Source organism: Rhinatrema bivittatum, chromosome 18, assembly GCF_901001135.1.
Source record: "Rhinatrema bivittatum chromosome 18, aRhiBiv1.1, whole genome shotgun sequence".
Classification (NCBI taxonomy): Eukaryota; Metazoa; Chordata; class Amphibia; order Gymnophiona; family Rhinatrematidae; genus Rhinatrema; species Rhinatrema bivittatum.
Window position 1 is genome coordinate 34,595,101 of NC_042632.1, and position 288,358 is coordinate 34,883,458.

At 43.3% G+C, this 288,358-nt stretch overlaps 2 protein-coding genes across 4 annotated transcripts; both read right to left on the reverse strand.

Moving 5' to 3' along the window:
- Nucleotides 1-314: 314 nt before the first annotated feature.
- On the reverse strand, nt 315-181,299 carry FLT4 (fms related tyrosine kinase 4). Its single transcript, XM_029583679.1, is given in 32 exon segments — nt 315-5,929; nt 6,324-6,409; nt 8,341-8,363; nt 8,366-8,441; nt 8,443-8,461; nt 10,267-10,406; nt 11,753-11,858; nt 18,843-18,942; nt 19,567-19,678; nt 20,886-21,008; nt 23,868-23,962; nt 26,089-26,227; nt 29,340-29,428; nt 31,809-31,922; nt 37,363-37,467; nt 41,200-41,335; nt 42,222-42,328; nt 43,873-44,004; nt 44,549-44,695; nt 46,366-46,725; nt 50,698-50,806; nt 60,075-60,216; nt 64,706-64,868; nt 66,562-66,728; nt 67,840-67,957; nt 69,748-69,919; nt 73,535-73,674; nt 76,262-76,424; nt 80,314-80,426; nt 82,913-83,187; nt 117,813-117,909; nt 180,630-181,299. Coding segments are annotated over 32 exon segments (4,146 nt in total). The 5' UTR covers nt 180,688-181,299; the 3' UTR covers nt 315-5,709.
- Nucleotides 181,300-218,796: 37,497 nt separating this feature from the next.
- Nucleotides 218,797-236,195, reverse strand: LOC115079762 (zinc-binding protein A33-like). 3 transcript variants are annotated; one of them, XM_029583599.1, is made up of 7 exons: nt 236,052-236,195; nt 229,488-229,767; nt 227,407-227,502; nt 226,810-227,043; nt 225,687-225,706; nt 223,061-223,176; nt 218,797-221,544 (listed from the first exon to the last, which is right to left on the reverse strand). In XM_029583599.1, exons 1-7 carry the CDS (start codon nt 236,162-236,164, stop codon nt 221,000-221,002), a joined length of 1,404 nt encoding a protein of 467 aa, XP_029439459.1. In that variant the 5' UTR covers nt 236,165-236,195; the 3' UTR covers nt 218,797-220,999. The 3 variants fall into 3 exon arrangements, with proteins under 3 accessions (XP_029439459.1, XP_029439461.1, XP_029439460.1); XM_029583601.1 differs by lacking the exon at nt 236,052-236,195 and adding an exon at nt 234,086-235,849; XM_029583600.1 differs by lacking the exon at nt 236,052-236,195 and adding an exon at nt 232,386-234,074.
- Nucleotides 236,196-288,358: the final 52,163 nt, after the last annotated feature.

The following is a 288,358-nucleotide window of genomic DNA, read 5'->3' on the forward strand; positions in this document are numbered from 1 at the left end:
TGCCCAATTTCTGTCTTCGTTTGTAACACAGATAAGAAGAGGCAGTCAAAAAGGACCGTCTTGTTTTGCCATGCACAGAAATAACCACAATTAGGAAGCTAATATTGTAATTTATTATTTATTTTCACATTTTAGATAATGCAACAAATCCCTTAATGACAAAGTATAAAAGTACTACATACACAGTGAGAGGAAAGAAAGCCGTTTCATCGTTATAAATCTTTCCCTATATAACTGAACTCCAGCAGCGTGAGAGACGGGACAACCTCGCGGAGCAGGTGCCAGAGACCAGGCCACTGGCACTGGCTTGCACACTTTCAGTGAAAGCCAACATGGTTCCCTTTTACAGGTAGGCGAGCACAGGTTTTTTTTTTTTTGTTATAAACAGCAGGGACGCCTTGTAGCAAAAATCATTTTACCAGGATCCATTTTGGTATTTTCTTTTTTTAATCAACTACTTTGCTCTTAGCTCTTTTCTCATTGCGGCCTGCTGGCGTGGGACCTCCCCTTCGAATCGTCGGAAGGAAAGCATCATTTTCGCCATAAGCTTACCAAGTTGGACAGGTTTGGGAATAGGTTTCCGTCATGGCAAGAGTGGGATACACAATAGAAATTTGAGCTGATTAGAAGTTAAATCTGGGCTGCGCTTTTGACTCTCCTGAGAGGGAGGGTAATGTTTAGAGGGATTTCTGCGGGTGAAGTGGCGCCTTTCTCCCCAGAAAAGGCCACTTTAGAAAACTGCAGGACCGATTTGCGCATGAAGTTGCACACCGTGGGTGCGTATTTTTGCACAACAGGAGAAGAGACTCTGGGCAAGATTGGGAATTCTGCGCACACTTTTTGACTTTACAAAGGATGCGCGTAAATTCTCTCGGCAAAACTGTGTGCATTGTGTGCTCATCATAATTTTTTAAAGTGGACTTGCGTGGCTACCGAAATACAAAGTGAGGTGAGTTTATTTTTTTGGGGGGGGGGGGGAGGGAGGGTAAAGGGTGTCCCTTTTCTGCATTTGCAGGGAGGTAGATACTCCCTTACACCTCCATACTTATCTTCATGTATTTTAGTAACTGGGATTTCTGTATTTTCAGAACCAAAGATTATTAGCCGCTCTTTGTCCCTTTTCTTCCAGAGCCCAGTGCATTCTCATAGATCCTTCCAGGAACTCTCTAACCACAGCAGATTAGCATCATGAACATATCTGTCTTGACAAAAGATTTATGACGAAAGGCGCTGGGCGGCTATAGGGCACTGGCTGTTGTGCTCATCCTTCAGAATGGGTGGCTCTGCATACTCATTTCAAAATGATTTAATGGCTCTGATGATTAAATACGTCTTTCAATATTTTCAAGACCTACTGAAGGCCATCACCCTGGTTTCACGGAGCCTTGTAGCACACACACCACCCAGGCGAACTGAGAACGTCTTTGGCAGAACAGCACGCTGCCAGCTCATGCCTGGGAAAATAATTCTGCGCAGACAAGGCTCTTCGTTAAACTAAATTTTGAAGGTGGATGGATGACTCCATTCACCTTCCAAGTTCAGTTTCCTGTACTGCACATTCGCTGCACTGAGTGGATGCCAGGTTATTTTATATCAGACTTGCAAAGGAAGTGGTTATGGACTGAGAAACTAGTTACATAACATTCACCTTTCTTTGCGGACCAGGTACTGTTTGTCCCCTGGTGTAATTTCAGGGATGCATGGGTGAGCTCTGGACTCTTCAGAAAGCCATGTGTGTTCAAAGATTTCGGGGACGGTTTATATCGTCTGGGTTAGTGGCTTGAGTTGAATCGCATTCTGGCACGTATGCACGAGGAAGAAATGCTAAAGGTCACAAGATGGTATGTCGGCCACATGAGATCAGGGTGGCAGTCGTGTTTCTAATCAGAAGCCAAACTAATGGAGTTTCCATGGAGAAACATTTGCTAAGAAGAGATTTGGGTTCTCGAGTGCTATGCTGGTTTCATCGAGCTCAGCATCCTGTCTCCGACAGGATGGAACTACCCAGCAGATCGAAACCAGGGAGACTCAGTCCCTGTTGCTCACTTTCAGGTGATGACCCCCTGGCTAATAATTGCTAATGAACCTGACAAAACCTTTTTGGAATTCTGCACTATGAGTGACCTTGGCCACATCATTCTGCAAAATATTCCACAACTTAATTGTGCATTGATTGAAAACTGACTTTCTTAAATTTGTTTTAAATCTGGGCCTTGTGCTATTCATTTGTGGTAAGGAAACATCAACCAAACCTATAACTAAGTCAAAATAGCTGGGGATTCTTTTTAATTCCTTTGTCATGGAAAATGTACATATTTTTTCCAATGATACCTAAAAAGCAATTTAGTGAATGAAGGATGGGTAAGTTTGGTGGGGCACAACCTGAATAGTATGGGCCGATGAATATCTGGCAATTTCAGACCATGCTCTGTCTATTTCTGATAAGATATTTGTGTGAGTTACATTTCTCTAGGATGCTGTACATCAAGAGTAAACAAAGAGTGTCTGAGGTTGGTGGAGCCAGTGCTGAAAATGACTCCCATAACATTTCCAGCTGGCATCAACTGACTACAAAGCAAGGCAAGCTCAGATTTCTCATTTAAAAAAAAAATATGTTTCTTTTAAACAGGATGGCATATGCCACTCAAAATTTGTAATCATTTGGGCATGCCTCTGACCAGAAAAAGATTATGCAACACTGCAGCACCTTGCAATACATCACCTAATGTCACAAAAGCGAACCTGGCTCCAGTGGGGAGTAATGGATCTTTAGGAGTAGCTAGCTAAGCAAGGTTGGACCTAGCTATTACTTGGACAAACCAAGTTCATGAAGATGAATGCCTTTCCCTCATCCAGCTGAGTATTTATTGCATACTTATCACCCTCCTTTTATCTTACTTTATATGCATCCAACATTTCCCTCAACGAGCTTCTTTCCAAAAAACACTTACAATTTTGATTATTGTGATTAAAAGAGTCTTATTTTAAAGACTATTTTGAAAATTGAAAGGTGTATACCAGGGTTAGTGGTTTCACTAGTTTTAATATTATTGAGTGATGAAGTGTCCGGAGCAGATTAAAAGTACGAAAATTAATCTCTTTGCTACAGAACTAGAAACTAATATTACCAGTTGCATTTCAGCGATGAGACTGGCAACTCAGTTCTGCTTAATTACCTTGACCGAGCTTTTGGAATACTACAGAAAATGCACGGTTTCTCTGGATAGACTTACAAATCTAATTTAGCATGCACATTTTGTCAGGCATGTAGAAGAGCAATGCAGATACCTAAATGAACCAAGATGATATCTACTAATTTACAAAATCACCAAACAGCTAAGCAGAGTTAGACACCTCCAGGAAGTGGATGGTTTAGAACATGCCCTTACAATTGGACGCCTCATGCTCACTTTCACTAGGTTTAGGGGTCTACACCTGCATCAGGGATTTGAACGTGTAACTTGGAGTCCCTTTTAGGCATCCAATCTGATAGCGAAACAGAATTTTTGACCGTAAGTATGGATTGAAAATGTGCCTCGTTTTCTTTTTTTTCATAAACTTATTTGTCTAAAGTTTCCATTTTCGGGACACAGCTGCTTCTCCCAGAGAGGGGGGTGGAGGGGTGCACAATACAGAATCCGCTATCTCTTCAGACTTCCTGGGGGCACTCCAAACCTGTAGGAGCTCTTACAGATTCTGAAGCCATGGCAAGCTGGTACCAACAAACAGGACAGGAAGAACAATTGATTATAGATAACTCCATAGAAAAATATACACATATGTATACATATATATTTGTATTAAAAATAAAAATTAGAATGCTCATCCATCAGAACCAGTTCTTCTCCTCAGGATAACTAATCCCTAAGTCAAACCATGAAAAGGTAACAGAGTAGCAGGCAGGACACTGCTCAGTGTCTGCAGTATGGTTGGTGTAAGTAAAGATACCAGGATGCTTGCATACTGATGAAAGATGGAAAAATGAGTTTGAAACATATCTATGATACAAAAATACAAAACTCAAACCACTTAACTCTATACATAGTAGCCTGGCCTGCAAGCAGAACCTTTCGTGGGTCAGAGCACGAAACAACAGGGAGAAGGTGATGGAGGGAGAAAGGTAACTGGGGAACAAGAGATGCAAATGGAAACCTTTAGTCTGCTCAACTGGAAGACATCATCATCAGCTGCTGAAAAGGTCTCGTACAGGTCACTGCAGATCAGCACATTCCACATCAGTGACCCCCTCGACGTTATGTTGTGTGTTTAACTAGTGGGGGGCACGTGGGCAAACCTTTCAAACATCCAAACCCAAGCTGAGCCATTGCCGAGTTGCACTCCTCTTCACTGAGCCCAAGGCACCCTTAGAACCTGAATTTGCATTCAAAACAGGGGGGGGTGGGAAATGCTTACAATTCTCCTGCACTTCAATGCCAAAAAGTGTTAAACGTTGCTCCTTACTCCCCTTGTCAGGTTTATACAGTTTTAATGACTCCAGTAATGTTCTCGTGATTAGAAGTGGCATTTCACATCCTTGGGATGGAGTAACTTAGCTTCATTTTTCTGGTTTCTCTACTCCCCACCCCCCATCACCAAAAAAAAAAAATCCTCTTTTTACTGAAACAGCGTGTTAGGTGAGAAAAGTACCCACACTCAGAGCAGGAGGACTGGAAGCAGAAACTGAGCATCCTAAGAATGGAAGTGGCACCATCTCTTGACTTGCAGGACGGATTTGCCCCAGCACATTAACAACCAGAACAAATCAATCAACAGAAATTCTTTTGGGGGGAGGGGATTTAAAGAGAGTCAAAATTGCAAATAATCTATTTGTGCCCAAATGAAATTGCAGAATGGAAGATTCTATCAGAAGACCGCGTTCATAGAGACTGCGGAGGCATCCGATTGACTCGCGTCACCATTCTGATTTATTGTTAGGCACAGCAGATGCCAGGGGTGGCCAACGCTGATCCTCAAGAGCCACAAGCAGGCCAGGTTTTCAGGATAGCCACAATGAATATGCATGAGCAAGATTTGCATATACCGAGCTTCCAGTGTAGGCAAATTAATCTCATGCATATTTATTATGGCTATGATGAAAATCTAACTGGCTGTGGGGTCCTCAGGACAGATTTGGGAAGCCGTACACTAATAATATTAAGACATGGATAGCATTTTCTTCACCCTCTGAGAAACCTCAAAACAGCTTGGCAGCTTTCTCTCACAACATGCCCAATCCCTTTAGGAAAGGCGAAAAAACCCCCCACACTTCAAGTCTTCCCTGTATTAAAAGGACAATGATTTGAAACAAAATAGTTTTGAGGGCTGAATGTTTGAAAATCGTTGTAACAAACACCTAGCAGTGTCTCTCTAACCATGCAGTCATTTCTAACCCTTAAACATAAAGAGCAGTGCCCAGTGATTGCTTCCCGTCTCGCCTGCCCTAGCTTTCCCTTCACTTTCTCCATAGACACGGCATTTTCGCGGCGGAATCCAAGTAGCAAACGTTGCGTAGCCTCACGTGGCGCACGTCTCAGGGCAGTTCTCCCGCTCTTACTTTCCTCAAGTTCCCGTTCTCTCTTTGGTTTCCTGTGGTTTCGCGAAAGTTTGAAGAAGCTGCTCTTTTCCTGCAGTAACTGTACAGAGCTGATGCAAGGCAGGGCAAATGGAAGCCGAACTCCTCCCATGGTGTCTATATGGAGTTAGACTGCTTTAATACTGGTCCGAGAAGAAGGAGGCATGGATGGTGGTAGGACTGGCGGCCTCTCCTGGTGGGGTATAGCTGTCCCCCTCCGAGTGTTCCGATAGCTCCCCATATTCACTGTTGTAAAACGTCTGGCCCCCAACGTGACACTGATATGACGGTCGACACCTGTCCCTGTGGCTTGAGTGTTCTGGTACCAACTCTGCGTTTCTGCTGGTCCCTTTACTGCTGTGAAGGAAATGGATCAAGAAGCGGTCAAAACCAGGCTGAACAGCAACCATTACTGCGAAAAGAGCTTTTATAACCTCAGGAAATAACAAGCTTTGAAATGTCTTTCTCCTTTACGTCACTGATTAAGATCAAATTCTGTCAGGTAGTAAGCAAAAGTCGTTAATATCTAGCTGATGTTCAGTGGCCTATGACCATAAAATAATTTAATAAAAGACTTCTGAGATTTCTCCCTCCCCCGTTCCCGCCCGGCCACATGTCACCGCCTTGGAATCTGGAACAGGTGGGCAGAGGATGATGAGGAAATACCCTCTGACTGAAGCCAGGGCATGAGGCCACGATGGCAGTGGGCGTTAGGTTGTCCCTACGTTTTAGGAGCTGTAGCAGGAGGTACCTGATTCCACTTTCTGTTCTGTGTCTCTTTTCTAGCCTCTCAAACTCTTCAGACGCCAGCACCATTCCACTGTCTGTCTGATTGTCCTGTAGAGAAGAAAGAAGTGACACATTGTCATCTGCTTCATCACTGTCAAGCAATCCAGGCCATAAATAATAGCACCAGGAAGTCAAATTCAATCCTTTAAAACTCGACCATCATTTTCTTCCTCTGGTGACTATGCAAGGGACTCAGTTCCTCTGTTGGACGTGAGGAAGGTGCCCTTCAGGACTGAGCTTTTGGGCTATACTATGTCAGCTCGGTTGCACACTGGTTACAGGTGCCCAAGCTCTCACAGGGATCAGTGCAATTATTTTGTGATTCTGCCAGAGTTACAGACCTTCAAACCCTTGTCCAGCCTCAATATTTGATGACGTTAACACGTCAGGATATTTTCCTGTAAATAATTATTACAGTGGAATTAGTTACAAACTATTCAATCCTTTCTCTAACATGACCCAGACAGGACCATAGTGCGCCAGCTTGACTTTATCAGAACCAGCTGGATTAGCAGACTATATCCTGCGGCGCTGGTTCCGAGTCTCCAACAAGTGCGTAGATAAGTCTTTAGCGGTGGTAATTTTCTAAAAAAAAAAAAGAAAGAAGGACACCAGGTCGGGGGCCAGCGGTGACCTTCACCTTCCACATTTTCCTAGAGGGGGAAAGAAGGCTCCGGAAGAAAATCACCACGGGTCCTGAGGATCTCCCTTCTCTCCCATGAATTTCACACAACGGCAAAAGAGGGGGTGTTTCTCTTTCAAGGGTTTTTATTGCTGCCAATTATATATTTTACCGACCTGAAGAAGAGAGGTTTAGCTCTAGAAAGCTGGTTGAGAAATGTATTAAGTTATTGCAATAAAAGCTATCAGCTTAAATATATATATATATATATATATATATTTGGTTTTATTTGTTCCACTTCATTTCTGTTGCCAAATTTAAGACTGTGTCAAGTTTGTTGAGTCTTTATTTATTTATTTATTTATTTATTTACTACTTATTTTAATATTCTACTTCACAACTTCCAGTGCTCAGTGTGGAACACAATAAAAAAAATACATAAATGTCAATTCAATCAATTACACGAAAACATCTAAATAACATAAAACAGAACACACACTTATCGCTATTGCCTCAGTATAAAAAGTCTTTAACTGTTTCTGGAAGATTTTAATATCCATTCCCCCCCCCTCCACCCTCCCATATGTCTCCTGGCAAGGAAGCGCATGAGAAAGCCCCAGCACGTGTAATTTTGTAATTTATAATCTCTGGCGGCCCTTGTGCCCCGTTTCTAATGACACAATTCCTTCCTTCAAGCCCAGCCACCTTCCACTAGACATAGACACTTGGGTTCGGTTGCTTTCCCACCTGCAATAAATCCTGAAGCAGGTGCTAGGAAGCTCAGGCAATATTGCAATCTTGAGTCAAGGTTTTTAGAGGGCAATTTTCAATGGCATTTCGGCAAATAAAATGGGGCTCTGCCTGTGGAAATCGCTGCCCAACAGGCGGATAACATAGTCTCTGTATCCGAGGTTTACCCGCAGTGCTGCGAACGCGTTTCTGGGGTGGGGTTCCCTACACAGGCCCACACAGATTCCGTGTTCAAATCTCCCTCCTCCACCCCCCACCCTCAATGTTTGCGCAGATGGAATTGTGCGTGCCATGCGCGGGTACATTCTGGCGAGAGTACACGTGCACTCTCCCTTTGAAGACTGGTATAGCTCAATACGAGTAAACGCCCTCAGATATATGCGGGCTGCTTCAAAATTACCCCCCCTAGCATCACAGGGACATTTTGGGGCTTCCGTTAAGACGAGCGCCAATGGGGCTTCAGACGGTGCTCGGCCCCCAGACTGGTTCTCTCCCAGTTTGTTCTGCAGGGGGAAATGTTAGGCTTCCAGAGTCTGGCGCCACATCGCTGAGGGAGGAACGCCCCTTCTATCCCTCCCGTTCTGCTTCCGGCGATGGTAAGACTCACCGGATGAGATTTATAGGAGGGCAGGTCATGGGAAACTCTTCAAATGTTTTCACTCTGGATGGACATCGAATCTGATTTCCTCCGGTGAAGCAGCCCGGAAACGGACACACAGTTATAGTATCTGTTAAGGGGGAGAGGAAACAGGTGTAGTCCAGATATCCTTTCACGGTGCAGAATAGGAAAGCACGAACAAAAGGTCACCAAAGTGGACCGAGAGACCTCCCGTAGAAAAGCAACACTGGAACCAGACAAACAGAACGGGTTCAGCTCCATGCACAAGGATTGCTGATGAGCCGTGGGCTGTCATCGCGCCTACACGGACTGATTTTCCATTTGTCTGTCACTCGATGCTGAGAATACAAACTACATTCCTTTGGGGGAAATTTACAGCTCCTTAGTAGAAGCAATTACATAGAATATAAGCCATCTCATTTTTTTTTTTTTTTTACTTTTATTTCCCATCCACCTCCAAATCTCATGTAAATAAGCAGTCTGGAAAATTCCAAGTTTGAAGGTCATAAATGTAAAATCTATAAATATAAAATTACATGTTGAAGCAGGCACTGTATCAGCCTTGGGCCTATGTGTTGTGCTGAGGGAACTGTAGCACAGACCTCGTTTGAAAATCTCAATTTAAGACTTTTTGGAGGTTTTCTCTAATATTGAAGGCACGGTACCCTGCGTTAAGTTAACGTGGGTGAATGCAGGCATTAATTGCTGTGACCCTGGTATAGTTAGTAGAGCCGAATGCATTAACCTGTGTGGAAGCTAATATGATCCGCATTTAGCCCTCTTAGAGCCTTATTAGAAACAGAGAAACATGACGGCAGAAAGAGATTGTATAGCCAATCCAGTCTACCCATCCGTCCAATTAATTTAGCATTATAACTCTCAGCAATTCCTTGGAGATCCCTGTATTTATCCCAAGCGTTCCTGAATTCAGATGCTGTTTTTGTCTCCACCACTTTCACTGGGAGGCTGTTCCCCACATCCACCACCCACTCTGTAAAGATTTATTTTTCCATAGACAAGGTGAGAACCCCTAGAACAATAACCATTTTGAAAATCTTTTTGGAAGATGGCCTTGCGCTGAAGATTTGGCCTCTGAAAGAGATGTGGTCATGCAAGGCTCAGTGCCTCAGCTGTTAATGGGTAATATTAAAAATTTTAGATAGAGCAGACCAGGGCAACAAGGTCTCACGGGGCCTGACTTTAAAAAGCATTTAAATGCTTAAAATTGGGTTTTGAGCAATTGAATTGTCCATAGGAAAGTCACGTGTAAGTCACGTGTAAGCACATAAATGGCTTTTGAAAATTGCTACAATAGTATGTTACATATACACGCGTCACTCCTTTTAAAATTACCTCCTAACAGGTGAATTTTCAAAAGGATTTATGCATGTAAATGTAACATACTTTCGTAGCAATTTTCAAAAGCCATTTACGTGAGTAAAGTGCACTAATGCGAGTGAATCCTATGGAAAATTCAATGGCATATATTGTAGCAATTTTCAAAAGCCCACTTACTCCAGTAAAGTGCATTTAAAAAACCCCCCAGTTTTATGCATATAAATGCTTTTTAAAATCAGGTTCATTGTGGTTAATTTTGATCTTGTTGCTTTGATATATTTTCCTACAGAGTAGATATTGGTCTCCTCTTTGCAGCTACTCTGTCTTTTGTGAAATTCTGTGTAGATCATTTTCTCCTGTATCCACCTTCATATGTAACGTCGTTTCAATAAAAAGATTTGAAATTAAAAAACAAAACAAAACACCTTTTTGGGCAACGGTATCATAAACCACAAAAGCAATACTTTGGGAGACCAGAAGGCCACACACAAAGCATCGTTGAAGAGCCAGGCTTTTTCAGTCAGTGGCCGCTAGGTCACTCGGTTCTACCCAAGCCACGAGACGGGTTAGCTTTACCTCACGGCTAAGCTGTGGCAGCGAAGCCTGATGTCAAATTCCTCTTCGTCCGAGTTCTGCTGGGCAGAGGAAGGCACCTGGGAAAAGCCATCGTCTTCAGAGCTCTGCGAGTCGTTCAGGGGGATGTAGTCTTTTCCTTCCTGTGGAAGGAAGGATGCAGGAAGAAGAGAAGCCTCAGTGGTGCGGGCTCCCTGCTGAATATTTGCCCGACATCCCCGGAATTCTGCAGTTGCTTTATTTGACTGAAGTGAAATGCTTACCTACATCTCTTTATGGGATGGCTCGACTTCTTGCATTTCACTGTTTGTCAAGCATTTTTCACAGGTACTTTAACTGTGGGTTCATAGCTAATGAGTTGCTTTGCGTAATATTAGACTGCAGTCGCTCATTAGCAATGAATTTGCACGAAAATTTACAAAAGCAAAAAAATGTTCATGCTTAAATCGCTGTGTGTGCACTAAAAGAATAAGAACACATGCTAAATAGGTGAATGGCACACGTTACCCCACTGAACATGCACAACAGTGAATTCAGCACGTGAACTCACCTTCGCAATTTTAGGTGCACATTGGCCTCATAGTCTTGGTTTTGCTATAGACATTACAAATCTCAGAGTACTGTCAGTAGAACAACCACGAACAGCCAAAAATGTGCCGGTGAACACAGCAGCATCTATTTGGTGTGTTAACACTAAGACAAGTATCCACATGGGTTAAACACTTGCATTAGTTAATGCGACATGCAGGAACAGTCCAGGGTGAAGTCAGCTGACACCATTTGATGCCAGCATGGGACAGGAAGGTGCAGAGCCTCTCCTGCCTCATTTGTCCTTGAACTGCTGTCAGAAGGGGCGAGCCTGAGGTGGGGGGAGAAGGTGCTTCTGGGGTAGGGGTTCTTTTCAGGGAGGGGGAGAAAGAAACCCTTGATATCAGGAGGTGAAGGATGAAGGAATAATATCAGGCCTCGGACAGCCCTTTATCTGGGGGATTGGGAGGTGCGGGAAGGGAGAGATCAGAACTCCTGAACCCCCTTGATGTCAGGGTGGAGTCATTGGCTCCTTCTCTTTGGTGTTGGGAGGGGTTGAGGGCTTGTGTTAACCACCAAGTTAATGTTAGCTGCTAGCAAAATTGCTTTTAATGCCTAAAGAACTATAGGCTTTATGTGCTTTGGAAATCAGGCATGCAACTGTCTAGCACTCATGTTAAAGTCAGCACAATAACTCACATTCATGACCAGTTTTAGCACAGGTTAGTAAATAGGCTTCATTCCCAAGTCTGCTGTGCATACAGCAATGCAAAATCAGGTCAACGGCGTATATTTTATGATTTTATGATTTGTTCCAATGAAAAAATTTGTTCCATGTAAACTGCCACAAGGCAGTAGTTATTACCGTTTAACTGTGAACCGGAGTGATATGTATTGTATACAGGAACTCCCGGTATATAAATCCATAAATAAATAAATAAATAAATATGGCAGGGCCTACCTGCTGTACATTCTCCTGCAGAAGGTTCCCCAGTATCTCTACCAGATCCGAGAACGTTGGCCTTTCCTTGGGGTCTCCATGCCAGCAGCTGAGCATAATGCGATAGCTGTAGAAAGAGCCATGTCTCATGTTTACTCTCCCAGCTTTCTTACGAAACTGCTGAGAATTTTGATTGGTGAATGGGGGCAGATCTCACAAGAAAAGGAATCTCCTGGGGAAGAAGGATGATCACGCACATCCGGGAGGAACCTACTCGCATGAACCTAGGCTTGGCTAAATCAAGATTAAAGAAGGAATCATTCATAAACATCTCAGCTGCAAACAATGTGAACTCTAAAAATGACCTATTGGCCAACAATAGCTCATAGGCTAGCACTGGTGTAGTAAAGCATCTGGCTTAATCAATAATCAGTCATTCATCCCAATGGAGGTAGGCTGGGGTTGTTTTTTATTTTATGTTTATGGGTAGGGCTAGGTTATAGAACAGGTTGTGGGGTGGTTAGGGAGTGTTGGGTTTCATAGTAATGGAGTAAAGAAGTGATGACGGCAGAGAAACACCAAATAGTCCATCCAGTCTGCCCAGCAAGCTTCTTGTGGTAGTAGCTGCCGCTTTGTGCAGTATACCACCCAAACCTTATGTTACAGGTAGTAACATTAAAAATCAAAATCAAGCAACTGTTAAACCCATAACAAAATTACTGCTAGCAACATTTTTACATGGTGAGCAGCCTTCCTGATAAATCATTCATTGCTGCTACTTGATGTGCTTTGAATTTTGGACTTGGCCATAGAAGCAGTCCTGTGCCTTGTCCCTGATGTCTGCTTATCAGTATCCCAGACTGTAAAAGTCAGGGTCCAGTTGGCTGTCCTCTGAATCCAATTCCCTTTTTCTCCCCTCTCTCGCCATCGAAGCGGACAGCGATGCTGCAGTTGTGTCAAAACCATGTAAGCTAATTGGTTAAGGGTAAAATCCCCATGACTTCTGTTAGGGGTGGCAGCTGCCGCTCCATGCTGGTTACCCCTCATGTACCCTTTTCTTTATTTCCAACTCTAGCCTTTAGGGATCCACAGTGTTTATCCCATGACTTTTTGAATTTGCTTACTGTTTTTGTTTTTACCACCTCCTCCGAAAGGTCATTCCAGGCCTCCACCACTCTCTCCGTGAAGAAATATTTCCTGATGTTGATTTTAAGTCGTTCCCCCTGAAATTTCGTATTGTGACTCCTAGTTCTACTATTTTCTTTCCTCTGGAAAAGGTTTGAAGTTTCTGCATCACTAAAACCTTTCAGGATCTGAAGTTCTGAATCATATCTCCCCTGCACCTCCTCTCTTCCAGGGTAAACATATTCAGATCCTTCATCCTCTCCTCATAAGTCTTCTGATGCTGACCCCACACCATTTTGGTCACCCTTCTCTGGACCCCTCTGTCCTGTCTCTATCCTTCTTCAGATATGGTCTCCAGAAATGGACACAGTACTCACCATTGCTTTGCTGCTTTCAGATCATCAGACACTTTCCCTCTTCCAGTCCCTGCGCATCAGTCTTTCACCCCCCATTACATACAGCATTTTTGGATTACTGCACCCCAGATACGTTACTCTGCACTTCTTGGCATTGATTCCCAGTTGCCAAGTCTTCGACCAAGCTTTCTTAAATCACTTTTTATTCTCTCTACTCCTTCAGGCGTGCCCACTCTGTTGCAGATCATAGGATCATCTGCAAATAGACAAACTTTGCCTTCTATCCCTTCTGTAATGTCACTCACAAAGACATTGAACAGAACCAGTCCCATAACCAATTCCTGTGGAAACAATTTCTCTCTTCAGAGTGTGCTCCATTTACCATTGTACACTGTATCCTGTCAGTCAACCAGTTTGTAGTCCACTCCACCAACTTGGTGCCCCAGTTCCAAGTTTCTCATTTTATCCATAAGCCTCCTATGTTGGACTGTAACAAATACTTTCTGAAATCCAAGTAAATCACATCTAGCAATCTTCTTCAATCCAATTCTATAGTCATTCAATCAAAAAAATCAATCAGATTCCTTTGGTGAATCCATGATCGAGCAACCCACTGGATTGTAGATAGTTCAGTATCCTTTTCTTCAGCAGCGTCTTCATTAATTTTCCCATCACTGAGGTGAGGCTAATCTGCCTGTAGCTTCCAGCCTCCTCTCTGCTACCACTGTTGTGAAGCAAGGCCACCACAGCTCTTCTCCAGTCATATGACACCAATCAGGGCTCAATCAAATAGATCTTTCAGTGGATCCACTAGAACATCTCTGAGCTCCCTCAGTATCCTGGGATGAACCTCATCAGGCCTCAGGGCCTTGTCCACTTTCCGTTTTCTTAGCTCTTCCCATTCATTTTCTTCTGTAAACTGAGTTTCAACTACCACACTCCCATCTTCAGTTTTCTCAACCAGCAACAGTCCTTCTCTAGGGTTTTCTTTTGTGAATGCTGAACTGAAGTATTTGTTTAATATTTCTGCCATTTGTCTCTTTCCACACATTGCTTCTTGAAACCTTTCAATTTCACTATCCCACTTCTGACCTCCCTTCTTTCACGGATGTATTTGAAAAATGTTTTGTCTCCTCTTTGGCCATCCTTTTTTCCGCTTGACCTTTTGCTTTCCTTATTTCTTTCTTCATCTCCCTCAGTTTCACCAGTTTTTCTTCCCTGTGTACCTTTTTTTTGGGATCATTTATACATCTTGAACGCTGTTCTTTTTGCCTTTATTTTTTCAGCCATCTCCTTTGAGAACCAGATCTATTTCTTTTTCTTCTTACTTTTGTTTGCTTTTCAATCCGTGTGATGATCACTGATGCTCTAGTGGTCACCTACGCAAACATTTGTTGCCTTTGTAATAGCTCCTTTTAATTTGGCCCACTGTTGTTCTACCTCACCCATTTTCTCTCAGTCTTCTAGTTCTTTCTCCAGGGATATCCCCATTTTGATGAAGTCTGTATTTTTGAAATTCAAAACTTGGTTTTCATGTGATTTCTCTGTGTCTTATTTGTAATATCAAACCATACCGTGTGATGATCACTGATGCTCTAATGGTCACTACGCAAACATTAGAGTAATTATCATTAGAGAGCACTAGATCAAATATCACACCCTTCTCTTGGGTTTCATTACCATTTGTTTGAGCAGAGCTCCTTGAAGGGCATCCGCTATCTCTCTACTTCTTGTAGATTTCGCAGAAGAGAAACTCCAATCTACATCTGGCAGATTAAAATCTCTGACACGCAACACTTCTCCCTTCTTTCCCACCTTTTGGATGTCTTTGACCAGATCTCAGATTGTCTGAGAGACCTGTAGACCACACCCATGTAAATGGAAGCACCATCTTGTTTTTTTAGGATAGTCCATAATGCTTCTACCTTACCCCACTTCCCTTGCATTTTAGGTGCTTGGATATTGTTTTTAACTTAAAAAGCAGCTGTTTCCCCTTCCCTCTTCTCTCTGTCCTTCCTTAAATTATAGCAAGAAATGGTTGTATCCAAATAAAACATTATTATGGGATTAGACAAGGGCTACTCCTTTCTTCTAATACTCCTAGACTTCTCGGCGGCATTCGATACCATCAAACACTCCATCCTCCTGAACCGTCTAGCAGACATAGGTATTTCCGGATCAGCCCTCAGTTGGTTCACGTCTTTCCTCAGTAATAGAAGCTTCAAAGTTAAAATCAACAACAAGGAATCACCTTCGACAAAGTCCTCAATTGGCGTTCCTCAAGGATCCTCTTTATCACCCACTCTCAACATCTACCTCCTCCCCTTCTGCCAACTTCTAACAGACCTTAACCTAACACACTACTTATATGCAGACGACGTGCAGATTCTGATCCCAATAACAGAATCCTTCGAAAAATCATTCTCGCACTGGAACAACTGCCTAAAATCGATCTCCAGCCTCCTCAACAGTCTTAATTTGGTTCTTAACGCATCTAAGACTGAACACCTCCTCATCTCCCCCAACCAAGACAACCCACTCCCACAGACCATCTTCAACACCCAGATCACACAGACCCAAGTAAGGGATCTAGGGGTTATACTCGACAATCGCCTGAATCTAAAGAAAATGATCAACACCACAACCAAAGACTGCTTCTATAGACTTCAGGTATTAAAAAGACTCAAACCTCTACTATTCTTTCACGACTTCAGGTCAGTTCTGCAAGCCTTGATATTTTAAAAAATAGACTACTGCAGTGCTCTCCTCTTAGGTCTCCACAGCTCTACGACTAAGCCCCTACAGTTGATTCAGAACACTGCAGCTAGAATCCTGACCAACACCAACCGTGGAGAACACATATCACCCATCCTCCGTAATTTACACTGGCTCCCAGTGAACTACAGAATCCTTCACAAATCACTCACCTTAATTCACAAATCCATCTACAACCACTTGCATCTGGACCTGGAATTCCCTCTCAATCTACATACTTCTAACAGACCGACTAGAAAAATTTACAAAGGAACTCTACAGGCCCCACCTACAAAAGCCACACGCCTTACCTCGACCAAAGATCGAGCCTTCTCGATAGCAGGCCCAGCTATCTGGAATAGCATCCCTTCCGACCTTAGACTGGAACCCAGCCTCCTAACATTTAGGAAAAAACTTAAAACCTGGCTTTTCCGCCAAGCCTTCTCAGATCACCTGGATACTCATTAGATGACCGAACATCCTTCTTCAACAATGGATCTCCGTAGTCCTTAATAAGATCCTCTACCATCTCATCAATAGTTTATTCTTTTTGTTTACGGCGTTCCTAGACCTTTATTTCTCCAGCAGTCTATGCTTCCAAGTTTTCTATCCTTGTTGTATGTAACTTTGTTCTTCCGGTTAAATCTACTGTTTTTATTATTGTTCCCCAATTCGATGTAAACCGATCTGATATGGTCTTTAACTATGAAGGTCGGTATAGAAAAGTGTTAAATAAATAAATAAATAAATAAATAGAATGAACCATGTCTCTGTAACAATCACGATGTCCCAAGTCCACCTCCATCATTAGGGCCTGCAGGTCTGCGATTGTATTGCCCAGACTACGAGCATTTGTGGTCATAATTTTCCAACTTTTCTCCCTTGGGGTCAGATTCATTAAGGTTTTTCTCCCATTTTGTGTCTATGAGAAAAGCCCTTAGTGAATCAGGTACTTGGTTTGCTATTTCTCCTCCCACTTCCTGTATTGCTTGGGGATGACATGCCAATTTTATTGACTTCTTCCTGCCACCCTAGCCCTAGTTTAATTGCCTGATGATGTATGATCTGAATTTGTCACTTAGCATTCTCTTTCCTGCCAAGGATAAATATAGACCATCCTTACCATATAATCTTCTATTGCTCCATACACTCCCCCAGCCTCCAATGTATCCAAAACCACTTCCTTTACACCATTTTATGAGCCAGGCATTGACGTTATCTATATGGCAGAGCCTTTCTTTTCTCTTTCCATGAACAGGTAATACTTCCGAAAATGCAATGGTCTTTGCCATGTCTCTAATCTTCTTCCCTAGATTTTGGAAATCTTTCCGTGCTTCAAGGATATCATTTCTAGCAAGGTCATTGGTTCCCAGATGGATGATAACTCCTTTCTTGCATTGACTATCTGTTTGGTATTTCTTCTAGCTAAGGATCCTGGAAGGCATTTAACTCTTGCGTCCCCATCAAAATGATTTCCCAAATTAGTTCCTCTGATGACAGAGTCTCCCAGGAGAAGAAGCTTAAGGGTTTCGGCTACACTGGATGACTAGATTCCTTTTAGACATCACTTCATTTTCTATTGGTGGAGCTTCTTCATTATCCAGTGCAGTAAAGGTATTATGTAAGGGTAACAGTGGGGAGATGGGTTGCCTCTTCATCACAGGCCTTATTCTACTAGAGGCCACTATAATCCATTTATTTCTGGGTTTCTGAATCCTGGATGTCTACTTTTGCAGGTACCAACCCCTTTTTTCAATTAGCAAAAACAGTAACTTAAATACTTGCTAGCAAGGAGTCAAAGGACACTATCAAGCTAGGACAAATATATCGAAATTTCAAACCATGCACAAACACAGAAATGCAGAAGAATAGAACAATGGCAGCAAGAAATCAATCTATATTCTGGCTAGCAAATTAATATTCAACTTGTCTGACCGCAATCTCAGTGGATATGGGGTGTCTCGGTAGAGAAACCTGTAAGTAGTTCTGTTTGCATTATGTGATGCTTATTAAGGTGAATTTTAAATGCCGTACGCGTGCCAAAGACAGGAGATACTCGCGTGTCTCGGGCCGGCATGCGTGCGGATCTTAAGAGGCGACCGAGTACGTGTGGTGGGGTGTGGGTGTGTCAGGGCAAGACCAAGAGATGTGCATGTAAATACTTTACGCGCACAAACGGGTGCCGAGGGTCTCCACTGTGTAACTTTACTTCTGCTATGGCTGGAGTGTAAGTAAAAAAAATAAATAAATAAAAACTTTGGGGCTAGTCAGTGGCATTTTAACAGAGGAGAAGGGAACCTTTAAAACTAGGGGGGGTTAAGAAGTCCTATCCTTACACTGGGCAAACTGGGAACGAACTGGGAATAGAGTAAGTAGCCTTGGTGCATGCTCCTCATAAAATTCTTCCCGCTTACGTGATATGCTTGTGTGCATATGCGTGTGTCTATATAAAACTGAGCGCACATGTGCTCGCGTATAGCCAATTTTAAAACATGTGTGCATATACGTGCGCATATTATAAAATGACGTCTACTGACGCAAGCCAGCATATGCACGTACATGTGCGCCCATGCAGCTGTTTCAAAGTTACCGTCCCATTGTATATATTATTGTATTATGCTTTTGTTGTATATATTATTGTATCATGCTGTATTGTATTTATTGCTATGTTATAATGTACTGTAAACCTGGAGGAAGGTGGTATAGCAATATGGGAATAGAATGGAATAGGTAGCATGATTTACAATGGCCTGAAGTACAAATGATCTTTATTCTCTGGTAAATGTAATATATTTATTGTTCTATTATGGACTTGGAATATCGGATTCTGGTATTGATATTTATTGATATTATGGAGCATGGGATAATAAACTCACATTTCTGATGTGGCATATTCTGGAGCTCTCATCCTGGTTCCATCTTTCAGTCTCTGGCAGAACTCCTCATTGATCTGCACTCCGGGATAGGGCGAGGCACCTGAATGTACCAAAGCAGATAGGATCAGAAACAGGCAGAATATGTTACATACTGTGAAGAGACTATTATTCCTCCTCTTTTCACTTTCCTTCCTGTATATATATGATGATATTACACTGATAGTTTTATGTTTATTGTATTTATTTGGTTGCTACTGTTGTATTTGATATATTTTCTATTCTGATTGGTTCATGATTGTGCTCCGCTTTGATGTTTTTGATTGAAGGTGAAACATCAAATTAACAAAAAAGAAAAATAAAGAAATATATATACAACAAGGCAGAAAGTATCAGCACCTACAGTGGAGCAGAACATTCATCTGGACAACTAGCAAACTATCTTTCATGTCTGGAGAGACATGCCTCCACGGTGACACATAATCCTTTGTATTGCTGATCCTTGGAACATTGATCTAGAAAATCCACAAGCATGCCCTTGTCCCCATATATTCTCCTCTCTCCTGTAATATTCTCTTCTCTGACCCTTTCACTGATACCTGGGAACAGACAAATCTACCCCATGGCATACCGCACTCCACTACATGATTCTAGCCCAGGGCATTGACCCAGATGATCAGGGAGTCATTCTGCAGAGATGGCTACATGCCTTCCTTTCATTACTTACCCAGTGAAAAAATCTCCCAGAGCAGGACTCCAAAAGACCAGACATCGCTTTGTGTGGTGTAGACTTTATCAAAAATGCTTTCAGGAGCCATCCACTTAAGAGGCAGGCGAGCCTGAAGGAGAGGAAGAGAAATATGGCTATTTACTGTGTCCTCCTTATGTTTCACAGACATTAACAGGACAGCACAATGTGGTATTTTTCCCTGCACGGTAAAATACCCGTGGTGCCTTCCAGTGGTAGTTTTTTCTTGTGAAAAAAATCTGTGAGAAAAAATACCACAGAGAAAGGGGAAAAAAAAATTGCGGCCCTCTTCACCCAGGCAGCCTTAATGACCCAACCCACCCCACTGTGTAAAATTCCCTGGGCCAGCCACCGACATTTTAGAAACTTCGGAGGGGAAATTTTACACACTGGGGGGGGGGGCAGGTCAGTAGGCCCATCCTGGCTCTTTAAAATTCATACCGGGAGGATCGGGACATGTGAACATCCCGATGCTCTTGCAGAAAGTTAGCTACAGGTCCTGAATTGTAGCTAACTCTCTGGAAAATAACGTGACTTACTATTTTTCAGGCAAGCTGTGTTATTTTACAATTGCAAAGCAGTTAATTTAAATACACGCAATTTTTAGGGGAAAATATTGTGCGATCTCGCTACGATGATCCTATATCCTGTGATAAACAGCGATTTTCATGCAATGAATGCTATCTTTCATACTTTCGATGCGTATTGCGGCTTAGTAAATATATGTCCTTGAGATTATGAGCCCTCTGAGGTAAGGAACTATTTATTGCACCTGTGACGGAACTTGTCTTGAGCTTAGGTTTGGAGAGGGAAGAAAGAAAATCTGAAGTCCCAGTCCAAGTAAGCAAGATATAATGAATGTGTGAAAGTCAGGTAGAGGGAGAACAGATGTCTTGGTACACAAGACAGGAAAAAGTAATTTAGGGCAGGCAGGAAAGGATAATACAGAAAAAATATTGGGGAAGGTATAAGGAGTGCACAGAGGACAGGTAGAGAAGGTAAGATGTCTGTGGTGCAGGCCGTCTGGTGCAGGTGATACAGAGGAATTAGACTGGGTTCTGTATTCCGCCTCCCTGAGGGGAGCAGAATCCCAGATTTAGACCTTTTGCATAGATGTGCGGCATTAGTAATCAATTCCAATAATAACTATCAGGAATGACTGAGTGACCCCCCCACCGGTGATGTATTTAAGCCCTGTTACATAATTACTGCTTGAATCCAGCAACAGATAAGGTTAACATTTGGGTAACATCGTGGGGCCCAGTAAGGTTGGCCCTCAGGCCGGAGCCAGTACTCACACTGCCCTTCCTGACATAGTCGGGGTCTTTGTAGATATCCCTGGCCAGTCCAAAGTCACAGATCTTCACCACATTATTCTCAGAGAGGAGGATGTTTCTTGCTGCCAGGTCTCTGTGGATGCACTGGGGAGAAAAGAAACAAAGAGACGCTGTTTCCGAACCCGTCAACAGGCAAGGGATCTTCCACGCTGCAGATCTGATTAGCTTAGGGTGAGACGCAGGGCCATCGCAAGCACCAAACATAGAAACGTGATGGCAGAAGAAGACCCTTACCCCCAACCCCACCAACCATCCAGCGTTACAATCCCTCTCCGATCCCCTGTGTTTATCCCATGCCTCACCTCCTCTACTGGGAGGACGTTCCGCACATCCCTACCTTCTCTGGCACAAACTAGGAATCTCATCTCTCCTGAGTGTCTGAACTTTGCAATTGCTTTTTTTGGGGGGGCTTCACTTAATTGGGATGGAAGGAATTAAAAGACAGTCAAAATTTACAGGAAGAATAACCTTGCTTTTAACATTATTTTTGTCTCAAAGGTGCAGTAGGCCAGTAGTGTACCGTACGCGTGCTGTGGTATTTCAGGACAGATAACATTTGGTTGCCTTCTGTGCTATGCTACAGTAGTTCACAGAGGAAGGGCATTCAGGCAACTCCACCCTCAGCATTAATGAGATCAAAATTCTGCCACTTTGCCCCGCAATAGACACTGGGGAAGAGGAGTATTCTAATGGTTAGAGCACTGGGCTGTGATTCAGGAGAAGATGGGACATGAGAATAAGACTCAACTTTGCCATTAACTCTATGTGCATGTGACACATTTCTTTACTTTCCTCTGTCATTTGGAGTCAGGTGAAAACAAGGCCCTCGTCTTAATCTAGTGAACATAAGACTCTTAAAATCCACATAAAACTAATGCCCATACACTCCCTTTTTTACAGCCTCCTCCTCGGATATTAAACCACACTTAATACCTCTGATCCAATAATCCCACACGTTGCCCCCAATCTTATCCAAGAACAAGATAGGCTCTCTTTTCCCTTTAAAGTAGGGCTTCCCAAACCTGTCCTGGGGACCCCACAGCCAGTCGGGTTTTCAGGATATCCACAATGAATATGCATGAGATACATTTGCATATACCCGAGTCTCCATGTATTCAGCTTGGAGAAGAGACGGCTGAGGGGGGATATGAACGAGTAGATGTAATCGGTTATTTACACTTTCGGATAATAGAAGGACCGGGGGCATTCCATGAAGCTAGCAAGTAGCACATTTAAGACTAATCGGAGAAAATTCTTTTTCACTGAACGCACAATTGAGCTCTGGAATTTGTTGCCAGAGGATGTGGTTAGTGCAGTTACGGGCCGATACAGTAAAAGTTGCGGGACAGCGGGTGAATGCCCGCTCTCCTGTGCGCGTGATTCTGTATTCAAATGAGGGCCCGAGGCAAAAAGAGGCGCTAGGGACAGTAGCGCGTCCCTAGCGCTTCTTTTCGGACAGGAGCGGCGGCTGTCAGTGGGTTTGACAACCAACACTCAATTTTGCCGGCTTTGGTTCTCAAACCCTCTGACAGCCACGGTTCGGAAACCATACGCCGGCAAAATTGAGTGTCCAGTTTTCAACCCGCGAGCCATGGACCAATTTCAATTTTTTTTTTAAACTTTTTTTTTTAACTTTCGGGACTTCCGACTTAATATCGCCATGATATTAAGTCGGAGGATGCACAGAAAAGCAGTTTTTACTTTTTACTGCTTTTCTGTGCACTTTCCCAGTGCCAGGAGAAATTAACGCCTACCTTTGGGTAGGCGTTAATTTCTGAAAGTAAAATGTGCGGCTTGGCTGCACATTTTGCTTTCTGAATCGAACGGGAATACCTAATAGGGCCATCAACATGTATTTGCATGTTGCGGGCACTATCAGGTTCGGGGGGGGGGGGGGATTGGAAGCACGTTTTCGACGCATCGAAAATACACGTCCAATCTCGGGTTACTATATCGGCCTGAGATAGTGTAGCTGGGTTCAAAAAAGGTTTGGATAAGTTCTTGGAGGAGAAGTCCATTAACTGCTATTAATCAAGTTTACTTAGGGAATAGCCACTGTTATTAATTGCATCAGTAGCATGGAATAGACTTAGTTTTTGGGTACTTGCCAGGTTCTTATGGCCTGGATTGGTCCCTGTTGGAAACAGGATGCTGGGCTTGATGGACCCTTGGTCTGACCCAGTATGGCAATTTCTTATGTTCTCATGCATATTCATTGTGGATATCCTGAAAACCCGACTGGCTGTGGGGTCCCCAGGACAGGTTTGGGAAGCCCTGCATTAAAGGGATGCAGCAGGAGAGCATCATATACACCCCACCTAACAAGAAAATGCCAATGAGGAGAGCAAAAGAGAACTTTCTAACCTGTATCAGGATGTTAGCTTTCATTAGTATTAGCTTTCACAGTTTGTGATCACACAGTATGTTGTGTTGGTCTTTTTGCAGCTTCACTTCTGGCTAACAAGAGTTTAGTTACTTGTTTCTGTTATGTTCAGTGATAATCTTATCCATTATACTAACATTTCTTTATAGTGTTCTAGAAACACATTTCGGATTTCCTTGAATTTACTGCCGTTCATGTGTCTCTATAAATCTAGGCTTTCTATATCAATCTGGGGGGGGGGCTTTCAAAAGTATCCAGATAGATGCAAAATCTGCAGAGGCCTTTGCCCGCGAGCATCGCACCAGTTCGCTAAGGGAAAGTAACCAGCAGGTTTTCCCCTTTTGAAAGTGGCCACAGAGATTTCATCTGCTTTTTGCAGAGTGACTTTTTTTTTTTTTTCCTTGTATGCTTCGAAAAATGTAATCTCTGCGTGTTATTTTCTTTCCCCCGACCTAAAGACGCCGCCCGCCCCCTTACGTTCCCATCTCTGAGTAAGAGAGCAAAAGTACAAAGCACACCTTGGATGGAAGAGAACGACGGAGTAAAACAAGGAAGCCCACCTTTCTGGATGCCAGAAACTCCATGCCCCGGGCCACCTGAAAGCTGTAACATATTAAGTCCTCCATGGTCAACGGGCTTTGCCACAAGTCATCCACTGCATTTAGAAAGGGAGAAAAAAAGGAGAGGCTTAAAGCAAAAAACGCTCCATGGGAGAAAGACAAGGAGGCTGCGCCGATATGTCTGAGTGACCGACAGCTGTTCCCCGCAGGAGAGTGAGAACAGGAAAGCTCCATTTCAAGGGAAAAATGGAAAAAAAAACCTTCACGCTTGGATTTCTCTCTAAGGAGGGTCATTTACCAAGCCATGATATTTTATCGCAGGAGAGGATAGATACCGAGGGGGGGGGGGGCAGGGGGAAGGGGGTGTTCCCACAGTAATTTTTTCCCCTCCCATGAAAAAATATTGCGGCAGCTTCCCTGCAATATATATATTTTTTTTTGTGGAAAATCTCAGCGAGAAAATATATCACGCGTGAAATGTGAAAGATGCGCGATGGTGGCCCCCTTTTCATCTGGGACCGCCATCCTCTTAAAAGGCTAGCAGTGGCCCAAAACATCCGTGTAAAATTTCCCCCGTGAGTCTGGGGAGAGCTCTGCCCAGCCTTCTGCCGCCTGTACAGGGGGTTTGTAGCTATAACATTTGTTTAAAAAAAAATAGTTTTATAACTCACGTGACAATGCCCTGCCTCCCCTCTTAAACCGCTTCCCTTGAATCTAAGTCATCCACTCCCCCGATCCAAACCCCACTATAATCAAAAGTCCCCTGGTTCTGCCCCCACCCTAGCCCACTCTCCCTGGTGGTCTAGAGGTGTCCGAAGCGCTCCCTAGCCTCTGTGCCAGTTACCATCATTTCCAAATTGGTGCCGACCAGCCTTTGCCCCATCATACGGGGGTGGGTTCGGAGGATGGGCTAGGGTTCGGAGGCATAACCTGGAGGGTGTTGATTGTGGGGAGAGGTTGGATTGGAGTAGTGGGCTACTTTGATTCAAGGGAAGGGGTTTGAGAAGGGGAGGTATCACCATATGGTATACTTAACAATTTGTTTACATTTTGATATCTTTAGGTCGCTTCTTCAGGCGACAGGGGGGCTGGATGGGGGTCTACACAGACCCTCATGAGGGAACTTTTCACGATGGCAGGGGACTGTTTTGGGCTGCTTCTGGTCCTTTAATCGTCAGTGCCAGAGCACTGGGACATGTGTTAACGTTCCTATGCTCCTGGGAAAACCTAGCTACATCTCCTGATTTGTAGCTAACTTTTCAGGAGCTAATGCGGCCTGCGTTACTTTTGGCAAGCTGCGTTAATTCATTTGAATACAATTATTTAGGCATGAGCTGCTTTGCATGTATTTGCAAAAAAATATGCATGCAAAGTGCATGCAAAGCAGCTCATTTGAATAGAGACGGGTTTTTAGGAAAAAATAGCATAGGATATTGCCGCAATATGGGTATATCGCGCAATAAACAGCCTTTTTCACGAGTTAAGCTCTTTATCGTAACTTAGTAAATGGAGCCCCATTCAGTACTTCTGTCAGCGTCAGACCATGCGGTTGATGTACTAACCGGTGAAAACGTTCATGCACTACATGCAAAATATTGCATGCTAAGCTTTACTGGGACTTTATATGCAAATGAGTCTGGTAAAAAAAAAATAGCACATGTAGTTTTTTCCACAGGAAATTTCACAAAAACTTTAACTATACCCCATCGAGGTATAGTTAAAGTTTTTTGTGGAAAATTGACTTTGCGAAGCCAATTTCACACAGTTTTTCAGCGCCCTAATAGTTAACGAACTGCTTTGCATACTTCTGTATCGCAACAACTCATTAACTACTAGCTTCAATAACATTTTGCAAGCATAAAATTACATGTGAAAATTTACTATTTGTGAAGCCAAAAAGTTTTGCAAAGGGCACTTCACACTCTAAAATGGAAAATAGTGTCCACTCTCGCAAAAAATGTGCACCATTTTACGTTTTTGTAAGTGAAACCAACTTTGCAAGTTTTTTCTTAGCTTACTGCACTGGCTTCCTTGTTTGGAACCAGGAATCCATCAGACTCGTGAGATATGTGTAGGGCAAGGAGTGAATAGGGAGAACATTAAAGAGTTTGACTTCTCCCAGTTCACAAGCACATACATTATATTCACTGCCATTATCTGAAGATTGCACAGATGTGATAGGAATTTAATGAGGAGCTGGCGTAGATGGGGGTTTTCTTACCTTCTTGTACTATCTGGTTTTTGTTCATCAGAAGTCTGTTGAAGATGACACTTTCACTGGTAGGAACACGACACAGCCTGTCTGCTCGCACTGCTTCTACCATGGACCGGACCTGGCTACGCAATCTGGGCGATTTCTCCTAGGAGGACCATGTGAGTATGTTAAAAATATGGCAAAGTATATTTCAGCCTGAGGCTGACTTAGATAGTTTTACTATGTACCTGAGCTCCAACGTGGCAAAAGCTAGGTTTGCTCACACATCTTTATTAATGGTTAACCCAATGCTGAGCGGGAGATGAGAGAGGAATTCTGTACTCATGTTTTCTAAGGCTAGCCTCCTCAAATAACACTAGCGAGCTTCAGATTTAATCTAGAGGACTGGTCTCTGCATTCATATGGTCCTGGATTTCCACACATCTCCACAACCCTTGGGCAGAAGATATTTCCACGTCACATAAAAAAAAAATTACCTTTCATCAATCTTGCTTGGTGAAAAGAAGGAACCCTGCACCCTAGTCTTATCCTTTATCTTAAACCATAAATCTGACCAGTTCTGTCTGATCTCCTCCCACTTTAACTATCGGATCTTTATGCAGAACTTCAGGCGATGAAAAAACAAAACAGAGGAAAGAAAAATGTCTCTTGGTTATCGGGCACATGTATTCCAGTATTATCTTGACAAGTAGCCTATTATATATTTTGGGACTTGTGGATTTTGTAAAAGGGCAGCTCTAATTGTAATGATTGTTAATCACTTACAGGTACTGTAGAAACATTAGAAAGCAGATAAGATAATGTCCTTTTTTGTTGTGGGAGGGTAGGGGGGAGGGAACAGAGAGGGTGCTGTGGTTTCATCTTGCTTCTTTGAGCTCCAGCACAGTTGGAATGGGCCTCTACTGGGCCTACAGTACCACGACTCTTCCATTTGCAGCTGCCCACGGTTTCCCCCCTTCTCGGAGGTTATTGAGCTGGGGGCAGTGGGATGAGCCGATTGCTTGGAATTTAATTGCAAGCCGCATTGGGGTTTTTCCCGCTAAGATTTAAATAAATAAATAATGTGCACGGCAGGTTGTTTGGAATGCTGCGGAGATTTGCGCTTATGAAAGGGAGGCGGGGGAGGGGCTGGGGGGGGGGGGAACTAAATGGGGATCTTGAATGCTGGAGTACAAAGGAGGATGCCAAAAAAAAAAAAAGAAAAAGATAGTCCTGGATAGAGAGGAATTTTTTTTGCAGGCAGTCGCACTCTTGTGTTTGGCAGCTGGGTTGTATCCGTCACATTGCGGACAGGAATAACTGGGCAGGCTGGATGGGCCAGAAGGCCTTTATCCACCGTCAGCAATTATGTTACAATCAGGCCGATTCAGTTCGGTGCGCTCAGGCCGAGCGCGCCGTTAGCCCCTGTTTGGACGCGCGTTTTCCAAGCGCTATTATTACCCCTTATACAGTAAGGAAACGCGCGTCCAACCCTCTGAAACTAATAGCGCCCTCAACATGCAAATGCATATTGATGAGCCTATTAGTTAGTCCCGTGCGATACAGAAAGTAAAATGTGCAGCCAAGCCGTACAATTTACTCTCAGAAATTAACGCTTGCCCAAAGGCAGAAGTTAATTTCGGCCGGCACAGGGATAGTGTACAGAAAAGCAAAAAAAACTGTTTTTCTGTACACCCTCCGACTTAATATCATAGCGATAAAAATTAAAAAAAATAAAAATCTTAAAAAAATAAAAATCTGCCCGTGGCCCACGGGTTGGAAGACGGACGCTCAATTTTGCTGGCGTCTGTTTTCCGAACCCGTGGCTGTCAGCGGATTTGACAACTGACGCCAGTAAAATTAAGCGTCGGCTGTCAAACCCACTGACAGCCGACGCTTCTGTCATAAAGGAGGCGCTAGGGACGCGCTAGTGTCCCTAGCGCCTCCTTTTTACCACGGGCCCTCATTTGCATACGGAATCGTGCGCCCAGGAGAGTGGCCCGGGCATGCGTCGGGAGAGCGGGCGCTCACCTCGGAGCGCCCGCTCTTCCGCGCATTTTATTGAATCGGCCCGTTTGTAGCAGATACCCCAGAATTTGCTTAGCAACAAGCAAACTGCAAGACTGAGCAACTGCCCATCCCGGAAGCCATCCAGTAGAAAACATAGGATTGCATTACCTGTGCGTGCGCTCGCGCACACACACACACACACAAAGAACTGGTATTAATCTAACGGACCAAGGAAGTGAGCTCAGCAGCATGATATGATTGCAAGTTTACCTAATCTAATACTAATAGTGCTCTACATTATATTTTGTGAAAATTGTTGTGTTAACTCATGTCTAATTATATTAATGTGAAGATTATTTCCTTACTCAATTGCCTTGGTAAAAACAAATCTGTTGCAATTCCTTTACCGTGCCGAATGTTTATTGTTACTGATTGCCATAATTATTGCATGCTCGGAAGCAGCAAGCGCACAGGAGATAGACTGGATTTGTTCCTCTGTGTAAAAGTGCAGAAATTTGCAGACGTTCCATTTCAAGAACCCCGGTAAAAAGTGAGAGGGCTGCCGTTTGATGTATGTTTTGCCCCTCCTCCTTGTAACTACCTCCAGCCCCCCCCCCCCCCACCCCCAGAGCCTGAACTGAGGGGAAAGAAAGGGTTACACTTCCACCCCAGCACTGACCAATAGGGGGCCTGATTCACTAAGTTTCTCTGCCACACAACAGAATGGGAGAAAAAGTCTTAGCTAGTCAGGCCCTAAATGTCACCACTGTGTGATGGCTTAATGACGATGTAATTTAAACAGGATAAAAAGGGAACTGCAAAAGGACTAGCTCAGCAGTCTTATGATACTCTAGCATTGTTCGGTAAGCCTAGGAGCCGAAGGAGAGAAGACAATACAAACCGTATCCTTGTAGGGAGCTGAAGGTCACGGGGAAGAGGAAGAGAAGGTGAAAACAGATGACCCAGAATAAACTTGGCACGTACATACTATTTGCTGGGAGCAGGTGAAATGAAGAGGCACTTTTTTAAGGAGGAGTATGAGGAAATTATTAAAATGAGTTAGAAGAAAGAGGGAGGGGGGCATTAAATACCCTCCAGGTAGGGGAGGGGCAAGATGGAAGACAAAGGATGAGATATGAAAAACCGTCTAGGGATGAGGAGGAAGATGCGGGCAGGCTGAGTTGGTGAAGGGAGAGGGATAGTATACGCATTCTATGGAATGGATGTGGAGCAGAGGTTCAGGTGACGTAAGGACAGTATATGCATACCCTATATGGACTGAATCCATCCCTTTTGGTCCGCAAGTAGTTTGAGAGGTTTCCATATTTACAGAACTCCACAATGACCATGAGGGGTCCTGGAAGGAAGAACAACCAGTTGGAGGCATCTGAAGCTCAAAAGTGTAGCATTTGTCTTCAATATATCTATCTCACCCCTCATATCTATGGTAAGTGTAGTTTCAGGAGTTTAGATACAAATGCAATCTGACAAGCTATTTAAAATTGTAGAACAGGGGTTGGGAACCTCTGCTCCCTGAGGGCCACACACCAATTGTTTTTTCGGGACCATTCCTATTAAAAATGCATGAGAGGTCTTTGCATAAAATTAGGGCAGAGTGTATGCAGATCTGTTGCGTCCATATTCACTAGGGGTATCTTGAAAACCCGACCGGTGTGCGGCCCTCATGGACTGGGGTTCCCCACCCCTGCTGCAGAACGTACACACACATATACTTACAGGTCTTTTGATATAAATACCATGGGGTGCATATTCAAAGGGATCTAGCTTTCTAAAAATGGAGCTAGATGGCTAGATCAAAGTCTTTGAAAATTTCCCAGGGCTGAGGGACTAAATTCAGCCCTCTAGTTTCACAAACAGCGAACTGGTTAAGCCTAGTCACAGGGTTAGCTGGCTCCAAACTAACTGTGCTGCATCTGTGTTTGGAGCTGGCGATCCACTCCTTCCCTCTCGATGTTCAAATAAAATGCCCCCACCCCCCCCCCCCCGGACAGCCCTCTCCCCCACCATCCTACCCCCAGCAGCACCCCTGCCTAGCAAAGTTCTTAAAAGTTGAGGCATCAGTAACTGGACCAGCACCCAGTGTTGCTCAGGTTCCAGGCACTGCTAGAGCAATACCAGATGTCAGGCTGTAAGGAGGTGAGACCGTCACCTGCCAGCTGGGGGAGCTCAAGAGGGAGAATGGGGCCTGTCCAGGGGATATTACATTTTCATTTTAAAAATGGAGAGGAGGGAGAAAAGGGGGGGGGGGGGAGCTGTTGGTGGGACATTTACGTTTTAACATCAGGTGGGAAGGCAGAGGGGCGGTCTAGGGAAGAGCGGGGTGTTTGGTTTGTGTAGACCTCGGAGAATTGAGTCATCGGGGGATGAGGTGGGGGGTGATCTTTTTTTACAATATTCAAAAAAATGCTGAAATCCTAAATTTAGGCCTCTAAAATTAGGTGCCTATTTTCAATGGTTCCTTTCAATTGAAAATTCACCTAAATATAGTACCGTAAATTGAGGCCTGCTATTTATTTGTCTAGATTTAGGTACCACTGATTTTAGGTGCAGAAAATCAGTGCTAAGCATCTAACTTTGTTTCCCCCATCCTAACTGCACCCCTGCAACCACCCACATTTTAGGCTTCTAAATTTAGGGACATAGCCCTAGTAAATTTTCAAGAGGACCAATTTAGCAGCCTGTCAGGGTTGTGCAGGCCGGTTCCAGATAATTCCCCGGCAGGAGCAGGACACGGGTCAAAGGCAGACAGGGCAGGGTCTTCTGCCTAACCAGACACCTCCCCTTTGGGATGAGCCTGCAAGTTCTGATGGTCAGCAGGAAATAGGAGCAAGTCAGGAACAGAGTGCAGGGCAAGGCAAAACTGGAACAGGGTGCAAGGCAAGACAGAACCGGACAAACAAGGACAGACAACAGACATTAGGACCACTGGAAGGCCCACAGGAGACAGGGAAACAAGGGAAGCAGAAAGACAGGAGTGCCTCACTGGAAGGCCTATGAGGTTAGGAACACCTAGGCAAGGAGGGCCACTGGGAAGCCTAAACAGGGAAAGAGCAAGGCAAGGAAGACCCAGGCAAGGAAAGCTACTGGGAAGCCCGGTCAGAGCAAGGGCAAGGCAAGGAAGGCCACCAGGAGACCTAAATAGAATAGAGCAAGGCAAATGCTCAGGTGGCCACAAGGAGCAGGGGCGATTCGATGATGAAGCCCCGAGTAAGTGGTGAAGGAGGATTTTATAGGGCTGGTCTTGCTATGTCATGCATCCTTCAAGGTGGAGGCTAGAGCGGGTCCGAGCATGGCCCAGTGAGGGCCTCTGCCCTGCAGCCAGTAACCTCACACTAATTCCATATGTTAGGAGCCTAAACCCTTTGAATATCGGCCCCTAAGTGTTTATTTTTAAACCCCTTCAATACCTGACTTTAGCCAGCTAAATTAGCTTAGGAAATGCTCATCCATAACCCAGCTGGCTAAGCTATGGCTGAAAATTATCTTAAAGAGAGCCAGTTGAAAAGTGTGGCCTATCTTGACTGCACAGTGGTTCTTTGAAAAGTTACTTTAATATTTTCATTATTTATTTATTTATACAAATTTATTAATCGCTTTCCAATATTTACAATAAAAATTTGCAAAGCAATGTACATATGAAGACAATTTGATTTTTTTTTTTTACACCCATACTCGTCCCTTAAAGTCAGCTGTGTTTGCTGATGTTAAATGTTTACCGTTGGATTTAGTGCAGGCACCCAGCAAATTCACCACGTTCAGGTGATTCCCGATATGAATAAGGATCTTCAATTCCGACATCAACGCCTTGTGCTCACTTGCTGTAGCTCCCTCTGAAACAGACAACCAATATGGTTATGCTTAGCCCCTTCCTGACGCAGCCGCTATCCTCCATCCGAGAGCTAGCGCATTCGAGCTTGCATAAAACACGGAGAAATAACGAGCAATAGAAACCCCATCAGCTCACATGCTTCCAGTTTCAGTGTGCGCTCTGTCACCACGGAATGTGGCAAAATACAAAAATTACTGCATAAGTAGTCCGCATTACCAGAATATTAAGAGTGTAATGTTCAGTAGTCAGCATGTACAGTTTTAAGGAGGTGCGCCCAAAGTTCCCTAAGAACATTAGAACATAAGTACTTTATACACTGTGCAGGGCAGTGAGAGCCGCATACTTTATAAAAAATAACATATCACTGATCCGGTGGAGTGCACTGTTAGCCCAGGTTTGGACACGCGTTTTTGACGCATTAGCTTAACCCCTTATACAGTAAGGGGTAATGGCACGTCGAAAACGTGCGTCCAACACCACCGAAACTAATAGCGCCCGCAACATGCAAATGCATGTTGATGGCCCTATTAGTTATTCCCGCGCGATACAGAAAGTAAAATGTGCAGCCAAGCCGCACATTTTACTTTCAGAAATTAACGCCTGCCCAAAGGCTGGCGTTAATTTTGGCCGGCACTGGGGAATTGAACAGAAAAGCAGAAAAAACTGCTTTTCTGTACACCCTTCGACTTAATATCATAGCGATATTAAGTCGGAGGCCCCAAAAGTAAAAAAAAGTAAAAATTAAAAAAAAAAAATATATAAATCGGCCTGCGACCTGCGGATCGGAAGACGGACGCTCAATTATGCCAGCGTCCGTTTTCCGAACCCGTGGCTGTCAGCAGGTTTGAGAATCAACGCCGGAAAAATTGAGCGTCGGCTGTCAAACCCGCTGACAGCCGCCGCTCCTGTCAAAAAGGAGGCATTAGGGACACGCTAGTGTCCCTAGCGCCTCCTTTTACCACGGGCCCTAATTTGCATAGGCCACCCTCCTGAATCACGCGCCCAGGAGAGTGGCCTGTGCGCGAGCTGGGAGAGTGGGCGCTTGCCAGCTCTCCTGCGCGTTTTTCTGTATCAGCCTGTTAGTAAACCGAGTTTTGCTTTCTCAAGTTTGTGATGTGTGTTCTATGATGTAATATACCACCACTCAGCCCGCCACTTACCCATGTGTATATGGGCCTTTTAACACAAGCAATTCTTTTAAAATTCACACCTTACCACACACAGAGGTTACTTATGCATGTATTTGCTGATTTACACATACAACCCCCCACTTAAGTCTGTATTGGGTTTGGATAATTGTGAGCAAGTCTGTAGTCTTGAGAAGAGATTGCAGCCCCTTTATCTGCAGAGGCAGTATGAAGAGACTTGGTACCACTGGGGATGTTTGGAGAGTGCTGGTCAAGTGTACCACACATTAGCACCACAAAGTGCACCCACAGCTAAGATAGTGGAGGAGCTGTGAAAAATTAGCTTGCATTTATTTAAATATAGAATATACAGAAGTCTCTTGATAGTCTCAAACAAAACCCTTATGCACAATACACTTGTACTTCTGGGGGAATAACACAGGTTGGGGTTTGCTTGTTTTTTGAGCCAATCAGGAGGATTTTCCTGTTTATTTTATACTGAAATAAAAGAAGGCAAATTTCCAGCTCCTGTAATTCTCCATTGCCTTAGATGTGAGTGCACTCTGTGGCACTAAGGATTTGTCTGGAACCAGCTTTGATTCTTTTGGACTTGTGAGCCTGAAGCACCAGTTGGACTTTATTTCAGAGTACTGGAGAAGTTTACTGGATCAAAAGGTTCAGGTGAATGAAATCCAAAGCCCACATTGACCAAATTGTGAACACTCTGTGATCCCTGACATAGAAACCTCCATGGTATCTGAAACCCTGCTACAATAACTTGTTGCTGTATCTTTTCCTAGCAGTACTAGTCTAGGAGACCCCCAGCTTGGTACATCCTGAAGTTAAACAGGGTTGGACCTGAAGAGGAGACCACCAGTAAAATGAGGTGCAGTAGGCTGTAGAAGACAAACCTTTGCATTATTCTGCCAAGAAAAAGGTCACAGGCTCCATGATAGGACTGTAATAACCTAATCCGCAACATCCAGAAATAAGTAGAAAGATAATGGAAAAAACAAACAAACTGGACTCTAGTAAGGATAGCCTGGTGTCTCTCGCCACTGATATTACCAGCTTGGTATTTGTGGTGCCCGATATGGCAGCCTGGACTATTTTAGTCATCGCTCCAGCAGTCGGATATTCAGGATCCATTTTTTTACAGAGATGGCACATAGACAAAAAGTGCCACTTGTCCTGATCATGCCTTCCCCTCAAAAAATTCTCTCCTCTTCCACTTTCCCTTCGACGGATATTTCTTCCCTCCTATGGCTGGACTGAACAGAATCTGTGCCTTAAATCCTGGGATTGTTCTAGTAGCTGAAATCTTCCTGACAAGGTGGGATGGGGATTTTTGTTAGTGAGGTTTCGTATCTATGTTAAAAGTAGGCACGCCTACCACTCCCTATTTAGGGCAAAAAGTATGGCTATATCCTGATGTCTCAAGGGAAACACAAACAAGGAGAAGGAGGTTTATATCTCTGGCCAATCAAGCCAGAACTTTTGGCATCAAGGTAATAATAAGGTTCCCGTGTAAAAGTATCATGTGGGTTAATGGGAATAAATATATATATTATGAGCCAGACCAATTAGAGAAGTATCTAGCAGAATTTAAGTCTCAGGGAGAAACAGGAAATAGTTTATAATAGGAATATTGGGTTTTTTTTTTGTTGAGATTAAACATAGAAACATAGAAACATAGAAACATAGAAATGACGGCAGAAGAAGACCAAACGGCCCATCCAGTCTGCCCAGCAAGCTTCACATTTTTTTCTCATACTTATCTGTTTCTCTTAGCTCTTTGGTTCTATTTCCCTTCCACCCCCACCATTAATGTAGAGAGCAGTGATGGAGCTGCAACCAAGTGAAATATCAAGCTTGATTAGTTAGGGGTAGTAGGGGTAGTAACCGCCGCAATAAGCAAGCTACACCCATGTTTATTTGTTTTACCCAGACTGTGTTATTCAGCCCTTATTGGTTGTTTTTCTTCTCCCCTGCCGTTGAAGCAGGGAGCTATGCTGGATATGCGTGTAGTATCAGTTTTTCTTCTCCCCTGCCGTTGAAGTAGAGAGCTATGCTGGATATGCGTGAAGTATCAGTTTTTCTTCTCCCCTGCGGTTGAAGCAGGATATGCATTGAAAGTGAAGTATCAGGCTTATTTGGTTTGGGGTAGTAACCGCCGTAACAAGCCAGCTACTCCCCGCTTTGTGAGTGTGAATCCTTTTTTTCTTCTCCCCTGCCGTTGAAGCAGAGAGCTATGCTGGATATGCGTGAAGTATCAGTTTTTCTTCTCCCCTGCCGTTGAAGCAGAGAGCTATGCGTGAAGTATCAGTTTTTCTTCTCCCCTGCCGTTGAAGCAGAGAGCTATGCTGGATATGTATTGAAAGTGAAGTATCAGGCTTATTTGGTTTGGGGTAGTAACCGCCGTAACAAGCCAGCTACTCCCCACTTTGTGAGTGCGAATCCTTTTTTCCACATTTCCTCTTGCTGTTGTAGCTTAGAGTGATGTTGGAGTCACAGTAACCATGTGTATGTTTATTGAATAAGGGTATTATCTCCAGGCAGTAGCCGTCATTCTGGTGAGCCACCCACTGTTTATTGACGGCCTCTTGATTTTATGGATCCACAGTGTTTATCCCACGCCCCTTTGAAGTCCTTCACAGTTCTGGTCTTCACCACTTCCTTCGGAAGGGCATTCCAGGCATCCACCACCCTCTCCGTGAAGAAATACTTCCTGACATTGGTTCTGAATCTTCCTCCCTGGAGCTTCAAATCGTGACCCCTGGTTCTGCTGATTTTTTTCCTATGGAAAAGGTTTGTCGTTGTCATTGGATCATTAAAACCTTTCAAGTATCTGAAAGTCTGTATCATATCACCTCTGCTCCTCCTTTCCTCCAGGGTGTACATATTTAGATTCTTCAATCTCTCCTCATAAGTCATTTGATGAAGACCTTCCACCTTTTTGGTCACCCTTCTCTGGACCGCCTCCATCTTGTCTCTGTCTCTTCGGAGATACGGTCTCCAGAACTGAACACAATACTCCAGGTGAGGTCTCACCAAGGACCTGTACAAGGGGATAATCACTTCCCTTTTCTTACTCGATATTCCTCTCTCTATGCAGCCCAGCATTCTTCTGGCTTTAGCTATCGCCTTGTCACATTGTTTCGCCGACTTCAGATCATTAGACACCATCACCCCAAGGTCTCTCTCCTGCTCCGTGCATATCAGCCTTTCTCCCCCCATCGAATACAGTTCATTCGGATTTCCACTCCCCATAATGTCTGTAGTTATGTTAATAATTATGTGAAGTAAGGCTTGCTTGTTTAGCTCCCCTATTTTGTTTGATGAGGTGATAACAGATGTTATATTTATGTGAAAGTTTAAGTTAAGGATGTATTTAAATGTGATCTGTTATCAGTTTAAAAATTCTTGAAGTCATTTAAGAATTATATACATGTATCTTTTACTATGAATTTAAAGATATAAATAAAGAATTTAAAAAAAAAAAAAAAAAAAAAGTAGGCACGCCTTTAGTCCTTGTTAGTTATTTATTTGTAGACATTTTATAATCTTCCCTCTACCAAGAATGGCCTCAAGGTGTATTACAATAATTAAAAAAAAAAAACCCCAGACAAAATGCAATTGAGATAAGTTAAAGTGGTGTTCAGATTTACTGCTGGAAAAGCATAGGGAATCCTGGATATAGAACAAGTCCTTGTTCAGAAGAACAAGGAGGTTATCCTGAAAGTAAGGTAGCAAGGTTCAAGTCATAAGGATAGAGGTAAAGGCCAGCAAAATATATTTGGTGGTACCTATCGAACTAGCTTTATGCATTTCTTGACTAGCTTTCAGGAGCTGCTCTCCCTTCATCAGATCTAAACAAAATCAGCAGGTCAGGGCAAATATACAGGTGATTCACAGCAGCACTGTAATGTAATCTGTGATTCATGTGTATACCCAGACATCTTCCTTTGCCGTAACCTGCTCTGACCTGATGAAGCTAATCAAGAAATGTACTGTCCAATAAAAAGGTATTGCAGTATAGTTTTGCACTGACCATTAGTTTTATGTATCTGTGCTCTATGTGTCTGAGTGAGTGCCAGCCTCCCACTGTGTGGGACTGAACTAGAGACCCCATCAGGAGACATCTCAAGCTCTCACTGCACTTCATGCCTGTGCAGGGGGTGCAAGAAAGCTATAAAAGCACAGGTAGGGGATCTCTTTAAATTAGATGCAAGTGCCCAGACTGAAATTTCCCTGCAATGGGCTTGCAGGTGCTGGGTGCCTGCACCTGGGGAGGAGGTCTCCCGGGTCACTTACCTTTCAGCATTTTAACTGCTACGGTTTCACAGCTGCTGCTCTTATTGATGCCAAACGCCGAAGCCTCCACAACTTTCCCGAAGGCTCCATGGCCCAGCACTTTACCTGCACGGGTGGAAAAGAAGGGCTCAGACACCGCTAGGAGCAGGAGCGTCAGAGACGGAGGACAGGCTGGAACCCACAGCACGCAGAAAAAAGCAGAAGCGCAAGAAATGGTGAGAAATCAGAGACAAGCTGAGAAACGTAGGAAGGGAAAAGGAAGCTGAGCGAAACTAATAGCACAAATTCTGAATTCTCTGACATTGCAGTGTGAGGGACCTTAGACCTCCTTCAGTACGAACTCGGGACCTTTTCATTCGAGGCAGTTCTTCCTGTTTTCTGATGGTAATGTTAAGGAAAAATAAGAGCCCTACTGACATTTTGGCCAGGTCTTAAGACCCGCTAAGATTTTCCTGGATACAACCATGTCAGTGCAGGGGGGTTCAATATCCAAAAGATTTACCCGTTTAAAACTGGCTTTTAACGGTGTGAATCTAACAAATTAAAAAACATCCCCTCCCGTCTGACTAAATTTGTGCACAGATTTAGGGAAACCAGAAAAGGGGCCAGGTTGCCATGTGCCTAGGCTGGGGGTTTGCAAATTCAGCTGGCTGGTGCAATATTCAGCTCTAACCCGCTACTTTTGTTCCTGTAACTCTGGGCTCAGATTTGACTGGTTAGATTTAGTCAGCTATTCAGCGAAAAAGCTTGCTGGTTAGCTTTGGCTGAAAATCTGCCTCAAGAACGCTAGGTAAATGTACCTTACCTGCTCAGCATGCTTGGGAATTGTTTTCGCTCTGTGCTCCTGTAACACCCTTGACACCGCCCTGGCTGGAACCAAGGCTTTTGTGATGGACAGAACAGGAAGAGCCAGAGGAAGGGAGAGGCTCTGGCGAGCTGCAGCGCCAGATGCCGTGCGGCTCCGGGTTGAGGTCTGTAAGAGGTGAGCAGCACACCTCCGGCTGACACCCGTCGGGAAGTTTAATCCTTTTAAGTGGTACCAGGACAGAATACTGTCATAGATAGAAATAAATGGGCACGTCCTTGCCTCTCCTCACGTCCCTTCTTGCAAGCTTCATTCAAGGGCAAGCTGCTCTTGTCTGTGCCCAGCTCTGGGCTACCACCTTGCTGCACTATATGCCTGGAATTGCCTTCCTGAGGGGTGCGTCATGCTTTGTCTTTGTCCTGTAAACTTTTTTGTCAGGTTTCCTTTTAAATCTTAAACTTTTGCTCTTCTTGATCATAACCTTGTCCATGTTAACCATGTTTACTACAATAAGTGCACTTTCTGAAACCTGTTTATCTTCTTTTTGTGTCTTCCCTAGACTGTAAGCTCCACAGAGACAGGACTGTCTTGTATGTGGATCTGTGCATGACAGAAATGATAATTAATAGTAGCAGTGCTGGTGGTGGTGGGAGTGATAATAGCACCCCATACCCCAGGATCCCAGATCAATACCTTACAATCCCCCTAAGGCTTCAGCTCTGGCAGCTCTTTTTTCCAAAATGGTGCCAGCCGAGGGAGGGGGAGGGGCTTGGTTACTGGGGGGGGGGAGGGGTTGAGGCCAGCACGGGGATCACGTTAAAATATATATTTTTTTAACTTTGCTGCCACGAGGTGCAGTGGGGGTTGGGTAAGTGGGAAAGTTGTCTCATTAGACCCCCCCCCCCCATGGATTTAGAGACTACAGATGAGGAGCAGCATGGCCCCTTTAAAAGATGGCAGCCCTGGGATGTGGGGGCCATCGTGCCGCGCCTCGGTATTTTTTTGTTGCAGGAAACAAATACCAGGAGCTTCCCCAACCTGTGGTCCTCGGCGCAGCTGGATAGTGAATCCCTCTGTGAAAATACTGCAGCTTAGGAAATCTCCCTCCCTTAGCTTGTAAGCCCTTTGGGGCAGGGAAATACTGTGCCTATTGTGCCTGAAATGTGACTTGCCTTGAGCTTGGGTTTAGCAAAATGAGGAATCAAATCCAATCGATATTTTAACCGAGCACTGTAAGTCCATCTTATACTGGGGCCTCACTCATGCCAGCGCTGCAAAGAAACCCAATTGATCGCTTTTACCCAGCGTGCAAATCATGTAGCCAATGGTAGGTCCCTCAGGCACATGGACGCTTTATGTCGCGGCAATCAGTTTGACGCAGACCCTTTTAGAACTGCATAATATTTATTTCAATCTAAAATTCTCATAACGACTCAAAATAACTATCAAAGGCTCTTAGCTAATAAGGGGCTGATTTAGGAGACTGCATTATCAACAGGCATTAAAGCTGTGTTTTATGTGCGTACTGATGTTAATGAGATGCAAATGAGGCATTTATTTATATTCAGTTTTAGTCTGCCTTCCTGGTCTAGTACTTGCCCTAGGCAGTTGACAAAAACCAGGATAAAACAGTCATTAAAACAAAATAAGTTATAAGAAGACGTTACAGCAGACTGCAAAGTACTACTAAACATTTATATAGTGCTTGAAGGTGTACACAGCACTGTACAGATACACATCAGAGACTGTTCCTGCTCCAAGGCATTTATTATCGAGATCAGACAAAGAGAGCAGACATACACATAGGAGTTTTTTTGGTGAAACATGGAAAAGATTTAAAGTCTCAAAGGTTAATAGGTACATAAGAACATGCCATACTGGGTCAGACCAAGGGTCCATCAAGCCCAGCATCCTGTTTCCAACAGTGGCCAATCCAGGTTACAAGTACCTGGCAAGTTCCCAAAAACTAAGTCTATCCCATGTTACTGTTGCTAGTAATAGCAGTGGCTATTCTCTAAGTCAATTAATAGCAGGTAATGGACTTCTCCTCCAAGAACTTATCCAATCCTTTTTAAACCCAGCAACAAATTCCAGAGTTTAATTGTGCGTTGAGTAAAAAAGAACTTTCTCCGATTAGTTTTAAATGTGCCCCATGCTAACTTCATGGAGTGCCCCCTAGTCCTTCTATTATCCAAAAGAGTAAATATTAATAACCGATTTACATCTACCCATTCTAGACCTCTCATTTAGGTACAGTTTGATTGATAACTGGGACTAATTCATCTAACTGGGTAAAGCTCTAAGATTTGGATCTTTACCCCAGGAAACAATTTTATAAGAAGAGCAATAGGAAATGGGCATATGGATGAGGGGCAGGTGAGGGGGGCTCCCAGGGGGGCATTTTTAGTGTTGACAGTGGCACTGCCATATGTTAGCACACTGTGGACAGAAACACAAAAGCTTAACTTACACCTCGCTGACATGTAGTTATGTTTTGGGCACTAATGATTCTACATTACATTTTGCATGTTTTAATCCATGATCCTTCTTGTTGCACTGCTAGGTAAGGAGCTATTTTGCATACTTTTCCCATCTCATTACCTCAACATAGACTTTGTGATAACACTAACAGAAGCTAGCTAATGTGCATTAATAGCACTGTTAACGCATGGTACTTGCTGGCAGTAGGTAACGCTTGCGTTACCATTAATGCATTAAAGTACATTGAGCCTTAAGTGATCTGGTGCCTTGCTGGAAGTTCGCTTTCAGTACAAAACTGATCCCCCTTGCCTCGCTGTAGGATTCCAGCATATACCTCTTGATATGGCAGCAGAAGATACACGTACAGGAATGCAGCCTACATGTGTCCTACAAGAGGCGTCCGGTTTCACATTCAAGCAGAATGGAACTTCAGGAACAGAACCGGGCCATGGTATCTCTCAGCATTACCATAGTCAGTAGAAGTAAGTGTGTGTGTGTGTGTTGGGGGGTGGTCACCCTTCTTAGCAGCGACCTGTGGTTTCCTCGCTTACCTAGCCGGAGGCGCTCACGTGGGAACTCCCACTTGCTGGAGTCGTAGGGGAGGTATTCACACTGGTCCTCCAAGGGAACTTCGCCAGGGTCCATGATGATTGACAGGTACCCTGTCTTGATGTCAGCATGAGTGGGCTGCAGGAAACAGGAAGAAGAGGAGCTTACATTAGCCATATCTTTCTTCCGTGCAGCTCTGCTTTTTCTTATCTGGCTGAATCTGTGATTTGGACTCCATTCCTAATTCAAGGGGGTGTGAAAAACCCCCATGACTTTTAGCCAACAGGTTACACAGCCTGCTTCCTCTTCTGATTGTGTCTGTGAGCTGGGGCTGGAGTGCTCCTGGATTATCTTTTGTTTATTCCCTTTCCATCTCCTCTCAACCCAACCCCAAGGGAGGAAGAAGAAACGGGGAGGGGAATGGACCTTTTAATCAGGTGGTGGTGGGTGGAGGTAATAGTGGGTGTAATGCATTTGAGGGGATAGCAGGTGGGGACACAGGAGGTCATGTACTCCTATTTCCCTTAAAATGTCATAAACAAACGTAATAAAAGAACCTCAGGCTCATGGATTGCATATCAGAGTGTTGCTCTTATGTGACGCCTCCATTCTGCCCTCTTTCTTTTTCCAGCTGTCTGTAAGAAGTTCTAGCAGGCTTGCTCGTTTTCTCTTTTTTTTACATTTTTTTCCAGCGATTTTAGTGTTCATTAATGTTAACAGGTTGACTGTGCTAGAAGGTGAGGCTATCCGTTCATGCATGGAGCGAGGGCACCAGCGGCTGAAGCAGTTCGCACCCCTGAAACACTGCTCCACAAACAAACCTCTACCCTGATCGACCGGTTGGAAGTTATTATCTACGAGGTCATTCTTACAGCTTTCCGCCGTGTGCTAGAGCCAACCTTTATGCTGTTTTTAACAATCTGCATGGAGACTTCCATATGTCCAAGTTTACATAGGGAGGAGCAACCGAAAGGGAAACACTTAGCACCCCTGCACCCTTCCAGTCTACCCTCCTGGGACTTACTCTCTTAATGTTGCAGAATATGAGAATGAGGAGGATCCAGAAGAATACCGCAATGACTCCTGTGCCGATCAGGATTACAATCTCGACGTTTGTCCTGTCATCAGACCCTGGAAGGGATAAGTCAGATAAACTCCATTTTAAAATGCTGGAGAACAAACCACCTTGTTTGGCAGCTGCGCATTTGCTCTTTAGTGCAGGGTTCTAGCGCAGCTCCGGTGGTCCGGGAGAAAATGAGATTATTTACAAGGGGGGTGACACTTTGTACTGGATGCAAGAACGGAAGAACCATCCAAAAATGAGGGTGATCGTGACGTTTCAAGACCACACAGGGAGGAGAGAAGGAGGTAAATTATCCCCAATTTAGCAAGCCCATACCTGTTCTCCTATTTTTCAGCACTGTTGGGTCCTCTGCACTCAGTCACAGATGTTTCTGCAGCACCACACATAAGGCAATTTACAAAGCAATCTAGCTGCATTGCAACAGATTAACAGACCTAGATCGCTCTGCCTGAAAATTGCTCTCCTCTGGCCAGCTAATAGCATGCACGGGCATCCCCAGGGCACATACTTTTAGCCAAATTATGAGGATGGGTTGCTGGGGGGTTTGTTTAGGTGAAGGGAGGAAAGTAGCATGTGTACATGACATTTACAAAAGCATGTGAGCTATTTTATTCCTGCTGGCCGCGATGCATTGCAAGTGGGTGTGTGTAGTGAAACTACCTGGGTAGTTTCTTTTTGAAAATTAGCATAAAGTTCGGGCATTAAAATAGCAGCGTCCTGTATACGTACGCCAGCTATCTGAAAATTGCCCCACAGTGTCCACCACGCCTCTCCATTTGCAAACTACACACCAAGCTATTTTTTATCAAGTATGCCTAGCAGAAAAAGAAGTAACGTGGTCCAAGCTGAAAGCTGTTTGTAGATCTCACATTTATCAACCTCGAGAAGATTCATTATAGGATATTCTGAGAGCAGGTCAACTCAATTAGAGGAAGAGGAAGGAAAGCAAGGCACAAATCCTTCCCAAGGGTGCCCTATTAAGCACCCTTTTAGGAAGGAGGAGCATAGGCATATAGATGTATAGGATGCCATAGGAATGTGCTGTCATTTTAAAATGACAGCATTTGTTTTGTGTCACTTCCTATTAGACACAACAAAAAAAAAACAATGAACTGTTGTTTCATTTTCTCAGTTTAGCATGAAAAAGGAAATGAACCCCCTCCAAAATACACAGAAAAACAAAACAAAAAATGAACCACAAGGTTTTCCCTCCCCCATGTGAGGCGGGCTTTGTAATGTCATGTGCGTCCAGTTCTCACTTCAGTCCTCCAGGGCTGCCAGGAACTCTGATTTTTCAGGGGAAACAATATAGGCAAAGGAGCCTGGTTCTTAGCCCATAAGTAGGTAACTCTATCTGGAGATTTTCACGGAGGATGTCAGCAGCCCTTACTGAGAGCCCCTGCGGGTGGCGAGGAGGTGGCTGCACCCAGACTGCATGTAATGCGGTGGTTAGCTGTGGCATACGCTGAACCAGTTTCCTTTCCCTGCTATAGCACATTTCCTCTTCCCCTTCAGCCTTGCAATCTGTTAGGGAGGCACATCCTGGGGACAGAACTGCTCTCCACTTTCAGCACAAGCTGGTCGGATTTACCTTCCACTGACACGCTGGCCGAAGAGTTCACACAACCTTTGCCGTTGCAGGCTCTGCAGAGGTATAGGCCGGCATCTTCCTCTCTCACCCGCTGAATACTCAGTGTCTGATTTGACTCCCTTAGAACTATCCCTGGAATTAAAAACATTAATCTGTGAGCAGCTTCTTCACTGGTCCCAAGATACTTTCACCAAAAAGAATTTCCCCTTCCCCTTCTGACCATAGGTCCTTCTTTTCTTCCATCACGAGATCCCATGAGATTTTCCATAAGCCCATTTTGTCACCGTTGGCTTGACTCGGATTCCCATGCTTCCCCTGCACCCTCTGGCCATGTGCTCCCCCTCTTCCAGTGAGGCCAGTATCTCATTATGATTCACTACCACTCTCATATGCAATCAGAATGCTTCTAGTTCCTTTCTTGTGTATACTTGTGTGTAATATGTATACATTTCTTGTGCATAATGCATACGACTGTGTTGTTGGGTGCATCCTCACACTCCATCCTAGTTCAGTTACTTACTCTAGATGACACTGGGAGCTCTACCAGTAATTTTCGTCCCAGTTTCTGTACCAGAGGAGGAGGCTTGTAAGAACTATTTGTCTGACAATAGCCCAGCTCTGAGCCGCTTCACACCAAGACCCCCCCCCTATGCTCTTTTTAGATAACCAGGTATACCTGAGACCTCTTCCACCAGCTTGTTATCTTTATACCAGAGTATGCTGGGGCTGGGAGTGCCATCCGCCTCACACCTCATCTCCATGGAGTCGCTGACATTTACCAATTTATTGGTCAGGTCCTGCAGCAAGTGTGGTGCTTCTTGGGCTGCAGAGAAAGAGCAATGGAAAAAGGAAATCAAACAAAAGGGAATAAAGGTTGGATCATGCCCTCTCAAATTAAAGAACATGAATTATCCAAAAAGAAAGTTCAAATATCTTTTATACTGTACTTTACAGCAAAGCATCTGCACTTGTGAGATGGGACTGGATGAACTCTACACAGTCTACACTTATCCCAATGTTTATTTATTTATTGCACATATGAGTCACCATATCCAACAAATGCCCACAGCAACATACAATAACAAAAGTAAACATAAAATATAGAACAATAACAACATAATTTAATTTGTAAATAAAATCGACAAAGTTCAAGTTACTATCATAATATGAAAACAAACACAATAGCAACATAAAACACTTCATGAGAATGCTTGAGTAAGCAGAGCATTCTTTACTACCTTCTGAAATTTAACTTTATCAATTATAATTGAAAAACTAATAAGAATTTCATAGTTTAGTGATAGCAAAAAAGGATTTGTTTCTTGACCCAGCCAGTCTGGCACCAGACAGTGAAGGAACACATAAAGAAACTTCACCAGCTGAATGAAGTCACCTAGGAGGAATGTAAGGATGGATTTGGGTCTTCCAATGAATTGGGGGCCAGATTGTGCATAACCTTGAAAACAAAAGTAAGGATCTTAAACTGATATTGGAAGCCAATATAAAGTATTACGTGTTGGGGATGTAAGATCCAGGCTGCGGAGATATCAACCAGCTGTAATCTTGCCAAATGCTTCTTTGGTAAACCCACTAAGAGGTAATTGCAATAATCAACCCAGTTCATCACAAGAGCAGGAACAAGAATTGATCAATCTGATTGATTTAAAACGGGATGCAGCTGGTGAAACGGTAAAGATGAAGGAAACACAATCGCTCCATTGCTGATATATAAGGAACCACTGACAAATTACTATCCGCAGGCATACCTAGAAAATGTATTTGTTCACTCCACTGAAACTCTGTTCCCTGCAGCATTAATACAGGCCCAACCCACAAAACTTCAGTTTTACTGGCTTTAACATTCCCTGTCATTTTTCAAAGTCTTCTCATAATAATATAGATCTGGGTGTGAGGGAGCACACTCATATTGTAAAAGAATCTAAACAATTAAAAAAGAAAGATCAGATCAATGGCAAATGAGGTTTAATGTACAATGCATAGTGCCAAATCCAGGTCACAAAACAGGAAAAGGGTCCTGGTGCTGGAGACAATGCACTATAACCTGTGCACATGATAAATAGTAGTGGTAGTAATAAGCTAAATGTAATAGCTTGGTGCCAGCAGTTATGCACAGCTCTCCCATTGCAACTTATTCTTCGCTGTTTTCTGTGGTGCCTTCTCCAGGGAGATCATGGAAAGGGATGAACTGTGGATCATGCACTTACACTCCTTCAAACACTCCCTCAGAGAAGCATTGCAATGTACCAGTGAGCTTTCCCACCATAAAAATGTGTGCATCGCCTACTGCCGAGATCATTAGGCGATTTACAATGGAACTCACATTCCCTATATTCCCTCCATATGGGAAAGGCTCGGACGGGTGGAACTTTGACCTCTTCCATAGTCAGTACCCCTACAGTAATTCTATGGGGTTATGGGTCAGTGATCTTTGCTGCCTTCCTGTGCATCCTTCCCACCTTCCGGCCTCCTCACCTTGCACAGAAATGTACTTCTTGTGGCAGTGCTTCTCTCTGGTCTTTCGGTTCTGGACCTCACACACATAGTCTCCCTCCTCCTCCAGCGATATGTTGGGGATCGTCAGCACTAGGGCAGCGTTGTTGGAGCCTGGCTCAAAGTGCAGTTGGCCCTCCATTCTGGCTGCATATAGGTGTACGTTTTTGCACTCCAAGACCAAGGGGTTGCCCTCCGCATCATGCAGTGTGAGCAGGTTCAGTCGATACCACTGAAGGTTCTCATAGGTGTAGTTGTCAGCATTACAGCTCAGACTTACATTCTGCCCCTCGATTGGCTCCTCTGATGGCTGTGGCTCAATCCGAAACCCATCAGGAATGGCTGCCAGGAGGGGAGGAAGCAGATAAATAATACTTTAGTATGGGCATGCTGCAGGCCAGCATTTTGTGCATTGACAGGGCTGTGCGCTGCAGGCTGAGGGTGTAGAGGACTGGTAGAGCTGTGTGTCTCAGGCTGTGGGTGTAGAGGACTGGTAGAGCTGTGTGTCTCAGGCTGAGGGTGTAGAGGACTTGTAGAGCTGTGTGCTGCAGGCTGAGGGTGTAGAGGACTTGTAGAGCTGTGTGCTGCAGGCTGAGGGTGTAGAGAACTGGTAGAGCTGTGTGTCTCAGGCTGTGGGTGTAGAGGACTGGTAGAGCTGTGTGTCTCAGGCTGTGGGTGTAGAGGACTGGTAGAGCTGTGTGCTGCAGGCTGAGGGTGTAGAAGACTGGTAGAGCTGTGTGTCTCAGGCTGTGGGTGTAGAGGACTGGTAGAGCTGTGTGTCTCAGGCTGTGGGTGTAGAGGACTGGTAGAGCTGTGTGTCTCAGGCTGTGGGTGTAGAGGACTGGTAGAGCTGTGTGTCTCAGGCTGTGGGTGTAGAGGACTGGTAGAGCTGTGTGTCTCAGGCTGTGGGTGTAGAGGACTGGTAGAGCTGTGTGCTGCAGGCTGAGGGTGTAGAAGACTGGTAGAGCTGTGTGTCTCAGGCTGTGGGTTTAGAGGACTGGTAGAGCTGTGTGCTGCAGGCTGAGGGTGTAGAGGACTGGTAGAGCTGTGCGCTGCAGGCTGTGGGTGTAGAGGACTGGTAGAGCTGTGCGCTGCAGGATGTGGGTGTAGAGGACTGGTAGAGCTGTGCGCTGCAGGCTGTGGGTGTAGAGGACTGGTAGAGCTGTGCGCTGCAGGCTGAGGGTGTAGAGGACTGGTAGAGCTGTGCGCTGCAGGCTGAGGGTGCAGAGGACTGGTAGAGCTGTGCGCTGCAGGCTGAGGGTGTAGAGGACTGGTAGAGCTGTGCGCTGCAGGCTGAGGGTGTAGAGGACTGGTAGAGCTGTGCGCTGCAGGCTGAGGGTGTAGAGGACTGGTAGAGCTGTGCGCTGCAGGCTGAGGGTGCAGAGGACTGGTAGAGCTGTGCGCTGCAGGCTGAGGGTGTAGAGGACTGGTAGAGCTGTGCGCTGCAGGCTGAGGGTGTAGAGGACTGGTAGAGCTGTGCGCTGCAGGCTGAGGGTGTAGAGGACTGGTAGAGCTGTGCGCTGCAGGCTGAGGGTGTAGAGGACTTCTAGAGCTGTGTGGGGAAAACTTTCACAGTAACTGTTTCTGCTTTACTTTTTAAAATCCAAACACTGAAATGCATTCAGATGAATAATGTCCCTGTGACAGCTGTGCTACAGAGTAAAGAAGAGGTTTATTTTGGGAAAATAATTCTAGCAGCCATGAAAAAAAAGGCAATGACACCTCAGGTGTTTGAGCTCAAAAGGGAGAGTCAAGCAAAATCTCTCTATCCGCACACACACGACACTTGAGCTGTTCCCTCTTTAACATGCTGCATGTTCAAAGTGAAAAATATTTAGCTTTTTTAAAGTCATACTTCACCCTCGCAGACACAATTGTCAGCTGTGAAAATGCTCCCTGGAGGGTTTTGAAGTACAGCAAGATTATGGCTTCTTGGAGAGAAGCAGCCCCTCTTTTAAAGAGGCATTGACTTCCCTTCCTGGGACAGGGCCCTGGGAGGATGGAAAAGCAGGCAGATCCCCGCATCATGGCGCAAACCAGTCAAAGCCCCTTCTGATATTCCAACATTAAAAAACCTCTCTCGTCGGCCTTTGGAGAGAACAGAACCAACAGAGCCCATCAGGAGAGCAGATTTCAGAGACGTTTCCAGGGTCTCTGCGCTCTCTGTCCGCAGCGGAGAAAAACTGGGGGCAGGGAAGCTCGGGAAAGTGACTTCTCCACCTGTGAATTCCCTTTTTATCCCCATCATTTTCAATGGGGCCCTTACATTGGAACTGGAAGAGAAATCATCACGGAAATTGCTGGCTAGAATTAAAAAAAATCTAAAGGAGACCAAAAAAAGAAAAAAGAAAAACGCAGCAGTGAGAAGAACATCTCAGACGGCTCCTATTACAGCCTACGGACAGGATTCCTGCCCTGAAGAGCGTCCGTGCGACTGGAATCATTTAAAGCCAGAGGCCCCCTCAACCAAAACAGTAAATACCATCAACAGGTAAAGCCTGTAGGGCAGGGACACAACTTTCATACAGGCCGACGGAGCGCACTGTCAGCCTGCTCTTGGACGCGCGTTTTCCCTTACCCCTTATTCAGTCAGGGGAGGAAAACGCGCGTCCAACCCGCGGCACCTAATAGCGCCCTCAACATGCAAATGCATGTTGATGGCCCTATTAGGTATGCGCGCGGGATACAGAAAGTAAAATGTGCAGCCAAGCCGCACATTTTACTTTCAGAAATTAGCGCCGACCCAAAGGTCGGCGTTAATTTCTTCCGACACCGGGAAAGTGCACAGAAAGGCAGTAAAAACTGCTTTTCTGTGCACTCTCCGACTTAATATCATAGCGATATTAAGTCGGAGGTCACCGAAAAGTAAAAAAAGTAAAAAAAATAAAAAATTGGAATTCAGCCCGCAGCTGTCGGGCCGAAAACCGGACGCTCAATTTTGCCAGCATCCGGTTTCTGAGCCGTGGCTGTCAGCGGGCTCGAGAACAGACGCTGGCAAAATTGAGCGTCGGCTGTCAAACCCACTGACAGCCACCGCTCCTGTCAAAAAGGAGGCGCTAGGGACGCGCTAGTGCCTCCTTTTCCCCGTTTTTACCGCGTCACCTAATTTAAATACAGAATCGCGCGCACCGGGAGAGCGGGCGTTTGTCCGCTCTCCCGCGGACTTTACTGTATCAGCCCGATAATCTTTTGGACTTTGCGTAACAGCTGGGATCTCTAGTCCCTTAACGACGTGCCACTCCCTGGCAGGGCTGGATGGGTTCAGAATGCTCTGCAGATCTTGACAAAAGGTTCCCCAGGGGAACGGAAACATTGAATTTTTAATGTAGGAATAAAATCAAGCCCTTTGCTTCCTTTGCTGTCTAGGACATGCCTGCTTTTTATGTGTTTTTGCTCTGCATACCATTAGTGCAGGGGGGTAGGCAACTCCAGTCCTGGAGAGCCACAAACAGGTCAGGTTTTTGAGATGTGCACAACGAATATTCATGAGATATATCTGCAGGCACCGCCTTCCTTATATGCAAATATACCCCATGCATATTCATTGTGGGTATCCTGAAAACCACCGGTTTGTGGCACTCCAGGACCGGAGCTGCCTGCCCCTGGTGTTAAGTGTTTGGGTTTATTGCTCGGGTTTTCCCCTGCCTCGCTGTCATAAGGAACCGTAAGGTTAATCCAGTCACGGTTCTGTCTTATAGCTCTGATTCCCAGGCCTGTACTGGGGATCCGACAGACAGTTGGGAGTTCAGGATATCTGCAGTGAATATGCATGAGATAATGTTACATACCAGCATATGCAAATATACTTTATACACTTTCACTGTGGATAACCTCAAAAACCTACAAGACCACGAGGTCAAAGTACAGCTCTCAGCACAAAATCTCAGTTTAGAAAGAAAAATATAGCAGACTTTGAAAATGAAGTGCTTTTTGGGGGGCAGAAAAAGTTGGCAAAACTGAAACACTACTGACTGGTGCTGAACAAGCTGTCACGCTGCATTTGCTTTGTCAGAACACCAGGGGGCAGCGCTGCCTTGGCTATATCAGACATTTGTGCAAAGTACAAGAAATCAAACAGTGGCAATGGGTTAAGGGGAGCTACAGTAATGCATCCATGCAGATACTCGGAGGACCTGGCCTCATGGCTCTTTCAGTGTAGTAAGCTGCGAAGACATACAAAGTTGTCAGCCCCACAGGCTTGGGTACATGCAGGCCCCCCCCCCCCCCCCTGCCCCCGTTTCTGTACACAGGTGGGGGAAGCTGGAACCTGCCGGTAGGAGCGCGGTGGATCCCCCGCCCTCTCGCCGTACTCACTAGTCACGTAGAAGTAGATGAGCCGCTCGTCCTGACCCGCTTTGTTGAAGGCCGAACACTTGTACATGACCGAGACGCTGGCCTCCAGGATCACCAGCTTACTGACTGTCTGTGAGAGGAAGGGAGCATCACAAATAGAACAATAATTAAAACCCAGCAGAACCCACAGTCATTCCATCGTCTGTGAGGAGAACAGGAAGCAAACGCTCATAGCGCCCCTGGGAAGAGAACCAAGGTGTTAGCAATGTGAGAGAAAGAGAGAAGACGAAGGGCCTGCCACCTCTTCCTAGTATTTCCAGTCGGTAAAAGGACAAAGACCTCACACCATCCTTATGACTCTGGGTTCAGAGATGGGGATGTCCAGTGTCAACAGACAAGTGGCAAAAAAAAAGGCTCTGGGTAGAGGAGGAGGATTTTGGGCAGAGTGGAAGCTGATTTTTGTTGTGTAACCTGATGAAATCAAGTTGAAAGGGGCACCCACAGGAGTGCGAAAATCTCTAGAAGATACATCTTCCGTCGCACCTATCTCATTTATGCCTTGTGTGTCTAGAGGCCTTTTAATGCTTTAATGTTTTTAAAATGGAAATGTGAATGTTTAAGAACAAACCTGTCCTGGGAATCTCACAGCCAGTCGGGTTTTCAGGATATCCACAATGAATATGCTTGAGATAAATTTGCATACACCGAGTCTCTATGATATGCAAGTTTATCTTATAAAAGTGGGGTTCCCAGGACAGTTTTGGGAAGCCCCTGTTTTAGAGTCATGCATTGCCATTCGACTGGGGTTGACATTTGATTACAACCCTGTTGCAGCACCAACAGAGCAAATTAAAGCGAAAAGCACTCAACAGCAGCTCAAAAAGGTACGTGCTCGGCAGCACAACCATCCACTCACAGTTTATTCTAAGCTCCGCTCAGCCTGAACACCAACGTCCCATCGGGCGTCCCTCCTTAAAATGTTGCACCAGGTGCAGGCGAGCAATATTCAGAGTGCGGTTGAATTGCCACTGGCCCGCCCCTGCTCCTTTAAGCTCGAGGGTCAGATGGGACGCTACTTGAGAGGCAGGGCCACCCCCATGTACGCCTTTCACTGAGGTGCTTCCTTGGGAAGCGCATTTGACTAGGTGGACCATGACATTTTAATCTCTTGCTGCCAGTCTTTGGGATGAGGGGGTTCAGTTTTGAAGTGGATTAGTAATTTTTTAGCAGATGGGAGTCAATTGATGTTTATTCAGGGTCATTATTCTTCGCCACATCCGGTCCAGTGGAATGTGCCCCATGGTTCTTCTTCATCCCTGCTCCTGTTGCACATCTATCTGTCTCTATTAGGCGCACTCATAAATTCTTTTGGCTTTATTCCATTTATTTACATGGACGATTTGTAAATTGTTATTCCATTGGGTAAGGATCCTCAACGGATTCTCTCTCTCTTCTTAGTGACTGCTTGAAAACTGCGAGTAATTGGTTGGATGATAATTCTTTAGCCGTGAATGCTGGTAAGACAGAGATATTACACATTGAAATCGTCTGCTCAGTGTGCTGCAGCAGTCACAAAAGCAAACAGAATGTTGGGAATTATTAGAAAGGGAATGGTGAATAAAATGGAAAATGTCATAATGCCTCTGTATCGCTCCATGGTGAGACCGCACCTTGAATACTGTGTACAATTCTGGTCTCCGCATCTCAAAAAAGATATAATTGCGATAGAGAAGGTACAGAGAAGGGCGACCAAAATGATAAGGGGAATGGAACAGCTACCCTATGAGGAAAGACTAAAGAGGTTAGGACTTTTCAGCTTGGAGAAGAGACGGCTGAGGGGGGATATGATAGAGGTGTTTAAAATCATGAGAGGTCTAGAACGGGTAGATGTGAATCGGTTATTTACTCTTTCAGATAATAGAAAGACTAGGGGGCACTCCATGAAGTTAGCATGTGGCACATTTAAAACTAATCGGAGAAAGTTCTTTTTTACTCAACGCACAATTAAACTCTGGAATTTGTTGCCCAAGGATGTGTTAGTGCAGTTAGTATAGCTGTGTTTAAAAAAGGATTGGATAAGTTCTTGAAGGAGAAGTCCATTACCTGTTATTAATTAAGTTGACTTAGAAAATAGCCACTGCTATTACTAGCAACGGTATCATGGAATAGACTTAGTTTTTGGGTACTTGCCAGGTTCTTATGGCCTGGATTGGCCACTGTTGGAAACAGGATGCTGGGCTTGATGGACCCTTGGTCTGACCCAGTATGGCATGTTCTTATGTTCTTATGTGCGCACTGGACATGATATATTTCAAGTTGAGTTTGCAAGACAGTTAATTACTGCTGGCACTGATGTAAAATCACTTGGGGTTAAGTTGTTTTCAGAATGGTCCATGGAAAGCCAAATTAATTCAGTTTTGCATTCTGCATGTAGCAGATTGGTGCGACAACTGAAACATTTTTTAAACTTAAAGGCATTGAAGAAGGTGGTGGTTTATGCACTAGCTATAGCGGTCATTGATTATTACAATCTTGTATACTGGGGGCTCCCTGATAATTTAATTCAGAAGCTCCAAGAAGTCCAAAACATGGCTGCTAGGCTAGTCCTGGGGTGGTCTAGGTGAGAATTAGCCTGGCCTGGAGAAGAAAAGGGAAAGAAGTTTTTGTTGGTGAGGTTGACTTTTTTGGAAGAGAGATTTCTGTTGCTGTTGTTTTTGGAGACTTGATCCCAATTCAGGAGGGAACTCCCCCGTCTGAGGGAAAGAGAGTCTGGGTGAGTTGCTTGCTCTACGCCCAACTGAAGTGACATGGCATAACAAAAAAATCCCTAATTTTCAATGATTACCTCACAGACGCCAAGCCAGATATTTGTGCAGTAACAGAAACATGGCTCAAGCCCTCAGATACAGCTCTGATAAACCAACTCCCTATGCTGACCTATGACTTCTTCTCACTCCCAAGACTGAAAAAAAGAGGAGGGGAATCCTTCTGGCTACCAAAAAAAGCCTTAACTTCACCCAACACCCATTCAGTTCCAACACAAAACTGGAAGTCGGTTTCTTCACATCACAACATCTTCAAATCCTTCTTGTCTACGCCCCCCCAGGGCTCCTAGAATCCGATGTCTCCCCCATCCTTGAAATCACCACTACGCTTATCAACCTGGATTCTCCAGCAATCATCTTAGGAGATTTCAATCTGCACATAGACAATCCTTCACCATCTAACAGCTGCGTAACCCTCCTCACAGCCCTGTCAGCAATGGGATTCCAACAATTAGTCAACGAACCTACACACAAAGCGGGTCACACTCTGGACTTGATTTTCACCAACAAAGGCATTACGACTACATCCAATTTGAAGAACATAAAGGTTCCATGGTCGGATCACACTCTCATCTCTTCCTCTTTCGCCCTGAAAGAAACCAACACTCCTAATAACCCCTCACCGTCATTCCAATACAGAAGGCGATGCTCCCCAAAAGACCTCCACAACCAGTTGGATTCTCAGCTCCCTCTATTAGATTTCACCGACCCGAACACTGCCATTCGTTCCTGGAACAACATAACAGAAAACATAGCTAACAAGCTCTGTCCTTCAACTATAAAAAAAATCTCACACCAACGCCTCCAACAGACAGCCTTGGTTCACCAATGAACTTAGAAAACTAAAACAAAGCTTAAGAAAGAAAGAAGCGACTTGGCGTAAAACCCCCTGTGACATCACCATTTCCTCATACAAATCCACACTATATCAGTACAAAGCCCTCACATCAAAATCAAAAAAAGATTATTTTGCATCTAAGATCCACAACCTGGTCTTTGATGCTAAAGCTCTTTTCGCTTATGTCTCCAGCCTCACTCAAACCATACCGCGAGAAATCCCTGGCGACATGGCACAGTCTAAAGCGGATGAACTCGCTCAGTTTTTCCAAAATAAAATCAACAATCTTTTAACTCAACTGCCTTCCAATACCGCTGACACCCTTCCATCATATCAACACCTGACCTTCAAAACTCCAGCCTAAACACTTTTGAGCCCGTCTCTTCCACGGAGATACAAGCCATCTTGAGAAGAATGAAACCCTCGTCTCATCCTGCAGACCACATCCCCACCAAACTACTTCTATCTATTCCAGACACAATAGCCACATCATTGACAAACATCATCAACTGCTCTCTAGCCCAAGGATCCTTCCCAGATGATCTCAAAATGGCCTCAATCTCACCACTCCTAAAGAAACCCAACCTTGACCCGAAGGACCCTAACAACTTCCGCCCCATAGCTAACCTTCCATTCATCGCCAAGATCATGGAAAAACTAGTCAACTCTCAACTCTCAAACTACATCGAAGACAACAATCTTCTCTTCGCCCCACAACACGGATTCCGAAAAAACCGAGGCACAGAATCCCTCCTTATCTCATTGACAGACCATATCCTACTGGGCCTTGACAAAGGAAATTCATACCTATTGATCTTGCTAGACCTTTCCGCAGCGTTCGACACGGTCAACCACGCCATCCTCCTAAACCAGTTGTCATCCATAGGAATCAGCGGCACCGTCCTTTCCTGGTTTAAAACCTCTCTCAACAATAGAGGTTACAAAGTTAAACTCCAAAACAAGGAATCTTCAAGATTTAACTCTGCCATAGGAGTCCCACAAGGTTCGTCTTTTTCTCCGACTCTATTCAATATTTACCTTCTTCCTCTCTGCCAACTTCTCACCGACCTCAATCTAAAGTTTTTCCTATACGCAGATGATATTCAAATCATCATCCCTATCAAAGACACATACTCTAATACTCTTGATTACTGGGAATCATGCCACAAAAAAATCAAACAACTACTAAACAGCCTACACCTCATCTTAAATTCCTCTAAAACTGAAATCCTACTCATCTCTCCTGAGAACAACACTTCCAACAGTTCTCTTCCTACCAATCTGCCTATCACACAAGCTAGAGACCTAGGAGTAATAATAGACAACCGGCTAAACTTCAAGGCACACATCAACAAAACAACCAAAGACTGCTTCTATAAACTCCAGGTCCTGAAAAGGATAAAACCTCTTTTCCATGCTCAAGACTTCAGAACGATCATCCAAGTAGTCATTTTTTCGAAACTAGACTATTGCAATTCCCTATTGCTAGGTCTACCTTCATCATACTCCAAACCCCTACAGATGGTTCAAAATTCAGCAGCCCGAATCTTGACAGGCGCAAGGAAAAGAGACCACATATCCCCCGTCTTGAAAGAGCTTCACTGGTTACCCGTCTACTTCCGCATCATGTATAAAGCCATAACCATCACCTACAAAACTATACATCAACTCACCACTCTCGATCTTCAATTCCCTCTCCAGGCACATAATTCTACCAGACCCACTAGAGATGCTTACAGAGGCTCCCTCCAAGTTCCCCCAGCAAAAACGACCAGACACATTACCATAAGAGATCGCGCCACCTCCACAGCTGGCCCTCTTCTGTGGAATTCCATACCTACAAACCTCAGACAGGAGCCCTGCCTCCTAACTTTTAGGAAAAAACTTAAGACTTGGTTATTCAAGCAAGCTTTTCCGGACACAACCCAATGACACATTCCAATGACTCCTAAAAACACCATTCCTCTTGTTTATAACATTTATTTTGTATACTATATTTAAATTATATATTGTTTAACCTCTTCTCTTCTGTCCTCTCTTCTTCCTTCTCCAAGTTCGGCTACCCTTGTTAAATGTAACTGTACCTTCAATCACCTCAGTTCTAGTTTTTTGTATATAATGCACTCCTGTTCGATGTAAACCAGCAAGATATGTTCTCATGATTGCTGGTATATAAAAACTCTAAATAAATAAAAAATAAATAAATGGCGTCTGCATCTGCCTAGATAAGAGAACAGAAGCAGTTTGGTTGTATTTCTGGATGTTTTTTTGGGACTTTGTCATCCAAGCTTCAGAGTTTTAGGACTATCAGAGAAACTGAGACTTGGCCTTCTTGGAAAGATCTCACTTTCAGTCACCCCGGGAGTGTGGGTTTTCGTACAATGCCTACCCCATAGGGATACTGGCTCAGAGAACAACAAAGTGAGAACAGGCACTGAGAACTTTTGTGTTACTTTTGTGAAGGTTCATGGACTGTTTTTTGAATTAAGTTTAACTTTTGTTGCAGTAATGTTTTAAGTTTGAACACTAGTCCAATTGTCCTGCCTATTTTACCAAGAGAAATCATCCACCATCTAAGTCAACAGTCAGTGAATACGAACTGTGAGATACTGAAGCAACTGAAAGTGAATCCCCTGTTTCCTTAACACACCTTGGGCCCAGGAGGTTAAGCCTCCTCCCCCCCCCCACCCCCCATCGAGAGAATCCATGCCCTGGAGTTGAAAATACTGGTACAAGAGAACTGGGACTTAGCCCCTGGACTGAGAGTGTCCCCTGCACTAATTCGGCCCTAACACTGAAGTAGAGGGTCTATACACAGACTTTAGTAATATTGTGGCTGGATTGTTGTAATTCAGTTTATTTTGAGCTTCCACACATTGCTATCAGAAAAGAACAGGGTGTGGAGAATATTGCAGCGAGTGTTATGGAGTTGGGTGGAGGGGGCCTTACATCAAACGATCATCATATATTTCTCCCCTTTAGAAAAAACTGCACTGGCTGCCTACAGTGGCTCATTGTAAACAGAGAAATACCTACAGTACCTGAATGTAATCTGCTTTGAAGTGCCTGAAAAGAAGAATATAAACCAAATAAATAAATTCAAAATCTTGATTTTAGCATTTAAGGGAATCCATGACCTAGGACCAAAGTTCCTTAACGATACAATTTTTACTTTGTGTACCTTCAAGAAAGGTGCACTCTTCTCGAAATGGAGGAGTCGTCTTGTGGCTAAAGCAATGGGCAGCGAACCAGTGAAGCCTCGGTTCATATCCTACTAGAGCTCTTTGTGACCATAGGCAAATCCTTCTTTCAGGTACAAAGTTAGATTCTAAGCCCTCTGGGGTCAGGGAAATACCTGAGTGTAATCTGCTTTAAAGGGCCACGAAAGGTGGAATAAAATAAACACATCATTGCTGCTCCCAATGAAGCAATTGGCCCATGTTGGGATTTTGCTGTCATGGCCCCTGCTTTGTAGAATATTTTGCTAAACATAATCCACTTTCAAAATGATTATTCTACTTGATTTTTCTGGCTGAGTAATGAGGAACGGCCTAGTGTTCGAAGGATGTAGGAGGGGGTAAATGTTTGGAAGGGAGGGGCTGTAATGTTAAGTGTGGTGTATTGGGGAGGGTGGTGATTTCTGTATCAGGATTTCTACAGGGTTTTATGATTGTACTGTTTAGATGTTTTGTTATATTTGTAAACTGCTCTGGGCTCAGGGTAGAAAAATGTTAATTATAAATAAAGAAATAAAGCTGGTATAACTGGTGGAGACTTCCACCTGCAACAAAAGGCTTAAACTCTTCTCAGAGATTCCCGTTTGAACCAAAATCTCCTCCTTATTCCCCCCCCCCCCCTCAGTTGATCACGAATGTGGGTTTTTAGATGCTGAAATGATCTGGGAAATGATCTGAGCACACAAGCACGGGCCATTCTTTTGTGAAAGCTGCACATCGCATCCCCGGAGCAAACAGTTTTCTAATCTCACCCATGGCTCTGAATCGATTCCCTGGTGGGCCTCTGGAACAAGGCGAGCCTTTGGTTTGGAGGCGTGTGCAAAAACAGGAAGTGACTTCGGAGGTGGATATGAAAACAGGAAGTGACTTCAGGAAACTGGGAATCTTCTGCTTGCCAGAACGGCTGGTCAGCGAAGCTCACCAGTAAAAATCAAAACATGAAAAGGAAAAATAATATAATAATATTTTTTACAAAAAAGGAAGAGCTTCCAATTGTTGTTAAGACCTGCGTGCTTACCCCCTTTTCAGCTCCTTGATTTCACCTTCAATTTCCAAGCTGCTAAATCTTATGGAAACTCTTACCATGTCAAGTCTATGTGCCATACTGGCATATTGATGGCTTACAAAGTTTTTCAACTATCCAGGTGGATAAAGCAGACCACCAACCAAGGTGGACAAGCCTGCCGAAGGCGTGGGCATGTGCTGACTGCAACTAGGAAAATCTCCTCAAAAGTCACCTCCTAGTTTCCAGCTAGGAAGATTTATACACTGGATGGAAAGGCAGTCTCTGAAATCCTGCTCATTTAACTTAGATCTCACCAGTCTTCAATCTCTCATTTTTTTAAAAATTAATTTAATACTCTCAGCACTCTCATCTAATAAGAGGAAGTCACTCATAACACGGCATTCATATTTATGACACTAAATGCTGTCAGGGAATGGGAAAAAAAAGTCATTAACCTCACAAGTGCTTGTATAGGTCAAACATTGTTCAGGAACATCGTAAAGAGACAAAGGGAGAGAGAAAGGTATATAGACATGTCCAGAGAGGAAACAGGGAACTTCTTGCATAAGCATTGTGAAACACAGGCATTGAAAAAAAACATAGTCCCAGTCTTGCAGACAGAGCCCTGAAATCGCAGCAGAGGACAGGTCTACTAGCTGCTTTTTTGGCTGGCAGTACCCAGAAACAGTGGAGCAATTTAATTCTAACAACTTTCAATTGAAGGCAATGATTGATCTCAGCCAAATGCCTGTTGCTAGCATTTGAAAACTGCAAATACACATATTATACAAGCAACTGCCAGAGCAAGCACTACACTTAAGGACTGACTCGTCAAAGGCTTTTGTTTTTTGTTTTTTTTTTATAGGTAGGAAAACCTTTGTTACAGGACATCTGACAAAAGGACCAAGCTGGTTTCAGAAACTCAAGTATGACAACTTCTTTGGATAATTCTTATCTTGGTTCACCAAAATATTTGATTATATACCAATAGCAGTGATTTGTAAAAAGTTCATGTCCACAAATTTCAAATACTTTAATCATTTGGAACAGACAACATCTCAATAAATAATGTTCATGGTCCTCTGACATAGACCGCGTTTTATTTTAACTGCATCGGGAGGGACCAAATCTCAGTATAGTGTTGTCAAAGCTTAATACATCAGCATCAGTCAAAAAGGAGATCTTAGCAACAAGAGCAATCACTTTAAAGCAATGATGGAGAAAGCTTGGGAGATGATAAAATCTTAGAACAAACTTAACAGAGTACCACTGGGAACAGCATTTTTGAATTCGAATTTGTGGACTTCAACATTTTCAAAATCACTACTATTGGTATATCACCAAAATGATTTCAAAGACTGCAAAAATCCCGTTTCCTTCAGGACCAATGCAACCAATGGAACTCTGACTGCACTACAACTCCTACTTCCCACTCTACTCCTCCTAATGTAACATTTCACTGGAGACTCTGGGCAGCAGCCAGAGCTCTTCACCTTGTTTCTGCCTTCCACAAACTCAGTCCAGGTTTCGATGCTTTCGATGCTGTTCAAAGTGTTGTCCTGTGTCACATTCTTCCAGTCCTTGCATTCAGGCATCCTATCTCGCTGATGCCGCCGAACTGCACGCAGTTGGCTTCTGTAAAGAGAGGGGGTAGGGGTTGTTGTTTAAATGACATTTGATTAACGCATAGCACTTAATCTTGCATACCACTTTTAGCACCTTTATTTGGGAAAGCCTGTATAGAACAGCGCCACTCAGCACAACAAGCTTCCAAGAACATCTTCAGAACTGATCAAATTACTCCCTAGCGGGCATTCTCTGTTTAGGAGAAACCTGTGCAATAAGATCAGAAATGCATGGGCCAGAAGAAGACCTATTTGAAATTATTCCAGATGTTTCCTTTAAGAAGGCCCATTCAGTCCCCTCTGTTAACCGTTCGCCTCCTGAGCCTGAACTGAATTTGAGCTGAGGATGCAAGGAGTCATATTTAAACATCTTGTAACATCAAACTTGAAGGTGCATAATTCAAAATTAGAATTCTACAAGTTAGCAAGAACGCAGTGTAGGACATGGCTGAGCGTCAAGTGTACAAAATTTCAGGTATTGCGACAAGAGTTGGCAGCAAAGGTTCCAGTCTCTTCTGTGCGGGAGAAGTGGCTATCGTAGCTGAGCCTTCTCTCTGCAGGGACGACTAGGGCGAGGATCACGGCATCCAGGTGAAGGTGAGGGCGGATGCCAGACAAAGTCGGGCGGGGTAGAGGGACCTGTTCGGCTCCGCGTGTACATCAGCACAAATCCAATGGCAGGAGGGAAAAATGGGAACCTGTCAAAAACAGGAAGATTAGCTTGAAGCCTCCTGCATCCTTTGGAGCTGCTGGAATAAGGAGCAGCCTGGGAGGACAGATCTCCTAATTCATTGCTGCCTCTGCTTCCTGACACATCCATGGCTGGCTCTGCTGTGTAAGGGAAATGCCCCCTCGGTTTTATTTCCTCATGCTGCGGAGAAGCACAGTGCTATTTTTATTTTTACCCCTTTTACTAGCATACAGAAAGGCACTGCCTCCCTCTGCTTCTTTTCCGTCTCTTGTTCTCTCCTCTTTCTGTATCTTTGTCCTTTTGTCTCTGCATAAGATCCCTCTCTCTCTCTCTCTCTTTGTATGCCCTCTCTATTCCACCATCTCCTGCCAGCTCAAACTCTTTCACTGGTGTGGTCTCCCTCTCTCAGTGTCTGTCCTTCCTTTTTCTCTTTGCATCTCCACTGGTATCGTGGCACGAGCTGAAGAATTGTTTGCGGTTATTATTATTAAGCATTTAAAAGTCCTTCAGGTAATTACAGAGCTGAGTTTGAAGTGCTCACGGATACTCTTCACCAACATGGAGAAATCCTTTTCTAATATAAAAATTAATTGTGTGACTCCACATATCCTGCCATGTACCAGAACTAACTGGAAGTTATTTAACACTCACTGTTTGTTTAATGTCAGATTGCCGCTCTTGCGATGGGATTTGGTGACTCTCTGGGAAACGGAAAGTGAAGGACAAACTAGCCCTATCAGTTCGATTTAAACAAGTGACTTGCCATGTGGCTTTAAAAAAATTGATTTACATAAGAACTGCCATACTGGATCAAACCATCAAGCCCAGTACCATGTTTCCAAGAGTGGCCTATCCAGGTTACAAGTACCTGGCAAGATTCCAAATACAAACACATCTCATGCTACTTATCCCAGGGATAAGCAGTGGCTTTCCTCAAGTCTACCTGGTTAATAATGATTTATGGACTTCTCCTCCAGGAACTTGTCCAAACCTTTTTGAAGCCCAGCAACACTAACCCAGTCAAGTCTGTGATTTAAATCTTTCTCTCACATACACCGGGGTGCTTGGTTGGTTCTGAAATACAACATGCTCCGGTATTTTAAAGCCAAGACCCAGCTTTAGAATGGATTTCCTCCTCCATCCAGATCAGGATGTGCAGAAAATTCCCCTGGGGGGGGTAATTTGTGTAACTGCTCCGCCCTGGTGCAAAGCCTGCGGGTACGTTTTAATCACAGATTTGCATCAATTTCCAAAGTGAAAGCAAGTGCTTCTGTTCACTGAGAATAATCTAAGAACAACTACCCGCACATATTTACACCTGAGACATTGTACAGATAATTTTTCCTTGCGCACATTAGAAAATTCAAAAGTATGAAAGTGCAAACGCTTCCCATCCCCACTCCCAGGAAGGTCTCTTCAACTGGACCTGATAATCAGCACCACTTAGCCGGATAAGTAGTGACTTATCTGACTAAGCTGTGGCCACTAAATATCCAGCTACATTTAGCAGCCGCCTCTCAGCCAGGTAAGGCACTTATCCAGCTAATTAGAGAGCTGGATATCTAGTGGGGAGCAGTGGGCAGTTTCGGGCTTTGCGACTTATTCAGCTAAATTAGCTGGATAAGTAACAAGTTTATACTTATCTGGTTAAGTTAACCAGATAAGTTAGATCCCAACACAGTTACCCCTTGCACTAGGTGCCTTCCACTCAGGACTAGATGTAAAGTAATTTCCCCCCTTGTTGGTTTTAGAACCAGCTGCTCTGCAAAACAGTCATTTATGGCATCTAGAAATCTAATCTCTCTAGCGGGTCCCAATAATGTGCCCTGGGGGACTGAACAAGTCAAATCCCTGCAGTGTGAGCACCAGAGTCCCATCCTCTAGACTGGAGTAAGTGGAGAAAAGAGTCACCCAAAATCCAGGGACTGAAGTATGAAAGGAGCAACCGCAAAAGTTAAGAGTTTAGCTCAGGCATGGACGCTGTTTAAAAATACCATCTTGGAAGCTCAGACCAGATGTATTCCATGCATTATAAAAAGTTGGAAGGAAGGCTAAACGACTACTGACATGGTTAAAAGGTAAAGTGAGAGAGGCTATAATATCTAAAAGAACATTTTTCAAGAAATGGAAAAGGGATCTGAATGAAGAAAACAGGAAACAGCATAAGCACTGGCAAGACAGATGCAAAGCATTGATGAGGAATAAAACCCTTTTCAGATACATTCGAAGTTAAAAGCCTGCGAGAGAGTCAGTTGGACCATTAGATAATCAAGGGGTAAAAGGGGCACTTAGGGATGACAAAGACATATCAGAGAGACTAAATGAATTATTTTCTTCGGTATTCATGGAGGAAGCTGTAAGAAATATACCCATACAACAGAGGTCCCTGTGTGTACCATTTTTCCATGAATGTATATCTAAATATTTAAAATAACATTTCATGACACACCTGTGATCATATGCATTAATTAAAAGTTTATTGTGAGCTCTATTAACTAGTTTGCCAAACATTATTCCTCTGTTGTATATTTATGTGTGTGCTGTTTACACTGCTTGTTTTGTGTGCTTTCACCCAGAAATATACCCATGCCAGAAATGATATTCAAAGGTGATGTTTCAGAAGAACTGAAACAAATTTCAGTGACCCTGGATAATGTACTAGGGCAAACTGACAAACCAAAGAGTAGCAAATCACCTGGACCAGATGGTATACATCCCAGAGTACTGAAAGAACTGAGAAATGAAATTGCGGACCTGCTATTGGAAATTTGTAAACTGTCAGTAACATCATCTATGGTACTTGAAGACTGAGGCTGCCAATGTATCACCAATTTTTAAAAAGGGATCAAAGGGTGATCCAGAAAACTACAGACCAGTGAGTCTGGCATCTGTGCCAGGCAAAATGGTAGAAACTATCATAAAGATAAAAATTGATGAACATATAGATAAGCATAGTTTAATGGGACAAAGCCAACATGGATTTAGCCAAGGGAAGCCTTGCCTCACAAATCTGCTACATATTTTTGAGGGCGTAAATAAACATGGATAAAGGTGAGCCAATTGATACAGTGTATCCAGATTTCCAGAAAGCATTTGACAAAGTCCCTCAGGAAAGGCTTCTTAGGAAGAGATAGGGGGCAGTGACCTATTGTGGATTGCCAACTGGTTAATAGACAGAAAACAAAGTAGTGGGGAATTGTCCCAATGGAGAAAGGTGAATAGTGGAGTATCCCAGGGATCTGTTCTGGGACCACTGCTTTTTAATGTATTTATAAATGATCTGGAAATGGAAACAAGTGAGGTGATCAAATTTGCCAATGATACAAAATTATTCGAAGTTGTTAAATCACAAGAGGATTGTGAGAAATTGCCAAAGGACCTTGCAAAACTGGGAGCCTGGGCATGCAAATGGCAAATGAAATTTAATGTGGACAAGTGCAAAGTGATGCACTTAGGGAAGAGTAACTACTTAATGAAGGTTCCACATTAGGAATCACCACTCAGGAAAAGGACCTAGGTGTCATCGTTAAAAATATGTTGAAATCTTCTGCTCAGTGTGCAGCAGCAGCAGCCAAGAAAGCAAATAGAATGCCAGGGATTATTAGGAAAGGAACGGAGGATAAAACAGAGAATATCATGTCTCTGTATCTCCATGGTGCGACCTCGTCTTGAGTATTGTGTGTATATCTGAATCAATTTGTCTGCATGTAAGAATGGCAGCTGCTCCTTGAAATTCAGTGTCTTTTCTTCTTTATAACAAAGGAACACATTTGATAAAGCAGTGAGTGAAAGAAGGATTTATACATACAGGCTGCGCTCAGAGAACATCTTGCAAGGTGTCCATGGGCGCCATTGCCACTGGATCCCTTTGGGTGCTGGGATGCCATAGACAGTACAGGTTAGAGCTTGTCGGCTTCCTCGTGGGTAGATGCTTGGGCTGGAGGCCTCCTTTTCATGGATTTGGGGAGGAACTGAAAAGAAAGAATGCATCATGAAATCAATGGCTGGCGAGGAGTAGTTCACGATTGCTTGTGGGGCCTATTACTGCACAAGTATAATGGGAATAATTCTTTCAATTTATTACATTTTAACAAAATTATCCAAGAACAAAACCTTGGTTTACAGAAACACAGCATCGATCCGCAATGGGAATAATTCTGGGGGGAGTTGGATGATGACCCAGTGGCTATTCTGCTTGCTGCTATGCAGAAGACTCAAGCTGTTTCAAGGAGTTAAGGAGTAGGCTAGTGGTTAGAGCAGCAAGCTAAAAAACCAGGAAAGCCAGAGGTCAAATCTCACTGTTGCTCCTTGTAATCTTGGACGCGTCACTTCACCTTTCATTATCTCAGGTACAAACATAGATTATGAGCCCTCTGGGGACATGGGAAAATATTTATTGTACCTGAATGTAACTCAGCTTGAGCTACCAATAGAAAGGTATGAGCTAAATACACAATAAATAGATAAGTTAGAATCCAGGGCCTGGGAGCATTACAGAGGCAAGAATCACAACCATTGGTAAAAAGGGAATTTTAGCAATAACTCAACAGCAACACCTACTGGCCAGAGTAAGGAACTGTAAACTCTGAAAACCACACCCCCTTTTCCTGAGCTGTAACGGCATATACAAACCACCTAAGGCCTAGTTGACTCAGTCTATGCTATTTAAACTCCTTGTAACTGTGCTCTTTCTTCACCAATCTGTTAAAGGAAGCTTAACTGTCTAGTGACAGTTTTATAGATTTAGACCAATAAAAACTTATCATCTACAATTTATTTGTTGACCCTTAGTACTGAAGTGCTATAGTACCTTTAGTACTGAAGTGGACTAACCCAGCAACCATAATACTGTGCTCATGATTAGGTTGTGCAGTTTTGTAGCTGGAACCCTGGTGCAGAAATGTTTCCAGTGTGTGTAAAACCTTGTTCTAGTCAAACAAGTTTCCTAGAATCAAAGGATCTTCTGCGCCCTTCAGCCAGAGAGGTACTGCCTGCTGCTACCCAAAGCAATATCTTGCTGCCCTGCCGTTACGGGCAATGGAGAACAGGTTTAAGTCACTGCCACTTCCACTGATGGTTCAAAGTGGACACCGCCAAAGTGGGCGGAGACTCCTTTCCGGCAATTAGAAATGGCAAAAAACGGAGCAAAACCTGCTGTATGGGTATAGTATGGATCTGTGAGGAGAACCTGGAGTTTTATGAAAAACCTGAAAACTGAATCCCATGATTTTTTTTTCCATTTTGCATATTTTCATTGGCCATAGTCATGACCCACTTGATATAAAATCCCAGGAGTACATTCAGTTATGGAGAAACTATGATAGATATAAAGGATCCTCAAATCAAATAAACTTGTGAAAAAAAATACAATTTCTGAATATAGCAAGAGACCGTCACCAATCTGCACCGATTGCACATATATCATGTGATTTATATCTTACGTGCCTACTGTTTTATAATTATAGGTCACCAATGTTAGCTGCTTCCATGGTCATGAAAATATATATTTTTTAAGATAAATTTTTATATGCAATTAAAAGAGTGCATCTCTTAGAAGTAGTAACTTCTATTAAATGGTTCTTCAGCAAAGTGTAGATTAAGATAAGATTAGAGCTAGGAGGATGAGAAAGCAGATATATTACTGCCAGCTGAATTCTTGCTTACCATTGACTATCAAGTAGAGACTCATGTGCTGCTCCAGTCCAGCCAGCCGGTTCTGGAGAACTAAAGTGTAATTCCCAGAGTCCTGCTCCAGTACGTCCCTGATTTGCAATGCATGCTGGGACAGCCGGTGTTTGCCGTTGTTTTGTATCAGCTTTCCATCTTTGTACCTGGGGTGGAAGGCAGAGAAATACAGGAATTAGCAGGCAGACGGCCTGAGGGCTCCAGCTTCTTTTTGCCGTGGACCGTCAAATAAGAAAACCCAAAAGGGAAGCACGGCCATCTGTGGCACATGCAGATTCCAGTGGCTGAAAGAATGGGAATGCCAATGTAACTTTCTAGGGTGAGATCTCTATTGCGTGGTAACACCATGTGCTTAATCTCTGCCAATGTGAACCCCATGCTGGGTTCACATTGGCAGAGATTAAGAAGATAATCTGAAGATAACAGTGCCACACTGTCCATGTAATACACCAGAATGGCCTTGTATTGTACCAGGGTGCCGGTGTCATGCAGCACATGGTCGGTGTGTATAATACACCAAAGCATCGCTGTATCACACCTGGATTCAGCATAATACACCAGACGGCCAGATTTGGAAGGGGAGACCTCGATCAGTTGCCAATTTTTGGTCTCTTGTGTGATGCTGCTGACACCTCATACCCCATAATAAGAACAGACAGCAAAAGCAAAAACAGCCGCTGCATCCTGGACTTTCTCTGTAAAGACTACAACAGTCTGCTCCTCACTGGTCTCCCTCTGCACCAAAATGTATCCAACATTCAGCTGCAAAACTTACCCTTCCTCTAATGCTCTTCTGCCCATGTGGCCCCTCTTCGCACGTTGCTCTGTCAGCCCCACATTCACTCACCCTCCTTGTCAATTCCATTCATCGGGCAAGCTGCTCATATCTGTGCCCTTCTCCTTCATCCCCATCTCCCTGCTCTGTCCTCTCATTTGACTTATGCATATGTCCTGACTACATTATAAGCTCTACTGAACAGGGACTGTCTTTTATGTGTATCTGTACAGTGCTGTGTACATCTAGTAGTGATAAGGGAATGATAGATAACAGTAGTAAGCTGCTGGCAGAGAATTTGAAACATCACACGTGACTGAATGAGACTTCAGGAGCACTTCATGGACTCTGATTTGGTTTGCCAACTCTAGAATCCGTGAATAGTGCCCACCCTGCCGTCCCTTCTCTTAGCCAAGTGCGTAAACGAAAGACCCCCCAGAAGCAGCAAGGAGACGAAAAGAAAGGGATGCGGGTTATGTTACCACTGGAAATCTGGCTGGGGATAAGCCGCGACTTTCACAGGCAGCTTCACGGTCTTGTCCCCAGCTGTGGCTTCAATGACCGGGTTCTCCTTGTATTGCACATTGATGAACGGCCTCTCTGGAAAACAGGAAGAAAGGAAAATTAAGAACAAAATGGAAGCAATGTGAGTTTTGAGGCTAAAAAAAAAAAAGGGGGAACTTTATGCTACATGTAATGAATAATGTAAGCCCTGCTTGGTTGATTGGTTCATAATCACACATACATACTTGCAAGTGGGAGATCTGGCTCTGGCTGATTGTATGACGGGAGATGCTCTCCACCTGTGATGGGAAAAGTGTGTGGGGGGGGGGGGGGGGAATGGAACAGAAAATCGAGCGGAGCAAGCTGTGGAAGAACGGCCTAGCTTTTTCTGTCCTCCCGGATAACTGGCTTATGCTATATGTTGCAGCCGCAAGACACACGGTGAGCGAAGAGGGAACACAGTCTCCTCTGAAGGGCCCACCTCCTCCCTTTCCCCAACACAGGCACAGCCGAGGCTCCAGATCGACTGCTCTTGTAACCCTTTTATGTGATTCCGTGCATGAGCTGCAAGATGGGTGACCTGGGATGAAGTAAGACCTCCACTAATGGGTGCCCTAGGGTTAGGACCTGCGAGTGATGCAAGAGTCGGAGCGCGCCATTTCATTACAGCACCCCCTACTGGAGGTCCTTCCAGCTTAAGAGCAGGTGATGTCTGGGATGAATGTGGCTTTTTGGTTTGGAAGTGGAAGTCAGAGGATCGGGTTTTGTTCGTTTCCCTTTCTCTTTTCAGCGTGGAATCCAATAGGTGAGGTACTGAGGCGACAAACTGCTACTCAGCACCCTGGGACTGGTGGAGTTGACTCAGTGTGGGTTTTCACCCTTGCGCTGAGCGAGGCCAGGAAAGACAGACAACCAACATTTGTTTCCGGAGAATGTTTTTCTATCCACCCTTCCTGCCCAAGTCAGGAGTGAGGGAAAAAGAGGGGTTTTTTTTCTTTCCCTGTTGTGTGAGTTTTGGGGATTTTTCAGTCCAAAAGATCCAGCTTAACATCTGAGAAGCAAATTGGGAGTTTGAAGGTGAACAGAGAGACCCGGAGTCTCTACCCAAGGAAAACAGGTTTGAGAAGTTTGGACACTACGGAGTTAAGCAGTGGACCACAGGTATATTTTGGAAGGGGAGAACCGCCAGAGATTGGGGATTAAACCCCGGGCAGCCTGTTTTTGCATCTGCTAGAGGAAAGAGAACTCCTGAAAAAAATACCAAGGGACTACATAGACAGATTGTGTTGGGAAATGAGTTAGGACTGACAATGGACGCGAAGACAAGAAAGTGTGTTTGGTGCCAACTGATTACAATGGGCCAACATCACCGTAAACTTTCATTTTAGAACACCCAACCTGAGTGCCCTGTCTGGTGTCATTGGTATTAGAAGTCACAAAGACTTATTCAGCTCACACCCACAGAGAGACTTTTGAACAAAGCCCTGGGCCTTGGAGGTATATCTCTCCCCCCATTCAGAAAACTCATCCAAGATATAGAGAGACTTTGCCTAGACTGAGCCCTAGTACTGAACATGATCCCTACCATCCTCGCGGGCACTAGAAGAAGGGTTACAAAGGTAAACTGAAGCAAAGCTGTGCTCATAGATTAATTTTAGTTAAATAAGATGCAGGTGAATTAAGATGTAAGAACATCTAGCATCACTTTATGCATGTTCATATTTCACTTCCATTCCTTGAATCTAATGGGCAGCCTGGGGTGGCCCAAGCGGCCTTTTTTGTTTCTATTACTGATATGATATTTATCAGGATGTATTTCTCATTCTCTCTCTCTCTCTTTCCCATACTCCTCATCTCTGCAGTGAGGAGAAGTGCTTGCTGTGTACCATGCACGATGACATCCGTGTTCTCCTGCAGCTTCTGTACGCCATTGCTGGCCGTGCACACGTACTTCCCAAGGTCGCTCTGACTCACATTCTGGAGGATCAAGATGCTGGACAACTCTGTCTGCTCCTGCTGCGAGCGTCTTTCAAACAGCTCAGTGACTGCCCGCTGTATCTAGTATGAAAGAAGAAGAGGAGATTGGAGACCAGGAGATAATCTTGTTATGTACTGAATCTTCTTTCTGGTATATAAACACTTTGAAACACATTTAGTACTGTATCAAAGAATGAAGGAGACACTTATAAAAATAAGACTAGAAGTTTGATGGCTTCTAAGCTAATATCCTTGGATCGCTCAGATTTCAGGTGAGCTCCAAACATTGCAGGTCTTGAGAGCACAATGATTAGTAAGAGGTGAAGTGAAGGCATGTCTGCATGCGACTACAGCTGTTCAAATATGACTGAGTTTGGAACATTTTGCCTAACACTCCTCCCCTCCAATTTCAGCTTGCAGCTCAGAGGAGTCGGATCGAATAATAACACAAGAAGTGTCCTGTTGGATCAGACCGGAGGTCCATTGAGCCCAGCATCTTGTCTCCAACAGTGGCCAATCTGGCTCACTAGGAAGCACCTGGAAGATCCCATCCAATTCCCTGTTGCTCATTTCCATGGATAAGCAGTGGCTTTCCTCCAGCAACTTGTCACTTTTAAACCCAGCTATGCAAGATGCCTTGCCCACATCCTCCGGCAACAAATTCCACAGCTTGATTGTATGTTGAGTGAAGAAATACTGTTTTAAATCTGTGTGTTCATGTCATGGAGTGTCCCCTAGTCTTAGTGCTGTTTGAAAGGGTAAATAATTGTTCCCTATTTGCCTGTTCCACCCCACTCTTGATGTTATAAACCTCTATCATATCCCCTCTCGTGCAGAAGAGCCCTAACCTGTTTAGCCTTTCTTTATAAAGGCGCTTTTCCTTCCCATTATATCATGTTGGTTGCCCTGTACCTTTTCTAGTTCGGCTAAATTGTTTTTAAGACGGGTGACCAGAACCTCACCCAGTACATAAGGTCCAGTCACACCATGGACTGATATTGAGGTATTTGGGTATTCTCAGGTTTAATCTCCATTCCTTTCCTAATATTCCCTAATATTTTATTCGCTTTTTTTTTTTTTTTTTACCACCACTGCACACTGACTCTGCCGTATTGTCCACAATGACCTAGATAAGTATTTCTCCCCCATCAGCAGCGCTGATGGGGGAGGGTGGGGGAGAAGAGGTGGCCCCAGAAAATTAGCGCAGAGAGAAGGGAAGGATACACTCCCTTCCTCACCCTCACGGGTGAGCCCTGCGGCTCTGAGTCATTCTAAGAAGGTGACTAGCCAGTTTAAAAAAAATTCTTTTCTAAAAAAAAAAAGTTGATCTTATTTTTAAAAAAGCCCCCATCTCTCTCTCCCTTCCCTCTTCCCAACAGCCATTAATACTGTCCTCAGAAAAGAAAAAAAAACCCTTCCCTCCCAGCCAGATACTTGTTGATTATTTAAACAAAAGCCCTTCCTTTTTTTCCCTTCCCTCCAGTCAGCTACCAGCTCATCATTAAAAAGAAAAGATACATTCTTCCCTCTCTCTAACTCGTTCCACTCCCGATCTGCCCAGTACACCCCTATGTTTTATGCGTATAACCTTTAGCCGTATAAGGGGTAGCTGCTGAACGTCGTCGATGCATATTCAGTGGCCGCTACTTGTTTATCTGGCTAAATAGCCCTGAATGCAGTTTGAATATCTACTCCTCTATTCTTAAGAACAACTTCTACTATATTGCCCAGCACCAATGACAGGCTTGTGGGTCTATAGTTTCCTGGATCAATTCTAGCACCCTTTTTATAAATTGGCTTTACATTGGTCTCCATCCAGTCTTCAGGCACAGTGGCTGATTTTTATGATAGATTAAAATAGCTAGTAACAGTTTGCAATTTCATATTTGAGTTCTTTTATAATTCTGAAATGAATACCATCCAGGCCTGGTGATTTATTATCTTTAATTTGTAGTTGTTTTATTATATTTTCTAGTTTCAAAGCTATTTGCTTCAGATTCTCTGAATCTTCACCTCCAATGATTGTTGCTAGTATGGGTATCTCCCCAACATCCTCCTCAGCAAAGACCGAAGCAAAGAACTCATTTAATTTTTCTGCTATGGCCCTCTGCTCTCTGAGTGCCTCTTTTACCCTCTGGTCATCTAGTAGTCTAAGTGACTCCCTCACACACTTCTAACTTTTGTCATACTTGAAAATGTTTTATTATTAATTCATGTCTGTATGGCAAGTTTCTTATCAAATTCTTTCTTGAACTGCCTTATTACTGTTTTACATATAAATTGCCAATGCTCATGATCTTTTCAATTCTCCTCATTTGGATCTGTTTTCCATTTTTTTAAAGATGCTTTTTTTTCTTTAATAGCAACTTTTACTTCAACATTTAACAACGTTAGCAGTCATCTGGTCATCCTCTGACCTCTTTTAATGCATGGAATATATTTTATCTAGATTTCCAAGATGGCATGTTTAAACAATCTCTACACCTCATGCAAATTTTAACACTCACCCCCATTTTAACACTCACCCCCATCATGCAAAATTTTAACACTCACTCCCATCAAATACTGCTGCAGTAGTTTTACTTGATATCCTCCTTCCATTGATTATGTCATATTTGATTGCATTATGATAGCTATTGCCAACTGGCTCCACCATCTTTACCTCTTTTACCAAGTCCTACCTTCCACTAAGGACCAGATCTAAAATAGTTCTCTTTCTTGTCAGATCTAGGAACAGCTGCATCATGAAGCAGACATTAATGGCATTTAGGAAGTTTACCTTCCTATAATGTCCTGATAATGGAGTAATTGAAATTTCCCGTTATTATTGTGTTTCCTATTTATTAGCATTTCACAGTCTGTCTCTTCATCTTGGCCAGGTGGTTGACAGTATATCCCCACTGTTATACTCTTCCATATCACACTTGTAATTCCAACATTTGGAGAGAATCTTCTGAATGTATCTGGAGTCCACAATGGGCTGGATGGTTCTCACTTCCCACCTTGTGTTGTACTTTTGGAATGGACTTCCTGAGTTAATGCATCATGTAAACAGATATGATGTTCCCACGAATATCGGTATAAAAAAGCTGTTAAATAAATAAAAATAAATGCTCCCTCCCTGGCCTTATAAAAATCCAGTTTATGCAGTTTTTTGAAGTTTAAGTTATAAAAATCCAGCCTAAAATCTCCCTTTTTTGAGGTTGCTTTTAAATCTTAACCCCTGATTCTCCTGATCACAGCCTTGTTGGTTTTAACCATTTTCTATAATAAATGAAGTTCCCAAAGTCTCTTATTTGTTCTGTATGCTTGTCCAGACTAGACTGTAAACTTTACAGAGCAGGGACTGTCTCTTATGTGTATTTGTACAGCACTTATGTGTATCTGTAGTGCTTTAGAAATGGTTAGTAGTAGTAGCAGTAGTAATATATGGGAAGTACTCCCAACATAAAAAAAAAACAAATTCCCCAGTGCTGAACTTTCTGTCCCAGCATGGGAGTTTACAGCTGTTCCAATTAATTGTAGCATCTGCCCCACCTATCAAACTTTCCTTTGCCTCTGCCTGCACCACACATGCTGCCCTCACCCTCAACAGTTTGTTTGTTTTCCCTTTCAAACAGAATTGCGACTGAGATAAAAGGATAAGAGGAGGCAAGGTGCTATTTTAGGGCAGATGGAAAAAACAAAACAAAATACCTGTTTTCCAGGATAGTCCCATTCGAAATCGACCCCAGAATTAAATTCTGCCCACACAGTGCAGTTAAGAACAAGCTTCTCCTCCACCATAAGCTCCACAGGGTTTGTGGGAGACAGCTGGATGCTGTAAACCATATTCCCTGTCATTAAAGAAAAATACAAACATGTTAATTCCTTGATGCACAGTTTTGAACTTTATAACATGCTTTCAAAACCTCCACAACCGTTTGATTTAAGCAATAAGGCACGGCAGGGGTGGACTAACACAAACTGCATGCCTGGTAAATGATGCTGTAGGAACTTCAGCTGACAACGGATCAAAGGAGTGCTCAGTGAAGTTTAGATTGATGAGATTTGCAGAAGGTTCTTGTATCTTCTTAGAGCTTTTTTTTTAGTTAATTTTATTTTATTGGAAAAACATAGCAGAATCTAGGTTTAGACAAGAGCTTCATAGTTTTAACACTGTAAATAGATAAAAATCAAAACCTAGAGGCATAATTAAAGTTTACCTTGTCAAAATTCTATTTTATAGACTAATTTCCGCAACAGCAATGAAAAATCCACTTATGTACCAGTTGGGTCACAGTTGACACATTCAGTTCTGTGACCATATTCATTGCGTCACAAGGATTTAAGCGATGCTTTTTTCACAGTACTTCAGTTGTAATCCAGCTTTCCATATTTCTAACAATGCATCACTATTCCATCAATCAACAGGAACAAAGATTAAGTAGAATTAAATGAAATTAAAACTCTAAAACTTCGTGAATATGCTACCATAATTCTATTTTACCATCAGTGTGCAGGTAGGAATCTTGACAACATATGGATTTAACCTTTTAGTGAATTTTTGACCTATTGCTAACTTTGCAAGGCTGTCCACATATTTCTCGGTCAGAATGTGATTCTCTTAGTTGAGACCACATCCAAAGGGAACACACGTTCCTTGCATAGAAATCCAAGATTTGCTGAAAAACATCAAGCAACAAGGAAAGAATAAGCTCCAGTTACTTTCAAATTGCCAACCAAAACTCCAGCTGTAAATCAAGGAGTTTCTCAAAAATCAAGATCTCTGGACAATTTGCAAAGTTGTGGTCAAGGTCTGCTGCTCCCTTATTGCATTTATAACAAGAGGCTGATATTTCTCTGCAGAATCTATTCATTGATCTTGAAGAGTAAGTTAAAGTACTGTATCTATTTCATTTTATTACATATTGAACATTTGGCACAGGTAGCCAGAGCATACTATCTCAGTTTCTTCATTAATGGATTGGTCAAGCACTGGTTCCATTGAATGCACTGCCAGTTATCGTTTGCATCTGAAAACTTGCTCAGTTGTAGCATAATTTAGAGGGATTTTTCTCTTTTCATTTTCCTTTCACTCACTATAGTTTTTATGCTGGGGTTTGTCCCTTTAGAGCCCAGCCTTTGCAGTAATAATCCTTTGGCCAGGAGCCACAGACGGTTGCATCCTCAGGCATCTTTTATGTTCATATCCTCATAGCATGGTCCCTAGGTGTCGCTGTTGTGCAGTGACTAAGACTCCCTCTTTCATGGAGCTGTCATTGCTGCCTCTGCATCATTCCCAGCCCTGGCCAGCAACAAGGCTCAAGAATCCAACTTGAGTTTAGTGTCATCATCTCATCTGTCAGGTCCTTCAATTCCTTTCATAATCTAATGTGCAGCCAATCCAAACTGAGATTGCTGTTAAAGTTTCCTCATGCCTAACCTTTGTTCCTTTAATGTTGCCAGTATGGCCAGCTAAGTATCATGTAAACACCGTTTCAATTTTTTGTCATTGTCAGACTATTTTTTCCAATGTTTCCTTTCCTAGACTTTCAAATTATTAAAGATAAAATTGGATGCAGCAAACTCATTTCTATATTTGTCAGCCTTCTTCTGCAAACCCTAACGGTCTAATGATGTTACAGGTCCCGATGCTTAGCATCACTTTTCTTTCAACTGCAAATTAATTTGGGATTGTAACCTCAATCAACATAGAAGAGGCAGGCAGAGTAAAGAAAAAGAGTTTCTATTGCAATGTACAATTCATAAAATACAGTGCGAGGAAGAAAAGAAAAAGTATGACATTTGAATATATAAGATTTAGATTAATGACAAATTTTTAAAAAAAAATTGTCGAGGTATGAAGGTGGTGCTTTAAATGGGCTGTTACAGGCAGGCTATGAAATGAATTTAAAAGATATTTTCTTTTAGGTGTAACAGTTAATTCCATGAACTGCTTAACCTTTGGAAATGATATACTACGTAAAGGGAAAGTCCAACACATGGATCCTGAAACTGCAGCTCCTAAAGGGCACTGGCATGACTCTGAGTTCTAGAAAGGTACAGAATAAACTGACTCTAGAAAATATTTCTATAGTGGAAAGCAAAGAATATACTAGAGGTTTCCACTTTTGCACCCTTATTTATTGTAGGCGGTAGGGTCCCCCAACCTTCTGAGATCATCTGCATTTTTGTACTTTGTTCAGTTATACATTTCATATATTTCACTGCCCATATGTACAGAACACCATGCATCTGGGTGATGCTTTGTTAATAATAACTACTAGTAACGGGTAATTAACTAGACTTCTAGAAAGCCAACACCACACTTTGGATATATTTCATCCTAAAGCACTACAGCTTTCTTTAACAACCACGAAATGCCTCCCCGATTCCTTTCCTCTCTCCTCAGCCTTCCCAGTGCCAGTGTTCCCTTCTTACCAGTAACGTGAACAATGAAGTAATTGGACTCAAAGACCTTCCTGTCAATGACCGTTCTGCAGTGAATTATGAAGGAATCTTGGATCATGTCGGTGGGAACCAGCATTCCCTTCTTGTCGTCCCAAGTTATGCTTTTCCCATCTGGAGATATCACCGAGGTTTGCTGAAGAAGTGGAACGGATACATTAAAAGTTGGACACTGACATATGTGATGAGAACATTTCCTACACATTAAGAAATGCACTGGAGGGAGCATCTCATGAAAGTATACATCGAGTTATTTCACTCAATATTCTGGTATGACAATGGGCCTTTACCTCCCAAATCTCAGCTTCCTCTGCTGTGCTGGGAATATTGTCATTTTGTCTTTTATGTATATCCCAGAATACTGAGAAAAAAAAAAAGACTTAAAAAGAGGCCATCACATGAGACCTGGGATAAGCAGAGAGGATCATCAGCTGTGAGAATGTGAGGCTAAATCCGAGACTGAGAAGGTTTTGTGGTACTGCATCAGGAATGGGCAGACTAGATGGGCCTTGCGATTCTTATCTGTCTTCAGATTCTGTTTCTATGGACCTTATTCATAAAGCACATCTTTCCATTCTGTGCCTACAAAACAATCTGTATTAATAAGTCCTATAGGGTAAATGTTTAGAGCCATCTAGTAACCAAGATAGGGAGTCAGTAACATATTCAGAAGATGCTCAAAGCCTAACTTTAGGCTCCTGAATTAGATAATTTAGACTCCTATATTCATACAACTTTAAGCTTCTTAATGTTGAGCTGAATATAGACATAAATGAAATTGTAGGAGGTCTATATTAAAAGATCCAGGCACTTAACTTTAAGAGTTAGGTGCCGAGATCTGGCCAATAGAAAATTACTAGGGATATGCATTTGTTTGAAATGAAATAGAAACATGACATTTTTAAAATGGAACTAAAGAAAAAACAATGAGATTTTGTTGTTTTTTGCTTTTGTTTTGAAAATATTAAAAAAGGAAAAACTCCTTGGGATGACTTCAGGCTTCTCCAGGTGCTCCCCAGGCCTAACACCTAGACCTGGGCCCATGGACTAGGGTTAGGCCTAGTGCCAGGGCCTGGCCCAAGATCTGGTCCCATTGGTGAGGCCTAGGCCCAGAGGCCAGGTCCAATGCTAGAGCCTTGGCCTAAACAAAACTCCAATGCTGAAGCCTCAACCTAAGCATAGATCCAGGTCCAGGCTCGATGCTAGGGCCCCAGCTTAGGCCTAGGCCTGTCAATGGGGCTTGGCTTGGAGGCCAGGACCCATAACAGAGATCTTGGCCCTGACCCCCAGCCCGATGCAGGGGGTCTAGCTTGGAGGCTTTGCCTGTCACCTTGGCCTGAGCCCAGGCCCGACGCTGAAGCCTAGCCTGGAGGACAGGTCCTGTAGTCAATTGCTGCAGTAACGTTTTGTATGGATACCCAGCCTGAGCATCCAGAGAACTTTGTTGCCACTCACATCCCTCCCACCTACACTGTAAAGAGACCTCCCCGGGAGAGATACAGAGAGTCATCCCCTACACCTTGGGTTTTTGAGGCGTATTCCTCCCCCACTGCTCCCCTGTCGGAAAGAACCCGACACCCTGGGGCTGTGGGACAGAGAGAAAGGAGTTAGGCATGGGACTCAATTAGAGCTATGTCTAATAGGCCCACCACTAGACGAAGGGTTTCCAATGAATGTAAATTTATCTCATGCACAAACATTGTGGATATCCGGAAAACCCAACTAACTTAGGGTCCCTGCCTTAAGGGGTTCTATGGGTTCTGATGCTAACCAACCTCAGACCTTGGAAAGGAGTTGTTGGAACTCCCTTTCTTTGCAGGCATTACCGCAGGAGAACAGTGAAACGCAGAATATCATGGAGATCACAAGGCCCATCTAATTTATTTCCTGGTGCAATGCCATGGAGCCCACTTGATTTTTCTTTTTTTTTTTCTTTTTTCAGTTCTTTGCAACTAGGGATCCTCCGTGGTTATCCCTTGCTTTCTTTAATTGTGTCGCTGTTTTTGTCTCCAGTGGATGACTGTTTCATGCATCTACCACTCTTTTCATGTTATTCCTAAGTCACAGAAACATAGAAATGACAGCAGAAAAGGAACAAATGCTCCACCCACTCTGCCCAGCAAGCTTATGTCAGTATCTGCTGCACTGTGCAGGTTATCCCCATGCTTATCAGTTTATCCGACCATAAAGGTCAGGGCCCTCCGATGTTGTTTGAATTCAACTTCCCTTAAGCATTGCCGTGAAAGCTGAGAGCAATGTCTATTCCCTTTGTGCTTCTGAAAAAAAAGGTTTGCTTCTTGTACATTATTTATACCTTTAAGGTATTTCAGTTTATCTATCGTATCCCTCCTATCTCTTTTCTCCTCCATTGATTAGGCCCTTAAGTCTTATCTCATAGAGAGATCAACAGTACATCTTGGACTATTATTATTATTATTAACATAACATAGAAACGACGGCAGAAGAAGACTATGTGCACTGAAAGAGGGTTGAATCCACCCACCTAAAATTAAAATGTGAATGCTATTAAATTTCCTATAAGCTCTGGAAGGTGAAAACTTTGGGCTCCATGATACTATTCCGGTCATTTGCAAAACCTCACCCCCATTCACATGGGCAGTGACAGTGCAATACGACACCCATAAGGTGAACCTGCAGAACCATACAACTGCTATCCCAGACTCTCAGCCCACAGATGGCTGGGATCCTTTGTGGCTAAGCCTATAATCTGAGACTTAATATTTATACCTTAGAAGAGATGAAGGCAAGTGGTGCTATGATAGGCACATTTAATGTATACCTCCAGGGTATACATTGCACAGAACTGGCAAGCATTTATTTTTAGTGGAAAGGAAGTTCTAGCAAGGGGATCACATTATGAAACTGGAGATCCGACTCAGGAACAATTTAAAGCAGCATTTATTCACAGAGAGCGTGGTAGATGTGTGGAACAGCCTCCCGGTGAAGGTGGTGGCGGCAAAAATGGTAGAATTCAAGAAAGCCTAGGGACCTGCACCAAGGATCCCTGGTTGAGAGGAAGAGAGGAGAATGCTGCAGATGAAGCAGGGCGGTGGGATTGCATTAAGGAGGGAGAACGGGTGGACTAGATGGTTCATTTAGTAATTATCTGTTGTCTTGTCCTGTGTCTCTTCGTTTAAGCCACTACTAAAACATTGACATCATCATCATTATCATCATTCTTATTACAGTTAATAACAGTTATAATAATATTTTGTATTTCTACAGCACCTTTCCAGTACTGTTATTTGTATGTTTAATATATGCTCTTGGGGTTTTATGGGGCATGCTTGTAAAGCACTGAGCTATGAGTGGGAAAGTGGTTAATAAATATGGCACAGACATTTTCTCCAAATAATAACACACACACACACACACACACACACACACAAAGACAAATTGCAATTGAGCTAATTGCATCACTCTTTATGTTTAAGCATTGTATTCAAGGTCAAAACACATTGCAGCTGATACACTTTGTTTCTGAGTAACAGAAAAATGAATGCAATGAGGCTTCTGTCCGAGCAGTTAGCAGCTGTAATAGACATCAATAGAGTAATAGCTGAATAGCTATAAATAATCATTTTTATTGGGAACTTTTACAGACCCCCCCTTCTCTTTGTTTCAGCCAGGCAGCCTCCTCCTAGTCCTGGACCATCCAGCCCCGCTCGCTGCCAATTAAGACGAGGGTTTCTCAGACTGAGGTGCCATGGGCAATCCTTCTTACTCTGGATTTGATTCGTAGCCTCTTCCCCTCTCACCCAAATCTTGCAAGGGTTATCCTCCAGTTGAGGAGAATAGACTGGAAGCCAGAACAGATGTGCTCTCTTAGGCAGTCAGATATATTGCATCGATTGACCCCCCCTGCCCCGCCCCTCCCCCCACACCCAAAACTGTGAGTGCAGCTTCCCCAGGCTCTGTCAACACAATGAGCAAGAGCTGGATCCAGGAGGTGAACACAAGGGGGACCAAATTGTACCAGAGCATGCGCACACAGGTGCCCTTACTGTTTGCAGTGTGACGTTCAGACCAGGGATGGACACCAGGCAGGGCACTCGGGTACTCTCCTTCTTATTGATCAGCAGAGTTTCCATATTGTTGATAAATGGCTGATCAAAATCTGAGCATGGAAAGAGGCGAGAAGAAAAGAAAGCATGCAGTTATCAATATTTTTATATGAAATTAGCTCACATTGGATAAGCAGGGAGTGGCAATGACACACAGCACTTAGGTGCTGACTTCACTTGACAGCATAGGAGATTATGGGGCCTGAACGCAAATCTATTCTACTTGAAAAAAAAATTCAAATCATGCTGAATTTTGGACCATTTACTGAGCAATTATGGAGCGGATTTTCAGAGCCCTGCTCGCCTAAATCCGCCCAAAACCGGGCGGATTTAGGCGAGCAGGGCCCTGCGCGCTGGGAAGCCTATTTTACATAGGCCTATCGGCGCGCGCAGAGCCCCGGGACTCGCGTAAGTCCCGGGGTTCTCCGAGGGGGGCGTGTCGGGGGGCGGGCCCGGTCGTCGCGGCGTTTCGGGGGCGTGTCGGCAGCGTTTTGGGGGCGGGTACGGGGCGTGGCTACGGCCCGGGGCAGTCCGGGGGCGTGGCTGCGCCCTCCGTACCCGCCCCCAGGTCGCTGCCCGGCGCGCAGGAGGCCCGCTCACGTGCGGGGATTTACGCCTCCCTCTGGGAGGCGTAAATCCCCAAAGAAAGGTAAGGGGGAGGTGTAGACAGGGCCGGGCAGGTGGGTTAGGTAGAGGAAGAGAGGGGAAGGTGAGGGGAGGGCGTTAGAGGATTCCCTCCAAGGCCGCTCCGATTTCGGAGCGGCCTTGGAGGGAACGGGGGTAGGCTGCGCGGCTCGGCGCGCGCCGGCTATACAAAATCCATAGCCTTGCGCGCGCCGATCCAGGTTTTTAGCAGATACGCGCGGCTCCGCGCGTATCTACTAAAATCCAGCGTACTTTTGTTTGCGCCTAGAGCGCAAACAAAAGTAGGCTATTCGCGCTCCTTTTAAAATCCGCCCCCATGTGTATTTGTACAGTGCTGCGTATGTCCAGTAGCACTTTAAAATGATAAATAGTAGTAAGTGGGAACAATTATCCAAATGATTGCAGGGGCTCCTGCCTGTAAGAATCTGCAACTATTAAGTCTATATTGTGCCTACTATTTCTGTTAATATCAATGGGTTTATTTTTTTTTTAATTTACTTTTTAAAACAGATAAGTCAATAAGCACAATATCAAAAATGTATTTATGCCAGTGAGCCAGAGAAGGAATTTGCTTTCAGAACATTGCAGTTATAAGTCTGGCTGCATGAACCAGCTGGTTTACTAATACGCAATCATCTGAGGGAAAATTCAAACCAGTAGACAGAATTAAAGCTATCCTGCTTCCAATAATATTTGAGATGACAGATTCAACATTTTGCCAGAACTGTTAAACCAAGGAACACCACTGTTGTATCACATCCTTACCAGCAATATTTAGAAAAATTAAGAGCGAACCTGAAGACCACCAATGATCTTGTTTGTAGAGGTTGAGTTTCTCAATCAAGTGTTGCAACTGAGTTGTGTGAAGGGTGGCATGCCAGGGTCAGGGCAGGCAGCAGACTAACGGAGCCAGAATCAGGCCAAGGTCAGGGCAGATGGCAGGCAATCATGGTCAGGTCCAAGCAAGAGATCAGGATCTAGAGAGTTAGGCCAGGGGAGATGAAGACACCCAGAAGAGACTGGACAAGAAGGCAGGACAAGGTTAGAAAAGGAAGGCTGGACAAGGCAATGATGGACTAAGAAAGACTGGAGAGACAAGGCTGGATGAGGATGAGGCAAGACTGGAACAAACAGGAATATGGAAGCAGCATGCACTGAAGATCAAGGCATATCAGGGGACCTGTTGCTGAGGTGAGATAAGGCTACGGGGCCCTTACTTATATAGGCCAGGAGGCTGATGTCATCTGGAGGTGCTGCACAGGGATTCCCACCATGGGGCCTATATTATGTGTGCACATATGCGCATGTGAGCCTACGGGAAGGTGGTGGTGGCCTGACTGGAACTGCAGCGTCAGCAGTGGTCGGTGGTGTTTGGCGACAGTCAGAGGCCTCTGGCAGTGCAGCAGCAGCAGGGGTGAGTGCGGCGGCTCGTGGGGCGATCCCACGAGCCACCAAAAGTAACAAGTTGGAAACATCCTGCCAGTAATCTAGCAATAAGGTGGACTCTGCTGGTAAATCCGTGGTAATATCTTTGGATCAAACCAGGTACATTACGATTACGTAATGGCCTTTATCACAATTATTAATCATCTTCTTCTGTGCGCTGTTCTTACGCAGAGTAAAATGGCACACACAACTGACAAGCTATAGCAACGGAGCAGAGAAATAAACTGACCGGCTAAAAGCAGGTTTCAGGGGGACAGTAACAGTACTTATTTATTGTAACATCTGTACATGCAGAACTGTACAGGATAAGCCACGTTGTCATAAGATCCCTGCCTCCCAAGTGATGTCAACAGAGATGTTTAGTAAATTCCTCACAGTCATGGAGCTTTCACAGGTCTCAGCCCTAAGAATGACTTTGTGGTGCAGGCAACGTGGACTGCTCCCTTACCTTTCACAAACACGTACGTACTGACAGAGGTGGTGCCGTCAACCTTGGCGCTGATGTACTTGTAGTGACAGCGGTAGTTGCCTGTGTCATTGGCTTGTGCTCCCGTGAGAACGAAAACCTTGCAGTATGGCTGCGCGAGGGCCCCCTCACAATCTTCCTCCTGTACCGTCCGCTCGCTACTGATGTTCAGAAAGGCCACCGTGTCCTTCCCTTTGTCGCTCAGGGTCGGGGTTTCCTGGCTTCTGGGCCACGACCACTCCAGGGGGCGCTGTCCTCTATATACAAATGAAAGAACTTAAGCTGTCAATGGCAGCAGCTTTCTGGTCTTCTATCTTGTGGCTAGAATTACGTAGAAATGTAGCAGAGTCTATAGGTAGAACAAGTCTTGTAATCATCTCAGTTCCCAAGAGCACATTACATTTATATATACATTTATTAATCACATCTCCGGTAAACGCGGTGATCAAATAAAACCCATACAATTTAGCCAATTGTCATACAGCCTATATCTTTAATAGCGCATCTTTATATAATCATTTAAAGCCAAAACCAACAGCATATTCAAAGACTTTTGATCACAACGTATTAATATCAGAAATAATGCCAACCTATAGATCCGTAAATACACCCTGCCAACTTTGTTTGCTCCTAAGGTATCATGGAAGAAAGCACACCCAGCAAATGTTTGATAAAATAGCCAAGATTTGACTTTCTTATGGTAATGTAAGTCATTCTTTTGCTGCCTAATCTCATCAAGCAAGCTGTTCCATAATGACAGTGCAACCACTGAAAATGCTCTGCACCTTTTAGCCTCCTCACGAGAGGAGCTGGCAGGCTGTACGAAGAAAACCACATTTCCTGACTCATTCTGAGATTTCATCATCAGATGATAACCTCAAATCAAGCCATATCCTCAGATTTCCTACAGAATGATGTAATGATAGACATTCATTATTCATCACAATTTTAAAGTCTGAACATTTACTGATATTTAATTTGAGTTTATGGGCTCTAAGCCAATCTGCTGCTACATTCAGTGCTTCACTGGCTTTCCTCAAATCCTTCAGTTTCTCCTTGGCAACTTGTCCATAAATGTATACACCAGCTGCAAAGAAACGATATTTTACCCTTCCACCCTGATGAACTGAGAGAGTTGGACCCTTGAGATATTAAAGAGATAAATTGATGGGATGGAAACTTGGGGTACCCCACATACAGTGTTACTTCCCAGGGGTGAAAAAAAAACAAAACTGGCCCAATACTATTTAGCATTACTGAATCAACCACAAATGTTGGGGCTGACTTCACAGGTTAGTGAAGCCATCAAGCTCTCCAAGGCAAGGATGACCTGGAAGCTTGTAGGAATTTTGCATCAGATAAGATTGCACCCCTGAAGGTGAATTTCCCAGAAGAGGGTAGAATTGTTCCTTTTTTTCCTATCACCCTCCCAGAAAGTATCAAATACAGCACGTAGAAGCAATTTTGGCGAAAGAAGCCCGATGCTATATTTGAATGTATACAGCGGCGCTCCACCCAGAGTATTAAACTAACAGCAATCTATGAATTATTAAACTGCTGATCTAGAAGTTATTAGTATCAGAAAGCGTTTATTTTATAGGATGGGTCCAGGAGGAACAGCATTTCAATTCTTCAGAGCTGTTCAAAAGGACAAGAAAAAAAAGAGTGGGAACAGGAGGAAATGCAAGAGAGGGGAAAGAGAGAAGGACAGCACCGTAATAAAAGTAAAAGGAGAAAAACAGGAACGGCAGAAACCCATCCCAGTGTTCCTGTTGCTTGGTTTATTTTCTCTCCCTTCAGGTCCAGATGAGGAGCCCTCTCGTGAACGGGTCTCCATTCTCCATGTGCTCGTATATTTTACCAGGCCTGCTGGGCACGGCTTCCTTTGCTTATTTACATACTCGAGTACCCAGGGAGTGATCCCTTGGCCTGCGTCACAATTCAGCCTGTTTGTCGAGCACAGACCACACGGTGCTTAAAAGTTCATTAAAGCCTAGGAGTAGAGCGCTCCACTCCTTCAGCAGCTAGCGGTTTGATGTGAAAATAAGAGTTCTGCTAAATATGAAATGCATGGCGGATAAAGATTCCTCCCCCCCCCCCCCATCAGGTTGAAAAGTACAACTGAATGTCAGGCCAGAACTACACTGAAGGTTCAGTGGTTGTGGGCTTGTTTTAGGGCCACTGTTTAGCCTAAATTGCTGTGCTCGTATACCATAGCTTCAACAGCTCAAAGTACCTGCACCTCTCTCTCTCCTTACATGAAAGCCTGGGACCACGGGACATGAATACGTTTTCATCATACCTGCAAATATCAATCATGATGGTTATTTTTGCAGCGTGCACTTTACGTTTCTTCCAATGTAACAACCGTTGGTTATCAGGAAGTCCCTGGGCAAGAGGCGTAGCTATGAGGAGGCCTTGGGAGGTTTGTGCCCCTTCACTTTTGGCTCAGGCCCCCTCCCCTAGCAGCAGGATCAAGCCATATCTGAGTCAAGCCTTACGGGTGCAGCAGTTAGAGGGCCTGGAGGCACTGGAATGACCATCACTCCATGATCCCCTGGGCGTTTACAAAGGCTAACTTGAACAGGGAAACATCCCTGCCCTTGGGCTAGTCCTGTAAAGATTTGAGGCAGAGTCTTTCTGTTTACTTTTGGCAGGCAATTATTTCCCCTCCTCTTAGCATCTTAAAAATCCAGGAATGCCTGGCTGGTTGAAAGCCTGTTTACATAAATGCTCTATAGCACCCTGAGAAATGAATATTTGCATAAAGTACTTCCTATAACCTCACAAGAAAAGTGAGAGACAGAAGATACAGAGTGTTGCCAGAAATTAAATGGTTTTGTGGGCTCTAGTGTGACACCCCACACAGGATGTGGTAAGGGATGGAGGGAGGAGTGAAAAGGATACTACAGTGTCCGCCCCCTCCCCATCTTATAAGAACATAAGAACATGCTATAGTGGGTCAGACCAAGGGTCCATCAAGCCCAGCATCCTGTATCCAACAGTGGCCAATCCAGGCCATAAGAACCTGGCAAGTACCCAAAAACTAAGTCTATTCCATGTTACCATTGCTAATGGCAGTGGCTATTCTCTAAGTGAACTTAATAGCAGGTAATGGACTTCTCCTCCAAGAACTTATCCAAACCTTTTTTAAACACAGCTTCACTAACTGCACTAACCACATCCCCTGGCAACAAATTCCAGTGTTTAATTGTGCGTTGAGTGAAAAAGAACTTTTTCCAATTAGTTTTAAATGTGCCACATGCTAACTTCATGTTAACCTTGGGTCTTCCTCAAAATTCAGTTCTGGCTATACCCTGCCCTGAGCAAAAATGGAGCCTTCTGTAACCTGGGTGCAGCTGATCTGTCATTTTTATAGCTCTCATATGCTCAGTTTACTCTTTATGTCACGTTCTGCCTTTCCTCTAATGTTCTACAAGTCCACAAAAGTGAGCGATCAAGAAAAAAGCAGACAACATTTTTAAGCAACAAGAATATTTACATCATCTCTGAGGATATCCCCACCCCCATCTTTGTTTAAAGGACCTTTGTTAGGTATTTTAAATAATTATGTTGGCTATGGTTTTATATGAACTGTGACAAACCAAGAACAACCTTGCCACTTACACAGTGATATATAATGAACTAGTATCCAAAGGAACCAATGGTTCACTCACTGTAGAACTAAATGTTCCTAAATATTCTCCAAAACTAATTTACTAACCTTTATACTGTCATATTTGTTCTGTATACTAACATACTTTTAAAACCTACACGCCGAGTGGGAATCACCTTTTGTTGTATTGATGGAGAAAAATTTGAAAGAGAAAAACTTTTTAAGTGGTGTTGGTAAGGTTTCATATAACCATGTAGGCAACCCTGCCTTATTCAAGCATATTATAATCATGAACCAACCAACCACCACCTGTTTTTTTATGTGTATGCTATTTAAAAACGTTTTGTGATATTACCATTATACTTTCAAAAATTTCTAAGACATCCAGAAAAAGTATGTGTATTCTATTCGTTCTTTGATTTTTTGTATCATAACATGACACCATCACATGTGCACTGTTCGATGTAAACTGCATCTAAATATGTAAACTGACACATTTTTTGCATAACAATGCTCTACGTTGATACTATAAACTCTTCACATAATAGTATAGTCCCATATCAAAATCCCAACATGTACATGTTTCAGACATTGCACGTCCTTCCTCAGGGGATATGCCCACAGATGGTATCTATCCCGCTGTATAGGCGGTAATGGTTTTAGTCTGAAAGTTTGAATTACTTGCCTCAAAGGATGCCGACGGTGTTCCCCTATTAAACTATCTTCCTGTTGTAATAGGACTTCAGATTTGTAGATGTGTCACGCCAAGTAATGATGTCTTCACTGTTACTTGATCCGGATGTCGACTGAACCTGAGTCCTGCAGATGCTCATTTATATTAGGTACGTTACGCTTCAGTAGAAACCAATCAACTCTGAAATTCGGCTTCATCCAATAGGAAGTCGCTATAATCACTGGTCGTCCTTCTAATACGTGCTATATGCGTGCTTCCGGACTTGATAGAAACCTTCTAAAAGAGATGGTAAGACGGACAAATCCAAGGGGTGCCCCTTGGATCTCTTTTAGAAGGTTTCTATCAAGTCCTGTTCTCCTGCTTCTTCTCGGTGCTAGAACACGCAATTCAAAACATGAGCAGATAGCATGTGCTCTATGCTGATTTCGCAATGCACAATATCAGCGTAAAGGAAGTGCTAGCTCCATGAGATTTGATTAGTGTAGGGGCCGGCATACCAGGAGGAGCAGCAGAATGGTTCCTGGTGGTATGTGTGTGTGCGAGTGAATGAATTAGAGCCTGTCTGGGGTGTAGGTATGTGTATATGTGAGTGTGTGAATGAGAGCCTGACTGGGGGTGTGGTGTGTGTATGTGAATGAGAGCTCGACTGGGGGTGTGGCATGTGTGAATGGGAGCTTGACGGGTTTGTGTATGAGTGAATCAATAAGAGTCTGACTGGGGTGTGTGTGTCTGTGTATGTGTGTGAATGGGAGCCTGACTGATGGGGTGTGTGTGTATGGGAGCCTGACTGATGGGGTGTGTGTGTATGGGAACCTAACTGGTGTGTGTGTATATGTGTGTGTGTGTCTGTATAGGAACCTGGCTGGGGTGTGTGTGTGTAAATGGGATCCTATCTGGGGTGTGTGTGAATGAGAGTCTGACTGGGGGTGTGGTGTTGGTGAATGAGAGCCTGACTGGGTATGTGTATGAGTGAATCAATGAGAGCCTGACGTGGGTGTGTGAATGAGAGCCTGACTGGGGTGTATGCAAGTGTGAATGGGAGCATGACTGATGGGGGTGTGTGTGTTTATGGGAACCTAACTGGTGTGTGTGTATAGGAACCTAATTGGGTATGTATATGGGAACCTGACTGGGATATGTGTGTGTGTCTGTGTGCATGGGAATCTGACTGGGTTGTGTGTGTGTAAATGGGAGCCTGACTGGGGATGTGTGTGTGTGTGTGTGTGTGTGTGTGTGAATGGAAACCTACCTGTGGTGGGAGTGTGTGTGTGTGTACATGAATGGGAACCTGCTTGGAGGAGCGGTATGTGTCTGTGAATGGAAACCTGCCTCTGTGTGTGTGTGTGAATAGGAGGCTGATTGGTGTGTGTGTGTGTATGTGTGAATGGAAACCTGCCTGTGGTGTGTGTGTGTATATGTATGAATGGGAACCTGCCTGGAGGAGTGGTGTGTGTGTGTGAATGGAAACTTGCCTCTGTGAATGTGTGTGAATAGGAGGTTGATTGGTGTGTGTGTGAATGAATAGAAACCTCCCTGGGTTGTGTGTTTATCGGAACCTGTCTGGGGTGTGTTTATGTGTGAATGGGAGCCTGCCTAGATGTGTGTGTGTGTGTGAAGAAAGTTTGTGCTGCCCCACTAATCCATGCCATACTCAAGATGACTGGAAATAAAACTTTTTGGGTATGGAGAGTGGTTTTAATTATTGGATGTCTGTGTCTGCCAATTTGAAATATTTAATTGTTTGGAAAATTTTACAAATTTTATATGAGCTCTTAATTATTGGATGTTATTCTGTTCCTTAGCTTGTTGTAAGTATTCTTTTTATAAGTATGGTTTTACTAATATGATTGATTTATATTCCTTGATTTTATTGTTGAGGACTAATTTATGAGGACTGGTGATTGTTTCTCCATTGCTGCATTGCATACAGAGTCTGGCTTGTTGCAGTTTCCAGTTCAGTTTCTGTTTATAGTTTATAGTCTCTTTATTCTGTAGTTGTGAGGGTGTGTCTGTGTTCTGCATGTTTAACTGATGTGGGTTATTGTGTATTGTTTCACAAGGCAGCAAAATTGCTAGCAGCGGCCCTGGACAGGCATTCACGGCTTTCATAGAATGCAAATCTATCTCAAGCATATTTGTTGTGGCTATCCTGAAAACTAGGCCTGTTTGAGGTTCTTGAGGACCGGAGCTGGCCAATTCTGCCCTGAGGAGGACTCTTGTCTAGATCTCAAGCCGGTCCAGGTTTTCAGGATAGCCACAATGAATATGCATGAGATAAATGTGCATATATTGGAACCTCAGTGTATGCAGATTTATCGTATGCATATTCATTGTAGATATCCTAAAAATCAGACTAGCAATGGAGTCAGTAAGACAAGTTTGGAAAGCCCTGATCTAGACTATCCCTGTTCTTACAACTACTTACCACAGGAGGGAGAGCATTGGTGGTTCCCCCTTATCACAATGGCCAGGCTAAGAAAGTTTAGGGTGGCCAATAAGTTTCTAGTCATCTCTCTATTAGGTGGGGTTATATAAATAAATCTATTTCTTGGATGTGCGATTTCAAATGCACATATAAAATATGCCAACATAGCTATAGGCTTGCCAGGTAGTAGGGAAGAGAGATTGGAGCACATAAAATACCACTACAACCCATGAAGTAAATACAGGCATCCTTGCATAACACATTTAAACTCTTATAGTCTATAGGAAATAACAACATATTTTCATATAACAGAAACATTTATTATCACTGGAACATTTCTGCATTCACTGAAAGGCAATAGAAATATATCTTGGCATTCACAAAATGCACACAGGCATTCTTGCAAAACACATTTATACTCTATAGGAGACTACAGCACATTTTTTAATAACAGAAACATTTATTATCACTGGAACACTTCTGCATTCATTGAAAGGCAATAAAAAATACAGCCTGCAATCGCAAAATGCACATAGTTATGATACCAAAAGAATGTTTACATAAAAATTATGTTCTCACAGGACAATGTAATAGTTTAGCTTTTTGCAAATTCTCATCATCATCATCCTAGTTTATTTATGAGATGCTTTTCCAGCCAGGGAGATAACATATCATTACAATACAGGACAGTAATTATGGAGCTGGTTGCACAATAAATAGAAATAACATTTGGTACAGTAGGTTACAGTGGTTAGATAACATTGTTAAGTAACATAGCCAGGGTAACTCTACAGGTAGTGTAGAACACTAAGTCTAAGTAGTGCAAAAAGGTTGTCTAAGAATAGTGCAATCTGAATACAGAGAGTGCTGAAATGTTGTCTAATGTGTTATATACTGAATTTTAGTAGTCATCAGTTGGGACAAAGTGCTGTTTCAAAGAGCAAAGTGTTCACTAGTTTCCTGAAGGATGAGTCTGAAGTAATGCCCTAAGGAGTTCCATTCAGGGCTGGATTTAAGATTTTGACTCTCATACGGGCCGATTCAGTAAAGTCTGCGGGAGAGCGGGCGAATGCCCGCTCTCCCGCAGAATCGCGCGCACAGGCCATTCGCCTGTGCGCGCGATTCTGTATTTAAATGAGGCTCGGCGGTAGAAACAGGCAAAAGGAGGCGCTAGGGACACTAGCACGTCCCTAGCGCCTCCTTTTGGCCCGGAGCGGTGACTGTCATTGGGTTTGACAGCCGACGCTCAATTTTGCCGGTGTTGGTTCTCGAGCCCACTGACAGCCACGGGCTCGGAAACCGGACGCCGGCAAAATTGAGCGTCCGGTTTTCAACCCGACAGCCACGAGCTGACTTCAATTTTTTTTTCTTTTTTTATCTTTCGGGACCGCCGACTTAATATCGCCATGATATCGCCATGATATTAAGTCGGAGGGTGCACAGAAAAGCAGTTTTTACTGCTTTTCTGTGCACTTTCCTGGTGCCTGAAGAAATTAGCGCCTACCTTTGGGTAGGCGCTAATTTCTGAAAGCAAAATGTGCGGCTTGGCTGCACATTTTGCTTTGTGAATTGAGTGGGAATACCTAATAGGGCCATCAACATGCATTTGCATGTTGAGGGCGCTATTAGGTTCAGCGGGTTGGACGTGCGTTTTCGGCCCTTTACTGAATAAGGGGTAAGGGAAAACACGCGTCCAAACACGCGTCCAATGGCGTCCAATGGCGTCCGATGGAGCGCACTGTACTGTATCGGCCCGATAGGCAGGAACGAGAGGAGCCAGAGTGACAGGACAGAACCTTCTTGAAGCAGCACTGGGAACAGGCTGCTCTTTGGCACTTCGGCCGTTGGCACCCTAGGCAATTGTGTGTGTTGTCTATGCTTAAATCTGGGGCCAGTTCCATAGGGTCGGGATTGATCCTGCAAAGGTTTTCTTCCTGGTACTGGTGAGGCTCATTGTTTTGGGGGATAGGAGCTCTTACCCCCCTTATAGTTATCAGTTCAAAGCAATTAAATTTGTGTCCCCAGTGAAATTCTGGCCAGAAATGAAGTATGTGATTTTTCAATTCAATCTCACGTTTTCGATGAATCTCATGTGATCTTGGATTGTTAACGGGTGGCTGGATGCTTGGAGGTCCAGAGTGACCTCTTTGCTTTATGCTGCCCAGGAAATCAACTCATGGACTCTCACTAAAAAGGAAACAAAAATCCCTCTCTCTCTGTTCTGCCTAAAATCACGACAGTTCTTCCTCTTTCTATCTTAAAAGGCAGAGAAACAGATGGTACCATCTATGCCACAGCACCCCAATGTGAAGCTGCTGCAGTGCGGGTTTCCTTTGGTTATATAAGACAGAAACCCCTAGAAAGTTGTAGATTTTTGTGCTGGAGGGAGAGTAGTGGGGGTTTTTTTTTTATTTCTTTTTTTTTTCCTGCAGAAATCCTAGGCCCAATTCATTGGGGCAAGGAATTTTGGATGTTTAAGAGCAGTTTCTGATTTTGCCTTTTGAGGTTGGAGAAGACTTCTTTTGGAGTTTCAGTTGAAAGGAAGTTTTGCCACCCTGGGGGGGGGGGGGGAACTTGTTTTATTTTCCCATTTGCTTCTCTCAGCTCAAAAGAGTCAATGCCTCCATGGCAAACTTCTTGGAGAAGGTGAAGAAGATACTTTTTCAGCAACCATTGGAGGGTGGAGGAGGCAGGAGAGAGGAGAGTCAGTGGCATTCATCTGGTGTTTAAGCACCATCCATACCATCTCCCATTCAGAGGAGGTTCCAGGAAGTAAATCTTCTGGTACAAACAGAAGGACTGGAGAAGTTGACATCAAGCAGTCAGATCCAAGGTATGTGGATCTGGAACTAAACTGGGAAAATAACTCTACCATTTATAGTAAAAACATAAGAACATGCCATATTGGGTCAGACCAAGAGTCCATCAAGCCCAGCATCCTGTTTCCAACAGAGGCCAAAACCAGGCCACAAGAACCTGGCAAGTACCCAAAAACTAAGTCTATTCCAAGTTACCATTGCTAATAATAGCGGTGGTTATTATATAAGTCAACTTAATTAATAGCAGGTAATGGACTTCTCGTCCAAGAACTTATCCAATCCAGGATAGCCTTCACATTTATAAAGCAGAATAAGGAAGGGGCCCTGAGGGTTGGTTGGGGAATCAAGGAACCACAGAGTCACATATTTACTGTACTGACCTGCTTTATGGACGGTATATGACAAAGACGTGTATAGAGAATGTAGGTCATGTTTAAACTAATGCACCAGTAAAGTTGTGTTGGAACCCCAGATCTGCATCCAGTTTGGTTACTGATGCCTCTTGAAGAGGCAGCAAATTAATATGCAGGGTCCCGTTTAGCCTCCCCCCAGTGGACAGTCCTGTACCTGCAGGATTAAAAGCCCCTGAGTGATTGAGCCCTGAAGGTTAGGTGTGAGCATGTGCATGAGTGTAGGAAGGTTTTGCATGCAGGGAAGGAGAAAGGAAGAGGCCAGAGCTTGCCCAGATGAGGCTGCTGCAATGGATGTTTCCTAGGGCCGTATGGAGGAGTTGTGGACTGGTTGAAAGTCGGAGGGGGAGGAGGGATTTTGTTTAGTTTTTTTCCCCTTGGGGTTATCAGCCACAGTCAGTGGGGCAAGGAATTTTTTTTAAAAGTAAGACTTTCCCAATTGTTTTACCTCTTTAAGGCTACAGAAGGTTTGCCCCCTGATTTGAATCTCAGTTGAAAGGCAGTTTCCCACCCTTCCTTTCTCCTTTGACTTATTTTCCGATCTGCTCCTCTCAGCCCAGGAAAGTCTGTGCCAGCACAGCAGAAGGCAGGATACGTTTCCAGTATCCAGAAAGGGTTGCAGAGAGGAGGAGAAGATAGGCAAGGGCACTCATCCGATGTTACCCACTCCCTGTGCCCAGCTGGTGCCACAGAGTAAGGACAGCAGAAAAGGATTTTCGGCAAACTGATTCAAGGTATCTGACTTGGGAGTCAACTGGGAAGACAACCTTACGATTTTTTTGTACAAAGGGAGACTTTCTAATTCTCACCCAGAATATGCAAGAGACAAATATCATTGGAAGGTCATGATTACTCCAGATCATCAGCAAAATAAAACCCCCGCTTTTCCTCCAGTTAGGTTATTAGAGATTCTTCCCCCAACGCTGGTAGCTTCTCCTTCCAGCCTTGCTGTCAGAGCAACACTGGACGTGCCCGGAATGGGTAAGATAAAATCTCACTCCTGATTGGGGTTTTGGGGTTGGGGGGGGGGGGGTGGAGGGAAGGAGGTTGTTGAGGGTCAGTGAGGAGGGTGCAAGAGAGGCTGTGGATGGGTGAGGAGGAAGGCAGGAGGGATTGGAATAAAAACAAATGGGGAGGAGCAGGCCTGTTTCATTGCACTTGCTGCTGCTATAGATTTATTTTTTTTTCTTTGCTGGGTTTTGGGGGAGGGGGAGGATCAGATGCTGATATTTGTTTTCAGGGGATGTGGAGGCTGGAGAAGCGAACCTAAAGCTCCCAAAGGTTTTTATTTTCTGGATCTAGTTCACAGCCACTTAACTGGATATCTTTTGAATAAATCCGGTTATGAGGCAAGCTAACTGGCTCCATGCAGCCAGATAACTTCCAAACCTAACCAGTTAGATTCAGATATAGCTGGTTGTTGGTTTTGTTTTTTTTAAGTTATCCTGATAACTTGGGACAAGTATATTCAATGGAAATGTCCAGGACACGTTATCTGGCTAACTTCAGCTGGATAATTGTCTACTCGCTGGCTTCCAGAATCCTGGCCTCTTAATGTATTCATTGCAAAAGTTGTTTTACAAATACAAATTCTGACAATATTACCCCACATTACATCTGTATGCCATAAATCTGAAATCTCAAGCACCTACGTATATATATGTGGCCTGGGCGCTGTTCTATGCATGCTAGGAGCTATTGGGCACTTTCCTATGTTGGATGCATACTTCCAGACCCTACTGGTGAGAACTGGTAAATGGCATTTCTGATTCTCATCCTATGTTACTATGAAGTTTTGTTTTGAAAATTATCTTTACTTTATACAATGATCAGAAGAGTTTTAAATAAGTAAAATCCTGTCCAGTCTATTTATAGTGCATCCAATGAGCTATTAGATGGGGAAATTCCCTATCTTCCAGAATTACCAGGGATAACGTCTGCCTCAGCCCTGACTCCTTGTCAGACTCCAAATAGTTCTGGGGAAATGTTTCTCTAGTACTGAACAATTTCCACTGGGCTCTAATCCACTCAGATAAATCAAGAAGGTGACTAGTGCTTGGCCATCCGTAGATCACGCTGGATTTCTTCTCGCCCAACACAGCTTTACTACTGGAAACTCCCAGATATCTCTTCCTAGGTGTAATATCCTAGAGATCCCATCAGCTCCCATACCCCTTGTTACTCAAGGCAAGATAAAGCTGTGCCAGCTTCATTTTTATCTCCTAAAACAGAGAGTTCTGAAGGCTTTAATTACCCTTATTCTCTGGATATATGTAGGTCTCACTCCTCTCTCAACCACATGCTGTAGCCAACTATTTCCTTGTGTCTCTGTCCAGCACTTTCTCCCTCCATTGGAAAATCTCAAGTATACTCTCACTCTCAGGGGTGCAATGGAATGTACCATCCTTCCCTTGGCTAAGGAAAGGATTTAATTAATTATTATTCTAATGAGGCTATGGGTCCATATTATCTATCTCCCTATATATATCCACGTAGCAACAAAAAGAATCTGGGCAAAGCAGACCGATATATGAAGTGCGTGCACGATACAGCAAAAAATTCCACCCGGGGGTAAAGAAGCAGCAAACAAATATGTAGTATTGTAAGAATTAAAAAGTATTCTTTATTGACAGCTATTACATAAAATGAATGAGCTTTGTTGTGAAACAAAAACAAACCCACCTACAATGGACTTCACTTACATGAACAATCCCTGTCTAAAATAACTAAAGAATATGCTGAACTGAGTAAAAGATAGAAAAGTGTCACTTGCACAAAAACAACTGCACATAACATGTATCTGTTAAAGATAAGACACAAAAGTATCACAGGCTTGGTACAAGTGAAACAAATCCATATAGCACAAAGAAATATCACAAGCTTGATACAAATGAAACGTATAGACAACAATTCTCCCTGATAAACGTGATGCGCTCACAATTATGAAGTTAAAGCATGTAACAGTCTCAATAATAATCATCAGACTTTCAAGGTATAGGAGTTGAATCCCCAACAAGGCGCTGTTTCGCCGATAATCACACTGAATGAATCAGGATAATTTAAGGTCAAGGCACGACCAGGGGAACACAGAGTGCTGAGTAAGATACTGTCTGTGAAATGTGGATAAACCCACAGACAGTGCTCACTAACTGTGCTGTAAAATAGCGGGGTCAAATTAAACCCTCATCAGGCTGAAAGAGCTGGTTAAGCAGCCGTGAAATGAAGGGCTAGCTGCCATTGCAGCTCCTTATAGCGGATTCCTGCACCTGTGGCTAAAATTTGAAAAGGATGTCTCCAAGTAACAAGAAGAGAGAACACATTATGTTGGCCGGTGTATCAAGCATAACCTTCCTCCCGCAGCCTGCATACTCAGTTCAGCATATTCTTTAGTTATTTTACTCAGGGATTGTTCATGTAATTGAAGTCCATTTTGTTTTTGTTTCACAACAAAGCTCATTCATTTTATGTAATAGCTGTCAATAAAGAATAATTTTTAATTCTTGCAATACTACATATTTATTTGGTGCATCAGTGCTTCTTTTCTCCTGGGGGGAATTTTTTCCTATATATTTTCATATATTCATCTAACATGCAAATAAATTATAACAGAGGTGGCCAATTCCAGTCCTCAAGGGCCACAAACAGGCCTGGTTTTCAGGATATCTATAATGAATATGCATGAGATCGACTTTGCAAACAATGGAGGCAGTGCATGAAAATCTCTCTCATGCATATTCATTATGGGTATCTTGAAAATCAGACCTGTTTGTGACTCTTAAGGACTGGAGTTGGCTTACGGTTGCCAACTGGCTCCAGTCCTGGTTTTACCCCATTGCACGCTGGGATTTATTCTGATTTTCCTATTGCATTCCCTAAGAAAAGCAAGACTAAACGTACTTGCATGCAGGGGAGTAAAACCAGGACTGGATCAACCTGTCCTGAAAATCTGGAGCCAGTTGGCAACCCTAAGTTGGCTACCCCTGCTTATGGCTAAGCAAGTCACTGATTTGTCATATTCTGCTAAAAGTAAGCTAAATAACAAATCCTATAGCATGTTTCCCGTTCAGCTCCAATCTCAAAACTAACTTACAGAACATGACTCTACCAATTATTTCAGTTTGAATCAGTGAAGAATTTTTTTTTAAGACTTTACTTTTTATTTGATAACACATTTTTCTGTTTCTTTAACTTGGCCGAGAATGTCATTATGGTCTCACTCACTTTGTAGTGTCTGATTGGTCCATGCAGTGCATGTGTATGCATATGGTCATTTGTGACATCATTGCCCAGCTGAGTCAGTCTGGATGGTGTGTATGTGTGATGATGTTTTTATTTTTAACAAGACAAGCATTTACATGAACATTGCCCTAAAGAAGGAAGAGCCAGTATCACAGCTGCACATTAGGTCAACAGGATCACCTGACTGTATGGGAAACAGAGCACTCAACCTGGAAGTACCTTAAGGGAGTAGCATCCTGGAAGAGAACACAGGAAATAGACCAGGAGGTTTCATTGCTGTTACAATGACAAAAAGCTGATCTGGTCCTATTTAAAATTAGTACATAGTGACTGGTAATGCCAAGTGGCAAGAGGGAATGGGAAGAGCTGAGAATAGGTATTATCATAACATTTGGTTCTTCATATTCTTGTTGCAGGACTCTATTGTGCTCAAAGATAATAATTTAGTAAACGGAAGTTCCAAACTGGAGCTTGCAGACTTTGATTGCTAAATTGAGGATTTATACCACTAAGCTAAAAAAAAAAGCAGCTCTTTTATGGCCAGATTTTTTTTTTATGGTGGGGGGGGAATTGGGCAGAGAAAAAGTGCAAACAGCCTGCTGGGCAGTGTGTTGGCCCAATCCTGAAGCAACAGATCTTTTATCCAAGGCATCGCTTTCCTACAAAATCTCTGGAAGGGAAACAAACCCCTTACATAAGACACAGCCAAAAACACGGGCAGACTTTGTGACTCAAAGGGTACATTTCAGGAATGGTAAAGGGCCCACAACACACGTTTTGCACACATTCTTTGTATAATTACAAAGTATTTTCCATGGAGTTTTTCCCATCCGGAAGTCGTAGGAAAACAAGCTTGGGACAAAAGAAGGGTATTTCAAACTTTTTGCAAGCAAATTGACTTGCAGGATTTTTCAAATGTTCTGCCTGAAGTTTAAATCTGGCCATCAGTGGGCGAGTCAGCCTACTTATATTATACACGTCCCTCCCTGGATCAGTCTCCCCCTGCCACTTTATAGCTGGCTCCAGCCAGCTATAAAGGCATCAAACTTTCTTAAGTAGGTGGCCTCTTAGTATCTGCCTTTCTCACAAGTATGACAAATGATATCAAGAAGTTATGCGCATGTAGTATATGCTTTGATTTAATCTATGGATGAGTCAAGCACTATGTACGCTGCTTATGCTTGAGTTATGAGGATCAGTTGCTCGCGTATTATTATTGTTCAATAATTATTGTATGTGCTTTGAGACACTCTTATGGTTGAATAAATAAATATCAATTCCTCTGAGTGCACATATAATTATACATGATGTCATCCCAAACCAATGTTTAGAAGATACTAATCAAGGATAAATCCGCTATGATCAACATCTTGAATTCAGGAATGTTCTACCCTAAATACTGAGGTTAGAGGAAAGAACGATGCACTCACCCATATCTTACAGTAGAAATGTAGGCACTGGAAGGTATGATTTGTACTGGAATGACCAGAACATCAGATTTAACATCTAGGGTTGCCACCTTAAACCAGATCAATCTGAAAAAGCTGATCCGGTCATTGCATACATGGAAACGTAGTCCTACTTTTCATGAGGAAATAAGTACATGTCTGTATATGCAATGGGGAAAATCCAGGACTGGATGAGCCAGTTTGGGTTGACCTGGGTGAAACAGCAAGGTAGCTAGCACCCTTGTGCTTTTGAAAAGTGATTTGTGATCTTCGTGTCCACAGTGCAGTTAGAGCTCTTTAAAAACCTCTCATCAGAGAAAAATTTCCATTTGAGTGAGTTAATTGGCCTTTGAAAATTATCCTGGGGGTAGTCCGAGGAAAAGGACCTGATTTTGCACTTACATTTCCATGGACTAGTGAGAGCTGTTCCAGGTGGCAGAGTCCAGGCAAGGAAGCAATTTTCACAGGTCTGCATGTAAATGTACATGCGGTAAGTTAAACCTGACCAAGAGCAGGTGTAATGTGCCACAAATATGTCCCTGCACCTTCTAGCAGTACCTACACATTTTCAAAGTGGACGTACATGCATAAGTCCGCTTTGAACATTTTGGCTTCTGATAATGGTCCTCCCTAAATATAAAGCTAATTATTCCTATATATGGCTTCCCTAACCTACCCAAAGCAGTCTCCTCATAGTTCTGCTACTCCTTGAAGATGGCCTCACTGCTTTTAACTTAAAGACCTCTTCCCATATGTTTGTGTTTTGTGTCTGCCTGCCTTTATTAGACTGTAAACTTCAAGAAGCAGGGACTGTTTACTGTGTGTCTGTAAAAACGTTGCATACACCTGGCAGTGTTATTCAAATAACAACAATAATTATTTATAAATGTATTGCAAATCAATGGAATTCTAGGATCAATGAAATTCTTCCATTCTCTATCATCAGTGTGGTAACAAGCAACATCCTTGTCTTACTTCTGGTATGTTTTAATCAGCTTTATAAGCTTCTCTCCATAATCAATAGATATGTAAGATTTTTGTATTAAAAATAAGATTTCACAGTACTACTTGTGATTTTTCAATATTGTTTATGGAATTTGCTTAAAATTCATGTGCCCATGAAAAATCTGAAACACACATGCACTGGCTTTAATTTATTTAAAGGTATTTATAAACCGCACTCATGCAAAAACATTTTGAAGTCTTGGTTTATTAAATTGTGCCTTTCTCTGCTGTCTTAAGATGAATTAAATTTCATAGGAGATGGCACCTGGACACCTTGTTGGTAACAGAGGAATGCAAATGCTACACATTCCTTTGAAGCTGACAGAAAAGTCACAGTCTCATAAGTGTGATGTTATTTACATTTTCCTTTGATATTCAAGGGGATGCTTTGGCTGGAGGCCAGTGCTGTATTGCTTGCTAGATTACACTGACACCCAGTGGACATCACTGGAAAAAAGAATTTATTCTGAAAAACTTGCTATTTGAACTGACAGAAGCAGCGGCTGTCAGCGGGTTTGACAGCCGATGCTCAATTTTACCGGCATCGGTTCTCAAACCCGCTGACAGCCATGGGTTCGGAAAATGGACGCCGGCAAAATTGAGCGTCCGTCTTCCAACCCACGGGCTGTGGGCAGATTTTAAATTTTTACATTTTTTTATTTAAAATTTTTTATTTTGGAGCCTCTGACTTAATATCACTATGATATTAAGTCGGAGGGTGTACAGAAAAGCAGTTTTTTCTGCTATTCTGTACACTTTCCTGGTGCTGGCTGCACATTTTACTTTCTGTATCGTGCGGGAATAACTTATAGGGCCATCAACATGCATCTGCATGCTGCGGGTGCTATTAGTTTCGGGGGAGTTGGCCGCGTGTTTTCCATGCGCTATTACCCTTACTGTCTAAGGGGTAAAAATAGTGCGTCGAAAACGCGCATCCAACTGGGGGCTAACAGTGCACTCGGCCTGAGCGCAGTTTAGTGCATCGGCCCCTTTAATTAGGTATAAAGGGTAGCTGTTCTTTGTTTAGAAAGACAGTGTGGGGAAATGCAGTTGTAATCCTGAAGTTTATCTGCAGCTGACTGCAGACTGAGAAAGAAAAGTAAAGGATTCTCTTTTGCTGCCTTTTGTTGGTTTTTTTTTGCAAGAAGAATTAAAGTGATTTTCTTAAATAGATTTTGTTTTGTTTAGACTACTTTAGTTCAGGGAAGTTTTGGAAGGTTTGTGGCAATTTTATTTAGCGTAGAGAGGGAAACTTTTTGTTAATAGGTTTAGACATTCCTCTCTGGGAAGCAAGTTGATCTTGGATCCATGTCAAGTGCTGGAAATAATTCTTCCCAGGCAGCAGCAGCTTCATCAATCACCAGAAAGGCAGAGAAGTTCATCTAAAGGATTCAGAGATCATGCGAGATTTAACTGAGAACTGATACTACTGGCCAGAATTTAGAAGGGAATTCTGAAACCCAATATTGTAAATGTTCTTGAACTGAACTGAGATATAGGTTAGTAGTTTCCTGTTATAACTTACAAAAAAATTGATTTTCTTTATCTTCCAATGCTAAAAAAAAATGTTTCTTTGGCTATAATGCCACATGTCCCTGTTTCCTATAACTTATAACAATCCAAATGTGCATGCACTGATTTTGTTTGCTTTATTTTGCAATAGTAATAAGTGCGTGAAAATAGCATATATCATAGTGTGATGGAGTTCCACATCCGTCACTAGATATTTCCCTTGCTCGCAATTTCCACCATCTTTTACCCTTCCCCTTTTGGGATGGGCTTAGTATATGTACATATTCTGTTTTGGGCATGCTCCAAGAGGGCGAGAGCTTTGGAAATTTTCTGGGGTGGAGAGTTAGGGTTTCGAGGTGGTTTTTGGTAGGCTCATTGGTTTACCAAGTATAATTTTGAGAGTTCTGTGTGAATTTCTTCATCTTTTGACCAGTTCCTACAGGAAGGTTGTAACTCCACCCCCCATCTGAAGGGCTGGAGTTCCAGTGAATGTGACCTGCATTCAGTACATATTGTGGGTAGAAAAAGCTGGATTTTTTAAGATTTGGCAATATTTAGAGATAGAGAATTTTTTGTTTTCTTTGCCCCTCTACTACGTGATAGTGTAAGAAGACGGTTTTCCTACCCTATATGAGGAGTTTTGGATTCTGGTTCAGAAAGAGGAGAAAAGGTCAGAAGAGTTTGTACCATGCAGAAAGATAACTTGGCTTTTGGCATCATTATTTTCCTTCTGTTTGTTGTTCATGATTTTTGCAATTTTGAGTTGGATCTTAGTTTTTAAGTTAAAATAAATGCTGTTGTTGAACACTAGCATTAGCTCGCTGTCATTCTGTGTGGCCTGCTCTGCCAAGAGAAGTCATCTACAGGGAGTAGTCTCATCAGAGGTTGAGAGTTGGATGATATTGAATGACTGAGCACTAATCAACACTACACTGAGGACCCTGGAGTTGTATACCTGCCCCCTGCTGGTGGAACCCCAGAATCCCAGGAACTATTGAGCAGAGAGTCAGAGGCCCTGGGCAGTGATAGTCTCCTGGGAACCATGTGGCCTCCTCAAGCAAGTCCGCCAAATGGTGGGGGAATCACAGTAGCAATTTTCAAAAGCCCATTTACACACAAAACCTTTTGAAAATTCAGCCCTATGGAGTGAATTTCAATGTAGTTATGCACGTAAAGGTAGCAGTTTTCAAAAGCCCATTTATGTGTGAAAAGTTAATTTTAGGCATAAAACCCAGTTTTACATGCATGACCTTTTGAAAATTACCTCCAGTGTGCTTATTTTATGTATATTTTTTTCATTTTCTGTTAGCACCGCCGGCCGCGGCAAGCTGCGACCAGGACCGGGTGTCATGGCTGCCGGCCGCGGCGGACTGCGACTGAGGCCGGGCCGGTGGGTGCAAAAGCTATAGCTTACCCAGGACACTGGGTATGGTCGAGGGTCCTGCGGGGGCAGGCTGCCCCGTCCTCTTCCTTCCAGCGGCCGCTGCCATGGCTGATCGGCAGTGTGGCTCCGCAGCAATCCGGCTCCTCCTCCTCTGTTCCTAGGAGCCGTGCGCACGGCTGATGGGTATTCTTAAAGGAGCCATGACAGGAAGTGTCATGGCTCCTCCTGAGACTCCGCCCCTGGCTTCCTGTACTTAAGGCAAGGGCTGAGCATTCAGTCCTTGCCTTGGTATTGAGGTTCCTGCCGGAGTGTGTTCCTGTGTTCCTGGTTCTTCGTCCCACTCTACTCCCCTGCTCTGTGGATTGATTCTTGGGTTCTGACTTCTGGACTGGTGGATGTGTCTTCTCCTGGCTTGATCCTGGTACGGCTTTGGACCCTTCTCCTGCTTAGACCCCGGACTGGACTCGGACCCTGCCTGTGTATCGAACCTCGGACCAGCTGTGGACCCTTCTACCACTCCGTCCTCAGACTGCTACGACCTGCTAGAGGCACCAGCCATCTGGAACCCACGACCTGCAGGAGGCGCCTGCATCCAGACCTTTCTACAGTCTTCAGAGGAGTCGCCTAAGTCCCAGCAGCCGGACCCCTACAGGCTCCTCCTGGGGGGCTTGCGTGCTTCCAGGGTGAAGTCTTCTATCAAGCCTCTCCAGTCCGAGCGGCCTCGCCCTTCGACGGTAGCTAGCTACCTTGAAACAGGGGTCCACTTTCATAACAGAATACCAAGGCCATGGACCCGGTAGAGGCCTCAGCTTGGCAAGCCATTCCAGGACTAGCCCAGAAGGTCATGGAACAACGCATACTGGAATCCATGGCATCCTCCCTAGAGCGACTTAACACGCGGCTGGACTCTATGGCAGCTGCTCAGGCTGCTTCTTCAGCAGTGCCAGCGCTAATGTCAAACACCTCCCGAACTGCAATGCCACTACCTATACCTCCACGCTATGCAGGGGATCCTCAGTTGTGTCAAGGATTCATCGACCAGTGCAGCATGCATTTCCAGCTTCAAGCTTCTTCATTTCCAGACGACCTCACTAAGACTACTTATATTTTATTGCTCTTGGAAGGGAAAGCCCTGGCATGGGCTTCTCCCTATTGGCGACGATCAGACCCAGTCCTGGAAGATCTTTGAAAGTTCCTGGAACTATTCCTCACTGTTTTCAATGATCCTGGGAAGCAGGTAGTAGCCGGTTCTAAACTTCTGCAACTTCGGCAAGGGAACCGAGCTCTCGCAGATTACCCCATTGAGTTTAGAACACTGACTTCAGAGGTTCACTGGGAGGAGAATTGTTTGCGTTCCATATATTTGGAGGGTCTGTCATCTAAGATTAAGGACAAGATGGCGGCTCGAGAACAACCAAGGTCTTTCGACTCTATTATAGACTTAGTAACTCGGATAGACCTTCGACTACAAGAAAGAGCTTGTGAAGGAGCCAATTCCAGAAGAACCACCTCATGGAACTCTCCTCATCCAGTATTGACTGTCTCACGAACTACATCTGCTTCCGAAGGAGTTGTAGAAGAACCTATGCAATTGGGGCGTGGTCCTCTTTTCCCCTGAGGAAAACAAAGACGCCGTCGTGCAGGCCTCTGTATGTACTGTGGAGGAACAGGTCACCTCATCGCCCGTTGCCCGATCCGTCCGGGAAACTTCAAAGCCTAGGCTCCGGCGGGGGAGTAACCCTAGGCATTACCTCTCCAGCTCCCCCACTCACTCTACGGATCTCTTTGGAACTGAAGGACCTTCAATTTTCTACCGTGGCCTTAGTGGACTCTGGTGCAGGAGGGAGTTTCATCCTTCAAGATATCGTGGAAAAACTCCATATCCCTCTTCAACTTTGCCCCAGGCCATTGATCATATCCTCTATTCATGGAGATCCTCTACCAGGAAGGATAACCCATCAAACTGTTCCTCTGGCGTGTCGCATCGCTCCCAAGCATTCTGACCAAATTTCATTTTATGTCATCCAGAAAGCCATACATCCCGTGGTATTGGGTATCCCCTGGTTACTATGTCATAACCCTCAGTTTGATTGGACAACCTTGAAACTTCTGCAATGGGGATCTACTTGTCAAGAGACTTGTCTACAAGGAATCAGGCCAACCGACAGCTACGTCTGCACCACACTGCTTGAAGGTCTGCCCGCACAGTATAGTCAATTCACAGATGTTTTTTCTAAAAAAGCTGCTGATATCTTGCCCCCGCATCGAGAGTTCGACTGTGCCATTAACTTAGTTCCAGGGGCTTCACCTTCCCGAGGGAAGGTCTATGCATTATCCGTCTCAGAGACTCAAGCTATGACCAGCTACGTTCAAGAAAATCTACAGAAGGGGTTCAATAGACGTTTTACTTCGCCAGCCGGAGCTGGCTTCTTCTTCGTGGGAAAAAAGGATGGGACACTGCGGCCATGTATTGATTTCCGCGGACTCAATGCAATCACCATCAAAGATCGCTACCCATTGCCTCTTATCACTGAACTTTTTGATCGTTTACAGGGGACCCAGATATTTTCCAAATTGGATCTCCGAGGGGCCTACAATCTAATCAGAATTCATGAAGGTGATGAATGGAAAACGGCTTTTAATACTAAAGATGGACATTACGAATATCTTGTTATGCCATTTGGATTAACCAATGCCCCTGCAGTGTTTCAACACTTTATTAATGAAATATTTTGAGACCTACTTTATGTCTATGTTGTGGTCTATTTGGACGATATTCTTATTTTCTCGGCCAGTTTACAATCACACAGACAACATGTTCTTCAGGTGTTACAGCGCCTAAGGGAAAACAGACTGTATGCTAAGCTTGAAAAATGTATCTTTGAAAAGGAGTCATTACCATTCCTGGGTTACATTATATCTAAGCAAGGGTTTCAAATGGATCCCGCCAAGCTGAAATGCATTAAAGAATGGCCTCAGCCTAATGGATTACGTGTGCTTCAACGTTTTCTGGGTTTGCGAATTATTATCGCAGTTTTATCCAGAACTTTTCTAAATTAGCTGCCCCCCTGACTGCTCTGACTTGCAAAGGAGCCAACATCAAGGCGTGGCCTGCGGAGGCTGAGGAAGCATTCCAAGCACTCAAAAACTCCTTTCTTCGACAACCATGTCTTCGGCATCCCGACCCCAAGCGCCCATTTATTCTCGAAGTAGATGCCTCGGCTGAAGGGGTTGGAGCTGTTCTGAGTCAGACGACTACATCAGGAACTTCACATCCTTGTTCATACTTTTCCAAGAAATTCTCAGCGGCAGAGCGTAACTCCATTGGAGATAAGGAACTTCTCGCTATCAAGATGGCACTAGAAGAGTGGCTGTTATATCGAACTGATAAATATGATGTAGTAAAATTCTAAATCAACAAAATAACATCATGTGTGGAAACTAGATAGATTTTTGTTTTTTATTTTAATTATTTTTATTGTTTTTATTATTTAGTTTTTTTATGATTGTTATGAGCTGGAATCTCATAAAATGCTCAATTTTGGCAACAGTAGCTTATTCAAAGCTTTAAGCAGTCTGACTCTTTTAGACTGTAACTGTAAAATTTCCTGTCGGGATCCTGACAGGAAACGCTGTACCGCAACTGAGGACGCAGAATCCTGCTCTGTCAACAGGACCATAATAATCATCATAAGCCCCTGAAGAAGTAATTCCACGAAACACGAGCCGTGTTGGGCAAAGAAAAATAGTGACTCTCAAGTGAAGTGTTAGCTTGAGTAAAACGGAGCGGCGACAGCTCTAAAACAGAGCGATAGCCCCGATTTCTTTCACATCTGTTATCACAGCGACAAAGTTAATTCTAAACAAATTTGTTGAAGGTACATTCGACTTGATATCACAAGCAAAAAAAAGTCTATTGTGTCCCACATTTCATTTCATGAACGGGAATCAATGATTAAAAATTTTACAGTTACAGTCTGAAAGAGTCAGACTGCTTAAAGCTTTGAATAAGCTACTGTTGCCAAAATTGAGCATTTTATGAGATTCCCGCTCATAACAATCATAAAAAAACTAAATAATAAAAACAATAAAAATAATTAAAATAAAAAACAAAAATTTATCTAGTTTCCACACATATGATGTTATTTTGTTGAACTAGAAGAGTGGCGACAGTGGTTGGAGGGAGCACAACATCGCATAACCATCTTTACTGACCATAAAAATTTAACATATCTGCAATAAGCCCAATGGCTAAACCCTCGTCAGGCCTGCTGGGCCCTCTTTTTCACTCGCTTCGACTTCGAATTACGGTATCGCCCTGCTGACAAGAACATTAAGGCTGATGCCTTATCTCGATCATTCTCCACAGAAGATACTGAGGATCCTGAACAACACATTATCGATCCGGCTCGTATCATTTTGTCTGCTACCTTCATGGTACCACCAGGGAAGACGGTGGTGCCTAAACGGCTTCGCAATAAAGTTTTGGCGTGGGGCCACGATTCTAGATTGGCAGGACATTCCGGACGACTGTGAACGCAGGCTCTCTTACAACAGTATTATTGGTGGCCTGAGATGCATAAAGATATACGAGCCTATGTAGATTCATGTCCAGTCTGCGCACAACATAAAGTCCTCACCGGGAAAACTTGGGGTCTGCTACAACCATTACCCATTCCCACTAGACCATGGACACACATCTCCACAGACTTTATAGCGGAACTTCCTCCATCTGATGGCAACACTGTGATATGGGTAGTGGTAGACCGCTTTTCAAAAATGGTTCATTTCATTCCACTCCCCTCCCTCCCGTCTGCTCCATGACTGGCTCAACTGTTCATGCTTCACATTTTTCGCCTACATGGACTGCCTCAACACATCACCTCGGACCTGGGTCCACAGTTCACGGCTCGATACTGGCTCAACCTCTGCAAGAAATTCTGGATTTCGTTGGATTTTACGACGGCATTCCATTCTCAGGCTAATGGTCAGGCAGAGCGTACAAATCGTACGCTGAAACAGTTTCTACGTTTGTATGTCAACTCTCGACAAGATGACTGGGCGTCACTTCTTTCCTGGGCTGAGTTTTCACATAATTCGCATGCTGGGACCTCTACGGGGGCATCCCCCTTTCAGATTGTCTTCGGTCATCAGCCCCGGCCACCCTTGCCTGTACCCCTGCCTGTTCCATCACCAGCAGCTCAGTTAACAGCTACACAGCTGAAACAGCTTTGGGTCCATACTCAAAAGATGCTACAGAAAGCAGCTCTCTCCGCTAAGAAATTTGCTGATATTCATCGACGTCAGGCTCCTCAGTTTCATCCCGGGGAGAAGGTGTGGCTCAGCAGCTGGCATATCCATCTGAGGGTCCCTTCCATGAGACTGGCTCCTCGTTATATTGGACCTTTTCAGGTACTGTGACAATTAGGTCCAGTGACCTACCAACTTCGGTTACCTGCTACATTGCGAATTCACAACTCATTCCATGTGTCTTTTCTGAAGCATTGATCCTCAAGTGGCCTAGCCGGAAGCCACCCGAGGCTGGGCACCATCAAGCAGTGGATGAAACTATTTATCAAGTTCATGATGTGTTAGATGTCCAGAGACGGGAGTACCTCCTAGCTTGGGAGGGATTTGGCCCTGAGAAGAACTCTTGGGAGCCGGCGAAGAATATATTGGACAAATTTCTGCTCAAGGACTTTCATTCAAAACACCCTGGTAAACCCAAACCTTCTAGGGGGAGGCCTAAAGGAGGGGGTACTGTTAGCACCGCTGGCCACGGCAAGCCGCAACCGAGACCGGGTGTCATGGCTGCCGGCTACGGCGGACTGCGACTGAGGCTGGGCCGGCGGGTGCAAAAGCTATAGCTTACCCGGGACACAGGGTATGGTCGAGGGTCCTGCGGGGGCAGGCTGCCCCGTCCTCTTCCTTCCAGCGGCCGCCGCCATGGCTGATCGGCAGCATGGCTCCGCGGCAATCCGGCTCCTCCTCCTCCTCCTCCGTTCCTAGGAGCCGCACGCGCAGCTGATGGGTATTCTTAAAGGAGCCATGACAGGAAGTGTCATGGCTCCTCCTGAGACTCCGCCCCTGGCTTCCTGTACTTAAGGCAAGGGCTGAGCATTCAGTCCTTGCCTTGGTATTGAGGTTCCTGCCTGAGTGTGTTCCTGTGTTCCTGGTTCTTCGTCCCGCTCTACTCCCCTGCTCCGTGGATTGATTCTTGGCTTCTGACTTCTGGACTGGTGGATGTGTCTTCTCCTGGCTTGATCCTGGTACGGCGTTGGACCCTTCTCCTGGCTTGATCCTGGTATGGCTTTGGACCCTTCTCCTGCTTAGACCCCGGACTGGACTCGGACCCTGCCTGTGTATCGAACCTCGGACCGGCTGTGGACCCTTCTACGACTCCGTCCTCAGACTGCTACGACCTGCTGGAGGTGTCAGCCGTCTGGAACCCACAACCTGCAGGAGGCGCCTGCATCCAGACCTTTCTACAGTCTTCAGAGGAGTCGCCTAAATCCCAGTGGCCGGACTCCTACAGGCTCCTCCTGGGGGGGGTTGCGTGTTTCCGGGGTGAAGTCTTCTATCAAGCCTCTCCAGTCCAAGCAGCCTCGCTCTTCGACGGTAGCTAGCTACCTCGAAACAGGGGTCCACTTTCATAACATTTTCTACTCTAATCTCTCCTCCCCATCTCTGGGAGACCTTTTACTTGTGTGGGTGAGTTGCACACGCTCTTTCTAAATCACACAGCTGAGAGGTGGAGCTATTTATGTGAGGGTTTACACTTCTGGGGGCAAGCTGGGAGTAAGCCTAGTCCATTACATCATGAAACCCTATGTACAAGTCTAACTAGAGTTCATAACAGTGGAAAAAAAGTCTATAAAATGCTGTGATTTTAATATGCTTATGATGAAATAAAACATCTATATTATTGATTACTATTGTTAAACAAAATGGCTCTCTCCTTACTAACTGGAACTGCATAATAAAAAGTTGCATAAAATCTTGAAAAATGGATCATAATTTTAATCTGTCTGCATGATTATGTTGTTGCCTTTCACAATGCCATGTGATTACAGTTCTTCTTTAAGAGAAGAGGGGATGGAGAGATGGACACATAATTGCTTTTAAGAAAAACTAAAAATGATTTTATGTGCTCTTAACAGTCTCTTCCACTAGTGAAATATCCCCTCACCCTTCAGTTACCAACACTCACATGCCATATCCAGAACAAGACATATATATATATATATATATATTTTTTTTACATTTGAACTCTCTCAGCACCACTCAACATGAGTCTGCTCATTTTGCAGGGTGGTCCTACAGGCGTATGGAGATGGCTTGCAGCTCACAGAGCACAGCTGGACACAATTAAAAGCTCAGAAGACAATAGAAAGGGCTTTAAATCCTAATGAGGAGGAGAGATTTGCTCCTAGCAACATATCACAATGCTGTTACAGTTTGCCTGATTAGGATAGCCAGGAGCTTTTTAACCAGTGCCTCCTTCAGATCTTTCAGGCCTCCTGTATTTTTAGCGCCTGTATCCTCCTCGGGTCTGTGGAACATCCAGGACCATTGAGTCTATTTAACGCAACTGTGTCACCAGGGGATAAAAAAACCCAAGTAAATCGCAGCAAAATTCATGAATGTTTCTGATGTAGCTTGCTTATTGCGGCAGTTGCTACCCTAACTAATTGGGCTAGATATTTCACTTAGATGCAGTTCCAACACTGCTCTCTCATTAATGGTGGGGGTGGAAGGGAAATAGAACCAAAAGGTTACTACGAGAGAAGAGAAACAGATAAGTATGAGAAAAAAAAATAAAGTGCAAAACTTGCTGGGCAGACTGGATGGACCGTTTGGTCTTCTTCTGCTGTCATTTCTATGTTTCATTTTTATGTTTCTATGTATTTTAGAAAGATCTCTTAGAGCAGGCTTCTTGTAAGATGGGGCCTTTGGGAAGAGAATTTCTTGGTAGGATATCCCAAAGGAACTTGATCTGTGCACTGGCAGTGTTGATCAGAGAGCGCCGGCTGTACTGGCACCCTGCTCTTTAATGTCTGTCCTGGCAAGTCACCCAAACAGCTTCCCGGAGCGGCAGGAGGTGTCAGAAACAGATTACATTTATTAAAGCTCTGGGCACAGTATAAAATCTGAGGCCACCATATCACCCCTAAGTTTGCAATTCATCAAAAGAAATGTCAGTGATTAGCGCCTTTTGGTCAATATTATTAGCACCTGTTTGATAGTCCCAATAAAAGCCTTACATTATCCAGCATGTATACTACAAAGTATTCTTATTTACCGGTTTTTTTTGTGAGTTATTTCTTAGTCTACTGGTAGACACTTTAATTAAACACTGAAACTGACAGGTGACGCAGCACACGACAGCACGTGCTTTGTATCAGTTTTGACAGAGGCAGAGGCACTATTGTGCAGTTTCACTGCAGGAGTTCACCCCAGTACTGTTTGAACATGCCAGTTATGACTTTTTCACTGCAGCTTGTATATGCTTTAATGGAGCCTGTACTGTTAGACCATCACATTTTCAGAGAAATAAACATAGCTACATACTGAAACATGCAAAATGCATAAATCCTATAGGTCAGTCGCCTATACTTTTCTCCAAGGTTGCTATAATAATTTTCTTTACGGTTTTGACACTGCCTTAGCTTAGCCACGCAGAGAACATAGATATAGACCCTCACCGCAGACTGAAAATAGAAATATACAGACAAAAACTGAACTGGAAACCCCAAGAAGCCAGGCTCTATGCAATGCAACATTGGAAAAATGGAAACAGAGATGCATTTCCTCCCGTGCTATGTCAAATACAGAGATCACAGAGGCGCACTTCTCAAAGCTGACAGAGAAAACCAAAGACTGCCCATCAAAGACTGAGCAGGAAAAACTCTTAATGCGGAGGTTAACAGGGAGAAATAGCAGCTACAGCAGCAACAGATGTGGTTCCCTGCCACCGGGCCAGAAATTAAGTCTGACCAGGGACAATAGGAACCAGCGCCAAAACCCGGCAATTGTCCTTCTTATTGTCCTCTCCATGCCCTGCAATTGTATTGCTATTTTGTAAATGTTTTGGGGTTTTGATTGTAAATCACTTTGGAGATATTTTTCAGAGTCACATAAGGATTGCACACATAAAATTAGCATATACAAGTGTAAGAGACATGTCTGCATGCTTATGCTATTTTACGAACCTTGAGAAGACATCGGTACTTGCAGAGTCACCCATAAATGTGAACAGAGGAAAAAGGAACGATTTAGGGTGTGCCAGGGTGGGGTTCGGAAGTACACGCCTAAGTTGCTATTTTGAAATTGTATACACACCTGCTAGGTGACTTGCACAACTGAAATCCTATTTGTCTTGTCTGTAATTTTTGGGTGGGAGATCTGGGTGAATTGGTGAGGGTTCAGGGTGAAGTGCTGGAGGGTCTGGGTGAACTGGTGACACTCTGGGTGAATTGGTGATTCTAAGTATATGTATAATATTTTCAGAAGCAGAGTACACATACTTTATAAAATACCTGCCTCTGCATTATTGCACGTAAATGTGTAAAATAGAGGCATGCTTTTTAATAAAATGGGTAAAGAAAGTATGTGTGTTCCTGCTTTACAGATATACGCGCATACTGAAATATGCATGTGCATTCTTTTGGGGCAGAAATACGTGGCATAATCTGTGCAGCTCCCGCCACACTGATTATAAAATACTAGCATAAACCTCTGTAGGCTCACTTACACGCGCAAATGGCATAGCATGGACAGTTTTGAACTTTGGGCACCACATGTAAAATTCTCATGCAAATAAAGATCTCTGAATCTGAATTTGGTAGGCTAGACTAGGCTATCAGAAGCCTTGCTTACAGACCAGCAAAAGCTGGAAGTGATGTCTACAGAAGTCATTCATGAAGCCTCACCTGGAATACTTTGTCAAGTTCTGGAGGTCATACCTCCAAAAGGATCCGGGCCAGTTTTAAAGGGGGAGGGGGCAAGTAGGGAAATTGCCTTGGTCTCTGGTATCACAAGCTGAGTGATATTACTGAGACAAAGCTTAACACTGGCTGGGTCCACGTCTTAATTTCTGCTCTGGCTCCCAGTGTAACTAACATCATCCCTGAAAAAGGATATAGACTGAAGGAAGTCAAAGAAAGTCTACCAAAATAGAAGAAGGTCTGCACCAAGAGCCATAGGAGATAAGACAGGGATGCCAATTTTATAACTGTGTGGACAGGGCTAAAGTCTGAGTGCAATTTGTATACATAGACTTTAGCCAACAATTTCAAAGTGAATGCATGTGCATATATGTCTCAGCCTTGCCCCCAGGAATGCCTCTTCCCAATGTATGTAAAAGTATGTGCGAAACTGGCCTACACACATATGTTTATGTGCACTGAGTTCAGATCAATGTTAGAACAGCTATTTATATGCATAAAACCAAGTTTTATGCGGGTCCATGTCTTTAAAAATGATCCCCTTTAGGATCTAAATATGTATAGATTACAGAAGAGGAGAGGAGACATGGGGGTGATAGGATAGAAACATTGAGATACCTTAAAAGGTATAAATCAGGCATAAGAAGCAAAGCTTTTACAGAGGAAAGGATGTTCTAGAATAAGAGGTCTCAGGATGAAGCTCAAGGAGGGCAGACTCAGAAGCAACATCTGAAAATATTTTTTTCATGGAAAGAATGAAATAGACTCTCAGTTTTGGTGGGAGAGACACAAATAAATGATAACGGAAGTCAAGAAAACATGGGTTAAATACAGACAATCTCTAGTGTCAAAGATGTGAAGGGAAATCCAGAGATCAGCAGGGGTCTATGATACTGTACCAGGCTTGAAATTGGGCAGATTAGAAAAGCTTAATGGTCCTTATCTTTTGTCCTATTCCATGAATGTGGTAGGAACTAAGGATGTACATTCGTTCTTTTTTTTAGGCCATTCGTTTCATTTGTTTCAGCCTGTGTGTGCGTATCTTGCAACTGGAATGTACACCCGCAAAGCCGCTGGTATGCTCACATGTGGGTGTGCCTACCCGCACGTGCAGGCCCCCTCAGTTTTTGCGCATGTGTCTTCTGATTGTGAGATGTGCACACGGTCAAAATTAATGAAATGAATGGCCCAACTAATGCACACCCCTAGTAGGAACTAGTTTGGGAATGTTACTTCTATATGATTTGGATTGACCATTGTTGAAGACAAGATCCTGGACTCGGTGGACCATTGATTTGATCCAGCATGGTACCTTTTATAGTTTCATGATCTTATTACCCTGAACCAAAGCCAGTAGGAAGTGATAAGGAAAACGGGCATAGAAACCTTTCCTTCAGGGTGATTTTTCTAACCTGAATTCCCTGCATTTCCATGTAAATTCCCTGCATTCCCATGAAAATTCCCAAGAAGCCCACAACTTAAGGAGAAACAGGGCAATTTTCAAAGCCATTTATATGGGTAAATAGCAATTTATTTGTGCAAATCGGCTGCCCGAAGATTACCCTTCTCTCTGGGTTGTTCCACAGCATGCATGCTTTTATCCACCTTGAAAAAGGGCATTCCCAGGGCCGTGTTTGGGCCACAGCAGAAAAAGTACGTGCGGAGGCTGCATTTTCAGCAAAATGGTTTGCACTCTGCCATCAAAATTCTCTCCAGACAAAAAAGCAGGTGCAGATGTTCTACCCCTGAAAACTTTCAAAGCAAAAGTACATGCGCACTTTTACTTTGAAAACTGATACAAAGTTTAAAAGGACTTTTTCCCAATGCAAGCAACTTGAAAATTGTCTCCCCCCTCCCCCCCCCATTTCAAACAGTGAAGAGACAAAAAATATTGCAGGAACTGAAAGAAAAGATAAAGTATCACTATTTGAGAATGTGTGGGAAAGCTGGATTCACCCTCTCTGACCTTGGTACAGGAAATGGTGTAATGGTATACAATAGGTGAAAAGGATCTATAAATTCCAAATACAATTTTAATAAGTATTACAGAGCCTAGAATGCTGGCAATGAATACCTTGTGCTATAGGGACCGCCGTTGATATTCTTTTACTCCCCAGATTTGTGTGAGACTGAATTAATTTTGGAAATGAAGGCACAATTATTTCCTAACCAGTTAGCACTGAAGGCATGGCTGTTTTCAACAGTTTGACTGTTTTAGGGGATTCTTCGAGAGACGTGGGATTCTAGCTTTGGCCTGGTCTTCTCCTACTAAAAGGGTTTATTCTTCCTGGGATTTGGAACATTTTTTTTTTAAAGTGTGCAGATGATAGGGAAGACACTCATGAACATATCTGGCCAACGGCAAAGATGATCTGGAGTTGTAGCCAAGTGACGGAGCAAACAGCTCATCATATAACATGCAGATCACAAAAGCCCAAGCTGTGTTAGTTCACTTTGAATATAAGGGTCAGGAAGCACGGTGTCGTTGAAATCTTTTATTGGACTTTCACAATACATCTGTAACAAGCTTTCGAAAGCTAAGCTCCCTTCAGGTCACAGAAGACATAAGTGCACTTACACTGGGCTTCAAAAGATTTCACCTACAACTTGTTTGCTGACCCTTGTTTCTACAAGTCAAAGAAATTCTCTCTCTCTCGCTCCCTATTTATTTATTTTTAATAAAACTTGTTTTTTTTGGTATTTGCAATGATCAAATAAAAACTGTATGGAGACCCTTAGAAAAGGATCAGGATAAAGAATTTGTCTTAGTTCTCTACAATGGGCCCTAGACAAGATTTCATCGATGCAGGCAGAACACAGTTTTACTCACCCACTTTACATTATTTTTTGTATCCTCCTTTCTGAAGGGAAGAATATGAGATTACCATGTATGTGTGTGTGTGTGTGTGTGTGTGTGTGTGTGTATCCCTAATCATTTTTGTGTTTACTGTATCCTCCTTTCTGAAGGGAAGAAAGATTATGAGATTGCCATGTATGTATATATGTGTGTATATATACCTAATAATTTTTCTGTTTCCTGTCCGAGTCACACCAAACTTTCAGTACATGTCATGGGGTCCAAGTGTATCTTGATGGGTATTTTTTGTGATGCACATATGCCTGCACATACACATTCCAGAAAGCAGGTTCCATTGGTTCTGCGTGGAACTTCTTGTTCAGACTTAAGAACATGCCATACTGGGTCAGACCAAGGGTCCATCAAGCCCAGCATCCTGTTTCCAACAGTGGCCAATCCAGGCCATAAGAACCTGGCAAGTACCCAAAAACTAAATCTATTCCATGTAATAGCAGTGGCTATTTTCTAAGTCAACTTAATTAATAGCAGGTAATGGACTTCTCCCAAGAACTTATCCAATCCTTTTTTAAACACAGCTATACTGACTGCACTAACCACATCCTCTGGCAACAAATTCCAGAGTTTAATTGTGCGTTGAGTGAAAAAGAACTTTCTCCGATTAGCTTTAAATGTGCCCCATGCTAACTTCATGGAGTGCCCCCTAGTCTTTCTACTATCCGAAAGAGTAAATAACCGATTCACATCTACCCGTTCTAGACCTCTCATGATTTTAAACATCTGTATCATATCCCCCCTCAGCCGTCTCTTCTCCAAGCTGAAAAGTCCTAACCTCTTTAGTCTTTCCTCATAGGGGAGCTGTTCCATTCCCCTTTATCATTTTGGTCGCCCTTCTCTGTACCTTCTCCATCGCAATTACATCTTTTTTGAGATGCGGCTCGCATGCTTTCTTTTGGCTACCTGTGGCTAGAAAGACCATCTTAGTGACGTATAAGACGAATATATACATTAATGTATCTGTTCAGAATACCTTGCAGGCTGACCTAAATGTCCCTATTTTCTCTCACACATTTCCAGCGATGCTAAGTGCACAGAAAGTAAAATGTTTGCAAAAAAAGGCCACTTTACTGAATGTTGAAGACTGGCTTGATTTATGTTGCTGCACTGGGATTAAACTTTGCAACACTCAATGTATCCAATTTTATTAGTGCTATTTCCAAAGTAAACTAGGAATGCATTCAAATTCAAGTCAGGAAAATAAACAACTAAAAAAAAAGGAATCAGCCAGCGTCCTGGCTCTGGGACAGGCTTAAAATTTAAAATCAATTTGTAAAGCCATTGAACATAAACCAGTGATAAATGTACATTTAGTCTATCTGGGAAGGCAGTGGAACTGAGAGTAAGTGGTTCCTGTTAACGCGATCCTATTCTGCTCATTACTCATCAGAATGTGACAGAAATGTGATCGAGTCACATCCAAGCATGAATAAGTGCAATCCCTTATGCCAAGTCTCTGCCAGCGTGGGAAGCAAGAATCCAAGAAGAGTACAACTCAGCTTTGCTTTGGCTGTGCAGCTACATCAGTAGTCGCATTGGTCAATCCTGAGCTTTTAAAAACAAGCAGCGATTAGCGAATGACCCCCTCCCCCCCCCACCGATGGCACTCAGATCCCTACATCTAAAAGGCCATGAACCGATGAGCCTTTGATTTTCTAGCAGGAAAGCTGCTGGGCCTTTGCTAACAGCCTCTTGCTCTTTTGCCGGGGCATTTAGGGTAAGTCTGTAACATTTAAAACCCGAAGCATGGACACCGAGGGGGGGGGGGGGAATTTTCAAAACTGCACCTTGATACACAGTCAGCAGGTATTTTTACCTGCGGGCTTGGCATCAGCTGTGAAAGGGAAAAGTACTCGTGTACCTTACTGCCTGGGGGGGGAGGGGAGGGGAAGAAAGGACGCGCAGAGATTTGCCTCTCCTTTTCCTGCGGAGACTCTCCCACCTGGCAGGCAACGCACCTGGCTTTGAAAATCCAAACCCAGGCATGCTGTGGCCGTCCCCACCCTAAGGCCCACCTCTGCTCGCTGCGGATATAAGGACGCACACTGTAGCACTCCCTAGGCACCCTTTTACCTGGGTGAACATCCATTTACCTGGTTAAATGGCTTTTGAAAATTGCCCTCCAAGGTTCCGACATGCAAATGATTTATGCGGTTAAACTCGGCTTTTGGCAGCATAAAGCAAACGAGTCAAACGTTCTTCACCTCACCCCGGTCCAGTTAATGTCTGTCCACCCAGAATATCAGTGCGCACACATTTATCCAGGCAATAAAAGGGCCAGGCTGAGGTTTCCAGACTTAGCCGGACGGTGAGATAGTCAGTGCAAATCAGATAAGATGGTGTGGCTGTCCTAAATGTAACGGCACAAAACTTGTGCACAGGTGGATTTCACCGGATAGTCAGCCGAATTTCTGGTCAAAGTTAAAATTAGCCGGCTAACTTCACCGCTCAGCAAAGCTGCGAATCTCTGCCTCCAGAGGTGAGGCATCTGACCTTAAGTGCGTCTCTCACCTGCAGGTGATGGTTAATGTGTCCCTGGCGTTGATCACAAATTCTTCTTCTGTGATGCTGATAGTGGGTGGAGTCATAGAATATCCACAAACCAGATCTGTAAAGAAACAGGAAGAAAGAGGAAGAGAGAAAATGCTTAATACACTGAAGCACTGGGCTCTTCTTTCACATAAAGAGCAGGTCACTTAAGTAAAGGTGAAGTCCCAGCCGGTGAGCTGAAGGATTTCTCCTCATCATTTGTTGCACATCGTTATTGTATTTGACATCTTTGCCGTAATCCACCTTGAGCCGGTGTTAAAACGGCAGAATACAAAATGTAAAACCAAAAGGGATTTTTCAGAAAGTACAAACGCTTCTTCCAAGCTGAGGCACGCTGCTGGACAGTGCTCGGTCCCAGCTTCACGCATTTCTTGAATCTGCATTTTATGATTTGGAGGAATCTATGGTAAAGTCTGAATCTTTCTAGCATTTGTGCTCGCCAGACCATTCCTGGACTGTTGCCCAAAATGCCATCAGAATCTTTTTTTTTTTTTGCAGCCTGCACCCCTTCCTAATTTTTTTCAAAACCATGATGAACTCCTGCACCAGAAAGGAAAAAAAACCCCAAAAACCCACCACGCAATAGGAAAAACTGAAACCATCTATCATCGATCAATGGAGGCACTGCTAGAATATGAGAGCTCTTACAGACAGAGCTGTCAGTGTAAAGACAAATATTAAACTATTTACATTAAATCCAGCTCATGTGGATATAATTAAATCAAGCCTTACAGTGAAGCTGAGCCCAGGCTCTCAAAACATCTACAGGCTTAGAGAATGAAAGCAAGCCCCCACAAACATGAGATTAAGCACTGTCATAAAGCACTGTCACTTTAAATTAATGATACAGCATACGCACCTCTCCACATTTCCTAGTAACAATTGTATAATTCATTTTTTGTCCTAAGGTGGAGTAACCACTTTACAGTATGGAGAGCTGGATTGCATTGAATTTTGTTGTGGCTATAAAGAGTAGTCCTAAGGGAAAAGTGATTTGATATTCGGCCCTCAACATTTTGACCCTGCGAATATAAGCAGGATGATGGTGACGTGCGCGGTGTTGATGGGCTCAGATATAGCAGAGTTTGCACTGGGCTCAGGAATGTATCGATGGGAAGCAAGCTATAGGGCTGCCTGTTTCCTAAAAGAAACAGCATCCCATGACACCTTCTGATGTCGTTTATTGCTGTTTTACACCAATCACATAAGAAAAGATGGCCACACCAGTATCTCTGACAAGGGAAGTTATATCCCCCTTGAAATACTGATGGTTTTCTTTCTATTCACAATAAATGGGCTTAGGTTAGCAAAAAAAAAAAAACCAACAACAACAACAACAAAAAAAGATCCAGTATAGCCAAAGGTGCCTAAGTGATTCATGATATGCACCCATAAGACTTTCTCTTCCTTCCCCCAGTATTTTGATAATTAACTCAATCACGATCAGCAGCTTCCCTCCCCCTATAAAAACACATAAGTGGACATCACGCAAATGATCTCTGTTCTACATTGCCATGCAGCTGTCATCAAAGAGTCATCCTCATAGGAGCTGTTAGTTCCATCCTGGCGGAGTTCTAATGGCTTTCTCCATGCCTACCTCTTAGCAAATTCCAGGTCACTCCCGCTCAAAGCAGGAGGCACCCCTACAAACATTTTGCACCCTTGTCACAAGGTGCTAGGCATGCATGTCAATGGTGTCTAGACAAAAGAACCTTCTAAGTAGCAAAGAAACCCCTGGCCAGTTTCAAATATTTAGTAAAACTGCTTCTAAAATTGTAAAAGAGCATCAAATTCTCCTCTATGGGAGTGACGTCTGGGATCCATATAGGATAGGACAGAATCTTGATATAAACCCTGCAGCTACAATACCCTGTGTTCACAGAAACTCCCCCAGCATAAGGTATAGAGTGGAACAAGGACATTTCCCCTTACCACTCAGCACAGAAAAATAATATTAAAATTCTAGCGTCACCTCCCAAATTTCCAAGGCCAGGAAACCCCCTGGCCCCCACACATTGTCACACATAAATGCTCTCCCTCCCTCCCTCATACTCCCTCTCTCTCTTACACACACACACACACACACACACGCTCTCTCTCACACACCATCTCTCTCTCACATACACATTCCCTCTCTCTCTCACACACACACACACACAGGCTCCCTTTCATAGGCTACCTCACCCACATACATGCTGTCACATATACACAGGCTCTCATTCCCTTATGTTCTCTCTCTTTCTCTTACTCACATACGTAAGACTGTGCATGTAAAACTGCTCCTCAGAATCCATCCACCCCCACAAACCTTACCCTGAGTTACTAGTAGCCCATATTACAGTGGTAGAAATAGTCAACTTTTTTGTGCGCCTCTTCAGAAGTGCTCTCTCTCTCTCTCTCACAATCTCAAGCACCCCAAACCACCAATTGTGATAAAATCCGGCATGCAATTTATTGTGGGTATTATATTTGCTATATTTATAGAAAAATGATGAATCTAGGCCATAGTAACATAGTGATGATGGCAGAAAAGGACCAAATGATCCATCCAATCTGCCTAACAAGTTTCTCATGGTAGTAACTGCCATTCCATGCAGTTATTCCCAAGCCTTTTGATAACCCATGAAAAACCTTCTCAAGGCATATCAAAAATCCATAAATCCTCCACCCCTCACCTTAACAATAAATGTAATTATAATATTATAAAATAAAATAATGAATGAAAAATACTCTCTTAAAACCTAACAAAATCAATAAACCTCCAAGCTCTGACACTGGGAATAAACTATAAATGTTTTAAACATACACGTCTCCACTTCACCTTAAATGAGCCCTACTGTAAACACCTGAGTGAATAACTTTAGCTAGTTATTTCTTTGGGAAACATTCTGTAGGTAGTTCAGCTTATCCTGTAATTCTTTGGGCACTGAATTCCAAAGTCAGGCCAAAATAACTAAATGCTGGCCTTCCAGTATAAGTAAGCCATACCGCCAATAAAGGATAAATACCATAAAATATTGATTGTGTTGATCTATGAGCACTATCTGGTTTATACCAGTGTAGGCAATCAGCCAAGTATTGCGGAAACCCCCAGTGCAAGCATTTAAAAATTCAACATAGATTTTTGAATTTAGATCTCGCCTCTATCGGAAACCAGCACAAATCCTGTAGAACAGGAGAAATGTGATTGTATCTATTCTTCCCAGCAGTAGCCTGGATGCTGTGTTTTGTAATAATTGTAATTTTCTCATGCTATTCCTGGGTAAACCCCGATAAAGCGAATTGCAGTAGTCTAGTTTGCTTGTCACCAGGGAATGTATGATCACATTAAGGTCAGAGTGGTCAAGGTAGTGGCAAAGTTGACATATCAAATATCAATGTGCTCCCCCACCCCCTTGGTCCACACTATGAATTACCCCAATGTTTTGGGTGGGGAGTACCACATGATTTATTTTTGAGTTTGTAGCCTGAGTGGGGGATGAGACAGGGTCTCGGTCATCCCAATACCATAATTCTGTGCCCTTCCCAAACAACCTCTCACTTGTGGCATCACAGACCAGATAAAATCATCACATGAGAACAAAACAGTAATTAACCCTTTTACTAGTATTGTGTAAGTAAACAGTAAATCCAGCCAGAACATTAAATGAGAAAAGTACAGCAGTGAAGTATAATAAAAACCTGCAGTTTTATTATTTTAAATCAATCAATCAATGCAAAAATAACACCAGGTGTGGCCTGTTAGCCAGGGCAACCAACATACTTATACAGATAGTAAAAAAAAATAGGGAATGCTAATAGAGAAAGTTTTTTTTGGAGGGGGCAATAGTGAAGTACACAACTTTCAAAAATTGTCTTTACTCATGAGTACTCAAAAAAATAAAAGGGGGAGATGGGGGGAACCAGATCCATCCCAATGTCACCAGTTTATAAAGGGTGCACCCTGACCCAAATACAAATTGTGTGGGAAAAAAACAATCAAAAATGAAGAAGTCTCTCTTGATGGTGGAGCTGGCTAGATGACAAACCAAATAGATGAACACTGCAATGTGTGAAAGGTCTCTCTCTCCTGGGGAGCTTTCCCAAATGATTTATTTGGTATAGAACAGAAAGCGGGCATGGTTTCAGTTTCTTACAGAAACTGAAACCATCAGCTTCTCTATCCCAGTCCTATCTTTTGTGTCTGTACCTGCCAGCAAGGGTTTATGCTTGACTTTGGCTGAAAGGCTGAAGCAGCTAAGATGAGATACTGAATTTGTGACAAAAGGCAAGAAAATAAACCTTCTCCCTCCTCTGCTAAGATACTCTCTGTGCAAAGTTTAGATTACTTAACTCAGTCTCTTAGAAGGGTAATCCAGCCATGGGCCTGGATATCTCTGGAAAGGAAGTCTCTCAGTTCCTGAATCCTCTGTCCCTTATTGGGATTTTACATGTATCTCGGCTATGAAGCCTCTGTCCCTTATTGGGATTTTACATGTAGCTCGGCTATGAAGCAATTCTGTCTCTCCCTCTCGATAATTAGCTTTTCAGGAGAAGAACTGATAGCAGAGCTGCCAGATGCACTCCCCTCTTCCTGGTTCCTGGCTCCAACTCATGATAAATTCATGGGGGCAGGAACCTGGTTTATAGTAGCTTATTACATAAAGAATAAAACACTGACTGCACAACAGTAGAAATTTGTTGTGGCATAGAAAATTGTGAATAAAATTTGATTCTGAGATTGGTTACCACCTCCTTGGGCACTTAAGAAATACCCAAGCAATGAGATAACATAGTAAGGAATAAAAAAATGATATTTATTCCTCCTTAATAAGCACAGAGCCACAGACTTAACAGCATTCAATTTGGGTCTATGCTGAAAAAGCCAGTTTGATACCACTTCAAGGTATAGATTTATTTATGTTAGTATTTCAGTTTCTTAGATGCTCACTTCCAAATGAAATGAGTGATTTACAATTCAAACAAAATTGCAATAAGACATACATAAAACAAACCAACAGTAACAAAGCATATAACCTAATAAAATAACATACCAAGAAAGATTAAACAAAAATAAATTAAAATTAAAATTCTGATATCAAATTATAATAAGAATCAGATCAATCAGCATTTGTCATTATAAAATATTAAAACTAATTCTTAAACGCTATTTAAAAAAAAAAAAAGCTTTAAAATGTTTACAAAAACTCTTAAGCTCACTAAAGGTACTAATGCCATCTACATAGCAGGTGTTGTCATTACTATGTTAGAAGATACCTAGAATAAAAATGAACTCCTTACCTGGGAGTCATCAGAACCAGACCCTAGGCCATCTTGTCTTTAACAGCAGATTATATTTTAGACTAGGGCTCACAACCCCATTCTTGCTGCTGTTAATCACATCTATACAGTGCCCATAGAAGGGTGACCAGATGCTCTAGGTGGTGATGTCATCACACGATCTCTCTCTCTCTCTCTCCTAATCACACAAATCAAACGACCCCAGCTCCTCAAAGAAATACATACCCCAAAATGGAGAACGCCCTCCAGCTCTATGCATCACCCATGCCACGTCTCATCTCATCTGACCTTTCAAAACTGTCACCTTTACCGGCCATTCTGCCACCCCACCAATTTCCAGCACCCTAGGCGACTGTCTACCTGCCTAATGCTTCTGCTGGCCCTGGATATATATTCTTAATAGGAGACAGCATAATGCCCAAACTAGTACTAACTAAATAAAATAACTCTAAGTGCCTCATCCTTATCTTTTTCATAGTCATTTTTATTCATTTCCTGATATAAGGGCCCCTTAAAGGAGCGGCAGATGACAAAGGCTTAAATGAATGAAAAAATAATTGATTAGTATTAATCTTGTTGTTACAAAAAATACATTTGAAATGCAGCACTAGAAGGGTAGGAATGACTATGGAATACCCACAGATGGGGTAAGATGTAGGATGAGGTTTGATGGAAGGAGGGAGGGCTAGGGCAGCTGGGGGAGAATGCACCAAGCCTGTTGAGGAAAGAGGGTGGTTTTTGTATTTTCGTAGTGTGGAGATTTTTGTTGGGAGGTGGGGGACTCTGGACTGACTGGTAGTGCTTTTTTATTTATTTATTTTTTTAATGAAAATCAAACTAAATTTAATTTTCTTTCATTTGGTTTTAAAAACAAAATGAAATGAAATAAGAAATTTCGTTATGATTTCCTATTCATTTCAAATGGAAGCAGAATGAAAATACAAACAAAAAACAAACTTTGAAATGTTTGTATGCTAATGCCAGAAGTCTAAGAAGTAAGATGGGAGAATTAGAATGTATAGCAGTGAATGATGACACAGACTTAATTGGCATCTCAGAGACTTGGTGGAAGGAGGACAACCAATGGGACAGTGCTACACCGGAGTACAAATTATATCGCAATGACAGAGAGGAGCACCCGGGAGGCGGTGTGGCGCTTTATGTCTGGGATGGCATAGAGTCCAACAGGATAAACATCCTGCATGAGACTAAATGCACAATTGAATCTTTATGGGTAGAAATCCCTTGTGTGTCAGGGAAGACTATAGTGATAGGAGTATACTACTGTCCACCTGGTCAAGATGGTGAGACGGACAGTGAAATGCTAAGAGAAATTAGGGAACCTAACCAAATTGGTAATGCAGTAATAATGGGAGACTTCAATTACCCCAATATTGACTGGGTAAATGTGTCATCGGGACACGCTAGAGAGATACAGTTCCTGGATGGAATAAATGATAGCTTTATGGAGCAATTAGTTCAGGAACCGACAAAAGAAGGAGAAATTTTAGATCTAATTCTCAGCGGAGCACAGGATTTGGTGAGAGAGGTAACGATGGTGGGGCCGCTTGGCAATAGTGATCATAATATGAATTTGAATTAATGACTGGAAGGGGGACAGTAAGCTCTCGTGCTAAATTTTCAAAAGGGAAACTTTGATAAAATGAGAAAAATAGTTAGACAAAAACTGAAAGGAGCAGCTACAAAAGTAAAAAGTGTGCAAGAGGTGTGGTCATTGTTAAAAAATATCATCCTAGAAGCACAGTCCAGATGTATTCCACACATTAAGAAAGGTGGAAAGAAGGCAAAACGATTACCAGCATGGTTAAAAGGGGAGGTGAAAGAAGCTATTTTAGCCAAAAGATCTTCATTCAAAAATGGAAGAAGGATCCAACAGAAGAAAATAGGTTAATGCATAAACGTTGGCAAGTTAAATGTAAGACATTGATAAGACAGGCTAAGAGAGAATTTGAAAAGACGTTGGCCGTAGAGGCAAAAACTCACAGTAAAAACTTTTTAAAATATATCTGAAGCAGAAAGCCTGTGAGGGAGTCAGTTGGACAGTTAGCTGATCGAGGGGTTAAAGGGGCACTTAGAGAAGATAAGGCCATCGTGGAAAGATTAAATGATTTCTTTGCTTCAGGGTTTACTGAAGAGAATGTTGGGGAGGTACCCATACTGGAGAAGGTTTTCATGGGTAATGATTCAGATGGACTGAACCAAATCACGGTGAACCTAGAAGATGTGGTAGACCTGATTGACAAACGTAAGAGTAGTAAATCACACCTGGACTGGATGGTATACACCCCAGAGTTCTGAAGGAGCTAAAAAATGAAATTTCAGACCTATTAGTAAACATTTCTAACCTATCATTAAAATCATCCATTGTACCTGAAGACTGGAGGATAGCTTGTTATGCTCCGCGGCCGTGGCGGCCCACGACCGCGTTTCCCTACCTGACTCTCAGCGCCAGGAAGCCCCGGGGGAGGGCTCCGACTCGGGCCCGTGCTGCCCACTGCAGGGGAAGCCGTCCTGCTTTCCTCAGTGTCTCTCCTCCACCGGGAGAGCAAGATGGCCGCCGCCATGAGATCCAAGATGGCCACCGTCAACTCATTTGCATTTAAAGGGACCTGGTCCCTTTAACTGGACTCACCTGTTTCCAATGATCCAGAGCAGAGGAAGTATATAGGGAGGCTCCCTCTGCTCATTCCTTGACTTGGCAACGTCTCCTGTGAGCTTTGTCCAGTCTGCTTGCTTCAGTGAGTTCTTCGAGCTTGGCTTCTGCTTTGTCTTCCTGGTTCCTGACTTCGGATTGGCTTACGGTGATTCTCTGGTTCCTGACTTCGGATTGGCAAGCGGTGATTCTCTGGTGCACGACTTTGGACTGGTGAGCGACGACCCTCTGGCACTCGACCTAGGACTCCCTCAAGACTCCATCTCCAAGGGCCCACCTAAGTCCCAGCGGCCCGGGTCCCTACGGGCTCCTCCTGGGGGGACCGCAGGCTTCCAGGGCGAAGCTCCAGTTGGCCTTTGCACCATTGCTCTGACCTCCATAGGTCCACCTAAGTCCCAGCGGTCGGGTCCCTACGGGCTCCTCCCGGGAGGACTGCAGACCACCAATGGTGAAGACACAGCACCTCATCTCGTCTCTTCATCGCCTCTGTATTCGCCTCCGCCTCCAGTGCCAAGGGTCAGCTGGTCCCGCCTCCTGTTCTGCCTCGCCACCCGACAAGAGAGCCTACGGACCCTCCGAAAGGTATACCACCCTCTTGTCGGCCAAGGGTCCACAAGCCTGAGCATAACATAGCTAATGTAACCCCAATATTTAAAAAGGGCTCCAGGGGCGATCCGGGAAACTACAGACCGGTTAGCCTGACTTCAGTGCCAGGAAAAAATAGTGGAAAGTGTTCTAAACATCAAAATCACAGAACATATAGAAAGACATGGTTTAATGGAACAAAGTCAGAATGGCTTTACCCAGGGCAAGTCTTGCCTCACAAATCTGCTTCACTTTTTTGAAGGAGTTAATAAACATGTGGATAAAGGTGAACCGGTAGATGTAGTGTACTTGGATTTTCAGAAGGCGTTTGACAAAGTTCCTCATGAGAGGCTTCTAGGAAAAGTAAAAAGTCATGGGATAGGTGGTGATGTCCTTTCGTGGATTGCAAACTGGCTAAAAGACAGGAAACAGAGAGTAGGATTAAATGGACAATTTTCTCAGAGGAAGGGAGTGGGCAGTGGAGTGCCTCAGGGATCTGTATTGGGACCCTTACTTTTCAATATATTTAATAAACGATCTGGAAAGAAATACGATGAGTGAGGTAATCAAATTTGCAGATGATACAAAATTGTTCAGAGTAGTTAAATCACAAGCAGATTGTGATAAATTGCAGGACGACCTTGTGAGACTGGAAAATTGGGCATCAAAATGGCAGATGAAATTTAATGTGGATAAGTGCAAGGTGATGCATATAGGGAAAAAATAACCCATGCCATAGTTACACAATGTTAGGTTCCATATTAGGTGCTACTACCCAAGAAAGAGATCTAGGCGTCATAGTGGATAACACATTGAAATCATCGGTTCAGTGTGCTGCGGCAGTCAAAAAAGCAAACAGAATGTTGGGAATTATTAGAAAGGGAATGGTGAATAAAACGGAAAATGTCATAATGCCTCTGTATCGCTCCATGGTGAGACCGCACCTTGAATACTGTGTACAATTCTGGTCGCTGCATCTAAAAAAAGATATAATTGCGATGGAGAAGGTACAGAGAAGGGCGACCAAAATGATAAGGGGAATGGAACAGCTCCCCTATGAGGAAAGACTAAAGAGGTTAGGACTTTTCAGCTTGGAGAAGAGACGGCTGAGGGGGGATATGATAGAGGTGTTTAAAATCATGAGAGGTCTAGAATGGGTAGATGTGAATCGGTTATTTACACTTTCGAATAACAGAAGGACTAGGGGGCACTCCATGAAGTTAGCATGTGGCACATTTAAAACTAATCGGAGAAAGTTCTTTTTCACTCAACGCACAATTAAACTCTGGAATTTGTTGCCAGAGGTTGTGGTTAGTGCAGTTAGTATAGCTGTGTTTAAAAAAGGATTGGATAAGTTCTTGGAGGAGAAGTCCATTACCTGCTATTAATTAAGTTGACTTAGAAATTAGCCACTGCTATTACTAGCAAGGGTAACATGGAATAGACTTAGTTTTTGGGTACTTGCCAGGTTCTTATGGCCTGGATTGGCCACTGTTGGAAACAGGATGCTGGGCTTGATGGACCCTTGGTCTGACCCAGTATGGCATGTTCTTATGTAGTGTTCAGACCTCACCACTTCCTGGGTAGGGTGACCAACTGCCCAGTTTTGAACTGTACAGTCCAGTTTTCCAGTAACTGTAAAACCCGGTCAAGGCGGCAAGGAAAAGTTCATCCATTGTGGCTGTGCCAGGGGCTAATCAGATTGGGCTCAGCTGCATGCTCCTGCGTTGGGCTGCTGATGCAGGCGCCTGCAGCTACAGAAGTGTCCAGAGCAGGCTCAGCCTGTGAAAGGTGCGTTCTTGGTGCTAGCTTGAATTTTGAACTGCTCATCCCTCTAGCTGCAGCCTGCTGCCCCTCCCTTCACTCCCACTGCGCCCCTCTAGTGACTGAGGCACCTGCTGCGGTCCCTTTGACCCTTGCTTTTTCTCTGGGGTGGGGGGGGGGGGGGTGGCGTGCTGTGCTGGCACCAGCCTCATTCCGTCATCTGTTTCCCTCTCAGCTCATGTTTCAGTCCGGCGGTGGCCCGCACCCTGCTGTCACTGTGATTTGCCCGCTGATCACTGCAGGCTGTTCTTTAATGGCATCCGTTCATTAGCTCTCATTGTCGTCTGAACCTGGCCGGTCGCTTCCCCAGGCTGCTGCCCCCCTGCCCTGTCTTCTGTTCTTTTTTTATTTGTTGATGCTACTGCTGCCCCCTCCTGCTGACAGCAGCCTTTTTTTTTTTTTAATTCTACTGGCTGGTGTTTGTATAGCTGAGCCAAACCATCCAGGTCAGACGTAGTTGTGAAAAAAAAAGGGGACCCCCACCTTAGCATTCTCCCTTAATAAGTTGGCATTACCTGCTATTAAACAGAAACGTGGTGTACTGTAGTGAGACCCCATGCTTTGCCCCTACCTGTACCATTTTCCTGGCCCTCTCCCTGTCCAGCATACCCTCCATTGCCATTCCCCTGCTCCCCCCTGCCCAGATTCCTATTCTAACCCCAGTCTCCCCCTTCCCTACCTCGTATTCCCCTGGTCCCCTTAGGCTGTTGCATGGCTGGCCATGGGAACGGGCAGGGTCTCCTTTAATGATGTGAACACAGAGAGCATAATAAGAAAGTGTGTGCGAATGACAGAGAGAGCACATGTATGTGTATGGGAGGGGGGAGAGTAAGCATGAGAGAGATAGTGTGTAAGTGACCGTATACAAGTAAGAGAATAAAAATGCGTGTGTATAATAAAGCTTGCGCATCATACCTATTATTCCACAATCGCAGAGTGATCGGAAATCAAAATCTCCAGGTATGGAGTATTGTGTATTATTTAATGTGCTTGCTGTTTGAAACATTTCATTGGTGTTTGGGGACATTTTCAAAATGTTTATGAATTAAATTATTGGATTTAACTCTATTCATCAGCTGTTTGAAATATTTATTTTTGTTATTAGTAGGGTCTAATTGTTATGCATGATGTTTTATATTTCTTGGTTTTATGAGGAATGGTGGTTGCCATTGTTGCACTGCATACAGAATCTGGCTTGTTGCAGTTTCCAGTTTAGTTTTGATGTTCGTTTCCATTTATGCTTTATGGTTTGTTTATTGTGTATTTGGCAAGGATCTGTCTGTGTTCTGCATGTGTAACTGAGGTGCAATATTCTACTAACATATAATTTCTGTGTAGGGATCTATTGCAGCCTGGCTTATTCTGTTTTCCTAATAGGAATGTATTAGTGTTTTAGGGCCCGGTGAAATATTTGCTGTGTTGCCTTTTCATAGGTAATGCTTCTGCTTGACTGCTGGAAGTGCTGGAGGTTTACTGTATCATAATTCATGTCTTTCTGAGGACTAAGCACACACCAAGCACGTTAAAATAGGCCTAATGCCATATGGGTTCTAAGTATCTTTTGCACAGGGTTTTATGGCTGGCACCACGGCAATGCGTGAAAATACTTATATACATATTGTTGTGGTATTTTTACCTCAGAAGGCTGCACGTTCTTTTTCATGTAAAATCTGTTATAAATGCATCATTTTTAATTGTGTATGTAGAGGGCTGTGTGGTGGAGGGGAGGGCTCAAGACTGTAAGGTTTGCCTAGAATACCTAATATCCTTGCACACGGTGTTTTGGGGGCCCGTTCACTGCTGGTTACGCTGCTGACCACCACCGCTGCCTCTTCTTCTACTCCCATGGCTTGTGTGGCATGGCCAGGCCTACCATTGCTGCAGTCTCTTCTTCCAGTGCTCACGTCACTTGGGGCCTGGGACAAATTCAAGTAGCAGCTTCTAGGGGCAATGCAGCGCTGCTTGGTCAGGTAAAAAGCAAGTTCTAAAAAACTATAGGAACTGGAGGGTCCTCAGTGTGGATGCTGGATTAGGGTCAGGGGAAGTGGGAACAAATGTATGCAGGGGGGGGGCCTTTTTTCAACCCACCTGCCTCCCCCCACCCAAGCCCTTGAGTGTCCAGACCTGGTCTCTGGAAAAGCTTGCAACCCTATTCCTGGGTAAATAGTGGGTGAGTGGGAAGTGAAACGAAGTAGCTGTTAGAAAACAATCAGGCCGATGCAAAATCGTGCGCGCAGGCTAGTGCACAGGATAACAACCCATGGTTGGATGCACGGTTTGGATGCGCGTCCATAACCCCTGATGCAATAAGGGGGATCAGTGCATCCAAAACGCGGGTCCAAACCAGTGCGTAGCTAATAGTGCTCATCACATGCAAATTGCATTTCGATGAGGCTATTAGCTAAGTACCCCCAATGTAAAAAATAACTGTGCACCCAATGTGTACATTTTAACCCTCAAAAATTAATGCCAGCCCCAGAGCAGAAAATACTGGTTTTCTGTGGTTCCTCTGACTTAATATTGTCAACCATATCAATAATCCTGGATTGCACATCAAACTGAGTCGGGGCAGTGTATAGTCATGAAGGAAGGGACTTTCTGACAACAAAAAATCAACATTTGTAATACAACAAATTTGAGATTTTTCATAGCTTACTTATAGGCCTTAATATTTAATGAAAGAGAAGATTTAAAAAGGCAAAAACCATTATTTTTTCCTTCTAGCAAACAATTACACTGAGAATTTTTTTGTTTTTTTGGAGGGGTGGGGAGCCTGAAACAATCGAGGACGCACATACTAGACTGTCCTGGGGGGAAAAAAAAAGGGATTTGGGGGCTTGGTCCTTCCTGTATTGTAGTGTCACAGTGCACCCCTCTGTAAACAGGATCTAAGCTGGAAGACCCAGCCAGAATAGTGAAAAATCTCTCTCTTTCTCTCTCTCTGTACTTCAGTGACCCTCTAAGAGTGCAACATTGGAAGTGGGGGTGGAGGGGAGTGGAAGAAAGAGTCCAGTCTGTGAAAGTTTGTGCTGTCCTTCCAGTTAGTACAGATGCATCCTGTTCAGTGCATCCGACGAGTACAACAGGAAAAGCAACAAATGATCCGGTGGGGGGGGGGGGGGGGGGGGGGGGGTGGAGGGAATGTGCAGACTGATCTCTCCTCCCTGGCCAGAAAGCTGTGTCACCACTGAGTCACCGGCTGTGGGCTAGGGCTGCCTGTCTTCCATGCCCCCTGTTAGTCCATCATCCCAACCATTCATCTCTAATCCACTGTTAACGCCCATTGTTGATTTCACAAGTTTAATAAGAGAATTTTAGAATGCGTGCAGCAACAAACACATCACTCCTTTAGGACCGTCTCATACAAAAAGCGCTTGGCCAGAGAAGTACTCACGTCTGCTGCTAAAGCAGCAGCAAACGTATTACATTTAATTTTTTTGGGCTCTGCCCCTCCTAGTGCTAATACCGTCCCTGATTCTTCTTTGAGCCCCCTAACAATTTTACTTTGCATGCATTCTGGGTTCTACGCAATAAACGTTAGAGTGCAGATTAAGGGCTGGTTCTCAAAAGCATTTACATGCTGAAAGCTGAGTTTTACATGTCTTCTTTACCTGTGTAAATAGGCGTTTGAAAATTGCTACAATACATACCATTGAATTGTCAATAGGTTTTAGAGGCGTTAAGTGCGCTTAATGCGAGTAAATGGCTTTTAAAAATTGCTACGATAGCATGTTACATTTACAAGCATAACTCCTTTGAAAATTTACCTGTAAGGTTCTTGTGAGTTATGCAGGAAGGCCATACTGTGCACATTAAAGGGGTCAGGAAAGGCATGCAAAGGTTTCCGTGTCCATGCATGCAAGTGCAGGAATGTGAAAGGCAAATGAGGGCTTAGCGTGTGCTCAGTAAATAACATTGCATGCTCATCTTCCACACTCGCTAACCAAACACTATTTAGTATCTACTACCTCGGGCCAGTGCTAGCTCACTAAATAGTGCATTCACGCTAAACTGAACGCGCTCTTGACAGGGCTCAGCTAACTGGAAACAGAAGGCCTGAAAGGTAAAGGCACTGGTCAGGAGATGACTTTAAAGAACTGTACCTATAGGCCCTTTGGGATGAATATCTATTACCACACTTCTCTTTGCCAAAACAAAACACAGCTAGCAATCATTTCTTCACAAATTTTTACACACATATAGATATTTATACCACAAATATGTCTTTTCAAACAAAAAACAGTGACACATCACAGAGCCTCTTCAAGCATTACTCTACACCTCACAATATACAAATCACAGAGGTTTCACCAGGGCTGGTTTAAGGGTAGTAAGCGCCCTAGGCAACCTGCCTTGTGCCCACCCCCCCATTCACGCTGCACCATGCCCACACTCTCTCCTCCGTTTGTGCTGCCCCCTCCGGTCTCAGGCCAGACTCCCTCCTACCTCGCTCGCGCCATCGCCTGTATACTCTCAAGGCCGCGAGGAGCGAGTGCTGCTCGGGGCCTGAAGAATCTCTATTCCTCTTTGCCCTGAGTGGCATCGCTTGCGGCACCACCTGGCTGCTCTTCAGCACCTCCTAAGGGTCAGCGCCATAGGCGACCTCCTAAATTTGCCTAATGGACGCGCTGGCCCTGGGTTTCACCCTGGTGTGCAAATGAACAGGCTCCAAGGTATCATTGCTAATTATTGGTGTGGTTGGTCTGGCATTATGACAGTCCTTTTTTTTTTGTGGGGAGACGCAGTTTCTCGCCCTGGCTAGTGACCAGCCAAGGGAAAAGTGACCGGTCTGTGGGCTCCATCGTCCTTCTGCTCCCTCCCCCAATACACAAAGAAAGTTTTCCCAGGGCAGCAGCAGGACAGCGGAGACATGAAGAAAAGGGAAATGATGATAGAGAGAAAAAGAGGCGACTGAGAGGGGACACTGACACACACTGGAACAAAATTTAAAACAAACCAAAGAAAATTCTTTATCTCTCAGCACATAGTTAAGCTCTGGAGTTCATTGCCAGAGGATGTGGTTTGCAAGCAGTTAGTGTAACTGGGTTTAAAAAAGGTTTGGATAAGTTCCTAGAGGAAAAATCCATAAACTGCTATTAATCTAACTGCAGATTTATTTAATGTTTGGGTACTTGCCAGGTACTTGTGACTTGGATTGGCCACTGTTGGAAACAGAATATTGGGTTTTGATGGATCCCTGGTCTGACCCAGTATGGCAAACTTCTTATGTTCTGCTGTCTTTTTTTTACACACAAGGCAAATGTCTGTCCAAGGAATACATACCAGAGGACAAAGGCCTTCACTGCCATGTGACATTGTTACTGCGGCCAAAGACCACTGCAGCATTCAGAGGGTTGAGGCTGTAGAGCAGTTTGACCCTCTACAACTTCTATGAGTTCAGCAAATGTTTTGGTTTGAGTGCAGAGCTCATGTCTGTGAACTCTGAGACAGCAGCAGACTGTGTGGTGCAGCCATTGTGGTGCCTACAGTACAAGGGAATGGTTGGATGCTTGTTCCCTTCTGAGTCAAGGTGGCCAGATTCTTTCCTGGGTGACCCCCTTGTATGCTCTCTTCTGTCCCCAACCAAGTCCTTTCACACTGCTCTTTGAAGACCTGTATTGTTGACACAGAAAATAGATGGCGCTAAAGATGCATTTATGTCAGTGTTTTACTTTCCTGGAACTCTCTGCTGTCCTTTGACTTCCTCACTTGAGAGTACAGCATGCCTCTCACTACTTCTTTCTGCACTGAAAAACAACCTCCATGTGTCAGGCTCTCTTGTATACCCCCTTGAAAACAAGAGAGAAAAATAATCTGAGCAAGCTACACTAATACCATTTAGCTTGTACTTGGTAAATACCAAAATCATACCCTTTAGCCAATGTATTTTTGTGTTTCCATGCAGAAAAATAGCATGCCCAAGTTATTAGCAGTATTTTAGTCATGCCCATGCTAAATCGTTTAGCATTGCTCATTAAGTGGCATGTTAAATTTTTTTTTTGTGAGCCCAAGTTAAACTTTGTTTAGTGCAAGTTTTATTGCATAGACCACTGTATATGTTATTTTAACTCTTTAATTGTGGTTTTAGGAACAGTCCGTCAGTATACTCTTGTATCAGAAAGAGAATGCATGTAGGCAAATCATACTGATGTACCACAAAGCAAAGTGAGGAATTTGAAGGTAAATACTCAAAATCCTGGTCAGCATCCATGCAAGTACAAAACGGGAGTTACATGGGTAGAGCTGCTGAATACACCTAAGTTGATTTTCAGCTTCCTAAAAGTACACATGCTCGGGAGACATTTCAGAGGCATGGTTGAAAACTACTTGTGCATGGTTAAGTTTAAAAAATGTGCACATGCAGCTGATGCATGTACTTTATGCTCTCATTTAACATGACTGAAAATACATGCAAACTTTTTATCCACCTAAGAACCCGATCTTCAAATGCAATCTTAAGGGATAATTTTCAAAAGGATTTACAGGCTGTACATGTACCTACTATTGTAGTAATTTTCAAAAGCTGTTTACCTGCTAAAGTGCACGTATGCAGGTAAATCCTATGGCTAATTCAATGGCATATATTGTAGTAATTTTCAAAAGCCCACTTACTTGGGTAAACTCCAATTTTAAGTGGGTAAATGCTTTTGAAAATCAGCCTATAAGTGAATAGCTAAGGTGATTTTGGGATGTATGGATTTATATATTTAATTCATAATATTTGATTACCCACTCTTGGCCAAAGACATCAAAGCAGGTTACATATATAAAATATTACGATCTAACAAAACCTTTCAAACAACATTTAGATACCCCAATATTTTAAACCTGCTTCTGAGTAATAATATAGAGGCCTTAGGTATAGACCTTCCCACGACTTTCTATCTGATAGCGAAAGCTTGGGCAAAAAAGCCAGGCTTTAAGCAAGTTTCTAAATCATTAATAATTTGTATCTCATCTCAGATCCACTGGCAAAGAATTCCACAACGCTGGCCAAAATGCTAAACAGCAAGTGCTAGAGAGCCTTGCCTTCGCCAAAGGAGGCAATGATAATAGACCTTACTGGCAGGACTGCAGGGGCTTGCTAGGTTCATATTTCATCAGTATGTCAGATAGATATTTCGGATAAGCAGAATGCAGATCTAAGAATTAGAGACAGGATCTTGAATTGGGCCCTGAACTCTTTTGGAAGCCAGTGCAAATTAAATAGTTTAGGTGTGATCTGCTCATATTTCCTTGTCCCAGTTATAAATCTCGCAGCAGGTACAGCATGGTTTGCAGAGTACTCCAGGGGTCAATTTATCCCCACATTGTTTAATCTGTATTTGGCACCTCTAGCTACCCTAATACAAAGTTTAGGTTTCTGTTGTTTCTTATATGCTGATGACATACAAATCATCGCAGATTATGATTCTAAATGTCCTCAAAAAGATAGCCCAGGGCTTCGTAAAGGGGCGGGAGGGGGGCGTGTCTGGGGTCAGGGGGTGGTCCTGGGCAGGTCCGGGGGCATGGTGATGGTTCGGGGGCAGTCCCGAGTCCCCCGGCACTGCGGCCTGTGCCGGGGGATGCCAAGGCGGCGCGTGCAAGTTACGCCTGCTTCAAGCAGGCGTAACTTGCCCAACAAAGGTAGGGGGGGGGATTTAGGTAGGGCTGGGGGGATGCGGAAGGAAAGTTCCCTCCGAGGCCGCTCCGATTTCGGAGTGGCTTCGGAGGGAATGGAGGCAGGCTGCGTGGCTCGGCGCTGATTTTGCGCAGCCTTGCGCGCGCCGACCCCGGATTTTATAAAATCTGGTGTACTTTTGTTCGTGCCGGTGGCATGAACAAAAGTACGCCCGCGCGTATGTTTTTAAGATCTAGCTCTTAGTTTTTGGGTACTTGCCAGGTTCTTATGTCCTGGATTGGCCACTGTTGGAAACAGGATGCTGGGCTTGATGGAGCCTTTGGTCTGACCCAGTCTGGCATGTTCTTATGTTCTTATCTATCCAAAATATAGGAAAAAATTAAAGACATGGCTATACTCCTAAATTTAACGTTCTGATTACCGTAATCTGATTCAAAGACATTTTCCCTTAATCTTTTTATTTTTTAATCTACTTTTTATAATTTTTCTTAATACCAATGATTGTGGCCTTGTCTGATAATTTAGCTTTAACTATCATTTAAAGTTTTAATATATTTATTTCTTGTTATAACCCAATTTGATGTACATGACTGTTTTTAGCTATAATAATGTTGTTACTGTAACTAATTGTATTGCACAACACTTTCCCCGGGATTCACCATTCCACTATATTCTGCTGTAATTATAGCGGAATGATGAGTCATGAAAAAAAGGGGTGGGGTGATAGTGTGCACCGCGGCCTCAACCGTGGTGATACCCACCACGGTTGTGGCACACACAATCGGCCCCCCGTACTGCCAGTGGGAAAGTTATTTCCGGCGCTACTGCTGGCGATAATGTCTAAAACATGTAACCGGATAACTTTTAAAACCCAACTGGCTCCCTTCCACCAAATACTCTTGTAAAGGCCCCATCGGGCCATGCCCTCCTCATTCCCCCAACTCCTTAAAATATGTTACCCACTCCCAGGGATAGTAACAGCTTTCTCTAGTCTACCTAGCAAATGGTGTTTTATGGACTTTTTTGTCCAAACCTTTTTAAACCCCGCTATGCTAGTTGACTTGACCATGTCTTCTAGCAACAGATCCCACAGCTGGTGTTTGCGCTGAGTGAAAAAATATTTTCTATGATTTGTTACGAATCTTCTGAAGTGTCCCCTTGTTTTAGTTTTATTTACCCATTCCACCCCATTCATGATTTTATAAACTATCGTGCCCCTCTCAGCCATTTACCAAGCAGAAAAGCCGGAAGATGTGTATCTCCTCACCATAGGAATGCTGTTCCATCCTATATGCAGCTGCATTATGGATCAATACAGAGGCAATATGATATTCTGTGTTTTATTCTTCATTCCTTTTTTGATCATTCCTAACATTTTATTTTCTTTTTTTGACTGACACTGCACACCGAGCTAAGAATTTCAATATATTGTCCACATGGATTCCAAGTTCCTTTTCCTGGATGGTGACTTCTAATACAGAATCCAACACTGGGTCCCTGTAGTTGGGACTATTTTTTCCCATGTGCATCACTTTTCACTTTTCCACATTAAATTCCAACTGCCATTCAGATGCCCAGTCTCCCAGTCTCACAAAGTCCTTATGAAGTTCCTCACACTCCACTGCTGTTTTATCAACTTTGAATTATTCTGTGTCATCTGCAGATGTGATCACCTCACTCGTTCCCTTTTCCAGATCATTTATGAATATGTTAAACAGCACAGGTCCCAGTACTGATCCCTGTAGTACTCCATTAATAACCCTTCTGCATTAGAAAACCTGACCATTTAGTCCTATTCTCTGTTTTCTTTTAACCACTTACCAATCCACAATAGGACACAGCTTCCCATTCCATTACTTTTTAATTTCCTGAGGATTATCTCATGGGCAACTTTGTCAAATGCCTTCTGAAAATCCAGCTACCCTACAGCAGCTGGCTCACCTTTATCTACAAATTTATTTACACTTTCAAAGAAATTGAAAAGATACTTTCCTTTGCTAAATCTATGTTGACTATTCCCCATCTAGCCCTTTCCATCTATATAGTCAGTGATTCTGTTTTTAAGAATAGCTTCTACCATTTTGCCAAGCACTGATATCAAGCTCGCTGGTGTATAGTTTTCCAGATCTGCCCTGGAGACCTTTTTAAAAATTAGCATCACATTTGCTACCCTCCAGTCTTCATGTATTGTGTCTGTTTTAAATGATGGGTTAGATTATTAGTATCAGGCTTGCAATTTTATGTTTGAGATCTTTTAGGACTCTGAGGTTGATGCCATCTGGTCCTGGTGATTTGTTACTCTTTAATTTGTCTATTTGATCTATTACATTCTCCATTATCAAAGAGATTTGGGTTTATTTATTGAGAATCATCACCAAAGAATGTTTGAAGAGTGGGTATGTTCCCAACATCCTCCTTAGTAAAGACAGAGGAAAAGAATTCATTTAGTTTTTTTCCTTCTATTTCTTCACCCTTCCAGAGCACCCTTTTTGTCCCTTGGTCTTCTAGTGACCCAAGTGATACCCTCACAGGCTTTTGGTTTAAGTGTACTTGAAAAAGTTTTATTAATAGTTTTTATCTCTCTGGCAAGCTTCACAAATTCTCTCTTGGCCTGTCTTACTACTGTTTTACATCCAACTTGTCAGTGGTTATGCTTTTGCCTATTTTCTTCCTTTAGGTCTGTCTTTGTTGCAACCGTCCCTTCCCAATGGCTGCACTCCTCTTACCTCTCTCCTTTTGCTCCTCCTCTTGCTGTTAATGGACGCCTGGCTGCCGCAGCGTCTGTCTGCCATCCTTTCCGGCATCCCCAGACCAGCTTGGGTGCTGCCTCCCGTCATGCTCCATCTGTACCTTAGGGTGCGCGCGCCGCGCGGCCCTCGCTCTTATTTCCTACTTGGTGCGAACCTCAGGGGCGTCCCCCAGTGATGATGTCACACTGCCCAGATATTTAAAGCCTACACTGTTTGCTAGCCTTTGAGTTAGCAAGGGGGATTCTTACGGATGGGATTCGCTCTCCGTACCCAGCTACTCTGCCTCCAATCTTCATTGGACTCTTAACGCTAATGGGGTACCCACTCCTCGGGGGCCTCACTTGCTTTTCAGGTCGCTATCAGGAAACCGGTACTCGCTCCTCGAGAGCCCATATTCCCTGACTCACTGCCTGTTCCTACCTTCTCCTCTGCCTGGAAGGATTCGCTATCTTCAACACCAGTGAGTACTATCATCTCCACCTCAGAGCTTTCCCTGGAACCAGGTACTCTCTCCTCGAGGGCCTGCCTCCGTTCCAGCCCTGGTGCCATCTCCCATGTGGAACCGCTGTGTGAGTACATCTCCTACAAGCCTCTCAGCTTTCAGGGATCAGGTACTCACTCCTCGAGGGCCTGCTCTTCCTATCCTGGGGTTCTCCATACTGGGGCTTGTTCATATTCCACTGTACTCATTATTCTCAGTTCTTTCCACTACAGCACTACTACCGGAGGAGTCGCTGTTCCAGCGCCTGAGGGATACTAGCCCAGCCGGGCTACTTCAACTACTCATCACTGCCACCTCTGGAGGCTACACAACATTGTTTAAATAAAGATCAATCTCTGTGTGTCCTCAGCTGAGCCTGACTTGTGGCCCCTCATGGGACTGGCCCTGGGGGCGTGGTCAGCTGCCACAGTGTCCAAGGGTCCATCCAAACCTCACTAATTATAACAGTCTTCCATTTGTGGATTAATGCTCTTTTGATTTTTTTTTTTTTTTTTATTTAAATTTTTATTGTATATATGATATATTAACAGAGCAATGCTTGAAAAATGACAACATTAGGTGTAATCATACATACAATTCAGACTTTTATAATGCTCTTTTGATTTTTAACTGTCTCTTTATGTCATCATTAAATCTTGCTGGCAGTCATTTGGTCTTCCTTTGACCTTTTTAATGGATGGAATACACTTTATCTGGGCTTCCAAGATGGTACTTTTAAACAATGTCTATGCCTCATGCAAACATTTAACCTTTGAACTACTCCTTTTAGTTTTTTTTAAACTAATTTCCTCATTCTATCATAGTCTCTCTTTTAAAAGTTATATGCTACTGCAGTAGTTTTATTTAATGTCCTCCTTCTAATGATTATGTCAAATTTGATTATATTATGATCGCTATTGCTTAGTGCCGCCATCACAGTAACCCCTCACAACAAGTCGTGTGTTCCACTGAGGACTAAATCTAAAGTAGCTGCCTCTCTCAACAGTTCTAGGACCAGTTGCTCCATGAAGCAGCCATTTATGGGCCTCAAGAAACTCTCTCTAGACTGTCCCAATGATACTGACTCAATCAATACAGGGATAATTGACATCTATTATTATTGTTTTGCCAAATTTATTTGCATTTCTAATTTCAGCTAGCATTTTATAATCTGTTTCTTTATCTTGGACAGGTGGAGAATAGTGGATATTATCAATACTTAAATGATATATAAGCATTTTTATGAATGTTTTTATAAAAATATAATTGTTTTATGGATATGTTTTTGTATTGTATTGTGTATGTTACATGTGTTTTAGTACTGTGGTATGCAACATTGCATTATACATATGTTAGTATGTGTTTATTATATTATATGGCTGTGCATTAATAAATATTTTATAATTTTTGATAAAAGTTTGTATTAAGTTTTGGTTCCTTTGGGTATTTGTATGCTTATGTAATGTAAGGAATCTATATGTACATTCATATTATATTTGTACCTTATTGTCCTGCCTTTAACAGAAGGTTATGTTTAAAATAACAATGCTACCCTTTCACTCTGGAGCTACTAATCATTGCCTTTATAACATAATGTCCTTAATATATAAGTTCTTGATTAAATGTATATTGGTGTTTAGAGAAAGAAACAAACTTCCTTGCAGGATAAACAGGGAATTTTTCCCCCTCGCTACCATCTAGTTACCCATTACCTCCTGTCACAAAAAAATGGGATAATATTTAGGCTTCTAGCTTTGGCCTCTTCCCATTGTTTATAGCTCCTGCCAGATCCATCCATAGTATTCATGGCTTTCAGCTGAACCCATGAAGTAAGGCAGGTCACCTTATTGGAATTTCCCTCCCCCTATTCTATCCCCACACCCCAGATCTCCACGCGGCTTCCCTCCCTAAAGTTGATCTTGGCACTAGGTGTTGCTGTTTCGTGCCAGCTGGCCGAGGTGCAGATGTTTTATGTCTTCTGCAAGGCCCAGAGTTTGAGCAAGACATCCCATCAGATTTGAAAGCTTGGTCTGTGCCCTCTTGTCCCTTCCCCCCACCCCCACCCCCATCCCACTTTGACCCAGGCTGTGCTTCGTTAACACCGCTAATTCAGAAAAGAAGTTGAAGTGGCTCAGCCTCCGCCAGATATATTCTAAGGACCGTTAAAATAAAACGTATACATTAAATGAACGTGATCTTTAATGTGCTATAATCTAGTCAATCACGAGCACATCCAGTCTATTTATTTTGCAATTAAAGCTTTCATCCCATCTATATTGTTTCAGTTTAGGGGATGAGGCAGCCTTAATTCACTTTGTTTTGTTCAAAGATAGTTTCCAGGTGACCTGCCAGTGGCAGTTCATTAAAGTGAACAGGGAGGATGGGACACTGGGAAAGAAAGCAGGAGTCCACCTTGTCTATTTCTGGTTAAGTGTGTTTACCATCTGTCTTCCTTTCCTTGATCTTTCAGCACCAAGCAGTGGCTGACCTTAAAGGGACAGCCAACTGAAAGTTACAATTCATTTCTTAGTCTCATTAAGAAAGCTGTAGGGTAAGATAGGTGGTAGAATGGCCTGCGGTGGCCATCTGCGCAGCTCGCACCATTTCAGCAGCCTCCCGTAAAGTAACCCAGTTCAGCTGGTTGAAAACGCAGCCTTGTTTCTGAGCTGCCATTGTGGTTAGTTTCCATTCATCCAATATTTTCTGCCCACTGAAAACACCGCGCCAATGTCACATCATTTCTGATTGGTGGATAGGATAATAGTTGATGACCAAAATAATCCAAATGATATGTGATATCTTCCAACATGATTTGTTATTGAGTACATTTCTTTTTCAGACAGAAATAGGACTTGATATTTCTAGCCAGGAGAAATTCAGATAACACGCCAGTTCCATGAGTTAATTTTCTCTATGGAAAACTAGCACATCTGATATGGGCATTGATGAAGTAGTTGCATAAGAACAAATAGTGTTTTCATTGCTGGTTTTCCAGATTGGGCTACCTTTCCATTCCCTTTGGTGAAGTTATTGCCAGTTCTGGAACAAGAGGAACCCATTGCCAGGCCAGGATGACAGGACAAATTTCTGCCTTTGGATAAAAATGCTGTTATTTACACTGGACAAATGCTACCAGCAGAGAGAAGACAGCCAAGGAAGTCTAAGAATGTACTTTTTTTTATAACAATTTAATTTTCACAAGATAATATTTTATGGCAGTATGTTCACCAGTTACTTATCTGGTGTCTATAGGGAGGTCAATATTCAAAGCTATTTTCTACAGGGTTTCTCCCATTCTATGTCTATGGGGAAAATGCTTAGTAAATGACCCCCCTTAGCCGGACATACCTTATCTGGCTAAGTTGTAAGGTATACTCAGCGGTACAGCTATGTCACTGAATATATGCGTATATATTCATGCTTAGCAAGATTAAGTTATAACTGGCTAAATTTAGACTTGTTCTATGGCACATCTTAGAAGGCTAACTTATGCGACTAAGACCGAATTTCGTTATTTTTGCAGCTAAATCACTCAGTCCCGATCCACCCATTACATGCCCACAATTTATGCAGATAACTTTTTACCCATTTAAGTGACTTATGTGGCTAAGCGGCGGCTGCTGAGCATGGATGAATATTCAGCAGCCGCTACTTAACCGCTTAAGCTATACTTACACGGATAAATGGCATTTTAATTATTGACCTCCTTGGATTTTGATTCACAATTGAATAACGCTTCTCTCTGGTGGATTGCCTTGGATTCAGATTACCTGGGGCCTGATCTGAGTTTTTTTTGCTGGGGGATTAATTGCAGTTTTAATGATGGTGACACAAATGAAGTTTATGAGGAAAGTTGAAAAAAGGGAAGAGGATGATCATCCTTAAAACTAGGATGTTGCTCTGTAAGGTGGGAGGAAAGGGAATGGAAAGGAATCAGATCAGCAAACAAACTAAAAATGATATAGAGGTCAATGTTGAGTAATATTGGTGAGTGAAACGTTATCTAGGTACCTGGATAACTTTAACTGGACGTTCAGCAGAATTTACCCAGATAAGTGTTCTGCTGAATTTTCCAGGATAAGATTATATGAACAGACCTATGCAGCTGACTTTGTCTGGGCAATGCTAAATGTCAGTGCTGCCCAGACACAGTGAAACTATACCCCAGGAATGCCCTCTTTTTACCCAGGGAAACTGTGTGCAGGCAATGAGTAGCCCAGACGACATTTAGCTAGGGGTGGGGTGGGAATATTCAAGTCTTGGGTTTTTTCTACCTAATTCCAAATGTTAGCTGGGCAAAGTCATTGAATACTTGATATCTTAGTTCTCCGACAAAGAAAACTGCTCCATTACAGCAGCCCAGCTGCCTAGGGCAATTTGCCACAGTACCATGGCGTGCATCTCTTGGGGTCATCTGGTATAAAAGAAAGGATGCTGAACCACTGGAAGGAACAGAGCAAATGAGGGCATTTCAAAGCTGAAAATAGATTTCTATCCCCTCTAACTTTCATGGACAGCTGTTTGACCTTGTCCACACAGAATCTGTGGGGAGGATTATTTTAGGAGACTTCAAAAGACCTGATTAATGTTTTCATTGTCGCTTTCTGGCAACTAATATAAACAGAGCTGCTCCTTTAATGCCCGTGACCATTATCAACCTTGACCTCTTGGCCCTTTGCCTGGCATGTGACGGGATGAGGGCAAGAGACTTGAGCAAGTCTTGATTTTCAGTGTGGAAAGGAAAATGACCAGGAGTCCTGAAGGAAAGCCATGGCAATTCCGTGTGAGAAAGCAAACATATTATTTCCTGACGGACCAAGAACATTGAGAAAGACAGGTGGGAACACGGGCTAGAGTTCAAAATAAAGAGGAAGATGGCAGAGGATGGAACCATTGCAATAAGGTGAAACAGAATGTACGGCTTAGGAATGGCATGGAAGGTCAGCTGCCCTCTACCAGGAAAGTCTTCTGCTTGGTTCTTAAGTTCAAAGCTGCTGGAAGAACGGAGGGAACAGTGACAGCAGGTCCCTTGAGAGAAATGAGATAGCATTTTTGAAACTAATCAAGAAAGATCATACAGTGCACTCAAGCGCTATTTTCACGGAAAGCGGCATGGCAGGGAAGACGAGATGGCTCATCTTCTGCAGTGAGAAACAAGGCCATGGCAAATGTGACAGGATAACTACAGGAGAGAAATGGAGACAGGACACCTTGAGAGGCCATAGTTTCTTAATGGATCTTATAGTGCCTGCCACTCACTCCCAGAGACACAGATCTTCCAAAGACTCCATACGGAAAAGGAGGAATTTTTTTTTGTCAGGAAGGTGTCTTTGGGAAAACATGCCATCCAATCATCCCAATTATAATGCAAGATGATTAGTCTTTACAAGTAAACCAATAGAGTTGGGAATACCAACAGGACATACCCACAGATCAGAAATGAGTGGGCTGCCCACAGCAAAATACTTAAAACTACCATTTCTGCAGGTTTCTGACTGTTTCTATGTCCCATGGGATCTGTTCTGCATCTCAGTTACAGTTTAATTTTGTACAGCAAGACATTCTCTGTGAAAGTATCCTCATGTTTTCAGAGTTCAAATATTTATTTATTTAAAAAAAATGTATAACCCACACTATCTATCATGCTAGGCTTTCCGAACATGGCCACGTAACGCAGCCAGCATTCTGGGATCTCTCTTGCTTCTTGTGATTTAAAAAAAAAGTCTGTGCCAGGGAGATCCACCAGCCCCCTGTCACCCCTCCATCCTGTGCAGTGAAGAACTGGGAGTAAAAATCTGTCCTGGCATTTACAACACATTGGCCCAAATCCAAGCTGGAAGCTCCTTATTAAATGGTGTCTTTTCCATGTTTTCAGCTAATAAGAAACTTTTAAAATAGAAAACATGTGAAAAACAACTCTTGTATGCATATTTAGCTACTTTAAACCAATAAATAATGAAAGCCGATGCCAAGCTTTCTTGAGACAAAGCAAATGATAATGATCATCGTTATTGTTTATTTATATCAATCCTTTCCAGCTGGAGATATCCAAACATGTTATAACAGGGTTATGATTTCAATGTCACAACAAAGATAAGATATTAGCAAGGTCATCGAGGTATGGTAGAGAACTGGCTCACAACGTTACCATGGGTTGGGTTACAGCGAGAGGGCCTAACAGTATCCGTGAATTGGATTATGGTCATGAAATAGTTGCAAAGGGTAGGTAAGGTCCAAAGAAGAGTAAATATAGCCTTTATATTTGAGGGGGAAAGGGAAGGCAGTTACAAAGGGTAGGTAAAATAGATAATTCTAGGTTACAAGTTGGGCAAGTATGTTAATTATCCCTATTAGTCCTATAATATAAGGATCAATTACATTTACCATTTCATGTAATATCTGCCGTTGGTATACAATACAGGTACATTATTAATATATACAAACAGAGACCTACCTGAGAATGCAGGACATTACTGTCTATACAGCGATTGCTTACATTCCTTAACACAAAATAGCCCTGATTCCTTATATGTGAAATTAACATTTACCCTTCTCTGCCATCTGTTGCATACATCCCTTTAAACACTCAGTTCATTATTCGTTAAACTGTTTCCTTTTAGCACACCATCCAAAAATCAATAACACCTGATTCATTATTCTTTGTTTTTACCAACTCCCTCTTATTCATCACAAACATTAATACCAAACACCACCAGAATAAATAGCCACTGCTATTACTGGCATCAGTAGCATGGGATCTACCTAGTGTTTGGGTACTTGCTATGTACTTGTAGCCTGGATAGGCCACTGTTGGAAACAGGATGCTGGGCTTGATGGACCCTTGGTCTGACCTAGTATGGCAAATTCTTATGTTCTAATACAGTGACCAGGGGACATATAATGAAGTTACTATGTAACACATTTAAAACTAATCAGAGAGAATATTTCTTTTATTCAACACATAATTAAGCTCAGGAATTCGTTGCCAGAGGATGTGGTGAAAGCTATTATTACAACTGCATTTAAAAAAGGTTTGGACAAGTTCCTGGAGAAAAAGTCTATTAACTATTATTAAAGTAGAGCTGCAGAAATCCACTGCTCATTCTTGGAATAAGCAGTTTGGAAACTACCCCCCTGGGTTCCTGCCAGGTACTTATGACCTGGATTGGCCACTGTTGGAAACAGGATATTGGGCTTAATGGACTTCTGGTCTGACCCAGTATGGCAATTTTTATATTCTTATGTTCAGCCAGCAGGCGGCAAAGACATTTGAGCCTTTTCTCAGTCCTATCAATTTTTCCATCCAAATCAAGGTTCATGAGAATGTATGTTTCCCATTGCCATAAGCATGAACGACTCCAAATGTTCCTGAGATAGTGTGGTCCTAAGCCGGTTCTCGATGAGTTTCAAAGAGGAGAAGCTTCTTTCACATGCAACTTGTGTGAAAGACAGAGTCAACAAGAATTTGTAGGCAAAGCCAACCACACAATAAGCATCAGTGAACAAATTACAGGGTTGTAAAATTTGGTAGCAACATAGTTTTTGCATGTTCAGTAGCTTTTATTCCCCATGCTCCATTTTCCATGTCCTTTCTTTTCTATGTGGTCACAAGCCTTTCGCTTGACATCCTGACTGTGTATTCATTCAATGCTGATGTTTTCAACTTGTTCCAATGTGTGTCAATACTTGATATTTCCGATTACAAATTCTCAACAGTTGCACATCCATCAAACATGAGAAAGGGTTTGCCAGTTCATCAATCACTTTACATCTGGGAAGTTCCTAGGGTCCACATATACAAGTTGGTATAAAATGTTTAAGAACACATTGCTGTATGCTTTCAGAAATTGGGTCAGGAATGACAATATGGACATCAGTCCTGTAGGATGAGACTGCATCTATAGCCATCTCATCTCCAGCAGACTAACGTGGCATGTTTTTTCTCTTCCTGATCCATTTTGCTGGCAGTGCAGCCTGTTAATTTGAGGTCACAGGCTTCATTATTTTGGAACCCATCATTTGCCCTCTCCATAAAGTTATCTGTAGCTTACTTGATCGCATGAAAGTCCATGATATACTTTTTAAGCTCATCATGTGTCCTTGACACCATGTGATTAGGTTGTTAAGAGATTCGTTCTGTTGGATTGTAGGTACTTTGATAGCAGTGATGTTAGATCAAATACACATAAGTAGACTTGAGCTGTCAGAATCGCCTTGCACTTCAGAAGCAACTCTATGAAGGCTTTAGCTTTGACATGTACAGAGGGTTTACACCTCGAATTGTCTTGAAACTTGGACAAAATTACTACTAGCACAATCCAGATTAGAAAAGGACTCAAAAACCTTCTTTAGTACAGCGTCTTTCAACCACCATGATGTTTAATCAACCATGGGGCGCTTTCTGTGTTTCATGTCCTGACTAACAATTTCCCACATGTTCACTCACTGGTAGGACTCTCAAAGGAACTCTTCAATATCATTCTTCAGGGTGTTTAGTGATGCTGATGCTAGCACAATCCTAGTAGCTTGTGTCACCACCAAATTGAGTACATGGACATAGTGGCAGACATGAACCTGGTGTTACAAAGAAGACTACAGTGGAGCCATGATTTTTTGATGTTATATCTTACAGAGCATTGATTTGAACTGAAAACATTCCAGCATCAATCATTTTGCTTCCAACACTCTCTTGAATTAATTGCTAAATTTATTCTATAACATGCTGATTTTGTATTTATTATGTTATATGCTTTTTGTTATTAATGTATTGAATTTTGAATTTTTTTTTTACTGCATGCCACTTTGGGCAGTTTTTCTAGACTGAAAGGATGGAATATTAAGTGTAAGTGGAAAAAATAGAATCTAAATAACTGTTGTTTTAGGGAGCAGATTTACTAATGATTCTCTGCCCTTTCCTCCTGAGAGATGCAACACCTTGCTTCTCCTTATGCACTCCTTCACGTGCTCTTGCAAACAACCGTCATACCTGCTAAGAAGCAGAACCAATTCTACAAAATTGCTGTGCTCAACAGAAAAGTCTTCTAACATGTATGCAGCTTCTGTTTTGCTTCCTACACTTGCTGATTAGTTTTTCACAGTGTCCATAACACGCTTCCGTATCTTCTTCTCTTTCTCACTTGTTCATAGTGGGCAGACATTTGATTACAGCTAAGTAAACTGTTAATATCTGCCAGACTTGCCCTCAAAGCATAATTCTGCACAAACTGGATGGCAGATAATCCTTTTGTGTTCGTTTACTCTTTCATGAACATGATTCCAAGCTTTCATCCCATCAATAAGCAGATTTATTGCGGAACTCTTACAAAATGCCAGACATACTAAGCAAAACAGAGAATGTTTCTTGGTTCAGTATGTCTACCACAGTTGGTTTGTCCCATCTTTATGACTGAACGCTTTCTTCACAGCTGTGTTCGTAGCAGTCTGATTTGGATGATACGTAAAAATCGAAGGTAGCTCACGTGAAATAGGATGAGCAAAGTAATAGAACAATTCTGAATTTTGTTCAACAATGCTTATCTCATGCTGCTGCCAGTCACTCCCTGCTTCAGCACCCCTTTCTTCGGCTGTGGTCTGCGTGTGTCTTTGCTCATGCTAGGTCCTGCGATTGCACTCTCTGTGCTAATGGTAGGTCTGGCAGCTGCATTATCTGTCCGTTTAATGCTTGGTCCACAGGCAAAATTGTCAGCGACTACAAGACTGTGAAACAAATCCATTATTTTTGCATATATACAGGCTTTAGCCTCCAGAAACTTGCACTTCTTTTCTCTGGGTTTTTCGACACCCCCTTTCTATTTTTTGGCCTGATCTGTACTCATGCTATTGTGTACTCATGTAGAATAGTTAACAGTTAAGTCATCTTAGCCTAAGGACGCGAGGAAAAGACCATAATGACATAAATCAGTGTCTCCCAGCCTTTTTCATGTTGTAGCACACCTGGAACTACCTTCACTTCATCATGGCCACACCATCACTTCTCAACCTTCCCTGACATAATCACCTCCCCCTCTTGCCATCAAACCCTGGTATAATCACCTTCCCGTCCCTCTTTCCCTATTCCCCTGAGGCATTCATCTTCACTCCCCTCCATCCTCTGGAGCAATCATCTGTCCCCTCCCCTGTGTTCTCCCCTGGCATAATCATCTTATTTTCCCTCTCTCCCCAGCTTCCAGGTAAAATCACTTTTCCCTTCCTTTTCTCCCCACCCTCCTGGGGTAATCATTTGTCCCCTCTTTTCCCCTCCCTCCAATTGGCAGGGGAAGTTGAGGGGAGCAGCACTTACCTCCTCTGTTAGCAATCTTCTGCAATCAGAACCACATGGTTTCTGGCAGAGGAGAAAGCAACAGCAGCAGCTAAACACTGCTCCCCCTGCTGGCTGGAGGAGATCCTGCAGGCCAGGGAGTGTAGGGGCAAAAGACAAGACTTTGCAGCTGCTGCTGCCTGTGGCGGTGGCTCTTGTCCAATACAATTCTTCTCTCTGCTGATGGCGCTGGATAGCCGGTAGAACAAGTTTGCGGCACACCTGCACTTTTGCTGTGCCATATCGGCTAGGAAACACTGACATACTGTAAATGATACAGAAGAGGAAACTTACACTGTGTTTTTAACTACAATAGAAGATGTATCCAGGGAATGCAGGTCAGTTCTCTACACAAGGGACCCCAGAAGTTCCTCGAGATTTCGCCGTGCACAGTCACACGATCACGCTCCTGTTCTTCATGGCTCTCACAGAATGGAAGGAAAGATTTACTGACTCATACCTTAAATGAAGTCCTGAAGTAATAACTCCACAACCCCTACCTCTCAACACCTCTCCCAGATATTTTAGAAGCCACCTACCTCACTTTAGAGTCTGGAGCCGAACAAGCATGTACACCCCCCTTGATACTTCCTAATCAGTGAAATTGCTAGCAATTGTTCCTTCATGAGATGAAACTAACCTCCAGGAAGATGGGTAGAATGCAGCTGGTAAGGGAAGCACCCGAGAAAGGAGGAGAAAGATACGAGGGCGTATTCAAGGTGTATTTGTGCTCTAGGATTTTTAGGCCTGGGGCTAAGAATTCTTATTAGAGAGCAACCGAGGAAGCAGGAGACAAAAAGATGAACCACGTATAATAACGACTTCTAGCATCCCCTTTTGGGATGCACCTCCAGTCTAGTGTCTTTTCTTTCTCACTTTGCAACTTTTCCTTTTTTGTCTCGTACTGAAGCTCTTCCTCTCGCCTTCCCTTCACAGGAAGCTGGGTCTCATAACTCTGTTCTCCTCGTGTCCCGTTTCCTGTCGTAGCTGCCAGTTTTTCTCTGCTCCACCCCCCCATCTCCCCACTGCATGCTAAAAGCGCTTGTCTGTCTTTTGGATTTGACTTTTGTCCTCCTCCCATCCCCCCCCCATTCCTTCCTCACGGAGAGGGGAGGAGAAACTTCCTGTACCAAAGTTAGCCCTCAGTTAGGGATCCACGTGTCCAGCCTGCAGCCCTAGGGGGGTCAGCCAGGCCACTCTGCAGACCTCCTCTCAGATCCGTGCTGTCAGCAGCATTTCCAGACCTCGGGGGGGTGACCTGTTTGCTAGTGAGGGATCCTCTTGTCTACACACATCTCGGAGTACTCATTGCTTCCTCTCCGTGAGAGCTAGCCAAGGGCTTTTGGCCCACCCCTCCACTTTTTCTTTTGTTTGTGTGTGTGTATGAGTGTGTGGCAATGGTTTGGCACAACGCCTGGTTTTCTCTTTGCCCGCTCCTCGTGTCCCCTGAATTGCTGCAGGATTCTTGGCTGGACGCTCCTAGCCAGACCTTCCATTTCCTGCCCTCGAGAAGGAGGATGCCTTGGCCATCTGCGTGTTTTATTTCCTCATAGAAACTAACAAGCTAAGGATTGCTTCCTCTCGATGGCTTTAGGGGCCAAAGTTCAGCCTTGAGCGGAACCTGCTGCAAAACAAAACAAAGCAAAAAAAAAAAAGAGAAGAGAAGAGAAAAAGTAAGGAGCAACAAGGACCCCATCACTTTGAAGCAGCGTTTCCCAACCTTTTCAAGCCCAAGGCACACCTACATTAATAGAAATGTTGTGCGGCACACCGGCCTCCACGGAACAAACAGTGCAGACACGGAGAGGACTCCTATGGCCAAAAGAAGAGGTCCACCAGTCTCTCTTCCATATTTTAAAACAAAGGGGGGTGGGGGAGGGGGTAGAGACACACGTGAACCCGTCACAATGGGCCAGTTCTCTCTGCACCCAAGTGCAAGAGAAGGGAGATGTTGGCGTGATGCAGGCAGCCAGATCGGTTGGTTACCTTGGCCTCACCTCTACTGCTCCCAAGACCCAGAGCGAGTCCGTCCAGTGCTCTGTGCACTCTCTTCACATTTTACTCAGCCTGGGATAAGACAGAGGATGGGAGGACTCAAAGGATGGAGGACTCAGGAGAGGAAAGATGAGGAGGTGGTGCGGGCGCTGAACAAAGTGAGACCCTGCATACTGCCCGTTAATTGCCACGTGCTCTCAGGAAGGAGCTCCTTACATGTTTAAGAGCCTCTGCTGGCTCTTGTTGCCGTGAGGTGCTGAGAGCAGAGCCCAGGTGCTGGTCCGGATCTCAGCATCAGGTAGCGCTAACGTTTCCATGGCGCTCCTGATGAGGGTGGAAGGCTGGGAAACGCTGCTTTAAAGGGGATTCTGTGTCCTCGCCACTGTTCCCACCTGACGTACCATAAAAATATTTAGGGAGGAGAAGAAAGAGGAACTTAGAAATCAAACAAATGAAACCCCCCCTCTCTCCTGCTGCCTCCCCCCCTTGTCCTGTTTTGTTTTCTCCCTCTCTCATAGCATGGAGAAGACCCATGCCTGGCACAGACAACCTTTACACGCCTTACGCAAGGAACGGTTCATAGAAACGCTGCCCCTAGCCCCATTGCATGCTGTCAACATGCAGTATTTCAAGTAATCCCAAAGGTTTCCACTAACAAGCTTGCTGGGCTCAAAGAGCAGACCTGAGAAATGTTGACCCGTCGGAACCGCAGTACAGCAGGTTAATAGCAACTCTTACTGACAATGAACTGAAGTCCTCCTGGGTAGCACCTTCCACTCTGTCTCTGCTTCCTCATACCTACAGAGTAAGGGCCAAACCCCTCCCCCCCCCAAACATTTTCCAGTCATGGAGAGTTCATGGCTTGGCACCCTCTGCTCTTTCTTCTAGGAAATCTGGAAGGTAGTCTTTCTCCTAGGTAATGATTATTTTTGGAATTCTTTTTTGCCTACTATTGTATGTCAAAGCAGTTTCTGTTAGCGAGGGTCACCCAGAGTTCAGCACTACTAGGGAAGTCCTGATTTGTGTTTAGCTGCTGCATGCAGCACTTAATCTTTCAGATGACAGAACTGTACTCTAGAAACAAATAACTACATCATGGAGGGTTTTTCCCCCACCCCTCAAATGATAACCACTAAAACGGCAGTTGATTGTCTTGCTTTTGCTGAGTTGCTAATGTAGGGATTAAATGCATCTTATGGAACAGCACCTCTTCTTGTTGGTAGGCACTTACATGTTACGTAACTTGTTCCGCCTATTTATATCTTGTTCAGCCCGAGGTCCACCGAGTCCAATCTTCTTCTGATTGTCTTATGGCTGTCTCTATGTGGTAATCCAGCGGAAGAGCAAAAATCTCACTTTGCATCTATGACTAACAGAGTTGCAAAACAAAGGAAAAAATCCGTTCCTGACCCAAATGAGAGAGATCTGACTCAATTAATGAGTATTATAGAAGTTAAATTCTTTCTTTGTGGGGTTCATATTGGTATATAAAACATATGACTTTGATTAAAGGAGGCATGGAATAAATCCTTCATCCATCTTTCCACTACCTAGGCTCTTGGTATAGTAGATGAGTTGGACTGATTGATGGATCTTATCGGTGAGGATGCTTTTTATGGGAATGTAGGCCAGTTCTTAAACAGCCCAATCCTCTGCATGTATTGCATTCAAATGAATGAATGGATGGATACACAGCTGTTTTGCCACACTGAAGTTTCTCCATTGGCGACAAGATGCAATTCTGTTCAAACTGGTGTACACCCGGGTGGCAAATTTGACACCACTATGTTCTTCTTGTGTGCCATCACAGAGGCTCTCAAACCAATTGCTGCCTATTTATCAGTTGCCCAAAGAAAACTGTTTTGGGAATACAGGTGTTGTCCACACTTCACAATATGGCCAGTTCAGCATTGAGCTTTACACATGCCTGTCATACTGCATGTGGGAAGTATCTCAGAGTTAGGAACTTACCCTCCCATCTGATATTAGCAGTTCTGCAGAAGGGTAGATGGAATTGATCGAGCTTCAAGTTATGGTGGGCAAACCAGAAACAGCTACCTAGGCAGCAGCTGAACGGGATTAAGGATGCCTCAGAGTCAGTAGGTGGCACTTCAAATGAAATCCTCCCCTGTTAGACAAAAGACTTTTGCCTTCTTCAGGCCATCATTTATAGCATGCGAGTTATATTTGGAGCTGAATTCCTTGGCATTTTGAAAATAAATTAAAACTTGTGTTTTTGCTTGAAGTTTTCAGTAATTAATGCAATTTATAGTTTTTATTATCGTACATGGATATTAAGGGTTTTTTTTTGTTAGTTTCTCTGTTTTCTGTGGGGCCATCAGGTTGGCTGATTTTGAATTGATTGTTTGTTAAAGGAGAGGAGGTCACAATTAATGCTTTATTTTTTTGCCCCTGCATATGCTTTATATGGCTTGAGCTTGGAACTAGTTTTTTGATGGAGCTCGCCTCTCCAGAGACACACATACCTGAGCTTGTGACGTAATTTGTTAGTCATAATATAGACTGATTTCTTGCTGACTTTGTTCTATTTTCTGCTATATTTCCTCTGTTGTTGCATGTTTTGAAATCTCTATTTAATCTAGCTAATGTTTTTAGAATCCTGGCTAGTGTGTATTGAAATAACTATGTTTGTAAATTATAGAACAAAGGGCTGGTATCTGCAGGAGCTGTTTGTAGCTCTTTAAATCAAAAACAATAGCCAAACAACTGAATTGCAAGGGACATGGGATAAAGAAGAAGCATTATGGACCATCCTAAAAAGAGAAGATGATGCTTCCATTTTTACTGGTGTGATCTACAGGCCTCCAACCCAAATAGATGAACCAGCAGAGACCTGACTGAAGACATCCAAAAGATGGGAAAGAAGGGAGAAATGTTGATCATTGGAGATTTTAATCTGCTGGATGTCGACTGGAGTATTCCTTCTGCAGAATCTGTAAGAAGTAGAGAGATAGAAGATGCCCTTCAAGATGCTCTGCTCAAACAAATGGTAATGGAACCCCCAAGGGAGGGTGTGATCCTCAATCTAGTGCTCATTACTGGGGATAATGTCTCTGATGTTCCGGTAGGGGCTCACCTGAGCACTAGCGATCATCACATGGGATTTATTTATTTGTTTTGAAAGATTTTTTTTTCTATACCACTACTCAGTATATCATAGTAGTTTACAAGAATACCACACATAAGAAATAAAACAAAAAATACAAAAACATATCTTGAATAGTGCAGAAGAGAAGCATCTGCCACTGAATAATTCTATATGCTTTTCCTCTATGAGGCAGCTCTTTCCTCTGCAAACTCTTCTCTGTATAACCAGGTCTTTAGCCCCTTTTAAAAAAATCTTTGAATCACTGTGTTCTAAGGTGTTCTGGTAAGATATTCCTAAGGGCTGGACCAGCTTATTGAAAAAGCTCTTTCCCTCACTTTACTGATATATGGCTGCCGAACTGCCAGGACCTTCTAACAGGCCTTTATTTTGAGATCTCAGTGTTCTGGATGGAGGGTAGATATGGAGTCTAGAACCTACCCATGGAGTATCTGTATTTTTTATCAGTTTATGAATTAATATACGTGTCTTATATTTAATCCTAGCCCTAACCGGGGAGCCAGTGTAGATCAGCAAGTACCAGAGTGATATGGTCATATATTTTTGTACCCAAGAGCAGTCTGGCTGCAGAGTTCTGTAGTAACTGGAGAGAGCGTAAAGTTGAGGAGGGAATGCCTAACAGTAATGAATTACAGTAATCTGTGCCTGAGAAAATCAAAGATTGTAAAACTGTTCTGAAATCTTCCACGTACAGGAGAGGTTTTAAAGGTTTTAACATCTGAAGTTTCATATATCCAGTACATATTATGCTTTTAATATAGGTTTTCATGGAATGATTTATATTAATAAACCCCCCCAGATCACGAGCTGGGTTTTTTATGGGTATGGAATGTTTCCCAAATTCAAATATGATATTATCTGGTATATTCTTAGTCTGGGACAACATAATAATCTCCGTCTTTGGAATGTTTAATGACAGAAGGTTATGAAACATCGGTTTATCAATAGCACTTAAATGCCTAAATAGATTTTCAGATAGTCCAATGTATCAGTTATGGAATCTTTTATTAGTATATAGAACTGAATGTCATCAGCATAAATTAAAAAGATGAGCTCTAGTCCAGCCAAGTCTGCATAGTGGAATGAGATATAGGTTAAACAGCAATGCTGATAGTGCTGATCCTTGCGGTACACCAGTTCTAATATTCCTCATGGTAGAAATGTTATCATTGACACATACCTGAAATGATCTTTCACACAGGTATGAGCTAAACCATTGAGGACAATACCTGATATCCCTAGTTGTTTTAGGTGGTCATTTAACATGTTGTGATCTGTAGTGTTGAAGGCAGCAGAGACATCAAGAAAGATCAAGAGATAGCCTTAACTGCCATCAAAACCATGCCAAATAGTGTCCAGAGCTGATAATAAAAGTGTTTCTTAACTGCTGTTTCTTCTAAAACCATATTGAATAGGAAACAATGTGTTAGCATCTTCTAAGTAATCAGAAAGTTGTGAGAAAACAAATGACTCAGCAAGCTTTGACAAGAAGGACAGATTGGAGATGGGGGTGATAGCTGTTTAGCATGCTTGGATCTAGCTTCTGATTTTTTTCAAAATAAGTCTTACATGGAAGAATTCATTGCGATAGTGATAGGTTCACTAAGTTGGGTAAGAAATGGAGAGATCTCTTCCCTAACCAATTTTAGTAAATTAATGGAAACCGGATTAAGTTTATAGAAAGTCAGATTAAGTTTGGAAATGGCTTGCCAACATTTTGGGGGTGGAAAAATCCTGCCAGTGTGATATCTAGAGGGGTGCTGTACCATAGCCAACATTGTCAAAAAAAGGGATGCTTTGCTGGAGCCGCTGTTACTGGTATGTGTGTGGGAGGGGAGGGTGAATGACCAAAGGTTCACCTAGGGCACTAAATATGCTTGCACCAGCCCTGATTTTGAGCATATGTTGGAAACAAGGGATAATAATTCAGATAAATAAATAAATAAATATGTTCTTGCATTGGACCAAATTAAGTACTTCAGCGCTCTTCAGATAACTGCTTTATGGTACAGTCTGAAGTCAGGACAAATTACTTCGTCTTTCGGTTTGGTTTATTTATTCTGTTGGCTTGTGTACCTGTCTATGCTGCTATGACCTTTATTATTTAGTAAGCTGTTATTTATTTACTCAAGTTTAGACCTTTATTTACCCACCTATTCTAGATTTTGATCTTATCGTGCTCCTACACCTATTTTATAGACATAGAAACATAGAAATAATGACAGAAAAGGGCCAAATGGTCCATCCAGTCTATCCAGCAAGCTCTCTTATGGTAGTAACTGCCGCTCCATGCAGGTATCCACAAGCCTTAGGATAACTCATATATGATAAGACCATCCTAGTCATTAGACTGTTGGTATGTATGCTGTTTGTTTAAACTGTTTTACAAAATGCTGTATCCTGCCTTGGGTGAATTTCAAATTCTAAAAAGGTAGGTAATAACTCTCCCAAAAAATAATAATAATTGCAACGTACACAAAGAAACATAGAAATGACGGCAGAAAAGGACCAACGTTCCATCCAGTCTGCCCAGCAAGCTTATGGTTGTTTCTTCCACGCCATATAAGTAACCCCCATACTTATCAGTTTCCCAGACTGTCAAAGTCAGGGCTCTTATTGATTGTTGTCTGAGTCCAATTCCCTGGTACCTCTTGCCATTGAAGCAGAAAGCAATGTTGGAATTGCATCCAGAGTTTCAGGCTTATTGGTTAAGGATAGTAACAATCGCATCAGCAAGTTACCCCTATGCAAGTTTGTTTTCCCAGGCCACAAAATTCAACGTCCTTATTGGTTGCTATCTGAGTCCAATTCCCTGTTACCTCTTGCCGTTGAAGCAGAGGGCAATGTTGGAGTGCATCAAGAGTTTCAGGCTTATTGGTTAAGGGTAGTAACCACCGCATCAGCAAGTTACCCCATGTACTTATTCATTTCCATCCTCTAGGGATCCACAGTGTTTATCCCATGCCCCTATGAAATCTTTCACTGTTTTTGCCTTCACCACCTCCTGCGGAAGGGCATTCCAGGCATCCACCACCCTCTCCATGAAGAAGTATTTCCTGACGTTAGTTCTGAGTCATTCTCTCTGGAGTTTCATTTCATAACCTCTAGCTCTACTGATTTCTTTCCAACCAAAAAGGTTTATTGTTGATTGTGCATCATTAAAACCTTTCAGGTATCTGAAGGTCTGTATCATATCTCCCTTGCACCTCCCCTCCTCCAAGGTATATTTATTTAGGTCCTTCAACCTCTCCTCATAAGTCATTTGATAGAGACCCCCCACCATTTTGGTCGCCCTTCCCTGGACCGCTCCATCCTGTCTCTGTCCATTTTGAGATTACAGCCCAAAATGTCAAAGCAGACTTATGCACGTAAGTCTGCTTTGAAAATTAGCAGGTATACGTGGAACCCATCCTGGCATGCACATACATATTTATGTCTGCTTGGGAGTAGATGTAAACTTGTTTGTATAAATGTATGCCTATGTTTTTGAAAATCAAAAGTATGCACATAAATGATTTCCCACCCCCAACTCTGCCCTCGGGAATGCCTCTTTCAAGTGCACCTAAAAGTATATGTGAAATCACTTATGCACAGCCTTTTATGCACACAACTCTTGGGGCATTCAGCTAAAAGCCACGTTTTTTACATATATATGCTGTTGAAAATCAGGCCCATGATGCCTGTAGCACACTTACCCTGTCAGATATATTTATGGCGCATCCCAGGTAGTGGACACCAAACTGAAAAAGTGTAATAATTAATTTTTTGACTCAGCCATTACTTCCTGCATCTTTGGTCTCCAGCTCAATTGGAGTCCTGATGCCCTAGGCCTTAATTTGTAAATCTCTGGGGGCTTTCCCCCCACTCTATATTATACATCCTCCCCCCAGTGTTCCTAATCTGGTCATTGCAGAGACAGTCCTGGGTTGGGACCATGAACTAGAACTCCTTCTGTAACCATTCTATTATGGGTCCTGATTCGGTCACCAGGTGTCTCCCCTGATTGATGACCATGAATCTTTCTCCTCCCTAGGGGCTAGGAGAAAAGAGTGCATGCGGTCAGCGGCCACCATTTTCTAAGATGGCACCGGCAAGGCAGGAGAGAGTGGGAGTTGTTCCTGCCTTGTGAAAACCCCCCAAAACTATATGGTAAACTTGGTAGGGAAGGGGGGCGGTCAGAAGGATGGCAAGGGATCCCATTCACGGGTCTTATTTTTTTTGTTAAGGGATAGGACTTAGAAGTGGGAGGGGGGCCTTTGCCTAATTTTTCCTGCATTTAGGGTGTGGAGGTCACTGCTCGCCCCACAAACCACCAGGGATTTCCCCATACCAGAGTGGGGGGACCTGTGCCTGAGCTGTGTGGCCCCTTTAAACACCACTGTGTGCTGTCACGGCTGGGAATACGCATACAATTTCTGTAGAAAACTTGGTATGGGTGCAAATGAACCCCAAACACATTTGCATCCTTAGCAAACTTTTGCAGAAATGGGCTGTTATCCTGTGGAAAACACTGTGGGTTACTACATCAGTCTCTAAGTGCTGCAGGGAGCAGGCTCTTCCCAGCATTGCTTCTGGCATTCCAGTGCAATAAGAGCTTAGGGGTGCCCTTCCTAATTTCGAGAGACATGAGACCTCTTCATTCCCTGAAGTTAGATCTCTCATTCTTAGAAATATAAGCTTTCCAAAGAAATGCATTCAAGGCATGTGCTCAGCATATTTTGTTTTAATAAAAACCTCTTCATATTTTGGAAGGGATAATTGGAATAAGCACCTGCCAATGTTGGAAAGAAGTGAATTAATGAAGTAAACTGAACACTTACAAATATTTCACCAGGAGCCAAGACTCTGTTTCTTAAGGACTTTATAAGGTCTCCTGAATTTACAGCATATCTTTCAGGATCCTGGCATAACTTATATAAAAGATCAGGAGCATAATTCTCCTTCCACGGGCATTTTATAAAACCTGAAAATCTCATAAGAACATGCCATACTGGGTCAGACCAAGGGTCCATCAAGCCCAGCATCCTGTTTCCAACAGTGGCCAATCCAGACCATAAGAACCTGGCAAGTACCCAAAAACTAAATCTATTCCATGTAATAGCAGTGGCTATTTTCTAAGTCAACTTAATTAATAGCAGGTAATGGACTTCTCCCAAGAACTTATCCAATCCTTTTTTAAACACAGCTATATTAACTGCACTAACCACATCCTCTGGCAACAAATTCCAGAGTTTAATTGTGCGTTGAGTGAAAAAGAACTTTCTCCAATTAGTTTTAAATGTGCCCCATGCTAACTTCATGGAGTGCCCCCTAGTCTTTCTATTATCAGAAAGAGTAAATAACAGATTCATATCTACCCGTTCTAGACCTCTCATGATTTTAAACACCTCTATTATATCCCCCCCTCAGTCGTCTCTTCTCCAAGCTGAAAAGTCCTAACCTCTTTAGTCTTTCCTCATAGGGGAGTTGTTCCATTCCCCTTATCATTTTGGTAGCCCTTCTCTGTACCTTCTCCATCGCAATTATATCTTTTTTGAGATGCGGCGACCAGAATTGTACACGGTATTCTAGGTGCGGTCTCACCATGGAGCGATACAGAGGCATTATGACATTTTCCGTTTTATTCACCATTCCCTTTCTAATAATTCCCAACATTCTGTTTGCTTTTTTGACTGCCGCAGCACACTGAACCGACGATTTCAATGTGTTATCCACTATGACACCTAGATCTCTTTCTTGGGTAGTAGCACCTAATATGGAACCTAACATTGTGAAACTATAGCATGGGTTATTTTTCCCTATATGCATCACCTTGTACTTATCCACATTAAATTTCATCTGCCATTTTGATGCCCAATTTTCCAGTCTCACAAGGTCTTCCTGCAATTTATCACAATCTGCTTGTGATTTAACTACTCTGCACAATTTTGTATCATCAGCAAATTTGATTACCTCACTCGTCGTATTTCTTTCCAGATCATTTATAAATATATTGAAAAGTAAGGGTCCCAATACAGATCCCTGAGGCACTCCACTGCCCACTCCCTTCCTCCTGCATCCAGCTCAGTTGGAATCAGGGCTGTGATCTGGCATCGTGAGCCTTCATGCGCAACTACCTGGGGATTTTTCCCTTGATTTTATATCCCCTCCTAACTGACTAGTTTAATTTGTGCAATGACAGGAGCGCCATGGCTCCTTCCAGAACTCTGCAATCACGAGCCCTAGATCTGGCCACTAGGTGTCACCATTGCAGAATGACTATGACTCTCTCTCCCTGAGAAGGGTTGGGGGGGGGGGGGGGGAGGCTTTGAATGCTGCCTCCATAGTGTCCCCAGTCTTGGCTGAACCAGGGAGCAGAATACCAGGTATGGAACCCAGGTTCCTCTGCATGGCAGCGCGCAGTATTGACATTGAGCCACCAAGCTGGCCTAAAGTGTTCAAAGACATTTATGTCCCTCCAGTAGGTTACAAAATATACAGGATCCATATAAACGTGCTAAGATTTTTCTCGTGAATATAGTCTTGATACTCAGTATACACTCTATTGTCTTTTTGAAGCTAATGGGATGTTCACATCTTCTGCTTCCCCCTGAGAATTATACATGCCTTCTCATTATTCATTATGTATAAGCTGTCTACAAACTCTACATGACTCCTGTAGGCATCTAAAAAGCTGATGAGACATCAGACTGCTGCCATTCTGATCTCCACGGGCTTCGCCTACGGTCAAGGAAGGAGAAACAGTTTTATGCATTTTCCACATACTTGCACAGTTCTTTCCAATGTGATAATAGGAAACGTTTCTGCTAAAAACAGCCTTCCAAAAATACAGACTCCTTCTCTCTCTCTCTCTCTCTCTCTATATATATATATAGATATCATCAATTAGTTTGCAAACATTGTATTCATTCCATCAACAGTGTGCAAGTCTTGAACTTTTAGTGCCAGTGGTTTATGCTGCTCCATTTGTTTCATACTGTCCATGCTGCAAGTTATGTGTACATGAGGTATGTGTAAAGTATGCGGCAACATATGTGCTTTGGGAAAGACCGATGGAGAGCGAGCACGTTCATTACAGAAGGCACGTGCGGGTAAAGGACAGGTTTGTAAATGAACTATGCAGATACAGAAAAACTGCGATGAGGTGAAACAGAAAAGCTCAAAATACGATGGCTGATCCCCTCAGACCCTTCTAGCCTATCCCAATTTCATTCCTGGTGCAGTGCTGTAAACCTCCGTTGATCTCTGGCTTTACTTCTTCATCAATAAAAGGAAGGTATTAATAAAAAGGAGGAAATTGATTACCCAGACCAAATTAGAAAATGTTTTAATAAAAAAGGTGAACAATGAGTTTCCAGTATCTCAAATTCTGTTCTTGAGATGCCTGGGTGGAACTGCTTGGAATAGAAATAGCATGTATATACATTATGAGAATATGAAACAGGTATCTTTGTAGTGTGTGGGGCAGGTAAATGTATATTGGTAGACCTTCTGGGGCAAATATATTTCTCTGAGTTGTCTATAAATCCTTTGGACCTTATTCAATAAACTTTTTTTTTCCATAGGCTTAGCATGGGGTAGCATCATTTTTTAAAAATAAGACCCTGTGTTTGTAAGGTCAGATGAGGTGCATGGTACATTTGCAGGAGGATGTATATGTATTGAAAGATGACAAAGATCAATGTGTTAAGAGAGATGAAGAAATGGCCGAAATATTAAACAAATACTTCAGTTAGGCGTTCACTAAAGAAGACCCTGGAGAAGGATTGTTGCTGGTTAACAAAATTACGGATGGGGACAGAGGAAACGAAACTCCGTTTACAGAAGAGAATGTATGGGAAGAGTTAGGAAAACTGGAAGTGGACAAGGCCATGGGGCCTGATGAGGTACATCCCAGGATACTGAGGGAGCTCAGAGATGTGCTGGCGAATCCACTGAAAGACCTGTTGAATAGATCCCTGCAAATGGGAGGGGTGCCACAAGATTGGAGAAGAACGGTGGTGGTCTCGCTTCACAAGAGTGGGAGAAGAGCGGAGGCTGGAAACTACAGGCTGGTTAGCCTCATCTCGGTGGTGGAAAAATTAATGGAGAATCTGCTGAAGGAAAGGATAGTGAACTACCTACAATCCGGTGGGCTGCTCGACCCGAGGCAGCATGGATTCACCAGGGGAATGTTCTGTGAGACAAATCTGAGTGATTTTTTTTTGATTCAGTGACTAGAGAATTGGATCAGGGAAGAGCGCTCAATGTGATTTACTTGGATTTTAGTAAAGCTTTTGATACAGTCCCACATAGAAGACTCATGAACAAAATGAGAAGTTTGAGAGTGGGTGCCAAGGTAGTAGCATGGATTAGAAATTGGTTGACTGATAGGAGACAGCGTGTAATGGTAAATGGAACCTACTCCGAAGAAAGAACGGTGTTGTGGAGTGCCACAGGGATCAGTTTTGGGACTGATTCTGTTCAATATCTTTGTGAGCGACCTGATGGAAGGGATAGAAGGTAAAGTTTGTTTATTGCGGATGATACCAAGATCTGCAACAGAGTGGACATGTCTGAAGGAGTAGAGAGAATGAAAAGTGATTTAAGAAAACTTGGTCAAAGATTTTGCAGCTAGGATTCAATGCCAAGAACTGCAGAGTCATTCATCTGGGTTGCGGCAATACAAAAGAGCTTTATGTGATAGGCAGTGAAAGACTAATGCGCATGGACTGGGAGAGGGACCTTGGTATGATAGTGTCTGATGATCTGAAGATGGCAAAGCAATGTGGCAAGGCAATAGCTAAAGCCAGAAGAATGCTGGGCTGCATAGAGAGAGGAATAACCAGTAAGAAAAAAAGAGGTGATAATGCCCTTATACAATTCCTTGGCAAGGCTTCATCTGGAGTATTGCGTTCACTGCTGGTGCCCATATCTCAAAAAGGATAAAGACAGGATAGAGGCGGTCCAAAGAAGAGTGATCAAATTGGTGAAGGGTCAGCATTGAAGACTTATGAGGAGAGGTTGAAAGAATATGAATATGTATACCATGGAAGAGAGGAAGTGCAGGGGAGATATGATACAGACCTTCAGATATCTGAAAGGTTTTAATGATGCACAATCATCAAACCTTTTCTATTGAAAAGAAATCAATAGAACTAGGGGTAATGAAATAAAACTCCGGGAAGGATGACTCAGAACCAATGTCAGGAAATATTTCTTCACAGAGAGGGTGGTGAATGCTTGGAATGCCTTCCGGAAGAGCTGGTGAAGATGAAACAGTCAAGTAATTCAAAGGGGAATGGGTTAAACACTGTGGATCCCTAAAGGCTTGAGGTTGGAAATAAAGAAAAGAGTGCATGGGGTTAACTGGGGGTAACTTCTGGTGTGGCGGTTACCACCCTTAACAAATAAGCCTTGATACTGTTAATGCAACTCCATCATTGCTCTCTGCTTCATCAGCAGTGAGAATAGGATTCAGACAGTAACCAACAAGGGCCCTGACGTTTATGGTTTGGGGAACAAATAAATATGAGGGTAACTAGCTGATGTGGCACTTACTACCCTTAATCACAAAAGGCCGGATTTTAAACCGGCCATTCATTTTGAAAAGGGCATGGCCACGCGCATAAGCGGCGATATGTGCATTAGTGCCGGGCCTTGACAAATGGGCGGGCCGGGGGGGTGAGCGGGCTGGGACAGTACCATTCATCGCTGTCCTGTAGCCTCAAACGCTGGCCGGCTGCCGGAGCACAGGTCAGGCCCTGAACTGTCTTGTAGAATACAAGGTAAAAAGATGATTTAGAAGGTGGGGAGGAGAGGGGAAGGGGAAGGGAGGTTAGGGTAGGGGGTAGGAAAGTTCCCTCCCAGTCCGCTCCTAAATTGGAGCAGACGGGGGCGAGCCCCGATCTCTTCGTCACACGAATTTGCATATTTTTGCCCCCCTTGCGCGCGCTGCCCTCACATACGTGGGCAGATTATAAAATCTGGGTCGTATCTGTGCGTGGCCCACGTATTTTATAACATGCGCGTGCCAGTGCGCGCATGTTATAAAATCGGTGCGTCCACACGTGTGTGTGCGCCTATGCTTTAAAATCTACCCTTAAGCCCGATACTTTTGATGCAACTCCAACATTGCTCTCTGCTTTCACGGCAGTGGTTTAAGGGAAATTGGATTCAAACAGCATCCAACGAGGGCCCTGACTTGTACGCTCTGGGAAACCGATAAGCATGGGGGTAACCGGACGGTGCAGCAGATCCTGGCAGAAGCTTGCTGGGCAGACTGAGTGGATCATTTGGTCCTTTTCTGCCATCGTTTCTATATGATTTCTTTATAACTGTGTTAAACATTTACATAAGAGCTATGGGTGTGTGAAGACACATGCAACTGAATTGTTTCAATGACAGAGACAGATACATAGCAGCTGAGATATCCAGTTCCAGGAGGAAAATGTTTGGCCCGTCCTAATTCGGAACTTACATCTCAATTCATGGTGGCTTTTGTAGTCCCTGATCTTCCCCATCGAAATCAGCGCTGCAGGTCCTATAACGCGTCAGGATGGGTTGTCAGAAATCCGGGACTGGTCTAAAATCTACCTCCTGGAACTCAGTAACTTGGCAGCTCTGCTGCTGTCGATGAGTTGCATGCATGGACGTGTTGCTGGCAGAGACGTGTTTCTGGTTTGTGTGTGTGTATAGATGTTCTTTAGTGGCAGAGTGCGCGTATGAGTTGTGAATGTGTGTGGGGAGCAGGAGAGGACGCAGGTGATTATATTACAGTACAGGGCGGGAAGACATGCAAGTTTTATGTTTTGGGAGCCTGCATGTTTGTATAGAATCCCTGGAGTTCAATGGATTCCCTGCCCTGCCCATCTCTCAGATTTCCGACTCTGCACGTGCTGTACATCATTGCCGTGTAGGGCTATTTCGAGCATTAGGTTTTAGGTCACTGCAACAGCAGAAGTCTTAGGCCAGCAGCACCCTGTCATCCCTTCCGATAAGTCCTAGGATCCTCCCTCCAACCAACCCCCTCTCTCCCAGCTCCCAACTCCTTACTCCTCTCTATCCGGCACCTTGTTCGGCATCCATCAGAATATAAGCAAACAGCTGTCGTCTCCACTGTAAAGACAGACATTTTTTTTTCTATTGTTTTATGAAAGTAAACAAGCACAACTACACAAAAGTATAGAAAGCGTCTGCTCCGAAAACGCTGAGATTGTTAGACTGGCCCCCTCCCCTCCATGCTTCAGCCGCCACTGGACTTCTAACACCCCTCCTGAAATGAGTGACATCCGCTCTCCCTCCTCGCCGAATAAAATGAAAGTTGCTCCTAGTTTTCTGTGCGGACTTGACCACCTATCACCAAAGGGGTCCCCCTCTGCCATTATCAGCCGGTGACAGATTCTGCCATTACACTCCTCCTGTCCATCAGGAGGGCTAAATAAGGAATGCAGCTCAGGCGGCTGCAGGAAGAGGGGGAAACGCAGGACATCCGTCCCAGCTGCCAATTTTTCCTTTCCCATGGACCACTGCTGACCTCCACCAGCAAGGACCTGGACAGGGTGCCTGGCATGAGGACCACTCATGCCTCTTTTAACCCTTTGGGGGGGGGGGGGGATCCTGTTTGATCTGGGGAGGAGGAGAACAGAGCTAATGCCGGCACTGACTTCCAGTCTGGCTGCTTGGTCCCTGCAGGCCGTGAGGGTGGTGGGGGGGGGGGGGGCCTGCCCTGCTCTCATTTGATCTGCAGAGGATGAGGATATCTGCTTCCCTTTGCTTGCATAAAAGTTTGGAAAGTGGAAAGAAATCAGCTGCTTAACTCCTTGATCTCAGCTGACTTCAGTGACAGAAACTGACTTTCTGGAATATGCATTCCTTTAATCAGTTGGAACCTGCACCTTGCTAATTTCTATTATAAAGGTAATTTGCCAGCTACATTAACCCTGAGGAGGCAGTCTTGCTGCTTGTGGACTCTTAAGATAGTAGAGCAAAAGGACCATGACTAGTTTACAAAAACATCCTAGTCTAGGCTCCCTGTTGGTCTTCTGCTTTGATTGTTGCCGCCTCACATCTCTCAGCTGAGAAAGCCTCTGTCTGCTTTCATGTCTCTTCTAATCTGGCTCTGAGTCTCCTGTTTGGGGGACTTCCTCTTCTCTGCTTTAAGTGGCCTTTTGAGGATTTCTCACCATATTTTTACATCATTTCAAGAAATTGTATATACTGTGGAAAAGAATTGGGACACTGAAACTGAGACGAATGGCAGTGATTAAGTATTGGAAAGGGCAAACGAAAAACTTGCAATTTGTCTCCTTCTTAACGTGCTTCAACATGACTTTGTGCGGTCAACATGCATAAATTTCCTTCCCCCTCCTCGTATGAAAGGACTGGCTTGACAGAAAAGAAAAGTTTAAAAAATTTGACACAGATCTCATGAGCCAAAGAGATCTGTGTCTTACCCTCAATCTGTGCAAGTTGAGTTCCACAGAAACCCTTCACTTACTCAGTGGATGGCACCTATGACATAATTTCAGTTTTTCCTTCTACCCCCTGAGATTCTGGTGTCTATTTTACATGGGTCAAACACAGTTTTCTGCCCGCTCACTAATAAAAATTGTTCCAGTTCCCCTATCTATGCGTGTTCAAGCCTATTGGCTAGAACCATGAAACCTGAAGGCTCGAGCGTAATTCCCATTTCTAGCACTTAGGCTCTATGCACTAAGCATTTTCCAACTAGACACCACATGAAAGAAAGCCTTTAATACCTCCAGTCCTTACTGTGTAACCTGGAGTAAGTGCTTAGAATGCCAGTAATACAAATATGCTTCATTGTTGGTCAAAACTTGGTATGACACAGAGTGATCTCCTGGCTAGGCAATTTGATTTATTCTTCCACACCACAAGGTCATACAAAAGCACTCAAGAATAGTTGAAAAGGATTCAGTTTAAATGTGGTCAACAATGCACACTGTCTCGTTGAATGTCATAATGCCTCTGTATCGCTCCATGGTGAGACCGCACCTTGAATACTGTGTACAATTCTGGTCGCCACATCTCAAAAAAGATATAATTGCGATGGAGAAGGTACAGAGAAGGGCTACCAACATGATAAGGGGAATGGAACAACTTCCCTACGAGGAAAGACTAAAGAGGTTAGGACTTTTCAGCTTGGAGAAGAGACGACTGAGGGAGGATATGATAGAGGTGTTTAAAATCATGAGAGGTCTAGAATGGGTAGATGTGAATCGGTTATTTACTCTTTCGGATAGTAGAAAGACTAGGGGGCATTCCATGAAGTTAGCATGGGGCACATTTAAAACTAATCGGAGAAAGTTCTTTTTTACTCAACGCACAATTAAACTCTGGAATTTGTTACCAGAGGATGTGGTTAGTGCAGTTAGTGTAGCTGTGTTTAAAAAAGGATTGGATAAGTTCTTGGAGGAGAAGTCCATTACCTGCTATTAAGTTCACTTAGAGAATAGCCACTGACATTAGCAATGGTAACATGGAATAGACTTAGTTTTGGGGTACTTGCCAGGTTCTTATGGCCTGGATTGGCCACTGTTGGAAATAGGATGCTGGGCTTGATGGACCCTATGGACCCTTGGTCTGACCCAGTATGGCATTTTCTTATGTTCTTAATGTGAGCTCCTATTGACTAAACATCAAGGATGAGTAGGCAGCACATGCACAGGACGACAACAGAGGGAAGCATGGAAGCCCCAGAACAGTGGGATTGGTCAGGAAAATAAAACTAGCTTAAAATTAACAAGGAAAAAAAAAAAAGATCCTGATTGAAGAAATAAAAAAAAACTTTACAAGTGAAGGAACAATGTTTTATCAACTTTTTTGGCTATGTCCGTAGGGGGTGCTGATAATATGAAAGGGTCTGGCAGAGCCAGATTTAAGATTTTGGTATCCATAGGCAGGACTCGAGAGTGAGAGAGCCTGGAAGGGGGCAAGGGTAGGCTTTCCCCCTCAGATTGGAGAGCTGGCGGCAGCAGTGCCAAGAGTCCCACAGTGGCACCCCCCTTTCAAGTAGTGCTGGTACACGGCCCCTAAAGCAAGCGGGACCAGGCGGCTTTTCAGCTTGGGTATCGGTTGGGTACCTTCAACATTCGGCACCCTATGTTGCCTATTTCTAAATCCGGGTTTGCTGTCTCCTCAAATTTCCAAGGCAGCTGACTTGTTCAGCCAGCTGAAAATACTTCCCTGAATGAATGATAAATTCTACACAGAGGCAGACTGTGAGCTCGCTTTCCCTGATGAAGGCTCCTGCGGACAGAAGCAGCTGTTTCAGGCCATTATCAGACAGAAAATGATGTCAAAACGCCTGTTCTACTGTGAGAACTTGGGAAGATTGCATTATCACTTATTGCCCTGATGACTTGTGTCAAGCAGCAGTAAAAAGCCCTCCAGGACAGGCGAGCCCACAATCCACTTGGGTCGAAAACTTTTCCTCAGCTGGGAAGGGGTAGTTTCATTTGTCTAGCCAGATAATAATTTCAGCAGGAATTCTGAGCATGGTGTTTCCTTTTAAGCTTCCTGTGCTCAGACGTGGAAAATAAATTCTTCATGCTGGGGACTTTATAAACATTTCATTTATTTACATTTATTGCTTGCAATTTTTTGATTCCAGGATCCAAACCAAAGTGAAGGACTTCTATGTATTTATAAATTACAAATTTAGGTGCTTATTTTTCAGTCAATTACTGGTAGGTGTATTTGGAGTTTATTAAAAATAAGTGCTTATCAGTGCAAATTAACATTTTTTATGCATTTTTAGTTGGATTCAATTTAATAAGGCTTAAATCAATTTATAATTCAAAATTTTACATACCTTTATTATTTAACATGCAATTGCAAAATGCAACATCACAATGCTGTGTGGTAGGGCGTGTGCATGTGGCTACGGTGGAGGTGTCAGGGAGTGTGTGTGGCTAAGGAGATAGGGAGTATGTGAGGTAGGGGTTAGCAGGGTAGGTGTGGCTGGGGCTTTGTGTGTGTAGCTAAGGGAGTGACAGAGGGTGTGGCTGAACTGGTCCCTTTACATTGTACTCCTCTCCTCCCCATCCCATTGCATTTCCCTTTCCCTCCCGCTCTCCATCCTACTGCCTATCCCTCTCCCCTCCCCCAGTGGCATACCTAAAGTATTTGGCACCCGGGTGGATATTTCCTTTGGCATCTGCCCCAGATTCACTTTTCCATCCCTCCTCTCTCCCCCCCCCCCCCCCGCCTAGCCCAGTGATCTCCGGTTCCCCTCTCCCTCACACAGGCTCTCTCTCTCTCTCTCTTGCACACACTTTCACACACCCCTGCACACAGCTCCCTCTCTCACACACAAACATGCACCCATACACACACACACAGACACAAACACATGCTCTCTCACTTCCTACTCCGCTCCCCATCAGAAGCACAGCAGCAGTTTCCTCCTTCAGCACTCGCGACAGACGGGGATTTTCATTTTTCCTGAGGCGGCGCCGGGGGCTGATGCAGTTCCACTTCCTGTATATGCGGTGAGGAGGGTAGGGGGCAGCGTTGTTGCTCTTCCTCCTACTTCAGGCCGCGACTGCGTGACCTTTCCTTCTTCCCGCCCGCGCGGCCGCACCACTTCCTCTTCCGGGCCGTGGGGGGAGGCGAGAAGAAGGAAAGGCCATGCAGTTGCCGGCTCCAGACCCGTGGTGCTCTAGGAGGCCACCCAGTGGTCCCACCGCTCGCGGCCTGGAGGCCTCCTTTTTCTTCTAGTGGGAGTGAGATGGGCTCCGCTCATGGCCGCCGACCTCCCAGCTGTCACTCGGGACAGACTGCACCCCCCAAACCCCCTTAAGTATGCCACTGCCCTCCCCCATAGCACCCTCATCTCCTCTTCCATTCTTCAGTGCACCCCCTTCTTCACTGGCTCTTCCCATAGTGCCTCTTCTTTGGCTGCAGGGCTCAGGTGTCTCTTGGACGGTCAGGAGTTGGGCCTCCTTCTGCTCACTCTGCCTGCAGCACCTCTTTTGAGTTGCTTGTGCTGGGGGGGGGGGGGGGAGGCCTAGAATCTCTGCCGACCCACTCCTTCAGCACTACTTCTTCTTGGCCAACAGGGCTTGTGGTCCCACTTCTTCAGGGCGCCTGTTTTATTTCCCCTTCTGCTCCCCACCAGCTCAGTCTGATGATGCCATCTGGCTGCTGCATACTTGCCTCTTTTTAACGTGCAGTGGCTGAATGAGGTCGTTTGAACGCCTCCAATGTAGGCCTATTTTTGTTTTGGGTTTTTTTTTCTGGTTAAATCCAAAAGGCCCAATTTTCCCATTGGTTGTATTTTATTGGGATATTGCAGGTTCACTGTGTGGCCGTAGTAAAACATAAAGAGACAAAAGGCAACTCCCCTGGTGAGTTCCGCCACTCAAGACACAGTGGTATCCTGCAGGTTCCCTTCCTGATAGGATTTGCTGTTTAGGAAAAGACAAAGTCACACGCACACACACTCTGAGCCAGCACACAATAGATAAGCAGTGTTTATCATTAATGCTAAGTTACCTTCCAGAAAGCAGGGCAGAATACACAGATATAGCAAAGGCAATAGTTGCAAAGAAAATAATATAGTACAAACTCTTTTCTTCCGACTAGGGGAACTGAGTTGCTTCTGTCGATGAGGATTATCTCTCGCTGTCTGCTCTTCTGCCATCTCTCTGTGAGTGTTGTTTTGTGTTTTCTTTATTGGCAAATCCTGCCAGGAAGGGAGCCTGCAGGATACCACTGTGTCTCGAAGTGACGGATCTTGCCGGGGGAGTTGCCTGAGGGCTACCAGCATTGTGTTTTGAAGTGGCAAATCTCACCACGCAATTATTCTTCACATCTGAAACCATGTTTCGAGAAACGTATGTAGTTCTCAGAACATATGGATTTTCTCTTGTAATTCTTATTCCCTCAACACAGATCCTGCACATCTGAAGGCTGATATTTAGGAAGATAAATAGGGACGTATCCGACTAAGTAGATAACTGGATATCTTGGGCATGGGCAATGGGCGAATTGGGAAAGGACTACTTATAAGTCTGATATTTGGATTTATCCAGTTTAAGTTAATCAAATAAGCTAGACCTGCTGTGCCACTGAATATCCCTTCTAATTTAGCCAGATAAGTTATATATGGCTATCTTAAGAGTTCATTTTTCAAATCGCGACCAATATTAATGTTAGGATGTTATCGCACGTGATAACTACTGCTTCACACATTAGCACCCGCATTAGCGCCGGAAAGAGCTACAGCTATTTCATCGGCACTACAGGAGCAATAGCGTGCAGCGCGGCTGCGGCCATGGCGGGTGAAAACCCACCGCCTCGATGCGGCCACCTGCTCATTATTGGCCCCCGCCGCTCCTTGTTTTTTTTTCCTGCGGCTCATCGTTCCGCTATATTGACAGCGGACTGATGAATCCAGGGGTTAGATAGCCAGATATCTTTGAATATTGGGCCCCTGGTGTTTACTTCTTCCTTTCTCACACTTGTTACAGTCATGTGATGTGTGTCAATGTGAGAGCCCCTGAATCAACTAAAGGCCTAGTTTCTGAATACAGCTTTAGCCAAATTTGTCAGACTTAGGATAAGTAATTTCATTACGTGGGGTATTTCAGTTTTAACGAAAAATCAGAAACCCTAAGTAATATAATATATTCTAAAAACAATAAAACTCCTTGATTCCAGACCAACAGTATACAAAATATAGTACATTACTAGGAAAGAGAGACTTCTAGATCATCGCCATTCCCCATCTCACACCCATCTATCCTCTCCTCATCAGCCATAATTTACATCCAAACTCCTTTTTCCTAGAATAATAATATATACAGTAATGTAGCGGTGCCCAATAAATTCCTCTCTTTTCTCTCTTGCTCCACCTAGTCCTGAAGTGAAAGCAACAGACTCTGCCTTCTAGGTAAACTGAATACAGGAACAGAGCAAACTCTTCCCTATGACAGCACACAGAAGGTGACAACTACCTGCTGGTTCCTGCAGAGCTGCCAAATGAAAATTTTAAAGAGCACATAAGTGACAGTTGCAGAAGCTCCGGGAAAATTCAGATAAGAAAAGCTAACAATATACGGAAATAAACACTATTTTATGACTAAGGTTCATAGTTACTACAATTCACAGCGTGTACTATGCACTTCCTCGTAAATCTCAGCTACTATTTTGTTAATCCTTCTGCTCCCGGGAACAATTTAGCTGACAATAGCTAGGACCAGAGCACAGTTCTAGTATGGTACAGCACATATTTTTGACTGGAAAGAAAACAGAGCCAGAGATTAGGAATGTGCATTTGGTTTCATCTGAATGAAAACACGATGAATGAATAGATTTTTGGTTTGGTTTGGTGATTCTAAACTGAATGGTGTTGGTCCCCTAAAACATCTGAAACCTTTTTGCCTCATTTGGTTCAATCCTATTAAAGATTACAAAGGAAACAAAGCCAAAAAGAGGGGAACCAGTTGGGGATGAGACAAGGAAAGAACATGACCAAGCATGTTTCAGCCAGCCTATCCTAGCTGGTAGCTGCATGGATTGACTTCATTATTTTTTTTTATGTGAAAGTGAAAATAAGAGCACTTTGAGCAGCCAGTGACCATTTTGTTCTCAGTCATTCCTCTGTTGGATCTCAGAGTGAAGGCAGATATTTTGAAGCTCTTTGCTTCAAAGTTCCAAAGTTAATTAGAAAATAGTTTTAGATTTCCAGCAAAAAGCAAGGTATGCTCGTATAGTCACTGACACTGTTGTGCTGCTAGCAGCAGGAGAAATTATAACCTCTCTGTATAACTGAATATCAGCAAGGTGAGACTATACTTTTCTTCTATAGCAGGCAAGCAGCATAAGTCAGTGACTTTACAACATATAAGAGAAAGAGCGAGAGATTAATTTTCTATCATGTGCAGCATGGCCAGTGCCTGAATGTGACAGGGGACAGCTTGCTTTCTCTGTATACAAGAATCAGTAACATTGATACTGTACTATTTCTTCTGTGTGTCACTTTTGCACTAATTTCTTAGTGTACCTAGTCAGCAAGCATCAGTAGTTCACTGTGCTTTGTTTGCAACAAAAATGGTCTGCAGTCTGTGTGTGTTTTTACCCTAGGGTGTACATTGATTGCATCACTAAAAACCCCTATCTACTAGTAATCTGTTTGAATAAATTCCTTCATGTCACTAGGATCAAGAGGGAAATGTGGCAATGGGATAGGAAGAGGGAAGGCTTATTCTTCTGAAGCAAGTAAAAGTCATAGTGGCAATAATGAGAGGCAAAGGATAAGGACCAGGAACATTTCTACCAAACTCAGAAGGGATATTTTAAAGAGGGTGAAACAAGCTAGAGCTGCAGAAGCTGGAACAGCCACTGCCTGCTCCCATCTCCTCTGTTAGTATTGTACGGGGTGGGGGCAGAAAAAGGCCTGCCTGGCTTTACCTAGGTGAGACCCTAGATGAGCATCAGTGAAAGCCAGCACAGCAGCCCATGTTCCATTCTGATTAGTGTCTGCAGCAAACTTTTGCATAGTTGCCGAGGCAGTAATCAATTCTGCCAAGACTAAGATCAAACCCCCACCCCCCCAGGAGCAACAGGCAGTCAAGAGTGTGAGCGTTGCCTCTAGCCTTTTATCTCTTGGTCTATCCTCAAACACAGCCCCCCAAGAATCCAGAGAGAGGATCTAGCAAGACATTAGAGGTGTGGAAACACTTCACAGTTATGTAGGATCAGCAGAATGCAATCACTGTCAAAAGGCCATCAATAGAAAGAAGGGGGTAAGCCATTTCTCAAAGAACGGTGTGCTCCATCAATTGCAAAAACAACACCCGTTGGTGTTGGGCTCAGGAGAGATGTTATGGCCTGTCTGAATAATAATAAGAAGAATAAAACAATTTGTAAGATTTTCTATGTGATATTTCTATGGTGGAATCCATTTAGAACTAAAAAGTGCTTCTGGTTGATTTTGGAGTACTGTTCTGTTTTCAGGTGTTGTGGATGTTGAGATTTTCTACATCAAGACATACTGTGATGATAGACTCCAGCTAGCCTCTGGGTCTGGTCTAACAGGCACATTTTTCATATGTTTTTGTTTGTTTCACATCTTTTTATTCAAAATGAAAAAAAACCCTACAAGTTAAAAAAAAAAATTTTTTTAAGGAAATGAAAAGAAAACCAAAATGAAAATATTGAGCCCTGTCGGAAAAAAATCTCCCCTCCTGGGCCCTCCCTTCTGATCTCCCCCATCCTCCTCAATCCTCTTCCCCATATTTTGTCTTTTTTTTCCTGGAGGCAGGAACAATCCCACAGTTGATCCTGCTCTACTACAGCGATGCCAGCAGACCAAACCCTTACAATACGGTGCTGGCCTGGATCTGGATCTGCAGAAATTAACAAACGGTGCTGGCCTTGGTCTGCCAGCGCCATTTCGAAGCAATACCACCCAGTGGGGGCAGGAGCAACCGAGGCTCACTCCTGCCTCACCAAGAAACAAAAGAATGTGATAAGACAATTTTGGTGAGGGGGGGGGGAGATGGGGGTGGATTGGAAGAGAGGCCCGGGATGGCTGTTTTATCAATGGTGGCAACATTTTAAATGAAAACGAATTACATTTTCTTCATTGTCTTTCATTTGGTTTTAAAAAAAACAAAATAAACCTAAGCAAGAAAATGTACTTAAAATGTCCTGTTTCGTTTCAGACAAATGCACATCCCTATGCTATCATTACAGAGACTTGTAGTTAGGGATGGGGAAAGTGGATATTGTAGGGAACTATAGTGGGGATCAGATATGCTTCTCTACCCAAGATGGTGCAATATTGAAGAGGAAGACACAAATGACTGTCCTGGATAAGAAGAAATCACATTCTGGGACTGGCAGCTGGGATGGATCCTTAGTAGTATGGAAAGAATAACTGGGAAGAGTGGATGGACCAGATTTTGTTTTTAATGTCATTGATGTTACTATGTCAATTAGGAGTAAAAAAACTATATCCGAGTATCATGGAAGATTGGCCCCCTCCCCTTCCAAAGAAGGAACAAACGCAGGTACATATACTGAGCTTAGCTGCAATGGAAACCTCAGTGTAAACAAGACTGAGTGCTTCATGTTATATGGCATACAGTGGGGAAACTCCGGCTTGTGTTAGGGCATTGCTGAAATTATATAAACCATCAAGAGCACTAAGGTCTTCAGGCCAAAATTTACTAGATGTTCCTTCACGTGTCTTGTTCGCTTAAAGGAGACACACAGTCGAGTCTTTACTGTGGCCAGCCTACAGCTTTGGAATGCATTCCCTGATGATATTAAAACAACTATTGATTTACAGTCACTCAGGAAAAAGCTGAAAGCCTATTTATTTAAAGAGGTAATCAGTCTTGAAAGAAATAAATGACAATGAGGCAGAAAAGTAATACTGGCCATCGAGCTGGGGTGGTTCTCTTGTGATAGACATTGAGAAAGAAAGGTTTGATGGAACGGCTATTTGTCTATTGACATATATTGTATTTTAATGTGTAGTGATACTTATGTATGTTTTTTAATGTACACTACACAGAATTTTAGATAGTGTGGTTTATTTATGTATTTATTTTTATTTATTTGATTTATATTCTAAAATTTTTAAATAAATAAATAGTTATATTTTTAAAAATTGACATGCTATTTTAGCGTATGTATTGGATGCTTATTATATTTTGTATGCTATTAAGTTTTATTATATACTCTGTGCAATATCTTAAATATTCATGTGTAAGGTAGGTATTAAATCTTTTTAAAAAATAAATAATTAGATACATAAATGCTCAAAACTTTTGACCAATGTGCTGAATAATTGAAATGCCTCAAAAAGCGCAGCTCTACCAGCATTAGCCCTGAAAAGAGATTCGTGTTCACATTCAGATTCCAAAGATACCATTCTCCAAACTCCTGAAATAAATGGGGTGCCAGCTGTGAACTCATCTGTTGTACCAACGTAATTGAGGTGAAATTGGAATATCCAAAAGCAACAGTTAAATCATAACGCCTACCCATTTACAACTCAATGAAAAATGGATCAGTGAGGACCGACATGATGCACCAACTCCAAGGAAGTGAACCAGAATGAGCAGCGACAGTATACCTGAACGCAGGGGAAACATTCCCATCCAGGACAAAAGCAAATTCATGGTCTACACAAGAGCCATGTCACCTCACACTGTCCCATTTTGGTCACTGGCCCTAATTATTTTCTCTCTCTCTCTGTGCTCACCTCTACTCACTGCCACAATTAAGGCCACTCTTGCTTTTGTCTTTTTTGACACCTCAGCTCATCCCGTCAGCAGAACACCAGTCCTGAAGCGTTTCCTTCCCCAACCATCTTGACTGCTTTGGGGCATTTGCTCTTTTTGTTTATTTGTTGCTCTGACAGTGGAAACCTGTTAAAAGGTGCTTTCTCCTTTTGGATATCTTACTCTTTGCACATTTTGTAGTATTTCTGGGCTTGAACATGTGAAAATGTGTTATTCTGGACAGACTCTGGGCGCAAACAATGAATCCCATTTCCAGTGAAAGCCTTTCATGGTTTCTCTGCATACATATGTTTAATTTTGGCTATGGGAAGTCATACCTCACAGATTTATGCTGATAACAGGCATTTCATTTACTTCCTCTCCATTGTATAATATATTATATAACATAATATAGTACAATATTCTAATTCACAAACAGACCCATAGGTGAGTCTTATTTTATATGTAAAGTTTTTCAACTTCTTAAAATGTAGGCTGCCATAGTGCTTAGATATATAATCACAAGAGAGGCATTTCTTAGTTTCCAAAAATTACAAGTGTGTCTTGAGTCTTACTTGACCTTGCTCTAAGACTATCTTTCTGGTCAGTCACTGCTAATAAATATATGACTATCACCCTTTATCCATTCTCACCCAGATTCATCTAGCTGCTCATCCATTTATCTTTCAGTTCTTCTGACTAATTATGCTAGATACTGTTCTCTACATTAATGATGGGGGTGGAAGGGAAATAGAACCAAAAGGTTACTACGAGCCAAGACTAACAGATAAGTATGAGAAAAAAAAAAGTGTGAAGCTTGCTGGGCAGACTGGATGGACCGTTTGGTCTTCTTCTGCCGTCATTTCTATGTTTCTATGTATGGTTATCTCTGAGATGCGAGAGGGAGTTATTGACAATGAATTATATCAGCTGTAAGATCAGAAACAGCTGGGATGGGTTACAGATTTTCAATTAAAAGATTGCATAGTTTAGCCAGCCCTGTAGTTCAGGCTGTAGCATCTTGTACTGCGGCATGGGGAAATCCCATTCTGGACTCCCTGTCCCTTAGGGTCAGTCAAGCCTGGGGGCACCGCTCAGTCCAGAGGAGGGAGGAAAGATAGCTACTGCTAGTGTTGTGGCCCTTGACAGCCAACCAATGGTGTGGTGCACCTTGGAGGAGGTTTTCCTTCAGCCTCTGTGCCAGCAAGGATTAGTGGAGCCACCCAAGAATGCCATCTGGTGATGAAGGAGCAACAGGGGAAGAAAAAGTCAAAATAAAGACTGTGCCATTTACAAGAGAGTATATAGAAAACCCTATAACAGAAACTCTCTGGATATGTCCTAAACCTGTACGCACCACATTTATGCATTCTGGCAGAATCATGTGAGATCGCAATGGGACAATAAGATGAGCATTCCTGTGCCTTAGGTAACCTCCTTTGTCTCCTGTTAACAGGGCAAGTATTCCAGCTTGAAAACACATCGAAGAATGCACTTGGGATGTGCGGTCTTTAAACTGTCTGCCTGGTCACAGAACTCAATATCTGGAAATGGGCTACCTGCTGTGTGATTTCCGGTTCTACAAACTGTGAGGAAGCCTCTCAGTTGGCACGAGAACCAGCAACTTTTGGGTGTAGAGACAACAGCTTCACCAATAAAGAGATCTTCCTCTTGGTTAAGCTGTAGAGATTCTTGGGGTCCAATTTTGAAAAGCCTGCAGAGTGGATAAGACATCTGAGAACATTTCCCTAGTTATCTTTGAATGGATATGCAGTCGCACTAACCCGGCTAATTGTGTGACTGCGACTGAATATCTCACTAAACCTACCTGCACAGAATGTGACTGTGTAAATATGCCACTGCCATTTGCACGACTGGCGGAGTTAGCGAAACATAACCAGTTAGCACTGACTATCTGCTAAATGACTACATTTGAAAGCCCATCCCAAGAATGCTTCTGACCTGCCCTTTTTTTTAAATCTAATTTTGTGGCTTGTGATTTCAACCACATAAATTTAGCTAGTTAAAAGGGGGCCACATTTTTAAATGCCTAGATTTATTCAGTTAAAGCTCAATTTTAGCTAGGTAGCTAAATATTAACTATTTGAATATTAACTAGATCTGGTACCTTTCCTCAGCTGTAGTTGTGATCTCTCACCACTATAGGTGGTGCAGCACAAAACTCGATTACTGTTCCTAGAAAATGGAAGATAAAGCTCAAGATGTGTCCTTTCCATCCCTGCTGTCATTAAACAAGACATTGTTTAACGATATGAATTAATTGTGGATAGTATCAGCTATTGAACAAACAGTAGATACTTTGAATTCTGTTTTCACTATGCAGTGCTACAGTCTGTGAAGGAGATGTTAACCGATATGCTAAGCTTGCACTGATAATGAATGCTTATATTTAAACCTTTCATCCATTAGATACTGAGTGCAAAACTGGTTTACTGTAGGCGAGCTGTGCTATTTGCATGCAACAAATTACCACAAAGAAAAAAATAGTGCAGACGTCCATCTCTGTTCAAAGGTGCTCTCCAATACAGAAGTATCAAAGCAGGCAAGCACTGTATACAGAACTATGGTGAAGGCACAGGGTCCACCAGGATCAAGGCCAAGGATTCCAGTGAAAGCGTGCACCTCTCACTAGTGCTACAAATAAAACCACCCGCAAACATTTCAGGGATTTCTGAATGTGGCTGCTGCTGTGTATTAGTCTCTTTCTCTTATACACTCTTTAAAATATTATAGAAAACCTCCATGACAGCAAATTAAAGTTCTGACCTGCAAAGCTATTCCAACAGAGTATTTGTTACACTTGTACCCATCAAAGTCTTCTATAAAAAGGGTCTTTTTGGCAATCAGATGTGTTGGCTCTCGCTTCATGCGATATAAAGAGGAACCACTACATCATTATTCAGCAAATTACAGGAACAATCCAGTGAGGACAGCGGAGGTTCTGACAGGATGGAAAAAAATGCTCCAGAGCCGAACGTGGGAGTTCCCCCTATCAGAGGACATGCCTGAGAACAGATGTGCACTCCTCCAGCCATGGAAGGGTGTGGAGACCCCCTCTGCTGGCTACCCTAGGGTAGGGCGGCAGACAACCAGTGACCAACGCTACCATAATACATTGCTTTGCCCCCTCCAGTGATCGGTACCCCAAATCAAATGACTTCTGGTCGCTTTAATAACCATAAGGAACATGCCATCTGCCTTCGGTAGTAGTTAGCTTCCGTGAAGGGGAAGACCCTAGGAGCATCTAAAAAAAAAAAAAAATGGACTGGTGTGGTCTCAAAATCTAATGTGCTTTTTTGTTGGTTTTCTCCAGAACCGATAGGGCTACCAGAGTTGCACTGCACCACTATTCTAAGCAAGTCTCCTCAAATAGGTGCCAGCTAAAGGGTCTATAGGTACCAGCTTGGATAAAGCGGTATGGCAGCTGGGTTAGTCCACTTGAATGCGTCAACAGTAATTGGAATAGAAAGGTGGAAAAAAAAAGAGAGAGAGAAAGGGAGGAGAGGCAGGGTGGAGAGAGGCAGAGAGACTGCACCGAGAATGGGGACGGGGATTATCTTTGTCACTTGTCCTTGCCCTCCCCCCCCCCCCCCCCAACTGTACAGGCAGCAGTACCTGCCTCCCAAGAAAGGAGCCTTAAAAGAGTCCCCCTGCTTAGCTCTTAGTCGCCCAAAGAAAAATAGCAGTGAACTGAGCGCGCAGTTTCTCGCAGCTGTGCCGGTTCGGGCGCAGGAGCCGCCCTTTGCCCTCTGGGGGGTGCAGACCTGCGCCTGGAACTCGGAACAGCTCCGGCCCAAATGCTGCCAGCAGGTTCGTTCCAGCCCCCTGACCCCTGAAATCCAGCTGGGACCCGCTTACCTGACTTAGGAGCGATCCCGATCCACAGCCAGAGCAGGAAGGTGGGGACTCTCTTCATTTCCAGGAGGAGGGGGTCCACTCCTTGGGAACTGGAGTTTCAAAACGGAGCTGAAACGAAACCAGTTTAAGATCCTTTCCCCCCCCCCTCCCCGAGGAATCGGCGGGGGAACCTGCCAAGCGTCTCCGGCACAAGACACGGAACAGAGGAGAGGATTCAGGTGGCCTCTTCCAGACCCCGAGCCGAGGATGTGTTAAAGTGAGAAATGGAAACGCTTTTCCCCTTCAGAGGAAACTTGGAAAAAAAAAAAAAAACCCAAACCAAAAGCCCCACACAGATCAGGATGGATTTAGTCTGATTTCCTTTTCCTTTTGCTGCTTTTTGCCAGGAGCTCCATGCGTTTCCACCAGGCTGAAAACGTTTACAGAGAAGCGCTGATGCAGGGGGAGGGGGAGGAAGCGGTTTCCGATTGAGCGGATTTATTATTCTTTCGACGCGCGATAACTTTCGCGCTTACCTCTTCGGGCCTCCTGCTAGGTTCCCTGCAGGGAGCTAAATTTTGCTCCATTTGAGCTGCAGCAGCCGATGCACGTCCCCCCTCCCTTCGGAGGAACTTTTGTGGGTTGTTTTTTTTCCCCTTTTTTAATGTCTTGCTTTGTCCATGAACTCAATAACCATCAACTCAGCCGAAAACGTCAGACTCCCAGACCCTGCTTTAGGGGGGGGGGGGGGGGGGGGGTCCCTGGTGGCCCCTGGTGGCCTCCGTGCCTGCAAACTCGAGTGGATTTTTTCAGGCCATCAGATTACCCGGAAACAAACATGACGAGCTTGCTTTTGTGTGTAGGATTTAAGATATCAACAGCAGTAGAAATATTATTATTATTATTATTATGGATCTGAATCAATAATGATAGCGCCAAAAGCATGGTAGTGCTCAGATTGGTTTACATTGACTTTCAGTTGAAAATGTTGTGCTTGGTAGGATGACCCATAAATAACTTTCTCTGCCTAACTGCTGTATTAAAAGCACGAGGTTTTATCCCTAAATTCTTCAGGGAGGACTTTGAGACATGCGCTGAGCACGGTGGGCGAGAGCTCGGCCGCCCTTCCTTTCCACAGCAGCAGACGCCCCCTGGCGGTGACAGCAGTGCTGACGGCATTTATCGGGGGATCCCCGCCCATCTCCTATCCGGATTAAGTTTTTGACTCCCTCCCTGATCGGTAGTTTCTCCTAAATTTATTACAAATATGAGCTCACTGACTCTTTGGCCATCCCTGCAGGCTGATGGCTGGGGCATTTTGAATACGTTAGACCGAAGTATTGAAAGTAAAAGCTCTTCTGATTTATGGCAATGACTTGGTGGAGTGGAAGGGCAGATGGGGTGCCAAAGATAAGGGAGCGGTGCTGGGTTTGGGGGACTAGCTAGATTAGAAGGGTATACTGTGCTTTCCCCTCTTATTTTAGACGCCATGATATTGGACCTGTTTAACTTGGGGGGGGAGTTTATAGACGGTCCCTGAAAGGCAGGAGGCTTACAGCAGTTCCATGCACAAGTCAAAATAGTGCTTAGGAGGTTTGTGGATTTACCCCAGCATCTGAACACTGTAGGCTGAAGATGGACGGTGGATCTTCCATCCCGGTCAACTCCTGTCCTCAGTGCAGAGCGCCACAGTCACAAAGAGTCAATGGGCAAAGCGTGAACTCTCTGAAGGTGGGCCTGCAGGTGGTGGGGACTGTTAATGGGGAAAGTGGATGGAAAAGGGAGTTGGACAGGATAGTTCGGGGAGGGAGGGAATGAAGGCGTTATTGCCCCTCCCGTCCCATCTCACTTTGCAGTAGAGAAATTTAAGATGGAAACTATTTTTGCAGACAACATGAAAAAAAAAAGGGGATCATGGAAAGAGAACCATATGCAGGTGTCACGCAAGTCTTCTGTACATTTAGGGGTTTCTGGCATCAAAGGGACTGGACTGCACTAGCAGGAATCTCTTTAAATCTCCTTTTCCCTGTCATATTAGCAAGGCGGGAATGGGGCCAGATTAAAGAGTATGGTGCTCATAGGCAGAATACTAGGGGGTGGGGATTTCAACTTCAGAAATGAGAGTAATGGGGCAGTTCCAATTTCTGAGTGCCTTCAGAATTTGGCGCCCTTTCGGCACTTGCCTGTGTTGCCGATACCTAAATCTGGCCCTGGGCAAGAGTGAGAAGAGTCAGGCACCTGACCTGGAAAGGGGAACGATGAGCGAGATGGCCAAATTTGCAGATGACACAAAATTATTTGGAGTTATTAAATCACAAGTGGATTGCGATAAATTGCAGGAGGATCTTGCAAGACTGGGAGACCGGACATTTAAATGGCAGATAAAATTTAATGTGGACAAGTGCAAAGTGATGCACACGGGAAAAGTAACTCACACCATAGTTACAATGTAAAGTTCCATATTAGTAGTTACCACCCAGGAAAAAGATCTTCTTGTCAGAGTGGACAATACACTGAAATCCTCAGCTCAGTGTGTGGTGGCCATTAAAACAGCAAACAGAATGTTAGGAATTATTAGGGAAGGAATGGAGAATAAAAACAGAGAATGTCGTAATGCCTTTGTATCACCCCATGGCAAGGCCACACCTGGAGTACTGTGTGCAGTTCTGATCACCGCATCTCAAAAAAGATATAATTGTATTGGAAAAGGTACAGAGAAGAGCAACCAAAATGATAAAGAGGATGGAATAGCTCTCCTATGAGGAAAGGCTAAAGAGCTTAGGGCTGTTCAGCTTGAAGAAGAGACGGCTGAGGGGGGATATGATAGAGGTCTATAAAAATCATGCATGGAACAGAATGAGTAAATGCAAATTGGTTATTTACTCTTTCAAAAAATAGGGGGATATTCCTTGAAGTTAGTAAGATTCAGAACAAATCAGAGAAAATTATTTTTCACTCATAATTAAGCTCTGGAATTCATTGTCAGAGGATGTGGTTAAGGCAGTTAGCATAGCTGGATTTAAAAGTGTTTTGGACAAGTTCCTGGAGACGTCCATAAACTGCTATTAACCAAGAAGACTTGGAGAAATAGCCACTACTTATCCCTGGGCATTAGGAGCATTGGATCTATCTATTGTTTGGAGTCTTGCCAGGCACGTATGATCTGGATTGGCCCTCGATCTGACCCAGTATGGCAAATCATGATCTTATGATCATACCTCTTCTGACTATAGGCAGCAAAAAACTGATAGCAGAGTTTCTGTGGTTTGCCTCTAAAGGGAGGAGGACTGAGTGTAGACAGATGTAATTGGACTCGGGCACAGGTGAGCTAAAAAGAGCTCCCAAGCAACACTCATTCTGACCCCCACCCCCTATTTGTGATCTCTGGGCTCTTCAATGGCTTCCTTGTCCTTTCCACACCAGTGGGAGTAATAGGTCACACATCGGCTCATACCACTAGTGGGATCATTGTGCTTGAACTCTCCCCTGTAGGTCCTGTTCTTTAGTTTTAACTGTTTTCATTTACAAATGTCATTTAATTCTGTGTTCAAATTTATTCAATTTGAAAAAAACACATTAGGACATATTGCCCTCGTGGCCTTTTGCTGGCATACAGAACCTCTAACGTGCTCGCTCGCCATAGCCAGAATCTGGGGAGCCCTAACAGAGCAGACGCCCCAAAAAGCAACACTCCAGTTTATTATGTTCATTTTTTATGATTCTTGAGAAAGGGTAGGGAGCACTCACAGCGATTGGTACAGAACCCAACGTAGAGGCCAGAAGACTTTTGGTGTAGACAGTCGTGCAGCACCGGCCCTTGAAGCAATAAGGACATTGAAAGAATCTCTGCAGCGCATCCATCCAAACCGGATGCTTTGTGTTGGCCCTTAACATCGCCAAGGGCTGGTGAACGGCTGCTGGCTTTCTATAGGCTCTGCGATAATTCAAGGGCATAATCCAATCCCCTGTGCCCTGCTCACTTTAGCTTTGATTGTACCAAAATTGGAGGCGGGCAAAAGAGTAAATCAGCGCCAACTACCCCATCACATATCATTAACCAGATGTATTGCTGAGCTGAACCTACGTTTTGCATCTGGAACATGATCATTTTGTATAAATAAAATTTAAATTGAAAGCAAAGATTATACGCTGAATATGAAGACAGGCATATTTGGCGTGGAAGAGTAGATTAATGGTTAGAGCTGCATCAAATCTTTTTGATGCTCCTTGTGATGTTGAGTAAGTCACTTTACCCTCCATTGCCTCAGATGCAAATTTGGGGGTCCTGTTTACTAAACACTGTTCCCACAGAGAAGGAGGAACCCCCAAGGGTAGCTGAATGTAACTTGCTTTGAAGTGTCTGATCAGTTACAGAAGGTCAATTAAATTCTTGCCTTATTTTGCAGTAAGAAGGGTTGCAAGGTGCTGCGACTGACGCTTGTTACAGAACCATGCCGAATGAAATGACACTTTCGTAAAAAGGGTGCCAGATGGGAGTGCATTCAGGTTGGCTGTACTGGGTATGAAAAACCTGCCCTGACTCTATGGAATGGTTTCTGATGAGTGCTGGAGTCAGCATTAAAATAACGAAGGCCCTTGGGATGGATCAGTGGGGCTGATGGCACTGACTGAGCAGGGCCAGTGCTTCCGTTAGGCAAACTAGGTGGTCGCCTAGAGCAGCAAGATTTTAGGGGGCAGCAAAATCCCGCCAGTGGGAGATCTAGAGGGGTGCTGTACCAGAGCTAACACCGTCAAAGGCGTGTGTGGTGTGCTGGAGCCCCCTGCTGTCAATAGTTAAGATGGGGAGGGGAGTGTATGATGAAAGGTTGGTCTAGGGCTCCAAGTATGCTTGCATCGGCCCTGTGTCTGAGCCTTAAGTAAAGCATCCAAAAATGGTAGCCATGTTGCATGGTGAGATGGTTAGGCCGTTGTGTGTGATGTTCTGTAGAATTAGAAGAGCTGAGCTAACTTTGTAACACATGCCTAGTAAAAACTGAAAAGATGCTCAAAAGCAGGAAATATTTGGGACAATGCTTAGACGTAAAACAGAAGAGTTGGGGTTTTGTGTTCATTGAAGGGAGTTGTAGCCCTATCCTTACTGGAAAGTGAATGTAAGGTCTGGGGGAAACGGAACATACGACTTCCCGTGTTTATCCAGTATAACCAGGACTTGGAAGTAAGGAGGACTGTTTCCTGCTAGAATAACGAACAGCCCCCTCGAAATTAACCCCATTCAGAAGGAGAGGATTTGAGCTCCAGGATTCAGACAAAGAGAAGCAGATTAATGCCGATATAGAGAAAGAAGGGGGCCTACTTTTGAAAAGAGTTCAGCTGTAAGTGCAAAATAGGAGAAACTCCTGTGGAAAATCAAGCCCAGGAAGAAAGAAATGAACAGAGGTCAGGAAGAGAATCAAGGGACGAGAGAAAAAGGATGAGGAAAGAATACAAGGAAGTGTGTGTTAATGAGATAGGTAAAGCAAACAGTCCAGACGAGCGTACAGAGGAACAGAGAGACAAAAGGAAAGATCTAAGGGACTGGAAGATAGAAAGAAGGGAGCCAGAGAGAGAGAACTGAATTAGGAAGTCAAAGATCAGATCGGAGAAAGCAAAACTGATATGAACTGTATACAGTATATGCGCACAAACACACATTTATTTATTTTTTAAATTTATAGGCTGCTATATCCAAAGTCCTATACGGACATACCCTATATTATTATATTGCATATATTTATATACATATATAGACAAACTTTTCCAATTCTAAAACACACTTTATTTTGCTCACAATGAAAAATGTGAAAGTGACATAAAGGGTTTTTGTCCAGTGATGGTAGCTGAGGCCCATGTTTACAGCCCTGAAAGAAGTGTGAGCTCAGTGTTGTTGTCTGAGGTTTCCTCTTTGTTGAAGATTATACATTATTGCAGTGCTAAAACATTTAGAAACATAATAATAATAAAAAGGAACACTAGTGTGTTTTGGTATGGGAATAGTTTTATTGGTTCACTGGGAAGGTTTGGTATTTTAGTGATTTAGATATATATATACAGTATATATACACACACACACACACACACTTTATTTACTCATATTTAGAGATCTTCGTTTTCAGGTTTTATTTTATTTTTCTGGGAATTTCAATGTTAGAACAGGAAAATCAGTGGAAAAATGACTTGTTAGGACAAACAGGAGAAAAATCAGTGGAAAATTAATTTTTCCTCTATATTCTTTTTTGGTTTATTCTAAAAATGAAATTCCGAAGAAAAAAAAAAATAACCTTAACAGAAACATGGGGGGTAACCTGCACAGAGCAGCAGTTACTACCAAGAGAAACTTGCTGGACAGACTGGATGGACCATTTGGACTTTTTCTGCCATCATTACTACGTTGCTATGTATAAAACCTGAATATGAAGGTTCCTACTGTACTCTTATTTGATATTCCACATAACCCAATAACTCATAGCTATATGTATGTGTATATACATATATATATATATTTGAATCATATATAACTGTATAAATACATACAATAACCCTAAGGTGAAGGAGCACTCATGCACTATCTTAAAGACCAATAAGTCTTATCACATCAATATTTTATTAGAATAATTAAATACTATACAAAACTTAAAACATGTACAAAAAGCTTTCAATGTCTTAGATGATTAGCACTGTACTTTACATAGGGGGTCATTTTCTATAGCTTTCGTGTGCGATAGATCAGGGCAGAGTCGGCAGCGGAAGGGGAGGAGTCGGGGCAGACACGGCGAAAAAATTGCTGATGGCTAAAAGGTAAGGCCCCTTATCGCCGTCCGTAACACGCCCACTAGCGCCACCTTTCACGGTGGCGCTATTGGTTTGCGAAAGCCGGCAGCAATAGCACCGCGGTGGTGCAATCACTGCCGACATTCGCAGGCCTGCCCCCTGCTTTGCCCCCCCCCCCCGGTTCCACGCGATTCTCTAAGACCTGCGATTTTAGAAAATCCAGGCCATAGTGTTTTAAATACATACATTAAAAAAATCTCTGCCAAACAAAACTATTATTTCTAAATTCACACTTCACACATACTGTATTCACCTTTAAAACAACAAATCGCCAGTATGATCACAAATGTGTTCAAACCAATGGTTTATGCAATATTACATGGCGCAACACTGAAATTCTGCTGTGTATTTAAAACACAATGTAAAGTACAGCGCTAATTATCGAATATATGAATAGTTTATGAACATGTTTTAAGTTTGTACAATATTTAATTATTCTAATAAAGTATTGATATAATTGACTTTTTGATCTTTAAGATAGTGCATGAGTGCTCCATTTCCTTACAGTTATTGTATTCATGTATTAACAAAGCACTTGCAATATACTGAGTGGTATCTATTTTGTCTGTATATATGTATACCTTTCCGTAATCTACAGAGAGATTATGGAAAAGGGAATGCGTCTGCCAGAAATGTGACAGAGGGACAATAACGTCTGGCCAGCAGACTCCTGGGATCAAGCTGCTCAGCTTCGGGAATTCTCACTTTGCTGCCATCTTCCAGCCCTGCTGCTTTCAAGCAATGCGCTGAAGAGTAGTGAGTCATGGGGGAATACAGGATTTATGTTTACTGACATAGATGCAGCAAGATGCCTTGATGTGTGGAACCATGATTTAAAAGGTGCTGTTGGCCAAGAAAAATAACCTCCATCCTCCAAATGTGCCACGCTGGCGAGCTGCCTTCCTTCAGGCCGCTGCCGCCACGTAACGGTGGGAAGCCAGAAGAGGTGCGGAGGGACACGGAGCACTGGTGGCCTGGCGTGATTGATGTCCCCTCTGAGCACGGGCAGCCCTGGAGATCCTGGGGAAGTAAATGCTCCGCGTGTGAGGAGGATCCCTGGTGCTTTGAAAACACATTTTTTCCTCACGTAGCCACTGATCTAAATGCTCTCTGATCTGGTGGCTGCCTTCTTTTGGAGGAGTTTGCCATTCTTATGTTTACTAAGGCAAGGATGTGTTTCTATGAAAGCATGATTAATGCAAGTCTAAAAACAATTCTCATTATTTATCTTAATTCATTAAATTATTTTACATCAACATTAGGTGCTTTGTAGATTTTTAGAACATTGTTGTGTTCCATATTGGCTGTGTATGTGACAGAAGGGCCCTTCTGCTCAGCAGCAGGAGGAGATCTGAGCTATGGCTATAAGGACCCTAACCAAGGATGAGCAAGACGGGCAGACAGCCACCTCTCTGACAGCTTCAGCTCCCTTGTCTCTTCCCTCTGACATCTGGGCACGCCAAGCATGGGCACGAGAGCCACACCTCCAAGACTTGAGGCTGCAGCCTTTACATGAAATCCCAATGCTTTTGAGGTTTAGTTATAAATGAGTGGTTACCTGGAGAGGCTTAGAGGAAGGGAATAGAAGGATGTGACAGCAGAAAAAGACTGTACGGCCTGTCTAGTCTGCCCAGTCACCCAACCGCTCTGCAACTCCCACTCCTACCACTCCCTCCGAGTGCACGTGTGAGTCTGTTTTATGCTTTTCCACTGTAATTCGTTATTTCCTTCAAACTGTGACTGCACAGGGCAGTGCACCTCATAGCAAATCACATGATTAACAAGTCCGTACCCCAGACACTTTCCAAACTAAATCTGAGCATTGGGGGGCTGAGAACCTGCACAAATCGCCCGGGACTTGTCAGATTACACGTTAACTATGAGGCTACTCTGCCAACCCTGAATATCTGAATTTAACTCAGAGCAGACCTCTGCAGACAAGAGCTAACCTCAGGGAACGTTATTTGCTTTGCTTCCTGATTACCAATCATTTTCTTTATACATTTAGTTAACTTGCCATACTGGGTCAGACCAAGGGTCCATCAAACCCAGTATTCTGTTTCCATCAGTGGCAGTACCTGGCAGGATCCCAGACGTAAATAGATCCCATACAGCACTGTATTGGCACTTAGGTTGATTCTTTTAGGAACCGGTATAATTCAATAATACCTTCTGCTTTTGGCAGACTCATCTCGAGCTTTGCCTTTTACAGCTGTGGCTTTTTTCATTGGAAAAAAACTGTTATAACCAACAGGGCTGGTTCCAGGGCTGGCACATTCCTTGGGTCCCAAATTGTGAAGGCGCCCAAAAACTGGGATTCTCCTTTCACCCCCCCCTCCCCACTGCTTCCCGGGGGGGGGGGGGGGAAGAGAGAACCCCCACCTTAAGTCCTCTGCCCATGGGCACCATCATCTTCAATCTGGCCCTGGTAGGCTCCAGGCTATCCAGAGCCCTGTGTGGAAACTGAACCTGGCACCACGCTCCTTTCCCCTTCAGTGGTGGTGGCACTGGCACAGCACCACTCCTTCCTTCGCTAGTGGCAGCGCCCTCAGCACACCGTTCCCCTTTCTCCTGCCCAGTACTGCTATCCTTCCGACCCCCCTCTCTTTTTCCCTCTGCCTACAAGATATGGAAGGGTATGGGGGAAGGGGGCGACAGCATGGCGATGCCCCCCCCCCCCCCCCCCCCCCGTACATGGCCCCTTGTGCGGTCGCACAGCTCACGCCCTCCGAAAGCCGGCCCTGATGAGCAATGACAGCCATTGAACGGGGCATTCCTGGGCAGTCAGTGCACTTCACTCGGGACCTTTAAACCAAACGGGGCTTTAAGTGCCTGCACATACTCGCTTCAGATGGGACCACTGCTATTTTAAAAGCGAAGTGAAGGACACAAACACTGCAAACAATTGTAGTACAATCAGTGAAATGGGTCATCTACATTTCTATTTCTAGGGGATTCATTTGCAATGTCCAGTTCTTGTAATCTAAGTGGACATTCTGTTGAGCTCATAATAACCTTTAATGAGATTACAGTTGATCACACTCCTCATTCTCCAACCTCTTTGCTGTTATTTTTCTTTTGTGTTCTGGCTTTTTTTTTTGTGTTTTCAAAAGAAGTTCTATTCAGTGTTTACAGAACATTTAAAATGTTTCCAAAGACATACCATACCATCTCATCTCATCATATGCTTGTAAGCATCTGTTCCTTAATGTGTCAACGCTCACGTTTTAATCTAATAACACATCCATCTCCTAACAGAAACATGATAACCCCTCCTTCCATCCATCCAACATCCATCCTCGTGCAAACATCCATCCACATCATCCTACCATTTGTAATGCTCAATTTCACGGATAACCAGACACATTTATCCAAATAACAGGACATGTTTACATTTTCTGATGTAAAAGTTTGTTCTAATTCCTGATGTTTAGTAGACATGGGGGTGTCAGTTTTGCTAGCTCAGAGGGAGGGTCATTTTCAAAAGGCATTTCCATGAGTAAAACAGCCTTTTACAAAATCGCCCACCTGATATGCAGGTAAACCTGAGCAGAGATATATTCCGGGGGTGGGTGTTAGGGAGGAGTTTGGATTTAATGCACGCTGTTTGGGATTTTCAAAACATCTGTGCAGACATTTTCCGCAATAAACCTAATAGCAGGAGCCATTGGGTGTGGGGTAGATTTGTGGGATAACTTTCTAAGCAGGCTGATGTGTGGAATGTTGTAAAATTGGTAAAAGAATTACAGCAAAACCCCTCACAAATGCCTCTCCAGATTTCATTCTTGGTATCAGTAATTGAGTTCTGAGGTATGACCATTATTTTCTAAGGGTGCGCTCAGGAAAACTTTAGCCAAACATATGTGCTGGATAGGAATCGGTAAATTAAACGCCCCCCCCCCCCCCCCAAAAAGAAAAACCAGAAATAAATGTTGCCCTCCCCAACCATGTTTATCCCTTGCACAGGTATCTCCAGTGTAGAAAGGAGCAGGGACAATCCCCCGGTCATTTATGCTGGCCCTGAAGCCAGCACCATTTTGCACTGCTGCCATATGGGGAAAGTGGTGGCAGCCTCAAGGCTGCCTGGCAGGAGCTGATGGGCAGGAGTGCACAAGACAGCGTAGCGTAGCAGCTCTCCTCTCACACCTGCTTCGGAGAGCAGGTGTTAAATATTTCGCACGCGCGCTAAGCCTGAAGGGCACAGCTGGTTCATGCAATCCCCCCGGCCCCCCTGCTAACCAGTTCAAAGCAAAAGGGCTCACCCACCTCACCCATCAAGGTCAAAACTGTCACCACCCCATGAACAAGGCCAGAACCGGTGAAATGGTGGCCAGGCCTGCATTTTCTTTTTTTTTACTTTAGTCACAATTGTAAGTGAATGTCTGCATTCCAGTCAATGAAAACTCTGACCCTGACCCTTTCTCTTCAATCTCTCTCTCGTTCTTTTTATCTCAGCCACCCTGTCTCTCTCTTGCTTTCTCTTCCTCTCTAAAATCTGTTGCCCTTCCAGTCTCTGGATTTTGACATGGTCAGTTCGTACAAAAGGGAGTTTGTTCAGCTCTCCTCCTTAGCTCAGTAATTGCTCTAAAGCATCCATTGACTGGTCCTATTTCTTAGGTCATTTTTAGCCTCCTTGTCTGGGTGCGGGATAATAAACCTCGAGTTATGATATCATCTGGGGCGAGTCATCATCAGGTCAAAATAAACGGTGCCAGGGTGTCTATTTCTGGGGCCCCCCATCTGCTCCCTCCCTTGCTGCCTTGGAATATGCCATCCTTACACATGAAGGTCCGGAGGGGGCAATTCTCGGAGAACTAGAGGGTCTCGGGCCAGTCTCGTGACCCTGCAGTCAGGAAGGGGATTCTGTGGCGTGTTGATGTAGCACACTTTGGAGGCTTTTCCGAGGAACGCAAGATTGTTGATTGTAGATCTGAAAGTGGTAGATCTTCGATGTGGTTAGTGCAGTTAGTATAGCCATGTTTAAAAAAGGATTGGATAAGTTCTTGGAGGAGAAGTCCATTACCTGCTATTAATTAAGTTGACTTAGAAAATAGCCACTGCTATTATTAGCATCAGTAGCATGGGATCTTCTTAGTGTTTGGGTAATTGCCAGGTTCTTATGGCCTGGATTGGCCACTGTTGGAAACAGGATGCTGGGCTTGATGGACCCTTGGTCTGACCCAGTATGGCATGTTCTTATGTTCTTATGCAGACACCAAATCCTGAGAATATGGACTTGCTGCAAAATTGCAAATCAGTTGTGAAATCCTCCTTTTAAAAAAGGGTGGTGGGGTATGAATGCTTACATTCTCCTGGTGCTTATCATACAGCAGCTACTTTCAGGAGCTTCGCCTTCAGACTCTTGGTAAGGAACAGTACTAGCAAAACTTGCTTTTCTATAGCTCCGCTGGCAGTGAAAAATAACATGCCCACCTTTCAGTCCTGATGTTTTATTTTATTCATTAGTGTTTCAAGGTTTGAAAAGCGCTTTCTGCCCAGGCTGCTAATATCAGTCTAAGAAAATGAGGGCGCTGCTGCTGCTCCTATGTTTGCAGGAAGCGTAGCCCTTGCTGCTGCCACACAGCACGACTGAGCCGGGGGTCCCCCTGTCAGCCACTGGGACTCATTGCCCCGCGGCTGGCACAGGCAGAGGGATGCCCGGGGCCAGGCAGCGTGCGTGCCTGCCTCACTGTACATGGATACACGCGTGCATGCACATACGGGATGGGCTGGCGTCCTGACATCTTCTTTTCATAACAGTGCTGACCGGTCAGGGAGTGCGAGCCTCCTGGGATCCCGAGCAGCTTCCTGGACAGGACAGGCAGGAAGAGGAAGAGAAGGGCCTTCTTCCTTTCTCCGTCCCTCTGGCACAATGATAATGATGAGCCTCTTCCTGCTTTACTGTCACGTTTGCCTTGACCCCGCAGAGACGGTATCCTGTACCATCTAGATCCCCGGCCCTCCGAGGGGAGATAAAGCACAAGCAAAAGCAGTAGAGGGAAGGCATTCAATATATATATATAACATATTTATGTTAATTCAAACTTAATATGCCAGCTAAACCTCTAGGTGTCTTTCAGTAAAAGCCATACATAATTTTAAATCTATCTATCTATGCTGTTATATATGGGGAGAACCTGGGAGCTGCTGAGAGAGAGGTGGTGGCGTTTTTTCCATCTATAGGCTACTTCCTTCAGGTTCCCTTATGGCAGAGGTGTTTGTGTGAGTTGTTCAAAGCGTGTCTGGCTTCATACTTTGCTAGGTGAGGAGTGGGTGGGTTGAGAATCAGTGGTCGTTATTTTTCTGAATCTTTTGTTAACTTTTTGTTGTGCTCATTATTAATTTCTCTGTTTGTATTGCTCCTAATTGTTATTTTTGTATACTTGTGTTGTATTATGCGATGAACTCTGCTCTAGCCTCCAGGATAGTAGAGGATAGGCCGAGGGATTATGTTCATTTCACTGCTGTACAATGTATTTTTATGAACTTGCTGTAAACTGCTTTGACTTTTTGCAAATAAGGCAGTTTATAAATGTAGGTCTGCAATGACATGTGGTAGAAACAGCAGAACGGCGGATAGCTGTAAAAGCCCAGCAACATTAGACACTAAAACGTATTTACCTTAGAACATGAAGGAGAAACCTACGGTCGTATACAGAACCTGGTTCAGTCTTGCCTCGCAGAGAAACAGCAGACATCACGGTCACAGCAGTTATTCTGATGATGGTTCTTTTAGCTGCATTTTTCTGGAAATGTAAATGAATAAATCTACTATTCAGATCCTTTCATGTGCTGCCGCTTCTATTCTGTTCTGTACTGGTGCTTATATATATATTTTTTTTTTCCTCAAAAGGGTAACCAAGGTGGTTTACTTAAAAAAACAAACAATATTTATTTATTTATTATATTTATATTCCGTTGTTCTGTGGTCAATCACAACGGTTTACAAAATAAATAATAATGTAATAACAGGTACATAAAATCATAAAATGCAAAATAAATATAATCAAAAATAAAACAAGCAATACAGCATAAAATATATCCCAAACAATAATCATTTAAATGTCACTGGTGCAGAACTACCCCCTCTCCCATCCTCACTAGGAAACCGAATAGGCTGCATTATACATTTAAAAGAAAAAAAAAGAGCTGCTGGTTGAGACCATTATCTTACACTATATATGTACATGATTAGTATACATTTTTTTTTCACTTGCTGTATGCTATTGTTAATGGCAATTTTGCTTTCTAAGCTCTCAGTGATGGCAATGAGCAGGAATAGATGCCTGCAAACTACTTTTGTTTGAGCACTATAACATATGCAATGTAAAAGATTGGAATCTGAATCCAGGGTCAGGTCTTCCTTTCCCCAAGCCAGCCGCTGTTGCTGTGGAAGCATCATTCACCATCTCGGGAGGGAGGGAGTTTCAGTCGTTGCATACCAGTGACACCTAGTGGTCAGATATAGGGCAGGGTTCTGGAAGGAGCCCTGGTGCATGGACCCTGTCCAAAGATGATCACTATGGTGACTTAGGAGAGAATATAAAAAAACCTCTGGCTAGTTAGGAATGAAGACTTACAGCAGCAGGTCCCAAATCCAGTTCTGAATACGTTGGTAGCCCAAAAGCAGCAGGAGGACATTTCTGGGACATTAAACATTCTACAACATGCATTGTTTAAGGCCGAGACTTTTAGTTTTCTTCAATTCATAGTCACACAATTTGCTGCCCTATTTTTTGACTAGTTGGCTCACTTCTTTTTTTTCTTTCTGGCTTGGCAGTTTCCTCCTGTTCCTTCTGGGCTTCCAACGGAATCAGAAACTGTTCTCAACTGGGCTATGGTGTCAGCTTTCATTCACTCCCAACATCTACTACCATAGCCATTGCAGTACCCGTTCTTGGCCAGGGGCCACAGACTGTAGCTCCTTCTGAGACCCGGTATGCATACACCTTAAACACAGTCAACATGAGGCCAATATACAAACCATTCAGCCAGATAACTCACAAGCTATCTGGCAAAATGGCAAGTTTTGAATATCTTTAAAATAGAAAAAAAAACAACCGAGGTATCCTAACACCAAAAACACATCAAAATAATTCCCAAAGGGGGAGATGGTGCGCACTGAAATAAAAATTATTGTTTACAAAAAACATTTTCAATTTTATTATCAGAAACAATCTATGCAATGTTTTCTAAGAGTTTACAGAGACTTTTTCCAAAGGTCTTAAATAGCACAACAACAACCAGGCTAAAAACTCACAGCAAACACAAGATGTGTGCATCACAACCAACTCACATTTACCAATCACACTAAATACTCATACAAAACATTCACCCCATACACAATATACATTGAATATCCTTAAAAACAGCAACTTTCACCCCCCACAGGAAGCAGCAGAGAAAGTAAAGTTCAACTAATTAGCTTCCAAGATCTTCTTTAACCTAATTGTCCCAAACCAATGGGTCACTCAATCTTCATTCATCTGATAATTCTTAGCATGATTGTCACGCTATGTGTGAGTTGGTTGTGGTGTACACCTCTTGTGGTTGTTGTAAAGTCTTAGAAAACATTGTATAGGTTGTAGCTGATAATAACATTTAAAATATTTTTTGTAAGCAATAATTTATTTCAATGCGCACCATTTTCCCCTTTGGGAATTACTTTAATAAGTTTTGAATAGCCCCAGTACTTAATTTTTAGCCAGATTTAAGTCATTATCCAGCTAAGCCAGATAACAGGTGTTATTCCAGGATAGGGTTGAGTTAGCCAAATAGTTTATCCAGCTAACTGATATTAGGAGTTAGCCGAATAAGTTTTTTGGCTAACTCTAAACTCGCCCATAAATAGGTCTACAATTATCTGGCCTTGTGTCATCAGATAACTTTAGCCTTAACTGGCTATATTACAGAGTAAAAAAACACAACAAGAACCTTGTGGGCCTAGCAGCCCAATCCCGTTCAGCACTCAAGTTTAAAATCGTGGGCCCTGTTGGTCTGTGCTTTAACCCCCCCGCCCCCCCAAGCCCTCAGACACGTTTTAAACTCTTGCTCCCTGTTTCACCATAAAAGTGCGAAATTTAGCCATCCACTGTCCATCTCCCACCCTCCTGTTACCTTGGGCAGTGTCAATCTTCAGCTGAGATCGCGGTACGCTGTTACAATCCCAGCCTGCTGCTTTCAGCATTGCCATGAGAGCTACACTAAAGCACGCCTCCTATCCCAAGGCTTTTTAATTTCCCGCGGATCTTTCAAGAGGGACTTTGTCAAATGTCTTCTGAAAATCCAGATACACTACATCCACCTGCTCACCATTATTCACATATTTATTAATCCCTTCTAAAGATGTGGCAGATCGGTGAGGCAAAATTTCCCTTGGGTAATTCCATATTGGCTGTTTCCCATTAAACCATGTGCATCTATATGTACTGTAATTTTACTCTTTAGAATAGTTTCTACAATTTTTCCCAGCACTAATGTCAGGCTCACTGGTCTACAGTTTCCTTGATCATCCCTGGAGCCCTTTTCAAAGATTGGCGTTTCATTGGCCGCCCTCCAATCTTCAGGTACAATAGATGATTTTAATGTTAGGTTGCAAATTACTAGAAATAGGTCTGCAATTTCATTTTTCAGTCCTTTCAAAGTGCTGGGATACCATTTGATCCAGATGATTTACTACTCTTTAGTTTGTCAATTTGCCTTATTACATCGTCCAGGTTCACTGCGATTTGCTTCAGTTCTTCCAAATCATCACCATTAAATACAGTTTCTGGCAAGGTATCTCCCCAGTATCTTTCAGCAAAGAATTCATCTAGGCTTTCCACTATGACTTTGTTTTCCCTACGAGCCCTTTGCTCATCTAATGGTTCATCTGATTCCCTCACAGGCTTTCTGCTTTGGATGTATTTGAAAACAATTTTATTATGTGTTTATGTCTCTACTCCAAGCTTCTATTCAAATTCTCATTTTGCCTGCCTTATCAATGTTTTGCATCTAAATTGCCAGTGATTATACTTTTGGCTATTTTCTACATTTGGATCCTCTTTCAATTTTTTAAATAAGTTCTTTTGACTAAAATACTCTCTTTCACCTTAGCTTTTAACCATGCTGGCAATCATTTGACCTTCTGCCTTTTTTAATGCACGGAATACATCTGAATTGAGCTTTCAAGATGGTATTTTTAAACAATGTTCACCCCTGCTGTAAACTCTTAACCTTTGCAGCTGCACCTTTTAGTTTTATTTCTCATTTTCTCATAGTCTTCCTTTTGAAAGTTAAATGGCAGAGCAGTAGTTTTCCTTAATATCCTTCTTCCAGCTATTAAGTCAAACTTGATTGCTTTATAATCCCTATTGCCAAGTGGCCCCACTATCATTGCATCAAGTTCCTCATTCCGCTAAGGATTAAGTCCAAAATAGCTCCTCCTCTCATTGGTTCCTGGACCAGCTGCTCCATGAAGCAGGCCTTTATTTCATCTGGAAACTTTACCTGCCTAGCAGGTCCTGATGCGATCTTCATCCAGTCAATATTGGGGCAATGAAAATCACCCATTAGTACCATGTTGCCAGATTTGTTAGCTTCCCCAATTTCTGTTAGCATTTCATCACCTGGCCAGGTAGATGGTAATATACCCTCACGGCTATACCTCTTCCTTATCACACACAGGATTTCTATCCATAAAGAGTCCACAGTGCATTTAGTCTCCTGTAAGATCTTTATCCTGTTTGGCTCTATGCCATCCTTAACATATAACATCACCCCTCCATCAATTTGATCCACCCTATTATTAGTAATATAGTTTGTACCCTGGATTAGCACTGTCCCATTTAGTTACCCTCCTTCCACCAGGTCTCCGAGATGCCAATTATGTCTACCTCTTCATTGGTCTTTCTAGTCACAGCGTACAGCATGAGCCGTTCAGTTAGCCTGTGCCGGTTTGACCAAAAATAAAGGTAAATTAAACCTCAGTAGGCCAACTTCCGAGCATGAAGGAGGCCCTAATTAGAACACAATATTGTTCTCTTATATATTTTAGTGGCACGGAGAACTGTTAGCACTGTAGCTGTTTACTGTGTCCTCTACAAAGTGTTTTGCAGCCACAGTATTATGCGTGCCACGCTACCTCCACCTACCTCACATCTGTCACTGCATCCTCTGGAAATCTGCCTCCAGGAAAAGGTGTCTGCAAAGTTCCCTCTCGCTGGAAGCCAAGGCAGCTCCCCATTTGAGTTTTTTTTTTTTAGCGTTTCCCATTTCACCTGCTATGAGAGAATTCTTGACGTGCTGACAACTCTGCATCAAAAACACATTTTACGAGCTTTTAAAATGTGCAAAGGTCCCGAGGATATCCGCCAAGTGTGGCAGCACCTGCACCCTTCTCTTTCCACACGTCCGAAGCTGTCAAAGCCTCCTCCCCACCCCCCTCCTTTTCCCCTTCCCTGCTCTTCTTGTTCCAGCCTTACAGATGTCCTTTATGGATGGTCCCAGAAGGACCGCGCTCCTAACGCACTCTGATTCATGTACATTTCTCCTTTTAGTTCTTGCTCAGCAGATATGCACAGTCAAAGCCGGACCGGCATCAGTTGTAGGTAATTATATAATCCTATTTATAACACCGAAGTTGGACAACAGGGAGCAGAAGGTCTTAAGGCACGGACCCCTGGTTTCCTGTGGCAGCTCAGGGTAGATTCCGTGGCAAAAATGTTAAAATATTGAAGCAAACTGGCAAACATTTCCATCTGTTGTATTACATTATAAAAATAGGGTTTTAATAATATATTTGTTAGTATAATTTATTTTATTTTTATTGGTGCAAAAAAAAGTGATCTTAATGATCAGTACAGGGAAGAGATCTCAGAGATGGAGAGAGGAAGGGAGAAGGACCGGGAGTGGGGTGAGGAGAAAGGGGGTGGAATGCAAGATGGAAAGCGAACTAGCGATGGGGAAGAACGGGGAGAGAGAGGAACGGGGAGGGAGTAGGAAGGGTTGGATATGGAGAGAAGGGAGAGGTAGGAAGGAAGGAAAGGAAGTTCCAAGATCTGGGGGATAGAATCCAAGATGGAGGGAGGAAAACAGGAGGGAGGTGTTCCTACCATGCTCTGGTCCTGCTCCTCTCGTAACATCCTACCCAATATGACATACAAATACATAGCTGCCACCAGTCCCCTTTACCTCACTCACATAGACGCTATTCCCTACCCTTGGATCCCTGTCTCGCTCTCTCACACATGCATTCCCCAGCTGATCCCTCTCTTATTTCAAGCCTCTCTTTCCACTCTCCAATCATCTCTACTCAGTCCCTCCTAATCTCCCCAAAATGATCACCCCGTTACTCTGTCTGCTGCAAGCTCACTCCCTCTTCGTTCCTGTTCCCTGCGTGCTGCCTGGAGTTGCAGGGCTGGATCAGGAAATAGAGTGCTGAGCGAGATTCAGCACAGCCTGCCGCCCCTCAGAGTTTTGCCTATTGACAAAGCTAAGCCTGCATAAGCTCAATTACACGCTCAACTTTTCATTCTCTCCCATACACACTCTCTCACACACATGCTCACTTTCACTTCTCTCCCTTTTCCACACACATGCACACTCACACATATGCCCACACATGCCTACTCACATTCTCATACACACACCCCTTCTCAGATACACATGCCCTCTCACACTCACACATGCCCTCTCACACTCACACATGCCCACTCACACTCAATCTCACACTCATGCTCACTCAAACTCTCATTTTTCTCCCATTCCCTCACATATTCTCTCTCCCACACATACCCACTCATTATCTCTCTCTCTCCCTGTCCCCAACTCACCAACGGCAGCGGCGTTCTTCAGACCGCACAGCTGATGCTCCTCCTTCTTGCCACCAGTACAGGCCCAGGTGGACATCTTGTTCTGGGGCCTGCATAGACTGCATTAGCAGCAGCACCTGGAGTTTTCGGGTAATTGTCCAGAAATCCAGCACTGCCTTTAGAATTCTGGAATCTCCAGGCCAATCTGAAGAGCTCCCAGGTGGGTCTGTCATGCATATTCAATAGGGTTCCAGCTGGTTAAGAGTCCTTGAGGACCAGAGTTTCCCACCCTTTCCACAGGAATGAACTTTATTTGCAAGCCAGGGTATGTTGGTTATGATCTCAATCTCTTAAACTTACTGTAAATTCCCTTCTTAATAATTGCTTTGCATCAAAGAGAGGCTTCTTCTGGAGTTCATAGGATGTAATATTGTGATGGGCATTATATTCCCCTAGGGAATGCAAGAAGGAGGGCTGTAAGAAAAACCTGGGAAAGGGATCCAGTATTTAAAAGAAATCTGAACAAGAGTCAGACTCCAACTTCCAGAAGGCACAGGGGCTCTGGAGTGGGAGGAACTTCCCAGGTTGTACCCTACCAAGAGGACGAAAGAACCCAGGCACGGTGAGAGAAGGGGCAGGAATAGGAAGGAGTTTTACTTGAACCAGATGAAGAGACAGAGGAGATGGTGGTGGAGGTGGAGGTGGTGAGCAGCCCTGAGGATGAGCCTGAGCCGGCAGACTTAGGAGACGAGTGGTGGAGACCCTGCCAGAAGAGAACACCCTCATAGAGATTGCAGGTCAGCAGCTCTAAGTGAATACTGCCGTGGGGTGGATGTAGTTGCAGCCAGAGAGAAAGGGGAGCATAAACCTCCAGCTGCAAACTACGGCGGGAGGTGGCAGTAGGGCCTGGTTCCCTAAGAGCCAGGCCCTACGAACATGGCCAAGCTTATGCTGAGCAGGAAGTAGTTGTGAGCAAAGTACAGGAGGATTAAAGCGAGAAGTGCTTCCTCACTCTTGTGTTTAATCAGATGAAGCTATGACGAAAAGACTGTTGTGCTTTGATAAGTCAAAAGCTACAGAAACTTTAACTACCCTGGGATTTTGTTTGTTTAAGCCCAGTTCATGAACTGGGGTAAGAGGGTTTGAACTTGTGGCTGCAACATCCTGGACCAGGGTAAGAATCAGCAATAGAGATGTAGCCAGGGGTTCAGTGTCATTTGTATCCAGAGGAATCCAGCTGGCTTGATATGTTGCCTATATATATAAAAAACTTGGCTTATGTCTGCCAATAGCTAGTGGTTTTGCTCCTATGGTCAATATGATCTTTTCGGCAGAATTGTCTTCTTAAGGTGGGTGGAAATAAAATCTAATGATGAGCTGCATCGTATTTGTCTGTGTTGTTTATGTACTGTCCTTGAGTTTTAATTGATATTATTTTGTGATGTTATTGTTGTAAATTTGTTATGTTAATCTTATTCTTTGTACATCGCTTTGGGCGATAGCTCTAATCTGTAAAGCGATTAAAAAATACAAATAAATAATAAAATAAATTATCGCGAGTTCACACCACCAGCCGGATTGTGACTGGGAGAGTAGGTAGTAGTGTGAACTTTCAACAATAATATATATAGGCAACATATCAGGGTGCACATGGAATTTTTTTTTAATCAGGCCAGTGGGCCCCACATACAATTAGGACTATTTATGCATCTTTTCTTGGTCTCTGATTGCATCCTATGGTACTTGAGGATCTTCCCTCTCTCTCCATGAATTCCATAGAATAGTTACTTGGTACTGACACTTCTATTAACAACGTGTCACGATGTGCGAGTCCCTTTGGGCTGAGGCAAGATTGGTACTGCCCAGCTGCTGAACCAGCTAGGCCTCTGCCCAACAGCAGGCACACTCGCTCCAGCTGGGACAAGGTCCAGGCTCTACCTTTGCCAGCCTCTTCCCCTGCAGGTTGAACCCTTGGTTTCCAAGGCCAGCAAGACTTATGCGAGGTCCGGTAGAGAGCAATTAGGCCAAGGTCAGGGCAGGCAGCGAGCAGGCTCGTCAGGATCTAGGCGGTAGTCAAGGCAGGCAGAGATCAGCCAACATCAGTATCCAGGCAGTGGTCAAGATCCAAGAGTCAGACAGAGAGAAAGGAAAAACTAAGGAAAGGAGGCAAGAGATCCAGGCAAAGGGTAGGACTGGAGTAAGACAAGGAGTAGGACCAAGGCAACATACACTGCAGGCAAAACACAGCAGGGATGTGCGGCTGAGGCTCTAGCTAGTTGCAAAGTACTTTTTTATATACCTGGCCAGGATGTAATGTTATCAGCCAGCGCCCCAGGAAGTCCCGGCTGCCAGGCCAATGAGAGCAGAGCGAGGGAAATACGCAGCCCTTGGATGCAGCAGGTCCAGGATGCTCTGCCAGAAACACTTGAAGGTAAGGGGCGTTACATAATGCTGCTATTTTGCTTTTCTCCATTACCACACTATCCAGTTTTCCTGCATCTCATCTTTAGATTTAAGTTTTCCTCTCCTTAGCCATTTTTATGTCAGGTTTTGATCCATACAAAGTTTCTGAAGAAACTCTCTAGTTCCTACTGCATTTATGTTTTTGTTAATTGTTTTTTCTGCTTTGCTGATCTGATTCTTTAAAGAGATTTTTTTTCTCTAGTTTTGCTAATTCTCTTACATCTTTCCCCTAGTGTTCTGGTAGATTCTCATTCATTCTTAAGTTTCTACTCGTCAAAATGATTGCCCAAGCTTGTTGGAGATTGATTTTGGCCATTCAGCACTTTTTGAGTATTTGGATTTATTGTCACTGTTAAGCATGCTTGAAAGTCTATAATAAGAACATAAGAAATTGCCATGCTGGGTCAGACCAAGGGTCCATCAAGCCCAGCATCCTGTTTCCAACAGAGGCCAAACCAGGCCACAAGAACCTGGCAATTACCCAAACACCAAGAAGATCCCATGCTACTGATACAATTAATCGCTAACCAACCTCTTCCCCTTTTCAATAGTATTCTAACAAAAACGTATAGGGGATTAATTGCTCGGTGATCTTGTACGGAGGTAGGTCGATGAGGGTAACCAATTAATGAATATCCTCTTATGTACCTCCGTCTATTAGTCTTTTTTAATTTTTATTTAATTACCAACATCTTTTGTTTTTTGTAATTTTTCAAATTTTCTTAAAATCCCTTCTCCCCTGCTGCTTTTCCGCCCCACTGATATTTTATTGCATACTTATCAGGACATTGCCTCTGTAATATCTCATGGGCGCGGAGCTGCTCGTCCGACACGGGCCATGTTTCGGCACAAAGTGCCTGCTTCAGACAAGCAATACGGGCGTACCGAATATGACAAAGGAAAGCGGCATAACAGTTCGCCATATGCTGTGAACCCAGTGTTGGACACAGCTTATTCTCCCACAGTCCCTGAAGCAGGCACTTTGTGCCGAAACATGGCCCGTGTCGGACGAGCAGCTCCGCGCCCATGAGATATTACAGAGGCAATGTCCTGATAAGTATGCAATAAAATATCAGTGGGGCGGAAAAGCAGCAGGGGAGAAGGGATTTTAAGAAAATTTGAAAAATTACAAAAAACAAAAGATGTTGGTAATTAAATAAAAATTAAAAAAGACTAATAGACGGAGGTACATAAGAGGATAATCATTAATTGGTTACCCTCATAGACCTACCTCCGCACAAGATCACCGAGCAATTAATCCCCTATACGTTTTTGTTAGAATACTACTGATACAATTAATAGCAGTGGCTATTCCCTAAGTAAACTTGATTAATAGCAGTTAATGGACTTCTCCTCCAAGAACTTATCCAAACCTTTTTTGAACCCAGCTACACTAACTGCACTAACCACATCCTCTGGCAACAAATTCCAGAGCTTAACTGTGCATTGAGTGAAAAAGAATTTTCTCCGATTAGTCTTAAATGTGCTACTTGCTAATTCCCCCTAGTCCTTCCATTATCCGAAAGTGTAAATAACCGATTCACATCTACTCGTTCAAGACCTCTCATGATCTTAAAGACCTCTATCATATCCCCCCTCAGTCGTCTCTTCTCCAAGCTGAACAGCCCTAACCTCTTCAGCTTTTCCTCATAGGGGAGCTGTTCCATCCCCTTTATTATTTTGGTTGCCCTTCTCTGTACCTTCTCCATCGCAACTATATCTTTTTTGAGATGCGTTGACCAGAATTGTACACAGTATTCAAGGTGCGGTCTCACCATGGAGCGATACAGAGGCAGTCTGACATTTTCTGTTTTATTAACCATTCCCTTCCTAATAATTCCTAACATTCTGTTTGCTTTTTTGACTGCTGCAGCACACTGAGCCGACGATTTTAAAGTGTTATTCACTATGATGCCTAGATCTTTTTCCTGGGTGGTAGTTCCTAATATGGAACCTAACATCGTGTAACTACAGCAAGGGTTATTTTTCCCTATGTGCAACATCTTGCACTTGTCCACATTAAATTTCATCTGCAGCTCTACATGTGTAATCTATTTCTATACGAACCATAGTACCTTCAGCTCTTATAAATTACTTGATGGGCATGGAGTTTTATTGTTTTTACACCCAATTGTTTGGGATTTTTATGGGGCAAGAATACAATTCCAAAACCTTAGGAGAGTGTGGAATTGCAAGTTGATTGATAACTTGTATCTTATGCCATGCTGTTAAAGCACTTTTCAATATCAATTTCAGTCTGATATAATATTTGTTGCTGGATTTTTTCTGTCAGTAACTTATGCTGGATTGTTGATGTTACTATCTTCAATCAGAGAGGTTTTCAGTTTGCTTAATTTTCATTTAAGGAAGGCTGCCTTAGTATATTTGTGGATCATTAGTGTCTAGAATTAACACTAAATCCATAGCCCAAGCAGTAGAGTTAGTGCCAGACAAAGCAGGAGTGGTGACAGGGACTCTCCATGAAATACTCCTCACTGTATCTTGATGTTATGAAGATGGACAATATCATTCCTGGGATAAGAACTGGGATAAAAACTTTATTTATTTATTTTAAAAAGTTGTATGTTGCTCCATCTCATGTTCCTGGCAGTTTCCAAAAGAACATTCATAATTTAAATTAAAAACAGAAAACACTTAGTATATCAAGAAGACATTGACCTTCTGACCTGAGATTTCTTAGCAGCCAATGTATTTTTAACAGTAAGTTAATGTTCAAGGATAAGTTGTTGTATAGTGCATTGTGTATCATTGTTAAAGCTTTATACTGGATTCTAAATTGCACTGGTAGCCGGTGAAGTGCATTCAGAACTGGAGTTATATGGTCAAACTTAGTAGTTGCAGTAAGTATTCTTGCAACAGAGTTCTGAATGACTTGTATAGCTTAATGTATACTTGATCAATCCAGGGATCACTCTGTACATTTCAATGTAATTTATTATCCAAGGGCTAGGATGCAAACAAAAGCTTTTTTATGGTCAATATGTGCTATACTTAGATTTTGACCTTTCTTAGAGCTGGCCAAGATGGCTTTGTTCAGCATCAACTGGTCTTTATTTGCATATACTCTTTTTTTTTTTTTTTTTATTGCCCTTCTGTTCTGTCACCTTGATGTTATTAATGTCTAGGTAATCATTATATTATATCTGAATCTATTGCAATGAACAGCTTGCAGAGTGTAATTTGTGAGAGCTGCTGTGGATGACTAAGGATAAGCAGTCAGATCTAGAAGGGTCAACTAGGTAGAGGATCTCCTAAAGTTAAAAACGCGAGGCCCCTGGTAAGGCTGTAGTTTCTGGGAGGACTGCCCTAGAGATTTTCCTAGAGAAATCCCAACCTGAGTGGAAGAGATAAACTACATGAATGGAGGCCCTGCTTTATGGGGAAAGTATTCATTGGGTGGTAGCTTCCGAGAGGGGATGCAGTCCTTAGAGAATGAATGAAGATCTATCCCTTGGAAAAGCTGGAGAGAAGTTGCACTCTTTAAAATGCTGGAGCTTTATTCCGGTGGCAAAGCCAGGGTCTCCAGCGCCAATACGTTTGTGTTTCCTCCCCCACGCGCCTCCCCTTCCCACCGCCACCATCATCCTCCTTGTAGAAATGCTTAAGGTCACAGAACAGCAGAGATTTCAGATAACACCGTCCTCGCACCTTCCACTTGTGTGAAGCTGAAAAAAAAAATCATTAAAAAAAGAGGGCCCCTAGGCGCCCTGTACAGCCCTGCGTCTGGGGCTTTGACTCTCCCACCCCCCTCCCTATGCCACAGCTTTATTCTGAAATATGAGTAGGATATACCAAGGATTTTTCTGTTGAATTGAGGACAATGACGGCAAAGCTCCAGGTTAAAGCTAAGTTCTATGAGAAATGCCATTTGGAAAGCCAGTGAGATGACATACCTGATCTTTCTTTGGAAAGAGTTTAAAACTAAACCCATTCCCTGTGTACACACAAACCATGCCAGTGGAGCCTATAAATAAAAGTCAGACGCAGACTGGAGCTGGCTGCAGTCCTCTCAGGTCCTGCTAATCTAACGTGTTGTGCCCTGCTGGGGGTGAATTTCATATCCAAAAAAAAGCAGATGAAGGAATGCAAATAATAAATAAATAAAATAGAAACTAGTGCTGCCCACAGACAGGACTTGGTCACCTTTTGTTTCTGAGTGCTTTCTCCTGAAGTTCACTTCGCCAACTGATCAACCCCTTATATTAAAGAACCCGAAGACCATTCAGCTCTTTCCCTCAATCACCAGCTACAAAATAATGATTTCGCCTTCTGTAGGAAATCATGGATGTACTTTTCTGGATGCTCTTCTTTCACTCTTCCATATTCCTTTAATGACTGGGATCCAAAAGGGCATCCATTTGGCGGCCTTTCTCGATGCTTTTAAAGAGGTGGCAGCACTCTCTTGGCAGTACATTGCGGCTGTTGCCTTTATAAAAAAAAAACCAAAACTTTCACGGTGTAATAATTTCATTTCCTTTATGTATGCAAGAAGCCATAATGCCTCTCTCGAAGTACTTGGGATTGTTATAGCACAGGAACCAAAAGTCTCTGCACTCTGACAATTCACACAGAATGCTACAAATGTCCTGCATCCCCTAGCAATGTCATGAAGTCTGTTGGGGGGCGGGGGCTTCCTGCTAACATCCCTTCAGGAATGTTCCTCTTTTCTAGGTCATAGCACAACGGCAAGCGGCTGTTCAGTCCATGCACCTGAAAATCAGATCGGTATCAGTTTCACATACTAATTCAAAGACTGCCCAGGCAAAGGGTCAGTCTGTCTTTCTATACCACAGTAACCATACTAACCTACCTTACTTGCTGTAACTACCATGCATCACAGAAGACGGCTTTCAAGAAACCCTTAGCAACCAGACAATGGGAAAATAACGTCCGTATCCAACTTAGTGTTGCTTTTTGAAGACACATAGCTTGAGCTTCTCTTGCAAAAAGCAAAAGATGCAGAACAAAACTATAGAAGGAGATCACACTGTAAGGAAGATGACATCCTCTATTCTCAAAGTAGAAACAGGATCCAGGAGTTAACGTGAATAGAGAGAGCGTACAGGAAAATGTGCTAGATTTATGGTTAATGGCACCTGCTTCTCCCTAAAGCTGCATCTCATGGTATTCTGTTAGGATCCCTGGGCCTTTGGACTTAGATAACCACAAGTAAAAGACCTAGAGGGCAGATGTGGATCCACAAGGAACAGAGGCAGAAGAGCTTTGAGCACTAGCTGCTGTTCATGTGCCATGACGATGACAAAGGGTCAAAGAAGCTCCTTGTTCTTGACCCTGAGCTACCCTGCTTTCTCGGAGATGGGAGTAGGTGATCCATAGCATGATTGCACTAAATGCTATTTATGTGCTAAATCTTGCAGCAAAACTTAATTTTGTTTCTTGCATGTCAGATGTGCCAGATATTAATTAATACGCGGATATCCAAGCCTCATGTGGCTCGTTCTTGGCATGCGGCTCAGCAGCACCTTGAGCCTACTGATCCTCTTGAGCTTTCACCAAAACATGTATCAGTTCAGGTTGTTGCTCTTGATATGCCCAGAAATGCTTATAATGCTTCCTGTCGGGATTAATGACCGTCTGACAGGAATCTCTCTGGGATGATGTCTTCCCCTTTTGGCCTGGCTCTGGAGTAGCAGGAGAGAATTAAGATCTAGGCAAAGAGGAAGCCCTTCTACCTCAGCATCCTCTTCTGGCCATGGCTGTGTTAGAGGAAGTTCCGAGGAGCCCACCCACCAGTACCTGAAGGCCCTGTGTGGAACCGACAAGGGGGTGCCTGAGGCGGAAGTGAAAAGAGAATAAGAAGAAGGCCTTTTGTCCATCACGCCGCTGTCTTCTGCGGCATCCCCTACCTTAGGATCTTCACTATGCTGCTGTGCTCCTCGGCATTGCTTAGACTTCACTTTATTACATGACAATAGATTCCATATCACTGCTTTGTTCTGGATTGTATCGTGGCGGTTTGTAGTTATGACACAGGAGGGTTACATATGCTGCTCATGTGGCATCTCTAGGATGCCTTCCCGATTTCTCCCTGGAGACCCATGAGGCGTGGTGTGGAGTTAAGAAGTGGTGAGGGACTTGGCTCCCATGATTGTTCCAGGGAGTGGTTGGACAGGTAAGTGCATGTCTGAGAAAACATGGGACCCTACCGTTCTGCTCGATTATAAAAAAAAGTACGTCTTAACTATTTCTAGGACTTTTGCTTTATGATTTGGCTTCTTTTTTTAAACAGAAAATCCGGTTTCATTTAATTTTTCTGGTTTAAACTATTGAAAAGTTGGTTTATATATATATATTTTTTTGTTCTGTTTTGTGCCTTTTGTTTTAATTGGGATTTTCATTGTCAAGTTAAAATTTTAAAATTAAAACTTGTAAAACTTTTACTGATTTTAATTGCCCCTCCCTCCTCCCTTGCTCGTTTTGAGGATCTACCCAACTCACTCATCCCTGCAGCCCCCACTACAGGCTCTCTCTGATCGGGGCCCCCCCTGCCTCTTCTCTTCCTCCGCCTACCATCACTGTGGCCTGGACTCTGCTGCCGTCCGAGCTCTGCTGCCCACCAGCTCTGCCGCTGCGTCTTCCATGCGAGGCACGTGGGAGCGGGGCAGGAATACAGAGAACCCCCACGTGGTTCAAACTCGCATGAAGCCCAGTCGTGGCAAAACGGAGGAGCTGGAGGGGGAGGGAGTTGCGCAACACGATAAGCACGAGGCGGCTTTTTTTTTTTTGGTATTTATTTATTTTTATTTATTTATTTATTTTATTTATTTATTATTTTTATTATACCGAGTTTCATGATAAGAATCACATCAACCCGGTTTACAATTAACATGTGTGTGGAGGCAGGGAGTAACATAGTGATAAACATTTAACTTATAACTTATATTTAACTTATATTTAACTTATAAAACAGCAATTTCATTTTTTTTACCTGTAGGGGAGGGGGATAGAGTAGCCAACTTTCAAGTGTGAAGTTTCCAAACGCTTGGAGATGATGTCCAACATCTTCGCTGATGGGGGTTTAAGCGCCAGCACTCTTATTGCCACACTTCAGCATTAGAATATAAGAGCAGATAAGGGCCCCTCTACTCTGCCCAGGTTACTTCCCGTTGCTCTCTCTTTCCCCTCACTTCATTGTTGTTAATGATCCTCTGCACTTGCCTCGTGCTTTCTTGACCTGTTATTGTTTTTTTTCCCCTCTCTCATCGCCCGGCGGGAGGTTGCTCTATGCATCCACCACCCTTTCTGAGAAGAAATAGTTCCTGAAGCTACTCCCGAGTCTACCCTTTTGCAGCCTCATACCTTGACCACTAAGTCTCAATCTTCTTTATTCTGAAAGTTTGATTTTTTTTTTCCAGCTCAGGGGCCAAACTACTGTTTTGTAAAATTTTTTAGGTCTCTACTTAACTTGAGGACTGAAGTCCATAATCTGCTATTAATCAAATTGACTTGGGGGAATAGGCACTATTTATAACCGGCATTAGGAGCATGGGCTTGGCCGGGTGCTTGGATCCTGGATTGACCACTGTTGGAAACAGGATGCTGGGCTTGATGGACCCTCGGTCTGGCCCAGTCGGTTCTTACGTGTAAGCGACACAAAATAAATACATTCATATATTGAAGAAAAGATAATTGCAGAGGAGAACTGAATGCGAACCTGCAGCTGGGGGAGGGTCTAAAATCAGGACATTTCCAAACATTTTAACCCACCTCCTTTTTCCGTATAATACCCCAAAATCTATAGAATCTAGAAAAAATCAGGTCAGTCAGCAACCCTAGGAGGTGGCAGTGTCTTACCTGTTAAAACAAAAAAAGCAGAAGCTTCTTCCTTCTATTCTGGGCGTGCACTGAAGGAATTTGGTATAATTTAGCTGTGTGTTCTTCTCATTTGGATCTGTGCCCTTGCAGATTTTCCTCTAGGGATCTTATGTTCCAGCTCCGTGGTAATATAGAACACTTCCTATACACAGCTTAAGCACATGGAAAAAAAAATAGTAATGAAGACGCATAAAATGCAAGCAAGGCACTAAGTGCTTATTTATGTGAAGGAATCACAGCGCGACACTAACACAGGTTACTGTGAACGGCTCTCTCCTGTGTCTGCAGTGAGTTTTACATTCAAGAATTGCTTCAGTGCTGCAATACAAAACCATTGATCCAGCGCCATTCATAAAAAGTAAATACCCAATAAGATATGGAGCAAAATGAAGCAGGGGTTGTAAATCAGGAAAACAGGTTTAGCTTAAGTTGAAAAAAAAAAAAAAATCAGGCAAATTATCAGTGAAATTAAGTAAAAATGAAAACAAGGGATATCCATCTGACCCTCCCAAATCGCTGCTTGCCACAGCCCATCTGCTCTCTAAATGGATGAACTGACCCCAGTGTTCAAACCACGTCATCAATTTCTGCATATTTTCCCTGTATATTTTTTGCAAAACTTTGGGGCTCATTAGCTCTCTATAATTTTCATGCTAAATCTGAAAGACATTCATCTTATCCTAAAATATGATGCCATGTGGGGGTTTTTTCCCCCCCCCACAATCAGGTCGATAGTGTACAGTGCGCTCCGGTGGAGCGCACTGTTAACCCGCGTTTGGATGCACGTTTTTGACGCGCTAGCTTTACCCCTTATTTAGTAAGGGTAATAGCGCGTGTAAAACGTGCGGCCAACCCCCTCCCCCCCGAAACTAATAGAGCCCGCAACATGAAAATGCATGTTGATGGCCGTATTAGTTATTCCTGCATGATTCAGTAAGTAAAATTCTGAAATTAGCGCCTACCCAAAGGTAGGCGTTAATTTCTGACAGCACCGGGAAAGTGCACAGAAAAGCAGTAAAAACTGCTTTTCTGTACACCCTCCGACTTAATATCATGGCGATATTAAGTCGGAGGTCCCAAAAGTTAAAAATAATTTAAAAAAAAATAAATTTAAAATTGGCCCGCGGCTTGAAAACCGGACGCTCAATTTTGCCAGCGTCCGGTTTCCGAACCTGTGGCTGTCAGCGGGTTTGAAAACCGACGCCGGCAAAATTGAGCGTCGGCTGTCAAACTCGCTGACAGCCGCTGCTCCTGTCAAAAAAGAGGCGCTAGGGACGCGCTAGGGTCCCTAGCTCCTCATTTTACCGCGGGCCCTCATTTGCATGGGGGCCGATACTAAATCGCGCGCACAGGAGCGTGGCCTGGGCTCTCGCCCGCTCTCCCACGACTTTTACTGTATCGGCCTGAGAGTTTTCCCAGTTTTTTTGGTGGGAATCTGCAGTTTTGTCCTGCACCTTTGGGCTTGTGACTGAGTAAGGACCACAGCCAGGATCTGGTGCCAGGAGTCTTCACTTGCAACTAGCCAAGGATTTTTTCCCCCTGTTTTACATCCCCTAACTCCCTTTCATCTAGGGGTTGCAGGGTCACTTCTTAGCGAGGGGGAGGAGAAAATCCAGCCACTGGGCATCAATATCACCCAATGCCCGTGATCCCCTCCCCTCCCAAGGGCTGTGAAAGCTGCCTCCTCGGCCTCCGTAGCTCCAGCCATCCAGGGAGGGGGAGACCTGCACCAGCAGTCAAACTACGGTCCCTCCACAGGGCAGGGTGCAGCCCTGAATTCCCCTTCTTTATAAACCAGGAGAGGTGTGAATATTTCAGGATGCCTAGTTAATTTAATTTAATCATTTATAAACTGCTTCTCCGGGTTTACAATCCTGCCCAAAACAATGTACAACCACCACATGAAAGCAAAACCATCTAATACAGTGTACACAAATTTGAACCCTGCTATGACAACTTTTGTTATGATTGTAGATATTGTAAGTAGACAAACATTAGAGAAGGAGTTTCCCTATAAGGAACTGAACAAGAAATGGAATCAGCAGGTGCCAACCAGTAGCATCAAGCAATGGCAAAACAACTTTAAAAAGGCTCAATCAATGGCAGTGCAGCTTTAAAAATGCTCAGTGACATCTCAATGTGCTCTGATCTCCCTGGATGTAAACTGAGCCTACTTGGTTTCCTATTTTAAGGAAAAGGGAGTTGGGGACATTAAGAGCATAAGGTGTGATCCTGGGGGTCACTCGGTGGTCAGCTATCTGTGGAAGAAATTTGAGTGAAAGTGGATGAATGGTTCAAAGGGTATTTGGCGAGAGGGGAGGGGAAGACAGACAAAAGAATCTCATAAGGCTATTTCCTTATAGGAAACGGGGTTAAAATATACCACCTAACATGCATACATTTCCAGGACCCTCAGGAGCGTGACTTTGCAGATCCCAAGACACACAGGCCTACAATTGCTCTTTAGGGCTCTGCAGAGACATCCAGGTTAGCTTCAACAAGTAGTTCCATGAGCATAATGCAGTTTGCAAATGTTTACCAGTTTCTAAATCAGCATAAATACTGGTGCATTTTCTGAATCTGTGAATCTTCATGAATGGAATTTTGCAGCATTTTTCACCATTAGGAAACTGAAATTTCCAGACACATTCTCACCTCTGTTCTACCCAGCAAAGCTGCCAGTCTTGGTCCCATCTACTTCACCTGCGAGTTAGCCTCCCGGTCTAACCCTTGATTTGATTGGTGGACAGAAGGTGCCCTCTGCTGGCAGGTCTGCGTTATGCAGCGAGGCTGCAAGGTCTCCCCCTCTCCGTAACTTTACATCCTGAGGAAACTGAAGTTGAAAGGGAAGGAAGTGCCACCAGTGGGGCTAAGACATTCATAATCAACATTAGATGAAAGGACCAAACAGAAATAAAACCTCCTCTATACACCAAATCCGCCTATTCTTGGAAATAATGTGAGCTTTGGACATCTAAGGCTTTCAGGGTGTTTTAAATAAAAAGGGAAGTTTAATAAAACAGGAACAAGCATGTTTGGAGAAAAAATAAGATGTCTGGGTAGCTTAAAGGTGCCGCTATACTCCGTGCTAATAATATCTCTGAGTTTTCTGAGATGGAGCCGGTAAAGTAACAAGGCAGCTTTTTCCATCAATGTGACTCAGTTCAGTAAGGGCCACCGATGGGGTCAGTTTCCAAATGCAAGTGAAGGAAGGAGCTGCATGTGCTATGCGCATAAGTTCATAACTTGCACACGTTTAGCCACATGAAAAACAATAAAACAAAACAAAAGAGGTGGTCTTGGGGGCAGGGAGAGTTAGGCAGCTATGCCCATAGTTTTAAATAAGTTCTCATGCAGGGGGCGATGTTGAGTAGCAAAACTAGCTCTATCGTGACTATGGAGTAGCTCATCTGCCAAGGCAAACTGCGCAGGTTGATTGCCTTTGAAAGCTGGAGAGCGTGAAGTACAGCTGCTAAAAGTGTCCACGCGTGCTGCTGTTTTATGCTGGCGGCAGCGGGAAATGAAATTGCGCATATATATATTTGAAAATACCAAGCACATACAGTTTTACTCCCTGCCACATGCATACCCGCTGGAATGCACCTTTTTAATGCAGCTGAGAAAGTATTCAGTGTGGTTCCTGCAGGGATGTCGTAGCCACTCGGATGAGGACAATCTTCAGGCAGGCCGGTTTGCCCAAGTAAATGGCTATCTACTCATGTAAGCATTCAAGAAGTACAAAGGATCTCAAGAAAAGGAACCACAGAAAAGAAATATCTGTTAAAACTGAGGGAGGCGAAGAAAGAATTAAGGAAAGCAAAAGGTCAAGCGGAAGAAAGGATGGCCAAACAGGTAAAGCGAGGACACAAAACATTTTTCAGCTGTATCAGTGAAAGAAGGGAGGTCAGACATGGTATAGTGAAACTGAAAGGTTACAAGGAGCAAGGTGTGGAAGGAGATGAAGAAATGGCAGAAATATTAAACAAATACTTCAGTTCGGTGTTCAGTAAAGAAGACTCTGGAGAAGGACCATTTCTGATTAACAAGACCGTAGATGGGGATGGAGTTGATGAAACTCTGTTTACAGAAGAGAATGTATGGGAAGAGCTAGGTAAACTGAAAGTGGACAAGGCCATGGGGCCGGATGAGATTCATCCGAGGATACCGAGAGAGCTCAGAGATGTGCTGGCGGGTCCGCTGAAAGATCTGTTCAATAGATCCCTGGAAACAGGAGTGGTGCCGCGGGATTGGAGAAGAGCGGTGGTGGTCTTGCTTCACAAGAGAGAGAAACCAGAAGCTATATGCTGGTTAGCCTCACCTTGGTGGTGGAAAAATTAATGGAGACTCTGCTGAAGGAAAGGATAGTAACTATCTACAATCCGGTGGGTTGCTCAACGCGAGGCAGCATGCATTCACCAGGGGAAGGTCCTGTCAGACAAATCTGAGTGATTTTTTTTGATTGTGTGACTAGAGAATTGGATCGAGGAAGAGCGCTAGATGTGATCTACTTGGATTTCAGCAAAGCTTTTGATATGGTCCCGCATAAGAGGCTTGTGAATAAAGCAAGAAGTTTGGGAGTGAGTGCCAAGGTGGTGGCATGGATTAGAAACTGGTTGACTGATAGGGGACAGATTGTAATGGTAAATGGAACCTACTGCAGAAGGGATAGGAGGTAAAGTTTGTCTATTTGCAGATGATACTAAGATCTGTAACAGAGTGAACACGCCTGAAGGAGTAAAAAGAATGAAAAGTGATTTAAGAAAGCTGGAAGAATGGTTGAAGATTTGGCAGCTGGGATTCAATGCCGAGAAGTGCAGACTCTTGCATCTGGGGTGCAGTAATCCAAAAGAGCTGTATGTAATGAGGGATGTAAGACTGATGTGCACAGACCAGGAGAGAGATCTTGGAGCAATAGTGTCTGGAGATCTGAAGATGGTGAAGCAATGTGGCAAGGCGATAGCTAAAACCAGAAGAATGCTGGTCTGCATAGAGAGAATAGTCGGTAAGAAAAAGGTGATAATGCACTTTTACAGCTCCTTGGTGAGACCTCACCTGGAGTACTATGTTCAGTTCTGGAGTCCGTATCTGAAGGGGGATAAAGACAAGATGAAGTCGGTCCAGAGAAGAGCGACCAAAATGGTGTGGAGTCTGTATCAGAAGAACTATGAGGAGAGGCTGAAGGATCTGAATATATGTACCCTGGAAAAGAGGAGGTGCAGGGGAGATACAATACAGACCTTCAGATACCTGAAAGGATTTAATGATGCACCAAGCGTCAAACCTTTTCCGTTGGAAAGAAATCAATAGAATTAGGGGTTTCGAAATGAAACTCCAGGGAGGACGACTCAGAACCAATGTCAGGAAATAGTTCTTCATGGTGGATGCCTGGAATGCCCTTCCGTAGGTGATGAAGACAAAAACAGTGAAAGAATTCAAAGGGGCATGGGATAAACACTGAGGATCCCTAAAACTAGAAAATGGAAATGAAGAGTGGCTGGGATAATTTGCTGTTCTGGCGGTTACTACCCTCACAAATAAGCTTACATACTGTAAATGCAACTCCATCATTGTTCTCTGCTTCAAAGGCAATTCAGGGATTTAGGCAATACCCAACAAGGGCCCTGACGTTTACAGCTTGAGAAACTGATAAGCATGGGGGTAACCTGACGGTGCAGCAGGATACTACCATAAGCTTACTGGGCAGACTGGATGAACCATTTGGTCCATGTAAATTGGTTTCAAAATTGATCTTGTCATTGGCTTGCCAGCAATGTCTAATTTAGGAGTCTGAAAGATATGTGCACCGATCTCTCCCTATAACCACCACACAGTCCGGCAATTTATGCAGTTCCCTTGCGTGTGCGTAACTGTGCAGTTAGGTGCACCATGGAACGTACATCTGTAAATTAATATGTGCTATGAAGCTCACTTCCAAAGGAATTTCTTTTGGTAAAACAGTGCTTTATCTGTGGAAAAGGTTCATTAAAAAAGCACCTGCCAAGTTATATGAGTAAACATATGCACGTATAGACTGTATGCGTGTAAATTTACCAGGACTGAGTAGAGGCGGTCCAGGGGCAGGGTTTGCATGCACGCACACACTTTTGCATTTCCAGAAGTATGCACGTAAAGTTTCTTGAGAAAAGTCAACAACTTTGCAGGTGCACATGTGTGCAGGTAAGATTTCCGGGGGGTAATTTTCAAAGGGAAAGTGGAAACCAGTGTAACTTGTGCATGCATTTGCTTTAAAATAATTCAATCAGGACTCTAGCATGATAACATCTGCAGTGGCTGATGGGAGTTTATTTGAATAATAGGATTATTTTCCTTGAGACACAGGGCCACAACCTATCCTGGAATTGTCTCATGCCCTGTGCGCGCCCGAAGCTTAAGCAGGAAGGACTTCTCTCCTTGCAGCCTGGAACATATACTAGATCACAAAATCCATCCCCTTTGAACAGCCTAACCTGACTTCTCATCTCCAGCATTACAATCCTTCAGAAATAGTCAAAAAATAGAGAATCTTATAACACAGCAACCTAGTAACGACAGTAAAAAAAGGACTAAATGGTCCATCCAGTCTGTTCAGCAAGCTTATGGTAGTAACTGCCACGCCATGTAGGTCACCCCTAAGTTTCTCTTTAAGGATAATTTGTGGAGTTACCCCCATTCCTTACGATAAGGGTAGTAATATTTGCAAGCAACTGTCAAACCCATAAAACAAATTACCGCTAGCAATATTTTACTGGGTAAGGAGCCTTCCTGAAAATCCAGGCAATGGCTTGCTTTGCTCTTGGGACTTGGCCGTAGAAGCAGTCCTGTGCATTTTCCCTTGTCTGCATCTCACTGCCCCCCCCCCAGATCGTAAACGTCGGGGCCCATGGTGGTTGCTCTCCGATTCCACTTCCCCCTTTCCCCCACCCCGTCTTCAAAGCGAATAGGGATAGAAACATAGAAATGACGGCAGAAAAAGACCAATCGGCCCATCCAGTCTGCCCAGCAAGCTTCGACTCTTATTTTCCCATACTTTATCTGTTTCTCCAACCACCAACGTCAGGGCTCTTGTTGGTAAATGTTTGATTCAAATTTCCTGCCATTGATGCAGAGAGTAATGTTGGAGTTGCATCAAAGGTTGCAGTTGTGTCAAGAGTATCAAGGTTTATTGGTTGACAGTAATAATGCCCGTGCTTCTCTAAGGGTAGGAACTGTCGCACTGAGGGGGTTGCCCCCATGCACCCTTTTCTTCATTTCCATCCTCTAAGCCTTTGGGGACCCACAGGGTTTATCCGATATCCCTTTAAATTCTTTGATTGTTTTCTTCACTACCTCCTCTGGAAGGTCATTCCAGGCATCCACCATCTTCTCCATGAAGAAGTATTTCCTGACGTTGGTTCCGAGGCTTCATTTTGTGACCCCCATCGTTCTGTTTCCAACCAGGGATTACAAAATGAGGAAGGGGACTACGCAGAACCAATGACAGGAAATATTTATTCACGGACAGGGAACTCATCTGTTATTCCCACTCTCATATGGGGGACCACCTTCTTTTGTAGATGAACACAGCTCCTTGTCTGCACCCCCAATCCAGCCGAGAGATGCCTAACTCTGCAGGCCCCAAGTCTCAGCAGGCACTGGCCCTTATATCAGCTTCCTTTTTCAGGACACAGCAAGAGGGGGTACAAGAAGATAGGTAACTCTGGTCCTGACGTGCCACAAAACAGGTCTGGTTTTCAGGATATCCCCAATGAATATGCATGAGATATAATTCCATGCACTGCCTCCAGGGTAAGCAAACATATCTTATCCATATTCATTGGGGATATCCTGAAAATCAGACCTGTTTTGTGGCTCTCGCTAAGACCAGACTTGCTTACTCCCATCTTATGCTATACTTTTGGCTACAGTTCCCTTGCAAGTACCAGTGAGTGAATGATTTTATTTTTTCCACATTTCTTCAGAGCAGGGATTCATTATACCCCTGCTGGCTCCATGCTGATAAAGATTTGAGCTGGTACTGTCAATAATACTAACAGAAACATTGCTTTGGAGCATGTTGCTTCCTGATTTTGTACTGAACAAAGCACCGAATTTATGGTCTTAGTAACTCCAGCTTTAGTTTGCTTTTTGACCATGCGAAGGCAGTTTGCCTTCTCACAAAGTGATTATGCTGAGGCTTGCACCCTTCTGGAGAGCACTCGGAACATCCAGATGTTCAGTTTTACATTAATAACACATTCATGCAGCACGGCTTACAGAAAGTTTCTTTTATTTGGGCTCAGCATTAATTCACAGCAGATTCACATCTCCGTCACGGTTCATTTCTCCTTCTAACTTGCAGCTGCAAACTACTGCCAGCTGCAGAGCCTAGCGGTACCGCATTACTTTGAGCCGTTACTTTAATACAAAAAAGCAATACTTGACTAATCCCTGCCTAGTGATGTGAAAAGGAGGTGGGCAATAGATATGGACATCGATTACCTGGCTGTCGGGAGGAGTAATGAAGAACAAACACTGGAAATCAAACCAATATTTTCAACACTTATGGTACATAGAAATTTAAAGTGCAAGAGCTGTGCAAACGTTCTTGGAGTGTCCGGGAATAAAGGCTGGACCGATCCAGGCCAAGGCATCTCTCCTCCCTCCTCTTCTGTAGGACTGAATGAAGACATTCTCTGCCTTCTACGAAAGCGCAGTGACCCCCTCAGACCCTGTACAACCACTTTCTAAAGCCGTCACCATGCAACGCCAAGTAAAATATCGGGTTGCTGCCCAGCAGGCTGCAGGTTACCATCATGATCTCAGCCTTCCCCATTTATCACTGTGATGAGACAGCAGGTAACTCTCCTTGACTTATTAGCTATTGATTATCTGTAGCAGCTGAACATGAGGGGGTACAAATGGGAGTTTGGCTCCATAATCACACTATGGAGGTAGTTGCACGCTAATTTCTCCTCATGCATATTCATTGTGGATATCTTGAAAACCTGACTGGCGGGGAGTCCTGCAGGGCAGGTTTGGAAACCACTGGACTAAGACGTCACCAGACAGCTAAATCGAGTCAACCAAAGGTTTTGTTATACCCAAGGATGGACACCAAGTTCAGGCATGCTGGGAGTTTTCAAGGCATTGCAGCTCAAAGCCCATTAGCCATTGATCAAATGTTGGTAAACTCTCCAGATGGATTTTTTATCTAATTTGCTGTTACCAACAGTTAAATGATATTTGATCTAAAATATTCCAAACATATTTGTACCTTGTACAAGAGAGAATTTATAACCCTCAACCTGATCAAACCCAAACTATTAAAATGCTAAATTCTGCAAGAACGTTTTAAAACGAGTAAACAAACAAAAAGCCACAAGACCCATCTAGAAGTCATATGATCAGCATTATCTATTTTTTAGGCCATGACAAATTTTGGGAGTTTTTTTGTGAGTTTCGCTTTTTGGCAGTGGAGGGCAGTTTCTGCCGAATGTCTGTTTTTTTACGACAGTAACTGTTTGGCATCGCTTATTTTTTTTCACTGTTAAACCTTCCTCCTAAAGTGTTTTTGGGTGAATGCCGTTTGCCATCCTCCACAGCAAGGAACTTGCAATTATAAGAGCTTGCCTCTACTTTGCTGTTGATGAAAACGCGGATGGCCCGTGGGCTTCTCAATCGCCACATTGCCCAGAAAAGGTTTCAGGCAGGCGAAGGCTCGGTCCAGATCTTAGGGATGAACGGTCCCAGGGCAGGCTCTTTTCTGGCTGTAGCCTGATAGCTTTAAGGTGAGTTGGGAGTAAACTGTGCTTAAAAGTGCACAGGAGGAGCAATCCAGAGCCACCATGAATGCTCCATTAAGCCCATCCACAGCTACTTATTCATCCTAATACTCACTCACCTTTGCATTGCCTCTGGTAACCTCACAGACAACTCTATTTATTCTTGCTCTAAGCCAGCACTACTGAAGCTATACAACTCCCATTACCTCCTACAAACGCAGCAGGAGGTAGCAGAAAAATAGGAACGCTAGCTGCAACGAACCCTTTTTTTTTTTTTTTTTTTTTTAATAAAACCTCCAACTGTTACAACCTACCTCAGTGTTTAAAACGCTGGCTAAGATGCTCCACGAAAGAGCTGTTTTTAAAGGGTCGGTATCACTTTTTCTGCCAGGGATCATGGCTCTTGCCTTTTAAAGTTTACTGTGGCCTACACAAAATGGCTGGAAACTCACACCAGGTGCACCAACTCTTACTGTGCAGAGTTCCAATAGCCCTACTGATCCAGAAGAAAACTGGGATCTTGAACCAAGAAGGAAAAATGCTGGAGTTCCCTAGCGCCCTTGGAACCACATCTGTACCCATTACTTGGGCAGAGAAGGAAACTGAAGGATGCAATTGGCGACACTGCCCAGTGTGCAAGAGGAGAGGGTGCACCTCCTTTGAGTGGCGAGGCGCCTACTTCAATGGGTTTCTACAGATTTAAGTGGCAAATTCTCATTGGCTCCACATTCAAACGGCCTTCGCTGAAGCAGGTGCTAAAGAAGGGGCAGAACCTGCGCGCATCCACATGGGTAAAGGTGAAAAGGTGCCCCATATCCTCGGCATTGTAAAACGCCACCTTCCTTTCCCCGCAGTCTAGATAGACGCCGACCTTCCTTGGGCGGGTCTCCAGTGAGAGCTGGACAAGCGGGGTGGTCATGGCTGCGTACTTGTTCCCGTTCCTCAGGCGAAGGGCCCAGTACCCGTTCTCGGGGCACAGCTTGACTTTCGCCTCCCGGTCCACCCATTCTGTGGCCACGCCGAGGTCCCACTTGATCTTGTTACCCACCCAGACCTCCCAGTAGTGGCGTCCGCTCTCAAAGGTCTCAGAGCCCAGAACATTGACGCACTGCTGGAAGCGCTTGGAACTGAAGGGGACAGTCCGGGGTTTATCACTTTCTGTCACCTCTGTAAAGTCCGGAGAGAAGACGAGGTTGGGATGGGCTGATTCCAGGTCAAAGGTCAACAGGCTTGGAGCTGTAAAGAGAGAGAGTATTGTAGCTGAAGATACCTTCAAAATATACAAATGATACTGTAGTACTAATTTAAGTACAATTCACAATACTTTATTAAAATTAATCCTACTAAAGAAACGAAGTCTCTTAAATAATTTGAGACTGAAAAAGGCCTAATCATTCCAATAATTAATTCCAGCAGCAATGGCTACTATAGTCTTTGTAATCAACTTGAGCCAAAACACACTTAAAGCTAGGTTTAAGTGTCTAATAAAAATGTGAACGAGAGCTTGTCTTTAAGCTATGTTTTTCAAACTAACACAATGTAATTGAAAAACTCTTGGCACATTAAATCTTCACTTGTATCTGAGATGTTATAAATTAGTGAATATACATTTATATATAATGTATTTTGATGCATCAATGCATAATATCTCTACCATATCATATCTTTTCTGCCAGCATAACTCCAGATGTCCATGTTGCTAAATATAGAATATTCTGACTCCATCGTTGTATAAATCAAAATACTGTTAAGGCTAACAAAAACGTATAATTGTAACCACAGCTTCATGTACATATCAGCATTGTCCATTTCAATTATAACCAGCTACAAAAGGGCACAAAACTGATTTCACATCACCTAATCTTAGGATAAGGCCTTTATAACGAGATCTGTTTACTGTCTCAAGAGCAGATTTTAATCATTGAAAGTTTTAAAATCTCTCCTACGGAGCTGCCAAGCAACCCGATTTCTGTCCACCCCTGGCCTTCTGTCATCCCCTCCTGATGAACTGAAAGTACCTGCAGCGTTGGCTTCAAGTGGGAGAAGCGCGAATAGGGTGCCCAGGGTGGCATTTCGGAAGCCAGGAATGGTAAAAGAGTGTCCCCTCCAGCAATGGGGCCAAGATGCAAACTGAAGGGAGAGGAAAACCCCGGTCCTCTGAACACCCATTACCACACTAAGGGACAGGCCAAACCTTCCACAAGGCTAACTGCTCATCTTTTACTACGTGCACATTTTTTGTGGATAAGACTTTGTCTAGTGCTAAATTTGTCTTGGCTAAAAAACTTGCACTGTTTCAAAATGGCACACTTCCAAGATCTGGGCCATATTTGTTGAATTTTATTTTTTTTTTTTTTAAAGAAACTTTTGCTCTTTGCAGAGCAGTGGAAGTCGGGTATGGTTTTTGGGAGGGTACATGCCATCAGATTAGATGTATTAATGTATTAGACAAAGGAAACGCCTGATTTAAGAACATAAGAACATAAGAACATGCCATACTGGGTCAGACCAAGGGTCCATCAAGCCCAGCATCCTGTTTCCAACAGTGCCAATCCAGGCCATAAGAACCTGGCAAGTACCCAAAAACTAAGTCTATTCCATGTAACCATTGCTAAACCGATGTGGTATGTAAAATCGAACACCGGTATATAAAAATAAATAAATCAATCAATCAGGGAAAGTTCCAGATTAAGCACTGTTTGGGAGCGATCTTACAGCCGGCATCAGTTTGCGCGGTGGCGTTGGGACGCACCTGGCTGGATGGATTTTAACATGCTTTTCCATATCTTATACTGCAGAGGTCCCGTGTACTTCTCGTCTGGCAGGTCCAGGCTTGTGACGGGATGGTCTTCCACACGCAGCGCCCGCCTGAAAGATACAGACCCCCCCCAAACAGAGGAGAGGGAGAAAGCAATCAAGCTGCAGGGGCGGCGATGAAATCATCTGGAAGTTGGTTACGGGCCTTTAATTCTACACATTCAAGTGGCCCACAACACATGCAAAGCAGAGAAAGAATACAAATGAACTCAGAGAGAGAGATGAAGTCTTGTCCAGTATTAAAAAAAGAATAAAGACAATACAAGCAAACATGGTCATTTCCCAATGGGCTTTCATGTAGGAAATCATGGGGGAGGGGCGGGGATTAGCCAATTCTTCTATTCCTTTGGATTTCCTGTTCTACTATAGCACTATGAGCCTTCAATTGTAACTTCCAGGGGTCTTCCCCACCCCCCCACAGCCCAGCCATTCCAGTCACAGTCCTTGGCCAGGGGACATAGAGCTCAACCAAAAAGGTGGTACGCGTGCACCCGGGTCCGGCCAATAGGTGTCGCTGTAGTGCAACGGCTGATGCAATACCCATGCACCGTGGCTAGCGCACAGCTTAACACACGACTGGGCGCCCCGTCCATAGCGCCCGAGGCAATACGGGGATTATCGCGTCCAAACCCCCGCGTAGCTAATAGCGCTCATCACGTGTAAATTCCCTGTAGATGAGGCGATCAGCTAATCCCCTCGATCCGATAAATTTTCCACGTGGGCAATGCGCCCTCGCAACACGGTAAATGTTACGCCGGCGCGGGGATGGTGGGAGTTATGCCGCGCAATACTAAGTAGCAGGGACCACAGAAAGCAGATTCAGGGAAGAAAAAAAAAAGTCTTGGGGAAAAAATTGAATAATTCCGGGCGCCAAATAAACCCGCAGAAGAGAACCGGTTCAGGCTGTGTATCTTGTGCCGGTGGCAACTCGCGGCGACAGCCACCTCTCCTGTGCGGCCGAGGCGCTAGGGGTGCACAATTGTCCCTGGCGCCTTCTTCTTAGCGCGACTGCTCATTTAAATATTGCATCACGCACCCAGGAGAGTTGGCCGGGTGCGCGCGCAACGTTGAGCGCCTGTTTTCGACGCACAAACACTGCATCAGCCTGGGGGAGTTGCGAGCGCTGCCTTCGCCGCGACTCCGGCCAGTCCGGCTGTGGAAACTGAGTCTGCGTCTCTCATGTGGCAGTGCACACCACTGCCACAGCAACTGGCTTAGCCTAGGAGGCCAGATTTTGCTCTACTGGAAAAAAAAATGAAAAAAAAAAACAACCAACCCCACAAAATTCCCAAAGTTAGCCAGAATGAAGAGAACCTAGGAAGGCTGGACGTTTCATCTGTGAATAATCTGTACAGAAGTTTAACACATTTGGCAAAAAAAAGAATCCCTCTATTTGCGCAGGATCTTTGCAAATACTACAGTGCCCGAACGCTACAGTTCCCATCACGTTCCCTTGGGCGTTCCATCACGCCCAAGGGAACGCCCAAGGGTGTTCCCATCACGTGTACAGTTTCTTGCCTTTTTGGTCAAGGGATGTGTCTGGCTCACACTTGCTCAAAGGTCACTAGCTTAACAATAAAGTTAAGACCACAGAGCTAGAAAACAGCAGTGTGCAGCATTGTCCAGATCTATGGGAAACCAGGACTCGGTGCAAGTGCTGAAGCATTCCAGGAAGTACATTCTAAATCAAACTGGGAAGCAGGACACAAATCAATGTGAATGGTTCAAATGTATTATTATTATTTTTTTTTTTTAAGCATAAAAATGCAACTCTGTCAACTTGAAGAATGTTGAAATGCTCACCCATCGCTGTTTATAGTGTTATCTCCCCTTAGAAGGGGAAGGTGACTTTTTTTTCCTTGAGGTTATTTACTGCTGTGTGTCTGAAGTATTAGAGGGCGGGCAGTGAAAGCTCCCTTTAGGTGGTCCATAAGGTCCCTGCTCAGCCCATCAGTGAACTGCATCTCCCCCCCCCCCCACTGCCCCACCCACCCCCTGCACCTACTAAAGGACCTATAAACCTTAGGGGAGACAGCTATGGGCTCCGGGGCCTGCGTTATCTGTCAGATAGAAGAAATGAAGTTCTTTTAAAAGGATTATCTCCCTCCTGAGACCAAGGATTACCCTGGTACCTGGAGAGGCAGCACTACGTAGCCACGCAGCAGGACTGTTTCACACTAAGGTTTGGCCTTGAGGCACTGATTTCTCTCAAGAAAGACGGGCGCATGAACACGTGTTCTGGCATCCTGTGCTTTTCCGGGGGTTTAACCTCCCCCATGGGTACTAAAGCTAGGGGTGTGCGGAAGGCTCCACTCCCGGGCGTCTCCGTTCAGTCCACCTCCCATTTTCATTCCAGTCTCGTTCCGAGGCGACGAGAAACACATAATCCGAAAGATGCCTTCCAGACTGCAGCAGAGAGCAGTGGAGCGAGAAATAACCCGTCACACGCAGATGACGCCGAAGAGCGAGCATGCAATAAGCAGAGGAAAACAACAAGCCAGAAAGAGAGGGGGGGGGGGGGGGGGGGGTGAGGAGCTTGGATTTCGGTTCCAGTCACGTACCTGCTCTTCAAGTTCTCCACCTGCAGCGAAAGCAGAGCAACGATAATGAATCTAATCTGAACGGATGGGGAAAAAGGATCTGTTCTCTGGTACATCTTCAGAAATCACACTCACGTGCAACCCCGACTCGTCCCCCCAGAACGCCCTCTCACCACCCGTTTATCGGGGTCCCCACTTGTTGTGAGTTGTGGGTGCTGCTCTCTTGATGTTACTTTCATTCACTGAAATCCCCCCACCCCCCCAAAAAAAAAAAAAAAAAAAAAAAGAACTGCTCTCCTCGCCTCAGGAATCAGTTTGTGAACTTCCATTACTATTCTGCACCTTCTGCTTATACAGATCACCAGCATAAGATTTCAGGCAGATCATTTCAGACATAAATCTATTCAAGTTGATAACGATTAAAAGCTCCTTGCAGCTCTGCCTGCTGAAGACTAAGATTTGGTAGTCAAGTGCCTTCCCATCCCTGCTCCACAGAAAGATGCACAGCTGCAGTAAAGCCGTTTTTATGCAGGCACGTGTCTTATTTATTGATTGTAATTATGCTTTTTATTGGCGTGATGTAGAAAAGGTGAATATCAAGAGTATTAAATAAACTAAAGCCAACCTTGGCCTAGAGCATCTTATCCTGCAATTGCCAGGCACATGGCTAGAGCGCCTGCAGTCCCCAGTCCTATTTACAGGAATCCTGCCAAATCATTTCATGCAGTTAATGGAGTCAGCAATCCAAGATTATTACCTTGCTGCTCTTCCTCAGGGCCCTTTTCTCCTGTCCACTCCTTCAGTTTCAACAAGCACAGCTCAAGAACCTCTCCTAACAAACTCCATTTTCTCTCTTTTTTTTAAATTTTCTGTCAGTTACTCCAAGATAAGGATCCTACCCTCTCTCAAAGTCACTAATTACCAAGTCAGTGTTTATAAACTCCCATTCCAATCTATTCCGGTACTGGTCATTCTGTTTCTCGCATGATGAAAAGACAACTATATATTTCACAGCACCAGTACACATTCGGTGGGAATTTAAAAAAAAACAACCCCACCCCAGAACTGAACTTGGCCGCCCCTCACTCCCTGAGAGTTGGCAGTTTTGCCTGGTGGGGCTCAGGGGGATGTCGAGGGAGCTCACCTCCAGAAGGAACTCATCGCCCATCTTGCTCATGGTCTGATGGATGGACTCCATGGTCTTCCCCAGCTCGCAGAGCCCCTCTTCCAGCCGCTGGATGTGGGCCTGCAGCTTCAACACCGCTTCCTCCTCTTCCTCTCCTAGCTCAGCCAGTGTGGCCCTCTCCTCCTCCTCCAGAATCTGATGCAATCGCTTGAACTCCATTCGGATCTTCTCGCGGAGCGCCTCAGAGGTTTTCTAGGTCAAGGCACAAGAATTAGAACATTTAAGTCACACCGGTGCATTTTAGGAATGCCGGGTGGGTGGGACATGGAAAAGGGACAGATCCCTGTGCCTATAACATAGCAGGAAAACACTGCAGAATGCAACAAGGTTGACGCCGGTGCTCAAAGCACTTATTTCTCCTTTTTTTTCTTTATTAAAAAAGAGAGAACACTTTACATTTGTTTCTCTAGCTTTGTCTGGTTGACAATCTCGTGGCTGATTGCTCTCGTAGCAATGTTGTTTCTGCACAGCTCACTGGACCATTGAATTTTAGGGCTGGATTGGCAGAGAAGCACGGCAGGAAAGAGCAAGTGCACGAGACGCAGTCAAGTCTACCTTTACACTGCAGATTCTCAGTTCTGCCACTCTCTTCATCTTAACCAAATCCTCTGTTTCAACCCGGTGAGATCTCAGTAAATCTTCAAGCTGTTTCTAAAAACAAAAGCAGAGCAATAACGATAAAGGCTGCATCTGATTTCTAAGGTGCCTGATAAACACATCAATAGCACACACACTGTTATCCACCTGGTGTACTCCAGTGCCGTAGTTAACCCAAGCCCTAATTCTTGAGGCAGAGAAGTTTCTGTTATATATTTAGATGGTCTCTATCTTTCCCACCGATTCTCTGCCTAGTTCTCGGGTCACATCCATTCAGTCGGGTTTTCAGCATGTCCACAATGAACTTGCATGACAAGAGATTTGCATACAATAGAAGCAGAGCATGCAAGTGCCTCTCATGCATATTCATCGGAGATATCCTGAAAGCCTGACTGGCTGGACGGTGTTCAGAAGATTGGGTCGAGACTCGCTGAGTTTCCAGCTTTGCCACTGGAATCTAGTACAGTGCATCTCTCCGTGCCGCTCCTACAGTTCCCACGCAGCTTAAGAGAAGAACGTGACCTGTCACCCTGTCTCTTCCCCCCGTATTACATTCCTTGCATTGTTCCCGTTCCCTGGTAGACATCCATATTCCTCATTCACTTTTACTGTGCGCGCACAGGCAAAAGAACAAGCAAAGTTCAAAATCTACAGATCTACGATACCTCGCTCTTCACTGCAGTGAGAGTGAAGAACTGTCAGGTTTTAGAATTGTCCCTTTTATAAAAAAAAAAAGAAAAGCGATTCCTGTCAAAATGAACCAGACGCTCAGAAAACAGCCATTGGACCTCTTCTGCCTGTATCATGCTCTGGAGCATCAGTAAGGAGTCAATTCAACAGCACCTAATTTGCAGTTTGGGGCACGATGAAAGAGAGAGAGGGAGTGAGTGCGGGCTCGTTGGCCATTTTCTGGATTTCAAGTTCAATTTAACAAGGCTCATTTTTTTTCGGGAATGTTTACTGCAGTAAAAGCCATAAGTAGTAGATGACGACCCTTGCTTTAATTGTTGTGCCTGAAACACTTACACAAGTAAGAGAAAGTAAGGATCAGCGCAACACAAAAACAACCCAGATTTACCCATGGGCAGAGAGAGCATGAGGAAACGACGCATCAACCCGGGAGCCAAGGACAACGTTTCCATCCACTGCCGCCATGCAAGACGCATCTCAGCCAGTGACAGGGCAGGGACCTGTTTCCACGAGCCAGGCCAGAGGAAAGCAGTCAGCCCTGCACTCTTCCCTGGGCTGAGCAGAACCATCTGCATCGGGATGGCCAACTCCCGTCCTGAAGAGCCACCAACGGACCTGGTTTTCAGGATACCCACAATGAATATGCCCGAGCGATTTGCAACACTGTCTCCATTGCATGCAAATCTATCTCGTGCATATCCCAAAAACCAGACCGGCTTGCAGCTCTGACGTTGGCCACCCCTGACTTAGAGCATTAACATAATCCATACTGATGAAAAAGTCATCTGTGAAGGTGAATGGAGAGCCAGCGAGTGGATGGGTAAGTTGTGTGTAACTTTCTCCGGATACTTGTTGAGATTTAGCCAGATAAGTCTGCCACTGCACATACTCTGATAAAGTTATGTGCATAACTCAGAAGTTATCCGGCTTAAATGAAGATGTGGTCACTTAGCTGGCTAATACGTTACGGGCATAAATGGAAGGAGTTGAGTTAGCCGGCTGCGTCTGGCCAAAGAGCTTTCCTAAAGTTAGTCGGATAAAGATAGAACGTTATATTCAATAATGCAGCTGCACTATTGAATATGCCTCCACAGTTAGCCAGATCCACAGTTATCCAGCTAACTTTTCTATCTGGACAGTGACTGAATATGGAACTCTTAGATTCTGGTTCAGAATTTATAGATTTTCACTACTTCCAGGTCCACAACGAATATTAAACTCCACACATTGCAACTTCTCTTATTAGGAGATACGGTATCTGCTTCCTTGGCACAGACTGGATAGGCTTGCCCCCATATCAAGATGTTTGCCGACTGCGCCCTGTGGCGACCGCGGCGCTTTCTGCGCACCTGCAGTTTTCTCCTCTGCTCCTCGCCGTTGCACCTCCTCACTCTCTCCACCACCTTGGCCACCAGATAGCTGGGCCGGAAGCTCCTGCCGGGGCATTCCCTGCGGCACTGAGGGCAGGAAGCGACTTTCTGGTACCCTTGCCAGAAGCGCAGGATGCAGGTCTTGCAGAAATGGTGCATGCACTCCAGCATCACGGGCTCTCGGAACAGGTCGCAGCAGATGGCGCACGACAGCTCCTCCTTCAGACTCTGCTCCGCATGCCGGCCAACAGCCATGGCTCTACGGAAAAAAACACGATTAAAACCCAGCACACTGGCCGCCTGCACAGGTTCTCCTTGCGCTATCATCCTAGTGCACAGGGAAAACAACTTATATAAAGCGAACAGACTCTAAGAGCCTGGATTACAGTTATCTGGGTTTTACAGACAAGGAAATTAAATTACAAAACCAATTCCGATACAGACGATTTACATTCCACTGAAGTGAATGAGGATAATGATGCTGTTAATATGCGAGGCAATCTCACAGTAAGGGACTGTCCCTTCTAATGACGGCCCTGATGCATTTTCATCCTTGCAGAAAGACAATCCTGTTTATTCCATCTAGATTGCAATCTACAAAGAAATCACGTGTGGTCACGGCTGGAGGGAAAATTCAATACAACAGACATAATTTAGGAAACCTGTTCCTCATCACACAGCCAGGCAGAATCTTACGAATCTTGAACACATACACGCACACTTGTATGATTATTTAACATAGCTCCATATCTGCCAATATTTGAGAAAAAAAAAAAAATTTAGGTGGACAATTTGGCGAGAATGACAGCAATATATCAATTTCCTACGAAAATACATTGTTATATGGAATTTTAGGAGAGAAAAATTGTAAAAATGATAGCAGTTCTTAATCAAAGAAGGAGGCATCTTCAGCCTAAAAAGTGCTGACTGCAGAACCGTCATCTGCTGATGGGAAGTTGGTCTTGCTAGGAAAGAATGCCTAAACCTAGAAAAAGAAAGTTTCATAAAAGGTTTACACTATTACTGGCTGGGTTTATTATGCTAGCTTTTAAGGCTAGTGTTGTTTACAAATGTAAACAATTGTGTGTGCTTAGGGATAAGAGACTCTGGATTCATTTTGAGAGCTAGGTTAGCATTTATTTGTGTATATTTAGGGATAATAGACTCTGGCTTAATTATGAGTTAGTAAAGGTTAGTATTTGTTTGTAAATATTATAATTCTGAGTTTGCAAAGGTCCCTTACTAGTCCCTGGACAACCAGTCACCAGTTTGATTCCCACCTAACCCAGTCACTTTTTTTTTTTTTTGTTATATTGGTTCACATGTTCCCCCCCCCCCCCCCACCTCCAGTTAGGAGGAAAATATTCAAAATAAGAGTCAATTAGCGATTTAGAACATACAATTAACCCCACTTTTAGTGATTGACTAATTTGAGTTTTGTTGCTGGTCTTTCACACAGTAATATGTCACCTAATTATCAATTTACAAACCTTAGATTTAAAAGATACCAAATAATTTAAAAACCCTTAAATTGAGAGACATACCTTACTCCATAATCAGCTTTAAACCTTTAGCAAATTTATAAAATGAAGCTGCAGACAGAAGTCCAGTAGCAAGCTGAAGACTATCCAGTCTTTTGCACAGAGTGCTGCCATATGTATATGTATGCTTATCTGCCTGTTGGTGAAATGATGTATACACACAATGCAAATAGCTGCTGGCTTTCAAAGAAAGCATCTGATCTCTGGAAGTCAGAGTGGCAGACCTGGAGGAGCTGAGGCAGACACAGGTACACAGAGGAGACCTTCAGGGACACAGCAGATTGGTCCCAACTCCAGACCAGCAACCCTTGTGCTACTTTGCACAAGCAGGAGACCATCACCTTGGAGTGGCAGGAAGTGATCCTGTAGCTGGGACCTAACCGCCAGGTGATGCTTTAGTCTGTGGCACCAAGGATGTATCTCCAGGGCTATATGCCTAGGAGTGAAGGATTAGGATGGCGGGTGATTCCGTCATTAGGAATCTAAATAGCCGATTGGCTGGTTAGGTATGAGGATCACTTGGTAACTTGCCTGCCTAGTGTAAAGGTAGCAGACCTCACACGCCACCTAGATAAGATTTTAGGGAGAGGCCGACTGCCATAGTATATTATGTAGGTAACAATGACATAGGAAGATGCAGCTCCTTTCTGACACCAATAAACTACAGTCTTTTCTTTTGCAAATCCACTGAAAATTCAGTGAATATAGTGATCTTGCTCCCCTGAAAGGAAAGCTCACTTGCTTCCTGGGCGGCGTTTAGGATCTTATTTTTATCATCAAAGTTATGCAGCTTTAGGATTACTTCAAATTTTCAATATTCAGCTAGAAAAGAACTCCTAAGTGAATCTATCTAGCAACCGTCATAAATAGCCTCAAAGAATGTGTGGCTTATGAATAAAGCCTGTAATACTTAAGGCTTGGTATAATCATAGGTTGCAGATAGATTTGTTTATGCACCTACCGGTGCGATAAGGCTGGAGCACAATCACTGTATGCTTAAAGTCACTAGTGAGTGCACTTATCTTAAAAATGCCACGTAGAGAGAGTTGGCTTGCACTGTCCTGAAGTTGCCTCCGACACTAAAGTGTTTCGGAGTGTTGTACTCCTTCCTCAGGGATCTCCAGGTAAGAACGAGCCATCTACATGGATTCCATGATGCCTGGTCAGTACTTAGCTTTAGAGCGGCAAATGCTTATGCGGTGCACTAGAATGAAGTGACCTGCCAGCGTGCCGTCTCAATTACTTTAGGATTACAGCACTCGGGTGGCTACCTCTGCCTGGGGCTGGAGCAAGCAACCTCTAAGCCATTTTGAAAGATATTTTACTGCAGCTTTACCTTCTGGCTTCTTCGGAACCCTAATATTACAGCGTCCGGCCTGTTCCAAGATCAATGACTTTGTCCAGGAGGGAGCCGTAATTTCTTTACATCTTCTCAACTTTAGCACTCAGGGAGGAAAGTGAAGTCCCCAGAACTGTGATTAGCATTTTAGACTTTTCTATTTGCACAGCGTTATCTTGTGTTAAACATCTCAGCAAGCTATGCTACCCTCTCTACAATAACTCCCATTCTAGAGTCCAATTTATTTGAGATTTTGTCCACAAATGTTGCCATAAGGAGTTTTAATGCAAATTGCACGCTGAACAAAATCTGTGGGCTCGGTCCCAGCATTGCCATCAGAGACCTGCTTCTCCATGTGCAGTTGCTTGCCCACACCAGTTTTTTTTTGCAAATTTTTATTTTTAACGTTTACCGCACTGGTCAGCCCGAAACGATGGGATTGAGCGAGTACCGTGTTCTTTAGAGGCAGACGGAATGCGTACAGAAGTTCTGAATTGTGACAAGATAAGTGAAAAAATCTCAAATTTCGTGGGAGCTCAGCTAGATGTCTGCCTCCCTGTTCAGCGCATAACCGGAAATTCGTCTTTCACACTTATTCTGAAGGTGTAAACAAACATGTAGATAAAGGTAAGCCAATTATATAATGTATTTTGTCTGTCAGAAGGCATCTGACAAAGACCTCCCATGGCAGACTCCTCAGAAAGCACAAAGTCATGGGCTAGGAGGCAGTGTCCTATTGTGGACTGGTAACTTGTTAAAAGGACAGAAACCAAATGATCAGTTTTCCAAATGGAGAAAGATAGTTAGTGGAGAACCACAGAGATTGGAACTGGAAACCTGTATGAATATGTTAAACAGCAAATGACCTGGAAAAGGGAACGTGCGAGGCATGTAAATGATACAAACTTATTCAAATCTGTTTAAAACAGCAGATTGCAAGGAAAGGACCTTGTGAGACTAGGCAGATGCAATTTAGTGTAGAAAAGTGCAAAGTGATGCACAAAGGAAAAAAATGATGCCAACTACAGTTCCACAATGCTGGATTCCGTACTGAAGTCACTACCCAGGGAAAGGGATCCTGGGAGTCCTCCACCGAAATACTTGGCTCGCTGCATGATGGCGGTCAAAACGGCAAACAGAATATTAGGAACGATCCAAAAAGGAATGGGAGAATAAAACAGAAAATATCATAACGCCTCTCTATCCAGCCATGGTGCAACCGCACCTCGAGTATGGTCTGCAGTTCCGGTCACCGCATCTCACGAAAGACATAACAGAACTAGAAAAGGTGACAAAAATAACACGGAATGGAACATCCCTCCTATGATGAGAGACTACGCGGGCTGGGGCGCCTCAGCTTGAAAGAGAGGTGGCTGAGACATGACAGAATATAAAATCATGAGTGAGGATGAACACGTATATAAAAAGGACGGTTAGCTCCACCTCAAATAATATTTAAACAAAAGCAGATTGAAAATAAATCATGGAAAGTTTTTTGGTTTTTTTTTAAACTCCGTGCGCGATTGAGCTGTGGAATCTGCTGCCAGAGGACGTGATCAAGGCGACTAGTATAGCGGAGTTTAAGAGAGGTTTATACAAGTTCCTGGAGGGAAAAAAAAATCCATAAAACATTCTTAGCCAGATAGACAAAGGAAAGCTACTGCGCTATCCCTGAGAGTAACAGGAATTGGCCTTACTTTTATGGGATCTGTCGGGTACTTGAGTCCTATACTGGCCACTCTCGGAGACAGGATGCTGGGCTGGATGGACCTTGGCCTGAGTCAGCATGGCGATTATGTCCTTATGTTCTTAAGTCAGCACGTCACTGTTTGTCTATGATTAATGATTTACTTTCCTTTCATAACAGCGAGCAGAGAGAGCACAGGAGATGGGCCAAAAGCTCACATCCTAGGTATTAAGGGAACTTAGGGAACCTCTGACAGTGTTGTTGTCCGCCCTTTTCAGTGCTTCTTTAGCACTGGGAGCAGTCCCAAAGTCAGCTAGGGATCCTCCACAAAGGTGGAAGAAAGGAGCAGGCTGGGCGAGCTTGATCTCGCTGGTGAGTGAATTAATGGAATCTCTGCTGGAAGAGATCGGTTTCTGGAATCCAGTGGATTACAGGGTCTGAGGCATCAGCGGCAGACCTGGCCAAACAAATGTAATCAATGTCTTTGACCGAGTGGCTTGAGAGTTGGATCGGGGAGAGTGTTAGATGTAGAAAGAAAGGCCTTGGACACGGTTCCACATAGGCGACTTACAAACAAACTGCATGACCTAGGTATGGGCCCTAAGGCGACTGACTGGGTTACAAACTGGTTGAGTGGAAGGCCACAAAAGTACTGGTAAATGGAGTTCACTGCGAGGAAAGCTGGGGGGGTTACCGGTGGTGTGCAGCAAGCAAAGATCCTCGGGCCAGTTCTGCTCAAGGTTTTTGTAAGTGATATTATGGAAGGGCTCTCAGGTAAGGTCGAAATCTGCAACATCCTGGAAGGTGTGGAAAACATGAGGCGGAATCTAGAAAAGCTTGAGGAATAGTCTAGAGTTTTGTAGCTAAGATTTAATACTAAAAAAACAAACATGCAAGGTCATCCATTTGGGTTGTAAACATTCAAGGGAGTAACACAGTATAGGGGGCAAAGTTCCTCTGTGAACAAGAGCGAGATCTGGTGGTGATATTTGATGATCTTAAGGTGGCAAAACAGGTAGTTGAGGTGACAGCAAAAGCCCGGAAAATGCTTGGGTATATAGGGAAAGGGACAGCCAGCAATACCTGGTGAATCCTCCTTCACCCAAAGGTCAGTGGGATCACCCTTGGAGATCAGAGTGTGACAGGGCAGCACCCCTTTGAAGTAGCGCAGGCCCGCAGCCATAAAGCTAGTGGGAGCAGACTCCTCTGCAGCTACGGGTATTGGTGCTTTTAAAATCTGGCACCCTCGCCAGTTGCCCAGCCCCTAAATCCGGAGCTGCATAACAGTACACAGTGCCAATGCCAAACCCATATGGCTGGCCCAGTACTGCTGCATTAGGGCTAAACCCAGCAACAAAGCTAACATGCTGGTTTCAGTCCTGCAATCTGTCCTGTGTAAATATTCAGCATTTACCCTCGGATTAGAGCCACCCCCTTCCCACTAGCTCCAGGACATTCTTCCCAGGCTATGTGGCAGCCCCAGTGCTTGCTACAGAAATCTCTAAAACTTCATCCGAGTGCACCCCTCCCTCACCCCACCAAAACCAGCCTCTTCTAGGAAAGCTTATCTGCATGGCCACGTGTGCAGCTGGCTTCTTTGTAGAGACTTCCTGCCAGCAAGTCAGTCACATTTTTATTTTGAAACAAAAAAAACAAACCCCGAACAACTGCTAAGTGTTCAGAGTCAGAAACGTTCTCATGATTTTAGAAGTCAAAAGTTAATTAATTTTCCACCTTATTTTTGTAGGACTTTTAAAGTAATGGGGGGGGGGGGGATTAATTTAAGTCCGGTTTCCACTGAAGCTGTTTGAATTAAAAAAAAAGCCCCAGAGCACTACGTCTTGCTGCAAGCTGCTTCCTCCCAGCTTTGCAACGCGAAAAGTTCTCTCCCGGGCGCGAGCTCACCCTGGGGCTCGGAGTCTCCCCCCCCTCCCCGCCCCCTCCCCCTCCCCGCCTGGCTGGGCAGCTTTACCTACCCGTCTGCAGCCCGGTTCATCTCGCTATCCCGGTTTCCCCCCCGCCCTTTGCTTATTTTCTTGCGCGAGCTCAGCCAAGCACTTTCTCCTTTACTTCCTCCCCCCCCCCGCATTAATTAAAAAAAAAAGGCAGAACTTTCTCCTTCCAGGTCCGCAGAAAATGAAACGCCACGCCCTGCTTCCTGCAGCCCCCCTATTGGGCGGCAAGCAGCCTATTATTTCCGGAACTTTGCTCACGTGGCTTAGGCTGGGGCGCAGTCACGTGCTGCGGTGCTCGCCAGTAAGCAGCTGCTAACAAGCCAGCCAGGGCAAGGCCAGCCAGTGTCGCTGGGCAGCGCACGAGGGCTGCAAGCAGACAGGGGTCGCCATGCCAAGGGTCTGATTCACGCAGCTTCGTCTTCCTGGAGACACAACATAGGGGGAAAACAAGGAGACATTTTGGTTGCCAGCAGCTATCATCAGAGATCAGTCATGGGAGGAGGTTCCCACCTGTAGAAATGATCTCTTTCATTATTGCCAACCGTGTATACTGGTAAAAGTATGTAACTGAAAAAACAATAATATAATCTTGGAAGGAAAAAATACAAATCAAATAATGCAAAGTGTAAAAGAGGAGAAATCAAATAAGGTTCCATACCATATGCAAACTTTAAGTGCTTTTACCCTATGTGTAATCATTTATCGCCTCCTAAAAAAAGTGTCCACTTTATCATTATTTTTTGTAATTTTTCTTGTAATTTTTGCCCTTAAACCCTATAGCAGCCTATTAAATATCAACTAATGATATATATAAATCATTATACCTTGTAAATCTTGCACCAGAGGGAATAGAACACTCATCTTAAAAAGTAGTCGACTTCTTTCACATATCAAAGTGCTATCAGAAATACAAATATAGGGGTAGATTTTAAAACGTGCATGCGGGCGTCAATGTGCGCATGCTACCTGGTGCGCAGACATGGATGCACGATTTTATAAATCCAGTGGATTTACGCACGTAGGCCTTTTAAAATCCGAGCTATATTGTTTGTGCTTCCCTGAAAGTCTGATTGAGTGCTAAATATGAATTAAAGGATTTTACATTTTGGGGTTGATGTTCTAAAGGATTTATTTATTTACTTATTTATTTATTTTGGTTTGAATACCAATATTTTGATGACAATCATACCGGTTTACAGCATAACTATGAATAACATAACAAAATAAAAAATTTATGTGAATAAAACCCAGATTATGCACGTAAATCACCTTTTGAAAATCAACTGGGACAGGGGCAGGTAAAAGCAAGTGTGCAGCTCAATTCTATGTGTAGTTTTTGCGTGCACTCCCAAGAGGCAATCCTGGAGGGGAAGAGGCACAGAATTGGGCCGGCAAGCAGAGGGGCTGCCGCCTTCTCTGGTCGCCGAGGCAGCGAGGCGGTAGGTGAGCCCCCCCCCCCCCCGGCACACACAGCGAGATGCCAGCATGTGAAGATGGCCTCGCCTACAGACTGCCCACCGACAAAACCAGAGCTTACATACCAGCGGCGGCAACGCCGCAGGCGCCTGTGCAGTAAGGTGCACACTCTTGGCACGCGCACGAAGGAGCACAACAAAGGAGCTTGCCCCTTTGTGCGCGCGTGAAGAGCAGGCTCATACAGTAGCCCCATACCCACAGCAATAGTGACTCAAACTGTATCGAAACCATAATTGGAAAAGGTATATATAGAGCGCTAAGAAAGAAAACACTAAAAAAAGAAGCTAAAAAGGACCACACAGCTGATCTACCCCACGATAAGTAGAAACGCTTCCACACTCTCATCTTGCTTTATGTTTGCTCTTCTATTGAATGCTCAATCTCTATCAATAAAGAATCCCGCTTATCGACAATCTGCTAGATGACTTAAATCCCTCCATTTGTTGCATAACTGAAACCTGGCTGAAAAGCAAAGGTAATGTGCTAATGAAGCAAATATCGAATGATAGCTATGCTGTATATCACTTTCCAAGACCCAAACGAAAAGGCGGTGGATTATTAATAATTAGTACAAAAAAGAACTCAAACTAGTACCTTACAAGGTAGAAATTAACCCACCATATGAGACTGCAATTCTAAAATCCCCCTCAAATAAACATAGGTCTGGTCTACTGTCCCCCCAGGAACACTACAAAAAGACTGCTCACCACTGATTGAACTTTTCGCAAAGGTATTTCCTACAGCAGAATCTACGTTAATTGTAGGAGACTTTAACCTCCATGTTGACAAAACACTGAGAACCTTAGGCTGTGAAATGTTTTTAGAAGCAATGGAAGCCCTGGGATGGTCACAGTTTGTCTAAAAACCCAATCATAAAGCGGGTTTTGAGACAAACTGTGATCTAATATTTGATAATAACAGCAATTGCTTAATTAATATGTGCACACAATATTGCCCTGGCCTGACCACCATTTAATAAAAGCAGAAATAGCCTTCACCAACCAAATCCATAATAACATAGATAACATGCTTACGTTTACTTTCAGGAAAAAGATAGAGATGGAAGTACTTGCCGAACCTATAACAAATAAGCTCCTAGAAATAAATCAAATCAATTCAACATCTGCATTTGACTCCTGGGATAAGGTAGTCAATGACATAGCAGAAAACCTTAGACCTATCCAGACAAAACTATTGACAAAGAGAAGATTAACTCCAAGCATAAGAAGCCTTGGTACAATAATGAATAAGAAGGAGTAAACAGAATCTGAGAAAATTAGAAAAACAATGGCGGAAATGCCCATCTACTGAATCCCTTAGGAAAATACAAATCCAGCCTTACAAAATACTGTATGCTAATCAATAAAGGAGAAAAAAAAAAGATTACTATGCAAAACAAATCCACGGAGTGATATTCAATTCTAAACTGCTCTTTGATGTTGTTAAACATTTAATTTAAACCCAACATCTTCCATCTTTAGAAACGACAGCTATACAAAAGCCTCCTGCAACAAATATGCAACCACACTCTTAGAAAAAATCAATAAGCTGAAAACACAATTCCCCAACAAACAACTGAAGAATCGAGTATCATAGTTAAGTGGTCTAAGTTTGACAGAGTATCGAAGCTGGAAATTAGTCAAATCATAACTAAAATTTAACCTGCCACTCATCCATGTGATCCAATCCCAGCCAGCTCCCTGAAACAAATACAAAATATTTTCACTTGGTCACTTGGTCACTCACAGCATTAATTAACCTGCCTCTCTCAGAAGGAACTGTCCCAAATGGACTAAAACCAAGCAGTGATAAAGCCAATCATAAAAAAAACAAGGCTGGTAGAACGGATGATTGGGACAGCTACCATCCAATATCCAACCTACCGTTTCTGGCAAAAATTCTTGAGAAAGCAGTGTTATCCCAACTTGATAATCACCTGGAAGATCACAATATTCTATTCCTAAATCAATTCGGATTTAGGAAACATCATTCAAATGAGACACTCATCTCACTAATGGACTCAGTTTTAAGAGGGCTAGACGTAGACAAATCTTACTGCCTTGTTCTAATCGACTTAACAGCAGCCTTTCACACAGTGGAGCACAACCTGCTAAGCCATCAGATGAGAAACAGTGGGATCGAAAACAAGGTTCTCAGCTGGTTCTATTCATTTTTATCTAACAGAATATTCCAAATCAAATTGGGCAACCATATATCTGACGCCTTCCAAAGTGACACAAGTGTCCCTCAAGGCTCAGCCCTCTCGGCAACACTTTTCAATATTTACATGCTCCCTCCGTGTAAACCACTAACAAATCTAGGAATATCTTTCTTCCTGTATGCTGACAACATGCAGTTTTACATACCACTCTCCAAAACATGAGAATACAGCCTTGATACTTTCTAAATATATGAAAGCCATACAGCATGAACTAACATTAAATCCCCAAAAGACTGAAATCATCTGACTGAGTAAAAACCCTCCAATAGTTAAATCACCCATCCTGGACCTGGGCATGTTTCAAATAAATCCCTCAGTTCAAGTACGGGACTTAGGAATTCAACTAGATGAGAACCAAACAATGAAAATGCACTTCAGTAAACTAATCAAATCCGGGTACACCAAGCTGCGTATACTCTAATATGTACTGTATTGCAAACTCTAATATGCTCAGACCTAGACTACAGATATCCAAAAACAAATAGTGACATATATAATATTCCAAACTTTATTAGTATTCAAAAATGGAAAAGATTCCAGAAAAACAACCTTTAAAATCTCACACAAGGAATATCGACCTCAAACCCAAACATACCACTTAATCACACATTCATACCACACTCACCACACACATTTTCCAATACCTTTAAAAACATCTTCATTTTTAAATTAAATTTTTGCATATAACCCAAAATTTCCATTTATATTACAAATTTTCAAGTCAAATTACAAGCAGAGAAAAATTCAATTTCCTAAATCTTGCACATTCTCATGGCAAAATTATTTCAAATCCTCTTCTTCCTCTCTTGATCTTCTCAACATGTTTCGCCTTCCACAGGCTTCTTCAGGAGAATTTTTAAAGAATTTCCTGCTGCTTATATATTTTCATCATGTTCATTGATTCAATATTCCTGTATAGATGACATCTATACGTCCCATAGACGTATAAGAACAGACACGTCCCCCGACTCTTAATCTTCAGCACATCTCAAACGAGCTCTCACAAAAGTGCCATTTTCACCAAATGGCATTGTCATTCCTTAGGAGTTACCTCATCGAACTCTAGAACCAACTACTTGTACCACCTCTGAACGCCGACATCTGACTATGATATTGTATCATATAAGGTAATTGATAATTTTTCTTTTACCTTCCCTGATTTAAAAGTGTGGGTTGCATATCCAACACCAACATTGCCTTTACTATCTGCTGAAGTCATTGCTTTGGGACAAGGACACGCGTTCCTTCTGGCGATTCCAGATTTGAATATCACTTGCTGTGAACCAGTTAAGAGATGTGTACACTGTGAGGGACTCAAGATACTAGAAAATATATTATATGAATGCCTGGCATTCTTTTGACTTGTTTTGTTTTGATATGTTTCCTTATAATATTCTTTAGTTTTTATTGTAAGCCTTTCAGTGATGATAACTGTACTTCATTTATTTATTTTTATTTATTTAAAGGTTTTTATATACCGATAACCGTTTGCACATCGTATCGGTTTACATGGAACAGTTGAGTTAACTAATAACGAGTGAAAAAAAAAAGTTACATTGAACAATTTGGTTGTGTAGCATGATAAGAAAAAGGTACATGACATGATAGGAAGAAGGTGCATAACTGTTAATATATAGTGGTAATTATATACATAGTAGTAACTAGTAACTTTGTACAAAGTGCTAAATAGGCTTGAAAGATATCCTACTTTCTAGGGCATAAAATTAACAGTCCTTGTCTCTTCGCCCTAAACAGAATCTAGAATTTTTTGGGAGAGAAAACTCCTATCTAAACCTTTCCATGACATTGGCAAACCTCTTTTAGGCCTTTGGGAACAGATTTAAAACCTGGGGTACCAAAATTGTAATTTATATCGCTATTAGTTTAGGTTGTGTTTTCCTCGTTTATGTTTTGTGATTGTGAAAATGTTCTTCTAGCGCATCATTGCCTTTTGTCCAAATTGTGGTTCAGTTCTCCGACTTGGGGGGAAAATGGAGTGTATTAGACATGGACCGACAATGTGAAGAACCTTGCTGCATGAACAGGGCCAGTTAGGCCTCTGAAGAATTGAACCACTGACTGAGCTGTATAAATTGTGAATTTATATATTTAGGATTTGTTATGCCTTTTGGCTTCTCTTTTCTGTTAAGCTCTGGAAAACTAAACCACTGAATTTTGTGTGCTAGTGGTGAGTCTCTGAGGCCATCAGGAAATCTGCATTACTGAGCCATCTGTAGTCACGTTCCGCTGACCTTTATGAGCCAACACCTGGCAGGGTCCCTCTGCCTTAGGGCTGGAGTGCACGGGCAAGAAAATATTATACAGTATGATTGATGGCTGGGTATTGGCAGGAAAGTCAGAACAAGAACAGATATTCTATATAAACAACCTTACAAAACCAACTTTTCAGTACTGGCTATAATGCAAGATGTTCATGATGTGCCAGTTCTCCAGTACTGAAGGCCTAAGAGTTCTGGACTGCTCCACTGCTGAGTTTCATGGGATGACCTCTTTCTATTATTTTTCCTGGTTTACATGATACTTTATTCTTACATGCATTGTAATTTTTATTAGTCCTGGATTATTATTACTCAATTTACTGGGACAATAAATGTGAAAATCAGCTAAGCATTTTTTGTTTGAGGGAATTAAAGAGAACAATGTCACCTAGTAACCTTAACCACTCCCCTTCCATTACAGGAAAGAAGCTGTGCTTCCTGATGGTCTTGACAGATGCCTATATTTCCCGCATAGAAGAAAAAATGAGTCAAACAATATGATTTGCACATGTCACCATGTCACTCTAAGTATATAGGGTGCAATTACTTAAATCAAAGTATTAGACTTTATATCTACATTTAACAGCAAGTTTGGAAGAATAACCTAGTGGTTAGAGCAGAGGGCTACAAATCAGAGAAGCCAGGATTCAAATCCCACTACTGCTCCTTGTGACCTTGAGTAAGTCACTTTACCCTCCATTGCATCAAGTACAAAGTTAGATTGGGAGCCCTCTTGAGAGGGAAATACTCACAGTATCTAAATGTAATCTGCTTTGAAGTGTCTGAAAAAGCATAAAATATATATATATTCGAACAGTAGCTCCCATGTTTCTGTATTCCTTAGCCCCAGTGAAGTAACTTGCACAATGGAAATGTAGCTAAACATGGTTGAAACTATTGCTTATGCTAAAGTGTCGAGATCAAAAGGTGGAGTAATTTTAGGTCATCTCTGGATTCCTTCGGGTTTGTTTGTGGATGGGAACCATTAAAGTTAGATCCAGGAAGCAGATGTATTTAACCCCAATAACCCTCTTCCTCCTCTCTCTCTCTTTCCCGACTGCCCCCATGCATTCATGACTCTTTGATACTGAAGTCAGCTGAAATGCGTACGCCTGAAGGTTGCCCAGTGGTGTCCACGGTGGCCGTCACTCGCGTAACATTCTCACTCCAGCCTAATTCTGTGTCATTTACTTAGAACAACTTCGTCTTCTCCACTCACAGTAACATTTGTATGAATGCTGCAGCTCCACTCACTGTGCATATGATTTTCTGCAGAGTTAATATTTCATTTTTAGCATTGATTGGGCAATAGGATTTCCTTTTGGGTTTGGACCCATAGGCTAAATAAGAGAAAGGAAGGTAGTTATGGGGTATTAATTAGGTCGGAAATGATACACAAAGTGGCAGGAAGCAGACTTTGGTGGGGATGTCTGGATGAAAAGAAAGGGGAGTAAAGTAGCAAAGGTTATTTCTTTGGTGATGGGGAAACCCCACCCCCCCCCAGTGTCTTAATTTAAGCAACTACAGTAAAAAGAGCATGAAATAGTAGCCAGCTAGGAGTGCGACCAACAATAAGGAGGAGAAGATTAACAAATGTTTAGGACAAAACTAGTGTGTTCTAAACATGTCTGCAACGTAAGGAAGAAAATAACGTAGAAACAGAATATGCTGAAAAATCATGCCTGCCCATTTAGAATCCTAAACTTCGCTTTGAACCGTAGACCCTACTTGATCCACTTTGAATATTTTTTTTTTTTTAAAACGGAAATGCAGTGTGTATATATATATATAAAGTAAACAAATAATCTGTGGCGTTATCCTCAGAAGAAATGTAATGATCCACGTTTATCTGAGAATTGGATCCCACATTCTCCGTAGGTGACTGCTTTCATCCCTTTACCACCACTCTCCGGTGGGCACTTTTCTGACAATGACTTTTTCTGCCTCACTACCTTTTAATTTCCTTGTCTTTTTGCAGTTCTTCTGGTGGCATTTCGTTCTGATTAAAAGAATATGTGGGGAGCAGAGCAGAGTGCTGCAAAGCTGAATTAAGCTGTTTTCTGTCAGGTTTAAAAGGACCACAGAATTCAGCGTACAGCCCAAGAAGACATAGATGTGTGGACCCCAAGTGTGGGAAGCCAGGCGCATCACCCCAAAGAAATGACCGGGTTAACAAATGTTTAAGATGGCAGAAACGGAACAAGCAAAGCAAAACTAAATGCTGACGGCCAAAAGTGCAAACAATTTGTCTGGCTCTGAACAATCCCTGGCCACAGTGACATCTTTATCGAAGATCGAGGGACCTAGATACGAAACCACGTCAAAGCCAAGCATTAACGAGGGTTAGTTCCCACGTTTATTAAACGGTGGCGACTGAGAATCACAGTTTAGTGAATACTGTGGTAGGAGGTTGTTCCCATGACCAGAACATGTGGATCGGTCCCCCCCCCAACCAGCTCCGGTGATACTTAAAGAGGTATGAAGCCATGAGTTCCAAAACCGACCCCCCCCCCTGCATCGTGACACCAACCCTCCTTCTGAAACCCATTCCCCAATAAACAAGGCTGTGCAGGCCTCTTCTTCAACGGCCCCTAAACAAGTCCACTTGCAAGCACCTCCCCATCCAAAAATGTAAAAATTAACAACCCCCCCATGTTGCCAGCCTCTTTCTCAAGTCTCTCCCCCTCCCAATCCCCTGATTACCTGTGGGTGCACACGGAAAATACTGGGGCAGGAGCAATCCTCAGTTGCGCCTGCCTCGTTGGTGTCATCATACAAAATGGAAGTGGCCGATCCTCAGCTCCGCTTTTCCCACAGGTGGAGGATTGTTATTTTTTTGTTTTTTTTTGCATTTTTGGGTGGGGCTATGGATTACAAATGGTCACTTGATGGAGGGGGGGGGGGGCCTGCAGAGGCTTGTTTATCAGGAAGGGGCTTTGGAAGGGAAGAAGAAGGGGGCTATGGGACTCGACTCTTCATGTCTCTGAGGGGAGGGTAACTGAGAGCATTGGCAGATGCATTCGCCTGCTGACACTGTCGGAATTAAACTGGACTGAAGGTGCAGGTAACTTCTGCGGCTTAATGCGGAAAGTGATGTTTATCTCAATGTGCATTAATCCATTTGCATATTAATTGAGCTGCTTTGGAAGCATTTCAATGCAAGACAGATAATTCATTTTTGGCATTTTAAAATATGTTACTGGCAGGGCAGGAGGGAGTGGGGATCACTTCTGCCCCAATTCACATGGATAGGGTAAGTTAAAAGGTGGGGAGGGGGATTCCACTGGTTTGGAGAATTATTTTCCAAAACCCAGGAGATGGGTGGGTGCTCTTTTTTCAAAAATTGCCTCATTCAGTTGGTAGGGTTTTCGTAAATAAATTTTACTTTGGTTTTCTTTCATTTACAAAATGAAAATAGGGAATTTTGTTCAAATTTTCTATTTGGTTTCTTACAAAAGCACATCCCTGGTAACTAGGAAGCAGAGGGGAAACTGAGCTTGTAAATATCAGTATCTTATGTTTACCACAGCTGTTCTGGCTGATATTTTCTACAGAAAGCAAGGAACTCAGAAGTATTTCTGTTTTACTGGGATGGTTCAACAGACGTTTTCCTCACAGTGGACCATGTAAGCCAGCTTCCCAAACCTGTCCTGGGGATCCCACAGCCACTCAGGTTTTCAGGATATCCACAATGAATATGTGGGATGAGCAGTGTGGGAGTGAGCCCTTAGCACCGTGGCGAAGTTAATGCAGCCTTGTAGGCAAACCTACAAGGCCTATACCGACAACTGGCGAATGCGCCCTGAAGCGGGACAGGCTGGAGTTTCGCCTATACCGGCCACTTTGCCCGCAGGTTGAGCCCTTGGATTCTGGCGGTCACCAGGACTTAGATGGGTCCCTAGGATGGAGGAGAGAACAAGAGTCCAAGTGCATGCTGGGGTCAGGACAGGCAGCAGACTGAAGACACCAGAGACAGACCAAAGTCAGGACAGGCAGCAGGCAAGCATGGTCCAGTCCAAAGCCAGAGGTCAGGTCTAGGCAGCAGACAAGAGTGGTCAGGTCCAAAGCAAGGAGATCAGGCCAGGATTGGACAAAGACACATGAAAAGGCACTGGATGAGATAAGGATAAAGGGTTGAGGCTGGACAAGACAAGGTTAGATGAGGCAAGGATGGATGAAGCAAGACTGAAAGAAGTAGGGCTGGACGAGACAAGACTGAATGAAGAAAGGCTGAAGAAGGCAAGGCTGGAATCAGGAACAAGAATGCAGGATAATCAGGAACGCAGGAGCAACACGCATTGCATAATGCAGGAGACCCATTGCAGAGGCAGTGAATGTAGGAATGTGCTTAAGAGGCCCTTATGTGCCACGGGCCGGGTGACATCATCTGAGGGCCTATGGGCCTTTTTCCACGGCGGGCCTTTTGAAACTTCACAGGCTCTGCGCACACGCGTGTAAGAGAGGACCCAAGGGAGGCTGAAGTAGGATGGCATGCGAGTGGTGTCCCAGGCGGAATGTGCCACTTGTAGTGGTGCTGCTACCGGTGGCATCCCGCTGCACGGGGGGGACGACCGGCAGGGGCCAGGTTGTTGCTGATGTGAGTGAGGCCAGTCGCGGGCGAGTCCTGCAACTGGCGAATGAAACATGAGATAAATTTGCATATACTGAGTCTCCTCGATATGCATATTTACCTCATGCATATGCATTGTGGATATCCTGAAAACTCGATTGGCTCTGGAGTCCCCAGGACAGGTTTGGGAAGGCCTGGAGTAAGCGGTCACTATATTATGCACAAGGCAGAAGAGCTCCAGTACTTATCCAGAGGTGCTCCAAAGGAGTTTTGACAACATCCTGAACCAGAGAAGCTCCAAAGGGAAACATAACCCATAATGAAACACCACATCAAGCTCATTGGTGCCTAGGAAATGGAGATAGTGTTTTTCTGCCTGGACAGAGTGGTGAGAACGTAAGCATTCCCTCTGTGTCAGAAGCTGTAATAAAATTGACCCCTTGGTATGTGCTTGAGTGGTAGTATACCTGCTTCTCCAGTTAGCTTGCATGAGGTGACTCTTCCCTGGTCATAATCTTGCAAGGTAGTGTCTTTGGTTTACTTTGTGTACACATAAAACTCTTCTTTTGGTTTTTGATGGTTCTGCAGCCCTCCCTTCTGATTCATGTTGTGAATCCGGGTCTCCTGCATGGCAGCCAAGTCATTGAATCTGCCTTATATTTTCTTTAAAAAAAAAAGCCTTCTCATCATACTTTGAGCCCAGAGGTTTTCCAACAGTGAGTAAATGTTATTGGATGCTAGTGGAACATTTATAGTTGTTTATTTTGTAAAAAAAAAAAAAAAAAGATAGTAATGCATGCACAATGTGTGATACCATTATCCTACGACTATTTGAGATTACACTGCCATTACTGCTTTAACAGCAAATACCAAGAAACATAAAAAAGCAATGGGAGAGATAATAACTAACTGGAATTCAGCTTACACAGTGAGACACTGCTGTTAGGCTGGTAGTTCTTTATTGCCTTATTACTGGCCTCTATTTAAGTTGGGAAAATAAACACGAACTCCAATAAAGCAGCTGTCTGATAAAAGTGCAGGTTGATCCACCTGCGGCTGTTTTGGCTTCCAGGAGATGCATAGTAGCTGAATGGTGGCTTATCCTGAATATTTCCTATTAATAAAAGGGGAAATCCTGCTATTCAAATTTTTCCTTCTGTATACTGCACTAAAAAAAGTGGAATTTGTGGAGGCTGTGCCCAGCTAACCTCTATGTGGAAACTGTATATTAGTTCTCCTGGTTGCTCAGAAATGCTTAATTAGCCTTTGTAATGGCAAAATTCATGGGTTTTTTTTCCCTATATTTTCTTGTATATGTTTTGTCTTTTTATTTCACTAACAGTTCTTCTCCAAAAACTGATGCAAGATATATAGTATCAGACTTTGGTACTGCTATGTTGTGTTGGCCTCGTGAGACTAGAGATTTTTCCCCAGGGATTCTTGTGGAATCAGGATGAACAAGGATTTCAGTGAAGTATGAGGCATTGTGGGCAGATGATTTGCCTTCTTTCCTTTAGATCATCCCAAAACCATGACTCAAACATATGCTGTGAGTGATTTCCTTGCCATTTTCCATAGGAGATCAATGCTACCTGAGTGACTTTGCATGTCTGAAAGAATAATGGATAGAGAATGGAAGCAGCAAGTACATTTTACAGCTTGGTGATGGGCAGGTCTGTAGTGCTTTATAAAACACCTCTCTTTGCCCTATTCATGGATATTAGGTCTCCCGTTAAGTCTTTGCTCTTGCTTTGAGCGGCACACATTTTTATTTGCTGGCCTGCCCAAATGGCTATTTCCCTTGAACCGGTTTCCAGTGGTGGAATGGGTGAATCCATTGCTCCTATCTATTAAAATACCTTCCCGCCCCCCATCTTTCCCAGACACCCAGGTAAGACACTTTACCTGGTTTATGCACAATTCAAACTGACCAATGCTAGTCATTGCATCTTTAATTTGAAGACTATATTTTCTTCAACTATCTTCCTCATCGTTACTACCAAGGTGTGGGTGAGTGGATGGTCAAGGATCAAGCATCCTCTGTTGAGATCTTCCAGAAGGTGCTAAGTGATCATACTTGACGTCAATGCTCATTAATCTCAAGAAAGCATGGGGTAAGCACAAAAAGCTTGATGTGGTTAAAATGAGCTTTTAATAGCATAAACCTAGTTGGTTAAAATTCTCCTCCCACCACCCTGGCTGCAATCTGTCCACACAAAATTTCTATGCACACAGATTTAGCCGGATGAAAAAGGGGTTCGGTAGGGTTGTGCTGAAGGCTAGGTTTTCTAATTTAGCTGGTTAGCATGATGTTCAAGGCTAGGTGGCTAAATCTGTTCATCTAAATGCGGGCCACCCAAGTGACGCCTTAAATATAACCTCATGACTTTTGTGCGATTAGATTTAACCAGATATTTAGCTGCAAATTTAACTGGTTAGCTGCAGTGAAATATCTGGACAAAGTTTGCCTGGGAAAATTATCCAGTTAACTTTGCTGCTCAGCAGCTCTTTGACTAGATCTACCTCAAAGGATCCTAGGTTGAGGAGAAATGAATTGAAGGCCAGAGGACAAGGGGGATGTGCAGCAATGCAACAAGAAGTACATTGGCCAGACTAGGTGGGCCTTAGGATCCTTATCTGCCTTCATATTTCTCGTTACATATTGTACATCATCAGAACAAGGAACTGGATGCCTAAAAGATGCCGTGCATTGCTCTGCTACCAATTCATGACACTGGGGATACTTGAATGCCTCTAGTGTTACCCGTGCTATGTTTGCTCCGAGTCAGCTTTACGCTTTATCCATGTAAAGTCTGACCCTCAGGTGTCTTCTGTTCTTTTTTCCTTTGACAGATACTTTATAACTCTGGAGGTTTATTGACAGGCCTGTTATTTATTGTTACAGGATGATTTACGGTGGAAGGACTAAATGTCCTACAAAAGCCAAAGCACAAACAATCTCTTGGCACAGCACTGCACACAAGCAACTGGAGTGCTTGCTGCTTTACTCTGACCAAAAAGGAAGACTGAAGGGGCAGATAGGGAGCTGGGGTGAACGAGGCTCAGCGGTAGCCTTATCTAGTTAAGCGGCTACTAGTTCTGGTGACTTTTTCTAGGCCAAGTACATTTGTCAAGGAAGAAAGCGGTTACTCCTGAATGTATAGACAGTGTCCGTCTTTCTTGCCGGTGCGCGCATGTTATAAAATCCGGGGCGGCGCACGCAGGAGGGGGGTGGAATAGTGCAATTTTCGCACGACGACGCATCGCAGACTTCCCCCAGTTCCCTCCCAGTCCGCTCCAATTAAGGAGCAGACTGGGAGGGAACCTTCCTACCCCCTACCCTAGCCTCCCTTCCCCTTCCCCTTCCCCTCTCCTCCCTGCCCCCTATCCCTCCTACCCCTATTTTTTGTTGTTGTACCTTTTGCTCCTTCAAAGGAGCAGTAGCAATTTGCAAATGGCCGCTGCACCAGCCGCCTCCAGCCCCGCTCCGCCCCCTGGACCGCCCCTCCCCGCCCCTTTGCCGAGGCCTGGCTCTTGTGCGCGTAACGGGGGTTAAGCGCGTGGCTGGGCCCCTTCTAAAATGCGCATCTCGCGCGCAAGGCCCAGTCGCGCATGTATCCCCCATTTTCCCCACACGCAGGGGATTTAAAATTTAGCCGTAAGTTTGTTAATGCTGCTTCATGGTGACACCCCTGCTCTGCAATTTCTAGGATATATTTGCTCGGTGCACTAATCAACAATCACGTCTTTAAAAATTAAGTGCCTTTAGTTGCAATTAAATTAGTTTATTTAATAAACACCAAGATGCACTCCTCCTTGTGAGAATCTACTGGCAACTGTCTGATTATGCCTGGAGAAGGAACATAGTTTGAGTTTCAGAAGTAATTTGTTTCATAGGCTATTTATTTGCACTGTATGATTGCAGAGGATGCAAAAAAAATATTCTAATCAGCAAATTACACACTTGTGGCCCAGATGTCATAGATCCCTGAGATCAGAGATACAGCTGCAAGTTTAAACCTCATTTCACATACTGACTGTTACCATCAATGTGGCAATTTATATACTGGGTCACTCTAATTGTCCATCAACAGCTTGCTGAGGTTAAATCCGAGTGGACTGGAACTTTTATAAGACCTGTGAGTGTTACATTGACCCTGATAGTCTCTGCCGATAAATTGGGACTAGTGACAGTAATCAGTGGAAAAATATGATAACTAGATCTGAAGAGTTATCTGTACTATAAAACTCAGGCACATCTTGAAACAGCTGCTGTATATCATTCAGATCTGCAGTGGCAGGAGGCTGCATTAGTAGTGCTCAGCAAGGGCCCTTATGAAACAAAGATTTTTTCCTATGAGCACAGAACAAGGAAAAATTCTTTTACAGTAAAACTCTAAGAGGTCCAATGTACTAAGCTGCACCAGCTTTTGCAAATAGTGGATGCCGTTGTTTTGGAAACTCTACAGCGCACTCTATCTGCCATTTTAAGGGGCAATTTTCAAAGATTTACGCAGCGGTTCACACATAAGATTGGCAAGTACACAAGTAAGTTGTGGGTAAATAGCTATATACTATTTTGGAAACATTGCGAGGACGCGCGTACCTTGTGGTGTCGCGTGTAAATGTTAACAGGGAGAAAAGGGACGATTTAGGAGTGTTCTGGGGCAGGGTTGGGAAGAACACGCGTAGGTTTCTATTTTGCAAGCAGTAGCCACTCATACATTACCAAAATTGTCCGTACGCTTTTACACCTGCTAATTAAATTGTGGAAGTGAAATTGCACTTGTCTACTGTCTGCAGTTTTTGGCTGGGAGGTCTGGGTGAAGTGCCAGAGTTCTGAGTGAATTGGTAAATGTGTTGGCAAACTGATGATTGCACAAGTATTATCATAAATGCACATTCTTAATAAAATGCATGCCTCCCTGTATAACTAAGGGTTTTACCCACACCTTACAATTATTACATGTGTAAAATACAGTGTATGCATCTAATTTTATAAAATGGGTCGAGAAAATATGTGGTTTCCTCCATTACAAATATGCATGCACACTGCCTGCCAGACAGTTTATAAAATCCTAGAATCAATCTCCTTGGGCCCACTTAACACACACAGGGCAATTTATGCAGACTATGCGCAATAATTTGTGACTGTGACAGTCGGCACACAATCTATGCAAAAATAGTTACATGCTCATTACCTGTGCAGGCTTGGGTACATTTTGCTCAGTAATGGCTTTGTGGACACAATACTGCAAGAAAACGAGGCTATTCCTCAAGGAGGTGTAGCTCATTTTTTTGCAGGAAACTGAATAGCAAAATATCCCACACAATTTAGCTTGGAGGCTTATTTGCATACTTGCAAATAGCACACAGTAAATGGATTTAGCATGCACTATTTTGCAAAGTCCATCCTGAGTTGGTGCATCGATCCATGAGCAGTCTTATACCTTTTTTATTTTGGCATCCTTCTACATTAGGTTTCTGGAGCTATTGGAACTGACTTTTGCTGGAGCTGTGGTGCCATGAACCTTCATTCGCAACTACTGAAGGTTGTTGTCCTCTATTTTTAACAATCCCCACCCACCATCTGTCCTAGCCATTGCAGAGACAACCCTCAGCTAAAAAGCCATTGCCTGTGACTCCCTCCAGACCCTGGAACACATGTATCCTGAGTCTGGACATTTTATTTGTAGCATATGAACTTTCAAAAGCCACACAGATCTCTTCTGAAGAGTTTTAAAATCTTCTGGACAGTGATTGTAATTGCATGGTTTTCGCAAAATCATCCTCCAGGTCCAGGACTAGCACTGCTGTGCCACAAATTGGTCCCTGCCTGTCATCCTAACTATACTTTAGAAAGTAATCATAGATCTGCTCTCCATTATGGGCACCTGTCTATCTTACACAACTCATAAAATCTTCAAAGCTGGTGCTTACGCTATGCATAGAATTAATTTACACTTTCACTAAATAGAGAATACTCTGTTAGCCACAAAATAAATTAATTTTTTTTAAAAGAAGGCAAAAAACAGTAGCAAGGTAGGAATGCTACATTTAGTAGGCTTGCAAATATTTTAAGATGCTTAAGGTACAAGCTTGTGAGACTACTCTGAGCTATTAATAAGGCAATATCTGATATTTTATTTTGTTTTTGTTTTTTTAAATTAGGAATTTCATTGTATGGATATTCTAATGGGTATGAGAAGATGTCCACTTTGTAATCTTGCTCTGCTGCCTGTTTGCACAGCCGTGGACACAATAATTGACAAATATTAAACAAGATTCTACTTCCCTTGATTTGTTTATGTTATCGCAATGCATTCTGTTCCTTGCAGCTCTCTGTTAATGTATTCGATTTTAACTGGCAGTTAAGCTTTTGGGCTTCCAGCTTAGTTAAAATCAGCCTCCGCGGGGCTACAGTGTCATGAACCTTCATTTGCAGGTACCCAGTATTGTAGGACAGTTGGGGACAACCCCCTCGGAGCTCTGACAGACAGACACATAGAAAATCCAGACTGATCACAACAGTCTTACTGAACGTGCAGTGTACGGATCTCCTGTAAAGGTGGGCCCAGTCCCTCTATACTCATCGGAACTCTTTTCGAACTACAATCTTCAACTTACTGGGTAAGATTACAAAATCCAAAATAATCCACAGACCACAAATGCCAGGACCTATTTTGGCAATAAGTGAAACACCACTCACAGTCAAAATCCGAGCAAGTAGAATTCTAGACTCTCTGTCCCATCTTCTGTTCTCCACATACAGTATACAGATGCAAATTAGTCACACAGGAGTTCTCAAAAATTGATCTGCAAATTACGAACAAATGTGATTTATAAATTCCAAAGAGAACTGTGGATAACTAGTTGAAAGATTCACGGGTCATGATCTACAGATCACTACTGGCCTGGCCCATCTCTGCTCCCTTGCTTTAGACTCTTCCACTCTATGGGACAGAGAAGGAGGAGACAGCAGAAGATGTTTCTTGCAAGAAATATTTTGAATGCACTCAATATTTGTAGGCACTGGCGCTAGAGAGTGTTGGCATCCATTTGTCTTCAGTTTCATTCTTCTGTTTGTGGATAGTTGTCTCGAAGTTGTTTTTACACAAGACGGCAGAACAGGTTCATCCGTCTGAGAGGAAGCGAGAGAGGGAGAAATAACGAGAGACTTTGTTTAAATGATCAGTGGCCAGGTGTCATGAGCCTGGACGGTTTAATGTGTGACACTGCCCATGCCAGGCCTGGAGTCCTCAGATTGCATTCCATGTGGAGCCCTCTTCCCTTTTACCAGCTCTCTTAAGTAGGGGGGAAAAAAAAAATAAACGGTCAGAATAAATTGCTTAATTCTATCTAAACTCGTTCAGGTTGCTTCCGAGCTGCATAGTGTAAAACTTCGGGCTGTAATACCCTTTCTGGTGCTGGAGTCAATCAGGATGGCCTCCTCCTCCACAGTGTTATAACCAGGGCTTCTGTTCTTAGGTGCTTATCAATTGTAAATTTAGGTGTTTATTTTCCATATAATTAGGGGTTCTTTGAGAGTACAAAAAAAAAAGGTATTTTTCATTTTTTTTCACAGTGCAGGCACTATTGGCGAGTACCTTTTCTGGTTGAATTAAATACGTACAGGAATCGTCAGCATGGAAAAGAGAGAAAAACAGAGCGGCAGATCCAAAGCAGGCAAAGGAAGGGGTGGGAGAGTAATAGAGGCAGAGCTGTTTTTCCAGTGTTTATCCAATAAACACCTTTTTTTTTTTTTTTGCATTGGGGTGTTTATCGGCATTTAGCAGTTAAAGCCTACAATCAGAAATTCTAATTATAACACAAATAACCGTTAAACAATAGCCAGGAGAGTTTATAGGAGTTATATATTTCTGCAAATAAACATAGACTCATGATTAAATATGGATTGCCTGTGCCACTGCATTACATTTGAAATAAATCAGTAATTGTCATTGTGGCTTCATATCAGTTAAAGAAGTCGTATTAGCTATTCTTAAAATATCAACATGACATTTTTTTTTTACCCCTATTTCTTTCTCTTGAGGTCTTATTCCCAAGCGTCTTTTTTTTTTTCATGCCTTTATATATGTTCTTATACAGACTTTATACTTTTCTGTAATATAACGTGTGCACCTTTAATTACAGCTACATACCCTGTTTTTAAAACTTCCAGGAGTTTTAAAAATGACACAGAGGCTGCTGGCACCTTCTAGACTTAACAGATCTACTGAGGCACGAGCTTTTCAGGAAAGGAGTCCACTTCTTCAGATCTCAAAGTCGACTCTTCTCCTTGAAAGCCTGTGCCTCGGTAAATCAGAAAGCGCTGCCAGCCCCTGGTGTTTTTAAAACTCATTCCCCATGTCAAGTCTTCAGTTGCTACTGCTGCAGTCCTGCTTTAGATGTATCCATGTGATCTCTGCATGCCTCTGATATTGCCTCTGATTGTTTCACAGCGTGCACTGATTTTGTGTGCAGGCCCTGCTGTGCAGTGCACGCCACTAACAGGTTTTAAGAACACTATTTTGATGCAGTGGCATCAGTCAGATTAATTTTATGTCTGCTACATTAACTTATTTGTACTTGTGAATCTTTCTTTCAAAAAATAAGCAGGGTCCTAGTCATCGTTGTATGAATCTGTTGATTTCTTCCTTCATTCTGCCTTTTATATACATCTCTCTTTTGTCCGTTTAAATTGTTTTCTTTCACTTTGCATTATTTTCCCTCTCATAAGAACATGCCATTCTGGGTCAGACCAAGAGTCCATCAAGCCCAGTATCCTGTTTCCAACAGTGGCCAATCCAGATCACAAGTACCTGGCAGGATCCCAAGGGATAGATAGAGTCCAAGCTGCTTATCCCAAGAAAAGGCAGTGGATATCTGCAACCCCACATTAATAATGGTTTATGGACTTTTCCTCCAGGAACTTGTCCAAACTGTTTTTAAACACAGCTACACTAACAGTTTTCACCACATCCTCTGGCAATGAATTCCAGAGATTAATTATGCATTGATTAAAAAAATATTTTATCTTATTAGTTTTAAATGTATTTCCTAGCAACTTCATTGTGTGTCCTCTAGACTTTGTACTATTGAAAAAGTAAACAACTGATTAACATTTACTCATTCCATTCCACTCATTATTTTATAGACCTCTATCATATCTCCCCTCAGCCATCTTTACTCCAAACTGCGCGGGGGGGGGGGGGGGGCCTAATTTTAACAAAGTACAATTAAGGAGCGGACTGGGAGGGAATTTTCCAACCCACCTACATAACCTCCCTTCCCCTTCCCCTCTCCTCCCCACCCCCTACACCTAACCTACCTTACCTATTTTTTAAGTTGCTGCTCTTCCGGAGCAGAAGCAACTTGCGCACGCCGGCTGACTGCTGGCGCACACTTCCCCGGCACAGCGGCACAAATGGCTGCTGTACCAGCCGCCTCCAGCCCTGCCCCTCCCCGCCCCCCCAGACTGCCCCCTTTTCAGACCCCGGTATTTAATGGCGTACCGGGGTTTACAGGCGTGGCCGGGCCCATTTGAAAATAGGCCCAGCGCATGTAAAACCCGGCTACACATGTAAACCCCGGGATTTACACGTGGCGGGGTTTAAAAATGTACCAGTAAGTGAAAAATAATTTTCTTTGATTTGTATTAAATGAGCTACTTGCTAACTTCATGGTGTGCCCCCTAGTCCTTCCATTATCTGAGAGAGTAAATAACTGATTTACATTAACTTGTTCTAGTCCCTTCATGATTTTGTAGACCTCTATCATATCCTCCCCCGCCCCAAATTGAACAGCCCTAACCTCTAGCTTTCTTCATAGGGGAGCTTTTCCATGGCCCTTATCATTTGTCGCCCTTCTCTGCACATTCTCCAGTGCAACTATATCTTTTTTGAGCTGTGGTGACCAGAATTGCACACATGGTGAGGTTCAGTCTCACCATGGAGCAATGCAGAGGCATTAGGACATCCACCATTTTATTTGCCATTCCCTTCCTAATAATTCCTAACATTCTGTTTGCTTTTTTAACTGCCACAGCACACTGAGCCAATGATTTTAAAGTATTATCCACTATGATGCCTAGATCTTTTTCCTGGGTGGTAGCACCTAATATGGAACCTAACATCGTGTAACTACAGCAAGGGTTATTTTTCCCTATATGCATCACCTTGCACTTGTCCACATTAAATTTCATCTACCATTTGGATGCCCAATCTTCCAGTCTCACAAGGTCCTCCTGCAATTTATCACAATCCACATATGATTTAACTACTCTGAATAATTTTGTATCATCTGCAAATTTGATCACCTTACTTGTCATACCCCTTTCCAGATCATTTATAAATATTTTAAAAAGCACCGGTCCAAGTACAGATCCCTGAAGCACTTCACTGTTTACCTTTTTCCACTGTGAAAACAGACCATTTAATCCTACTCTCTGTTTCCTGTCTTTTAACCAGTTTATAATCTACAAAAGGACATCGCCTCCTATCCCATGACTTTTTAGTTTTCTTAGAAACCTCTCATGAGGGACTTTGTCGAATGCCTTCTGAAAATCCAAATACACTACATCTACCGGTTCACCTTTATCCACATGTTTATTCACCCCTTCAAAAAATTGTAGGAGATTTGTGAGGCAAGACTTCCCCTGGGTAAATCCATACTGGCTGTGTCCCATTAAACCATGTCTATATAAATGTTTGTGATTTTATTCTTTATATCAGTTTCCATGATTTTTCCTGGCACTGAAGTCAGGCTCACTAGTCTTTAGTTTCCTAGATCATCCCTGGAGCTCTTTTTAAATATCGGGGTTACATTGGCCATCTTCCAACCTTCAGGCACAATTGATTATTTTAATGATGTTCAAACAAGCATTTACTTAATCTTACCGTACCCCTGACCACTTAGCCTTGTAACATAATTGCAAGGTAATATAATGTAATATAACTACTGCTAAATAATTTGTTATATAACTTGTAATATAAGTACTGTTAACTAATTCGTTATATAATTACTGTATCCTCCTTTCTATATTCCTCCTTCTCTCTCTAGGTCTCCCTGACCTTCTTCTCTCTCTCCCCCATTCCTCACGATATCCCTGTTAGATGTAACTATTATTTTCCTTTCTTTCTGTTAAGTTTTTTTTTACCCCAGTTGTATGTAAACCGATGTGATATTCATTTGAATGTCGGTATATAAAAGTTCTAAATAAATAAAATGATAGGTCTGAAATTTCATGTTTGAGTTCTTTCAGAAACCTGGGGTGTATACCATCCGGTCCAGGTGATTTACTACTCTTCAGTTTGTCAATATGGCCTACCGCATCTTCCAGGTTCACCATGATTTGGATCAGTTTATCTGAATCATCACCCTTGAAAACCATCTCTGGAATGAGTATCTCCCCAACATCCTCTTCAGTAAACACCGAAGCAAAGAATTAGTTTAATCTTTCTGCAATGGCTTTATTTTTAGCCTGGCAGTTTCCTCATTCTTTGAGGAATTGGATTGGAACCTTCTCCTTCTGGGACTAATAGTGCCACAAAAGCCACTATAGGCAATTATCTGTTTTTCCCCATTTTAACACTCCTCCCCATTACTGCAGTGATAGTACTTGGACAGGGACTATAAATTGCATCTCCTTCTGCAACCTGGTATACATGCAGCTTCAATCCGGCCAGTTGGCATCATGATTTGCTGATGCTGGGACTTTCTATGGGCTGCTGTGGATGCTTCCTCAGGTTCTGATGAGGGCAAGCTCTGCAGCACCAAAATTTACTACATTTCATAATGGTGGGGCTGACTAAGTAGGAGAACCTGTCAAATCTTTAAAATGTAATCCTAACTCTGGACGATGACTGGAATGAAAAGAAAAGGATTTAATAATTTGTTCTGATTTAAATATGAGTGGAATTTTAGGAATATTTGGATTGTAACATATATATGGATTCAAGAAACATATTGAAACCGTTATTTAAGAAATGACTGAACACATTTTTAAGAAGCATTAAATAACACATTTTGTGCCTTCATTTACAATGTATGCACTTCTCTGGACTTGTTGTAAAGCTAATGATATATGAGGCCTATGCAAGTATTCAATTGTGACCAGGATCATCAAACCAGAGGCAAAAAAAAAAAAAAAAAAAGAGTAGTTTTGATAATGGCCCGATCACACTACAAAACTATTGTGACAGATGTGGGCAAACCAGATAACCAGGAAAAGAAATCACAGAAGTAACTCGAATTACTATTTTACGATAAAATTACACTTTATTTTAACGGGAAGTTTAATCCTTTTGCTTTGTCCATGGGCATCCCCAATGGGGTCAGGTGACTGGATGCTACCCGCTCCGGGCTCTTCCGCCCCACCCCCCACTATGCCATACTGTACAGGCTCTCAATCTCAACCAAAAGGGCTAAGGGACCATCTCAGCTAATGAGCTTTCCCTCAGCCCCTTCTATCTATTACCACAATTCTCCTTCATTCCCTCCACCCCAATTAATTGGTAAATTGTAACTCATTTATGCAACAATAATGATCTTTGTCCTTATGCAACTTTTAATGATCCCTGTATTTGCAATGTTTTCCCTTAGCCCATATTAACTATTTTTGTTTTAATTGTTTAATACTGTTTTAAACCCGTTCTTTGTAAAGCTATGTTAGCTGCCTTACCAGTTCTGTGGAAACCGATGTGATGTTCCGAACGAATGTCGGTACATAAAAAATGTTAAATAGATAAATAAAAATAAATGATTCAGACCCTAGAACTGCCCTTAGCCAACCAAAGGGGTGAGAAACAACCAAACAATGGCCGCTTTCATATCCACTCAATGTGACCCACCCAGCAGGAATAGTATCAATGATTTCTGATGTAAGGCTCTTTCCTGCTTCCTGCTCATGAGGGGGAAGGGCTCCTGTTAATCACTCTTATTTTGGCTGCTAGTACAGTTATGCACATCCCTATGCTCACTCATTGAGTATAGATATAACCTTTACTGGAAAAATATTATGCAATGCATTACCATTCCCTTTATGTGTGTCTGTATGTACACACACATGCGCACGCACGCACACACACACACATATGCACACGAGAGATCTATAACAATACATTCACGCTCAAATGGGGTCATGCACATGTATACAGAACAAAGGGCAATCACAAGGATGTTACAGCTAGCCACTTGCTGAGAATAAATAATCCCACATACAGTACACTAACCAAATGTTCTGTATAGACAATTCTAGCCTGATTTTAGTGAGATTAAAAAAAAAAAAAATTTTGGTGTGCGAAATGCTATTGTCCATTACAATAAACAGAAAATGACTTGCAAGCTGTAGAGCTATTTGTCTTAGCACAATACATTATTCTACGCTTCCTGAATCCTAACTTGAATTTTTCTCAAAAAGATTTTATAATCGCTGGAGCTGTCTAAATAAATAAAAATTCTCTTCTTTAATCTCTACATACACAGCATTTAATCTTACCAGCACTACCAATGGCAGCCAGTATGCCTGGGTATTATATGTTTGCTTTAAGGAGTAAGAAAGCAAGTGCAACAGACTTTAAGTAGTGAGCGGTATTGAAACAGTGTTAGTGTAGGGTTCTAGTTGCCTTATTGGGAAAAAAAGGACTCTGTTTACTGGACTAAAATAAGAAGTTATCCAAAGTCTAGTAAAAAAAAAAAAAAAAAGCCCATCCAAGGATGGAAAATGCCATGAAATGTAGAAAGTGCATAATTGAGATGTGTGATAGTAGAATCACACCCCCATCCACTGTCCCTTATTCCCCCTTCCAAAGTCCCTATTATCCCCTCACTCGATCCCCTTACTCATCTTGGTTCCCTCCCCACCCCATGAAACCCTCACTCCCCCTGGTTTACTCCCCCCCATCAAACCCCTCATTTACCCTGGCTCACTCCCTCCCCACCACTCCATGAACCCCTTCACTTACCATGCTTCATTCCCCCCAAACCCAGTTCAGTCATTCACTCCTCCCCCCCCCACCTGATCCCCTCACTCACCCTGGTTCTCTCCACAAACCCCTCAGTCACCCAGGTTCCCCCATAAACCCCTATCCTGGTTTACTTCCCCCTCCCAAAACCCTCATTCATCTAGCCCCATTCACCCTAGTTCACTCCCTCCATCCCCCCACTTCCCTCCATCCCACCCCCACAAACCCTTCATCCCTGTTCAGTCTCCCCCATCCATCCCCAGATCACTCATTCACTCCCCTTCTTCACTCATTTCCCCCTCAACTAGGGGGTAGAATCAACTAGGGATGTACACACACAAAAAATGTGTTTCTTCCAGTGTTTCATTTTGTTATCGTGCCATTTTGTGTTTCCCTATATCAGGGTTTTTTTTGTTTTGTTATTAAAAAAAAAAAAAAAGGTTAAAAGGCCTGCCCTCAACCCTTCCCCAAAACACTGTCCACTGTTCACTGCCTCCAACCTGTCTTTTCCGGGGTGGGCAGGAGAGGGATAAATGCATCGTCCACTGCTCCCAATGTTTGTCTTTCAGAACGGGCTCAAGTTCCATACAGGGACAGAGAGGGGCAGAGCTGGAAAGTAGAGGGAGGGAGGAGCAGAGCTCAGTTAGCAGGCGCAAGGCAACTTTCCTCTCTATTATAGTCAGATGATGTTGCACGTGAGTTTCCCCGAATCATTTCTGGAGAAAGAAACTACGTGGACTAGAAGCTCGTATCCGTCCTCTTTGGATCATTTTTAATATTGGTTTAAATTATTAGGTATCAGCCTGCAAAGACTCCAGAAATTGCCTTAGGGAGGATAATTTTCTAACTGCGTGGGATGGGGTAAAGTCTGCGTTGCAACATTTGCACACAGACATTACCCTGATTTTCGGTGAATTTATATGCATAAATTGGCTTTGAAAAAGTCCCATGCAAATGGGCTGGCATAGCACCAACTCACCCACTGAAAGTGATGTCTGCCTGCCTTATCGTGGAACAAAGTCAGCATGGCTTTACCCAGGGCAAGTCTTGCCTCACAAATCTGCTTCACTTTTTTGAAGGAGTTAATAAACATGTGGATAAAGGTGAACCGGTAGATATAGTATACTTGGATTTTCAGAAGGCGTTTGACAAAGTTCCTCATGAGAGGCTTCTAGGAAAAGTAAAAAGTCATGGGATAGGTGGCGATGTCCTTTCGTGGATTGCAAACTGGCTAAAAGACAGGAAACAGAGAGTAGGATTAAATGGGCAATTTTCTCAGTGGAAGGGAGTGGACAGTGGAGTGCCTCAGGGATCTGTATTGGGACCCTTACTGTTCAATATATTTATAAATGATCTGGAAAGAAATACGACAAGTGAGATAATCAAATTTGCAGATGACACAAAATTGTGCAGAGTAGTTAAATCACAAGCAGATTGTGATAAATTGCAGGAAGACCTTGTGAGACTGGAAAATTGGGCATCCAAATGGCAGATGAAATTTAATGTGGATAAGTGCAAGGTGATGCATATAGGGAAAAATAACCCATGCTATAATTACACGATGTTGGGTTCCATATTAGGTGCTACAACCCAAGAAAGAGATCTAGGTGTCATAGTGGATAACACATTGAAATCGTCGGTTCAGTGTGCTGCGGCAGTCAAAAAAGCAAACAGAATGTTGGGAATTATTAGAAAAGGAATGATGAATAAAACGGAAAATGTCATAATGCCTCTGTATCGCTCCATGGTGAGACCGCACCTTGAATACTGTGTACAATTCTGGTCGCCGCATCTCAAAAAAGATATAATTGCGATGGAGAAGATACAGAGAAGGGCTACCAAAATGATAAGGGGAATGGAACAACTCCCCTATGAGGAAAGACTAAAGAGGTTAGGACTTTTCAGCTTGGAGAAGAGACGACTGAGGGGGGATATGATAGAGGTGTTTAAAATCATGAGAGGTCTAGAACGGGTAGATGTGAATCGGTTATTTACTCTTTCGGATAGTAGAAGGACTAGGGGACACTCCATGAAGTTAGCATGGGGCACATTTAAAACTAATCGGAGAAAGTTCTTTTTTACTCAACGCACAATTAGACTCTGGAATTTGTTGCCGGAGGATGTGGTTCGTGCAGTTAGTGTAGCTGTGTTTAAAAAAGGATTGGATAAGTTCTTGGAGGAGAAGTCCATTACCTGCTATTAAGTTCACTTAGAGAATAGCCACTGCCATTAGCAATGGTTACATGGAATAGACTTAGTTTTTGGGTACTTGCCAGGTTCTTATGGCCTGGATTGGCCACTGTTGGAAACAGGATGCTGGGCTTGATGGACCCTTGGTCTGACCCAGTATGGCATTTTCTTATGTTCTTATGTTCTTATGTAACTTGTGCGGGCAAACTTTCATACGTGCCCTGTAAAATAAAAAAGTGCGCACCTGGGTCCCAACTCTGCTGCCTCCAGAAGTGCAAGCAACAGGACACAGGAAACTGGGTTAAACGCTTCCTTTTACGTGCACTGACCCTGGGCAACGTTATATGCAAAAAACTGTTTTATGTAAGTAAATAGCTTGGAAAATTGCTCAAAATGGGTATCTACCATCTCCCTTTAAAGGTACCATCATTTGTCTTTCATCAGTTTTCCAGAGGTTTTTTTTTAATCTTTATCCTGATTTTCTCGTTCTTTCTTTCACACTGTGTCTCTCTCGTGCCTGAAAGCCTCCTTAGTTAACAATCTGCTCTTCTGAACCCTTTCTCCAGAGCCCTGGATTATTGTGCACATTTGTCTGAGTCCTCCTTGTTTGCTTGAAAGAAGCCAGTTCAATTTAATTTGCTCTTGGGCATCACATATATTTCAGATCCTGACTGAAATGGAATTCTCTTTGATGTCCATCTTCTGCACAGACTATGAAACGAACTGAGTAACAATAAAGGCCCCCGAACTCACAAAACGGCAGTTCTTAAGAAATAAATCCCTAATTCATCTCTTTCTCAAGGCTACGGTGAGTCTAAACGCCAGGCCAAAACCATGATTGTACTGCTTATGGATGTGACTTATGCTAGCATGTTCCTGGCCTGCCCCTGTCTGAAGGAAGCTTCCGGTGTTTTCGATTTCAAAGTTAGCAGGCCTTCGAGGGAGAATTTTAACATCTCAGTCTTTGGAGAAGGGCATGCTAAGTAATTACAGGACAGTTTTCACTTTGCCAGAAAGTTAGATCATGAGAATACAAGGTTTGATGAGACCTGACTTATTCCTCAGAGACAGTTAAAGGTGAATTTTAAAAGCCTAGTGCATGCATTAATTAGGGAATGCGCGAATATGATGGGCCTGCAGGAGCCGAGCGGATTTTAAAAGCCGGCGAGATCCGCGCGTATCTCCCGCGGCGCGCGCATTTAGAAAGTTTTCAAAAAGGGGTGGGGAGTGGGCGTGGTCTGAGCAAGGCACGGGCATTGTGGGGTTTTAAGGGTCGGGGCTGACTGGGAGGAGTGAAGGCTATTAAAGCGGGGGCTTTTGGGGGACCTATTCCTTAACTGGGAGAACTGGGGCCAAACCGGTAAAACTGGGAATAGTCTCAGTGCTCGCCTCTTTTAAAATCCCCGGATGTATGCAGTAGAAATGTCATTTGTGCGCAGTTGTGCACGCCCACTTAAAATTTGGCACACGTGCGCACACAGCCAGGCTATTTTATAACGTGTGCATATATGCACGCAAATTATAAAATGGTCGCGTCCTTGGGCGCGGGCCGATGCATGTGCGCTGGTTTGAAAGTCACCGTCCCTATGTTCTTATGGTCCGTGTATCATCTCTTCCAGGCTGGTGAATTCAGCATTCGATGAGAGCCGACGGGGCACTGTTGAGCCTCAGATGGAGTGGATGTGCGCAGAGCGCAAGTGCAGGAGGTGAGGAAAGCCACTGGAGAAGGGGAAGGGAATTAAAATGCAGGACCAGAACGCTTCATGCACATTTATTTATTATTTTTTGTTGTTTTGGTTTACCTTTTCTGGTCACTGCTGGAATAGCTGCACAAGGTGCAATGTCTCATTCGGGGAGGGTCCTGGGTAATAGAAAACGCCCATCAGATGCATTGCACACAGTAATACCGTCAGGAATAACGGTGGTTACCGATTGAGAAATAGGATGGGAAGAATTTAGCTGCAAATTGGGTAGCAAAGTGTTTTGTTTCGGGTTTTGTTTTTAAAGATACAGATAGGTCCTGCCTGATTCAGAAAGAACAATTTCCCATTCTGTGTCTATGGAAAAAAAAATCTTCATCCAGCAGGGCTTATAGATTTGCTTTCAAAACAGGACTTTGCCATCCATTCCCATGCAGTTCCTCTTCCCCCAGAAGAAATGACATTAAGAAATAGTTCAGCTGGTTTATTTTAGGACCAGCCCAGCTGTTCTCATACCTTGTGACAGCTCCTGAAACACTCATTTATTTCCAAGCGGCAGTTTTCCAGTTACAGGCATTTTTTTCTCAGGGGCTAAACCCCCTGCACCTCACTGTGTTTAATGGGCTCCGAGCTGCATCCTTGAACGGACCCGAGGGAACTCACTTCACTTTTTGGTGATGTTTTTGAAGGAACTGCCCTCGAGACCCTTTGGGCAGGAGTTGCCCGGAACAGGGGCATAAAGTTCTTGGAACATTGTGACTCGGGCATTCCAGGAAATAAAAAAAAGGAAGCAATAAAATGTAAACCTTCTAAAATGGGTTTTATGGGCTGGCTTGGTGGCAGGGCTGCCCGCCGCCACGTGGCAGGGCCCCAGGGTCCTTCTGCTTCCTTGAGTCACTCGGGAGCGTGGGGGACCCTGCGGAGGCAGCGTTGCCGCCAAGAACGGACCAAAGTGTCAAAAGAATATCAAATGGAGGGAGGGGGTGGGAGGGGGAATGCCCAGGTGTTTGCAAATGAAGGCTCACGGCACCAGATCTCAGCTCTGCTTCTGAATGAAGTGGAAACCCAAAGGAGAAAACTGCAGGGTCAAAAAAAAAAATCCTTTTGCATGTCTTGGAAGCTGGAAAATGTGACCTCAGTGAAAGTTTCCCAGAAAGTCTGCATTCACCAAGTCATAGTTTGTCAATCTCTGCTTGCGTTATGCACCCCAGTTTAGGCTGTCTGTATCTTCTCCTTTCCCGATCACTGTATTGCATTGTGCCCCCCAGTTTAGGCTGTCTGTATCTTCCCCTTTCCTGATCACTGTATTGTGTTGTGAATCATAGTTTAGGCTGTCTGTATCTTCTCCTTTCCCGATCACTGTATTGCGTTGTGCCCCCCAGTTTAGGCTGTCTGTATCTTCTCCTTTCCTGATCATTGTATTGCGTTGTGCACCGCAGTTTAGGCTGTCTGTATCTTCTGCTTTCCCGATCACTGTATTGTATTGTGCATCGCAGTTTAGGTTGTCTGTATCTTCTCCTTTCCTGATCACTGTATTGCGTTGTGCACCGCAGTTTAGGCTGTCTGTTTCTTCTCCTTTCCTGATCATTGTATTGCGTTGTGCACCGCAGTTTAGGCTGTCTGTATCTTCTCCTTTCCTGATCACTGTATTGTATTGTGCACCGCAGTTTAGGCTGTCTGTATCTTCTCCTTTCCCGATCACTGTATTGCATTGTGCCCCCCAGTTTAGGCTGTCTGTATCTTCTCCTTTCCTGATCACTGTATTGCATCGTGCACCGCAGTTTAGGCTGTCTGTATCTTCTCCTTTCCCGATTACTGTATTGCATCGTGCACCGCAGTTTAGGCTGTCTGTATCTTCTCCTTTCCTGATCATTGTATTGCGTTGTGCACCACAGTTTAGGCTGTCTGTATCTTCTCCTTTCCGGATTACTGTATTGTATTGTGCACCGCAGTTTAGGCTGTCTGTATCTTCTCCTTTCCTGATCATTGTATTGCGTTGTGCATCGCAGTTTAGGCTGTCTGTATCTTCTCCTTTCCTGATCATTGTATTGCGTTGTGCACCACAGTTTAGGCTGTCTGTATCTTCTCCTTTCCCGATTACTGTATTGCATCGTGCACCGCAGTTTAGGCTGTCTGTATCTTCTCCTTTCCCGATTACTGTATTGCATCGTGCACCGCAGTTTAGGCTGTCTGTATCTTCTCCTTTCCTGATCATTTTATTGCGTTGTGCACCACAGTTTAGGCTGTCTGTATCTTCTCCTTTCCCGATTACTGTATTGTATTGTGCACCACAGTTTAGGCTGTCTGTATCTTCTCCTTTCCTGATCATTGTATTGCGTTGGGCACCGCAGTTTAGGCTGTCTGTATCTTCTCCTTTCCCGAATACTGTATTGTATCGTGCACCGCAGTTTAGGCTGTCTGTATCTTCTCCTTTCCTGATCATTGTATTGCGTTGTGCACCGCAGTTTAGGCTGTCTGTATCTTCTCCTTTCCCGATTACTGTATTGCATCGTGCACCGCAGTTTAGGCTGTCTGTATCTTCTCCTTTCCTGATCATTGTATTGCGTTGTGCACCGCAGTTTAGGCTGTCTGTATCTTCTCCTTTCCCGATTACTGTATTGTATTGTGCACCGCAGTTTAGGCTGTCTGTATCTTCTCCTTTCCTGATCATTGTATTGCGTTGTGCACCGCAGTTTAGGCTGTCTGTATCTTCTTTTTTCCCGATCATTGTATTGCGTTATGCACCCCAGTTTAGGCTGTCTGTATCTTCTCCTTTCCTGATCACTGTATTGTATTGTGCACCACAGTTTAGGCTGTCTGTATCTTCTCCTTTCCTGATCACTGTATTGCATTGTGCCCCCCAGTTTAGGCTGTCTGTATCTTCTCCTTTCCTGATCACTGTATTGCATTGTGCCCCCCAGTTTAGGCTGTCTGTATCTTCTCCTTTCCTGATCATTGTATTGCGTTATGCACCCCAGTTTAGGCTGTCTGTATCTTCTCCTTTCCTGATCACTGTATTGCATTGTGCCCCCCAGTTTAGGCTGTCTGTATCTTCTCCTTTCCCGATCACTGTATTACGTTGTGCACCCCAGTTTAGGCTGTTTGTATCTTCTCCTTTCCCGATCACTGTATTGCGTTGTGCACCCCAGTTTAGGCTGTCAGTATCTTCTCCTTTCCTGATTACTGTATTGCATCGTGCACCGCAGTTTAGGCTGTCTGTATCTTCTCCTTTCCTGATCACTGTATTGCGTTGTGCCCCCCAGTTTAGGCTGTCTGTATCTTCTCCTTTCCCGATCACTGTATTGTATTGTGCACCGCAGTTTAGGCTGTCTGTATCTTCTCCTTTCCTGATTACTGTATTGCATCGTGCACCGCAGTTTAGGCTGTCTGTATCTTCTCCTTTCCCGATCACTGTATTGCGTTGTGCCCCCCAGTTTAGGCTGTCTGTATCTTCTCCTTTCCCGATCACTGTATTGCGTTGTGCACCCCAGTTTAGGCTGTCAGTATCTTCTCCTTTCCCGATCACTGTATTGCGTTGTGCCCCCCAGTTTAGGCTGTCTGTATCTTCTCCTTTCCCGATCACTGTATTGCGTTGTGCCCCCCAGTTTAGGCTGTCTGTATCTTCTCCTTTCCCGATCACTGTATTGCGTTGTGCCCCCCAGTTTAGGCTGTCTGTATCTTCTCCTTTCCCGATCACTGTATTGCATCGTGCACCGCAGTTTAGGCTGTCTGTATCTTCTCCTTTCCCGATCATTGTATTGCGTTGTGCCCCCCAGTTTAGGCTGTCTGTATCTTCTCCTTTCCCGATCACTGTATTGCGTTGTGCCCCCCAGTTTAGGCTGTCTGTATCTTCTCCTTTCCCGATCACTGTATTGCGTTGTGCCCCCCAGTTTAGGCTGTCTGTATCTTCTCCTTTCCTGATCACTGTATTGTATTGTGCACCGCAGTTTAGGCTGTCTGTATCTTCTCCTTTCCTGATTACTGTATTGCATCGTGCACCGCAGTTTAGGCTGTCTGTATCTTCTCCTTTCCCGATCACTGTATTGCGTTGTGCCCCCCAGTTTAGGCTGTCTGTATCTTCTCCTTTCCCGATCACTGTATTGCGTTGTGCCCCCCAGTTTAGGCTGTCTGTATCTTCTCCTTTCCCGATCACTGTATTGCATTGTGCCCCCCAGTTTAGGCTGCCTGTATCTTCTCCTCTCCTGAACATTGTATTGCTGAGGTGACAAACACAACATTGGTTTTTTTTCCCATTAAAAAAGCAACCTCGGCTTTCCTTCCTGTGCTAACCCGCCACTGCAGGCCTGAGTCTCTGTGTGCCTTGTACCTGGTGTAAGAAACCGGAATGTGCTTTTCAACACCGTACTTGGCATCCCCTTCCAACACTTGCTCTGCTGTACCTCTGCTAGTCTTACACTTCAGAAAATCCAAAGTGGCAAGGCTGAGACTGCCTCTCATATCCTCCTGGTAGAAGCACATTGACCCAGGACAATGGGAGGCACTGCTAGACCCATGCCACCATATGGCACCGACCTGAGCTCCTTCTCCACAGATTCACACAGGGGCTTGAAACAGAAGGCATTTTGTGGAAAATCTCTGAAACGCCAATAGCTTTGATGGATCAGATGGTGAGCTTGAGTAAAACCAGGCACAGCTTTGCCAAGCTTAAGAAAAACTAATTAGGAGTGTGTGTGGAGATTGGTGACCTGCAAAATAGCACCGCTTTTAAAGAGCACAAGCTTGATAATAATTATGTCATGGGATAAAGAGATTTGACATATTGGCTGGCTGTCCCTGCTTCCTCTGCACTGTGGAGTGTGTAAATCAGGGATGATAAACTTAGCATTGCCAACATGTTAAATGAGAGGGGTGGCATATACAGAGTGCATTGCTTTAAGGGTGGCATCATGGGAGAAATAGAAAAAAAATCCTGGCATTTTTCTGGTGCCAGCTAATTCAGCAGAATGAATTTAACCTATTGATATGCTCTCTGTTTTACTCTGTCACGCTCACACACTTTGACTTGTTTTTGATGTGATAATAAAAGGTGCACAGTGTTCATTGATGGAACTTGCAGATGTTAAGTAACCATGGTGCTCATAAAATCTCCATTGAAATGTACAGGATTAAGTATTGTACTTGGAGGGGGAAGCTGTAATGTTTTTTTCTCACACTGCACTTGGTAAATGTGCTGATCCCCATGATCGTGAAGGCAGCAGAAGAGCACCGGAAGGTTCATCTGCATATATTACCCAGCAGCCCCCAGGAGAGGACTCCAGAGGTCACAGCGAGGGATCCAGACTTCGGACTCCACAGCACCAGCTTCCAGAGGCCCCCGCATCCCTTACAACAGAAGAGGACCAGAAGGCTCATCTGCAAACGTTACCCAGCAGCCCCTGGGAGAGGATTTCAGAAGCCACAGTGAGGGGATCTGCATTTAACTTTCAGAAGGGTGACTATGAAAAAAATGAGGAAAATTTGACTAGGAAAAAACTTAAAGGAGCAGCTGCAAAAGTTAAGAGTTTAGTTCAGGTATGGATTTTGTTTAAAAATACCATCTTGGAAGCCCAGACCAGATGTATTCCACGCATTAGGAAGGAAGGCTAAACGACTACCGGCATGGTTAAAAAGTGAGCTGAGAGAGGCTATAATAGCTAAAAGAACATCTTTCAAGAAATAGAAAAGGGATCCGAATGAAGAAAACAGGAAACAGCATAAGCACTGGCTAATCAGATGCAAAGCATTGATAAGGAAGGCAAAGAAAGAATTTGAAAAGAAGGAAAAACTCATAATTAAAACTTTTTCAGGTACATTCGAAGTAAAAAGTCTGTGAGGGTGTCAGTTGGACCATTAGATGATCAAGAGGTAAAAGGGGATTTTAGGAATGACAAAGCTATAGCAGAGAGACTAACTTAATTTTTTGCTTCAGTCTTCACTGAGGAAGATGTAAGAGAGAGACCCATGCCAGAAATGATACTCAAAGGTGATGATTCAGCTGAACTGAAACAAATCTCAGAGTACCTAGAAGATGTAACAGGGCAAATTGGCAAACTAAAGAGTAGCAAATCACCTTGGACCAGATGGTATTCATCTAGGGATCTTAATTTTTTGTTTTTTATTTTTCCCAGGAATTTATCAGGGTTTATTATGACAAAAACAAAAAACGGGAGAAAATCAGTTGAAAAAAAAAGATTCATTATTTTTCTGGGTAAATATTGGAGTTTATTTTTTGGTGGACAGAAGCCAGGACCATAAAACAATATTAAGCCATTTCTCCTACCCACCCATTCATCAGCATCCCCCTCTCTACTTCCCATCCCCTGTCTAGCATATCCCTCTCTCTCCTCAACCCCACCCTGCCAAGAATCTCCCTTCCATTCCCCACTTCCCTCCATTGCAACAGCATTTGTCTTTCCTGGCGGTGGCTCCAGGCTTTTCCTCTCTCTCTTCAGCAGCAGGTTTACTGAGGCTCCCGTGCTCCGCAGCACCGAACTTCTGGGGTTCTGTACACGGACAGGGAGCCCTCTGGGAAGAACTTCTGGGGGACACAGCCTGCTTCAAATGCGTTTGCGGCACCAGGCAGCAGGTGCTATGGCTTTGTGTGGGAAGGTGGGGACTTGAAACGGGGCACGAGCGGCACTGGAGGGTGAGCGCTTTTCGCTGGCGAGGGGCGGGACTTGAAACGCGGCAGGTGCTTCGGCCCACGCTGGCTTCAAGCAGTGGCTGGAGGCCTTGAAGTACTGTGCCTGCAGCTCTGGAGCAGCGCTTTAATCAGCCTAAAATCAGGGTGAATATCGGTTTAAACCGATTGTCACCTTTGGGAAAAATCCGGGAATTTATGGATGAAAATCGGTTCAAACTGAAAATGAAGGACTAGAGTGATGAAAGAACTGGAGAATGAAATCGCAGACCTGCTATTAGTAATTTGTAAACTATCGTTAAAGTCATTCATCTGTGGTACCTGAAGACTGGAGGGTGGCCAGTGTAACAGCAATTTTTAAAAAAGGGATCAAGGGGTGATCCAGGAAACTATAGACAGTGACTTTGACATCTGTGCCAGGCAAAACAGTCGAAACTATCATAAAGAATAAAATTGCTGAACATATAAATAAGCATAGTTTAATGGGACAAAGCCAACATGGATTTAGCCAAGGGAAGTGTTGCCCCACCAATCTGCTGTATGTTTTGAGGGCGTAAATAAACGTGGATAAAGGTGAGCCAGGTGATACAGTTTATCCGGATTTCCAGAAAGCATTTGACAAATACGTCACGAGAGACATCTTAGGAAATAAAAAGTTATGGGATAGGGGGCAGTGTCCTATTGTGGACTGAGAATTGGTTAAAAAACAGAAAGTAAGGCTAAATGGTACATTTTCCCAATGAAGAAAGGTGAATAGTAGAGTGCACCAGGGATCTGTTCTAGGACCACTGCTTTTTAATGTATTTATAAACGACCTGGAAATGGGAGCAACAAGTGAGGTGATCAAATTTGCAGATGACACAAAATTTACCATATTCAAAGTTGTTAAATCACAAGAGGATTGGGAGAAATTGCAAGAGGATCTTACAAAATTGTGAGACTGGGCATGCAAATGGAAAATGAAATTTAATGTGGACAAATGCAAAGTGATGTACTTAGGGAAGAGTAACCCAAATTATAGGTCCACAATGCAAAGTTACCATTCGGGAAAAGGATCTAGGTGTCACTGTTGAAAATACTTTGAAATCTTCTGCTCAGTGTGCAGCAGCAGCCAAGAAAGCAAATAGAAGGCTAGGAATTATTAGGAAAGGAATAAAGAATAAAACAGAATATCATAATGCCTCTGCATCACTCCATGGTGCGACCTCATCTTGAGTATTGTGTGCAGTTTTCATCACTGCATCTCAGAAAAGATATAGCAGGATTAGAAAAGGTACAGAGAAGGGTGTCCAAAATGATAAAGGGGATAGAACAATTCTCCTTTGAGGAAAGGCTAAAGAGGTTAGATCTCTTCAGCCTGGAGAAGAGATGGCTGAGGGGGGGACATATGATAGAGGTCTATAAAATAATGAGTGGAATGGAATGAGTAAATGTTAATCATTTGTTTACTCTTTCAAAGAGTACAAAGACTAGGGGACACAATTAAGAAAATAATTAAGCTCTGGAATTCATTGCCAGAGGATGTGGTGAAAGCTATTAGTGTAGTTGTATTTAAAAAAAGGTTTGGACAAGTTCCTGGAGGAAAAGTTATTTAACCATTATTAAAGCAGAGTTGCGGAAATCCACTGCTTATTCTTGGGATAAGCAGCTTGGACTCTATCTATCTCCCCCTGGGATCCTGCCAGGTACTTGTGACCTGAATTGGCCACTGTTGGAAATAAGAGACTGGGCTTGATGGACCTTTTGTCTGACCCAGTATGCTAAATCTTATGTACTTATGTTGGGTTGGATGGATAGTAACTGGGACACAAGATGGTTTGCCCCAGTTACTATCCGCAGGTTTGTGACCTAGAAACTGGAGCCTTGTTATTCACGCCAACAATACGCGGCTTAATAAGTGAACTCGTACTGCTAAGGTGTCTTAGTTCCTTGGTTTGAATTTCCAAAAGGTATCACAAAGTATGCAGAGCTGACCATTTTTCCTGCCTATCAGATTTCAGTATCTTTCCTCCTAGAGAAATGTGCAGTAAAGCCTCAGGGGCTCTGTAATTTGCTCTGCATCAAAGCCTTCACCCTTCATAGCCTTTGCTCTGTCTGAACACAAGTTCTTTGCTAATTTAATAGAGGACTCGTTTGTTGTTGTTGGTTTTCTTTTTTTTTTTTTTAACTGCTGGGTTTTACAGGCTGTCTCAGTGTCTGGAAACATGTTTTATATAATGACTGAAAATATCACAATACCCATGAAGAAGTGGATTTACTGCATTTTTTTTTATGAGCTATTATTCTGCATTTACAGAGTTTGGTTTCTTAGTGCAAAATTAGACTGCCAAGCTGTATCTTTTGTTATGCTACATATATGCTGTGGGGGAGGGGGTCCTAACAATCTTATATATGGTCTAGGTCTAGGGAAGAAGTAGATTTAACAAAGAAACACATAAGCACAAGTCATTCTCCTCTGCCTATGTGCATAAGTTTAGAGGACATGGGAGAAATTAAACAACCAATGCTGCCAATAAACTATAACTTTCTTCTCAAAAACCATTGTCATTTTAATGCTTAATAATTTACTGGTAACTATAGATACGTGCTGGAAGAAAGGCTGAAATTGAAGTGTTTTATGACTTCTACATAATTATCTACAGCAATTCCTTTTTGGGGATGTCTGGAGCTGGAATAATTACAGCGTGAGCTCCCAGGTTAAAACAATGTACTAGGAAGTACATAAACCATGACATACAGTATTTACAAAAGCTATAATTTTGCTATGCTGCAGTGGATTTCTCTTATATATATATATATATATATATATATATATAAAATCTTAGTGATAAATGTAGTAAATGAATTCTTACATTTGTGTCCATGGGAAAAATGTTTAATATAACTGATCAAAGTATATAGACATTTTCAACAGGTTATTCCAAGAGAACCTCACAATGTCTTAAATTACTGACAGTATTTTTATGATATTATTAACCAGCATAAAGTTTATCATTGCATTTGCAGTAGATTTGCTATAGGAAACACAATAGGTTGCTATATAATGCTGAAACCATTGTTTTATTATGGGGTTTCTGGGCTGCACCCCAGAAAGACATCCTAGATCATCTTCCTGCTTCAGCATATATTCTTAACACTATTCCTTACAGAGACTACTGCTAGGAGAGTATCTGTGAGCACCCTCACCGACTCTGAGGGAAGGGGACACGAGCATGATTAAAGGAGAAAACGAATGAGGAAGATTTACATAAATGAGACCAGAAAAGACATGAGGACAGACTAGAACAGAATTCATTTTGTATGCGGCCATGATCCACTGAATAAATCTGCTATTGTGTTCACACCAAACCTCCATCAAGTTTCTGCCACGAACCTTGTACATGCACAGTAACTGCAGCAAGCAATATTAACAAACCATAATAGCGCTTTGCTTCAGCCTCCCTGAAACCTGTGAGATTTTTCTCTGAAACCATTATCATCAAGTAGGCACCTTGGAAGCAGCTGTTGTGCTAATGATCATTCCTAACTTGGATACCTTCCATGTTGGAAATACACTAGTGAAGATAAGCAAGCTGCAAATTAAGCTCAAATACATATTTAAAATCTGTCTATATATTAAGGTATAGAGCTCCTTTTAATTCTTCTCTCTTCCTAGCGTTAGAATGTAATAGAATGTGCAGGGACATTGTTAGGAGAACTTACAGCCAGTCAAAGCCGAAACAGTTGGATGTATAAATTTGTTAGGTCTGCATGCTGGGCACGCTGCCATTCCTACCGAAAAACCCCTAGTAGCTGGATCTTTTTGGGTCATCTGGTGAATGAATTCAATACCTCAAGCCTGACTCTCATCTTCCCACCCAAAACCGGCAGATGAGAATATGAATCCACCAAGAAACTGAAGTAAAATTATTTCAGTGTTTCTTGAGGATCTGGACAGTTGCCATCCACAATGAATGCAATAAAATCAAAATCATAAGGCAGTAAAGTCATGACGTTCCATTTTGTATCAGTAAGTTGCTAAAAGTCTATCGACCTCCCTGAGCATTCAGGTCACTGGGCCGCAACTTACTGCATGCCCCTTTACCAAGATTAATGTTCCCTTAATGAACCATGGGACTGGACCTTCTCAATTGCTGGTCCAGTGATGCGGCACTGTCTCCCTGATGATATATGGAAATGAGCCTTGTCTTCATTCATTTGAAAAGAAATTGGCTTAAATAGAATTATGAATAGTCATGACTTGCAGGCATTCTGTGGTATTGTTTTAAGTCTTCTCTCTTCATTGCGTCAGTTTTCCAGAGCAGTATTCTATTGTGGTATCATTTTGCGTCAGTAGTGTGACAATATTTATTTGGTTAGAAGTACAACATCTCTATTTTTGTACCTCGCTCAGTACATGTAGATGGAGGGAGTAATAAATACTTTTAAATAAATAGCCTGTGTTACACGACAATAACATGCCCTCAACAGAAGTAGCAATCCTTGAACCCCATGTGCTAAATGCCAGTAACATGTACTAGATGAAAATAATGCATGCTAAATACAAATAATGCGCATGAAACATAACGAGCACACGCCCAAACCACTTCACGCATGCCGTTTTTAATTAACATATTCTCAATGCAATTTGCACATACAAAGGGCCAGGTTTAGTTATTGACATTATGCACTAGAGAATGTACCTCACATTCAATGTGGCGAGCAGCACTTGCTGAGACTCTTCACAGATTTACAATGCAAGGAAGATTCCTCCAAACAGTTGTGGTCAAAAAAAGAGTTAAGATACTGGTGCTGGAGTTGGCCTTTTCGGCTTACAGTCTTGCCTATAATATCACAGTGGTTGTCATGGAGGTGAACAGAGGGACACCTGCTCAACAAAGATGTCGGCTGGCTAGACAGATAATTTGAAATCTTTTTGCTGGAATGGAACCAGTGTTTGCTCATTATCAGATGTATGTTGCCTTAACCAGGAGCAGAAATGATACTGTTTGTCATAGAAACCAAAAAGCAAGGAAAAAATGTTCCATGGCTCCTGGATATTTCCAAGAAACATTATGACCTAATTCTTGCAATAATATAAATATATAACAGACCACAACTGTTATGCTAATGCAGAATTATATTCCATGCATGTCAGCGAAAAGTCATTTTCACTCCTCACTTAGTATATACAGTATCTTGTCTCAATGGCTTTTTTCTCCCATCAGTTTTGACAGGTACATCTACTAGTACAAAAATAAGGGGGTAATTTTATAATAGCCAGTCTAAATTAGGCAGCAAAAAAATGTGCCTAAATTATACCAATTTTCAAAGCGTATTCACATGCATAAGTCCGCTTTGAAAATTATCCTGCCAAATTTGCCCATACACAATTATACCCACTATTATGTTTAAGGAAAGATTTCAGGAAAATGTAAGCACATAATTCTGAAAATCCAAAATTATGTTCAGAAGTCCAAACCCCTCCTTAATTCCACCCTGAGAAATGCCTCCACTCAGTCTGGATAAAGTTATGTGCCTTAGTGCAGTATAAAGGAGTGTATATCCTGACCCCCTTAAAAGACCAGGACCTGGTATTTAGCTTGGTCTCCCTTAAGACAGCCCAGAAAGGAATAAGGGACCAAGCACAAGAGGGAACAAACAAGCTCTGGAGAAGAGGAGATGGCAACTCCTACGACAAGACTGTCTATTGCTGTGACTTTTGATTTAGAACTGCTGAGGTAAGCAGATTTTTCTACCTGTTTTCTGCTAAGCTGTAAATAATAAAGCTGATTTTGTGGCAAAAAAAAACAAAACCAAAAATGGAGTCCAGACTATTTTGTCCTCTGGCATCCTTACAAAGCCAAAGACCGCTCGCACATTATCACAGGTGGGCAATTTTTAAGAGGTCTTTCCTCGGGATAAAACATAGTTTTACCCATAGAAATTCCTTTTTATTTATTTATTTATTTATTTATTTATTTAAGAACTTTTAATATACCGACGTTCGGGAAACACATCACGCCGGTTTACAATTAACTCAAAGCAGGAGGAATTACATTGAACAAGGTACAGAGAGTGGGAGCAGGCAAGAAAAAGGGGGAAAGGGGGGGGGATGAGGAAAGAGAGAGTGGGAAGGAAGGTAGAAATAAAATGTAGCCTTTGAAAGTTACCCTCTGAATATCTACCCATTTCTTCCCATCATTTCTCAGATCATGGCAAAAACTGATCTCAAAGCTAAGTAGAATGTAAAGAGTGTTGATTTTTTTTTCCAGCCTTTCAATAGAATTGATTTATTATGTGAGACTTGGCAGATTTCATGATGATTTATGAAGATGAAAGAAATCCTGGTTCTAAACAGTTTGGAACGCCTAGAAAATCATTAGTAGGTTTCAACATCTGGACCGACAGCAAGAAGCGTTAACGGGGAGAACACAGGAGAAGCAAGGATATTTTAATTTATAATAACCTTTTTAGAGTGCAGCTATTTTAGCAGCATCGAGGCAAAAAGTGTGATCAGCAGTGAAAGGGAAAGAGAAATGATGGGAGTCATCCTGAGAGGAATAAATTGAGAAAGCCTGGCGCTATCTGGTTCCCCAAAATTGTAAGTCAACTTTGGGGTGGTACTGGGATAACTATGTACGACATTTTGGAATCTCTTGGCAGGTATGTGCCTTCTTTATCTTTGTATATAAAAGGATTGTGTCAGTCACACGGTCATCGCTGTCTGTGGACACCAGATGGCCCATGATCAGTGGAAGGTGCAGTGTTCAAAGACAATATGCTCTGTCTGCAAAGCACAGTCTCTCAGGTACTCCCCCCCCCCCGACACACAGGCTCTCTCTCTCTCTCTCTCTCTCACACACACACACACACACACACACACAGGCTCACTCTCTCTCTCTCTCTCACACACACACACACACACAGGCTCTCTCTCTCTCACACACACACACACAGGCTCTCTCTCTCTCTCTCTCACACACACACACACACACACAGGCTCTCTCTCTCTCTCTCACACACACACACAGGCTCTCGCTCTCTCTCTCAGACACACAGGCTCTCTCACACACACACAGGCTCTCTCTCTCTCTCTCTCATACACACACACACACAGGCTCTCTCTCTCTCTCACACACACACAGGTTCTCTCTCTTTCTCTCTCTCACACACACACACACACACACATACATACAGGCTTTTCTCTTCATTTGTTAATACATTAAAAGTTTATTTATGTTTTCTACTTTTGTTTGGTTTGAAAATATACATCAGTTGTGAACCAGACAACCTGAGCAATGCTGGGAACTTTTTTTCTAATATGCTCTGTCTGCAAAGCACAGTCTCTCATGCTCACATCCACAGGTACAGGCAGGCATAGGCACACACACATAAAGCTTACACATACACACACATACAGGTTTATTTATTTTATTTGATTTATATTCCGCTTTTTTCAGGCACTTCAAAACAGATTACATTCAGGCGATGCATACAAGGGAAAAATAACCCTTGCTGCAATTGCAGAATGTTAGGTTCTATCTTAGAAGTTCTGAAACCAACACTCAGGTGGAGGACAGAAACACACCAAAAGCAAGTCCACAGGAAAGGGGGGCTGTTCAGACTTTTAAGTTCATCTATAGACAAAATTGTCTTAATGCATAAGATAAATGTATTTATGTTATTCAAAAAGCAGGCAGTCTCATCTGTGAGAATAACAGCGCTGTCGGTCCCCTGACACGGGCCGTGTTCCGCAGTGGCTGCATCGGGAGGGACAGAAATGAGACCACGAGGATCTCCAATCCAGTGATACATCTTCAAGTAAAGGTAAAATACGCTTGAGACTGCCGGGCAGTCACTGTGAAAACATGGTCCATGTTGGGGGACCGACAGTGCTGTTATTCCTTCAACCTTACATAGATAAGACTGCCTGGTTTTTTTTTAAACACATTTATCTCATGCATTAAGACAATTTTGTCTATAGATGAACTTACAAGTTTAAACACACCCCTTTCCTGCAGTCTATCTTAGGAGTTACCACCCAAGAAAGAGATCTAGGCGACATAGTGGCTTACACATTGAAATTGTCGGCTCAGTGTGCTGTGGTGATCAAAAAAGCAAACAGAATTTTAGGAAGGGAATGGAAAACAAAACAGAGGATGTCATAATGCCTCTGTATCGCTCCATGGTGAGACCGCACCTTGAATACTGTGTGCAATTCTGGACACTGCATCTCAAAAAGATATGGAGAAAGTGCGGAGAAGGGCGACCAAAATGATAAGGGGCATGGAATGGCTGCCCTAAGAGGAAAGGCTAAAGAGGTTAGGGCTGTTCAGTTTGGAGAAGAGACGACTGAGGGGGGGGATATGATAGAGGTCTACAAAACCATGAAAAGACTTGAACAGGTTAATGTAAATCAGTTATTTGCTCTCTCAGATAATAGAAGGACCAGGGTCACGCCATGAAGTTAGCAAGTAGCTCATTTAAAACAAATCAAAGAAAATTATTTTTCACTCAGCGCATAGTTAAGCTCTGGAATTCATTGCCAGAGGATGTGGTTACAGCAGTTAGTGTAACTGGGTTTAAAAAAGGTTTGGATAATTTCCTAGAGGAAAAATCCATAAACTGCTATTAATAAGCAATAGTATCTTGAGATCTTTTTAATGTTTGGATACTTGCCAGGTTCTTATGGCCTGGATTGGCCACTGTTGGAAACAGGATGCTGGGCTTGATGGACCCTTGGTCTGACCCAGTATGGCATTTCTTATGCTCTTATGTACTGCAGGTACAATCTTGGGGCCCATTTACTAAGCATTTTTTTCCCATAGACATAGAATGGGAGAAAAACCTTGGGAGGTAATTTTTAAAGGTGTTAGGTGCGTAAATGTAACATACTATCAAAGCAATTTTCAAAAGCCATTTACTAGAGTGGGGTGCACTTATGCGAGTAAATCCTATGGACAATTCAATGGCTTATATTGTAGCAATTTTCAAAAGTTCACTTACTTGAGGAAAGTGCATTTACACATGTAAAACGTAATTTTAAGCATGTAAATGCTTTTTAAAATCAGGCCTTTAGTTTGTACCTGAGGCAGTGGAGGGTGAAGTGAGTTGTCCAAAGTCACAAGGGGTGGCAGTGGGATTTGACCCCTGGCTTCCCTGGTTTGCAACCTCGGGCTGTAACCACTAGACTCTGGCACTTTTCACCGATATTCCATACAAGTATAAAGTAAATTTTAGGAAATTACTTTTAATTTACTGGGGCCGGGAATGGTTTTGAGTCATATGCCGGGAACACTTCTAGAGAGGTCAGAACTTCTGATTCCCTGTGACCTGAAAAGCCTCACATTCTTCCCTCATTTCCACGTTCTTTAATAGCATCAGTCCCCATACCTATCTGGACTATTTAGGGACAATTTTGAAACTGTATATTTTGAGACAAAGGGTGCAGGTACTTTTTACTCTTGGACTTTGCCCGAATTTCAGCGCATACTTTCACTGTGAAACTTGCCATAGGCATATGTACTTGCTTCTTCTAAGGGTACTGGGGATGATCATATCTGATGAACTTAAGGTGGTCAAACATGGGGATAAAACAATGGCAAAAGTCAGAAAGCTGCTTGGCTGCATAGGGAGAGGAATGGTCAGCAGAAAAGGGAGGTGATATTGCCCCTGTATAGGTCCCTGGTGAGACATCACTAGGGATACTGTGTTAGGACTCCATTCCGGCCGGAGTGTGGTGGACACCATCTCCAGAGTGGTGTAGGACAGCATGATGAGGCTAGGGCTAGACTTGGATGGTCCGGTGAGGCTGGAGTAAGACTTAGACTGGAATGGCTTGGCTGTGGCTGAAACTGAAGACAAGGTTAAGGTTGTGGCTGTGGCTGAAGCTGGAACTCAGGAACAGACTGGAGCAGCATGGGGATAAGAGTAAACTGGAACTCAGGAACAGACTGAAGCTGCTTGTAGGTAAGAGTGAACTGGAACTCAGGAACAGACTGAAGCTGCTTGTAGGTAAGATTGAACTGGAACTCAGGTACAGACTGGAGCTGCTTGTAGGTAAGAGTGAACTGGAATTCAGGAACAGACTGAAGCTGTTTGTAGGTAAGAGTGAACTGGAACTCAGATACAGACTGGAGCTGTGTGGAGGTAAGAGCAAACTTGAACTCAGAAACAAGCAAGATAGGCCCAAAGGCCTCAAAGCAAAGAAAGAGCCAGAAGACCCTAAAGCGGAAGGCCAGAGAGGCCATAAGAATAAGGCTAAGGCTACAGCTAAGGGTAAGCCTATGGCTAAGGCAATCAAGGCTAATGATTTGGCTATGGCTAAGGCTACTATGGCTAAGGCTAAGGCAACTATAGCTAAGGCTATACTAAGGACAGGAGGCCCGAAGGCCAACAGACAGAATAGGAAAAGGCCAAGAAGGCCTCAAAGCAGTAGTACCTAGAGCAAAGAGCCAATTAGAACTTAATGCCAAAGCCCTGAAGCAAGGGAAAAGACTGCTGGAGTCTGAGTGTGGAACAGGCAGACTGTTGGCCAACCAGGGAAATAGGCTTAAGGAGGTCCTCTGGTGGAGCAGAGACTGTAGGACTGGCTGAGGCAAAAAAAACAAAACAGGAATGTGCTGTATAGTTCGGAACACGGCTCATCGGAGTCCTCTAATGGAGGAGAGGCTGCACATCAGCTGAAACCATAACATATTGTATACAATTCTGGAGACAACACCTTCAAAAGGATATATACAGGATGGAGTCGGTCCAGAGGGTGGCTACTAAAATGGTCAGTGATCTTCATTCTAAAGCATATGGGGATAGACTTAAAGATCTAAACACATATACTCTAGAGGAAAGGTGAGATATGATGAAGATATTAAAATATCTCAAAGGTTTCCATTCACAGAAGGTGAGCCTCTTTCAACAGAAAGGAGGCTCTAGAATGAGGGGTCATGGGATAAGGGTAAAAGAGGGTAGACTTAGGACAGGAGTAATCTTAGGAAATATTTCTTTATACAGAGGGTAACAGATGCATGGAACAACCTCCCAGTAGAGGTGGTGAAGTCAAGAACAGTATCTGAATTCACGAAAGAAAGGGATAAACACAGGGGATCTCTGAGGGAATGGTAGGGATTGTAAACTGAATTAGTATGGATGGGCAGACTAGATATACCATATAGTCTTTTTCTGCCATCTTGTTTCTATGGAAAATAATGTGCATAGATTTAAAAAATGCAATCTATGCCTCCTCTCTGTGTGACTACAAATAAGAGTGTTGTGGAACGCCATCCACATTTTGGGAGAGGACAATTTTCAGATGGATGATTATGTGAGTAAATTGCTGTTTACATGTGTAAGTGGCTTGGAAAACCGTCCTTCCCAAATACTGAAAATTTATCATTTTGTCTTAAAAATATAGATAAAAATTAAAATCCATCATTTGGATGTTTGTGGGGTCTGTATTAGATCTTGCGCTTTGTGCTCTCCTGCTAGTAATGGCAAGAGAAAATACAGAGTCACACAAATGTTAAAAAAAAAAACAACCAACCAACCAACCAACCAACCATGAGAACCCTAACAGGATGTAGGAACGGTAGAAAGAAGTAACCACCAGGCTGACAGCTCAATAGAGAAAGCCACACTTCCTTCCTCCCTTTTATTACCCCACCTGTGCTTGTGTGGGTAGGAACTAGGCCCACCTATCTCCCTGAGGTCATGCTCCCTTTGACATCTCAATCACTAAATATGATGGGGGTTGTGGTTTTCTTTTCCTCCATTTTGTTTTACTCTGGGGATTTTCTTCCTCTAATGCTGCATCTTTGCATCTTTTCTAGCTTATCTGGAATGGACTTAGTGACGTCCCTATCACAGTTTCTCTGCTAAGATTATTGCTCCCAAGGCTGTCAATTAGTTCCAGTTGTGATGGTAATCTTTATTATGGACACCTGCTCACTGAGAACTGGATGGAGATTACCATCTTATTCAACGTAGGCCACCCAATAGCTATCATCCACTATTGACATGAGGCAGATATAGACTTGCTCCAATGTATTAAAAAACAACAACCCAGAAACCCTTTGCTAATCTGCTAAGACATCAAGTCTCCTAGATGTTACTTTTTTTCACTGTGCAATTGACTGATATATAATGTCTCTTGCATTTCTGATATATCCTTATTACCAGTTGAAGTACACTCTTCACTTCATGGGTGACTGTGTGCTGGACTGAGATAACTTTAGAGTCATTGCTTAATAATTACCTTGTTCACTCTGTGTAATGAGATTGTATAGAATAAAGATCTTGGAAAAACTAGTTCACAATCAATTGCAAGATTACATTACTGAGCATAACTTCCTAGATGAATGTCAATTTGGATTCCACGCTTGCCATTACACAGACCCTTTTATTATCCTATTCTGAAATTTATTTGGAAGTGGTTTGACACAGACACTAAGTACTTTGCTGTATTCTTGGATATCTCCGCAGCCTTTGGCTCCATTGATCACTCTATTCTTTTGGGATGTTCAGAGTCCACTCACCACTGGTGTGCCCCAATATTCTTCTCTATCCACCACTCTATTTAATATCTATTTGACTCCACTTTGCTTGGTTCTTAGGAGCCTGGGTGTGGTGTTCAGAATGTACACAGACGACATGCAATTCCTTGTGCCTATCAGTGAAACATTACAGTTGACCTTCAAGAAGCTCAACAACTGCCTGACAGAAATAAAAAATTGGCTCTCACCATGAACAAGCTAACCTTGAATCTTAAGAAGACTGAAATTCTCTTCTTAAGCCGCACAACAATGCCAGATTTACCATCCACCTTTTCTTTTGAAGACCATCTTATCCCTATTTCCATGCAAGTACGGAATTTAGGGATTCATATTGATTCATCACTGTCAGTGTTGCCACAGATCAGCTCTTTAATTAACTCCTCTTATTACAAAATGCAGATGTTTCGCTCTGTTAAGCTATACCTATGTCCAGCAAACTTTTGTTTAGTTTCCCAAGTCCTCGTCCTACGTCCTCTGGACTGTTGGAACACACTCTATTTAGGTCTCCCAGTTTCCTCTCTTAATTCTTTACAGCTAGTTCAAAATTCTGCTGCTCGCTTAATACCTCACGGGATCACATTGCCCCCTCGCTTGTAAAACTTCATCGGCTTCCAGTGACTTGGCATATATAGTTCAGGGTATATTATGCTTAGTGTTCAAAAGTTTGCATGATCTTGCCCCACCCTCTTTCTGCTTCCATTCAATCATATCAACCATACTGCTCTTTATGCTCTTCCTCAGGAAATTTGCTTCAGTTACCCTCCCCGCCAAGTTTATACATCTCGCTTAACAGTACTGGAAGAGAATATTCAGTGCAGCCGCAATTTTCTTATGGAATAAGCTCCCTGATGTGATGAGGGCTGAGAAGAATTTGCTTTGTTTCAGGAAGCTGTTAAAAACCCATATGTTTTCATTAGGATTCAATCAGATAGATGGTTAGTTAGCACTTACACAGTGTAATTCAGTAAGAACCTCAATTCTTTGCAATATTCTTTGACTAAGGAATGTTTGAATGCATTTTTAAATGCATTTATTTGTTCTGCTTGATCTGTACATTGTAATGTCATTTTTGCCCATGTGTGTTATATTGGACTCCACAGAGATTTATGGATCAGTGGAATAGAACTTTTTAAAAAAATTAAATAAATAAATATGAATTTTTAAAGGGAAAAAATATGACCCCAATGACAATATTTTCCTTTATAAGAGTGGTGTGTTTGTGTGTATGTGTGTATGTGTGTGGGGGAGGGAGGAGGGGGCTTTAAAAATGGCGTTCACTTACCATTGGCACTTTCAGGATTCCATTTTATATGTTCCCAAATTGGGCCATCACTATATAAATTCCACTGCGCAGGGCGGCGTTCCGCCTCCATTTTGATGTTTCTGACAGCGTTGGGGAACGGAAATGGCAGAGGTGAGATCTCTACGAAATTGTCTCCTTATTTTATAATCTGATTTAAAGTGATATTTTTTTACATTTTATTGTATGGTTGTTTATTAATTTCATTTTTTGAACTTATTTAGGTTTACCATTTAAATGCAACCCAGATTGTGACTTGGTACCTTCTTTACTAATGTTGACTGGCATACTGTAAATGTAAGTAGTGCAGCCCTTTAAAAACTTTTATCAATAATCTTTAACTTTATTATTATTGTACTTTGTACTACCATAATAATTATATTGGGTTAAATATTTTTTTTTTTTATCAGAGACGATTATGATCTCCCCCTGATGAAGCCATTCAGTGGCAAAACATAAAGGCCTTTTGTGTCGAGGCTACTTATAAAACAGCTACTTTGTAACACCTTCCATCTTTGTGGGGGATTTAAGACAATGCAACTTCATGCCATCGTTATGGATATAGCTTTTGGATTCTTGATGCGCTGTCTTTGATACTCCGAAATTGTCGGCTTTAAACCACTATGGATATCTTAAGCAATGCGACTGCTACTCATGGAATGCACTACAGCTTTGCACTTTCATCTTTATAAGAAGGACTTTCTTATGTTTGGTTGTTTTTTAATTGCTTTTAATAAATAGTCATTTGTGAATTCGTATTAAACACTTTAGACACTCGAATAAAGAATATTTTTTTGTATTTGATGATGCTTTTGTGTTCCTTGGTTTGCTTGTTTTTGACACACACATACACACACACACACATATAATTTTTTTCCACATATACACACATACATATATATTGTAGAAAGAGCATTTTAACATTTTCTTCTATTTCACAATGCAAGATTCTTCTCAGTGGCTGAACCAGCTATCAGCACAGCATCAGCAGTTTTCTTTCACCTCCCTCTTTCCTTCCTGGTTTTCTCTCTCTCTCTCTCTCCCTCGTTCTTTCCTCTCGTTCAGCATCTAACTGAGCATCCTGCTTCACACTGTGGGGCTAGCGCTTCTCAGACAGCTTCCCATGCCTGGACTCTTTTAGGATATATCAAATTCCTTTCCAGGGACACCATTTGCAGATTTGAAGCATCATATATCTTACTAGTAAAATCATTTCACAGTATACATAAAGGATTAGTGTTAGGGAGATAGTGCTCACCTTGCTGACTACAGGTTGTTGTTTTTTTCTCATGAGAAAAGTATCACGGAGGAAAAGGGAGAAGCAAAAGTCTCCTGTTGGAAGTACAATGAAACAATAAGGTAAGTAGAATATCTGGTCTGATTGTTAATCTTGAGCTGAGTATAAAATAATGCACACGTGCTTGCAAGGGCAAAGGAATGCTTTTTAGTCTCACAGTGGGGAGAATGTTAGCCTTGGATTTACATGTTATGGGTAATAACATAATAGCACCTTTAGGAGAGCAGGAAAGTTGCAGGCACCCTCTGATACCATGCTATGGGTTTCTCGGCAGGGAACGTGAGCAGCCAGGTATTAAGGAGCACGAGAAAGGAGACCAGGGAGGGATGCTGAGAGCATTCAGCAAAGGCGGGTCTGAGGAGGTGGGGGAGCTGCAGAGTGAGGAGAGAGGTAATGGACTAGGAGGTGATGCTGGGTTTGTCTTTGAACTCCCTCCAGGATAATCTTCCTTTAGCACTCACTTTCTTTACTTTCTTATTATTGAGCGGGTCCCTAGAAATAATTTCAGAGAAAATGCAGGCAGTGTCGGAATGAGCCACAGCGAGCGTTCTGTCTTATATTTAATTTGCCTTTCAGTTATTGTTTTTATGGATGGGGATGGATTCCAGAGCCTTCCCTGCGACGAGACTGATGCAGAGGTCTGTGTGCCATCTGCTGCATTAACCTCCAGCATTCGGCTCTGAGTCTTCATTTATTCTGGGGGACAAAAGCCCTCGTTTCCTTGGTTAGATGTCTCTCAGATTAGCTGCTCCAGATAGTGCAGAAGCTGGGTCAGGGAGCCTGGAAAGCTGGATTTGGTGCCATCCATTCAGTCCCTCAGCAGTCACTGAAGCATGTCAGCTCCAGGGAGGGAGAAAGAAGCTGAAAGTGACCACAATCAACAGGCCGAGAAGAAGAAAGGGAGGGACAAGATTTTGTAAAAGAAAGAGAGAGAGAGAGACAGCATGGGAAAGATAAGGGGGAAAGGCCAGGGGTCAGGGGAAGAAAGGGCAATCCAGTACAGAATAGGTAGGGGCAGGCAACACTGAGGTTGAACATACATTCCTTTCCCATCCCTTAATGAAAACAGAAAAGCTCCAGGATGATCAAACTCACGCTGCTGAGAAAGCCAAACTAGAATTCAGACTGCAAAATGGGTCTGTCCAGACATCTGAACAGTCAGTGCCTTGCCCTTAGTGAATGGCCAGCATAAAATTGTTCAGTAAGTTCTCTGGAGCCAGCATCATCCCCTATCTACCATTCCTTGCTGTCTCCAGCTGCAAGAGGCTGTGAATCCGAGAGCTGGGTCTCTCCAGCCAGCAACCTGCCTGCCTTACTTCCCATAGACTCCAGCTGGGACAAAGCATGGGACTCAATGAGCTGTGAGCACCGCCTCAGACAACAGTTAAAGCAAGCACTAAGGGGAATTAAAACAAAAAATGTTAGATAGCTCAGTTGGCAGTTAAAAGATATAAAATCATTAAGAGTGCTCTTTTCTGGTCTAGTTTATATTTCATTGCTGAGAAGTAGCAGTGTTTGAATGAAAGTGCCTCTAGGTAGCCACTCCTGTGCTCTGGGGCACTGCCGTGCTGATTTTCATCCGAATCCACACAGGTATCACGCTCATAGTTCAAACAGGTAAAGAGCAACCCAAGGAAGGTTTTTTTTTTCAAAAGAGGGTAATCAAAATAATTTAAAAAATCGTGAAAATAGTAAAATATGAAGACAAAAAAAAAAGATCTTGGGGAAGATAGAAAGAAGAAGCGAGAGAGCCAATATATTGCCAGCCTGATATTTTGAGGGCACTGGATTGTACTGTAGCTTTAAAGAACATGTCCTACAATTAGACATTGAAAGAGCTTTGTATTCCTGCATAATCAGTGCTCCTAAATCAATGTTCTAATGTGATCCATGCTGGGAGAGTCTGGAGACTGGAGGAGCTGTGAGCGCCCTATAATTTGCTCCCCTCTGCAATCCTTACGGTGCTTCTGAAAGGAAGAGTGGAAAACGAGCACTGGACTTTGTACTGAGAGATCACGTCCAGCCCAGGAATGTTACAAGATCTAATGTAGCACCTCTACTGAGTTTTCTGTTTTCACTGCTGTTTCCTTCTGGTTTTTTTTGTAACAAGTGAGAGTTTATCTCTGCATCCTGTAGAGGACAGGCTATTTGAAATCCTTTT

Coding starts and splice junctions, on each gene's coding strand:
- LOC115079762 (XM_029583599.1), bottom strand. CDS start 236,164: ATGCGGGGGGGGGGAGGAAGTAAAGGAGAAAGTGCTTGGCTGAGCTCG. Junction 227,044..227,406: donor TGAGAATCTGCAGTGTAAAG/GTAGACTTGACT, acceptor GCCTTGACCTAG/AAAACCTCTGAGGCGCTCCG. Junction 225,707..226,809: donor GCGATGAGTTCCTTCTGGAG/GTGAGCTCCCTC, acceptor CTTTCGCTGCAG/GTGGAGAACTTGAAGAGCAG.